The sequence below is a fragment of the Phasianus colchicus genome, chromosome 6 (assembly GCF_987193195.1).
Source record: "Phasianus colchicus chromosome 6, bPhaCol1.hap1.1, whole genome shotgun sequence".
NCBI classification, from domain to species: domain Eukaryota; kingdom Metazoa; phylum Chordata; class Aves; order Galliformes; family Phasianidae; genus Phasianus; species Phasianus colchicus.
In genome coordinates this window covers 33,543,297-33,783,338 of record NC_143441.1, presented here as the reverse complement: position 1 = coordinate 33,783,338, position 240,042 = coordinate 33,543,297, and the positions used below count along the sequence as shown (strand labels likewise).

General features: G+C 39.2%; 2 protein-coding genes across 4 annotated transcripts; both read left to right on the top strand.

The window, feature by feature from the left end:
- Window positions 1-4,786: 4,786 nt before the first annotated feature.
- CUBN (cubilin) lies at window positions 4,787-138,356 on the top strand. Its single transcript, XM_090142141.1, has 67 exons — window positions 4,787-4,836; window positions 5,979-6,108; window positions 6,473-6,565; window positions 7,855-7,893; window positions 8,611-8,742; window positions 9,688-9,791; window positions 12,906-13,032; window positions 14,411-14,579; window positions 15,787-15,918; window positions 17,407-17,502; window positions 18,036-18,157; window positions 19,453-19,639; window positions 21,109-21,227; window positions 22,643-22,877; window positions 23,800-23,981; window positions 24,701-24,863; window positions 25,066-25,256; window positions 28,793-28,949; window positions 30,215-30,393; window positions 30,594-30,756; window positions 30,981-31,197; window positions 32,156-32,286; window positions 39,213-39,399; window positions 41,569-41,729; window positions 42,200-42,381; window positions 43,141-43,297; window positions 45,831-46,018; window positions 58,383-58,542; window positions 67,139-67,320; window positions 71,279-71,453; window positions 73,119-73,300; window positions 78,837-78,993; window positions 79,980-80,096; window positions 82,311-82,424; window positions 83,676-83,804; window positions 84,078-84,210; window positions 86,373-86,578; window positions 87,110-87,291; window positions 88,520-88,709; window positions 89,738-89,935; window positions 90,259-90,405; window positions 91,292-91,482; window positions 91,741-91,924; window positions 93,342-93,516; window positions 94,536-94,714; window positions 96,229-96,438; window positions 96,728-96,868; window positions 98,657-98,838; window positions 100,078-100,249; window positions 101,092-101,298; window positions 103,700-103,849; window positions 104,695-104,816; window positions 106,605-106,830; window positions 108,827-109,014; window positions 111,292-111,448; window positions 112,803-112,952; window positions 119,522-119,722; window positions 121,389-121,518; window positions 122,410-122,627; window positions 132,197-132,402; window positions 133,233-133,395; window positions 133,887-134,095; window positions 134,781-134,928; window positions 135,058-135,239; window positions 136,386-136,551; window positions 137,442-137,677; window positions 138,084-138,356. Exons 1-67 carry the CDS (start codon window positions 4,787-4,789, stop codon window positions 138,189-138,191), a joined length of 10,866 nt encoding a protein of 3,621 aa, XP_089998267.1. The 3' UTR covers window positions 138,192-138,356.
- Window positions 138,357-143,481: 5,125 nt separating this feature from the next.
- Window positions 143,482-237,621, top strand: RSU1 (Ras suppressor protein 1). Of its 3 annotated transcripts, XM_031614475.2 has the most exons (9): window positions 143,637-143,763; window positions 143,911-144,022; window positions 149,252-149,302; window positions 162,222-162,342; window positions 166,430-166,548; window positions 168,002-168,084; window positions 168,355-168,469; window positions 180,698-180,830; window positions 237,135-237,621. In XM_031614475.2, the coding sequence occupies exons 2-9, from the start codon at window positions 143,914-143,916 to the stop codon at window positions 237,235-237,237; spliced, it is 834 nt and encodes a 277-aa protein (XP_031470335.1). In that variant the 5' UTR covers window positions 143,637-143,763; window positions 143,911-143,913; the 3' UTR covers window positions 237,238-237,621. The 3 variants fall into 3 exon arrangements, 2 of the variants coding, with proteins under 2 accessions (XP_031470334.2, XP_031470335.1); XR_016467811.1 differs by lacking the exons at window positions 143,911-144,022; window positions 162,222-162,342 and adding an exon at window positions 225,675-225,750 and having other exon boundaries at window positions 143,482-143,763; window positions 237,135-237,219; XM_031614474.2 differs by lacking the exons at window positions 143,911-144,022; window positions 162,222-162,342 and having other exon boundaries at window positions 143,489-143,763.
- Window positions 237,622-240,042: the final 2,421 nt, after the last annotated feature.

Genomic DNA, 240,042 nt, shown 5'->3' with positions numbered 1-240,042 from the left:
TGTTCATACTGAAGTTCAACATTTAATGGTCTTACTGTATAAATGATGGACTATACAAGGACTGCTCCAAAAGTAATGCCTCCTATTTTATTATCCTGGCCCACGACATCTGAGGTGATTTTGACATCACATATATATTCTGCATTGTTTAATTTAAATAAAATGAGAATTTGGAGAAAACTAATAATTAGTTAATAACCTGAGGATTATTAACATTTCAGGATGACCTTACATAAATAGTGTATAAAGTAGTAGTCAAGGAAAATGCATGCTATAGTGTAAGAAACTGGGCATGAAGTTCAAAACGAATTCCAGCAAGCATCTTCCTTTTGTCTGGGCAAATGTAAGTATTCCAGTGTAACAGATCTCATTAAGGGCATTAAGTTGATGCTTGTTTAGTAACAACTTGCTTGAAGAGATAACTGGTATCCAAGACCCCATGCAAAATGAAGTACTGAGTAGTGAAAATATTTCAGTTTAAATGTTACTGTGAGGAATGTGGAGAGATCTGTGTTATTTTTATCTGTATTTGATTAGAAGGGCTGGGGAATTGATACAGCTGTCCAAGAAAAGAGGAGCATGGTGTTAGATGCCCCGCCAGCCAGCACAAGGAAACTGGGCTGTCTTCTGCCTTGTTTTCTGACAGTGGGAGGAAGCATGGACAAGAGTCGTTCTGACAACAGTTCTGATGAAACAAGAATCAGAGTTGGAGAGGCTAAAAGTACAACCTGAAATTTGGAAGGAAAATACTTTCATGATGCTAATATGTTTACTTACATCTGGACAGCAATAAATAGTTTTGATTAGTTTAGATGTTTGCCCTATGGATATTTAAAAAAAAAAAAAAAGAAATCATGTTTATAAATATTACACTTAAAATGGGATTCTATCCAGAACTAATGTTTCTGAATGGCGTTTTGACTGTGTATTCATTTTACTTACCATGTGGCATTATTCAGTCTACGTGTGTTACAAGGTAAAGCATAGGAAAAAGTTCTGGAGAAGGCTGGATGAATTCATTAGGAAAAGAATACCAGACTGGTAGACTTCTGGCTGAAGTTCCCAAGTTGCAAAAGATAGAAGCCAAGAGGATACTTAGAGGCACTGTGTGTGCTTGCCCTGTCATGTTCTTTTCCTTTCCTAATTATCTGCTTCTGGCCATTGTTGGAGACAGAGTACTGCCCTCGACGGATCTTTTTCTCAGTCTAACCAGTCTTATTTTCTTATATTTGTGTTGTGACAGCATGCCAATATTTGTGGTGACAACATCAATGCACAGCAAATGATGTATGAATATAGAGTGTGCAGCTCAGGTTTAATCCTCTCAGTAAAGCCAAGAGTACAGAGTAGAATGAATGAGAGAGAGGTTGTACAGCCTGGTCCATTCTTGGCTTCGGGGTTATTGGTGGTGAAGGGTGACTGTGCAAATGGCACTCTCTAAAAATAACTGCAACATACATTAAAGCCATTTGAGTATGATGGAAGGACTGGGATAGTCTATAGAAAATAATAAAACCAATGTAATTGACCTAATTTTAAAAAGACAATGACACAGAAAATAGGAAGCATCAGTGTGGTGGTTTGTAAAAGTAACACGTGCTGTTACACAGTGTGACTCTTGCAACACAGGAAAAAACAGGTATACGTTATCTCTGCCTTCACTGTGATAAAGGAACCAAGGGTGAACTGGGAAAGTAAATAAATTACAGCTGAAGTCAAAACTCTTTGTTATTTACTATTAAAAACCAAAAACCTGGATTCCCCGGTCAGCTGGTTTAACTTCATCAGCAGGTAATTGATTAACTTCATCAGCTGTGTGGAGGGAGCAAAATCTTAAGCAGGTGTCAGAGGGCAGCGTGCTGTAGAAGCAGAAGAAATCTTTAAGGAGTGCTGTGGGAAATGAGTATGGCAGTTGCAGCAGCCCTTGAGGAGTGTGCTGTGTAGAGCTTTGCAGATGTGTATGAAGAGGAGGTGGTGGAGGAAGGGAGTGATGAGGAGAAGGGGCTCCTGAGTTTTGGTGTCTTTGGGCAGTCACCCCTTACCCAGAGAACTAACCCTTCTGATATTGTTCTTCAGCTGCCCCTGTTTCAGTAGATGCCATACTGTGGCTGTTGATCTCCCATATACCTGGTTGGTGCTTTATAACAGTGTTCTTTAGATATTCTGTCACTTTTGAGCATGGGTTATTATTAGAAAGAGAAGGATCAAAGAGTGTTGAGGAATGCGTAGATAAAAGTACTGCGAGGCATCCCTTCAGCTAAAGGGAAACTCAGGTGAATTTGCATTACTTGGGATTAAGGCAGCAACATGGCTAGGTCTGCAATTATTTAAAATACTCGAGTTTTCTTTTTTCTTTAACAATTAGCCAGCTTTGAGATTCTCCTCCATAGTTGCATTTCCCCCCTTAAGAAGGGAGCATTGCCAAGGCTCCTGTCATATCTCTGCGTCTGAGCTGATTTCCTGGGTGCAATTAATTTGTATTGAATTCGGGCTGTGTTCTCTTGTCTTCTACAGAAGAACTTTTGTATTGCAAGCACATGCTACTGGAGAAGTAAGATGGACACCACCATTTCCTTTCACACAGCTACATGCCAGAGCACAAGATGGTGGTAAAGTGTTGCTGCTAGTACAGGATGAACTTCAACCTGAATTAGGTAGAAACAAATGCTCTGTTGCTTCCTGCCAAATCTGTGCACAAACTATTCTCTCTAGAGATGTTTCTTAGCTATAATGTCAGTGAGGTAATGGAATGATCTGTCCCAGAAGGAGGTGTTCATGCCAGCTCTCCTAGTTATAATGAACAGCCCCTATACTTATGCCAGATACTTGCAGGGTTTCCATTCTGTTCCTCCAAAAAATGCTGCCTTAATCCAGTCTATTTTGGTAAAATTGAAAGGATGGACCTATTTTTCTTCTTAAAATGATTTATGGACTTCTCAGCTTGGCTAGCCTAAGGGGCATTCACTGGGAGTAGAGCAATAAGTTAAAATATAATGGAAGTAGTGTGTTATGTGAGGTCTAGATAGATGTCCAGAGCTCTCTTTCCATCCCATGTTTAGAGAGGTGTCCAGAGCTCTCTTTCCATCCTATAATCAGGACACATTGAAAGTCACCTGGTCTTCAGGTCTACCATTTTCTAAGCTGTAAAGCATGCAAGGAGAGATGTTGAAAGGAGTTATTTCTTCTTCCTCATTGGATTAGCAACATCATCCCCATACTCAGTGGTTTATTGCTCGTAGTTGTTATGTTAGAGTTAATTAGTTGAAAATAAAAGCTTGAATCGAAGATTGACAGGCAGCAAATAGTCAATGCATACTCAGTATGCAAAAGCAATCAATGGAGAAAAGAAAATATTTTGTAGGGCAACAGCCGAAGTCTAGGCTGAAAACTGCCAACATATAATGTCCTTTGTGGAGGAAAAAGTCCTTGGTCTACGCATACATTCAACCAGCTTGGTAGGAAAGAAGCACAGGGTTAACTGTCCTATAGTTTCTTCTAGCTGTCACCCAACACAATATTAATACATTCTGCTGTGGAGCAGGTGGGTACCCAGGGCTGCACCAGTGAGTACAGGCTAATTGGATGGGCTATCACAAATGCCCGTGTGTTTGGAGGGAAGCTTCACCACCTCTGTCTGCTCTTCCTAGGCAGTACCAGTAAGTGTAGGGTTGCCTGCACCGAGTTTTCAAAGAAGCAGACAATAAAATGCAATAACAGGCCAGTTTTTATGCAGAGAAAAGAAAAGAACAGAAAAAGAACAGAAAAAGAACAGAAAACAGTGAAGGTGGTGGAATGCAGCTGACAGCCTTGGACATTGTAGTTTTTCATAGAAAGATAAAGTTACTTGCGGCAACACCATCACCCTTAACTGTCCTGCGTTTGTACTCACTTTCACAGTGTGCCTCTGTCTATTTTAGAGGCGACGTTAATATTTATGCTTATCACATCCAACCTAATCCTTAGATGCATGCAGGCTTTGACCTCACATCATTTCTGTCTGTGAAAGCTGAGGAGCTCATTCAGTCCCTTCCATTTAGGGCATGGCCCTCTTATCTGTGGGCACAACATCCCTGTTGGGTGAAAAGTGCAGACTGGAGCAGAAAAGAAGGCTGCATGGGGTCAGGAGGTGCAGGAGCTCCATGGCCTCTGTGAAGGTCTGAGACGGAAAAGACCAGTGAATGGCAGCTGCTGTTATCTCTAGAGATAGCAGCTACAACTGTTGCTGTTTTGCTCTCTTCAGAAGAGATTTGAAGTGGGAGCAACTTGAATGAGTTAACTATTAAGCAAAAGGGAAAAACACATGAATTGTGGAGGGACTGGAGGTACAGGTATCTCCTAGCATAGGGATGGAAAAGATACACAGAGCTGCTCCAAAGAGCGAGAGGAAAGCACAGTAAGCTCTTGTGTGAGGGGAACGGGGAGACTGGCAAAAACAAAGGAGGGAGTAGCAGGGGCTGTCACATAGAAAGCTGTCTGGAGGGACGGAGAGACTGCAGAAACCCTGATAGGTAGTAGAAAGCACAGGGACTGACTAGATAGAGTCCCTGTTACAGTGGGGAAATTGGGAACTGCCGCCTGGGGGAAGAAAGCAAAAGGTCAAGAACTGAGTGCAGGAGTGACAGGGGAGGGTGGGATGTGAGCTCTATCATGGCTTGCAGAGTCATAGGCCCAAGTACCTATGGGGCTGCTCCCAGCTCTTCAAGAATCATCCTCTGATAATGACTGCTGCTGGGGTCACAGCTTGGACCCACTCGCCTCATCATAGACAGAGGTTACATGAGGAATCATGTTGCCAGGCTGGACACTGCAGGGGCCTGAAGAGCAGGGGTGTCCATGGTATGAAGTTAGGCATGATGTTTCTTTTGAGATGGATGCTGCTGAAATGGTAGAGGAAAATGGGCAATGTGCAAATTTTGGCTCTCAGAACAGATGATTTTGCATTGTTCAGTTACTTTTGAGCCTTACCCAAATCCATCCTTGGTCTTTTCCATTGTCTGTGGCTGGCCCTGAATTTGGGAGCCCTGGTGTGTATCATGAATACAGTCTACATGTTCCAAAAAAAAATGCAAGTCCCCTTGTTTGATCATCTCCTCAGTATCTGGGGACTGAGCCATTTTCAACTCAGAGCAACCATATTTGGTTAAAACTGTATTTTGCTGTTGCAATCCATGGGATGCTGTTTGGTACTGCTAACTTGTTTATGTCATCTGCTCAATGAATTACTGGCTGGAAGCTGCTCCTTCAATGCAAATATTCCTTGCCAGCCACTGTGGTTTTAATATGTTATTTTTTGGGAGTAAAGCTCTGGGCCTTTACCAAATTATCTTTGCTTCCTCAATGTGCAGGCTAGTGAGCTGTTCCCACAGTGTTGGGCTGTGCAGTGCTGAGGCACGGAGTGCTTGGCTGTCCAAAGGTCAAAGGCACAATGATCAGACACATGCAGATCTGAATTAATTACCTCTTAAAGCTCCTGCAGGCAAAAGAGAAAAAATGTGCTGGGTGTCTGGATTATTTGTACACTGTCAAACTTTAATTAAGATACCTGAGATAAAGATTACCCTTATAGGACAGGACAGCAGCATGGGCACCTTGTGAATAAGGAGCTGTGTGAGAGCAAAGGGCAGCCTGGCTCCCAAAAGTACTATTCAGCACAAGAGGTTTCACTTCAAACTCAGCACAGCTGGAGGAGAGCAATGCTTTGGGCTGCTCCTGTTCCTGGGCTGTTAGTTTTGTTGTTACTGCTTGCTGGATTGAGCTGTGAATCAAACCACCCTGAAAAAAAGAGGCAGAAAAGAAACGTTTATGATGAACAGTAAGTACCAGTGCTATTAGCAATTGCAAATGGATTTGCTCATAAGATAGGCTTTAAGCATCACTAATGGGAACAGAATGGCTTTACCGCATATCTTTTCAGCCCACATTTTGGCAGCAGATATGTGCAACTAACTTATTCTTATTTTGTCCCTGTAATACAACAGGCCTCGTCTGTCCTCAGAGCAGGGCAACCTGGTGTTCCATGCTGGCTCCAGCAAAAATATTGAATTTAGAACCGGACCACTGGGGAAAATAAAACTTAATGAAGAAGACCTTGCAGAAATGTTTAGTCAGGTGATGTAGTTACTTATCCCTAAGTTGTTTTCATTTCCAGTTTTGCACATTAATAATTGAATTTTCTTCAGAATTTTTCTCAGCAAATGTTTGATTTCTTTGGTACGATTGTCTTTTTTATTATCTCTGTTAGCACTGTAATATTTGAGCTATTGCAGACATGTAAAGTAATAAATTAATTACATAAAGTAATTAAAAGATTAAACTGTGTATGGAACAGAGCTCTCTGTATTCAGAAGGACTTTATGAAAGTAAGGTGATGAAAGTACAAAACTTTCCCAAGCTTTTAGAAAAATGAGGCTTGCTTTCAAGCTTCTGAGGAAGCAAAACTAATTTCACATCACATCTCTTTTTAACAATTTAGATGAGAGAAAATAAAGCAGAGATTCAAGAACTTAAGAAAGCCAATGGAGTCTCTCAGAATGTGTCCCACCAAGTCTCTCTGCTGGCTTCCAAGGTGAGCTATACCCCTGTGTTGTATTCCAGCAGCATTCCAAGTTTTCTGTTCTTCAGAATAAGGTGACTACTGATTCATTTTGGTATTTCTGGGCTTCAATTCAGGGAACTGGTGCAGAGTCCATATTTAACATCAGCTTAGAGTGTATGTTTGACAGCGAAGGTACTGATTCGGTATCTGGAGAATGGAAACATCCCTGTAATTCTCATAATTTTTAGTTACCGGGATTATTCTTTCGTTCGCTGTTGAGATCTTTATGGACTACGTTCTTTGATGTTTATGGAAATCAAATCTTACTAAATTCAGGCTATAGACTATATGTATTCATGTTACATGTCATATGTATACATGTTACATAGGCATGCCACTGCTTGGATGTGAATGTGTTATAGATGTTTGCAGTGGAAAGAAAAGACCCTTGAGGTAGTTTTTCCAGCTAGTAAAGATTCTTCTCCAGAAAAATAGAAGATGGAAATCCTTTATCTTTCTTGGCTTAAATGTTAATTGTGCTGCCATATTTTCCTTATAGGAAAATATTTTATAGCCTACAAGACTGCCCTTACGGGAAATTGTTCTAATATGTATCCATCATATCCCCTAATTCATTTTCTGCTTGCTATTTGTGGCTTTAACCAACTGAGATATGCTGAACTTTTCCTTGGCTTTCAGTGTGCCCACCACCTCAGACCTCAGTCTGTCATACTCTTGTGAGCACCTGAACTTTCCTGTTGGAGTATTTACATTCTTAATGTTTATAGAATCATAGAATATTTTGATTTGGAAGGGGCACTTCAAGGTTATCTGGTTCAAGTCCCCTGCAATGAACAGGGACACCTACAGCTTCTCCCTTAAAGCCCACCTGTAGATACTGAAAGGCCACTCTCAGCTCTCCCCAGAGCCTTCTCTTCTCCAGGCTGCGCAGCCCCAGCTCTCTCAGCCTGTCATCACGGGGAAGGCATTCCATCCTTGACATCATTTTTGTGGCCCTCCTCTGGACAAACTCCAACAGGTCCATGTTAAGCAAGATAAGCACCTTAATGCATCTTCACAGGACAGAGTCTTTTTGTAGGCAAATTTGGATATATCCTCTTGAAAAGCCGTCAGATTTTGAACAGCATAAAACCCTTAAATCCCAGTGAATGGAGCCTGATTTCAACCTGATTGTCACCTGGTTTCACAGTGCAGTTCTTCTCTTGTCTCCAAAGAAAACAGTCAGCCAGCATTCTGGCACCCAGTCACTCTGTGGTGAGCCTCATGCCAAGTGCAATTAATTTGCATTTCTCTTGCAGGTCACAAATCTTGACATGAAACTTCAAAGCTTAGAGCAGGTGAGTACATGGGAAATAAACTGAAGATCAGAAAAGAGTTCTACCCAGGTAAACAAAGTAAGCTTTATTAAGTTAAATTATTTCTTTCCTCTCACATATCACTCAGGAAAAGCTTTTCTGGTAACAGGAGGTTAAAAAAAGCCAAGGTTTGTAAAGGAGGTGAAATGCCTTCTTACAAAACATAAACTGTGTAGGAGCCTGCATTCCTTAAAGGAAAAACAGTTGTAGACTGAAAAATAACAACTGGATACCAAGGAAAAATACACCCTTCACTGTTCGCTGAAGACAAAGACAGAGAACTCAAACTGGATTTTGTATTGCATGGGAAATAGATGATTTTCAGCCATCAGCTGCTTCCCCATGAGCATGTGGCATCCACAGCTACTGCTGCCAGTAAAGCAGTTGTTGGATGAGTCACACATGAAATGAAGATACCCTTCCTGGCCTCACTAACAGCCTGTCATTGAGGAACAGTTTCTGATAGTATTTACATCTCGCAGAGCTTTTCTTACCCCAGTGCTTACACTATGCTGTGTCAGATCTGTAATGTTAAGTCATATTTTAGTCATATTTTCATACAGATATGTTCAAAACAGCTCTAAAGCTTTGCAAATTAATCTTGCTGAAAGAAAAAGTGAGGGGGAACCCCCAAAAGGGATAAAAATAAAGGGTCCATCTTGAAAAGAAATGCTGAAGAATCACTAAATAAGAAGGAAGATAATTCCCTGCTTTGCTCCTGGGTTTCAGACTCTGCAGAGGAAAGCTTGCAGCAGCAACCCCTGTGAGAACTCAGGGACCTGCGTGAACTCACTGGATGGCTTCTTTTGCCTCTGTCCCAGCAACTGGAGGGTGAGTCTTCAGCCTCCTGGAGTGTGTGTTCAATTTGAGTGCATGATGTGTATTTTAACTACAAGGGTAGTTAACTACCTGGCTTATTGCAGTCATGACAAGGTATGTATTAAGATTGTTCAGGATGGGGTGATATACACTGAATAGCAAAATAACCATATCAGAGTCATCATCTGTTTTATATGCAATACATTTGATTCTCAGCAATAATGACATTTAACCCGAAAGATGGAAGCCCGAGCCATGGGGCCAGACAGACCCAGTGCTGTTACACGCAGGTGATGTCCCATTAAGTCAGTAGTCCAATGCAGTATGCCCTCATTTCTTGCTGAGCAGGATGACTGAACTGCTTACCCGTTGCTGGTATGACACATTCATATGGAGGGAATGGGGGAAAGGAATGACGTTTATTGAAGCCCAAAGAAGTAAAACAAATGGGGATGTCAGTAATCAATCACATCCCAAGTTTTCGAAATCCAAAGACCTTGTTGGCAAAGGCTTTTATGGTGCTGTTACATGCATTTGGAGATGGAACGGTTCCATTTTTTCTCAAAGGCACTCAGCCTGAAAGCTGTCCCAGTGAGACTGGGGTCAAAATTGATGTGCTTTCTGTCCTGATGAAACAGCATCTCCTGATAAAAACAGCCTGAAATGAAGTTTTCTCAGCCTTTTGCTATTAAGCTGGGAAGCAGGGGGAGGTGGCAGTACTCAACTGTCCATATGCTGTCTGCAGACATCTGAAATATTTCATCCCTCTTCTGACTGATAGCCAGGATTGCAGAACTCAGCTGAACAATAGAGTTCTGTTATAATGCTTCATAAGGGAAGCTGTGTTGATAGCAGCCTGTGGTTTGTGTATGTTTGGAAACTATATTAAACCTTGGCTCCATGGTTTGCTTCATTTCTGTTACTTGGAAAATAAACTGGTGTTCCATTTCACCTTAGGGCCTCCGCTGCTCAGAGGATGTTAATGAATGCCAGATTTATGCTGGAACAGCGCTGGGCTGCCAGAATGGAGCCACTTGTGTGAACACACCAGGCAGCTACAGGTAATTTTTCAAAACCATACACTAAAATCCTATACAAAACACTGCTAAGCTTGTAACATCTATCCCATCTGCAGCACAAGTTTGGAAAACAAGTCGATGTATTTTCTTTGCACCATAATCCATTTCAGTCCGAGAGACCACAAAATCCCTACAGCCAAGTGAACCATGGACATGTTTATATTACTTGTTTTGACACAAAAAGGGCAGCAAGAACCAGGTTTGTCACACAACCACACTGGGGATGAGGATTATAACCCCTCCTTTATCACCTGCCCACGAGACAGAGGAGAGTGAGGAAACAGATGAGGTGGACAGGAAAGAAGCTCTGCTCCACAAGGCTATGACTTGCTGGAAAGTTCCTGAGCAGGCAGACTCCCATCAGACAAAGGGAGGAGAGGTACTGCCTGTGGCAAGCAGGCCAGGAGGGTGCTTGGACCCCAGAGACATCAGCTGCCTACAGTTCACCTTCCTGCAGCTGTGCCTAGCCAGAGGCAGACCTTGTTCAGCTCCTTGGGAAATCTGCTTCTCTTTGCAGGGCAAGCTGGCCTGAACGCCCCATATCTTGTTTTCCATACTGGCAAATAATAAACAACTTTCAGATAAACAACTTTCAGATGTAATACAAAGCTCTCCCTGTGCAGTGGCTGGGTAGCATGCCACAGCTTTCTGCAAAGCAGTTAGTCTTCAGCTTCAACATGAAAGCTTTAGCACCCACAAAAATTTGCTTGGCATAAGACAGACTTATAAGCCTGGCTTTGTCAGCTCTTGGAGTAACCTCACAAAAGGAAAATTTTCATGCAGTTCCTCACGCTTCACAGTGACACAGAGCCTGCTGAGATGCTACCAAACATGTGTGTCTGCTCTGCTTTGATTTTAAGGGTCTTTGTAGCTTCCTTGCAGCCATCCTCTACACAGATATTTATCAAGGAAACAACACAAAACATCCTGCCTTCACTTAGTGTTCCTTGCTGTGCTCAGCAGTGTACAGGTGTGATTTCATTAAGGTTTGATAGACAAATCCTTTGCTCTTCTCTCAGGTGTTTTCGTTGTGTTTGCACAGTCATGATTTCTGTAAGTTTGTTCCCCAGTGCCATTCCTACAAAAGTTACACTGTTACTTCACACAAATGAGGATCGCTTTGTAAGTCACACAAATTGTGATATTGATTTTTTTGCGTTACACCCTCAGGATTACTGTTCTATCCTTTCTTCACCTCCATTGTTCTGTCTTCCTAGTCTCCAACCACATCTCGCCTTACTCATTTCTGAGTGCTCCTCAGATGCTAAATGCATTCTGACAGTGCACTGTGGCTGATACTTGTGGGGTCCAGCGACCCTACTAACCCTGCTCCTGCACTGCTGCATTCATACACTGTGGGTAAAAAAATGATGATATTTAACTTTCCGCAGCTCCCAGGGGCAACACCAGGTGAAGGGCAGCGCTGTACCATCAGATGGAGGGTAATGCAATCTTCCCTCTTTGCTCAGGTCCTTTAGTTACAGGCCTCAAGCTCTAATACAGGAAAACGCTGAGGTATGAGGAAGAAGTAGGTATCATGGAAATGCTTTCCCCAGTCAGCACTGCAATAGGAATGTTGCATCATTTGGACAAAAGGTGTGAGGATCACCACATCCACCAGACTTTTGTGTGGTAATCAGAACAGTGAGGCCTCCCCAGGATGTGCTGTTAGAGCAGGGACAGGACCAGCACAGTGCCACACAGCTCTGCTCTGATGCTTGGCTGAAGCTCCTTGTGGCCTGACCTGCTTCTCAAAGCTGAGCAGTTTCAAATTGGGAACGGATTAACCTTTGCCAGATCAAGCAGGAGACAGTGCCGTGTTCCTTGTCCTTCAGAGCCTCTGATTGCCTGCTGTGTCCTTTGGAGCTGGCTGTGCGGCTCTGTACTTTGAACATGCAGAACTGCTCTGGTTCCCTGCCTGTCGCCTCTCTGCATGCCCAGGCTGATCTGCTGCACTCACAGTGTGTATCTGCTGACTCTTACAATGCAGTACAGCAGACTGCACACAAGCATTAAGATACTGTGGCATTTTTAAACTGAAGTTCATCAGGGTCACTTGTCCTGAGTGCAGAGTTTAGTTACCTGCAATTGGCTTATCGCACTGCCTTTTCAGCTCAGCACATGATACCCTGACAAGGATAGCACAGTGTATTAATAAATCACTTCAAGGTCCAGATCAGCTGCACTGGAATTCCCTGATTCTGATTCTGTGGGTAAATGCTTGTGCAGAGTGGTTTTCACTGGCCAGCTTAAAAGCAAGTGAGCAAGGGTGTGTAAGGTACTGTGTGAGGAGCAGGCACTTCAGCACACCACTTGCATCCAAATAAGTGTCTTGGTTTCATTTTTTAAAGATGTTAGCTAACTGATTGGAGGTCTTCTGTAGGTTGTGGCTCCATTCTGTGGTATTTTGGATTCTCAGATTTGTTCCATGTGATAATTAAGGGCTGGAGAAAAGGGAACAGTTACCTTAGAAACTCTCAGTTTCATTGTGTCTGTGGAATGCTGTGGCCAAGGTGGGCCCTGCAGGTTGAAAAAGGAAAAGCTGCTGTGTCAGCTGTAGTTGGCACAGCGCTGCTTTTGTGGGTGTGCAAGGAATGACAGCTTGAGAAGGTGAGTAGGGATGCTCCTTAGGCAGGGACTTTGAGCATTGTAGATAGGAGGTAAGCACCAAGGCCTGATGCCAAAGCATGTCTGTGTATTGCTAGAGGTACAGCTTTAGGCAGCTGGCAACACATGAGGGACATAAAGTGAAAAGCAAATTTTAGGTACTCTCTGGCTGAAGTGCAAACTTCCAGGCTCATGTTCTGCTGAAGCCTTGTGTTAGACATCTCTCTTTTCCTGGTCTTGTGCTTGTTACAAGATAGTGTGGACAGTCATGGACATGTACAAGTCCTACATGATTCCTGAGCCCCTACGGGACAGCTTTGCCGCTGTGCAAGGTTATTAATGGGACTGTCAACACTATGAAATACACAGGGATTTTGTGAGGACCATCACACAAAGAGTGCAGACTAATCCCTTACTATTGGAAAAATGTGGTCTTTATGTGCTATACTTGGAATACATTTAGATTTTTCTTCCTGCTTTCACCTTTAGCTGCTCCTGTACACCAGAAACCTATGGACCCCACTGTGCCTCAAAGTTTGATGACTGCCAGGGCGGATCTCAGACGCTTTGTGGGCATGGCACCTGTGTTGATGCAGAACGAGACACCCCCAACAAGGTAAGGAGCAATATAGTTCTCATTATACAGCACAAACAGCACTGAGTGCCACAAACCTATGTAGCATACACTGCTGCTGGAAGACAGTAAGAAATGCCACTGTACAAAATAACCTAATCTCTCTGATGTCCCAAGGACAACAGAAAGAACTGAAAATTTCTTGCATCTTGTTAAAGATACTTGTCAAAGTGTTTTTGGGTAGCCAAAGTGACATTCAAAACGTAATTGCTTTGATAGTGTTCAATATTTGGGGAGTGCAATATGAAGTTAGTGGAATATTTTATTACTGAAATTTTTCGGAAGGACAAGTATGGTTCTTATTTTCCTTGGGAAAAGCAATACCAATGGAACACTGACAGGTGGTCTGGTGGCTGCTGCCTTTGTTTGCTGCTCATTACCATCCATTTGACTTGGTCTCTGACTCTAAGCCTGAGCAGTCCAAGTGTCTGCACTGGGCAAATATAAGCATATACTTGAATGGCCTTCTGCAACAAGCCAGACAATTGTTTGGGGAGAAAATCTGGGTACAAGGCGTTCCCTCTAGAGGGATGGATGGATGATGCCAGCTTTGGCTTTTTCCAATCAGAGCAGCCCTCCAGAACTACTTTGGCAGACTTGGGCTCCTTAGCACTCTTATACACCCATGCACTGTTCCAGACACACCACATATTCTTTGTGCTAACATAATTTTTTCTCAATTTGTAGAAGTTTTCACACCCCATTAGTTGCTTTCTGCCCATTTTTTGTGGAGAAATCTTTTCAAAAGGATTCAGTGTTGGCTTAACAGTGTCTGCTCCTACGTCAGTCAAGAATAAAGCTCCCATTAGGTTTAATTGGACTGAAGCTAGGTAAATGTTGAAATCTGGCCGTTAGCAAAGACTGGAAGAGAGAAAATTGTTGTCATTATAGAAAAAAAATGTATTTGTAAGAAAAAAAATGTATTTGCAGTTTGCTCTGCACATTACAGGTTACTGAAAATTTTGCTTCAAAGAAGGCAGCCAAGCTGATTTCAGGTTGCTTATGCTGATCTCTTTACCCTATATACAAAGCAAGTTGATGAGTTTTAGTTATGTTTACGTACATAAAAGTTACGTTTATGTACAGTTCATAATTACTGTTCATTTTCTCTGGAAGACTTGGGGTAAATTACAGGTTACTTTGATGAACATAATGAATGAGCCTGCTGCTCCTTCCACTATTTAAGTAGTTAAATTCAGAAAGAAGAATAAATGAAGAACACTATCAAAGCAATTCCAGAAACAAAATGTGCAAACCATGCAATGCTCTGAAAGCTTTCTTGCTGTAGTTTAAAAGATGATTTATAAAATGAACTCTTATCCTTTCCTATTCCTCTGAAATACGCACTATGTATTTGCAGCCCAAGTACCACTGCATCTGTGACACTGGCTGGATGTCCCCTCCTGGCAGCCCCACCTGCAGTGCTGATATAGATGAATGCAGTCTTCCTAACCCTCCGTGTTCACAGAATCCACTCGTGCAGTGCCACAACACACTCGGCTCCTACTCATGTGATCCCTGCCCCACAGGTACGGTGTCTTTCCTTGCTCTCATGTTGGGAGGGGTGGCAGCAGGTAGGACTGCTGTCATAAGCAGAAAGAAGATCCGTATAGGAGTAATTTCATGAAGATCTTTGATCTGTATTCTACAGAATAAATGCATGGAGGATATGTCTTATCTGCATAACATGGAAAGTGGATTTTAAAGCATGATTTATCCCATCCTTAAATGGACATCTAAATAACTCAGACAAATTACATTCTTAAAGTACTAAAGTTTCACTGATTTTAACGAGAGTTCAAGTAGTGGAAATGCTAAGTCACAGCTTGAACCAGTGATTGAGCACCTGGTGGGAAGCCAGGGCCAAGTCAGGGGAACTCAGGTGTATGCAATGCAGCTGAGTGACTGGAAGGGGTACAGCCAGGATCCACTCACTCCTTTCCAGACCTCATTTAAGGTTGTCAGTGGAGGCAAGGGTATCTTGCTGGAGATCCCTGCGTGCCTGAGGCCTTCTGAAGGTAAGCAGATTCTTTCCTGGTTTTGTTTTTATTTATTTATTTATTTATTTATTTTGTCCTCATGGCTGTATCTGAGTATGTCTTCACTTACTGCAGCCTAGGACTTTGCTGCTCTGTTGTCATTATTCTGCTTTCTGATGTTTTACAGCATTACAGCTCAGAACAACTAGAGTGGGATAGGTAAGGTGAATCCTACCCACCATGTGCAGGACTAGCTTTGTGTTAATGTGTCTGCTACCCTAAGGAAATCCTAACAGAAATCTAATTATCCCTTCAAGCCATAAAACCTATGGTCTGTTTTCCTGAGTCAGGTATGTTGTACGTACAGGAGGGATGTAGGAGGAGTGTTTGAAGTATTTAACCAGAGCTATAATGAAGCTTTGCTGAAAACATTACATGTATGAGTTGTACCAGAATTTCTACCTCTTTAGATTAAATAAACTGTGTTTGAGTCTGGAACATCCACAATATCATTAAAATAAAGCATTCTTGCACGTGTACCTCCATTTTGTTTTATTTGTAACCTATTTTAAAGACCAGCCTTAATTCACATTGTTTATGTGAGGAACAAGTCTTGTCTTATGCTGTATGTTATGTATGTATGAAGGGAAATTAAAAAGTCATATTTTTCTCTAAGAAAAGATCTGATCAATTAAGAAAGTCACACTTTTTTTTTTTTTAATTATTATTTTAACATCTTTCCTCTGCTTCTTTTTAGGCTGGCAAGGAAATGGCTACAGTTGCCAAGACATTGATGAATGTGAAAGTGATAATGGAGGCTGTTCAATGGCACCGATGGTTCAGTGTATCAACACAATAGGATCCTTCCGCTGTGGACTCTGTCCACCAGGTAAAATACTGGATGCTTTTGTTGAATCTTCATCATTTAAAATCTTTCTGTAGTTTTATCAACATACTTGATCCTATTTTATCATATACTGAAAAATTTGTAGGCCAGTTTTAACGTACACAAAACAATGCTTTAATACTGAATGCACTGAGTCCATGAATCTGCGGACTGCTTCAGCTACTTATTAATATTGTGTTGAGCAGGTGTCTGTTGATGCACCATCTGAAATGTTTCTTTTGTGCAAGGTAGGCAGCGTTAAATCCTTGATTTTACAAGGTTTTTCCTTTGGGGGAAAAAAATAATTAAGGGGAGACAGGCGCTGCATAATTATGATAGCAAATTATGATAGCAATTTAGTTGTCTATACAATAATTGAAAGAGTATCCTGTACAGCATGAATCAGTGGTATTGTCTGTTGTAAGCCTAGATAATTTTTTCTCATGCTCCGAATGCTGTCTAAGAAGGCAGTGTTTCCACCACAGTACAGATCAACCAGTAGAAGTGGTGACAGTTTCCATAACATTTGTAGCTTAAAATGCATTTATGTGATGCATGCAATCAATAAGGTAAATACCATCAGGAAGAATTGTTTCTAATTGGTTTTCTGATTATTTATTTAAATAGCAGCAAAATGTAGATAGTAAAAGCTCTCTGTTAATAGGTACTGAAGAGCTCTATCACCATGCTGGAAACATGGCCTCAGGCTAGTCTTGATATGGTGCAGTGGACCACAGCTGTGCAGTTGTGCCTCAGCATTTTTGTCCTGCTGAGCCTCCCAAGAGGAAGCAGATATTCTGTTTGTAAGGCAAGGGTAGCTCTCACAAGCAGGAGGCCTTGAATTGATTGGAGGTGGCTGGGTGCAGAAGTACAGGTAGGGTAGCTGTAGTAGAAATGCTAATCACAGCTTTGAACAAGTGCTTGAGCACCTGGTGGGAAGGCAGGGCCAAGCCAGGGGAGCTCAGGTGCATGCAGTGCATTTAAGTGACTGAGAGGACTTCCCAGATATCATTTAAGGGTTGGCTGTAGAGGTAAAGGTATCTTGCTGGAGATCCCTGCCTACCAAGGGTAAGCAGATGTTTTTCTTTTTTATTCCTGTGTCCATGGCTGCCACATCCAAACATATACTCACTTGCTGCAGCCTAGGACTTTGCTACTTGGCTGTCGTTTCTGCCCTTTTCATTGTGTTACAGCAGCATGACCTGAGAGAACTGAGCTCCAGTGGCCTCATTCTGACCTCACCTATATTTGGGTAATACTAGAGTTATGTCTTTTTAAAATCGTGTAAGGATTTAGTGAAGTTAGCAATCCATCCTTGTAATGTAGGAATATAATAAACATGCCAGACCTTATCAACTACCTCAGATTTCTCTAACTGCACAGACTGTAATTTTACAACATAATTTAGTGTTTTTTCTTACCAGATGCTTGTTTTGCTGTTGATGCACGGAAAACATAGCTTGTTGCAGACTAAGTTTTACCTCTGTACAGGTTATGAAGGAGATGGACAAACGTGTACCCAGGTTGATATCTGCTCAATAAATAATGGAGGGTGCCATCCACTGGCTACTTGTACCTCTACTTCAGGTATGACATTTGCTTAAGGTCTGTAAGTATTACCAGTGTCCCGACGAACCTGCTTTGTAGCAATGTATTTACCCTAGAACTCATTCTCCACAGTCTGTTTTTCTTGAGAGAGCAAACAGGAGTGTGGGGTAAAGTCAGCAGGCCTTCCTACAAACAATAACAGAAACAGATTGAGGCTTCACAACAAAGAGCAGATTTAGTCATTAAAATGTTGTCACCATTTTCTACTTTCAGCTACCTTTAACTATTTTTCTCCTTCCTGTAAGTATTCTTTGAATACTTCCAATGCTTCCCATGAAATTAAGTTTGGACTCTCAGGTACTAACACCAGGAAACTTTCCATGACCAAACTGGATGCAGACCAGGGCAGGTACCAAAATTAGATAGGAATCAAAATAAGATTGAATCCGATATAATAATCTAGAATGTATGAAGGCTCGGCTTCAAAATGTTGAGGACCTTTACGGTGAGTGTTAGTACTGTCATTGTAACAAGGACTGAATTATATTCTATTTTTTTCCTTATGTCTCAAGGACTAATGCCATTTTGTTCATGCCCATCTGGGTACACTGGAAGTGGATATGGGCCAAATGGGTGCTCTCCTCTTACTGATATCTGTCAGCTGCAAAACCCTTGTGTAAATGGTCAGTGCTTGGTAAGTGCTGGACTTCTCACAGTGACAACATTATGAAATTATCATTGCTAGCAACAAGGAGATTGCTGGGACTGGAATCTGGGTGCAGACATGCTACAGGTAATGAGATGAGGTCAATGGAGAATGAGAGATCAGCAGATACACCTGGAGAAAATTGAGAGGGTTGCAGGATACTCCAATCAGGCTGCCTTAGAGGAGGGAGAGTTAGTACCCCCAGAACAGTGATGGAAATGCTGGTTGGGGAGAGTTGGGTGTTTTTTGTCCTTTACCGATTGATGGTGTGAATTTGTTCCCATGCACAGTGACCATTTAGTTTGTCCACATGGATCTTGTAAAGGTGTTTGATTTTCTGAATGAAGTTGTCTGTGCTATGGATCTGGGAATTTAGATTCTTCTATTGCAGAAGATATTTATGGTGATGATTTTGTGGAAATAAATAGTATACTTGTTGTTCAAGTAATGTCTGATCTTGTTTGTCCATGTTATTTTTTTCCTTTTAATAGTTCTGGAAACAGAATCATTAAATGGGTGGAAACAGACCATGTGATATTATTGCATTTCCCTTTTCTCATTTTCTGTTCTAAAGGAGATAATCACCCCACTTCACCCATTATAATATATTGATTGAGGCATCAAAGATGGCAGTTAGCATGTGCCTTGATATACTGCACTCTGCTTTACCTGTAAAAAGTGTATCTAAAAAGCAAGGAATATGAGGAAAGAGGTCATAAGAAATTAAAACAAATATGTGGAAAAAACTTGTGTATAAGAGCTAGTAAAGGTTGAGACAAAATAAATAGAAAAGAGGTAGGAATAATACAGAGTAGCCAGTGGAAGTGTTCCTATTTAACAGCCCTCAGGGTTAAAAATTAAGTAACAGCCAATTCAACTGCAGTGCAGGCTTCCAAGAAAACAGGCTTGAGAGAAACGATTTATAAACCATTGTCACCATGGTTTGCTGTTTATAAGTTTTAGATAACATGATTAACTTGTTTTCAATGTGATCATTTCGAAGCCAAACAGTTTTCTGAATGAATGCAGATTTTGACTTTCTAAAGAAAGAGCTCTGCAAATAAATAACTTGAGAGAAGAAAAAAGAGCTAGGTAATTGGATTAGGCTGTGGCTTTATGTTGGTTTTTACCACTAACCATCAAAGCCATTACGTTCTAAATGATTTGTTTGTTCTGGTATCTCTACATGAAGTAAGTGTGAACATCAGTCCTTCTACTGACTACATTGATTAGTTTATGTGACCCACGCTCATTAGGTTTATTGCATTTGTTTATATCTGTAGGCAGTGACCTCTGGATATTTCTGCCTGTGCAGCGCAGGCTGGACAGGCTCTAACTGTACAGAGAACATCGACGAATGCGTTAGCAACCCATGCCAGAATGGTGGAAGCTGCACTGATGGGGTCAATGGTTACACCTGTGAGTGTACCAGTGCCTGGACAGGACCACAATGCCAGACTGCCCAGCATGGTATGTCAGCGACCTCCTCCTCAGTTGAGATGAGTGCCAGACTTCAGCTTGTAAATGCTTGCTCTATGCGATTCATTTCTTTTTTAAGAGTAAAGTTATGAGGGGGGGGGAGAAAGAACAACCAACCAACCCTTGTCTCGGTGTACTACGAGTCCTCATCTGAAGTCTCTTGGAGTTAATTTTTCTTTACAGCTGTTTTATGTTAATCCATTGGAGTGTAATAATGGAGTAGCAGGCCTACTTGGAGTTTTACAGCATGACTGCAAGTTCCTGTCTGTACAATTTCTTCTCACTATCTGTTATTCTGCTTTGGGTTTTTTGCCAATAACTTTAACTGAACAAAGTCAGGACAGCATTCCAGTGAGTGTCCCTGTGGCATCCATCTGTCAGATGGCTCATATTTATTGCAAGTTGATGTGAAAGCAGATTAACTTTTCATAGAATGTGGAATGTGAACTTTGCACTCAGCCGCTGTGAAACCTAGGCTATTTTAGAGTTATTTCAAGCTCTTTCTATTTTCCTTATGTAACAGGATTTTTGTTGTTGTTGCTAAGGATATACATATGGAATATTTTTTTAACAATTCATAATGTAAATGATAAAAGATCACTTCATATCCAGTGACAAATAGCAATGTATCAATATTTCTTTTAGTTCTTAATTAATGGAAAAGTGATACATTCTATTATATGATGATCTTGAATCTGTTTGAGAAATTGTGAGATGTTTTTAAATAGAAACTTCAAACAAAAAATTTTTTTACCACTCCTTCATACAAAATATTCCAGTGTACTGTGAATTGAATGTTGCTTTATTGTCAGCTGAATGTTAAAACTACAGTTTCTTCTTGTATGTGGCCGCTCCCTGTATGCTGTATTTGGGTGCTTTGTGGATATATTTTTCCATAGCTGTTGTGGATTTCCCATTCACAGCTCCCACTCATTGAATGGTTCAGTAAAAGTAGACACCCTGGTCTGTAATGAGAGGTGTAGTCAGCAGCAGATATCTGCCCCGAGGTTGTATACAGGACAACGAAGCACCTGAAGGATACCTTCTATGATGCACCACTACTGATATCATGTTAGCTTCAAAACGTTATTTATGTAGATAGGAAACTGAGGATTTCAATTCTGGAGTTAGTGTTCTGGAAACAAAAATTTATTTATGGTTCCTTAAGGCAGAACCAGCATCTTTTGGTAGAACTCATGTGTTCCAGTTGAAAAATCTTTACCATTTTCCAGAAACTACTTTTCTTTCAGGAAGTAACTTCTCTTTTTTTTTGTTTTGTTTTTTTTTTCTTTTGTTATGCCATTTCACTTTGAAGGAAATTCTGAAGAGCCTTTTATAAAAGATCTTTCATTTTTCTTCTAGATATTTAGGAAGCCAAACATATGTTAAGAAGTTTAGTTTTGTTTGAGTCTGTACTGTGACAGTGTGAACTAATCCATTTAATATTTTTGTTTCTGCAGCTTGCGGAGAATATCTTTCAGGCTCCAGGGGGACTTTCAGTTACCCTAACAACCTGAGCAGCCAGCGCTATGATAATGGGGTCAGCTGTGCCTGGGTTATTCAAACTGCTCCCAACAAGGTAAAATAGAATTCAAGTTAAAGAAACCCTAGGCAGGAGCCTCAGCTCATCAGGGCGGACGTGACATATGTGTGAATATGTGACATAAAGATGGTCACAAGTTCTATGTTCTTACAAACCTTCAGGCTCCTTAATGTGGGCTACATTTTCAAGGTTTTTATAGCAAAACAGAGGATCACAATTTATTCTTTCTCACAATAATCTCATTTTTAAAAAAATTAACTGAAGGAAACATCGCATAGAGGGTGGTGACACACTGGAACAGGTTGCCCAAGGAGGTTATGGATGCTCCATCCCTGGAAGCATTCAAGGCCAGGCTGGATGTGGCTTTGGGCCATCCGGTGGTTGGCGACCCTGCACATAGCAGGGGGGTTGAAACTAGATGATAACTGTGGTCCTTTTCAACCCAGGCCATTCTATGATTCTATAATATAAAATGATTGGAGATTTCTGGTAGGTTTGTCAGAACTGGCATCATCCACAACCACCTATGGAAGGTGCCTGTCCTCCTCTCCTTTACACTGGGCTCCATCTGTAGCTATTCAAAAAGCTCTGCTCTGATTGGTTCTGCAGTTCATAAGTTGTGATCCCAAAACAATTTTCTGTTTTTCTGTTTCTCACTTCAGCAATCCACATTTCTGTAGCTCAGAATTCATATGATCAGTAGCTTTATACAATAATTAATTATTTTAAGGATTATTTTTTAAATGTTGTATGCATATTCTGATTTCAATCTGCAACTAAGGATTTAATTTGTGTTATAATTCACAGATATGTTAGCTCTCCCTTCAGCACTGGACTTCTTACTGGGGATTACAATTTTCAATCTACTTTTGACATTGCATGGGATTGAATTACATAGTTTTATAAACTAGTGGTTTCCAGTGATTTATGGAACATTATATGCAGCATAGCAAACCTTCAGTTTTAAGACTCACAGGCACTACTACTATCTTTAACAGAGGTATATCAAAGCACATCTGCAGGGGATCTGAACTTACCTGAAGCTGTATATGTCACTGTTTATATAGAGTGTATTTATAGTGCACCAGTTTGTATGTACAAAACTCCCATGACAATATTTTCAGTCATAGAATAGATCATAAAACTTTCTGATTTTAAGCCTTTTCTAGTATAGTATATGGCAGACCCAGGAAATGATATCAATCACATATTTATAGGAACAGTGCTATTTCCATACCCAAATTCTTTCTGATCTTCTCCCCTTTATTTTGACCTGAAGATTCTGTAGTATCTTCTGTCCTGGAACTCTTCAGGAAATGGCATAATGACTCCAAAGCTGTGTAAATGATTCTCAGAGCTGTGTAAACGATAATATCAGCTCTGTGTAGGATTACAGCACAACCTTAGCAGATGGAAAAATAGACATGACTTACTTTGTTACTTCCTGTTAGATTCTGCATATTACTTTCCCATTCTTCCAACTGGAGGCAAGTACTGACTGTAACTCTGACTTCCTTCAAATCCACGATGGGGCTTCGGCATCAATGCACATGCTGGGAAAATACTGTGGTTCTGACCCTCCTGCAGAGCTTTTCAGTTCCCACAATTCCCTTTATTTTTGGTTTCACTCAAATCACGCCATTACTGCTGGAGGTTTTACTGTTCAGTGGGATTCTCAAGATCCTGGTAAGTTTAAAATGCCAGGTAATGCAATGTGTTTGCAGCTTTGGAGAAAAATGGCTGATTTACTTCTAAATAAGAAATGTAAAGTGCTGTAGTAACATCAATTAAATGGCTCTTCCAGGAAAGCGCATTCCCGGAGAGAAACTCTAAATCATCTTGTGCAGCATCAAGCTCACTTCAGTCTTCTGTGTGTTGTCTAGAAAAAAACATTGACTAGGTTGTGTTCTGAAGGAAACGGGGAGGGACGGGAGGAGAAAAAGGCATGGAAAATTCAGAGGCAAAACTATTTATTTCCAGGAATGTTTACTGAAATGCTCCTTTTAATATTTTCTTGCAATTTACATTATTGGATAGATAATTAGTAATTGACAACTATGGATACAGAAATTGAAAACAGATTTTTTTTAAGAAATAAAAACAAAGAGGAAGAGAGAGATTTGACCTGACTACAAGTTGCCCCTAACATTACCCAGCTGGTATGGGGGGGGAGGGAGATGCTTTTACGATATGTACATAAAACATCTTTCCCTGTAATCTACTCTCTTAAAAATGAAAACAGATGTGTGCTAGGGTAAAACACAGTGACTCTATGTACAACATATAGAAATTCAGATTAATTTTATAGAGCCAATCTAAAACAGTACATTCAATTTTTCTTAGATTAAAAAATTGTTTTAATATTTTCTTCTGGGGATATATCCATTATAATTGTGAAAGAATCTTTCACAGAAAAAAATCATGAAATGTTTGGATTTTATAGCTGAACTGTATAATTAATTATAAAATGTACAGAAAGATGCAGCCAGTTGTTCTATTTGTTTGGGTTTATTTTTTGTTTCTGAATTTTTCTGGGTACCTGCAGTTCAGCTTTTGACCTGATGTGCAGTGTTAAAGACTATATTGTTCTATGTCTCTCTTCTGTTAGAATGTGGTGGTGAGCTAACAGGTACTTATGGCTCAATAAGCTCTCCGGGGTACCCTGGTAACTATCCTGTAAACAGAAACTGTTTCTGGACCGTTTCAACCAATCCTGGCCTCCTCATTACTTTTGCTTTTGGCACACTAAGCCTAGAACACCATGAGAACTGCAGTTATGACTATTTAGAGGTAAGGTTTAATTGTGCATTATGACTTCATTTTATGGCAAAGTTACTACAAAACAAGATATTTCAAAACTTTTTATATGTAGAGAAGTATACTGTTTGATACTAAATCTTGGGTTTAAAATATTCATTTGTACTTACTGCAGCCAGTAAAGCACTCAGGTACTCTTGGTGAAACAAAAAGATGATGAAATTCCATTCCACTGAAGTCAGTGGAAGTCCGGCAACTAAGGAGGATAGGATTCAAGTCAACTGTCTGCTGGGAAGCTTTCACTTCCTTGCAAAGTTCAGTCTCCAACTTGCTAGTTGAATATGAACCTGCTGAGTATTAACCAAAGTAAAAGAACTAGACAAAAGGAACTAAAATTAATGGGTTCATATTATAGTACCATCTATTACTTTTGGGGTGATCTTAGGCCTTATTCTCAAATGCAAAGTAATAGTTTTTACCAATGCCCTCTCACAAAAATGACAGTGCCACGTACTACATAAATGAATATTGCAGAGGGTGGTTTCAGGAAAACAGTTAGATCTCATACTTTTTTCCCATGCTCTCCTAGGAGCACTACCAGCTAAGCTGGTTAGTCTATTTCCTGTGTGTCTCATAGGCTTCCACCATAGGCTTTCCTCCTGCCCCTCCCCATCACAGTTTTAAGAGTGTTTGTACTGTCCACAGTTGACACACATCTGATAATCCTGAACAGTGATTTACATTCTGCCTAGATTCGAGATGGTCTTCTTTCACAAGACACTCTCCTTGGTAAATTCTGTAGCACTGGATCTCCGCCCCCACTCCAAACCACTGGACCATATGCATGGATTCACTTTCACTCTGATGATGTTGTTACTGATAAGGGCTTTCACATTGTCTACACAACATCAGCTGGTAAGTAAAAATCAGTATTAAAGTTTAGTCTGTGACCATTATAAGGCATAGCCAACGGGAGACAGATGTCTGTAATTAACACTTGCAATTTAATAACTCAGAAAGCACCTTGGATTTGTAGCCATTGATCAGGGGAAACCTAAACTAAAAGAATTACCGTAGTTGTGAGTATTTCAACTAATGTGTTGTTTTCTTAATGCAGCAGACCTAAGTTGTGGAGGAAACTACACTGATAGTGAAGGGGCTATTACATCTCCTTTCTGGCCTAATCCTTTTATCAACAGTCGACAATGTATCTACATTATCAGACAACCAGAGGATGAAAAGATACACCTCAACTTCACACATTTGGAGCTGGAGAGCCACGCTGGTTGTTCACTGAGTTATATCGAGGTGACTTTTCTTTCACAGTTAATGTGAAAGGTTGTTTACATGTATTTAAACCCAAGGTAGCAAGATTTCTTTCTCAAGGCTCACTGTAGAAACAGATGGTAATCAAGGGGTTAAGTATATCAATGTATTAGGTTTCCAAACTCAGAGGGACTGAAAGATAAGAGAACAAGGAAATCTTTCTAGCATAGTAGTAATTCTTAGTCTCTTGTACATGATGAAGATAGAGTTTGGACCTTAAGTAAATGCATGTCAAACAAGAAAAACAGAAATAATACAACAGCGTCTATGCAGCATCTCCTGGAGTTGTGGTGTTATGTTGAAAATATGTTTTGTGGAAAAGAGAAAGCACAGTACATATTTTAATACTTGTATATGTGCTCAGAATTGTTGTTACAGAAAAAATAGTATATGCAGAATGCTTCTGTATGGAAAATATAGTATTTTTTGTTACCCAGGATATACTTTAGATAAATTGTATGTGATCTCAAAAGCACTTCTATATGCAACACTTTCTTTGCTGATCTGCATCTTCGTGTTTCATCCAAATCTACTAAGTGCCACCTTTTTAAGTATGTTAGATATAATTTATTCAATTTCTTTCTTACCCCTAAGCCTCTAAATCCAGATCTGCATGTCTTTAATCAACCACAGATGAAGTTTGGTTGTGTAGGGCTGGTACTGGAGAGGATTGCTGGTGGCTCCCACTGGAGGTAGCAGAGCTGAGCATCACAGCCAGGGCTGTCCCACCACCTCAGCCAGAAACAGGGTGACTGGCATCAGCCTCAGGCAATGAATTCCTTTCTCTGGGGGATAGTAACAAGAAAGACTGGGCTAGAACATGTGCTGTAGGTGGGAGGTGGAGCCCTGATGAGGAGGGGCTGATGGTCCTGGGAGCTGAAATACAGCCCTAGGCAGGATGAGAGATCCTTCAGGCCTGGGCAAACTCTGGTGGGTTCAACCAGTCTTTGCTATCTTCTGTCATGCTGTCCCCGGGGTCCTCTGTGTCACAGCCCAGTTCATCTTATCTCAAGGAGTAGCGAATAACCTCATCCTATGTGAAATGGCTGCTTGTTAGTGCTATCTGTACGGAACTGTGGTTGCACTGCATGGAGATAAACAAATGTAAAACAAATTCAATCACAGCCCCTGGTTGATGTAGCTGTCATGGCTAAGCCAGGTGCAGGGAAGAGGGAAGTTGGTGGCCAATGGGGAGGCACTGGGAGAAACAGTCTAAGGGCCAGTAGGGCCAAGCTTACAGGCAGCTACAACCACAGCAGTGTGGCACGGTGGGAGTGTGCAGTTATGAGGTTTTGTGTTTAATCTCTTTCCGAGTAAGTGAGGCACAGGCCTTGGTGAGCTCCCTTTAGTTAATCTGTTTTTGTAAGATTTGTTATTGTGCTAACATTGTTCCTGTTCCTCCTTCTCTAACTCGGAGACTTTGCCTGGAATGAAATGTAATTAATTTTTGTAATGAGAAGAGAAGTGCGTTTAATGAACACAGACAGCTTTTGTTTGTTTGGCCTGGCAGTCCTCATGCTAATTGCTTGCAGAACAGCAGCTAAATTCACCATAGCCAGAGAAACAAAACCAGTTCAGTTGGAAACAATCAGTTTGTATTAATTCAGGAAAGCATTTACCTTGTTTGCTGATCAGTCACAAGCAGTTCAGTTTTCTTGTAGTTGTTTGCTTTGCCACCTCTTTGCCTTCCTTCTCACCTACTCAGCTCAGCCTAGAGCAAAATGCACAAGAATTGTGGTTACAAGTCTTGCTCTTTCAAAGTCTATTTTCCCCATACGCTTTTCTAAAATACTATTTCATTGGGTTTTATGATGAAATTCAACTAGGGAGATGGATTTCAGATTTGGATGTTTAAATTATTTTAAAAATCGCTCTGTGACAATTATTTTGTCACTTTGAGAAGTAGCATATTATTCACGTTCCTGGTGATAACAGGAAATCACAGCAGCCAGGCGCTGCTTGCAGACACTGGCTGAGGGAGGGATGTTTAGTCTTTTCCTAAGGAAGGAGCGGCCAGGGGTCTGCAGTAAGAAACTAGACACAATAAAACTTCTTATTTAAGACTGTGACATAGTGCTGCAGAGGTTAGGTACTAGCCATGCTAGCTGCTGCTCCTTCATCCTTCTAACTGGCAATATGAGACATTATTATTCAAATGGTTTAGAGAACCTGTTATTTTCATCACTTCTATTTGGACTTTATAAACCAAAAATGTAAGGTCAATCAGGTCAAGAAAAAAGTAAACTCATGTAAACTATAGTTCTGTAAACTTCTTTATACAAGTTTTCTGAATACTCCAGCTCAAATTAAGATTTTATTTACTTCCCCATAAATCCCATATAACTCTCTCACCTCGAATCTAGGTCCCAGGGAAATTTAAAGCGCTTTAGTCAGAGAACCATTTCTCCACTGGGAAGTTGCTAAACAAAGCAATCCAACCACTGCCTGCTCACCTGTCTACCCAGCACTTCTAGGTCTTCCTTCCTTCTCTCTCAGCCTGTGAAATGACATAGCTGAGGAAGAGAGAAGAGGTGATGAGAGAGAATCTGGACCACATGTTCTTCACTTGGTCCCTGATAGGCAAATAGCAGGGGACCTGTTTTAGGACTGTTTGTTGACTCTTCTGTTGGAATGGAATGAGTGCTTCAGAGGGCATTCAGAGCTCCTTAACTATACTTCTGCTTGGCCTGATCCTAGGCTTACTCACAGCCTGTGCGTTCAGATCCTGAATGTTGGAGATGCAAATACCTCTTTCTGTTCTAGTCTCCTTGATAACCATGATTCATAAGATAGTGCACAAGATACGGTCTCCTTCGATTAACAAATTGAATAAGGGCAGTGCAGAAGGTAAGCTTTTATAGCTGTATTATTGTGTTCATGCATTGAGCCTTTTAGAGAAATGGAGAGACATCAATATACCTTCTTACTTCTTATAGACTCACAGTTACACCTTTTGTTAGTGAATTTTTCTGGCTGTGCTGATGTATAGGTGTGATGTGATATTTCTGGAGAAGCACCATTAAAAGGTCACTATAAACTTTATAGCCAGAGCAAGGAAACTACAAATCTTCTCCTTTAATTTTCCACAGCAGGATTTTAGTACTGGCCAAAAAAAAAAAAAAAAAAAAAAAAAAATCATAGTCATCACTGGTGAGCAACTTACCTGTCTCTTTCATGTGAAAGATGTCACTTATGGAAGCACATGACCAAACTGTGCTAAAGCTGTGATTCATTGAGACAATCTGTTTCATTCTTGTGATCTGTGATAGTAGTATGTCTTCTGTGATGGTCATCAAGTCTATGGTATTAAATACCAAAACTTTTAGGGTAGAATTATAGAATCCTTAGAGTTAAAAGGAACCTTTAAACATCATCTAGACCAGCTCTACTGCAACTAAGAGGGGTGTGCATGGCTAAATCAGGTTGCCCAGGGCTTGATCCAGCCTCATCTTGAAATTCCCCCTGAAAGTCTCTTTTTTATGATTTGATGTATTTCTTTTTTTCTTATCAATGATTAGGTTCGAGATGGTGACAGTGAGATGTCTTCTCTGATTACCAGACTGTGTCACAGTGCAGTTATATCTCCAATCACTTCTACCAGCAACAGTCTCTGGATCAAGTTCAAGTCTGATGCTTCTGTGCAAAGGGCTAGCTTCAGGGCTGTTTACCAAGTTGGTAAGAACTGTTGACTTGCACAGTGAAGTTGTTTGTAATTTGAATGATTTCAATGATTTTTGCTGCTATATTATCTGCGTACTGGTTCTAAGATAAACTTGAAAGGAAATAAGATCATAGTTTATTTATTCAATGCTGCTTTCGCAAATACAAAGGTGATGTTTGCATTGGATTTGTTGTAGATGCTTCTGCAGTATTTGGAAATTCCCCATTGTTTCTATTAATAATACATTGCTTGCTACTAACGTACTAAGGATAACGTAATTCTGGCTAAATATTTATACTTTCATTATTTCTATTTTTTAGTTCTTAATCTCTAATACATCTGTCTAAGCATGTGAAAGAAAGCTTTACCTAGTTAGGCTTGAGCATGGGGGGCCCAGGTGAGCCTCATGAAGTTTGATAAATTCAAGTGTAAGTTGGGATTGTGGTAACCCCTACTATCGTTGCAAGCTGGGAGGTGTAAGGATGGTAGAACACAGCCCTGATGAAAAGGACTTGAGGGTATTGGTGGATGCTAGCAATGTGCATCCTGGGCTGTATCAAAATAAGTGTGGCTATCAGGTCAGAAGGGTGATCCTGCCCATCTGCTCTGTGCTGGTGAGACTTCACCTGGAGTACTGTATCCAGATGTGGAGTCCTCAGTATAGGAGAGACTTAAAGTTGTTGGAGTTAGTCTAGAGGAGGGCCAGAGAAATTATCCAAAGGATGAAATATCTCTCCTATGAGGACAGGCTGAAGGAGGGAAGAGGGAGATCTGTTAGAGGCCTTTCAGTATCTAAAGGGGGCTGTGAGAAAGAAGGGGACAGGCACTTTAGTGTTGGATCTGTTGTAATGGACAAGAGGAAATGACTTCAAACTAAGAGGGGAGATTAGATTGGATGTTAGGAAGAAATTTTTTACAGTAAGTGTGGTGAGGCACCCTGTGTCCTTGTTCATTGCAGAAGAGTTGCACCAGATGACCTTTAAAGATTCTGTCCAACTCAAAACATTTTATGATTTTATGAAATGAGTCAAATCTCTTAAATATTCATGGTCAACGTTAGATTGATCTTTTGTAAATATATGTTTACGCTACACAGTAATATGTTCTTTTAAGTACGTTCTTAATTCTAGCTGGCTGAACCACAGTAGATGCTATGAGAAGACAGGTTTTTAGGTATGGTTTTCTTCTAATGATGATACAGTGATATTTGATAGATACTGTATTATGGGTTTGTCAAAACCATTCATCGCAACTACTGATTCTTGGTGTCTGTTGGCAGCCTGTGGAGGTTCTCTGTCTGGAGAAGGCATTATCCATTCACCCTACTACCCAAGGATGTCCTCCCAACCAAAGACCTGTGAGTGGATCATCTCCCAGCCAGTGAGCAAAGTGGTGGTTCTTAACTTTATCGACTTTGACATTCGAAATGCAACAACTTGTGACTCAGACTATGTTGAGGTAAAGAATATTGCACGTATAATATGAATAATTCTCAGAAATTCTTAACTGTGTTTTCTTCCTCATACTCACCTCCACAAAAGCAGAACTGTTTGATTTATTGAGGATGTCTCTTATGCTGTTCTTATGAAGTTATTTGCTCTTACAACTTTAAAACAATTGAACTTTTTATGGGTTATTTTGAATATACTGTTTTTCAGGTCAGAGATGGCAATAACACAGAATCTCCTCTTTTGGGGAAATATTGTGGCACAGCTGTACCATCTAGAGTGCAATCTACAAGGAACAATCTCTATATCAAATTCAGAGCTTCCTCTCTTAGCAACCTTGGCTTCAGAGCTCAGTACTGGCCATTAGATACAAGTAAGAATTTCTTGTTTTGTGTATAGGGTGTTGGGATTTTACAGATTTTTCTCGTACACTGAAAACAGTGGTTCATCAAGTATTACAAAGGTATAATGGGAGAAAAAAATCTAAGTGTATCACAGCGTAGTAAGACAAAAATGTTCATGAAATATCAGTAGAGTAACAAATGTTATAAGTGCCTTGTAGTTGAATTAATATGTTATTGTTTAAAATCTCTACAGTATGCGGGGAGTCCCTCACTGAATTAGAAGGAACGATTACAAGTCCTGGTTACCCAGATGTCTACCCACACGGTATTAGTTGTACCTGGACCATCAGCATTCAAACTGGCTACCTTATCCGCCTGACATTCACTTCATTTAACTTGCCATTTGACAGCAGCTGTGGAATGGATTATCTTGAAATATATGACAACAGTACTATGCAAAAGTTGGGGAGGTATGTTTGTTAGCCTATAGAGCTTAATTACTGTAGAGTGTGCTCTGTTCTGTACATCTTTCCAATTTGCTTCCTTAAATTTTGCATGAAGTTTACTCGCTCCATTGAAACATTAACAGCAATTTTTCTGCTAGCATAGTAAAGGCAATTTCCTCTCCTCAACCAGAGAATGAGAACCCCATTTAATAAATGCTATACTAGGAGAGTAGCTGCCACTGTCCAGCTCCATTAATATTTTGGTATATGGGAAATATGGTTACAAGCATTAATATATCTGTTCTAAGGAAAACACATGATTTGGAACACTTGCAGAGATGAAAGAAAGATTACTTAAAAGGATGTGCATTGAATCTCAGCAAGAACTAAACTAAAATGAAGTCATTGTCTTATAGGATTTTATTTTCACTTCCTCCTGATCTAGGCTGTTTTATTAGGGTGGAAAAAGCTGACAAATATTTTCTTCTCTCTCCCTCTTAAGCAGCTCTGTTATACAGGGTTTTCTTGCTAACCTAGAATTCAAGAACACTTTGTCTACTTAAGCACAGAACTCAGCTGCATTTACAGTCTATAAAGTAGTTGCTAGACATGGCAATATTTTTGGAAAATAAGGAGCAAATGACCATCCTATTATAGTGGAGAGCATTTTGCCATCCTGGTCTTTTGTCAGTCACTCAAGCTATGTTGTAGGTATAGCATGGACTAATTTCAGTAAGAATTGCACAACTTGATAAACAGTTTCTCCTCTGACTTTGCTACAAATGTTAGATCTGTATTCTTGTATGTGAAGAGTGTTATTTAGCCTTGTGATACAGGGTTTATGTTTGAGGTCTCTATAGTTCAGAGATGACATCATATATGTGCAGCTATTCAAACTTCTCACAAAAACTGAATCTTCTTCCACTAATACAGATGCTTCATAAAGCACCGCCACTCAATTTGGGTCATTTTTTTGCTGCAGGTACTGTGGAAGATCAATTCCACCATCTCTTACTAGTGGTGGCAATGTGATGATGTTGTACTTTGTGACCAATCGCAGCATTTCTTCTGAGGGCTTCTCAGCTAACTATATCTCCTTGCGTGCATCAGAAGGTAAAATGTCAGTATGTCATTATGCAAATTAAATGTTTTCAGTTGTCAATGTAAATAACCACTATAAGAAACAGAAACTTTATTTTCTGTGTTAATGTAAGACTACTTGGTGCCTCCTCTACCCCCTTCTTGTTTATAGCCACTTCAAAAAGCATTTTCCTCTCTGGAAATATGACCAATGCAGAAAGCAATTTAATGTAAGCAATACTGCTGTTTTCTTTACGATGTCAGTAAGAGCTGACATGGTAGAAATGTATGAATTATTCCGGAAAATTATTTCCTGAATTTGTTCAGTCCACTCCAAGCTGAGTTGGGTGATGTAGGAAAACTCACTTTAATAGAAAGCCACCTGAACATCTCAGGTGCCATACAAATTAGTTTAGCTCCTATTCAGGTACAGTGTTGATTGTGGGCAAAAAAAAAAAGTCACATCAAAATATAACAAAGTAGCAAATTAACCAAAAAGTGCAAACAGTTTTTTCCTCTTTTCTTTAAGACTGAGTTCAAATTGTCAGTCTCCAGAAGAGCTCAAGGCTCCTCTTATGCCTTAAACCTGTTATTTAAGTATCTTTTTAAGAAACAATGATACACGTGTGGGGAAAAGAGACTGCTGAGAATGACTGCTCGTTCTCTTAGTAGTATAAAACGGAGGAAAAACTGAAAAACTACTTGAATTGCAACTGATCTGAAGGTTTTCCAATGTGGGCACATCTGTGTTTTCAAAATACGCCAAACCTGCTAAGCCTCTTTCTGTGTTTGCACAACTCCCTGGCAAACAGTTGTTCTAGCAATGACTGAGCTGCATTTGAAGGAGCAGCTTTGAAAGACTGTCAAGTACTTTCTCATAAATCTAAAAGGCGTGTCTGCTGTTGCTCTCCTTGCTGCTAAACCCAGATCTGTAGTAGAAGGGGATGTATGTGGGTAGAGAGACAGATTCTGTCGAGCAGAAACGAACCACAAAAGATTTTGAGTGGGACAATGAAGAAAAGGAAGAATGAGAATGTGTTTGTAGCTGTTATTCATGTATCTATCACTAACCAGGTTCTAGTTGGTTTGTGCATATGTGAGTGTGGTGTGTACAGGCTAAAAGAATTTTATTAGAGGAATACCAGAAAATCATATTTTTTAAGCTGCCATCATTCACAGTTGAGTTATCTTTCATGGAAGTGAGAGAGGGTCTTTTTCTGCAGCTGTCAACCCTGACTTCTGTAAATGTGATTGTATTGTTCATTAATGTGATAGTTTTTCTTTTTTCCTTCACTTTACCTCAAGTAAATTTTGCATGGTTGGATTTGATTCCTTTCTAATAGCAGCTCTTCTCACAGTTTATCAAGATCAGAGTACTTTCTAGTTACTATTAATCTGTATTTCTGTCTCTGACATCTTATTTCTCTGATTTTCTCTGTCCCCTTTCTTTCATATCCTTCTCCTTTACCGCTGCCATAATGACAAGGTTTTCTCATCCAAAGCACTGTTGTATGCATCATGTGAAGTTCAAACTGTACCAGTGTTGTCTGTGGAATGGTTTCAAACTATATCTTAAAAATGAAATCCGTTTTCTCTTCAATATTATTAACAACTGTAAGTAAAATGATTTTTATGGATGAATCTCTCCCAGTATTTTCCCATATTCTTCCTTTCCACTTAATTAGTACAGGTATGTTTACTACTTTGCAGCTTAGAATCATAGATTCCGTAGAGTTGATAGGGACGCTTAGAGGTCATCTAGTCTAACTCTTCTGCGATGAACAGGGACATGTACAGTTAAATCAGGGACCCAGGGCCTGATCCAGCCTCACCTCAGAAGTCTTCAGGCACAGGGCATCAACTGCATCTCTAGGCAACCTGTTCCAGTGTCTCACCACCCTCACTGTAGACTTTTTCCTTATAACTAACCTTTATCTCCTGCCTTAAGCTTGAAGTCACTTCTCCTTGTTCTCTCCACAGACCCTGCTAAACAGTCTGTCCTTTTCTTTCCTGTAACTCTCCTTTAGATACTGAAAGGCCGCTATCAAGTCTCCCCCAGAATCCCTTCTTCTCCAGGCTGCACAGCCCCAGCTCTCTCAGCCTGTTCTTTTAGGAGAGATGTTCTCTAGACCTCCTCTGGATGTGCTTCAACAGGTCTTAATAGGATCTTTAATGAGAAGTATTGCAAAAATGATAACTCGCTTTCTTCTTGCTCAAAGCCAGAATTATGATCTCTGAAAGAAATGTTTTTTTTTTCACTTTAATCACTGTAATTTCCGTATGTATGGTAAAGTAGTGGATAACTATTGAAACTGAGACTAATAACACTATCAAAAAGTTGAAGCCATAATTTCTCGTCTTCACAGAAATTTCTTTCCTTTGGCCTCAGCACGAGCATAGTAATACTATAACTCAGTTGTCGTAAATAGTGGACCATTAGCATCCATTTTTTATTAAGAATAAAGTGTTGAAGCTGCAATGGCCTGGGACAAGACAAATATGTGTATATGGACTGTCACTGAGAGAAGTAATTTAACACGTTGAGTTAAGTTTTCCCACTGTGAGACTCTTAGGCCTGCTATTTATCTAATGTATATATCAAGTTACACTAGGGTAGCGAATTGCTGAAATAATAATATCTGAGAGAATTACCAAAGCTATGGATTTCTTTAACGTTTGCTGTCTATTTTCATTTTTCTGTTAAGAAAAATATGGTTCTAATAATGTACCTTGTGCAGCAGAAATTCTTCATACTTTTTGAGATATACTGTAGCTTGCTTAAAAAAATAATATAACCAGTATCAGAAATGGCCAAAGCTGTTCTGGTTCATATTAGGATTTTCAATAGGCCTTTGCCTGAAGTTACTTCAGAGAATGAACTATTGGAAAGATGGACAACATTATAAGACAAAAAAAAAAAAAAAAAGGCGGCTACGTATGAGTGGAAAAACATTATTTATGTGAAACAAAACTAAATTTTTTCTCTATGTATCTTACCAAAATATGTTTGGCATCATTTATTTGTGACTTATTAACTATTTGAAGAGTTGCAGAAAATAGCTGCAAAGCTATATTTCCTAGTTAAAAACTTGAATGCAATGAGATATGGGCATGGCTATGATCCATAAGTACAGGCAATTGTTTTAGCAGTCTGGTAGCTGTGAATAGCTCAAAAGGCAGGAATGCTTCAGATAAATTTACCCACGCGATTCTCAGTTGTCTAAAATGTATGTCTCCTACTTACACTGTCTGTACCTCAGATGCTTATTTCTTGGCTATTTGTTTTTTGAGGATAAAGTCATCTGGAACCACAGAATCCATGACTCAAATACCAGATAGATGAATGTCACAACATATAAATCTTGCAATAGTTTTTTGGGTCTTCTGCGTATCCTGGCTGAAAAGCCATAGGGAGGAGAGAGGAGAAAAAAAAAAAAAAAAAAAAAAGCTGGAGATTGGTTTTGAACAGCATTACCCAGTGTTTTTGAGAAGTTTGAGCGTGAAACGTTACAAAGGATCTTTGTGTGTGTTCCTGGTAAAAATTAAGCCTGCTGCAATCTGCCAGCAGCAGTAGCAGAAAACCCTGAGGTGCAGATGTGCTTTTCCATTGCCAATGGTGAGGAACATACTTCATGTGAAAGTTCCTCCCTTTCACTTTTTCTTAAACATGCATTAAGTTGCATAAGAGTCTAATTGTTACGGATATGAGTTTTCCTTCAGCAGAGTGACATCAAAAGAAAACTGCCATTTTAGATATGACACTACAGTTTTATTTTTAATAATTAGAATTGTGGCAACTGATGAATGTCTTTTTATGGGAAGGACATGGATATAATTTTCAGAAATACACGTGACTGCATGAGTGAGTGGTACAAAAGCTGGCATTTTTCTCCACTGATGGCTGTTACAGTGAGTTGCTGCCATTTGTGGCATTTTTATTTATTTATTTATTTATTCAGAAGAGCGAACATTCAGGTCAAAAATCAGAAAGCAGATTGAATAGCTTTCAAAACTTCATATGCTGGCAAAGCAAGAAGTAGAATTGTCCAGGACAATTGCAGCCGCCTTCTGATTTTCATGGGCTGCAATGAACTTTTGAGTTTATATTTATTTCAGGCCTATCGTAATAACAATATGGAGTTGGAATGTGTTCTAAACTTTGGCACAAATTTCCAAGTTCATTTTTCCTGTTAATCTTGCTAACAGTTTTCACTGAAGGACTCTATATGACTGTGCTAGTGAAACGCCAAATGCTGCATTAGTGAAGTGATTGCAAAAAAGGAGTTCCATCTCTCTTGCTGAAAGTGGAATACAGCACATGGATCCACTTACCAGAAAAGAGTTGGCTGACACACAACGTGGGTTCATTTGTATTTCCTAATCCTAGTTTGCATTTAGACTGTAGCCAGAAGTCTGACATCTTGAGGATGTTGCTCTTCACCATCTGTATTTGTCCCCCTTAGATCATAATGAAGATTACTAAAAATAATCTTAAACTTATAAATAATCTTCATTATTCATGCTGTATTTGTGAAAACTGAATACAACGTGCAGCTTAAAGTAGCACACTTTGGATATCATCTTTTGAATGGATGACTGCCAAGAAAGCTAACTTTAGTGAGGGAGGGAACATTGACATTCTCCCCAGTTCTGTGGGGATTGTTCTTAGAAGGGCTGATAAAAATGTTTTGGCTTCCTTGATGCTAATTTTACCCAAAGGACCTTTATCTAGTACATCAATTTTAATATTCTTCAAGCTGAAGGATGGTATTCATGGTCTCAGCCCTCAAGTGAATAAGGAATAGAGATGTTACAACCCCTTTGTGCATTATGTATTCATAAGTCAGGCATCTACCCTTCAAAAATTATAAGGTAATAATTAATTAGAAGTAAGTAACCTAATAAATACCACATCTTTTCAATTTAATTTTAATTGCCTTCTGTCTAACAAGCCTTTAGGAAAAACTTGGGTCACATTTCTAAGTCAGCTTTCTAACCCTGCAGGCAGGATTATCACAAAGTCTTATGACTTTAAGGATCAGGTTGATGATGCATGTCACAAAGCACCAGGGGTGTTAGCGCAGCGTGCGTATTGTAAGCAGGATCTTTTAAAGGGGCCAAGGCTTACATGACTGTTACACTTAATTTATTAAAGCACATTATATTATAACACAAATGACTAAAACTCTAGATAAAAAGTTAAACATTGATTTTAGGTGAAGTAGTGTGCAAAAAACTTTTCACTTGTTAATCACCAAAGTACAGCTCAATGGCAGAAAGTTATTGGTCTATTCCTACATCCTGTTACTTTGTTCATCTCGTGGTAAATTGGGAACGTGAGCTGGGTATCTTGTTTTGAGGGTATTTATCCTAGAGAAAGCATCTCCAACAGAAGCATTCCATGTGACAAAGAGTTCCCCCCCCCAATTTTTTTCATCCCTTCTACTCTTTATTTTCCATATCAGAAAAAGCAAAAGTATTTTACTAGTTAGAATGGATACAGAACAGTTGTGGAAATGACCAACTATAGACATGGAAGGCCTTATCTTCTACTCTAGCCCTTCCCCTTCAACTGCAATGTATACTGAAATATTATTTAAACATATTACTACGCTGCAGCTGTACTATGTTAGAAGACAGGTTTCAGAGATCTGTGATAACTGATTCAAATTAGTATAAAGTGAATCATAATACTCTGCTCACTTTTTTTTGTACTTTATATTCCATCTGAACCTGACTATTTGAAAGAATATCTTATATTTGCAATCTGTAGGGTCTGGAACAGAGGAACCAGAATGACACTGCAGGGTTTTCAAATTCAACCTGTAACTTAAACCCTTCCTTCCCCCCCAGAACTACAGTGTGATTCTATTCTTAATTAATCAAAATATATCATAATAGAAATATTGAACTTCCCCCAGTTTTGCTTGTGTTAGGTTGGTAGAGCAATTGTTCTGAACTCTATTCCTGAGACACACTGCCTCCTAATTTCTGTGTATCTGTATTCATGAACAGTTATTAACTTCGGAGCTTGTGATGCCATTAAGAGAATGTTATGATTCTATGGTTTGTGGGTTTTTTTGTACTTCATGCTTCTCGATGTTTGTCTCTGTTCTCTTTTCCTATCCTTTATTTGCCAGGCTAAATAAGTTAAGCTCTTCTAATCCCTCTTGCCTGCTGATCTGATTTCCACCATCTCCTTAACTTCTCTCTTACCTGTTTTCATTTGATTTCTGGGCTTATTCATGTTTATCCAGGTGACGTGTCAAATCAAGATTCCCTAATGCATGCAATTGTTCTCTTCAAGATAAGTCACGTAAACTATTCTGTAGAAGATAGTTCTATTTGTAATCTTTCCATCTGTGCTTTCAAATAGATATATATATATAATCTGGCTCAGTATTGGTACATTTTATTTTTTTCTTTCCATCTTATGATACTAAGATGCTGATCCAATGGTTACAGGAGAATTGATGTAACTGATTCAAGCTTTAAGTAGAAGTCCTTTGTCCTCCGGTCTAAGGATTGTACTGTTTTCCAGCAGGTTGTCCCTTATGACTTTGAAAATGGGGGAATAAATTAAAAGCCCCATCTCTCAGATCGGATTGTGTGGAATGTCTGAGAATATAGCATCTCCCTGTAGCTAGAGACTGCTTTCACTTTCCTTTTCTGCTTACTTGGGTTTTAGGTCAAATCTAACTTACTCAGCTGGAACCACTCTGATACTGCCTAACTGTAATGGGCCCAGTGTTCTGATTTAAAAGAAAAAAAGAAATTCCATGGAAAATCTGAGTTCTGTTTGAAATTTATTTTGATTACATTCAACAGTGTGATGTATGCAAGATAAATTACAATGGAAATGATGTTGGCTTCTATACCTATCTGTTAGAAATAGAAATTTCCTGTTAATTTAGCACAGGAAACAAGCTCGTTCATACTTGTTTCTGTTCTTTTTGAAGTGTGCTCACACAACTACAATACTGAAACTGGTGTGCTAACATCTCCGAACTACCCGAATAACTACCCTGTCCAGACAGAGTGCATCTACACCATCACAGTGGGAATAAACAGACAGATTGTGCTGCGCTTCACCAACTTCACTCTGGAAGGGAATTTACGCTGTACAGAGGATTATATAGAAATCAGGCAAGCAGAATTGTTTCTGTTGTTCTTATTACTGATAGCCACAACAGTTATCCAATTCCACTTAAGCATGTTTGGATACTATAGCTCTAACTGCATGCTTGTGCTGTCAAAGCGGAAAGAAGGCTTATCAGAGAATTTTAAATGCTACTTCTCTCCCTGTGTTACTCCACTGACCGTTTTCCTACCTAGTAAATTCTAATTCTCAGAGCAAGTACAGTGTGTGGACTGTGCAGCTGTATACTGTGTGTGTTGAGTCCCTCAGAGCAGAAATAGAGTTTCGTTGCCTGTTTTGTAAGATTTTCTGTTTTATGTTTATAGTCTTTAATGAGCATCTTTCTGTAATGTAGCAGTATGAACATGTGCATAATCTATGATATTTGGCTCTACTGGTATCACCATTAAACTTAGGATGCAAGCATGATGATTCCTTTAAAATTTTAGAAGACTGGGCAGGATAAAGTAATACTTGCAGGAAGGCCAGGTGCATGCTTAGAACACAGCTGTACCAAGTGGTAAGCTGCTATATGGGATTTGCACTTTGAAGTGACAGTGCACCTACTTTTCTCCTAAGCCACACTGGTTGTCCACACAGAGTGTGCCATGAATTTTCATGATCTCAGTGAGCACCATTAGTTTAATCTGCACATTACACTAGATTTTCTGTATGGATTTTTCCTCTTTAAGTTCTTCTATTTTTTGGAACAAAACAAAGATCTGTTATCTGAAATTGCAGAATCAGTTGGATTAAGATTTTGAATTCCTGTTAAATTAGTTGGTTGTTTTCAGATGTACATACAAGGTAGAGCAAGTTCTGAAACACTGAAAGAATTTTTCACTATGTTCCAAGTATTTCATTCTTTCATCTTAAAGCCATCAGTAAGAGACTAAATTTAACTTAAACTGTTACAACTTTAATTTGGGGTTGACCCGATTTATGATAGTTGTCTTCTCTGATTTTGAGGAGAAAAACTGAAAAAGATATTCATGTATTGCAGAGAACTAAGTCTGATGTGACTGTGAAGAGCCCAGTAGCATTTATTAGGTTTTCACATATGCCTAGAACATCTCCAAGTGTAGCTCAGAAAATCGCTGCTGTCATAACTGGATTTCCATGAGATGCTTCATCAAACCTGACACCCTTATAGCTAGATCAGTCTTAGTTGAGTGCCACTCTAGTTTCTTGTCCTGAGGTGTCCTCTAACAAACTGCATTCAGTTAACTAAGAAAATGTTCATCTGACCACAGCTATAAGGGCATAGATGCAAGCCAGAGGAGATTCTGGCACAGTTCTTAACTGCTAGCAACCTGAGAAGGCAGCAAGCTGTTTAATCTGGGAGGCGGACAAGAAATCAGGCCTTTGAGAGTGGCAAGATCTAAGTCAAAACTTACCTAAAAGCCAAGATAAACCTTGAAAGCATTACTGTCTAGTTAAAAAACATATCAAGATAACACCAGTATGTAAGTATAAATATACTTATTATTCTAATGACCTACAAGGATATTTGTAACATTATTACTTAATGTGAAATTATATTATCTTGATGCTAAGATTAGAACACAATTGATAAGCAGACTGCTACCATCTTTTTTTTATTTCCATGAGATATGTGCTAGACAACAGAATGTAGGATTTGCATCCCAATTACAGTAAAATATCCCTGTAAACAGTACTTAATTGAAAGACTAGATGGAATTAATTATCTTGTAGAAACAATTATAAATGCATCTTTCAAAATATGCATCATAGGAGGCCTGAGAGATGGATTCCCATTTGTGCAGTGAGAAATAAATATTTTTTCTTAAAGTAAGTAATCCCATATGCTTTTGTACTGGGTTAGGGAGTGAGAAATGAGAACACAATTTTTCCATCAGATTAGAAGTTTACCTTTAGTTAAAGCGATACTTAAGCAGCATTGAACACAACTGAAATATCTGATTCTGTCGGTGTATTGACTGCTGAGTGGACATGCTGGACATACCCAACAAGCAGGTGCTTGTGGTAAGACCTCTTAACACAGGCAACAGTATTTGGTAGGTGTTTTTCTATGGAAGATGGAGAACCAGGATTAGTCTTTCCCAGACCTGAAAGAATCCCAAAATTTTCTGCCTTGTTAGCATTTCTCACTCTTTCTCTCTTTGACACAAAGTTTTTCTTCTCTATCATTCTAGAGATGGAGGCTATGAAACTTCTCCTTACCTTGGAAAATACTGCGGTACAGGGCTGCCTCCAGTTATAATATCTCATGGTAACAAGCTGTGGATCAAGTTTGTCAGTGACATATTTGGCACAAGAAAGGGGTTTTCAGCAGAATGGGACGGTACATCAGCAGGTACAATGAGTATATCAAGCATAAAGCCCTTTTTACATGTCTCATTTTTTAATCTTAATTTCTTTTTTTTTTTTTTGCACGTCTTTTCTATCTCTCATCCTTGTATGTCTCTGCTAATCACTTAACAACATATACTCAGGTTGTTCTGATCAAGAAGATAACTTTGTTCCTCAAAGGGAAGGATATACCATTCCCTACATTTCATATAGCATCAGCTTTCATTTGTGTTTAAGGATGTAACAGGCAGGTTTTTGTTTGAAAAGTAACTTCAAACAAGAGCAGTCTTCACATTAGACAATTAATATTTCTATGTGCTATGTGCTTTTCCACTTTCAACAGTATTAACTTAATGCAGATTTTTAGTTTCACTTAAGATGTGAAAAAAAGTCAGCAGTGTGAATCTCATGTCATGTCTAATTCTCCAGTATTTTCAATGTTAAATGTTGGTTTGGTTTCTTTGCCACTTACAGGTTGTGGTGGGACTTTGATGGCAAGTTCTGGTATCTTCATGTCTCCCAACTACCCTATGCCCTATTATCACAGTTCAGAGTGCTACTGGTTGCTCAGAGGAAGCCAAGGAACCCCATTTGAAATCCACTTTGAACAATTTCATCTAGAATATCACCCAAAATGCAACTATGATTACCTTGCGGTATGTATACCACGACCCTTTGCTCTACAGGAGGCAGCTAAGTATGATGAATGCAAGGGCAAGAAAAAAACACATGGTCTTATATTTCAAATGTTCGTGTGTGAACAGACCCAGAATAGGCAGTGGTGTCTCTGTAGGTGCATAAAGGGAGGAAAAGCATTTGTGTCTAGGTAGGCCACTTAGATGAGAATATGTCTGTAACTGTTAAATTATCTGTATTTTGGACCAAGTACTTGGTGATCTTTCCTAGTAAACTACATAAGACGTAATAATTTCAGTAACTCTATTGTTAATCCCAAATTCCATATTTAAACTGTTAAGTAGATTATTTGAATTATCATTATTGGATTTTTTTTATTTTAATTAGAGTACACTCTTAAAGTTATTCTATCACACAATGAGTAAGTCCCTTCAAACTCACCAGTATCTGATTACTAGCTTCCTGTTTTTTGCACTGATTTTCTTGCTTTTGAAATGCCTGTCAGGCTTCATCTGAGGAAAAGTATTTAACCTCTTGTGAACCTAGAAGCTATTCCCCAAGCAGACACTTGGCAGGAGAAATTACTTGGATTTGTCTTGCTATCAGCTTTATAAAAATTCAATGTTTAGCATAGTGCTATCAAAGCTGAAGCAGTTCTAGTTTCTCGAATTCTGTAACAAACCGCAGAATCATCAAAATTATGTATTATGGGGGAACTAACGCGCTTTTCTGCCTGATTCTACGTTTTATGCTCCTTTCATCTTTCTCTTCCCATGAAGGTATATGATGGCAACAGCAGCAATGCTAAACAACTTGGTAAATTTTGTGGGAATCAGATACCACAGCTCATCAATTCAAGTGGAGACAGTGTGTACATAAAACTGAGGACAGATAGGAGTGTGCATGGTGGAGGTTTTTTAGCTAACTACAAACAAGGTAAGTAAGCAAAAGATGATGAAAAGAATGTGTTTTTATTGTTTAGCTTTTCCCTGAAACATCGTTTTCCAGCCCATGATCTCACTTGCTCATTAGGAGATAACAAAGCATAGAGCATATTATTGACCCAGATTTCTTATTCTGCTCCAGACACAGAACCCAGGAAACTTAAAAACTGCCCATCATAGAGATAATTTCATAGCAGAAGGGTCACCACGTCAACTTGCTTCTATTACTTGCACCAATGGCACCTCTTGCTCCAGAGTCACTCAGAATACCTAGTGTTTAAAGTCCCTAACAGTGTAAATTGGACTGCTCTTGTTCACCTGTTCACTCAGCCTCATGATCTTTCAACTAAAAAGGCAGATAGAGTAGGCTTCTCTGCCCTTTGGGCTGCTGTGAATTAGGATGGCAAAGGATAAGTTACCTTTAGTCCTCAGGGGTCATTAAGGGTGTTTAGGATGATTTAGGTGACTGGAAACACTTCAAAATTTTCATTTTTTTTATTTTATGGGGTAAGGGTCACACTTTTCTTTATAGAAGAGTGAGTATAAGAATAGTTCTACCCCAGAAACATTGGAACAATACCATTTGGCAAAACAAAATAAAAAATACAGAGATACATGAGGAATTAAAGTTATTCTATTTCTAGTCATAGCTCTGGATATTTTCCCAATATTTATTTTCCCTATTATACATTATAGGTTACATAGTTAGATATGCTTTGGAAGGTAAGGAATTTCTTCTCATGCAAAATGAGTTACAGACATCTTTGGGTACTGCTAATATGCTGTGCTCAACTACTAGAAACTGCTGTAGGTTTTTAGACATTGCTGTACTCTATTTGGGCAGTAGTAAATGCATTACAAAAAAACCTTATAGCTGTTCACCCCATGGAATACATAATAATTAGAAGGGTGAAGGAGTGTTGTCTTCTCAAGTCCTTAAAGATAACACAGATTAATCTACCATGTAATTTTCAGACTCCAAAATCAAGATGACGTATTAGAAAAGGGTTCTTTATCTGTTCTATAAATAATTAAACGGAGCACTTACAAAGCATTCAGATACAGAAGTTGAGCTATCAGCTCTGTGAATCCACGCTTTACGTTCTTATTTAATTCCTGATGTGCACTTGAGAAAGCTTTCAATAGCTTGCCCAAAAGCTAAAATTGCGTAGGAAATAATAGTGCAAAAGAAGAATGTTTCTATGCCAGATGCATTTATGTCTACATGAAAGAAAGGCAATGATGAATTGAAAAACATTGCAAAGGAAAACTCTGTATCAAATTAACATACAAAAGCACCTTTGTGCCAGATATATTTCTAATAAAATCACAATGGCAGGGGGTAACAGCTTTTGCTTATCTTACATTCTTCAAAATCCATTTCATGCTTTTCATCCTGTCCTTTCAAATAGTTGTATGTCTCAGTGTAGCTTTGCAGAAAAGCCCCATTCTACCAGGCCCTGACCCCCAGCTGCATTCTGAGTGTTTTGAAATCTTAAAAACACAGACCTTACTGCTCTGTAAATCACTTGGAAAGAATTAAAACAATGTGCAGAAGGTAGGTGTATTATTCTTTTTAACGGACAATAGAAGATTCTTTCAAGTGAATCTCAGCTATTTCTGCTGTTCAAAAACTGCAAATTTGCTGTGCAAGGCAAGCAGCCTATCCTGCTTCCTGCCCACGTCTTCTCTGTGCATCACTCTGGTCTGCACCCAGCACACACTGTATACTGTCTCCAGATGACAGATCACCCATATTGACGTTTTCTGTCTTTAGTGGAAGTTGGGTTAAGGAAAACAAGGCTCACTGACCTTGTGCCATAGCTGTCATTCCACTTTTTGTCTAGCTTAGTTCATTTTTTCTTTTTTCTGCCTTTCAAGGAAAGTTCATTATTCCAGGTGTGTGCCCAGTTTTTCTACTCAGCTGCTATTATATGACTTGAAATTAAAATCACAGCTCCTTTTGAAAGACTTTCATTCCCACTTCAAATTCCTGGGGCTAGCAAATCCAGTATAAGCACTATAGTTTCCATTTGTTGTTTTAGCAATTGCATTCTTAATTTTTTTCTAGTTTGCTAAAATAAACCATTTTAATTCATCAGGCAAACTTTGTTGAGCACCATTCTTCAAAACTCTTTCAAAATGATGAGGCAAGTTTTTATCATTAGTTAAAATAATAATAATGCAAGAAACCATGCACTGGAACCATGCATTTGGAACTTAAGAAAATGGGCCTCCTAAAAATCTTTACAGTACAAAAATTGGTGCATGAGTCTGCAACTATCAGAAAGAAAAAACATAGAGTTAAAAAATTCAAGTTTGGAAAGTCTTTTTTTTTTCAGATCAGATATAGAGTGTCCTTCAATAGGTAACAACTCCCTTTTTGTCTGTTATCTTCTCTTTAATCTCTGAATAAAAATACTTCTCACATTGTAGTGGTATCAGTAATTTCAATTATTTATTTGTTTTCAGATGCTGGGCTAAACAGCTCTGCACAAATATAATTCATCACCTTTTTTTTTCAGTTTGCCATGAAGTGCTCACTGTTAACAGAAGCTATGGCGTATTGGAAAGTTTAAATTATCCAAATAATTACCCATTGAGGGAGCACTGCAGATGGACTATTCAAGCCACGAAGGGGAATACACTCAGCTATAGCTTCACAGCCTTTGATGTAGAAGATGGATCTAACTGTGACCGTGACTACTTGAAGGTATGTACTCAGATTCTAGAAACCAGAACAATCAAAAAAAAAAAACAACAAAAAAGATGCATAAGATTGCAGTAAATCTATCCTACTGAAATTTAGGCATTAAAGCCCAATTGTTTAGTCCAAATGTTTTCTCCCTGTTTCCTCTGAGTAGGCAGGTAAGCACTGCTAGAGATTAATTCATCCTAGCTTGAGACAGATGTCTGCAATAGAGAGGATGCTTCACTATGCAAGTGCCTAGATTTGCTACAGAGGGTCTAAATAGTACCACCTTAGATGAGGTGCACTATTTTGTATGGCTGAAGTAATATGGCATGACTTATGTAAAGAAGTGGAAGAAATTCTCAGATGGGTAGAATGATGACAAAAAGACAATGGGCCTAATTTTTTTTTCTTGGTTTTATCTGAAAAGTAGTGGGGAATGTTCAGAAGTTTTAAACTGTTTTATTTCTATAATAGGTAAGATAATTTCTTTGTCTCCTATATATATGTCTCCTGTATATATTTGTCTTTTTCATATTTAGTGTTCTGCTTTAAAGAGACTGAAAGGAATTGAACTTACAAAAAAAAGTTTTAGCTAAATGAAACAATTCAGTCAAACTAAAGCCAAGTATTTTTATTTTCATTTCCTAATATATTTCTAAGACAACTAAAAAGATATTTCTCTAAGTATTGTACTTCATACAAGAGAAATGGAGTAGTCATTATTACTGAGGGTTATAATCTGCTTACAATTTTGGTGTTTGCTGAAATAATCAGATCCTACCCTTATACAGGACGCCAGCACAATCCCTGTGCTCTACTTAGGTTTTGCACAAGAGGAATTAAAATGTAGAGACGTGTTAGAGAAGGCTACTTACAGGCAAGGACAGGAAAAGGAATAGTGCCCACATCTATGAAGTTACTTAGTACACTGGACTGTTGCAGAAGGCCAGACAACAGGCCTGGTGTTGGGCTGATGTACTCCCTCTAGACTTCTTCCTTCACTCCCCATACCTCCTTATGCCAGCTTTCACAGCTCAAAAATCAATAACAAACTGGCAAAAAAAAAAAAAAAGCGGTGTTCTTCCAGATTTATTCTGGTTCTGGCTAGGAACTGAAAGAAATAATAGACATGCAAAGAAAATAAACAAGGCAGCACTGTATTTGTATTGAGAGCTAGCAGAAGCTAAATTTTGGCTCAATTTTGTGAGTGAAAATGAAAAAGTGGAGCCAAATGGAGAGGGCAGTGCTAGTCTCAAGATGCCTAAGCCCCTGATCCATGAAAGGCAGGAGCCCTGCGCACAGTAGCCTGCCAGTGAAGAGCAGCAGACTTGCCACAAGACACTATTCTAGATGTAAGACAAGGCTGGAGGAATAGTGCCAGAGGCAAGGACCTGATCCAAAGTACTCAACAGAAATAAAACATATCGGAGGGAGGGAGTAGACAGAGAGCAGAAAAGTACTTGTATTCTTTGTTCTAACAATTCTTCACCGTTTCCAATCAAAGAAAATACAGACTGAAAGAGGTATAAAGAGGAAAACGCAAGGGAGAAACAGTCATGGAAGAGTGTTAAGAAGGCTTTAATTTGCAATTCATGCCACATCATTTGCAGAAGTCCTTCTCCAAATGCCATTAAGAAATACTATTTGGAAAAATGTTCTCATTTGATTCTTGCATGCTGGACAAATATGTGCCATAGTGTTTATTAAAAAAAAAAAAAAAAAAGGAGAACAAGGTTGAACCAGCCAGGGGACTGAATAGTATTTGCTCTCATCCTGTGTTGCAAAAAGGGAGTGTATTGGCAAGGCTGTGGAGTGTTCTGTAGTATAGGGGAAAGGGGGAAATCATCTGGAATAAATGTGCAGCTGACTTTCTCAGCAGTCTGCAGATATTTAGAACTTCTCTGTCTGAAATCCATATGGAATCTGACTCCACTGCAAATTAGGGGAAAAAAAGTTAATAAAAAATCTCACTAAACTCATAGCTGTTTGGCTGAGATAAAATTACTTTTCTGCCACATGCTAGTTTTGAAATTTGTTTATTGCAAAGAGGTCTAAGAGGGAAAAGATCTGATTTTCTGACTAGAACACTGGGGAACAGAGGTATAATCTGTTCCCTGCAGTCCAAGTGGGTGGTGTCTGAACCATGTGCCAGAGCCTTTCACCCTTTTCTTGGAGGAAACTTTAAGCTTCTGCTCAGGCAGTTCTCATATTGCTCCACTCACTGAACTGAGTGCTGATCAGGTGCTTTCTTTCTGTGAGGGCTTTTTAGGTACTTCTTTTCTCACCTCCCTTTCCACCCCAGCCCTTCACAGTAGGTAGAAACACCCTACCTGCTTCTTACCCCCAACAGTAACAGCCTGTTGAGCCATGGCTGGTAGCAGTGATGACACTTGCTAATACTTGCAAGGAGGTTGGTGATTGGAAGGACAAGAGCAAGCTGTTCTGTTGGATATGGTGGCAAAGGAATTAAGGGAAATAAATGAGTGATATAAGAAGACAAGTTGAAATGCTGCAGTGGTCTTATGGGAACTGACCTGCCTATACAGAGTATAATCAAGGAACGGCAGTTGCAAAAGAAAACAAAGAGCAAACCTGTTTTTAAGTCGGTGGGAGAAAAAGGTTTAATACATGTGGACATATTTTTACGACATCATTAGTGCATAAACTAGAACTCCAATTTTTTGAAACCCTTCTAAGTTCTGAAGGCAAAAATTATGATCCTTGGTAGGAAAAGCTGTATTCCTGGTTCTCCTGGCCCAGACACTGTGGGTTGGTCCCAATCTCCACCCTGGAAAAGGGCCTGTTCTTCAGCTTTGCATTTAGTTGTGGCTTATGCTTCTGACCCAAACCCGCGTGCACTGTAAGAGAGAGTGTTTTGCCTCGTGACTAGTTCACTCTGATGCACATAGGAGACATTCATACGCTGTTTGCTCCCTGGCTTAGTCCACGTGTGAGTCAGAAATTAAATGTGTAGAATAATGACAAAACCAAAAGTTCTGATACACAGATATTCCTAGTGGCTGGCAGTTACCAAAGATGTTATCGTCATACAGAGCAAATAGCAGCTTCAAGTAAGAGCTGAAGAACAAGATGGACTTCCAAGAGATGTCTGGTATTCCAGACTGAAATGCAGTCTGAGCAGCGCAATGAGAAATCAGAAGTCAGAATGTGTTGCATTACCTATTTCCTATACTCCTTTAATCATGGGATGCTTCTTGTAAGCCAGCCTGCCTTTAGAAGCTGCTGGCCAGCATTACTTGTGGTGAGCAGCATTTCCTCTTGGCAGAAAGCCTTGGTCGAGCCTGGGCCAGGCCTGCATTGCCACTGCCGCAGCACATGTGTGGATGTGTGCCTGCACCAGGTAGGAAGGAGCAAGCTGTGTCCTTCTAATTTCATGACAATTTTCTGCCCTTGTGCTTAGGTGCCAGAAATTGAGGAGAGGGGCTAAACTGCAGACTTTGGTAACGGTTGCTTATAGCGCTTTCTCAACAACTGAGCAGTTGGCAAGTATCATGGCCTGTCAGAGGATGTGGGCTCATGGCTGGTAATGCTCACAGGATGCCTAGCATTTTGCAAAGAGTCTTATAGTGAAATTTCAAGAATAGATGATGAATTGCTTATGATAAAGACTTTGCAGAAGTGGCCAAGATAAGATACAAAACATGTTGAATAGCAGACTGTTTCTTTGTGATGTTGGACTAACTGTAATTAGATTGGATGCTCTTTAAATTATATTGCATGCTGTGGCTTGGCTTAATAACCTAACATTAGTCTTTCTAGTAGAGTCATCAAGCTGAAGTCAGTGAGATATTGCAGACGATGATACAGAAATGTCATTCCTTCCTTTACACTCACCAGGTTATTTACTGAACAAGCATACGTTTAGCCCCTCCATCTTTAATGATGAATTACCTTCTTATTTAATATGGCAGAATATAATCTCTAAAGAAGCAAATGTATTTTATAAAGAAGATGATAGTAATGTTACTGCCTGAAGATCAGAGTTTTGCAGTAGGATTGAAATTTACTCCCTTCTTACTCAAGAAAAATATTATTTCAAAACCACTAATCTTCCTGTTCGTCAGTGACAACTTCCCTCCAAGTTCTTCTGCTCACAACACAAAGCCTTCCCTGGAAATCCAGTCTGTTAGGTATCTGCTTTTATAAGCACAGGGAAGACTTTGCCCGTTCTTTTGTAAGATGCCACCAGCCTGATAAGCAGATGGTAAAATGTTGTGTGGCAAGATGAGTTTCAGAGCTGTCTAATTCTCAGCCCTTTGGCTTGTGCAGCACATTAATATAGTGATGAGGATGGAATTACCATTAACCCAAAGGAATTATTGTTGAACTAATGCAAAAACACATCTTATGGGGTAACTGTCTGCCTGATAACCATAGTGGCCTTTCTTTTGGTGCAGGGCAGGACATTATTCCTCTTTGGAATAAGGTGCTTCCACGCTTGCTTACTGCCAGTCCACTTAGTCGGGAGTGATTAGCCTTGGATGGTTAAAATATCACTGCATCCTTTAGATATAGAAATTATCAAATGAGTACAGTAATTAACATGGCATCTGCTCCTGACAACTACTTCATTTCCTTCTGGTGGTAACAGGATGTATCCTTGTTTGTTTTTTTTTCTTCTTTAAACTACAGCAGCATTCCAAGGATGTGCCATAACATCCTTTTTCTCCATCTGGGAGTAATGTATTAGATAATTGCTGCTTGTGTTCAGTTGGTCATCCTCTTTTTTTATTAACTTATCATGGAGGGGAAAAAAGCTTTCTCTTATCTAGTTTTGCTCTCTTCTTTACTTGTAATTAGTAAATATACTTAAACCATATTAGGAGATGATCATTATTACATTTTATTTATGACTGTGTCTTTTCAAAGTGCTGCAGGAATTCTCCAAGCACAGAGAGAGACTTTGCTTATGGCCGTGCATTGATTTACAAAATGTCACCAGTAGTACATCACCCTGGGGAAGCAGACGATAAATTAAATATACCCATCCTGGCTCTTCATGCAGACATCAAATTACAGCCTCCTGGCCAGCTAGCAGTGATATCCATTAATGCATAACCATGTAAGCTGGCAGCAGGCCAGCCCTTTCCTGAGTTCCTTCAGGGGTCTGCAAGCTTCTGCAAAACATTTTTCAGTATGAGATAATAAGGGTGAAAGTGACAGTTCTCAGGTCTCTGTGGCAGGGCTCACTACTGCTGCACAAGGAAATCCTAGCCCTTGCACTGATTTTCACTGGACAGTCATGAAAAGGAGAAAGCTGGGCTGAAAAGCTGCTTGTCGTGTACAAGACTGGCTCAGGGCTGAGAAGATTTTTGTTTTCATATTTGCCTGCATTGCAAGAATTGGAATACTATTTGGCTTAATGGCTTGAAAGGTTACTGAGAAGCAGATAGGAGAAAAAAAAAAAAAACAACCCAGCAAGGCTGCTAAATTTGTCAGTGGTGAAAGGGTTGCATGATGCCTGCAGGAGCCTCAGATGACAAGAAGCACGAGTGGCACAGGAAGGAGCAGAAACCCTGCTCTGGGCCTCACAAAATGAGTCAGATTCATGGGCTCTGCTTTCCACGCCCTGCCAGCTCAGAGCAATGTGACATGGCCTGTAACTTCAGTAAGAAGTGCTGTACAATAGAGTAACTGTGAAATACTAGCAGATGCAGCTGATGCCCCTTGCTGGGGAACATGGCATCTGGAACTCATTGCTGCTGGATTCTTGTCTCTTCTGTTTGATCCTTGTCCTCCAAATTTTGCTAGAAAACCAGTGAGTAAGGCTATCAGTGCAGTGAAGGGGCTTATCCCAATGAATACAAACATCATGGTACAAAGTGACATGGTGGCAGAAGAAACCCTACCTGGCCTGGTCAAAGCTTTGCCTCACCACTGGAAGCACCTAGACAAGCAAGGAAAAAACCTACCAGACTCTGGGGAAGGTCTTCTCCCTTTTCTTACTGCTGTTCCCATAAGCAGGTGTTTTGTGTTTTGTTGTTGGTGGTTTTTTTTTTTTTTTTTGAAAGTATAATAGGAAGGAGCATTTCTCTTTTTCTGCATCTTCATTTGCAACTTTTCTCCATTGCCAGAGTTACACATGATGCAGATTTTCTGAAATGGGGATTCCCAGAGAGGGTCTCTCCCTCTGGCTGTGTCAGCATGGTGCTGCTGCATGTGCTGGTAGTTTGATTCATGTAGGTTAGCAAAGCATGTGAGGATCATACTGCCCTGACCCACCTGGGCTTTTCAATGTCCCAAGCTCTGTAGCAGTCCCACTCCCTCCACCATGGGTGACTTCTCACTGCAGGGGAACCTTCCTGGCTTCTAAGCCATTGAGGAAAGCAGACATAGTATCAAAATAGCCATAGCCTTGTGACCAGGCGTTTGTAGTCCCATTGCAACATGGGCACTGACCCTCAGCAGCTCAGAGTCAGCAAGGCACTGCCGTGTTTTGGATCATTCTGTGTGCTCACTGAGGCTGCAGGACTGCTCAACTGCAGCTCGCTGGGGCCTCTCCATCCAGCCAACATGGCAGTAGGGATGAGGTGCTTGCCTAGCACAGGCTTTAGGATTTGAAATATCATGCTGAACAAATGAAGTCTAAAGTGCAGGTCTTGGTTTTGGCTGTGGCTGGGTGTTTCCTAGGCATTCTTTTCCCAAACTGCAATTGCTTCCTTCTCTGATCTGTAGAACAAGTTTATAATTTCATCCCAAGAAACACCCTACATTTCTTCCATTCTTATAAGAAACTCAAAGCCTTGTTGTAGATAGTTATTTCTGCAAATGATATAAAAACAGTCTTTCTTAGAAAGATGGAAATAAGCAGATTTACCTGCAGTTAGAAACTTGTTTCCTCTGAGGAGATAAAAAAAACAGTAGTATAAGAGGTGATAATTTCTTTCAAAAAAATGTCACTGCAGTCCAATGTGGAAATTTAACCCTGCCTGAAATTTTCAAAGGGCTCTGTGTATTTCAGCCTCAAGTCACGAGAGAAAACATAGACTCAGATACAACTCTTACTATCAGAAAACTAGATGTTTATATGTTTTCATGTGTTAGTTCAATCCCAAAGAGATTAACCGGTATGCTTATTACATTTGCTGAAGCATAATTTCAAACTATTTTACTATGGAAGAAAATGATTGATGAGTGAAAGAAGGGTGTCTGTTCAGAGGCAAGGAAGTTGCCTGCAGTTGAGCAAGGGGTTTTGTCAAGGGTCATCCAGGACGTAAACGTGCTTAAATAGTCATAGTAAAACATTATTTAGAAAGAGTTCTTCGGAAGGGTTTTTTTTCTACTGGTAATTATGAACACTTTTCATCAATGTTTGCAAATGCAAACATAGCCTTCTGTCATTCTCCTGTTAGTTCAGAAATAAGAAGGCCCCACATATTACATCACTGGAAGTTGTAAGCTGGCTTTGTTTCTGTGAAAACTGTTTCTGTGGTGCCAAGCCAGAGCAATGTGCCACATCTTGTAGCATTAGTTTCCCTTTTTTCTTGGGCTGACAGGCCTGCAGGTTCTCAAGCTTGTACACTGTTTCTTCTCAAAGGGAATGTGCTGCATGGAAATGGATTTTTTTTATCCATGTTGATTCTTGCCTTAACAATTAGCGGTGATCTCTTTCTGGATAATGATTATATCGTCTGTTTTTTGCATGATTTTGTTTTCTGGAAACAGATTTGTTGTGCTGTCATCACAACTTCCTTCTCAAAAACCTACCCATTCACGAATAGCTGCCACCCGTAATTGCTGCCTGTAATATTTAGATCAATTGAAACAGTCCCATGACAGGTTTTCCACTTCTGAGAGGAAAGTGATGTTAGAATGAACATCTCCTTGAGTGTGTGTCTGGGTGCCCCTGTGATCAGTGGGACAGTCATAGTCATGCCAGTCTGATCCCAGATGCAAACCTCTTTCCTGAATTCTGCAAAGTCTTCTCCAGACCTGTTGCAGCTAATTCTTGTACAAAAACTTTTAAGACTACGAGCAGTGTGTATTGAGACTCCAACTGAGAGGATAATTGATGCGATTATTCATAATTATGCAACAAATTAATGACATCTGGCAATAGTAATATTGATAATATATAATAGAATTACCTGTTAGTAATAGAATTATTGACAATAATATTGAGAACTGTTGACATTAACAGGATGGCTTATACCTTCATATGAAACTGAAAGTTTGCCTTTGAGCCCACCATCTCTGGATCAAGACTAGGGCTTGTGCCTAAGAAATGTTACTGAGTAGATTTTTATTACAGTAGAATACGCTGGAAGTTTTCCTTATCCCTTTTGACAGAAATATAATAATCTAAAACAACTTTAAAGTTTTACCCTAAGAAAAGCCAGTATTCTATTAGGAACACTGAGTATATGGAGCCCCACAACCTGCTATGAAGGCTCCAGCCAGTCTCACTTTGCAAGAGGAAACAAGCTTGATGAGGCTTTTGGCTAGCAAAATATCTCCTCTTTGAGTATGCCCGAATGGAAGTCTTCAGAGTTTCTGTCCTTCCATTTGTTTTCTTTTTTCCATGCAGCACAAGCTCAACTTTTCAGTAAGCTCTATTCTTGAGCCCTTATTTCAGTTCTGGCAGTGAACTCCTCTGACGTAGTTCCTGCTGCTTGCTGCTTTGCTTTGCTCCTCCAAAGAGAGGTGAGCAGCTGTAGCCTTAGGGTCATCATTACTGATGTTGATGACGTGCTTCCAGGCTAAAAGTCAGAAAGCCATAATCCACTGGTGACCATGGAGCCTCCTTGGGGAGCTCCCCGCACTGAGCGTTTCCTGCAGCCTAGGCTAGCTGCTCAGCTCCAAAGCACAGCTCAGCTTAGGGATCTTAAGCTCCAAAGCACAGCCCTTAGGGATCTAGTACCTCCCCCACACACTCAGTGTCAGCCTATACGCTGGTTCTTGGGCAGCCTGATAAGGAGCTTCACATAGCAATTGTTGAGCCTATGCCAAACAACGCATCTGAAGGTACCTCAGTGCTGCCTAGACCTGGTGGATGTAGCACTCTGGTGCTGCTGGGTAGCTGTTTGAATGAAGGGAGCAGGGGAAGGGGAGCTTTCATATTTTGCCATGCTAAGGATCTTAAACAGTGCTGCAATTGTTTGCAAATTTTGCTTGCTGTATAATCTGCCAAAATCTTTATGAAGCTCTTGGATTTTGTGATGGATTCTAGAAGGTCTGAGCAAATAAATTACAAAATAGATACCCACACAGAAAGGAAGCAAGCAAATTCTTCCTAGTATCAGCTGGGTGGGAGCCCGTTCCCCAGTTCTTGGAGTCAGTGTGCTGCTGGAGGGGCCAACAAACTGCCTTGAAATGCAACCATCCTGCACAGATTAAGGGAGTGCTGTGCCTCGTGTTGCGTGAGGGAAGAATTGCCCTCAACACGCAGCGGTTCAGTGTGGCACAGCTGACAAGGTAGGCCCTTACATGAGAAACACTACCTCTGAGATGCAGAGAGAAATCATGGCTCATGAGATCTGTGTTCAGCTTTGGTTTCACTTGCTGATATTTCTGTGAGAGCAAAATGTGGTTTTAGAAGTTCAAAATGCTTTGTGAAACCACACAGCTGTTCCCTTCATTTATAAGTGAAAGACAGCCTGAAAAAAGTGCTGTAATTCTAGCAGTGGTGGCTCTGCCCCTCTCAATGAGTTACAGCTGGGCAGGCTCTCATGTTTCCTCTGAAATGCCGCGTTGAACCCAGACCACGGGGCAGCACTGTGTGAAAGGGTTGCCATAGAAACCATTATTTGTAACTTGAAAAAACACTGCCTGTTTTCAGGGGAAATTACATAGAAATGTGACGTTCACTGTCTTATAAAAATAACAGTTCCTTGACAAATCAAAGTTACAGGAGGCTCATAAAGCTCATTTTTCTTTTGATTTGAAAGTTTCTGGGTATGACTTAGTCCATAACTCTTAATCAGTTTGTTGTTTTTTTTTTGTTGTTGTTGTTGGAACCACTAATGCTAACGGCTGATCATTGCATATGTGTCTTTTTGCTTCTCATTTGGAGCTTGGATTCATGATCTCCACATTGATTCATCCCCATTCACGTTTTTCTGGTGTAAGATTTCTATGGCTTGAAGCCACAGAAATATGAGTAGTATATACCACAAGACTGTCAAAGGAAGTTAGTACTATTAGAAAGCTGATTGGATCTGACTATATTTCATTTTGCAGAACTTAAGCCATAAAAGAATGTGCAAAGCTCTGAGTGTGGAAGAAGGTCGTAACTGTAATGCTGGGTGTGGGACAGCTCATCTGTTTGTCAGGCTTTGCATTTGGGAAGAATGCAGATGGATGCAACTTTTTACCATCTAATATTTAAGACAACTTTGTATTTGATCCCTAACACATCCAGTCAGGTCTTTCTGAGAACTACCAGCAGTCAGTCTATAAGTAGAAGCTTTAAAGCTTTTCTGATTTCACCCAGTGACAGTTCTCAAGTTTCAATATATTTCTCATATCATGGGCATATCATGGTATCAGAAGATTGAAAATGAAAAAAAAATTCATGTTCACCAGCCATAAAATAAGCCATGGAATATTACCGTAGAGTTATTCCAGCAACTTGCCCCTAACTTCTGGCTGAACTACAACCAATTTCTTTTATTAAAAAAAGATTTTCAAACTTGACTGTCAGCTCAAGGATTTGAAACCACTTGAGTAGATTTCTGGCTCCCAGCTATGTCTGAACTCAGCAACAAAGTTTCTGTCAGTTCTATGAGCCCAGTGTTGTGAGCAGAAGAGTTGAGGGCTTCATTACTGATTACCATGTGCGAGTGCTAGAAAATGTATAAAATTAGTAGCTAGCATGGTTAATCACTATTCACTGTAGTATCATACTCCTGTGATATCAGTATTCAGTGTAGGAGAGTTGTTAGTTTAATTAGAGATAGGGTTAATTAGAGAAGAGGTTTGAATAACAGAAAACAAAGATAAATGAAGCTTGGCTATCTTCCTTGAGTTCATAGGTTTGATTCTTTGCGTAGGGAGAATTTTATGGTGATGGCTTCAGAACAGAGAAAATTTTTTTGTTGAAATTCATAAAGAAAACATGCAAAAAATCCACAGTGAGAACGTTCAGACATGTTTTCCATGTCAGTAATTTGCTGGGTTGTGTTAGGAAGATGTGCTCTTCTGTGAGACAGAAGATCAGATGAACTGTGGCAAAGTGATAAGAAAGCATGAGAGTTTGTTATTCTAAACTACCAGGATCATTGTAACATAACAAGAAATAGTAAACCTGTAGTAGACTACAACTGGCAACCTGATATCATAAGTCAAATTCAATTTAGTTATGTCTAATTTCTACCAAGTATGTAAACCTTACATATTTTTCTCCCTGAATGATGACACTGAGCATTACAATATTAGGTGAAGAACTAAGATACATATTCAGAGTGATTTACTGAACGTGAAAAAGACACAATAGGATGGTAAAGAGCCATTAAAACCATTTGGAGACAACTGATGAGACACTCAGCACCCACTCCCACTCTATCAAAACATGTTTTAAGTATTTTTGTTCAAGTGTGAGTATATGAGTAACTTCAGATTTCAAGATTTAAATGATATAAATACAGGATTTTTTAAAAAATTATTTTTTTTTAGTGCTAATATTTAAAGAGTAGGATGGAGAGATTCCCATCTATGTGAGGGACAAAGACTTTTATGCTGGCTACATCAGCCAATGCCCTGACTGACAAAATGCTGTCGCATACAACATGACTTGCAGATAAAAAATGTAGTGTTTCTAGGTACAAAAGTTCAGAAATCATGATTCAGTCCACTTCTCCTCCAAAGCAGGACACTAGCATATGATCATAACACAGTAAGCAAGTATGTGTAATGTTTACTTTGAGGTTTTTGAGGATTCACTTTACTTTTTGTTTTCAGTTTTTCATTACTGCTCCAGGAGGCTCTGGTGATGCCAACTGCTTGATATACTCCATCGTTTCCTAGGGAAATCATCTGAGTGCATTAAAGAGATAAAGGCATAATATGAGTTATCACTGAAGGGTTTGGAGGCACTGAGAGTATTAGATGCATAGTCAAATTGGACCCAGGACATCTTCCTTTTTTTAAATGTCAGGTTATTGCCTCTTTTTCTTTTCATTCTTTCCCAGTAACCTCAATACATACCAAAACAGAAGCAGGAAAACCTTCCTACTTTGCTCACTGTGTAGCCAGGTTTTAAAACATATTGTGGTTGTCTTCAGTCACTGTTGCATTCAAATCACTGCTATTGCTGGGTAAGGGTGGCTAGTGTCAGAAGCGTCATTACTTTCTTTGCCATCCTGTACACTAAGAACTGAGAAGCTGCTTTTTACTCACTTGGGTATTCTTTGTTTCATTTTAGCTCTATGATGGGCCTGATGTACAGTCCAACCTGATAGGCACTTTCTGTGGACGGTCTCTTCCACTGGCAGGGAACACCACGGGCACCAGTCTTCATGTGGAGTTTTACTCTGATGGACTGCAAGCTAGAAGTGGGTTCCAGATGCTGTGGCATATTAATGGTAAGTTAACCACGCTTACTCTGCAGAAGTGTTTTCTTCCACTCATGGGCAGGAGAGTTCCAGCTTATGCCACTTCACTGCCAGCTTAGTAGAAACAAACTGTTACAGCATTGAAAACATCCCATTTCCTTATAATTGCTTAAACACTTTTCCTGTGAATGCTTCTGCACATGCACACCTTTGAAGATCACACGATCACAGGCTAGTAGCAGAATACTTTTCATCTGCAGAAAAAGCCACAGAGATAAGGAGCATCTGCAAAAGTGCAGTGCTGAAAAGGAGATATCTCCTTTAATATCTCCTGTTAATAGAGTATATTACTTTATTAATAGGCTACTTGGGCTTTCTAATGGGAAACACTCAATTCTGTTTGCCTGATTTCTGTAGACTTATTTTTCCAGTGCAGACTTCTCTCTGATTTTCTTTATTGGTGCTGTTTTTTTGATCAGGGTGTTCACTTCCAGTCCTCCCTTCACTCTGCTCCCCTCCTTTCTCTGCATGAAATAACATTGGCCAGGATGTGCTTTGGATGTTTTTTTTTCTCTCTTGTGTTTGCGTGTCACAAAGAGTGTCGCAGGCCTTGTTAAATAGCAAGCATGCATGCCAATTAGAAACCAATCTGTTAATGATCGTATGACTGCAAACTATGTTTGCAATTTCTTTGTAAATTAGGCTTCAGATGTTATTTTTCACTCTGCTTATTTAACGGCAATATTGGACTGTAACAAGATTAAATCATATGCCATTGTATATCCCATCAAAGAGGATCCAACCTCTAAAATAATTAAATAGCCACAGTTACCCTGTCTGTCTAATCAGTTCACACCATTCAACTTTGACAGCATTGTAATGCAGCCGAAATCGGCTGCAGAGGCCCCACTGTGGGTTGCTGAGGTGTAGGGCATGTATACATTGCTTGAATAGAAGCTCCTCTGTGCTGCCAGGGAGTATTGGAGCTCCCGGGCTCCCAGAGCACTCTCTGACTAGACAGTGCTGTTTGGCATTCAGTGGGGGTCAGGGAGCATTTCTGGGCAATGGAGGGCCATAAGCAGGAGGAATGTGATGTGTGGCAGGAGCCAGCAGGGGAAGTGCTGCAGCACAAAGGTACGTTCTTGTGCTTCGAGCTGATGTCATCCTGGGACTACACAAAAGAAGAAAAAGTGGGGGCTTTTATGCACAGAGCCAGATGACATCAGCTCCATACAGTAACCATGGTTCTGGGTTAACTTGCTTTTCTAAAGCTCTTAGCGCTTTCCGAAATCTGTCTGCGTAGTAAGCACTCTTTTGCTTTCCCTCCACCTCCCCCACACATCATTTCCCGGACTCTCCCACCTCCCATATTCCCTTTCTGCACTGACACGTTCACTTTTCTGTCAGCCAGCACTGCCCCTCTCTGAGCTCCTGGGCACAAAACCGCATGCTGTGCAGGGCCCAGGCTGCTAATGTGGGGCTGTGCCTGAGCAGCAGAGCAGGATGTGTGGGATCAGATAGCTCTAGCTCCCAGGGAATGTCACTGCTGGCTCTGAACGTCACAGCTGTGACTCCTGACAGCCTGTATTGTAATATGAGTGCAAGTTCCTCCACAGATGACCACAGTCATCCTCTTTCTGTGTGTTGTAGGCACTTCCTTTTTTCTAGATTGGTGCCATGCACAAATATGGGTAGCCCTCTTACCCTTGGTGGCTGTGTTATCAGAGTATATACTGCTGCCTTGAGCTGGATAAAATTAGATATGTTGCTGTGGTCTGGGTGCAGTGCTCACTTCTCCCTTCTGAAAGTCTTTTAAATGTACAAAATCATCAGCAAATAATGTCTCTTAGTGTAGAGGAACTCAGTAGGAGATGCTGCTTTCAGCTGGGAATTTCATAGTGAAGCATTCAGGTTCCTTCTTGGAGGGCAGATTTGCAAGAGAAGCTAAACATGGTCTGCTAACGTCTCACCTGACAATAAGATGCTATATATATATATATATGAAGAGGAGAGTTTTGCTTCTGCTCAAATGACAAATGTATGCTCTAGAGTTCAAGCTCCTGTAAACTATTTCCCAGGCTGTTCATATGCTCCTTAACTGGCAGCTGTGAAGCATCTATGAGAAATATATCAACGACATTCACATTCTTTGGTGATCAAAGAGAGCAGCAGTTGGGTTTGCCACCATGGGTCTAATACAGTTCACTTCAGACATTCCTTCTGGTAGCTTTGCTAGGAGTTATGAAGTGATTTGAGAAAGCTGAAAGACTGCATCAAGAACTGCCATGAGGAGCCCAAGCTGAGATGTATGTCATGAATTTGAAATGTTTTGAACTGAATCATTTGCATCTTTCCAGTTGCTGACTTGGGCTGCTGAAGGAAACCTAGTCTGTAGGCTTTCTCAAAGAGAGAATTTATCTTGTGGGAATGCTGTTACGTATGCTTTAAAGTGTTTTGTATCGTTTTAACTTGCATACAAAGTTATAGTGCAAAGAAATGAATTTAAAAGTGTTTTTGATTCTGTAATAACACTGTTAATCTAAATGCCTTTCAGTGATTAAGCTGCATTTACCAGAGAAAAGTTGAATCTGCTAGGTGCTCATTCCTCTTCTGCTGTTTGTCAGGAAGCTTAATACATGCAAATATATCTGAGGACACATTGGCCCTCTGTGTAAGAACAAACTCTTGGTAACAATTTGGATGTAGCAAAGATGACATACCAGTTGAATTGCTTTCCTTAAAAAAGTTCAGGAGGCCAGAAGGGCAAAGGTCTCTGAGTGCAAAATTACACCAGTGACAACTGTCACTATGTGAGAAGACACATATTTCCTAGACCCGTCACTTACCTTATTAAGCAATGTATGTGTAGGAGGGCTGCTTTATATATGTGTGTTTCATTGGAAGCTTGCTTATTAGGCTGCTTCATTGCTAGTAAAACTTATAAATTTAATTGGCTCTTCTCAGTATAGTCAAAATTTGTTTGCTATTCTGTTTTCTGTGGCACATTAATTCCCTCTCTATAAAAGAAGCAAAGCACACTGCTGAGAGATGAATAATGTAGCTCTAAAGTATTGCTTTCTTCCTCTCGCCATCATCTTCTTTCTGTTGGATTTCCCTTGGGAGCCATGACTGATAGACAGGGTATGGAGAAAGCCCACTTGGTTCATAGAGCAGTTTTTGTTACACTGGGTCCATATTTTTTGGAAGATGAAAACTATTAAAAAGAATACAATAATTAAAGACTGTTTTTTTAGTATATATGGAGGCGAATTGTGAAATAGTTTGTAAGCTCTTCAGGGAGGCGCAACAGAAACAGATATTAGATTAAGATGCAGAAGGCAGACATCCATTAGGATTGTTGGAGAGAATATTGCATTGCTGATGGAGCTGATGCCCAGATTTCCTAAGCATGAATTCTCACTCTGTTTTTGATTCCTTATGCAGCCTTGGAAAATGAGCAATAGTTCAGTTTTCAGAAATGGCTTTTCCTTTTCAGTGTCTTTCCTTTTCAGTGTCTTTTCATATCACTTCAGATCTGAGATTCAAAGGGTCTGATCTTATCATGACTTGAACAGTTGTTTCGAATTATAGGTGTGCTGTGTTCAGCTGGCTTTTTGTGTCACAGTCTGGCTATTAGAAACATTGACATATTCTCTAAAAGACATTGAGGAATTAATTTTTGTTTCTTGAACAAGCTGACCCCACCCCCTCTGACTAATATATAATAATAATAATAAAAGCCATTCTTTTTTCTAAATGCATGTTGCTAAACTGTTCCATCATTGTCTGAAAGCTAGAAAATTGACTTCTTTTTGGAACATTGAGCACTGGCGGCTGCTACAGAAACTGTGACCATTCAGCATCTTGGGAGATTCCAAGCTCCTGTTTAAATGCTTAAAAGTGTATTATAAGTCTCTGGGTCTCCAGATTTTTTCTTTATCCAATATCTTAATGATCTCAGATTGGAACATGTAGAAGAAAATATTAGAATTCAGGAGACTGATTAAAAAAAAAAATACTAGTGAAAATGATATAAATAATTAACAAATTAGGAAGGAGAAAACAAACCAAAACTTTTTCTCATTTGAATTTTTACTTGCCAGCATAAGCCCCCATGAAAAACATTATCCTAGCTGCTCCATTGGATAATATTCTATAAAATAAATCTGCTCAAGAGAGCAAAAGGTTTCAGAATCAAGTGCAAGTTATACTTCATACAAGTATTAGAGTAGAGTGGACTACTGTAATAGTAGTTCGTACTAAATGCTCCTTGCAGCTAGAGTCAGTTAACATTTACTGAAACACTTCAGTATGAGCACAGCAAATGGAACAATCCTGAAACCTTTCATTTCCCTAACTGATTTTAAAGGCACAGTGCCAGTTTACTTTAAGCTTTATGGGAGGGACTGTTCTAGAGTGTGGCTAAAACACAGCCATGAATAAATCAGAAAACCTTGTGAATAATAGAGGTTTCCACAGATTACTACTTCTGTATTCAGCTATAATTATTTATGAGAATTGGGATTCTTCTTTGGTTAATGAACACCATCTGCTAACCAAACAGGCAGTAATACAGAAAGCCATCTATAAATTATCTCTTGCACAATGTTCAACGACTGCTAAGATTTTAGCCAGAGGAAAGCAAAACCAGCAAATACATGTTTCCTGAGCTTTCTGTTTGTTGCCCGATGTCCTAGCAACTAACTACCAGGTTAGGTAGCTGTTTTAAGCATTTTTCAAGGAAATTCCAAGACCTTTCCACTGCTAAAACATTCCCCCACACACTTTTTTAAAGTCTAACTGCGAGGCAGAATTTTCCAAAATGACCACAAGGAAAGCTGCACAAACTGAGCATATGCCACATGCAGTTCAGCTGCAAGAAAGTTTTCCACAGTGCAGCTGTCCATATAGCTGTCCAGACACAGCAAGATCATGCATTTCTGTGCTGTGAAAAACTTTTAAGTATGTTTCACTGAGATCTGAAGTTATGAGGCAATTTAGAGGTTCTGCCTTCTCATTTTTGTTTATCTCTAAGCACCAAATTGTTTATTCCTTTGTTGCCATATACAACAAAAACTCCCTTTATTTGAATAGAAGCAAAATGTAATCTGACGTTTGCAGACAGATATAAATAGTGGGAGAAGGTTCGTGTTCATTCACCGGTGATGCCAATGATGGAATGAGCTCTTAAATGCATAATCCTGGAATATATGCATTTGTATTTATATACGTGTGTAAATGTATGTGCATATGCTTATCCTCACACGTATTTATTTGACCTGAAACCATTCAAATTAATATAATTTGTTTGATATCTTATCTGATAATTTGAGCTGTCAGATTTCAGAGTATAAAATAAGCATCTCAAGGCAGGGAATACACAAATATGTACTGATAGTTTATATTTCCATAGTTGCTTGTATCTTTGATCAAGTCAAAGAAAGAGAGAATGCTATGAGAACTTTGTGACCAATGAAAATGGAAAGAGACTGAATAAAGCAGGTATCGAATTTCAAATACATTTTTTAAAAAAATATCAATCCCTGACATAAAAAAAAAAAATCAGCAAGCATCTATATTTCCAAAAAAAGCACAAGGGAACTGATTCTTATCCAGAAGCACAAGGGAACTGATTCTTATCCATGTAAGAGCAGAAACATAATGTATAGGTTTTTTGCCACTTGACCAGAGAATTCTGGTATTACATTTTTGCTCTGGTGCAGAGGTTTCTGCTGTCATATGCAGGTCAGTCAGCATAGCTTAGGTGTGAAGTTCAGATGTTTGCAAAAAGCAGTGAGTCCTTTTTTTCAGGTGTTATTCAACAAATATTTGGGCATAAGCTCAAGCAATTTCTGATTTGTTTGCAAACAATAAGGTTGGCAACGTGAGTTCTGCATGTTCATTATAAGAAATGACTCAACTGACCTCTGCTTTCCTGGAGCACTTAAAAAGAAAGCCTTTTCTGGGAACGCTAGTAGTTGAAAGAAAAGAAATGGCACATTGACAACAATTTGACATTCTTATTCATGTGCTTCACTTGTTTCATCCATAGAATATCGATTGAGTTCAGAGCGAGTATAAACCCCTCTGGAGAGGGAGCATGACTAATCTGAATGCTACCTGCAAGGTTGCAGAAAAAGAACGGTCTGTGCCTCAAACAGCAGCACACCAGTTTTCACTCCTCTGACATTTTAGGCTTAAATAAAAAACACGTCTTTGTGGCTATCAGGAAACTCTTAGTAGGAGAAGCTGAGTCATAACTGCCTGTTTAGTTCTAAAACATTCCCAGCTTTTTCAGGCTGATAAATAGCAACTGGCTTTGTTCTTGCTCACTGAAAGTCCCCTCCTGCCCATCCCCACCCCTGGGCAGCCCAGCCATCCAGCCTGCTTGCTGGGAAACCCTTCTGCTTCCCAAAGTGGATGGCAGCCTGCTCAGTGCTTTGCAGTTTGCTCCTGCTGCTGAGGGAGGACAGTAGCTCATGCTGCAATTGTAGGACTCTCGCCGTACCCTTTTTTACCCCAGTTGTAAAAGAAAACAACCAGTCAGAGTTATAAACATCGCGTGCAGAAAGATGGGGAAAAAAAGCTATCCTATGGGGTCACCCTCAGCCGTGTACAGGCCTGTAGATAACCATTGCTCAATTGCAGATGTTTAAAAGGCAGTTTTCCCATTTGTACTGGATCTATGTTATGCAGCTGACATGCCTGAAAACATCTTCCACATATCTGTGGTTAGTTAGGTGGCCCTTTTGTTTAAAACAGCCTCCTAATGTGTTCCTTTCTTTCGGAAGTACTGCTTTTTCCTCTCATAGATTGTATTTTGCAGTCCTAGAAAGCATCAGAGCTAACAGTGGAAGAGCCAAACTCGAGTTTTTAGTGAGGAACTAGAAGACTCCCTTGTTAGAGGTGGTAGCAAATGCTGCCAGGGCCACCTTTAACAACTGTGATTTTTATCACAGGAGGTGCTGAGAAACATATTTGTATTTAATTTAAGATCTTCATTTATAGCTTCCTGAAGCGGGAAAAAAAAAAAAAAGTGTTAAGGAGAGCAATCAGGACAATGGACAATGATAACACTTTGTTCAAGCAGCAAATTATTTATGGACTTTGTAGAGATTAGAGGAGTCTTAAAATTCTGCGTGGCTTAATTGAGCTTGATCAGAGGGATATTTTATTGGTTTTATGTTATAAAATGTCTCCTCTAACTAAAAGTTCTGGTATAGATACTAGATACTATCTATCACTTCTTAAATTCCACAATATTTGCTTCTGGGAATATGCAGCTCATGGTTTGTTACTTGGTTTTAGTAAATATTCTGGGGCTTTTTTGCTGTGTGACAGAAACTTCCCTCTGGAGATGAAGCCAAAGAGATTGATGGAGTGTGGGCTTTTTTTACAAAGCTCAAGTGACTGTAAAATCTATGTTAGTAAAAGATTAGTTAGTGCCTAAATGAAGCACTTGGGGCTTATGATGTGAAGATGAACAAAACACTGCTACAAGACAGAGTGACACACAATAAAATCAGACCAAATGCAAAATTACTTTGCTTTCTGCATCTGATGAGTACACAGACACTCCATTGACTTTTTTAAAAATGATGTTTCATGATGAATGTTGCTGCCTTAAATTTGCCCTGAAACTGGAAAGGGCTGTTGTACCTTTCCGCCCCACAGACTCCCTCAGCTGGAGGCTGGGTCAGTGAGAACATCTTCCCAGGAAACCAAACGAAAGGAGCCAAGTGCAACCATTTATATCTGTATAAAGCAATAATAAAACTGCAGCTTCAGGTGTTCAACTACTTTATGCTGTCAAATCAGGGCCTGCATTTGGATTTGGTCCATTTTATTTTTGCATATTATGTATATATATGCTTATTTTAATCTATCTCATAACATGCAATAATTACCCAAGTGGCTGGAGGATGGAATTGGGACAATAATTTCTTATCTGAAAAAAAAAAAACAAAAAACCACCATAATTTTTCAAGTATGACATGTCTTTACAATTGCACGGTTACAATTCAGTAAAAAATAACTTTAAATCCACCAAAAGTCAGAAAGACAATTCCGACAATTCACTGTGACTTGCCAGCTTGTAATCAGGCTCAGTGGGCTAAGGGAAATCACATTGTCTTTAATTTTATTAATTTTAAAGTGGAGGGAAACAGCATTTTTGCAACAATAGGAAGCCCTCTGCCTGTTAACTTACTTGGTGTATTAGCTGAGGTCAGTAACAGCTAGGGATGAAACTGATTCAGCTTTTTAGAACCAATGAAACAATGTTAGAGGTTGATTAAAAAAAAAAAAAAAAGTGTTGGTTTTTTGTTTTTGTTTGTTTTTTAAATCTGTGTCTCAGTTTGTTCAGCTGTCAAAGAAAATACTTAGGTGAGAAGAATGGCAAAACAGAGGGTGAAGCTCTTACTGTACAGGATCTGCCAGCAGGCCCAGCGTGCAGTTCCTCAGTTTCTCCTTTCTGATAGACCTCAGTTCCCTCTGACAGAGATGGTCATCAACCTGGTACACACCCTCATGCATGAAATTGGTGCTAATGTCTCTCCTCATTATAGAGTTGTCAGTGACATTTTCCAGAGCCCCTCACTGACAGGTTGCTTTGCTGTGTTATCAGGTTGTGGAGGAGAACTCTCTGGCCCTTCTGGTTCATTTCACAGTCCTGGCTACCCCAACAGATATCCAAGCAACAGAGAATGCATCTGGTACATTCACACAACGCCTGGTAGCAGCATCCAACTCACCATTCAGGAATTCGACGTTGAATATCACCCAAACTGTGACTATGATGTTTTGGAGGTAAGAGTATTAGATTTAGTTCTCAAAAATACACAGGTAATATACTTTTCTTTCTGGAGCAGATCACTCCAAGGACTGCAGGAACAGAAGAAACAGTCTAATGCAATTTCTCCTTTCTGCTATGGTTAGAGTCCACAGATGTTGTCACAGAAGCTTGTTTTAAAGTGTTTTCTGAAATATTTTATGGAAATAGAAGCCATCATTTTGGACATAATGAAAGAGTTTTTTTTTTTTTTTTTTTTTTTTTTTTTTTAAGGCTTCTATTGAAAATGCATACAGAGAAAAATGACCACTGATCAGATTTTTGAAAGCTTTAACTATATGCTGCCAAAGCAAGAGGTAGCACTGAGCTGAAAATGAGGGAAACCTGTCAACCTACTGCACTTACAGGTCTTTAGTAGTTGCTTTTGTCTTCTCATTAAGCTTAAAGAGCCATCAAGTATTACTGTAAGTCTTGATTCTCTGACAAAGCTGGGGCTCTCTCTTTGCTGGCAGTTATATCTGAGCAGGGATCAGTTTTATTCCCAGAAAATCTGTGTCATGAGGGTGACCAACCACATGAAAACAGCTTTCTGTTGCTCATAACTCTGGAATGCTGACTGTTAACAATAAATGGAGCTAACAGGGCAGAAGCAAATGGCAAGAACAGATTAAAACCATGGGCTTTATGACAATGTCCTGCATCCCTTTTCTGTGCCATCCAGCTTTACTGGATCAGGTGCTCTGATCTGATGAAACGTTTTTATTTTTATCAGTTTGCAGCTGAGATATCCTGTGACTTGTGAGCCACACCCTGGATTTCATTCTTTCCATCAATCCTCCTTTTCCTCTTTTTTTCTTCATGTGGTAACTATTGGTTTTCTACTTTGTAGCCAACAGTAACATTTTATTGTTTTTTGTCATGGAAACACACTAGCTTGTTTTTGTTCCAGCCCTTTTGAAAGCATCTGATTAATTAAACCAGCATAAAGGAGAAAAGAAATACACCCCTAGCTCTAATGAATTGGACTTTGACTAGTGCTTTTTATTTTGAAACTGTGCAGAAAACTGTTGCTGAACAGCTAAGAGTGTAAAGGAAACTCACAAAACTCAGATTCCCATTCATTATTCTTACCCATTCTTAATTGTCTTTTAACCACCCAGCAGAAGTCAGCAGGGTTTATGTCAGAGCTGGGTTTGGTCTCCTTGCCCATGGTGTGCAGATGGCCCCAGGGAGCACCGTGTGAGAGGCCAGTCCATGCTGCAGATTAGATGCATGTTAGAAACTCCTGCTGTTTCCTTGGCCACAGAGCTTCTCCAGGCAGGTTTAGATGATTAAGAACATGTGTTCCTGCTAAGTTCCATGCTGTGGCTCTGACTCAGAGAGATATACCACGAACACATTTTGTGCAGACTTCTGACAAATGCAATAGTCATTGGGCCTTACAAGCAGCCAAGCAGTGACATTTTACTGAAGAGACTGAGTTTCCAGTGGACAAACATGCTTCTTCCCCAGACTATGACTGCTTCCTTACCAAGTCTTAATCTGAGCTGTGATTTCATCCATTCTGACTTCTGAATGCTTTGAGAAGATTGATTAGACAGAGAGACCATTATCCATTCAAACCATGCAGACTCCCTGCAGAAAGCAAAAAAACTGCTAGTCTTAGACAAAATTAATATATTTAAGCTATTAAGCCTGTGTAATCAGCCACTATAACAAGATACAAACTTCTGAACATCTAAGAGACTGTGACAGAATTCATTCCTTGTTTCTTCTGGGGGTTGAAGCTTCAGCTTCTGAAGTGCCACATTACCCTGTGTTTTTTCCTTTAATATTTCTTTGTACCTCTAATGGCAGAGCAGCATCAGGCAGTGTGAGCAGCTGGTGTGCACAGAATCCATGAAATTATGTAGCAATGCACTACACTTATCTCCAGAGGTGGTGGGGCTAGTTCAGCTATTTGTAAGATTTACTCAGATGTTTAACTTGGACAGAACACAAACTTCTGAGGTTAGAAAGTGTCTGGCAGGACTTGTTCAAATACTGAGTTTGCTCTCCTCATCTAGAAGTGATCAGGGGCAAAAGGGCCTTACAGAAGGCTGATTCTTCGGGGGCATTGTCACTTTTTGATAGAGATTCATGGATTGCTCTTTTCAACCTTATTCATGTTTATGAGACTAAGAAAATACTGGATCGGGCTTGGGTTGTTGCTGCTGGGAAAATCTTGATGGGATCTGTTGACCAACCTTCTTATTTTCCACTTTTGTTGTTAGAACTTGCCATTCTCTAGTTCAGGGTTTGAATTTATTATGTAATATCTTCTGATACAGCCAGAATAGCTGTTATTGTTCTATCTACAGCTAGTTCAGTTGTGGAAAGATAATGGCACACTCTTGTTTGATGTCTCCAACAATTTTGACATTTAAGGTTACTGTCAAGCTGTCTTTTTGCAGCTGCTGTCTCATGAGAAACGTCTCCATGGAAGGTGGAGACTGTAGTATCAGACAGTGTTTCATTAACATAAGTGAAGCCACTGGGCACTAAAAATAGCATCTGTTTTTTAAAATTGTGCTGAGAGTGTGTATTTTCTATGGCTGTAAGAGGGAAGACTGAGGAAGATGAGCCAGTTCCACCAGTTAAAAATGGGCTCAAACTAAGATTCCACGTCTCTTTTGGAAAACAAAAAACAGGATTAGCAAGGCTCCAGGACTGCTATTTAATTCACTTGAATTGCAATAAATTTCATTATAAAGTGTACAATACTGATGACGATGTAGTGATGGTTTTCTAGTTTCTAACTGCTTGAGGTACACTTTACCAAATAAGAAACTTCAGCTCTTGAATGTTAATTTCTTTTTTTTTTTTTTTTTTACTGTGGCAAATATGTATGGTATGTAGTTCACTTTGAGAGTAATACCTTCTATTTATTTCCGTGGAAACTACAATAGCTACAAACAACATAATAACACTACTTGATAAAGCAAATTCTCTGCCATAAAGTACTGTTTTTCAGTATAGCCACCACTATTAGCTGATTCACATGGATGAGTAGAACAAGATGTTCTTCATTTCATGATGGGCACCTGGAACATGGTTTGTCTTCCACTTCACTGTTGCCACTGCTGAAAAACACCGTTCACTACCTTACTGTGCTGACATCTACTGTTTAGTCTCCATAAATATTCAGTAAACACCAGTGAATGTCCATGGGTACCATTGTTTTCCACATGGAGGAATTCAGTTCCAGATCATTGCTCCATATGCACATCCATGTCAGACACCATTCTGTCAGACTGCCCCTCTGCTGACATCAGTCACACAGCAACAAAATATAACAGAATATACAAAACCTGTACTGCCATACCACCAACATCAGCCTCAGACTCAGTGGGCCAGTAATCAAATAGAAGGTGTCACTTTTAGAGCAACCCTTGTATATATCCTGTTTCTATAGAGGATTATTATATTGTAGTTTACAGGACCAAAATTCTGTGTTTTGGATTCTGATTCTGCTGTTGAAATTAATAAAATTGCAACTTTTTGTTTCAATAGAAAGTGATGAAATCTAGCCCCAATTAAAATAAAATGAATCAGTCCTACCTGTGCAAAATACCAGCACAAATTCCTGCAAAGATATATGGTTTGTTTTCCCAAGCACATAAAAATGTATTTTTATGTTGCCACAGAAACAAGGTAATAACTGTAGAGAGATCAGTGAAGAAGAATGTAGCAAAGTCCCCAAAGCAGAAAGTTCTTATTTAATACAAGGCTGTTTTGAACTCTCATTCTGTTTTGAATGGTGCATATACAAAATAAACTTGCACAGAAAATAACCTTATTATCCACTTTGCTTTTAAAATGTGGAATCATTTTCCATATTATGAGAGATTTTTCTTCTCTGAAACATTTCTCTCTTTTCTATGTGGCAGATGGGCTCTTTTAAAAAATATTAGCAGTGTTTTCTTCCATTTCTAGGTCTTTGGTGGCCCTGATTTCCTCTCTCCCAGACTGGCCCAGCTGTGTATTTCAAGATCAGCGCAGAACCCCCTCCTGGTCTCTACTACTGGCAATTCGGCTGTTATCCGTTTCAAGACAGATGAAGCAGTGACTGGGAAAGGTTTCAGTGCTTCCTGGCAAGAAAATCTGCATGGTGAGTGTACTGATTAGTTCTATGAGAAATTCAGGAAGTCAGAATTGAGGATTAGCCATGCAAGAATGTAGATAACCAGCATAAGATTAAGAGCTAAGGGTGAATTTGGGTGTTACTGGATGCGGTAACACTAAGAGAGACTGAAGAACACCCAGAGGGGGAAAAGAGAGAAAGAAAACATTTAATTAGCTCAAATCTAGGCCTACCTATATATTTATACAGGCTGCCTTGTTGGGGGTTTCTTCCCTAAAAAATTAATCAGGGCATTTTTGTAATCATAAAAGAACTTCATGGTAGTAAAATACCCTTCTGCCCTTCTCTACCCACCTCATACGAATTATTAGTCCTGTATTAGCTGAATAATGCTTTTGTTTTTAAATCATAAAATGAAAAGATCTGAAAACATGGCTTTACTTGAAGAACTCTGTGACCTCCACAAATACTTGGCATGATTATTAAATACTTGAACTCCATAAGGTTCATCCATCCCACATGTGATTATTTGTTCAAAGCCTTACTGGTAATGAGTAAAAGAAGAGACATGCTTAAAAGATCCAACCACACGTTTCTACATGGGAGTTCTAATGAAAAGGCCAATTATTGGTAACTAATTGCAGTGAAGAATGAAGGGAGGCAGATTTTAATTCTGGCAGTTTTGCTTGATTAAGCACACTGATTCATTCATTTGTCAAGGTTTATACTTTTCCATTCTCTCAAGTTTTGTGAGAAAACCACAAGATTTTTTTTAATAAAGGATCAGTTTACAATAGTTCTTTGAATTAATCCCCTTCCATGATCTGGTGGCTTATTTTTTATTCTTAGACCCCCTGAGGCTTTCTCATCTCTTTATAGCATTTTGCCTGTTGTAATCTCAGCCTCCCTATAGCCTCTGAATACCTTCTCTCCAGAATGAAGTAATGCTATAGTATTTATTCTTTCAGCGGGTTGTCTCTGTCTCCAGCAGAGACAGCATATCTTTCTCTCACCCTCCTCCATCCCTCTACAACATATAAAAATCCATGTGTTTTTTCCCACTGAAAGCCATGGCACTTCTGTCACAGGACCCATCATTCTTTTTGCTCAGATATTCATGAGCACCGGATCAGTTCCGGACAGAAATATCCAAGTGTTGACTGGAGTGCTTAGGGAGTCCTCAGCTGCATGGATAGAGAAGTTTTATTGCTCATGGGGAAAGGGGAACTCCTAGCTTTCTTGATATATTCAGAAATAGTTTTCCATTCTCAGCTAGGCCTAGTAATTGCTTTTTCAGTATGCAAGGTTAGCTATTGTGATCCATGTGTAAAAGGTCTGCAGCATACCATATGAGTGGTATTTTTAATTGCTTTTTTAATACTTAGGGTAGAGGAATACCAGCATTAACGTCAGACTCAAAGACATCTACTATCCAGCCTATGGCTGGAAAGGAACACTGCAATCATTGTTTTTGCATATTCATCAATAATGGAAGGTTATACTTTCCTAGTAGTAATTTCCCATTGATTTTCATTGCAGACAGGGCCATGTATCAGCTGGAACACTCATATCATGAGTTCAATGCAGAAAATGAAGTGATGGAAACGTTCTTCCCTCAGTTTAAAAATAGACATGTATTGTTACTGGAGATAAGACAGGAGTTGTGATGAAAGCTGATGATATCTTTTTCAGGCTGTGGTGGTATTTTTCAAGCTACCAGTGGGGAAATCCATTCTCCAAACTATCCTGAGCCTTATAGTAACAACACAGACTGTTCTTGGCTTATCCAAGTTGACTACAGCCACAGAGTCCTATTGAACTTCACGGATTTTGACATCGAAGATCACCGTTTATGTAACTATGACAACGTTACTGTAAGTAACTATAGAAATTTCAAAAGTTTCCTTAATGAATCTGAAGAAATTCTTGCAAAAGAGGAAGCTTACATTGCAATTTAGGCTACAATTAGTTTCAGGGTGTTAGTTGCATAGTCACGTTCTGTATTTATTCACAGACAAACTAAGGCTTAAATTTTAAGTTAAGTAGTTATGATTTCCTTTTGCTTCACCAATGAAGCAGTCTTTGCATTATTGCAGCTTTCCACTTTATCTGGAAAGGTCTTTTCTTGAAAGCAGTGCACCATGTTTTTCTTTTAGGTGGTATGCTTTATGTAGTTTTAAAAGAATAGCCCTATATATCGATACATGGCTGTTAAGACACCTTTTCCCATTTTAATTATAGTGTAGTTTACCACAGCTTGCATCAAATGGACTGCCCACAATATATATCATATTGACCACACTCTGTTGCAAAACTCAGGTGAGAGGGAGGCCTATATACAGAAGCCAGGGCTTTGTATATGCCCTATGTATTCAGGTTTGCATTAGCTGTCTGTTCAATTGCTTCACTGAGGGCACTGCTCTCTTAAAAGCCTCATGTTGCTGTGGGTTTGTAAGCTTTTGTTGATATCACAGAAATTCAAGTTGCTGCCTACAGTGCACAACAATGAAGAACTCTCCACATCTCCACTTGGCTTCTTAGGAGCAGGGACATGAAATCCTGACCTTCGATGTCAGATTGCACTTCACTCAGTACAAAAGCATGTGTGATCAGCAGCAGTCAGATAAAGCACAGTGGCTGTCACCCAAAATCTAGCTTTCTTCTCCTTGATAAAATGTTATTCTGAGGGGACGAAGTTTGGCAGGAACTGAGAATCTTTTGAAAACAGCATCAGTTTTAACAAGATTGCCTTGTAAAGCTCATTTGTACTGAACCAGAAAAAAAAGAAATGTCTCCATTTCGCTGAGCAGAACTGGAGGCTTCATTTGGCCACAAAGCATCTTTTTAAAATGAAATTTTATTTTTTTTCTGGTTCTGAAGCAAGGTGACTGTTGAAGGGGAAAATCTGTTGGAAGAATATCATAGTCCTCAATGGTATCTCACAGAAGCAGCCCAGGTTGCCTGACAAAAACATGGGCCATCTGAAATGGCAGCACTGGTAAAAGTGAAGGGAAGAAAAAACACCCCAAAACAAACTAAAACAAAACAGAACTAAAAAAAATGAACCCAAATTAAGAATTCTGAAAAGATCTGATATGCATTCTTCTATTTTACACCTGATGCCTGTACCTATCTAAACACATTGTAGACTTACTGCCTTTGTAGGCTGGATGTGGGCACTTGGTTTCTACTCAGTGAAAAGCACACACCCTTCAGCTAGCAAAGGAGAGGTGGTTTCACATGCAAAAGAGTTTGTAGGCCACTGCAGCACACTGACTTTTCTTTTTTTTTTTTACTGCTGGCATATCTGTTATTTGCTTTTGCTTTTTGTTTTTCTGGGAGAATGATAGAGGAAGACGCTGCTGATCAGCCTGTGCTGTGAAAACATGTCTGAAGCAGCAATATGAGCAGGGAGGGAGATGCATCTTTAATGCAGGCGTCAATCACCACCTGCCAAGAAGAGCGTAGTTTGAAAATGGATGAGGGAGCAGGCTCATTTGAAACCAAGAGATAATAAAGGGCTCTGTATAAGGTGGGAAATAGCTCTTTAGCTCCAGTGCAGGGGAATCAGAAGGGAAATGAAGGACTGGATGGGATTTCTTTCTTTCCTAGTAAGCCAATGAGCTGAAAATCACTTTGTGTTCCTCTCATTACAAGGCACAATATAAGAAAGCAGAAATAGGATACAGAGAGTGACTAAAAATGCATGAGTAGATGTATGACTGTGAATGGTTTAGGAAACACATTCCAGAAGAAGCATAAATGGAAAATATGGGCAGCTAAGGAAGCTGGTGGCATGTTTTTTCTCTCTCTAACATAGGAACAATTAATGTGTATGAGTAACACAGTGCTTCCACCCTTTTATATTTCTGATTCTTTTGTTGCTGTTGTTCTGGATATTTGTTTATTTTTACGGGTTTTATTTGCTTTGTGAGTTCTCTTGGGGCTCACCTCCACCCTTAAGCATACCAATGCACTTTTCCTTCATCCCTTCTAGACCCAGTCATTTTTCCTTGTGGTACAACACAAGATGTCATTTGTAGCCATGGTATCATTTGTCTGCCTTTTAATGAGCTTCTTTCTCTGGATTTTGTCCTTATTTATTTTGCTTAAATATTTCTACTATATATCTTTTTCTGTGGGGAAGTCTAAGGTCTATTTTTTCTCTAAAGTTTGCTATTGCACCATTATTGCATGAGCAAAATGGGGGGAAGGCAAACGCTCAAGTCTGCTGCTTCTTGGATATGCTGCATTTCCAAAAAGCCCAGTGCATTTTTCATTTCTGCTCAGTGATTTCATACATGAATTGTATCACAAATCTGGATTCAGATGAATTAATGTTAAGCACAGAACTGTAACCTGTGGTGTAACTGCTCTGATCTCCCTCTGGAGCAAATGGATGAACAGAGCAGTCCCAGCTACCAAAAACACATTCCTGTACTCCCTGAATTTAGGTGGTTCCTGTTTCTGTGCCTAAATTCTGTATTTTATCTGTTCTTGGAAGAGATGAACAGCTCTTCATCTGTTAAATGTGTATATATAGCTTTTACTTCTTCTGGTCTTGTATACAACTTGGTTGTGTTCTGTAAAAAGTATAAGCACAAGGCGCTGAACAGGGTTGGGAAAAATATTGTTTTCAGTGCCTTATTAAATAAATGTTATTTTTCTTTCCTGTTTCAGTATAACAAGTAATACACAGGAATGTAGAAAACCTCTGGAAGCTAGAAAGGAGGTTGTAACTTCTTTTATTCTGTGTGCTGACAGAGAGGATCTTCCAAGAGAGGGCAGTGACATGTGGCATTCTTATAGCTGAGTAGATAAAATTATCATCTTCATTTTCTCATATGCAGGTTACATTTTAGCAAGGAGTTAGTTCATTGTGTAAAGGGAAGAGAAAATTGCAGCTACCCACAATACAAAGGAAAAATTAGCTTTTAAGTCAGCAGAGAGGCATTCTTCATATGTTTTCAAAATAGCTCCAAGAAGTTGCAGAGAGACTTTTCGGAACTGATGTGTGAATATTGTGGTTTCTGATCTAGACTCAAGACTGTAATCCCCCTACAAGCCAATAAATAGGAGTTTGGCAAAAATGTAGCAGCATGTGCAAATTATCCACGTGCAAATACTCCTGCTTAGTTTGTAGTTGCCACAACTCCTAAGAGCTGCTGCGGTATCTCACTAATGCTTATGCTGAGCTGTTGCTGGAATCAGATTTGTAGCAAGTGTAAAGGCTAGGAATCTTTTTTTTCTCCCCCCGCCCCCGAGGATACACTACTATTCTTCAAGCACTCTGCCCAGAAACAGCAAATAGACTTGATTTAGAAAACATTCCTCTAACTTCATGCTCTTCTCTGAGTATTACCACAGAAAGACCTCTTTCTTTCAGAAAGTTCTTGGAATGAAGTATCTACTTAGTCTCTGACATTACTCATCCTTAATGTCCTCCCTTAGCGAGGAAGTTTAACTACTGCAGTCTCATAATAGCTCATGTGTCAATGTTCAGATCTCATGCAGTGGCAGAGAACAACAAAACCAGCAGTTTGCATGAACTATAGTTGGGCCCTCTGTCTGCTCTCTATCAGTGCAATGCTCTGGCATTCAGATAAAAGCTTCTCAGAAATGTCCAGGGAAAAACAGTACCTTCATTCCTAAGGGTTATTTCCTTACTTTTTCTGCATTCCATGGCTTGAGGTTTTAAACAACAGGCAATCTGGTTTACATACAGAAGGTATGTACAGCATACAGAAGAATAAACATTGCGAACTATGTATTAAAGAGCTGACTGTGGCAAAATGCCAAAAAAGGAGAAAGGTTGAATGGATGGATATCATGGTTCTTTTTACAAGGTAATAATTTGTACAGACGTTGCAGTACACTTAATACTCAGTCACAAGGTCTCACACAGCTAACCAGTGTTATTTGCCTGAGGGCAAATGTTTAATTCATGGGCACTGCATGGGCCAAGAAGGATATGCCAGTGGATTAAAGAGGAGTGTTATCCTTTGTTCCTCAACTCTGAGGACTATTAGAGACAGGTCAGCTTTTCCTCAGCTACTGTTTTTGTACATTTGTTTCATTAATGTACTCAGGGGTCCTTGAATAGGGGAGATATAAACATCGTGCCATACAGTCTTGTTGCAAATGTTTGTTTTATCAGTGCTGCGTTGTGCAGCCTCTATGGAATTTGAGGTACCTGGAAGCAAAAGAAGAACATATTAATGAAAAGTAGATTTCTTCTAACAGAATGACATTATTTTGACCTAAGTGGAGATTTATATAGCTTTTTAAAATCCTAGCATCTGAGTATGCATTTCAGTACTCTCACTATCCCGTATTTTTCTCCGTTTTCCTGTCGGAAGCTGAGTAATAGGTTATACTAAATGACATGCTTGCTGCTGTATAGGATATTAATGCTGAAAGAGGAACTGAAGTCAACACTTGATGCTGCCCAGTAGCTCAAAGGCTTTTCCTGATGTCTCTTGTGCTCACCACTGCTGAAACCAGGCACAAGGGCTGTGGGGGTGGCCAATGACTCTAAACACATTTGCAGTGAATCATGTCTACAAACGATTAATGGGACACTCCGAGATTGTGGCTGTTTTTCCCTGTTTTTTTTTTTTTTTTTTAATATAATTTTGATATTGCTTTAGCTAGAATCTCGTGAGTTTTAACTTCACTATCCTTTCCTCCTTATTTTGAAATAAAGAGGAAGAAAACAAAATTATCAGCTGTAAGGGAAAAAAAGAGAAGGAAGGCATTTGTGGCAAAATTAAAAGTGAAGTTTAGAAAACCATCTTTGCTGTCTTCCTCTCTTTTTTAACTCTTCTTTGCCCTCTGCCTAAGTAGTGTCTTATGTGCATGAGTGTAATTCAACACAATAAAGCCATTCTAAAACATAGTTATATGGACTTTGATAACTAATGCTGGGTACAAGTATCTAAAAGCTATAAACCTGGTGTCTACTTTCTTTGCACACAGTCATTGTTCATACTATTGCAGTAGTTGCATGTTAGAGTCAATTTGAATGTCTTTTCTGAGGCAAGATTTAAGATTAACTGAATGAAAACTACATAGGAACTCATGTTAGACATTAACTGGAAAAAAAAGTGTACGGGATTAACTAGATTGTTAATGGAGGATAGCCACCATACTGAATACACACAGAGAAAATGGATATATGATGCATTTTCATTATGAAGATTACAGTAGCTTCAGCCTGAAATACTTGAATTTTTTGGAAACAGCAATAGAATTAAGACAGGCAGCGTGCAAGTGGTTTGCACTGTTCATGCCAGGGCTGTATCAGGGTCAAAGTGTATCAAATATAAAAGAGAGAGTGAAATAAAATAAAACAACCATTCTCAAAATGCCTATTAAAACCTAGTACTTAATTTAACCTTTTCATAACAGGTGTTTGATGGTCCTAGCAATGAAGCACACCTTCTTAGAAAACTCTGTGGGACAGAACATCCTCTTCCTATCACATCCTCCAGGAATCAGATGTATGTCCGGCTGCGCTCTGATGGAACCTTGCAACACAGGGGCTTCAGTGCTCGCTTTAGTGAAGGTAGTTTCTACATTTGCATTAGCACATATTTAACCAGTCACCAATCAGATTGCATTGCAGACAGACTTTTAGCACAGCTGTATACCTTTAACAGGATGGAACTTTTCCAAATTGTGGATTAAAATCTTTAAAGTCTAAGGATCATCTTAGATTCTTTGGGGAAAAGAAATTGCCTTTTATTGAATAAGTATAATTCAATTCTGTCTAGTACTGTTGAATGGTGTCCGTGAGTTCAGGCTTGCAAAATCTAACAAACACCAGCTTCTCTCTTCCTGTGAAACCTTGTAAATCCCATCTCCTGCTGGATTTTTTAGGCAGCACAGCATGATGAATGGATCTCGGTCTTTGGTACCTAACTTTCCATTCTGCACTATAAACTCAGAACTAGGAGGGTTTGCAATGAGTCAGTATGCTTAGAAATTAGGCATGATAGCATTCAGGACTTAGCCAAAGATGCAGTCAGCCACACTCTTGCGTATGTTCAGCATTTCACACAAATGCCATTTTGTTGATGCAGCTCACAAGAGGATAATGCTAATGAAACATGATGCTGTCTTTAGGCATTGGAGATTTCTGGATGTTTTCTTAGGACTTTTTTCCTGCCTAGCTGCCAGTATAGGCAAATGATCAGATAAATGGAGGTATGACTGGACCGCCTTGAAATCAAGTTATTTTGGCCCCAAAGTTGCTCTTCTGGGCTATGAGGAACTGATAAAGATGAGATCTGCTCCCAGGTCATTCTGGTTCCTCAGGAGGTCAACCAGGTGCAACATCATATATGGACTTGTGTCGAAAAGCTACACCAGGTTGTAGGAGCTAGTCCTTAAGTCTCTTTTTCTACAGATTGCTGTCATGAATTTTATCCTTATAAAAATTGCTGTTGAATGTTACCTCTTATTTATTTTTGCTACAAATTCTAATACGTGTGTTTTGTATATACAAATAATTTTGTGTATAAATGTGTATGTATGTGTTTTATTCTAAAGCATGCGGAAGTTTCATAGAGTCAGATTCTGTTGGGGCAGCAATTTCCTCTCCTCTGTATCCTGCCAAATACCCAAACAATCAGAACTGCAGCTGGATTATTCAGGCTCAGGAACCATGTAAGTGAAAACATCTTTTATAGTTAGCTTGGATGACTAATATCCTCATCTTCTTTTCTGTTATAACAATACAAAATTCCTCCTTTATTTCTCTAGGAAGTTCTGCATCCTGATAGTTGGAGAGAGTGTGGCTCTCCTAATTTATCCTAAATTAGATTTTACTGTAAAAAGTTTAGGGCACTGTGAGGTAAACAATTTACAGCTTTGTCATCTTAGCTGATTTACTGTGACCCAAGTTCTGAAAATTATAAATGAGATGTTCAATATTATGTGAAGTTGGATTCCTCTGTGAGAAAATCTAACGGCTTATGTATACTTAAAGCACCTGTATTTATCTGAGATTATTTTGGTCTGGATTTTTCATGCTAGAGAAAAAAAATTATTAAATAATGAGAAAAGTTATGGAGGAATTTCAATTTAAAGTACAAATGAAAAAAAATATAAATAGATTGGTCCTGTGTACATAAATATGCCCTCAGATGTCCCTGTCTATTTTTAAATAAATTTATAGTTGATGCTAAGACACCAAGCATTTTCCAAATACTGTTATTATCTTTAATGTACAGTATTAAATTTACATGGTATAAAATTTCTTAAAAGTAAGTACGACTGTGTTGTAGTGTCCTGGTAACATAATTAAAAAATGAATGTTTATTTTTAATAGCTACTCCTCAATTTCAGTTTTTCATCTGATATCTAGCCATTGTTATTAAAATCATAGAAGGTTCCAACCACATTTATAAGTTTATTTTGCGAAGTTATGAAACAAAGATCGGTTTGCCAAAGAAAACACTAAACAAAAAGTCAGAATATAAGCACTACTTTTTTTAGGCATAGGTTGTTATGCATATCCATGAAGAAGACATGGTCAGGACTGTCCTTTGCCTATATAACATTTATTTATAAAGACAGCCCTTTCTTGGATCTAGGTTGAAAAGTCAAACGTAATTCTTGTCACCTGACTTACATCAGTATGACAATAGTTACATAACAATCCAGGTTAAGTATCTGTGTATGCAGTGACATCCTTCACCAGGACCACTGCATATCACACATGGCGTTGTTACACCAGTCCCAGTGTTACGGGACACAGACATACAGAACAGATTTAGCCAATGGCAAACCAGAGCATAGAGTTCTTGCTCTGCTTTTACTGTGCACACCAAGTCTCCTACTCTTGCCTCCTGCTGTGGTTTTACTTTTTATTTTGTATCCTGAGGACCTACATTGACAGCTGTAATTGATTGACTGGATTGGGACACAAGGGTGTCCAACACATGGATTTTGTAGTTGAATACCAGTCAACGGCACCCTGCTGAATGCAGTGCCTGGGACCATGTCTGTCACCTCAGCTTATTCTAACTAATTATAGCCCAGTGAAAAGCAAAGTATTTGTGTCAAATTCATACTTGGTTGGAGAAAGCTTATTTATCATCTAAATCATGAGCCTCTTTTTCCAACCCACTTGAACTGCATCAGTGCTCTGAGGCCAGGACTGACTCTCCTCACAGAGGGTGAGTGCTGAGGAAAACCACTATTCTTCCATTTGTGACTTCACCTTTGTTCATATCAGAAAAGCCACAGATATATGAGCGTCAAAAATACCCTGAGTCAGAAATCCTCTTTTTCAGGATGTAGCCTGCAGACTGAGGGTGTGGAAAATCCAATTCCATACAAATATAGCTGAGGGTGGTTAATGATCCTTTAACCAGTCCAATTGATGTATGTGGAACGTTACAAAATGATGAAAGGTCCAGCTCTTTCTAAGCCTGGAGCAGGGCAGCGTCAGTTCACATTTTGTCCAAATCTATTGTATAGATCACAAAGGGACAGAAGGTCACAGATGTGTAGAAATAAGTTTTGTTTTTGAGTGTGTGTAAATTTTCCATGCTGTATTTGCAGACTTTTTCAGTACATAACGAAACTGTTCAGCTGTTAGGAAATTTAGTTTGATGTCTGCCTGTTAAATCCCACACTTATCATGTTAATTCTATTAGAAAGTACTGAAATATGAAGAGATTTATTGGGATCTTTGCAGTAAGCACTGATGTACTTCTGAGAAATTCACTTCACCTATCAAAGATTAGTTCAGATGTTATGCTTTATGGAAACTGATTGACTTCAAGGGAGAAAAGAGTACATTTGTCTAGATATAATAGTTTCTCCATGAAATGCCGAACTCCTTTTTAAGTTTTTATTTTCTGCTGTTCCCAGTCAACCACATCACACTGTCCTTCACTGATTTTGATATTGAAAATAATAGACAGAACTGTACAACAGATTTTGTGGAGATTTTGGATGGGAATAACTACGATGCTCCTCTTCAAGGTAATGTGTCTTTTCCTTCTTGATCTCATGTATGGGACTACACTCAAGGCAAGTAGGTTTTCTTGAGTGTCCTGTAGCTTAATGTTTTTTTTCTGATAAAAGAAGTTCTCATTGCCAGTCTAATCAGAGGAGACTGTAGCTGGCAGAATAAGACTTCAGTGTGAAAAATGTGGCCCTCCCAGGCTCTGTTAATGTGCAGTGTGGACCTGACTCCAGCTGCCTTTTCCTTCCTCTTCATCAGAACAATATAGGAAACCAAGCAATTCAGTTTAAAGTGAAATCTAGGTTACAAAAATGTAGTACCACCTCCACTCGTGAGACACACTGAACGCATGTGAAGAAAGTTGCAGATCCTTGGGAACAGAAAATGGATAAATGGGTTTTCTTGAAACCATGGAAAACCTGAATTTCTGCTTGTTCTTGATTTTTCTACAGCTTCTTCCATATATGTTTGTCCAGAGCCATCACTTTCAAGGAGAGGAGCAGCCTGAAGCAATAAAAATCAATGCTTACACTGCTAGGAAGCCATGAGACAGGCCTGGCCATAGATATCCCCAGACTTGTCATGAATTTCCTTCCTGGAAAATTCAGAACAGATGTGACTGATTCTGTTCTCCTTTACACTACTTTTGTATATAATTTCTTGACGGGAGTAGGGTTGCATTCAATATAAATGGCTTGTAACTGAGAGCAGAATTATTTTTCTTGTCTCCTATCTTCAGGCTTCACCTGGGAAGATGAGCAGGGCACTTGCCTGTTACCTTTCTTTTTGCTCTCAGATGCCTTTCTTTCAGATCATGATTCACATTCTTAATCCTCATATTACAGTCTCTTACAGGAGAACTCTTCTGTTATTTGTTGATTCTTTTTTTTTCATTAGAAACTCAGTGAAATGGAAACTACTGACAGATTTATTTGGTTTGGGAAGTATATATTTTTTAATTAGGCTGCAATTTCTGGGAAGAGTGAGTGCAAGACCTCAAGGACAGGATATCCATTGATTAGGGTGCCTGGAGGGCAGGAGGTCCCAGTTCCAATTCTTTCTCAGTTTAAAAAAAATAAGATAGTCCAGTAGAATGTATTCTCTGCTAATACGATATTTCAACTTTATGTGGATGTAACTGACAAATGCAATTATAAGCAAACGATGTTACTCTTAGCTGCTGTCAGGCACTAACCCTAAATGTAAGATTATTAAAAGTAATTGCATGCTGTATGCTGCTTTGTTCACTCTGGCCTGTTCTCTTTCAGGCCGTTACTGTGGTACAACCATGCCACATCCTATCACTTCTTTTGGTAATGCTTTGGTGGTCAACTTCATCTCTAACAACAACATTACTGCCAGGGGCTTCCATGCCACCTATGCTGCATCATCATCATGTAAGTCTATATGACAGATATTGCTAGTTTATACCTCTGATTTTTTAAGAGAAAGACTACATCTTGTATCTCTTTGGCTCTCTGGCATTCAATCTGTTGTAATCCCCTGTTGACTTTCCTCTTGTTGGATAAGGTCTTGGGAAGGATATCAACAAGTCAAAGAACAACAAGACATGATACAATGCGTTCTTGATTAGCAAATGCTCTGGCTCCATCAAGGTATTTGTATACTGTCATCATTCTCAAGCCTCTGCTGTCTCCTTATTGTTGCAGCGTGCGGAGGTACTTTCCACATGGACAGAGGAGCTTTCAACAGCCCTGGCTATCCCGAGCCGTATCCACTCAACACCGAGTGTGTCTGGACAATTCTCAGCTCCCCTGGCAACCGGCTGCAGCTGTCCTTCATGTAAATGCATTGCCAGGGGTTATTATTCAGCCCCTTTAACAGAGCTAAAGGAAGGATGCTCTGTGTTTATTAGGAAATGTAATTACCAGATGATAAAGCTGAAACGTACTTGTACAGTCACTTGGAAAGAGAACACAGCAGTGGCTGGGGGCAGCTTGTATTCAGTGTTCTCTCTTACTCATTGCTTACCATATTAAGGCATATACGGTGTTATATAAATAGGTTTTTTATTGTTTGAGCAGCATGGGATTCTGCAGAAGCCTGTTTTCACTCACATAAAAACAAGAAGAGGAAATTTAGTGCTATTCTACCTTTTCTTTAGGAAGGAAATTCCTACTATTTCCTTACTAGCAGATCCATTGTAGTATTTATTATACAGCTAAGTCATATAAAGAGTCCAAATACTCCACAGATTGTAAAGTAAGAATTTATATTAAAGTCTTCAAAATTTCTCAAACTGTAATACCAATTATAGCAGTGAAAGTGCAACAGGGAGCAAAATAGTATCTCAAAGGAACTTTTTCCTTCAGAAAACTTTCCTTTGAAGACTCGAGACAGGAAAGACATGCGTGGTCCATAGAACAATGTGGAGTCCTTTACCAGGAGAGTCAAGTTGGTTTTTACCCATGGTACGGATTTCTGAGTCTCTGTTTCTTCAGCATCAAAGAGTGGCTGATGCCAAGAAACAGAGCACCGACCTTTTGCAAAGTTTATCAGGGATCAGCAGAAATATAAAGTTTTTTCAAATTTGCATTTACAGTTAACCAGGATAAAAGGAAAAATTTACCCAGTAACCTGCTGATTGCATAAAGTACAATTTGCTAAGCCCATACTGATTCATTAATGCAATGGAAAGGACAGTATATTCCTCTTTTACTCACTGAAGCAGAGAATAAGCACTACTGAAAACATTTTCCAAAATATTTGCTGCAACATAATGAATAACAACTTTTCAGAACAAAAACAGAAATCTAGTGGAAAGTAGAAACTATCAGCAAAGCATATATTCAGATATAAAGTGGTATTTAATGGATACAGACACTTTTTCTGTAGTTACATATAGTTGAAAAACAAGCTTAAAAGACTGTAAAGCATGGAGTCATTGTATTAGAAAGAAGTATTTATTTTATTTAATTGAATATCAGAGTTTTATAAAGTTTTGTTGGCATGAAGTATTCGTTTTCTTCAGCTCAGTCTGAACAGAAATGCCTGTCTTGCAATTTGAGATTTGACATTAAATTTGTCTGAAGCATATCCACATGAATGGTTGGAGCCATTTAACAGTGCCCTGAACACATATGGCTGTATTCAGCACTGGAGGGGAGTTATTGTTACCAGAAAACCAGAAAGCACAAATATTTTAGAGCATGAGCTGTTAAGAGGCGCTTCCTGGAATCTTTACTATAGATTCAAAGCCATATAATGGAAAGTATATTGGATTGAATTGAAGCACTTCACTTAGAATAATAGGTAATGATTTTTAGAATGAGTTCAGCATTTGGTTCAGTGCAATAATTAAGAATTTAGAGTTTAGTTACTAAATTCTATCCCTTTTCTAAGGTAAAAATTGATTAAGAAGAGTTTAGAGTAATTCTTACTCAGAACCAGCTATTTGAAACACAGAGACATCAGAGAAGCAGTAATATTTAATAATTCTGGAGGAAAAGGGACTTTTGAGCTCTGAGATGTGAACAACAAATGAATCTAGGCCTCTGGAAATTATTTTCTCACCAGAGAATATACTGAAATAATGTGCCCATACAGAGGCTACAAACTAATTTTAAGACCAAAGGTATTTTCTGCACTCAATAGATGTTGAAGTCTGACTAGAGATTATAAAATCTTAGAAATCTCTTTTATATGTCAGGGTTTTCTTTGCTTCATGGTGGTTGATGGAGAACCCACTAATACTAAAAAGGTTTGAGAACTCTTAAAATTTTAACTTTGCAAACTGAAGCTCTGTCATAAAAGAAGGGAGCAGAAGGGACCAAGCCCTGGGTCAGCAGCACCACCAGGTAATGAGTGAGCAAGCTCAGGAGGATTACTGTCCACTTCCTATGGTAAGATGACAACTACAGGGGGATTTGTAGGCTGGCAGGGCAAACTCTGAAGTATGTTTCAGTCATATGTCTGCTAATGCTCTTCTGCTGCTATCACAACAGAGAATTTCAAGTGGAATCCAGTAGCGGCTGCACCAAAGATTACCTGGAAATTCGTGAAGGGAATGCTACTGGCACGCTGGCAGGAAAATTCTGTGGAGACTCCTTACCTTCAAATTATATATCTTCTGTTGGTCATATCCTGTGGGTTAAATTTGTCTCAGACAGCTCAGGCACTGGCGTTGGCTTCAGGGCCACATTCTCACACCGTAAGTAAATGCTATTTAATTGAAAATTGTTGTTTCATAACACTTCCAAAATGATTCAAAAAAAGTGCCAATCTTTGGCTCTGCAAAGTCTATTAGAAAACATTCATCGATATCATCAGGGTTGTGAATTCATTTAAAATGTGTTGCAAAATATCTACTAAGCATGTATGTATGTAAATATACTAGATATACCATAATCAGATGAATTAGACATGAAATTCTATCTTTTTTATAACAGAAGATATATATATATATATAATTAATTATATTATCTTTTCAGAAACAAAAACTCCATGGGAAAAAACCCACAACATTTTTGTGTTCAATGTTTCTTGGGAAGAAATGAACATAAAGTAGGCAGGATGAGAAACACAGAATCATAGAATGGCTTAGGTTGGAAGAGACCTTAAACATTATCTAAGTCCAATAATGAGGAGAGAATCTAGCTATGTCACATTCCCATCTTTCCTACAAGTAGAGCCATATGGCTCAAATACGAAGTAGAGGCATTAGTTGTCTCTTGTTTTTCAGTGTATGGAAATGACATTGTGGGAAACAGAGGACAAATAGCTTCACCACAGTGGCCCAGAAGCTACCCTCACAATTCCAATTACCAGTGGAGGATAAGCACCAATGCTTCACAAGTTATCCACGGCCGTATCCTGGAGATGGATATTGAAAATCATTACAGATGCTCTTACGACAAGCTAAAGGTGATTTCATTGTAAAAATTTTTTAAACTTCATTTACTTTTGATGAAAATGATGAATAGAGGATCTTATGAATAAGCAGAATTTCCAAGGATCTGACTGGGACTCATTGGTTTTGGCATGTTATCTTTTCAATAATTATAATAATATCAATAAGATATAGGAAAAGATACTTACTCTTAGATTCTCTAACAGTTATTTCCAACTTATAAGTTTGAAATATATTAAAAATAAGCCCATAATGGACATCTCAATACCTATAAAATTAGGTTATTTTAAAAACCTACCAGGAACAATTCCTTACTCGCACCTCTTTTTGTCTCTGGATCAATAATTTGCTTTTGGCAGTAGGAAGTTACCTCTTCCTGTTTACCTTTTCCTCCTACGATACAGACAGCATCTTTCAGGCTAAAAAGCAAAGTAAGCATAGTGCAAAGCAAAATGGAGCAATTGATTCAGAAAGGATATGGAGCTTTTTCCTTCATCTCATGCCAGATTTTAATGGCACCTTCTTTATTCTAATTTAGCCTGACTTTCTCTGTCCATCCCTCTGAGAGCAAAGTGAGTTTTTTAAATCAGCTCACATCCAGTGAGCTACTCAAGGATCTGAATCAACAATTAGATCTTCAGTCTAATGTTAATATTTGTTTGTATTTCCCACCTTTTCAATTGGGGGAAAGAGGACAAGAATAAAAATAGATTTGAAAAGCAGCAAAAGAGAACCATCTTGTAACTAGCCAAGAATTTAGCTTATAAATACATGGAAATATGTTATTATGGATTTATTTGACAGAATTTGAAATGCAGGCTTTCCTTGGGAAAAAGAACAAAACAACAAACCACCCAAAGAGTAACATTCTTTTCTGGTATATGGTATTGGTTTTTTTTCTTAGCAAGAAACAAAGTTGTACTTATGGACTTTTGTCACACGGGAGTTAAGTCAGCATCCCCAGAGAGAAGCCCTGTGATAGGGAAAGAGTTTAGTTTGATGGGTTCCATTCAGATCTTTCTTCCATGAAAGCTTTATATCTAACATACAAAGGTAGGGGAGATATTGTTCCCTTTCAGTAAGAGGAATTTCTCTCTAACTGTGTTCTGATGAAAGACCATCCAAGTCCTACTTGCTCATTTAAAGAGGGTAATTTTCTCCTCGGAGACTTTCTGGGTAGGAGGAAGATAAAAGTTTTCCCCTGTGAGGAATGACACCATCACTGTCTTTTTCTCACTGTAGGTATATGATGGGCCCACCATTCATTCTCGTCCTATTGCAACATACTGTGGTGCAGATCCAGCTTCTTTTGCATCCTCTGGCAGCACATTGACAATACAGTTCCAGTCAGATTCATCTGTGACCGGAAGAGGCTTTCTTTTAGAGTGGTATGCAATGGAGCCTTCTGCTCCCACACGCACAATTGCTAGAGGTGGGTCTTCAGGGTGCCATGTGGTCAAAAGTGATCTAGTCAGTAATATATTGTGCTTTACTTAAAAATAGAACTGCAGCAACAACAAAATATAAACATCTCTGAACAAATCCTCCCCACAAGAAGAAGCCCTCACTATTAACTGACTGAGAGTTTTCATTTATATTTTAATTAAACACTGTAACAATCATATTAAGCTATTTACAAAGAACTCTCAGGTACACTATTTTATAGTGCTTTATCAATAAGCAAGTAGATAAAAGGTCATTTTTCTTAATACTGCTATTTCATGAAAGCTGAACATGTTACGTGCTTTCATGAAAAAGTACCTCTCTTGAAATACCATTCTTAAATCACTGGCCATTATGGTCTGAAGCCTATGCTAGACTCCATCTCTTGGAGTCTCTTGGTCTGATCATAAATCTTTTTGAGAAATAGCTCCTGACAGGACAGGAGACGTGTCTATTGTACCATTGGTTTTCTCTGAGCAAGTTCAGCAAGAGAAAGTTAAGACTGTCTGGAACATAGTGTAGTGTCCTCTTTCTAAATCCAAAGATAAATTTCTAGGGATCCCTAGAGCTCTACAGCATAGTGGCAGCATGTATTTTTTTATGTTTTGTATTCTGGGAGAGCTCTAAACAACCATACATCCCTGAAGGATCTCCATCTTGCCTGAAACTTAAAGCTGAAACTTTAGGAGTGGAGAAAGAAAAGCATTTCAGCTGAAGAAGGTCTAAATTCCCTTCTGAAGTACAGTCTCTGTTAAATTGTGGTAGATACTTCTATGTACTTTTGTAAATATTCTTCATAGTAAAATATATGTGTGTATAATCCTTATAGTTCTGGATTTCAGGCTTTGTAGTCCAAGTCCTAGTCCAAACTGAAGCAATGTTTGAAGAAATCCTTTCCTCTGACTACACACCCTATCATTGTGCTCCCATTGTTCTTAACACAAGGTCTGTCAAATTAAGTGAAATATTCAGTTTAAAAAGAGGATGCTTACATTTTTGTCTTCTTGCACATCATAGGTGCATGCGGAGGGATTGTGACAAGTGAAGAAACTCCTTCATTCCTCTACTCACCAGGCTGGCCCATGAATTACAGAAATTTTGCTGACTGTGTGTGGCTTATCAGAGCTCCTGGGTCCACTGTGGAGTTTAACGTCCTGGCCCTGGACATTGAATCTCACAGTTCGTGCTACTATGACAGTCTTACTATCCAAGATGGTAAGAAGCCAATCTTGCCCTACCCCAGTAGTATGAAATAGACACTGACTGTCTTAGGACCTGTGTCTGGAACGTAAGTAATCTTGTTAGCAATGGAAACAGCATCCACATCAGTATCATTCCTCTAGACTGAGATGTTCCACTAGTTAAAACAAAACTAGCAAAGCATAGCAAAATGTTTGGTTATCTATGAAAATATTTCTGTGAGGGATTAAAAGTCTTTAAAAGTCCCAGCCTGAAAGTGGGAAAGCCACAGCAAACAAAAAAGGCCAAGTGAACTGATTTTAATTATTAATTATTACATTTTCTTGTTTTGATTTCAGGAGACAATGGTCTTTCCCCATTGCTAGCTACTATATGTGGACGAGAGCCTCCTGGGCCAGTAAGATCAACTGGAGAGACAATGTTCATCCGCTTCGTGTCAGATGCAAGTGTCACTGGAGCTGGATTTAATGCCTCATATCACAAAAGTAAGATCTGTTTCTCTTCTTTCCCAGATAAATTTCTGCCTTGCTGTTAACAACTGAGTAGAAAAAGAAAAGACTGATGGCATTTTTATCATCTGTCTATGCAGTTGATCACAGAAATCGATTATCCAGTTCTCATAAATATACATTAAAAAATCTCTGACTCTGCAAATATAAAATTTGCTATTTGCTCAACAATGTAAGGCAACAAAGCATGATTCAACTATAGTGGTCACTTTCCAGAAGTAAAAAGTGTATATGCATAAGGTTGTAACAGCTTACTTGGAGGGAGAAAGAGAGAGAATATCCAACCAAGAGATGGAAGTAAATGACACAAAGCACAGACAAAAAAAAAAAAAAAAAAAAAAAGAGAGAGAGAGAGAGAGAGACAGATATTGAGAGTACATAAGTTCTTGCAGGAATGTCAGCAGTTTGCAGTGACAGCCTTCCCACGTGCAGCCATAGCTGATAACTGATTTCTGAACAGGCTGAGGCACCAAACGGACAGCTGGGAGAATGTTTTTTTACCATCAGCTTGAGTAGGTGATAGTGGTTTAGTCCATGCTAAAAGCAATAAACTCAGATATCATGAGAGTCATTCCATGAGAGATCCATGGCACAGCTATTTGCTTACTTGCCTGCTAAGTCTGAGAACTGAGTTTCAATGTCAAGATGTTTGGTGTGCGTCATCTTGCAATCTGCTAAATTGTATTTGGGAGATCCTTCATTTTGTGCATTGCTCTATGGCCCTCAACTTGTCAAATATTTGTTTCAACATTTGCTTTTACCTGTAACATCTTCCTTGTAAGTGACAGTTGTTTTCTTCTGAATCAATATTTGAGTAGTTGACACTAATATTTTTCTAATTGCTTCAACTCCTTTTTCTCAGGTTGCGGAGGCTATTTGCATGAAGACCGGGGTGTGATCACATCCCCCAGCTACCCTCAGAACTATGCTCCTAATCTGAATTGTTCCTGGCATGTACTGGCAACCTCTGGATTTATCATAACCGTCCATTTTGAACAACCTTTTCAGGTTAAAAGTGAGGATGCTTCCTGCAGCACTGGTGATTACGTAGAGGTAAGGTTATTAGCAAAGTCCCAAATTCTCAAAAGTATAAAAGCATCTGAATCTTACAGATTTTAGTAGCAGTGAAACAGACCAGATCTTTGAGAAATGGAAATAACAAATTGAAATACCACAGAAATTATTTTTCTCTTTCTGTCTTACTTATCGCTATGCATTAATTAAACACTAGGTTATTGTTTTTCTCCATGGAAGCATTGCGATGGAGTGTGCTCGAAGCTTGTGTGACTTTAGCAACTTTTTTTCTTCTAGCTTAAGAATGGGCTAGATGCTTCTGCCCCACCCTTGGTATCTGGAAGGGGAAATGGACGCTTTTGTGGAAGCAGCCCCATCTCTACCATGTACACCACAGACAATCAGCTATTTGTCCGCTTCATTTCTGACAGCAGGAATGAGGGTCAAGGATTCAAACTGAAATTTGAGGCTAAGAGTTTAGGTAAGTCTAGCAAATGAGCATGAGTTCTGCAACTCAATAGATATAAATTGCAATTTCTCCTCTTAAAGAGGATTTTTGTTATAAATCCCAGCCCAGACAGAATGTAAGTCAATGAAATCAGATGTCTGCAAAAACGTCCTCTTTTTTTCTTTAGTTTGTAACTTTTGATCCTATTCTCAAATTTCTCCTTTGTAAAGACAACCAGATGGAGCTCATCGAAACTGGAGATATTAAAGTAAAATTATCTTGGGGCAGGGAAATGTGTGTAGCCTCTGAAATTAAGGAGAGGTGTTCATATTTATGCAGAAAAGGGAAGAAAAAAAAAAGCCTGGAAACAGAACATTATTTTAAACATTCACTACCCACTGCAACTGCTAAGTTATGTCAGGAATGATGTACTCTAGTATGTCTAGAAAGGTGATAACATTACTCACAAGTTTTTCTCTCAGCTGAGAAAACAACATTTCATGCCAGAGCTAACATTTCTCAAAGAATGAAATAAAATGAAGACTCAGGTTCCAGAAGTAAATCAAGGATTTGACATTTGCAGTTATTCTACTGTATTTCTGACACATGCCACTTGGGACACCAGGAGACCTGCTGTTAATCAGTGTAACTAATCACAACTAAGGCAACCTGTTAATGTACTGAAAGTTTCAGTACTTGTTTTCTTGTTTTCTGTCTACTTTTCCCTGTTGCCACAGAGAATCATTGCTAGCATTTCTGTAGGGGATTCATAAGGAGAATGGATGAAGCTGTACCGTAGTCTTTCAACTGTTTAGAAAGCTTGACTAAAACTCTGTGTTTACCAGCATTGTTAGAATAGCCTTTTTTTCTTTTTTTCTTTTTTCTTTTTTTTTCTTTTTTTTTCTTTTTTTTTCCTTTTTTTTCACAGAGAGCTTCTGATCAAAATGAAGGCATTTTTGTAGGATAAAGGACCAGAATTAATCCTCATGTTTGCTCTGACTGGCATTTCTCATGTATTCATTATTGCATTAAACAGGCATTTCAATCATTTTGACTTCTGGAAAGCAGTTGTAGGAAGTGATTCACAGTAACAATGATGACTCTGATCTGCTGCCTTTCTTGCTTTGAGAACTGAGATGGGAACAAGGCAAGAAGCCTGTTTCATGCTTGGCCAAGAAGCCAAACTAAGGAAGACTTAAGAGCGGTTTAATTTAAGGACCAGAACGTTTGGAGTTGAGGAGAACTAGGTAAACAGTAGCACATAGGGAACACAGGATTCTACTGCATTAATATGATTTTCCATAGCAAGCAGTAAAAAACATTCAGTTTTGATGTAGCTATATGACACTGAAAGAAAACTGTTGGAATATAGTGATGACTCATATTTTCATTGCCTCACCCATTTCCTTAACATGTTGTTGTTTTTTATTGGCAATCTTTTCTTTCCCAGCTTGTGGAGGGAATATTTATATCAATGATTTCAACCCCAGCGGATATACATCTTCCCCCAACTATCCGAACAATTACCCCTCGCACGCTGACTGTGTCTGGACCATAACTGCTCCTAATGGACATGCAGTAGAACTGCAATTTGAAGATCAGTTTTACATTGAACCTTCACCAAAGTATATATTCACATTATTTTGCCTGCATTTCTTCAGAGACTTCATCCTAATTTTTCTTTCCCTGTTACTTTCTCTAATTCCTCCCAGAGCACACTTCCATTTTTACAATCAAAAATGATTGGGAAATATTTAAGAGAGATCACTAAAGCTATTGAGTCACTAGTATACATTGCAGTGCACGATACAGATAAATATTATAGATAGGGAGAGGCATCCATACTTATCAGGTGTGTTCTGTAAAATCTTTGCCCTTAAGTCTTTTCGTTTTCAGATTTTCATTGTGACTATCCACAAGTTTTAAATCCAATTGATTACCACCACCTATCTGCTGATTTTCAATGAGTCAACATGTTTTGCATCCCACTCCCTGAAGCATGAAACAAGGCCTAGTTCCCAGGTGATGTAACTTCACTGATCTGGAGATAGACCGGTATAAGCCAAAAACAACCCTCACCTGTGTGGCCACTGTAAGGAAAAAATGGTGCAGGAAGGAGAATCCCAAAAGTATTCTTTCTTTCTGAGTTCCTAGGATGTCTTCTGCAGGCTGCTGCATCGTTCTGAAGGCAAAGCTGTTAGTTAAGGTGTTTTAGGTCTTTTTATGCCCATCTACGTATATTCCCATATTTTAATTTTTATTCCCTTAGGTAGTATTATATCTTTTCTTTAACTTATCAATCCTTAAAGAGAATTAATAGCTGAATGCTGAAAAAAAAAAAAAAATCATGTTAAAGATGGTCACAACTACTGTCTTCAGTGTTGTTCATAACCTCCCAAGGATACACTTTTGTCAGATCTGATCTGATTACAGCCTGGGTTTGAACGAATCTTTCTCAGTGCTTCTAGCACTTCTTTTGATTCAAATACTGTATGACTATCATTGATCATTAACACATTGCTTCTGTCCTGGTCACAGTGCATGGAAATTTAATTTCCTACAGATTTGTGGCTTTGTACACTTATGTAAATGATTTAAAACAATTACTGCTAAACACTGAACAAAAAATTCTCTCTTATTCTAGCTGCACTTCAAGTTACCTAGAGCTACGTAATGGTGCTGACTCGAGTGCCCCTATCCTTGCCAAGCTTTGTGGGAGTTTGTTGCCAGGCTCACAGAGATCCTCGGGAGCTGTCATGTACCTGAGATTCAGATCTGACAGCAGTGACACTCACGTGGGATTCAATGCTAAATATTCAATTGGTAATGCTTCCATTTATCAATTTCTCTCACTATGGGGAAGATTTTGTTCTCAATTACCTGGCTTTTTAAATGGAACTTAAACCACGCATAAGAGTTAGACTGGCAGACACTTCTTCCAATTAGCGTTAGTGCTATGGCATCAGAGTCATCATACAGATTAACATCAGCATGTTCTAGACCTAGCAAGAGATGGAAATTATGGAAATATTAATAGGAAACTGACTACAGATCTGCAGCAGTGAAAATAAAGACTGGGTAACCCCTCAGCAAAGATAGTTATCGAAGGAGCAGTAGCACAATGGTGAGGTGGGTAAAGTCATGCAGCATAATTTAATTTAAAAATTATTTACTTTCAAGGTGCAAAAATAGTATTAGAATGCACTAACAACTATGTAAAATAAAAAATAGTATTTGATGAGATCAGAAATATGGTACCTTTTATTTTTTTTTATAAGTTTAATGACCTTCAAAGGTCAATGGCTATTATGTTAGTGTTATTCATGTAGGAAAGTCTTGGACTGTTAATTTCTCAAAGGCAAAGTGGTGAACGCTATTGCTTTACACAGGATTTTCCTGATTGTGTTAAATCTCAAACCCTTAAGCCAACATAGCAGACTGTGATATTTCTGAAGCTGAAAAATGAAGCAACTTCAAACTTCAGAAAATGTTGGTATATTAAGCCATTATGCATTTATGTATCCTTAGAAGATTTAAACAGTCATCTCAACTACATGCCAGTCATTCTGGAGCAAAGCACTTCTCTCTCAAAGCAGACAGTACGTACACCGATTTTACTGTCATGAAAAGGTATCTGGCAGACACACAGACTATACTGTAAAATCCAATGTATTCTATCAGGGAATGTTATTTTCTGTGAGCCGTGTTATTATGAGTTTATAACTGCAGGTGCCACAGATAAGTGAGTTTTCAGAGGGCACAAATTGAATGTAAATAGTCACTTCCTGAATTATGCAGTTTTTTCCTCACGAACCACTCCATCACTCCGTTACAAGGAGAGGTATCTAAACAGGAAGGGACTGCAGGAAAGAGAAGAGGAATTTGAATCATAGCTTTAGACACAAACCAGCAATTACTTTTTGCCAGTAACAACTTTTAGCAAACTAAGCTTCTTTATGACTATCTGATACAGATTTCCATACATTGAATGTGAGGTATTTTTTTATCTTTCAGAAGAACTGGGTTTTCTAGTAAAAATGGATATAGTTAGAAATCAGACATGGTCCTTGAAATCTGAGAATTTATTCAAATTAATGAGAGACCGGCAGATGGGAAGGGCTGCTTGCAATGCAAGTGGTGCATATGACAAACAAAACAAATTCAACTGGTTGAATTAAAAAGAAAACGTGGAATTTTGGGTCAGAAAGCAATTCTAAATGTACTACCACAGCTACAGAATAAGTTGCTTGTGCCTTAGTTTTAGGTCTTGAGCTTTCTTCTAAAAAACAGCTCATCTCTCTGAGCTCCTTCAATCAGCTTAGTTCTTGCTTTTGCAGCTCCCTGTGGCGGTACAGTGGCAGGACAAACTGGTGTCATTGAAAGCGTGGGATATCCTGACCTTCACTACCCGGACGACCTGCTGTGTGAATGGTTTCTGCAGGGGCCAAGGGGCCACTATCTTACCATAACACTGGAAGACCTGGATATTCAAAACTCCTCTGAATGTGCAAATGACTTTGTGGAGATACGAGAATACAATGCTTCTGGTATGGAAGTTTTTTCACTGTTTGTCCTCTCTTTCCTAGCAGCACTGAGAAACTTTATCAGAGGTTCCTGAAAGCATTCCCTATTAAGCATATAGTGTCCCTTTTTGAATGTACAGTGTTTGCTCCTGTCTGCCTTGCTTGCTGAAAGAAAGGCAAACAAAACCTTTCCCAGCAATTTCCCAGGAGTAGACTGATTTTACTAGTTTACTTAATGTGGTCCTTCAGTATAAATAGAAATAGAAATAACATATTTGATAAAAAATTGTATTTCTGTATTTGATTTTTACAGGAAATTTGTTGGGCCGATACTGTGGTAACACTCTCCCTGATGCTGTGGATACCTCTGACAGTTTTGCTTATGTCAAGTTTGTCACTGACGGATCAATAAATGCCCGAGGATTCAGACTGCGCTTTGATTCCAGTACTGAAGGTTGGATTTGCAAGGCTGCAAGTTACTTTCAAGGCAGAAACATACTGCCCAGTACTTAGACTAGTATAGCATACATTGTAGATAAGTTATTTTAGGAGTGGTGTATATTTGCTCTTCAAATTCACTGCTAGATAAAGTAAGAATAGAGCTCTCTGGTTACTGCTTAGCCAAAACTTTGAAAGGCAAGCAGACCTTGTAAAGGATGATGCTTTCTGTAATAGGTTTCAAACAGCAAAGCATGCTTCTCTGCACCTTTTCTTTGCAATAGTCACTTCAGGGATGCCCTGCCATACCCTTCTCTTGATGAGGAGGAAGGTAAAGAAATGCTATGATATTCCTTTGTTATTCTTTTCCTTCTTTTAAGGTGAGTGGTATTCTTAGATCTCCCTAAAGCCAGTAGTTTGGAGGTAATACTTTGTTTTGTTTCCCTACTTTAAAAGGTATAATTTATTTGTTCTCAAAATTAGTTAATTTGGGAAATAAGGGAGGAAAAGAGCTGATCATGTAGAAACGGAGAGGTTTATCCTTCTTCTTTGGAGAGTTCTTGTCCAGAAGAAATGAATTAACACCTTGCAGAAGTATGCTCTCATAACATAGTTTAGCATACCAGATTGTTTTCCTTAGAAATTTTGCCTTTCTAAGGAAAATATCTTTCCAGTCTTAACATCAGAGATGATTCGTGATAGCAGCATCACAAAACTGCAGAGGCACTGAGGTTGTAAGGAGTGTTCAACCACTCAAGCACGATCAGATAGAGCAGGCTGATTGAGAATGTGGCCAGTTGAGTTTTGAATGTCCTCAGGAGCAGACTCCAAAACCACTCTGGACAACCTATTCCAACATTCAATAACCCTCAAAGTGAAAAATAAGAAAAAAAATCTGGTGATTTTTAAATAAACTATTTGCAGTAGTTAGCTTGAAAGTATCTCCTGTCAACCCTTTTTTAATTCCTTATAGCTTCATCTGAAAGCTTCCTTATCCTTCATCTTCTGCAGTAAAATAACAGAGTAGGAAGCAGAATCCAAAGGAATGTTATTTCACTCCCAGAACCCTGTTATGCAGAAGAGAAACTGTACTAACAAAAATTAAATGCAGATGGATACAGAGATGAGACTGTATTCTATAGGAGTCTTTGAGGATGAAGAAAGAGACTAACTCTCCCACTGTACTCCATTGAACTATATCTCTGTATTTGAAGAGAAAACCAAGTATAGACTGGCAAGCTTACACCATTAGTCACAGAAGAAAAATGTGTATACCCAAGACTTTTAATATTTTTTCATCAGAGTATTATTTTATATTTGTAGTAAAGATGGGAACAAATAAAATAATTGTACAGAAAAAGAATTGCTTAAGGTCCTTTGTGGCTTTTTCTCTACCTCTCTTAACAAGCAGAGGAAAAACACATCCTTCCATCATTACACTAAGGCCCTGCCTAGTCATCTGAAAGGCAGTAATATCTCAATACAGCCACATTAAGAGGTTTATATTGCTTTGCAACAAAGCCCGAGGGTCACTCAGGCTGCTGAAGTCTGACATAAACCCTTCGGAAAAGGATGTGTTAATAATTAGAGCTGCTATGGCCTATTAACATTCAGCTGCTTTTATGGATGAGTAAGAACTGAGGAACTCAGCTGTTAGACAAATGTATGAACAGACTAGGCAAAACAAATCAAGCTTTCAGGATCTCTTTTTCTTGCATTATTGATGGGAACTTTTTTTTTTCTTTTTCTTTTTTTTTCCTATTAAGTCTATAAATAATGTCCCAAAATTATCTGGGTATTTCAGAATGCGGTGGGGATTTTTCTGCCCCTGCTGGAATGTTTACTTCACCGAACTATCCCAACCCATACCCACATAATCGAGTGTGTGAATGGAGGATCACAGTGGAAGAAGGCCGACGTGTCATCCTAACCATTAATGATATGAGAACTGAAGAACACTGGAGGTGCTCATCAGATTATGTGGCTGTGAGTATTGTGTGTGAAGACAGAATACAGAACTTAATACAGCTGAAAGGCCATTTATGCCTACATCTGATGTTAAGACAAATCATAATTTCATCCAGAGGAAACAGATAAATGAAAGTTAGCTCTGCTGGGTCACATCTGCTAATTTTGAAGTATGGGCATTCTGGAATTCATGAGCCAGGCAGAGGGGTGGACTTGAAGAACCAGGATCCAGTGTCATTAATTTAACAGTGGGTAGAGGTACCTCCAGCTCCCCTAGTCTCTTATGGACATCCAGGTATGTTTGCTGTAGGATCTGCAAGGTTCTCACCATGCAACCCTAACATGGTCACATTATTCTCTGTCAGCATCTATCTCATCCCTAGCCTTTCTTCCCCAGCAAGGCAGAGTTCCCTATGTATTACTTGTACCCTGAGCTCCACCAGTTTATAGTATTCAGTTTCTCGTTTGTTCAGTTTAGCAGTGAAGGGTTCAGTTTTACCATGATCAGAAGCTAGCTCATGTACAAATGTGAGGGAGTGAGGGAGCTTTTCCTGGTGATTTGTGGGTGATCTTCCCTTGTTTTCCTTTATGGGTACTTTAGACAGATCATAAGGAATGGCTTTTTATTGAATAATGAAGTAGGGATCTTTTAAAGGAAAATCTGTCATGCTGCTTCATGTGTCTTCAGCACTTATTCCAAATCTCAGTAGGAAAAGTCTTTTCTACCTTGCTGAGATTGTATTAGAAAGAAAGAAATTAAGTTCTAGACTAAAGTCTATGTGAAAGAAACTGTACTGTGCAAATTACATCTAAATCAGCAAAAAGTGAAATGTTTGTATTAATCAAAAATGCCCATCAACACTGAATATTTTGGAGGACATTTTTTATAATGATCTTTGTTTTAAAAAGAATTCAAATATGATCATTTGCAATGAAACGAACATGATCAGTAGCTTTAGACTGAAACTCTAACTAAAATATTGTTTTCTTTCCTAAACAAACTGTTCAAATTTTGGAACAGTTTGTGTTTGTTATGTTTGAGTTTTGACAAAATAAGCAAGGTATTTTTGATGTTTTACTTCGAAGCCTTATCTATTCAAGTCAGTGGAAGTTTGTTCTGAGGTTTTGAGTAGATGTGGGAGCTAACCTGCTGTGAGAGACATCAATGAACTTTGTGTTAAAGAGGTGAAGCACTGTTGTATGGTACAGGAGATGCTCATGAGAATGTATCTCAGAAGAGTTATTTTGACTCAACAGGTTTACAATGGCCTCAGACAGAACTCTCCCCGTCTGGTCAAGCTGTGTGGTGAGGTAAACCCAGGCACTGAGGTGAAATCCTCTGGAAATACTATGAAAGTTATTTTGGTGACAGATATGTCCCATGCAACCAGAGGCTTCAGTGTCTCATACACATCCACTGAAGATTCAGGTAAGTTGTGTGCTTGAATTAAATGATTCATTTCATAACTAAATTGCTGGTGCTTGACAAAATGAGTGGAGCAGCTAACAGACCTCTGATACCTTTTTTTCTCCCTTACATTTCTGGATGGGTGTATATCATGTCTTTAATTAGTTGAAAGGACTTTGAAAAAATGGGGAATATCTTGGAGTTATTGACTTCAAATCAAAAGAACAACCTCTGCTGGATTACAGTCCTTACTCACACTACTGATTTATTGTTTTGTATTTAGTCCTGTGTTAGAGATGATCTAAAGTGGGCCTATTCCATGAAGAAATCTAAAAGGCATACTGCTATAGTCTACTTGAATAATTCAAGTGTTTCCTTATTACTCATGGGGGTAATTAATTTCCTGTAGCTTGTGAAAGAGTTCTCCTAACCTACTTTTGCAAGTGTAGCCTCCAGGGAGATGACTGGCAAACCTTTAGTACTAGGGCCTTAAGTCTTTCAAACTTTCCCCCACACATGCATCCTACTCTAGCATGGGCGTGCTGCTCTTGAGGGTATATTTCAGAAAAATCTTCTCTTGAATTTAGAATTAGGGATTGGTTAGAAGCTGAACAGTACTGAGTTAGAACTGTAATGAGATTTTTTCACAAAGTTAACTAATGCTTGTTGCACTGATGGTGCTGTTGAAATATGTTCATGCTGTGAGTAACAGTTATTTCTTCACTTTACACACGTATTTTTAAAGATTTGCAAATAACTTCCAAGGTAAGAATCTTCTTATACAGGGCATTATGAACAGGGATGGGTGTTATGTCTGTACAAGAATCACTACTATTTTAAAATAAATTATATTGTTTCTGCAGTTTGTGGTGGAACTCTGATGGGATATACAGGTGGGAATTTCTCTTCTCCTGGTTATGATGGTGTTAAGAATTACACAAGTAAACTGAACTGTGAATGGACCATTGAAAATCCCTCCCGCTACAACTCCTCCATATACATCTCTTTTGAGGATTTCCACTTGGAACATCATCAGGACTGCCAGTACGACTATTTAGAGTTACGCATAGGTTGGTATGTTCAGAAGGAGAATGGATTAAGTTTATCAAGATTCTGGTTGTACAACTATGTTTGTACCAAATCTTGTTCATGTAGTCACAGAGACTGACAGGACCTGCCCATTTGAGAGTGTTCATATGCATGCCTCCCATGTTTCCTTTTAGTACTGAATTCCCGTAGTGGGATTTCAGTATTACTGCAATGGATGTGTGGATCTCATCACTCTTTCAGGACAGAAAATTCAAAAATGGAGTATAAATTATAAATTGTTCTGTGGTGTTTGCAATACATATAATACAAATTTCACCTGATCCCTTGGAAGAATGCAGTCAGGGAGAAGTCATTAAAAGAATTATTTTGTCCATAGCCCATTCTCTCCTTGCTCTTACGATATCCCTGGGGACAGCAGAAGTAGATTAAAGAATGCTTTAATTATTCATAGGCTCTTGGCTGTGTACTCCAGTTTTGTAAACTATAAGGTGATTTTCCAGAAGGAAATTAGTATTTCCTGTGATACTTATCACAAAATACAGACTAAAGCATTTAAAAAGAAAAACAGTAACAAGGTTATTGCACCAGTAATATCTCTGCATCTTTGGGTATGTTTGGCTGTCCACAATAAAAAGCAACTGGAAATGTCATATGAAAATCACTCAGCTAATGCTAAATGTAGTATGAAAGCTCCAGCTGTCCTCTTCACTGAAAGGATAAATCTGTAAGTCCCAGTGAGAGCAGGTTCTAATTTACCAGGAAATTGTTCCTGAAAGGTTGGGGTCTGAGAGCAGAAATCTGTTAAATGCTCATGTGCATTGATTTGAATGAGATCACTTGGCTGCACTGCATCAGTTTATCATGTGCATAGCTAAAGCATGCATTGCTGCAAAGTCTAACAATTCCTTCCCACAATGCACTGGAACTGGGAAGTAATAAAAAGAAAACTCTGAAAAATATGCTTTATTGTGAACCATAGACCTCTAGGCAATAAGAACTAAAGAAAGAGATAAAAAAAAAAAAAAAAAAGTCAGTCTTTTTTTGCACTACAAATTTTCTAATCTAAATAGCAATTACACATTCTATCCATATCCATCCTAGTGGGTCTTCAGTTTCCCAAGAGCAGTCTTTGGGAAACCGCCTAATTCTGCTCTGCATGTTGACAAGTAACTTTTAATAAGCCATGAAAAGCAGGTGGTGCAGGATATCAGTAAATTCAGGTAGATGCTGTTTGAGTCTCCTAACACAGTAGATATGAATTTCTGGAAAATCCAATTCAGCAGGAGGTCATCCAGGGACCCTAATGAAGCTGAGATGTGTAAAATTATTGTGAGTTATTCATACAACACAATTAATAATACTGTATGGAGGAAAAAAAAAAAAAAAAAAAAAAAACAGAGTTTAATCTGTGTAGTTGTCTTAAAAAAAAAAAAAAAAGTCATCTTTTATCCTTGGGGTTCAAGGCATTTCCAATGGTGGGCTATGTCACTGCGTAACAGAAGGATGAAGCTACTCAGCCGTGTTATCTGGAATAACCATGCCTGAGCTTTGAAGAATGCCCCAGATTTCTCCTTTCTGCTCTCTTGCCTGCCATTCTGCGTGGAGCTAGCAGATGCTATTGAACAGACAGTTTTAAGACCAACACACTGCTGTTATTAGAAAAGCAGACTTAGGAATAGCATTACCTGGCTGTCTTGAGGAACACTATTACAATTATTTTCCTTGTCCTGAACATATATCAGTAATAAATAGGAATGGATACTTCTATCACTATGATGGAATAAGAGCTTCCAACAGCATAAGCAGAAGTGCTTCTGTCTCTGTCATGCTTTCCTTTGATGATTTGAGCAAACATTGGTTGTTTTTTTTTGTTTTTGTTTTTTTGCTATACGCAGAAGAGTACATCGGGAAGAGATTCACACTGTCAATATAGCAGTGATGGCTTGCTCTTGGAGCATATCCTTACACTGTAGAAAACTCAAAATCCCCATTGACTTTAATGATGGATGCCATGAGTGCATAGGCTCAATAGCCTTCCATGCAATGAGGTCCTTGGGCCATTTCTTCCCTTCATTCTGCCCAAAAACTTCTGTAGACCTGTTGCTGAATTTTCAGGTCTGATGAGTCATACAAAACAAAAGTGTGCAGGATGTCAGGGAGAGGAGAGAAGGAGCTCAAGATATTAAAAGAATAATTAATATAGCTTTGAAGAGAACACTGTCAAAGAGATTTAGATCGTGTCAATGAGCCATAGCACTCTAAGTATACTTACAACAAATAATCAGATTGAACTGTTGTAATATATACTTTGTTTTCTAGTCAAAATAAAATAAAATACGTGTTTTCCCTATGTACTCCTTTATGTTTCTGTATCTGTTTTAGGATTCAAAAACTGTGTATTTCTTTTCTTTCTTTGCTCAGGGGATGCTGATGGAGATTTAATAGCCAGACTCTGTGGTCAGGCCGCACCATCAGTGCCACTTGTGATAGCTGCACACCAGGTTTGGATACACTTTGTAAGTGATGAAAACACAGAAGATAAAGGATTCTTGGGCCATTACATATTTGAAGGTAAACGACTCGGTAGACCATTGCCTTTGCTAAGGAAAATGTTGCCATTCATGTGATGATACTGAGAATTCATACCATGGGATCAGCTCTCAAAGAGATCCTCAGAAGCTCTGTAATTTCTGCAACTATTTATATCCATCTGAAGCAAACATATGCTAGAAATTAGCTTTCAGATTTATTTTCTGCTTCTTTGATCCCATTCCCTGAACCACATTTGAGTTTTTGCAATGCACTGCAACACTCAGAACAGCTGTCTGCTCTTGGGAATAGGGACATAACAGGTAATACCAGCCAAGTTTGACTCACTACAAATAGGCCTCCAGACTGCTAGCATGGCTCAGATGTGTTCTGCTGCTTGAACCCTTGCACTCATTTTGAAATCGACTTAGAGCCATATCAGTGCAAATTACACCACTTTGCCATTTATGGCCCAGCACGACTATTCTGTCTCTCACAGCTGAATTTAGCCTTGGGGGTTATCTAGACACACAGACAACTTTTTGTTTTGATTGTACTGGCCCAAGTTTTCTTCCTAAGTCTGAGATAAACAAATGGAAGATAAGGCAGAAAAGGCATCTGTAAGTGTTAATTGCCAAAGGTTTTACAGAGCTATACTAAGTGTCAGAATAAATGCAAACTCTCAAGGTCATTCATCTGTTTATTCAGTAATTCAGTGACAAAGGTTTTAAAACGGGCTTTCCCAACAAATTATTCACCCATGCATTTGTCATCCAAAATCACCTGTATCAGTCTAATCATATTTTAGTACTACTTCAGGGTGAATAATATTTCAGTCACTTGCTTATAGTGTTCAGTGTATTGAAATGTTACTTTCTTTTCTTCAGCCTGTGGTGGTATACAGTCAGGTGATAGGGGATTTATCTCAAGTCCTAACTACCCAGAGCCATATGGCAACCTGAATCACTGCTCCTGGCTGTTGGAAGCCCCTGAAGGTGAAACCATCAGTGTGAGTAATAATGCCACGGCTGTGTGCATGATTGGCAGTGTGAAAAAGCACCTTGTGAATCTTGGAGAAGAGATTTGAGATAATTTGGAAAAATCAGAACTGTGGAGGAATTAAAAATTTCCCCCTCTGTTTTATTTAAGGAAGAGTGTGAAACAACTAACTTAGATTGTGCTTTTTGGAAAATAGATTCGTATGTATCTTGACCTCAAAGCCATAATGCTGATTTCCCCTTCAAAATAATGCCTTTCTATCTGTAGGAAAATAACTCCTAGTATTAGATGTGCGTGGATATACTTGCTGTCGTGAGAATAAATGTGCTGTTGCACTTTTGCAGAAACGTTAGAAGACATTGGAAAGTTAGTTCTGTGTCTTAATAGTTACTTAGAAGATAATATGTTTACTGGTCCAAATTATGTCAGTGATGTACCCTAATACCCTAATAACTATAAATAGCCTCCTGAGGCACTACCTCATTCAGCCACACTGCTGAGACACCAATTTAAGTGCCTTTAAAGCAGTGCTAGACTTCATTTACTGAACTATTTGACTGATCCTTTGCAGAAAAGCTCAAAATCACAACATTTGAGGTCTACGTCAGAAAAAAATCTGAAAAACAATTTTGCCAAAACACATTGCAGATTTTCATGTGTAATGGCTTTAACTATTTTCCTGTCATGTTTTCTTTGTTTACAACCACAAAACATTAAAAAAAAATGCAAACCCAGAGTCCTAATAATTTTGTTGCATGATATTTTGATAACTGACTATGTGTTTGCTCATTTACAGCATGATTTTAGTAGAATGAAAAGTTTAAACATCCACGAATTTGCTTAAAGCAGAACTAATCTTAAATTTCAAAGGACAGAGTAGCCTTCTACTCAGTGAAGACAGACAAACCTTTTCTACTATATGCGACCAGTTTCAGTTGCTGGTAAAGTTCTAAATTTGAAAAATTTAAGCTAGATTTGTATTTGGTCTTTGCTTAGGCAGAGCTCTTTTAGAAATGAATAGATGTAAACAGTTACAGAAAGAATTTCTATTTATTTGCTAAACCTTTTCATCACAAAGGTTCCAATTCTGGAAGTGGTAGAGGATCAAAGGTGCACCTTATTGGCCAGGCAGCCATTAGCATACCTCAGTATTGCAACATCAACAAATCAGGAATCTACTAGATCGACAATCTATACCTTTAAACTGGAAATCTCTCCTGTGTGCATATCGATCCAAGGACAAATAGTTATCAGTGGGGGAGGGAGAAAGCAGCAGTAACTGCCTTTCCAGCCTAGTTCATTATGTGATGAGTTCAGACCCATAGGAACCAGCCATGCAACTGTTTCTCTCTCAGATTTAATAGCAACTAGCATTATTTTTAGCAACTGCTAAGTGTTTTGATTCAAAGTAATAGGAGAAAAAAAACCTTATCTTTCTGCTTACGTAACTACTTATACTCCCATAATCAGAAGCTTTGAGAGCAGGAGAGCAGTTCAGTATTTGTATATATTTGAAACTATTCTGAAGGACGTATTCAATTTCAAACATATGATTAAATCCAAATATTCCTTGTTTTGAACTTGTATGTTTCTCTTTCATTTCAGTCTTCACGATAAGTATCTGCTGTTACTTATAGCAGCAAGAGTCCAAGGAAAACTTAGAGGAAAGCATGAAGTCAGTCTCAGACTTCTGAGCATACCCCAGAACTGCTGTACCAGAATGGTCACAGGACCTGATGGGAATTGCCCTAACTCTCCACCAGTGCTAGGATCTGAACTTCGCTTTTGTCTGTTGCAGCTCAATTTTACAGCCTTCCATGTTGAAAATCATTCACTTTGTAAGTGGGACTCTGTTACTATCCTGAATGGTGGCACTCCTGGGTCTCCTGTCATAGGAAGGTACTGTGGAAACGAATCCCCTGGGATCATTCAGTCAGGCTCCAACAAGCTACTGGTTATCTTTAACTCTGACCACTCAATTCAAGGAGGTGGTTTTTATGCAACATGGACAGCAGAATCTCTAGGTAAGAAAAAAATTACTCTTTTTTCTTGGTCTAGCACAGCAATACATCATATCTCCCCAGCACTTTTCAAGTACAAGATGAAACAGGATTCTTCCTTTTTAATTAAGTTTGTATCACAGAACACAATAAATACCTGTCAACATCTTCAGCATTCCTGAGAGAAGCTAGTATTAAAATAGTATTAAGCTAGTGTTTATTAATCTCACGCAACAAAAATAAAATCAATTTTGGAAATATGTACTTTTTAAGCCTCTTTCTGGCAATTTCTTGATGGCTGTAAATTGATCTCATGCTCATTATCCTTCCAGCAGTGGTATCTATTGTCAGCACCTGAGACATTCATTTCTCAAACGTTATTTGTTTCACAATTTGATTTTGTTTAAGCATTTAAAACTGGAAAGAGGTAAGTTTCAAAGCAGAAGCAGGCAGAAATTCTTAAAGAGCACTTATGACTCAGCAGCCTTAAAACTTCTAACTTTAATGGAGATGTTGGTACTCTTTTGAGGGTGGTGTGCATGCAGGACTAAATTGGCACATTTTAAGAAGCTAACTTCCCCCTGTTGAAGCTAACTGTTGAAAATATAATCTCTTTGAATATAAAAAATAATGAAGGTGATTCACCGTCTGCACACTGTCCATTAGGAGGTGACTAACTGCAAGTGTAGATATGACAGTTTGTGGCAGGGAAGAATTCAGTGCATGTTCCTGCCTCAGCACAGAGCACACAATGCTTTCTCCAGCATCACCTCCAACTGCAATCCTGCAATCCTGCTGATTAGCTTTCCATCAGTTAATAATCTAATGGTCCACACATGTAGTTAATATGCCTGAGCTGAATGTTGATGACTGCCTGATAAAGGGAGTGTTTTCTTACATGTACTAATAGTTCATGCTTGCGTGAGTATACACTGTCTAAGCAGGTTTTGACACTTTTCAGTGTTGTCACTGAGATTTCATGCACAAGGAAGGTCGGCCTCCACTGATCCAATAGACACCAGCGCACACATGCTGTGTGCATAGTCAGTATTCTCTCTGTGAAGATTTCTTTTTTCTTTTAGATACCTTCTTTCCCTTCCTCAACTTTCTTCTCCTTTGTTTTCCAAGAAACTCTAGGTTTGCATTCTGGATGTATGAGCAAAACATGCCTTCACATTCCTACCCCTAACACAATTGCCACAATCTAACACAGAAAAATTAGTAATAAATTCTTCCATTTAAAGCTAATATATATCATTTTAATTGCAGAAAAGTAAGAGTCTTGGCAGTGTACCTGCAAGTATGTTTTACATTAACCCAGCTTATTATGTATGAGAACATGAGATGCAGCAGAGCCATGATTAGCTATTCCCTTTTGTAAACGAATCTGTTAACAATTTTTAAAGGCATGGTTTTTAGCCCTCTCCCTAATCCTACAGAGGTACACAGGGCTGCCTGGGCTGGAGGAGATGTTGCTATTCTGCCCTGGGTTAATGGATATAGGCTGAGTAGATTCACATGGGAAACTGGAATATTTGCGTGATATGGGATGAGAAAAACAAAGGATCAGCATAAATTGAGGGTTTTTTCCCCAGAGTACTTCTCTGAATCACTGTCAGTCATTATATGCATGCCATGATGTGCAGGAGGGAACTTGTGCAATCTTGAGAGAAACTCCTTATTAATTTATTTCTGATGTTTACTCTTTATGTAAGCAACATTCGCTTCTCATTGTCAGGAGCACATGGATGGGCCAGAGCAAAAGGATATGAGATGGCAAGGAGAGAGAACTTGTGAAGACAAGAAAGTGAAACACAAGGAGACAGCTTCTTGAGTGAAGTCACCTCCCTGCTGCAGGGCTGGGAGAAGGGAAATTAAGGAAAAGATGAGACTGGATGGGCACTGGGGCTTCTCCTCTCTCAGCCTAGCAGCCACAGAAGCAAGCAGACATTCAGAGTTTTCAGGCAGTATGAACAGGAAATATTTTAACATTTCTCTCACTTGTTTCTCATTTCTCTAGGATGTGGTGGGATCATTCATTCAGACAGTGGTATGATCAAATCTCCTCATTGGCCTCAAAACTTTCCCATGAACACCAGATGCACGTGGACCATCATTACGCATGAAAGCAAACACCTGGAGATGATCTTTCACGATAACTTCCAGATCCCATATAGTGATGGAAGCTGCCAGAGCAGTTTTGTGAAGGTAAAATGATTTCTCAGCTCAGCAGAGCAGAACTTTAAGAAGTCATGATTCCAGAATTCTGTTCTACAGTCATGTTGTGGTTAAAATGTCAAGACAAAAAAAAAAAAAAAAAAAAGAGAGAAAATTTAAAGTGGAGTCCTTGTGCCAATGCAGTCTATTTCCCATAAATTTTGGGAACTGTATATTTCTAATTTCAGCAGCAGTTGAGGTTCCACCTCCAGGAGGGTTCCATCCCCTTGCATACTGCCGCAGAAATGACAAATATGAGAAAAGTACATATGGCTTCAGAACCAGGAAATAAGGAGAAAATTTTGTGAAATGAAAAGACCTTTTGAATTATTCCAATGAGTTATAAAACAGCAATGTGACACAACGCTTCTACAAAACTTGTGAGCCATTTAAACCATACTAATCATTATTTTTCTTATTTCAAACTACAAAGATAGCATTCTTATCTTTCATAGGTTGTCAAGAGCCACTTGTTTTCAAAGCAATAGAATGGAGTGGACATGCTTTGAATTTTTTCTCAGTGTTACTTTTTTTCTCAGGCATTTGGCATATGTTCAGTGTTTTTTGTGCACATTTTCTCTGCAACAGTACAACTCCCACTTACAATAAAGGTCAAACATAATTTGACAACATGTAGAAAGTCTTGAGCAGCTTTACATCTGATCTACATCTAGAAACTTACAAGCTTCACTTGCACTCATTTCTGAAAGTTGGGGAAAAAAAAAATATTTTTTCATAGCCTGTTCCACCAAATGATTACTGTAATATATTATAATACATTTTAACTAATATAAAAAGCTTAATATTACTAAGTAAAGTTGCTTTAAATTTGCATATCCAAACTGTTCCAAATAACATGGGAAGAAACATATCAATTGGAGCTATTCTCCTAAGAGAGAAACCTGAAATATTTGGTGATTGTTCACCTTGAATTATCTGAGTTGAGTTATATGTCTGGATATGAAGAAGTGCTGAGCAGATGTAAGTTTCTCATGTTCATTCTGAGCTGGGCAGCCAAAAGGAGGAATCCAAAATCAATAGTGACTGTGCAAAATCTTGGACAGGCCATGGTTTATTTATATTAATCCTTTGAGCATCCATTGGCTCAAACACCTGGCTAGATGAATGAGGTTATTCATATACCTACACTTATAGGCTAACCCTTGGCTAACCCTTTCTAGAATGATTTCTTAGAGCAAACACAATTCCATGTGTCTGTTCTTTATCCACTCAGATTTATTTCAAATATGTTAATTAAAAACTGATTAATTATTTATTTACCTTATGGTTTCGATATAAAATACAACTAAACTGGAAAATGAATATAATATTACAGTAAATCTGTGTTGCTTTTTTTTTCTTATAGGAGTGTTTGCCAAATAACATCTTGATTCAGGAAATGATTTAAGCACTAAGAAGCTTAAAATATTTATGCCTATGTTTCATTTTATTCATGTGCTGAAATTCAGTGCTTAAAGTGTGAACATCAAGCACACGTTTAAATAATTATTCGATGGAGGTTTCACTTAAATGACTCTTTAAACATGCATATGATGCTTGAGTGCATGGTTTGATCAAACTCAAATTAGCTATAGATACAATTAAAGTAAATAAATTTTTTAAAATGAATGTTTTCCTTTATTACACTTTTGTGAATGGTATTAATTTTAACCCTCTCCGTCATTTAATACTAATCATTGAACAAGTGAATGCAACATAGCAAAAACTGGAAGAATTTTTGATTAGCAAGACTGGATAGTAAGAATCCAGATTTTCCAGATTGGTGCTACTAAAGTACCTTTAGGTTTCTGTTGAATTTTATTATGAATAATATAATTTTTGCATTTAATAATTCGTAGTATATACTGATATTCATACTGATAGAATATATGGAGGTAAGTGAGCCAAGACAAAGTTGAGGTAGATGATGATGTGCATAAAATATTTTTCTCCAGTTCCCAGGACCTGAACTACATCTGCTGTGCTCTTTGTAAAGGGTTAGAGCAGATGACCTCCAGATGCCCCTCAGAAGTCCCTGGAACCAAAATTTTTCTGTGATTCACTCCTTGGATAAGTCTTTTTGTCCCTTCTGACTGCAAAGTGAACAAAGACGTTTAGCTCCAATGTAGACATCTAAGTTTTAGTGTGAGATGAATCCTACCTTAAGTCCACAAGAAGAACAGTTGTATATGTAATTACTGGTAACGTGTTTTCACAAGCTATATGGACTGCAAAAACACTGAACTGTTTCTAATCTGGGCTTGTCAGGTATGGCAAGGAAATCACGAAGAAGAAGAAGCTTTGTTAGCTACAGGATGCGGAACTTCAGCTCCTGACCCTGTTATTGCTCCAAACAATATCATAACTACAGTTTTTCAGTCTCGGGATGCTCCTGGGCAAGGTTTCTCTGCATCTTTCATAAGCAGTAAGTGGCATTTAAGCCAGATGGCTGATCTAAATGTCCACTTTGGGTTAGTTTATATGTGTATATCAAAGCATACCTCAGTCCAATGATGTGTAGAAACTTCTACCCAGCTTTTGAGCACAAGAACTCCCTTACTACATGCAATGGGAGCACTGTATGCTCCAGTCTGGGGACTCACCAATGGCCGTTCTCATAAGCTGCTCTCAGAAGAGATGACTTCTCAAGATCTGCACTGGCTTTTGGTTTGCTTTGTTATATTTGCAGTTCACGTAGTCACAGTTCTTGGGTGGGCCTCTCATTTTTTTTCCCCAGGGAATGTGTTTCGTGGGGGCCAATCTTGCTGGAAGTGTAGAAGTTAGTACTCAACCACCATCAGTTGTTTGCGCTTTTTTGTAGGATGCTGCCAAAGGGAACCATTTTCCTTTCACTGGATTCAGATTAGAACAGTGAGAAATTAAGTGCTGGAAGGAAGACACTATTGAAGCATAAATAATTCTGAAATGAAATGGCTTTTCTTTTGCAATGTCTGACCTAATCTTGTCAGTATCAACTAATAGGGAAGTGCAGCCTCTTAAAGGAGAAAATCACAGATTTCACAGGCCTGTTTCTAGTCTTATACCAGCAATTTGCTGCACATTGTTCTTTTTTTTTTAAGCCTGTAACTACAGGATTAATATAAATAGTGATAATAATAATAAAACATAATAAAACAAAGCTAGAGGCTTAAAATAAAGAGGAGCCCCTAGCGGCATTTCAAAACCATTTTGATCAGAGTGAGCTCCATGAAAATGAACAGTTCTGTGCGCTTAAGAAGTTCTGAGCAGCAAACCTGTGTTGCCTGCGTGTACTGCAAAACCACCCAGAGCTGGCCCTACTGCAGGCTGGGTCCCCCTGTCTGTCAGACATGAAGCATGGATGCACCCACTTGGGCTAACACAGACAGTTCCAGAAGAGGCTACATTGCTAATGTGTTCCAGTAACCATCCCAGCCCCCAGCCAATTCAGCCACACTTGTTTGTACAAAGGGACTTTGTAATGTGCAAGTTCTGTGTCCATAAGAACAGCAGTGCTGTGTTATGGTCACTGGACTGAAGGGCTGCAGCCTGGTCTTATCCACAAGCTGCCAAGAAAGTATGGGAGACTGTAGGCAGGAAGGCCCTGTTTCTCCAAAACACTGCTGTGTGCTTGTGTAAGACTTACTTTTCCCATCATAGTCTATACAACTCCCTGGCTTTTTTATCAGCCTCTTAAGGAGAGACGAGGTCCTTCTATACATTAGTGGTTTTTCTTCTGAAAAAATGAAATGATATTATTACCCAGATTTTAACCATGACTTATTTATTTCTGTTTGCAGGATGCGGAATAAATTTTACCAGTCCTGCAGGCCGTATTGTCTCTCCTAACTACCCTAGTCAGTATGACAACAACTTGAACTGCAGTTATATCGTAGATCGTGGGCCACAGTCACTGGTAATCCTAGAATTTGAGACTTTCCACTTGGAAGGTAATTGGTTCTTTGTTATGTATGTATGTACCATAAAGCATAACTTCTTACTTGAAAACATTCATGGAAAATGGTTGATGGTTTCATTTCCATTCTGAAAACTATTCACAGAGAATGTTTGCATGGGTCCAGTTTTGTGTCAGTGAAGGCATCCAGAAGAGTGAAGATAGAGCTCACGTGTATATATTACAACACTGAAGCAGGGAATTTGCCAGATGGTTAGGGTACAAGAGGGATTGTGGCCAATTTGTATGTTTGTTCCTGTCTTTTTTTTTTTTTTTTTTACCATTCATTTAATGATCTTTTTGATCTTTGGACAGCTGTTTTGCTTTCCAGTGTTTCCGTCTCCCTAACTGATAAAGTATATATAAATATACCTGAGTATAACATGAGGATGTAAGAAATCTAAAAGTGAAATTAGGTGAAAGACAGCAATAACTGAAATGCTATAAAAGTTGTTACTCTATACTTGACCATGAACAGAAGTCCCTCTTGAGATTTTTCAAGTCTGGTACCATTAGTCAAGAAATAATAGGTATAATATCTGGCCTTACTGGTATGAATGGTCAAACTTTCCCAACTTTGACAGGAGCAGGTATTCATGGATGGAAATGTCATGAAAATATAGAGTATGTCCAAATTATTCGAATAGTTATCGCGTATTTTGAGGCAATCTTAATCTGATTCCCTTAAAGTCAACTTGACAGAGAAAATTTTGTGTAATTTGTTACTGAACTGAGATGCATACTTTTTCTTCAAACCAAATCTCAAAGTTAAGAAGTAGATTTATTTAATTTTATTTTTAAGTTTCAAACTGGTTTGGATCTAAAAAATATTAACAATACTTTATTTATTTGACCTTTTATTGTTGTAAGCTTCCTTAGGCCACATAAAATAGAAGTTTTAAGTCACATAAAAGGAAAGAACTTTGGTTATCAGCTAAAGGACAACTGGTTATAACAGGGGAAGTATGGCACTTTCCAGTGTCGTTATGTGTTGCTTATTAATCTTCAGAATCTTTTAAGCAAAGAGAAAAAAAAAAAAAAAACTAAGAAAGAGAAATTGCATGAGTTTAAATGGAAAAGAATATTGAAGATGCCATCTTGCAAACTATCATGCAGAAGTGAATATGTATACAGCAGTCCCACTGAATCTGTTTAGCATGTGCCTCAGGGTTTTCAGCATGAACTCCCTCAGTTCTTTCACAAAGGCAGGACAATGTCTGGCAGCATTTGTTAAAACTGTTTCCAGTTATTCTGTGTGTATGGAATCATTGCACCTGCTGAGATTTTTGCTGAGTGTGGCCTTTAAAATTTTCATTATATTAGCACAGATGTTCTGGATTGGGGTTTTAAAGTTTAGTTGCATTTCCATTTGTTATAATTTACTATCTACTTGACCTTTGATAAGAAATCCAATTTTTTTTTTGTTGGATTTTTTTTTCATGGTTGTTTAGTAATGAAATGGAGTATCTAAAATAATGCCTGTAAGGCATACATATCTCATTGACTTAACTAGTTGAGATATTGTTTCAGACAATTAGAAGGCAGGAGGTAATTAGCCATAGTGCAGTGACAGATTGAATGACTTCATGGTTTAGTCACAGATTTCTGCTGTAGAATGGTTATGTCTTCAGTTACAATGAGAGGTCTGTTCTCATTTAAAAGAATGACTCTAAACGAGGCCACTAATCTACAGCAGTGATACTAAGACAGATCTGGAATCTAATGAACATGACATGCATGTACTTAAGTATATATTAAATACTAAATATAGCAAGTAAGAAATACTTGGAATAAAAGAAAACTGGAGAAAACTGCATTTGCTGATTTTTGTGTTCAAAATGTAATCTAAATTGCCTACTTTTTGGTAGGCAGGAAATATATTTTTTTCTGACCTTGATATTTTGAAAATAGACATCAAGTTTAGATTTATCATTTAGATTTATCTCCTATAGCAAAAAATCATGCTTTAAACTCAAGGACAAATACATACAGGTGAATTGAATTCCCTTCTGAATGACTCTCTTAACCCATTGACTATTCCAGGCAGCTGTAGAGAGTAGCTCACACAAGACACGTAAGATTTATTCATCAAAACGTAAGCAAGATTAACCCTGTGAAATGAGTTTGACTCTCTAATTTCCTTGCAGCCTGAAAATGTCTTTTCGTGTGCCAAACAATCTGGTCACAAAACCCCTCTTTTGATTTGTGTACTCTGTGAAGCTGCACAGGTGGCTGTTTGCTTCTGAAATTCCTACATTTTTGTGGTTGGTTAATTTTACAAAACAGAGACAAAAACAAAACCAAAATGGAGTGAAATTGTTCTCTCAGTATCATTTCTGTAACAGCGATAATAATCTTAAATCTGTCCTTACACCTTGGATCAAAAGTCTACTCAAACCTCATATATTAGAATTAGTCATAAAATCTTATCTATGTTAACTAGTATCTAGGAAATAATTAATCACATTCTTCATCATCTTTATTCAGATGGTCTTCCCTACAAATTCAGCTTCATTACAGGTAGTGTATTATTAAATGGCTGTAGTTCTCTTCTGTTTAAACATCCAGTATGAGTTCCAAATGTTGGAAAGTTAGAGGAAATGGATGTGGGCCTCCTGCTTTCAGAATTGTCATATTTATACACTGTCCTCACAATACAACTGCTTTCTGTTGTTACTACGTCAACATGAAAAATGCTTTAATAACTTATTATTCCCCCCCTTTTTTTAACACGCAGCTGTAATCTTGCAGTCTGAGACAGAGTCACATCTTCATTGCAGTCTTCTCTATCTGCTTTCACAGTTGTTACTAGGCATTTCAGAAAACAGACATTTTGCAATAGGCTATTTTGAAAGAGGATATATATGAAAGACTTGTAACTGCTTGCTTTTCAAATAGTACCTTGTGCTAAGTATCTGGTTAACATATTGCACTGGAATATATACCTGTGTAATCTTTCTCCTACATCATTAAATAGTATTTGTGTTACCACAAATCCCACATGCTACAGTTGTTAGTCACGACCTCATTAGTTTAAGTTTTGTGGATATTAAACAAAAGGTGTATATCCTGTCTTAATGTGAAATGAAGCAGAATTTGTGACTGTAATCAGAAAGATGGGAAAAAAGACATTGTTATTAGTGATAAAAAAAAATTAGGGGCCTACGTGCAGTCAAGGTTTGTGTGCTAGCATTCCATCAAATAGATTATTTTATGGAGTATACTGACACTGGTCTGAGGTTTTTACTGATAAATTCGTGCTAAATAGAAAGGAGAGAACACAAAGCTATATTTCAAAATGTAAGGACAACTGAATTACTTATCATGTGACCTTTGGAAACCAGCATCTGTCAGCGCTGTGAAGTACCAAGAGATGATAAATAGAGGAGAGGTTGACAACAAAAGGCCTTGAAAGCAAATGAGAGCAGAAATTTAAAGAAAGAAACATATTCACATCATACCAAGTAATTGATCTTTAGAGCAGTATTTGGAAGAAATCTTGTCAAGGTTAGTAAACAAATGTAGAGTAACCATGATTGAAAATTACTATTTCTTGGTGAGAGTTAGAGGTATGCTGAAGGATAGGAACAAGTGTGTCTAAAAGATAATAGCTAGGCAAGTAACTTAAATTTATTTATTTAAAAAACTAGACAAGTAACTGAGAGATCCAAATCATTGACATAGACCTAATTAGGGTAGGTAAAATAATAAGGCTGTCCAGAAAGATGTGAGGGAAGACTAGAGGGGAAGAAAGCTCTCCTATTAAATGATTTTGTACAGAGACAAAAATAAGATTTTAGTCTGAGCAGAAAGAGGCCTGGCAGAGGGGAGTAGACGTATGTAGTCATCAGCATAGAAACAGTAGTTGCATCTGCCATTGGAAATGTAATTATACAAAGCTCATGTGGAGATGAAGAGAGGACAGTGGGAGAGGAGATGTCTTACTGAATTCTCACAGATGTATTAGAAGAGGGGAATACAGTAATGCCAGAAGGATGAGCAAAGGCTCTTAGCAGGCAAGTTTCTATGAAGAAGAGCAGAGCTGGCTATGTGAAAAGAGTATGTCATCTCAAAGAGGATGTGGATCTGACATCTGGCTAAGAAAAGATCTCTGGAGACTCATGAAAAAAGTTCCATTGTAGTGCAAGGGACAGAAATTTCTCTAGAAAAGATCTAAGATAGAATTAGAGTAAATGAATCCCAGAGAAGAATTGCTGGTAATGTGCTGAATATGTTTAGAGGCTGGAAGTATGACACAAAGAGATAGGACAGAGGTTAAAGATTATCTGCAGAATAAAGCATTGCAGCATGGTGAGAAATTAGGAAAAAAATGTGAGTAAGCAAATAGAGAAAACAAGATAGAGATCAAACAATCATTGACACTACCAGGAGTCATAAATCATAAGTGATGTTGGCCCAAACAAGGACGATTCAAGTCCAGAAATCAAACCTCTTGCCCTGTGCCCTGTGTGGTATTACCAACTTAGTCTTTCCAGTTCAGAAACTCAAAGCAACCTGTGATGGGCATTGCAGACCTTTGCTTTGCTGAAAAAACATTTATCCTTTATTGCTTCCTCCAAAGTGTTTTCAGAAAGAGGTCTGAGTTGCTTTCTCAAAGCTTTCCCATTCTTAGATTGCAGTTGTCTTAATTTCACTTTTTCCATTTCTTTGTATTTTAAAATTATGGTTTTTTTTTAATTATATCACATTATCAAATCTTTTAATAATAGAATGGGACATGAAGAATGTTTTTACTTTGTATTTAATGATGTAATCAGTTGTTGATGCAGCTAGTTGTTTCCATCTTAGTAGCTCTTATCAGAGTTGAACTAGTGCCATATTTCACTTCTGGCATAATTATAAAGCACGTTAGAATACATCATCTTCATTTGAGAGCAGAAGAGATTTTAAAACTAAATCTCCAGAGAGGATCTAAAATATATCACACTGCCCTCTCTGTCATTTGTGTGAATTAGAATGATCCCTGATCCCTCCATTCCTGTTTGTCATCCTATTCAATACAAGCCATCCTGATTTCCACAACATGAAGTAGTGTGTTTTGGCAGGACAACCTCCATGACAGTAGGCCCAGCACCCAGTATCTCCTGTTAAATTTAAATAATTCCTGATGAATCCTTTGCAATTAAAGTAACTGTCCCATTGCTGCTAATAGATCACAAAATATCACAACTTCAGTAAGCATGTGACACAACAGCTTCTATTATACTCATAGACAATGAAGAAAAAAAGTAATAAAACACCCCATTGTTGTATAAACATACTAACTGATGGAGTTTTATTTTCAGTAGATGCTCTGTGCTTCTCACTAACAGCACTAATCCAGGTCCTTGCATAACTCATGGCTCCTTGTTTGCTCCCATGATACCCAGCTTCTCCAGATCCCACAATACATCCCCTAATCCCTGGGTGCCACCAGCTCCTCCCCATGCCCATGGCTCCCAGCACAGCAGAGAGGTGGTGATATGACCCTGATCTCCCACGATATGAGTGGTTGGTGCTTGGCAGGTCCCTCCCCAAACTCACAGCCCTTACACAGCTTGGCTGTCTTTGGGGGGTGTTCCTGCGGGGCTCTTCCTCAGCCACTGACCTTCATGAAACTTACATTACTAATTACTAACATTACTACTGTTTGAGTTGAATATGAGTGCAAGTGGTGAGGTGGTTAGAAAGTCAGGAAGATGGGGCAAGGAGTTGGACAGAATGGCTCATTCCCCCAGAAAGCTAACTGCAGATGAGAAAATAAACTAGGGAGAAAGATTCCCCGTTTCCATTTTTCTTAGTGCTTCTGAATAGGCAGCTTTTCACACACCTTAATAAATGTACTTGACCTGACCCCTGAAGTAGATTGCCCCTGAAAGTCTAAAAAGTCTTTCTTTTCCTGATGATTGGTCATCTCCAAATCTCCACTGACTGCCACAGTTACAGCATTCAACTGCCAAACTTCCAGATTAAATTTTCTTATTTTTTGATCTTGTGAAGCAAGCTGAAGAATCTGAGTTTGGGTATCCCAAAGTCTGGGGGAATTCAAGAGAGAAAGAAGTCGAAGCTGAAATATGTTAGTATATGGATTATTATTATTATTTCATTTCCACAAATTCTCAATCATATAATACCCTACATTGAGTAATTCTACTTTGGGGAAGATAAAGTGCCAGGTAGTAGGTTGCTTGTACAAAAGGTACATTGTTTTGATCAGTAGAGGAAATCTCTAATTTTATCAGGTCCTCTCATATCTTCCTAGATGGTGTTCACTCAGTTACAAACTCCCAAGAACTAAAAAGGTTTGAAGCATTGTCCAGATGATGTGATGTGCTGGATAAGACCAATTTGATGTTTTATATATATATGATGTCTCTTTGCCTTTTTGTCCTTCAGTTTTTCTGCACCTTAAAAATTGACATTCACTTTCTCAGCAGGCTAATGAGATCTTGGAATGGAAAGTAATAAAAATGTAATTCTTATCCTGTGCGAGGTCTACGTACTTGCAGCGCAATAAATCTCAAGGAAAATATGCTAATACTTTTGTGTTGTATATCCATGTAGCTCCAACGCTCTTGAGCAGAATCTGTCTTTATGATGGAGTAAACATCTTCAGGGGCACCAGGGTTACCCCACACCCTGTCATCACGCTCTGTGGAAGTGAGGTCCCTGAGCCTATCAGTGTCTTTGGGCCTATGCTGCTCAACTTCTACACAGACTCGCACATTGCAGGCTTTGGGTTCCAGGCAAGGTATAGAACAATTGGTAAGTGCCCATGCCCTGTGCTTAGGTAATGGAACTGTTCAGGCTGGATTATGGTTTGGTGTAGAAAATGCTGTGTCTCACTTTGGAAATACCTTAATGGATATAGGTTACTCATGTGGTACAGGACATATGGGGCTGTTTGTCATGGACTGATGTTTTATCTCACTGTCTTCCTTTCAAGACGCTACATAAGGCTAAAAACTGAAATGCTTTGCTGGAAAAAAGTAATGGGTTGTTGGTCTTATTGTTTATGTTTTCTAAGATTATGTTTAAGGAGAAACATCACCAGATATTCAATTGAGGATATTTAAAAGATTCTGTTACATACAGGAGGCTGTTTTTTACTAGAACTACCTTATGCAGTGCAGGAGCTAGAAAAGGACTGTTAAATGGAACCAGCTGTATGCCCCAGTTGATGATCCTCTTGTAGTGCCAGCTGTCAATGTAAATAAAAGTCAGGATCTAGATATATTTTTCTTATGTAAGAAAAATGTTCACCAAACCTTTTTGTCTTTCACACGTGATCTCCTCCTTTTTTTATTAAAGAGGAAATGTGTATTTGAAAAAGAATTTTTCAATTAGTTTAATATTTAGATCTGCAGGAAAATAAATATCACAAGAGATTAAATTTATTTTCAAAACCAATTGTAATATTTTGTAGGTTTAATTTCTAGAGACGCTAGTTTGATTTTTGAAGGTTATTTCATTTTCATGCATAGAAAAGGATGAGCTCTTAGCTTTGGTATTTCCCCTAATATATTTCGCATGTTTAAAGCCTCAACAAGAAGCATTAAGTTAAGTATGTTGTATAAAATGAATGGCGTGATACAGCTAAGAAGGAGAGAATGGCACTGAAAGATGACAATGTGCAGTTATTCATGGAAAAGACCTTCATAATGCACTCAAGTTAATTGCTGCTATCTGACTTGTGACTTCTGACATTTGAGAAATATGACTGCAGCCTTATAAGCATGTTGCTGTATACAAAGCAGATTCTAGTAATTAACATTCCTCTTCCCTCTAGTAGTATTGTTTGCTGGAGGAAAAAAAAAAAAAAGGAAAAGGCTTCCCCCCTCTAGTGTAGAATAATGCTGATTCTTTATCCTCTTGGCTCCTGTCCTTTGTCTGCCAGTACACCAGGACGCCAGGCAACTGTGGCTGAGGAATTGAAGCTCTGCACCCAGCAGTCCTGTAGGGGGCTGCCTTTGTGAAGGTGGTAGTCTGGGCAAAGGCATGTCCTTTGGAACATGAAAACTGTGTATATGTGTGTGTGTGGCTTTAGGCTATTTATCAACAGGATGCAGGAAAGCTTTTTTTTTTTTTCTTTCCCAAGTTAAGATTATAAAATAAAGGCTGAAGCTAACAATAGAGATTAGAATTGGTTTTATAACAGTTTTTGTTCCCTCGAGCACTGAAGCTGGGAACAAACATTAGCCCACATCCTGGTCTCATTAGCATCTGTGGTGTGAGCCCCTGAGCGGCCAAGCAGTGCCCTCCACTCCCAGCTGCAGTTCCATGTGCTCTGAGCACAGCCATCCCTCTCCACTGTGAGCCCCAGCACATACGAGGCAGGGACAGTCCCCAGGGTCAGTGACATCTGGAACTATGAGATTTGGGACCCAGCTGGGATTCAGACACTGATCGCTCCTTTCTGTTTCCCCTGCAGCTTGTGGTGGCACTTTCAATGGCTCTGTTGGCGTTATCAGCAGTCCGGCCCATTCAGTTCTTGATTATCACAACAACATGAACTGTTCATACTACATCACAGTTGGAAGTGGAAAAGCAGTGACCCTCAAGTACGTAATCACAGTTCAGCTTGTCATTAAGGTGACAGGGTGGTGTCTGATTTCAATTAAAAATGGTAATGATTGTCAATTTTCCCTCTGTCTTTCCATTTCTAAAGGAAATGAGAAATGTCTACTGAAGTCACCTTTTATCAGAATCCCTCACATCTTTCTCTGTAACTGATACACAGAACATCACCATAATTTTAGCTTCTCACTTTGGCTAACAAGAGGACAAAGAAATTGTAAAAATACAGCTCAGTTAAATTCTGTCAGCCTTTGGGAGTTACAAACCTGCTGTGAATTGATGTAAGAAAAATTCAATTCTACTAGAAAGCCAATGCCCCTCTTTTAGCCTAAGTAAAGACATCCAGGCCAAAAGAGTATATACCTGAGTGGGTGCTGTCCTGCCTAAAATGGACATAGGGTTGCCACAAATTGTTGACATTAAAAAAATTATGATAGGTACACTCTTCTGTCAGGTATATGCTGACTGTGCATTAGAAGGTAATTTCCCAGCTAAGTGGTAGACCCAGGTGGCCTGCACTCAGCCTTCATTTCACGTGCCTCTCACGTACTCAAGGAAATTGCAGGATAAGCAATTTGCAGAAGTGAGAGAGGGCACGTTTACACAGGGGAGGTCTGCTTCTTCATAGAAAGCTGAAGTGTGCTTGTATTGCAAGGGACACAGTGGGTGAGGGTCACTATTTATTTGGAGGTGTTTTGCCATGCAGTTAATAGTTCTGCTTGCCTTTTTTTTCTGAATAGAAATACCTTGTGGTATCTGTTTATGTCTGGCTTTGGTTGTTGCTATTACTTATGCTTTTCCTCAAGCCCTAAAAACACACAAAACAGGATTAGAAATGAAAATATCATATCTAATGCTCCAAGTGTATTTTATAGATTCAACACGTTCCAGCTTGAAATATCTCCCTCCTGCTACAAAGATTACGTGGCTGTATACGATGGCTCAGATACCCATGCTCCTCTCCTTGGGAAATTCTGTGGATCAGAACTGCCTCCAAATATTAAAAGCTCCGGTAACCAATTGTTCCTGGTATTTAGTACAGACTTCTCTGGATCAGACAGAGGATGGAAAGCATCGTTCAGGGAGACTTTAGGTAAGGATATTATCAGACTCAGATCCCTAACAATCCGCTAAGTGTGACTTCCTTTGGTGAAGAGCTGTTTATGGTCTCACTCACTAAACACTGAATGGTACTGGAAGCAGAAAACTGTTTTTGAGCTTGTCAAAATTGAATTAACTAAGCAAGACTAAGATTATAGCAGCCTGCATTTCATCCCTGTTTCTGAACTGATTCCTTTAATTCTTTGTTAACCTTTTCCTGCCTCTTTGAAGGCACTAGTATTTCTTGAGTGAGTGAAGGTTTAGCAACACCCAAAGTCTGCAAATCTGGCAATGCCTGACCACTTTCATTTTTCAGTGTCGAAAGGTTGATGGTGCCCTAAACCTATTCATTATTTCTATTTCCTTGTAGTTCACCTCATACACTTCTAACAACTAAACTGTTGAGATCAGTTAAAATTAGGGTTTCCCCCATGCACAGCTGTGTTTATCTCAGCTGACTTGGAGGATCAATAGCTGACCCCCACATGAATGGGATCATAATGGGAAGGCACTGGATGTTGAATGTTTTGGTGGACATGAGCCAAAGGCTAGATGCCTACCTATTACGGGGTACCTGCTTTAGCAGGGGGGTTGGACTCAGAAGTCCCCTGTGATTCTGTGATTCTGTTATGGTTGATTAATTCCCTGTAAAAATGCTTAAGCTCAGTGGTCAATTTTTAAGGTCACATTTTAAAAGGATTTTTTTTACCTTCTTAAAACATCTGAATTGTTTAGGGATGATAAGCAGCAAATGATTATTACAAGTAAATTGATGTCATTTCATCACTTCTAGTTTCTTGTGTAATTAACTCAATGTGTTTGTGATTAGAAAGAAGTAATTGTCTGGTTTAGAAAGTTGGCACTTGGACAGTTCATAATGAAAGGCTTTGTGGTAGGACAAACATAGTCTTCTGCTGAGTCATTGAATCCCCTCCCAGCCCCTAGCCAGAGACTTTCTCATTTCATAGAGTCTGAGAATGTATTTACAGATAAGAAAAATAACTGGACCTACAGTCTTTGCCAAAAAAAATATTCCCACAGAACCGCATGGTCACTACCATAATTAACTCTTCTTTTTCATGACTCGCAGTAGTTGCTTCAATAATCTTTAAGACCAGTCTTATGGACTTTTATTTTCAGTAACATAATGTTGTTTCATGTGTTGTTGTCTTTAAACTATCAGGCATCCATTGTCAGAAATCTTCCAAAGCCTGGGCTTGCGCTTCCAGAGTGAAATCATCAGGAACTCCCCAGGCTCTTGCTCTTCCTGTTGGCATATAGTCAATTTCTATAGCCACTGAATTTAGATTTATTTGTATAACTTCTCAGAAATTCTACTTAAGCACACAACAGAATACAAGTCAGGCTCTCCCAGTCAACATCATGTCTGATTATTTCCTTAAGCAAGGAGAAGGCTTTTATGAATATACTTTGACTCCTACTAGTCTGTTTTTCAGAGGGATATTTTTGCAGGCTCCCAAGTAAAGGGAGGTTGCCAGACTTACTCAGGAGCAATGGATTTGCAAGCTGGAAAAAATGGCCATGTGAAGATGTGGGTTGTGTGACGAAGTGCCTGTAGTGGTGAGATGCTTAATGGTAGGTCTTCTTTCTCCTCTGTGGGAAGCAAGCCACACCAACTAAACCACACAGTCTTTAGGAAAGATTCTGACAGTCCCATGCCAGTGTGGGATGGCCAAAAAATAGAAAAGTATGTTATAATAGGAAAAAATGAGTCACAGTCCTACAAACTTTTGCTATTTGATTTGTCTGGGATATAGATCCAGGAAAATTTGTGACACATCTTTGTACTATGAAATCTGAGATTCTGCTTCAAATGAAAGCAAATAAAACCAAAATAATGAGCACAATATTCTGTAGCTACCCTAGGGAAGCACAACAGGATAACATAATTATTGTACTCTGCTTAGTGTTGTGAGTGACCCTGATTATGCACTGGAAAGAAGCAAGCAGAAACAGTAAACCCATTTGTAGCAAAACAAGCTATTTCCTTTCTTCACAAGCTCTTCCAGTTTCTTCCCTGGTGAGGCTTCGCTTCTGTCAAGGATATAGCCAAAATCCAGGGCTAAGCATTGTTCATGCCTTGCAAATTTTATTACTAAGGAGACATTCTTATAGCCATTGGAGAGGGAGAAAGACAGAAGATGAAATAGGAAACTCAAAGAAGTCTAACAAGATCTATAGTAACCAGGTGTTCAAGGAGTTAAACATGAAAATTGCTTTCACCATGCTACTCCATATGCACTGCAGTATATTGCTGAATGCATATTTCACAGCCAGCATGCCAGATGTGCTCTCAAGCTGAGCTGGTAAACTGGGGCTGACTGGAGCATCTCAGCCTGCTCCAAATGTTATAACTGTGGAAAGAAAGACTCACCTTACTGACCTTTTTGCTGCCTTTGTTTGCAGTCTGTAAAATGAGAATTATACTTCCTTTCCACAGTGAGTGTGTGCTCCTCTGGGCAATCAATAAAAGGATAAGAAAAGATAAATCAATACCAGCTTAAGGCATTTGGTTACTTGAGATGTCTCTGTGAAGTAAGAAGAGCTAAGATCTCTTCCCTAAAAGTGAGGTCTGCATGTTCTGAGCCCATGACTTGACCAAAGATCTCCTGATTATCTCTACAGCTCTAAGGGGAGACCTGATGTTCTTAGCTGACCCTAGCTGGAAGGGACAGAGCCTGCACACTCCTCAGTCATGCCTGCTGTGAGTTTGTGCTTTGGTGATAAATAGAGCTTCTGCCTATTCCCACCCAGCAGAGGGATGACCCTCTCACCCCAGTCTGTGATTGCTCTAAGGCATATGATATCAAGGCAAAGAAGAATTCTAAGACTTTGTGTGGGTCTTTGTCTTGGTTTTAATTTAAAGAATCAGCAACCCCTTGGATTGTATTAGTGGCCTTATTAACAGCACATCATTTCATCTTGGCAGCCCTCTGTACTTTTGTACATAGCCCCGTTGTCTCAGTAACAGAAAATATAGCATGTTCTAAACCATCAAAGAAGGGTATAAAAAGTTTCTGAAAGGCAGGTCTGCTCACTAAGGTTGTTTGAGGAAGCCACAAGAATTTGCAAGAAGCAATGTTACACATGGTTAGATATGTGAGTTGGGCCAGAAAGCTCTTCCTGAGCTTTCGTCAAAGAGGCAGAAGGAAAACAGAGCTGGCAATGGTGGGGGAAGGTGGTGTGGAGAGGCTTAGGAAGATTGCCTTCCTTTTCTCTGCAGCCCTAGATCCTGTTTAGCTAAAAGCTATAGTCAGACTCCTCCTCTCCCCTTTTCTATGCTATCTCTTTTAAGCGAACAGGAGGAATTCACATTTAAATTTTGTGAAAAAGCAATAGGTTGTACTTCATTAATGCCAATGCCACAACTTGTTTGCATTACCTTGGAGCTTACCAGATAATGGCCACAACTCCACTGCACTAGACCCTGCACAGACAGAATAAAGCAGCAATCTGCTGTCAGAGTTTGTGATTTAAACACAAGTCAAGGAAAAACAGATGGGTATAGACAGGCAAGAAGAATAAGGTGGCAACAATGAGAAAACTCATGATGTATGCTCTAGGACAAAAGAAATGCCTCCAAACCCCCTGGCAACCATCAGGCTGCTGGAATGCAAGGGAAGTCCTTAAATACCCCATCCTCTGCAAGGGAGACTGGCAGCCTGCTCATAGTCTCATTGTCCTCCTTTGGCCCAGTATTTCCCTCAAGTATCCCTTAGTCCTTTTTATTCAAATGAGCATTTCAGACTATTAATTATTTCACATAGGAAAAAAAAAATCACAAGCCAGTAGAGTGTAGAAGAAAAATATTCTTAAAAAGGAATCTTCTCATTTCATGTACTAGAAAAATGTATTGAATAGGTAACTCACATAAATTATTTAGCGTGCGTATTGTAGAAGATGAACTATATGCTCTTCTTCCTGACCAAGTGTTCTGTAACTTACTTGATAAATTACTCAGAGGTGTCTGCCTTCCTTTATGCTATTAGCTGTGTATTAAATTACTTGTTTCCTGTTTGGAACACAATACACCAAGTGTCTGACACTAATGGGTTTACTCTTATGCTTTCCCCTAATGAAATTAAAGTGTGCTTTTTTAAAAAAATAGACCCAGTAGTTTTTTTCACAGTATTTTTATGCTATTTTATCAACAACAAATTTAGCTTAGTATAAGTCTGAATCCATTTCTGTCTTGCAACCCAAAACCTTGGCTTACTCTGCATTGTGTTTTTGGGTGCAGATTTCCATCAGTGCTCCGCATGCACAGTTCTCACTGATTTCATTTGAATTGTTAAGGATTGCTGGAAAAAAAGATAGAACATTTTTGAATGGGCAGCAAAAAATGTGAAATGTTGGTTGGTCATCGTGATGCTTAGGGAGGGGTTATGTGCTGTTTTGTGGTTTATTTCTAAGTTCTTGAACCAGCAGTGGTAATTTCTTGTACTGATTTATGTAATCGTGGCACCTGCTGCCACTGGCACCAATGACCTGCACTGACAGCAGTAGTAGGTAGGTAGGAAAGAGCTGTGCAGCCAACTCTCAGGCTCATTGGGAATTTTTCTCCCTCCTACAAAAAAAAATCTTAGAAGAATGTGTCCTTGACTGTGGCATGCGAATGATGCTGCTGAATTCAGTGCATTTTCTCATGCCTTTGGAAAAGAAGCAGTGTTTGGCACGGATGTCACAGCCCATTAGGACTGGTTTCCAGAGGTCTATCTGGAGGTACCCAATCTGGCCTGAGAGCGCAGTGCTGGCAGAGGCCAGCTGAGGAGCTGTGTGCAACTCACAGGTCTTCTAGGAAGGCTTTCTTGGGGCATTTGATTCACACTGTTTTACCAGTTATATTACACATATATTACATGTTTCAGGTTCATTACACTGTCATGACTTAACTATGATTAGCTTATTCTATTAAAATAGTGACTCAGTCATGGCTAATAATATCTTCTTTTGATCCTATTATAATCTGTGAAAATATCAACATCCATAAAAAGCTCAGAATATCTGCTTAGAAGACAATCATAATCCCTGGACTGTTTCTAAATGTATTTTGTGGCTCAAATCTCTGTTAAAAATATGCATCACTATGTACCGGGTTGAAATTTGTCTCAATTTAGAAAGTATTTGCAGTCTCTTCAACTGTTCTGCAAAAGGTGCATCTGTTGAACTTAGGGACAGTCTACATATGCCTCTCGGAAATGTCAGTTATTTAGTGTCTGTAACATTTCTTCTCCCAAAGCAAAGTAAGTAGAAGCAGTTCACAGACTCAAACTGGACTGACAAGAAGAAAGGTGGACATTTAAATAGGAAATATCTGAGTGATCTGAAAAATGAGGTGAAAATTTATTTTGGATGCACTGAGCGAATGTAACTGTGTAGCAACTAAAGGTTAAAAGATGATGGGATTCAGATAAAGGTGCTCAGGTGTAAGTCAGTGATTTCTTCAGCTAAAAATGTATACTCCCATGCATACAAACAAAGAAGGAGACATTTCTGGTTCATACTGCAAGAGAGATCTGCTAATGCCTGGGCAGCTGTGATGCCAACAAGTACATTAATGCAATATTAGCAAATGTAAAACTGAGGCCAGACAGCCTGTCTGCATCTGGTCTCCAGGCAAACATTGAGGAAATGGTTAGGGAGGTGCATACATTACTGTGTTGCAGAACTAGGGTGGGCTTGCATGGAGTGTGGCTGGGCTCATGTTTGGGGCGAGCTGAAAAGTCTAAAAACTTGAGAGTATCAATTTAATCTGAGTGCATTTGTGAAAGGTTGTTGAGGCAGGAGGTGGGGGGCTTTGCAGTCTGGCATGTATGTCTCTGCTATCAAATCAGTGAAAAACCTTTCTGTTCAAAGGTGATGCTGAGGTCTGGAAGGATTGAAAGCCTTGTGGTGAGGCTAGCCTTGCCAACAGGCCTGCTGCCTGCACAAAATCATGGGGCCTGTACAGTGGCTGCCAAACACACCAACTGACCTAAAAATCCCAGCTTGTGGAGGTTTACCAACCCATAGTATCAGCTAAGATGCAGAATGGCAGTACAACTCCTCCCTCCAGTCTTACGTAGTTCTTAATGTTTGAAGCCATAATCCTACTGAGCTATGAACTGATTACTACAGCCATAGCCACTCTCTGCACTGAAAATAAAACCTGTTAGGAATGAAACATCAGACTTGAGTTAATCCTTGCTTATTCTGATTTTTCAGAGTTCTCATCCTTTTAGTTGAAATCAAATGTAATTTAGAAATCTAGGAAAGGTTTTCATTACTATTCCAGCAGAACTAGGAGGGCTATTTGAATTTTGCTGTCTTTTGGGGCACGTTTGTGGCATTCATATGGTAAGAAGAGAAGAATAGTGCTAGCTTTTTATGAAATGTCATTGGTTCAGCTGTTTCCAATAGAGGTAAAGCTGTTCAGCAGACTCCCTTTCATTGGATCCATACCTGTACAAACAAGCGTCACCCCTGGCTATGCTTCAAAGGTATGCAGCTTCAAAGATTCATCTTCATCTTGACTCTGTGTCTAAGGCATGTAACTCTTCGAGCAATATGTGCTTGCTCTCTGCTGTAATTATTTTTGTTTGCCATAGGGAACCTTCAGTCCCTTCTTTCCTGAATGGTTCCCCAGCCTTTTAGTTTCATTAACGCTTCCCACCAAAAGCAATTAATGATGACAGTATGTGTCCTAGTTCTGATAATTTGTGTTCTCTGGCAAGCTGTGTTTGAGGAGGACAGGATTCCAATCTGATTTATGATGACCCTAGATTTTTAAATAATAAACCAAAGACTGAAACGAAACAGTTGTCCATCTGGCCCCTCAAAAATTGTTCTGCAAGGTACATTTTTCATTATTTTTATCACATTTAGCTTTTAATGACAAAAAGACTATTCTAAACAATTAACATACTTCTGGCTTTTGCCTAAATTTTAGCTGTGTTTTGTTCTGGCTATGTTAGCCAACAGTGAAAATCATTCCATCAATGATCACGAGGATGCTGGATGGCAATTAGTTGGCCTTCTGTGTGGGAGTGGTAATGATTTTTAAAACACTGAGATGCAACCTCACTAAAAGGAGGTGCAATTGGATTTCTCTTGTAAGAATTGGTTCTCCTTTTACTTGCAAGTGTTCCCCAGATACGTACACATTCACTGTTCTGTAACTCCTAGTGGTTGCAATCTGATGTATAGTTGATTAGTAATGAAAAACACCAAGACAAATTCTCAGCAAGGACTGCCCTTTATTTGGTTGGTTGCAGGGCTACGTGCTATCTAGTCAGCTTTCACTCCAGACATTATTCATAATGTACCATCCTGTAGCCACGTGACTCACTCCTGGCTGAGGAGGATTGTGAAAGCCAATGATGAAACCTCATTTTTATTAACTGTAAATTATACTTTTAGTTATTTGTCTTCCCTGAGATGCTGTTATTGGCTATACCAAATAGAATTAATTTTCTTACAATGAGGTTTTGACTTGTTTCTCTGTCTTGGCTTGTTTCTCTATCAGGTCCTTTATGTGTGCTGTATACATATGATTTACCTCTGTGTTTATTTTTTTGAGATGTCTTTATAGTTGCACAGCTAGCCATGAAGAGCATCACTGAAAAGGTCCAGGTGTTTGGTACTCCAAAAAGGAGCAATCCAGCAGCAATGACAGCTTTCCTGTTGCACTGCTTTGTGGCAATACTCTGATTCCTATTGCAATGTTCTGGCTGGCATGTTTGCAACTCCAACCATGAAAAGGGTGAAGGGCAGCTTTGTAAGACAGTCTGACCCATATGCCACCAAAGATTCAATATTGCAGGGCTGGAAGGACAGAGTACGACCTATGCCAAATGATTGTATGCTTAATGGTATGCTTAGTACATAATGCTGAGCAGGAAGTGGCTCCAACAAGGCTGCTTCGGGAAGACTAAATAAATCATGTGGAAGGGTGAATCCAGAGAAAAATACAATGAAACTGCATTCTTAGGGCCCAGGCACCCTCCTGTCTGACATTTTACTCCTTCCTAAGGATATCTGTGAGAACGTGAACATGATTTATTGGTCATGATTCTCCCACTGCTGCTCTCAGATTCTGCAGCAGCATGGAATTAACACTAACACTTTTCCAAGTTTCCAACTGCACTGCTGGAGCAGCCCACAAAATTGGACTGTCTATTAATTCCTGATTTTTTCATTTTGTAATCAGACTCTTCTGTTCATTTTTAGCTATAGCGAAAGCTTAAATCTCATGTCATCAAGATTTTGGTTTAAGCAATCTTCTTTTTAGGGTGGAGACTTTCCGGCTTTGGTTAATAGAGCAGGACGACATTTATCCTTAGTCACTCTGGTTTAACTATTGCAGTCTTGCAAGACAGGGCTGTCTCCAGCCCACGGTTGCTGATGCAATCCTGATATTTGGATGCTGATTTTGCACCAGAGGGATCTTTTGTAATATTATAGCTTAAGTAGTATGCAGTTTTATGTGACTGGAAATATATCAGTGGGTCAAGGTTAAGTCGCTGCACGTCAGCCAGGCAGGCAGATTTTACACACACAGATGAAATTCTCCAGCAATGTTCATATTGCTTATCCACAGCTGTAGCTTCTTTTGATAATGTAATTCTTCCAAAAGGGATCACTGCAGGAGACATCAGACTGCTTGCAGTTAACCTTCACCCTGTGCAGTTTACAAACACTCTTTCTCAGCCTCACAAGTAAGATTACAAACCATACTTCTTTTGAATTCCTGTGCTAAAAAAATGACCAGGAAACCCCACAGAGACTGGGGAAGGAAGCATACAGTAAACAAACTGATCAGTTACTAACCCAGCTCTGCCTCTGGAAATCAAACTGCAGAAGAAAAAAGTTGTTTAAAAAAAATCCCTTTGGATAGTCTGTATTTTTGCTTGTATGTAATTAGACACAATAAGAGGGTTCTGGTCTTCTGTTAACGGGTTTTGTCCAAAAGTCATTTCTTCCAGTGTGACTGAAATCATTGTAGGGTTCAGCTGTTGGCATTGAGGAGCTCAGGTTAGGGACTTAGCTCTGAATGCAGTATCAAAATGAAAAGAGCCTGCTTTTCTGAGAGGTTCTAGGCTTCCACAAAGTGAAACACTCACAGAAATAACTCACTTTTAGATAGATTCCTGGATATGAGTCTGGGCCCCAGAGTGAGACTGCAAAATTCGATCCCACATCACTGAAGATGTATTAGTTTTTTAACCAGCTATTCAAAGGCAACCAGTCAGTGCCCCCTACTGTACAATTGTTCGTACTAACAGGTAGGAATTACATTAAAAAGTCTTCTAACCACGGTTTTACTTGATTCTGTCCTCTGTCTTCTGCTAGTCCCTTTTTAAAATATGTTGCTATATTTTCAAATGGACACTGGTACCTAATGCTGTTTCTGTTAAAATCGTTTTAATAATTCAACTAGTAATTGTGAGACAGGATAGTAAAATGCTGCAGCACAGAAAAAGCTGTTATCTTGACATGAAATTTCTGAAGATTAGATGAATGCCAGGAGTGGCTTTTAAAAAGCTTCTGCTTCTTCAACAGGGCCTCAAGATGGCTGTGGTGGCTACTTGACATACTCAGCTTATAGTTTTGGCTCTCCAGTCTCCAATGTGAGTGGAAGATATGAAAGAAATCTGGACTGTGTGTGGGTCATAACTGCACCTGAAAACAAGCTGATCAACCTCACCTTCACCTCATTCGTGCTGGAAGCTCCTGTTGCTCAGACCTGCCAATACGATTATGTCAAAGTAAGATAGCTGCGTGTTTTAACAAAAAACTATCAGAGAGATACAGTCTGTTATCCTCTCCATATGACTGAAACTTAATTAATAGAAAATTACCTTATGAAGAAATTAAGTTGCTTGATGTAATTATAGTTCTTCGATAGGTTAGATAATGACTACAGATGACATCCTGCATTTTTGGAAACCGGTAAGTGTTCTAATGTTGTTATGCATACAAGCTTCTGTTCTCACACTACCTGTACTACTGTACTAACTACCTGAGTATTGAATTCACAGAATAGAAGCTGAACAAAACTCTACCACTTTGAAAGTAACGATGAGCACTCATTATGTTCCCAAATTAATTGAAAAGACTTTACTTTATAAAATTTTGAAGCTACTCTTTTTTTTGAGATTAGTTATAAAACATAAGGTAGTTGGAAAAATGCTGCAAAATAAGATGCACCAAGGGGTGTTGAGTATTAGGAATTTTCAATTATGTGAGGAATGAATTCTACATTTTGGTGAATGAAATCAACTTTTATCATAGAAAAGTGCTTAGAGATTACATCTGAAAAAGAACACAGTACTCCAAATTAAAATAGAATACATTTTTGATGAATTTGCTAAGACGGGACCAGAATGTTCCATAATGAGATTTTCACTATCCTGCAGAATGAGTTAATATGGCAGTGAATAATTGTAATCATCAAGAACATCCTGTTAAAGCACAAGAGTGCCTAATGTGCTTTCAAGTAAGAGAAACTGCAATGTCAGGAGAGGTCAGGAAACTTTATTTCTATTTCTTTGTTTTTCCTAAACTATTAGTGAGTTGTGTGCTTTTCTTATTCTAGCTTTATGATGGAGGCAATGAAAATGCCAACTTGGTTGGCACATTCTGTGGATCTACAGTGCCAGCTTCTTTTCTTTCTACCAGTAATTCCTTGACTGTGAAATTTATCACAGACAGTTCTGTGCAAAGAGAGGGTTTCAGTGTTGCCTACACCACAGTGGACCGTAAGTATATATTACTCATATATTTGTGCATCTGAATATTGTTGTGAGTCTTTTGTGAAAATATGTATTATTTAAGTAATAAGTTATTAAGATTTGTTCCAGGTACAAGACCCAAGCAATTGCAGAGATAGTCCCTGGTACAGCCATACACAGCATCTAATAAGCAAGCTGAAAGCAGCACTGCTCGTCCCCTTATGCAACTGTCTTTGGTCTCGGCTGGTTGTGGGGTGGATGTCAAGTCTGGAGCTCAAAGCAGGAACACCCTATCATGAGGTGTTAACACTGATATTACAAATAAACATTTATCTGTTTTTTATAATGCATTGACACAGCATTAGAATGTGTTCTACTTTTTTTTTTTCTTTCTCGAGTGTAATAGGTAAATACAGGAGTATATTGTCCAGAGTTGTTTTGTTTAATAAATAAAACTTCATTCCTCAGTTAGAAACATTTTCAGTCTACGATGCATTCATTATTATTTTTTTAAACAGGATTATGTGGAGGAACATATAATGCAACTTCTACCTCCCTAACTGCAACATCTCCGAACTTCCCTAATGAATATCCACCATTTACTCTCTGTACTTGGGTCATTGATGCCCCTCCACAGCAGCAGGTCAAGGTGGTGGTAGAGACCTTCCACCTCCATTCCAGCCAGGACTGTTCTCAGAACTACCTTCAGCTCCAGGACTTACCAATGGTAAGAAATGTATGGTCCATATCATGCCCCATTTGCATTCAGCTCTCCTCACTTTTTGCAAAGAGGAGAAGAACTCACTGTTTGGTAATAGATTAGTTGATGATTCATGCCAAGGATACATCCACAACATTAAGCATTATGCCCCACTTATGCTGATTTCATGGAAACACACTTACACATACTGAATTTAACCTGGTAATATTTTATAATTATTCACAGTTGCAGCAACTAGCAGAGCTGCTAGGTTTAACACCCAGAACCTACAGACTAACAACAATCTTTCATAGACTAAATATACTTCCTTCCATCCAAAAACCATAATAAAATCACTATTCATGCCAGGAAGAATGTTTGTAGGAAGCACTAGGGGAAAAGGAAAAGGAAAAAAAAAAAAAAAAGCACTTAAGAAACACAACTGTTTATGCCCACTGTATTACATTATTCCACATCTTCTTTGCCTGTTTTTCACTTTGTCGTGAAAATACTTGTTACACTGGATTTGCTTCATATCATAACTGAACATACAGTATTGAGATATTAATAAGTGATTTCCTTGAGAGTTGTCAAATGATTGCCTAACTGATCTATGATCTATAAGTGCTGAAAGAATTGTTTATCTAGAGTTTCATAAGTAGAAAACTGAGTTGTATTACTACTTAGAAGTTTGTGACGTGTTGAATTCTAGCACAGCCGAGGATCAGCCCATAGATTCTGTGGCACTGAAACTTTGCCAGTCCCCGAATTTTATTCTCATGATCGCACTGCCATCGTGACTTTCAAATCAGATGAATACCGGATTAATAATGGAGTCAGATTTACCTATCAAGCTACAGGTAAGCTTGAAGAAATGTCAAGAAAACCTACTATTATAAAAAATCTACAGTTCTTTTTGTTGATTCCATGCAGTGAGAAGCAATACAAGGACCTGCAAGGCCTACATTATTTTAATTTTCTTTCTCTAGGCTGCAGCAGAGAGTATAACCAGCCATTTGGTTACCTGAAGAGCCCTGGCTGGCCTGGTCGTCACCCCAATAATATGGATTGTTCTATCGTTCTGCAAGCTCCCCTGAATCACACGATTTCTCTCTTTTTCCATGCTTTCAGTTTGGAGGACAGCATCCAGTGTTCACATGACTTCCTAGAGGTATTAAGACAGTGTGTATATATATAAATATAAATATATATATAAGAATATATATTTATATTTGTGTGTGTGTGTAAGCCTGAGTCAAAATGTGGTGAAGGACATTAACAGTGTTGACTGAAGTATGATCTGAACTGACATTAAGAACTACCATGCTGTTAAAGTTTTATGGCGAAAGATACTCAAGTACTGTAGTAAGAGGTTAAACACACACTATACAAAGTTTAAGACCAATGAATAAATAGTTTTGTTATCAGAAAACTTATCTTTAATTAACTCATGTTGATGTTACCCAATTACAGAGCAAGCTGGGTAGTTTTTACCTAATATTAACATTTGTGCATGAACACAAAGCCATAAATCTGAGTACTTTCATTCCAGCATCAGATTCTGTCTATTAGATATTTTTCTTAAAGAGAGGTATTATTTCCTTTTTCTTGAGGAAAAAAAAAGAGATCTAGTAACAAGCGCAGGATACTTGCAAAAGTCCTTTTTTGCAGGAAAAAGCACATGCTCTTGCACAGTCTTTACTCTGTCCTTTCATGCTTGTTCAAGTCTTCCCTACATTTTGTCAAATGACAAAAATCCAATGTCTGTGGGAGAATCATTATTAATTCTCCTTTAATATCCTCTTTACTATCTCAAGAAATGGATCTGAACTCCACTATTATTGGAGCTCAAAAAAAGCATCAGATTAAATCTGAGGTAGGTAATATGAGCTGTGTAGGTAATATGACCAGGAAAAAGAGTGATCTATGGAGTAAAGCATTAATCTTTTCATCTGGAATATTAACTTATCTTATGAAAAGTAAAACATGGATTTGAATTTCAAGAGCACATCTTAGCTACTAACCAATTAATTCTTGTAAGTCAGAAGATGCACCACACCATAAAATTTAGCTACCAGTTGCAGATGATACTTGTTCTGTGCAATTGCTCACAAAGCTCAGACAGTCTGATTAATAGTGTCTTTTTTCTTCTCTGCAAGAATATAGTAGGAAAAATAAAAGTATTAAATGATAATTATAGTATGCAAGCAAGTCTCTATATAATTTGCACTGTGCTTGCATCACTGCATAATTGTAGTTGTGTATAACTGGCATGGGGATTTAATGTTGGCAATGGTTTTTTTTGTGTCCCTTGCAGGTCAGAAATGGGAGTAATATGCAATCACCACTGCTTGGCAGGTTCTGTGGAAACATTGTGCCCAGTCCAATCTTCCCCCAAAATCATGTTGTTTTCCTTCGTTTCAAGAGTGATATTTCCAGGGCTCATGATGGATATGAAATTACTTGGACATCATCATCAAGTGGTAAGACTATAGTAACAAAGTGATTTCATTAACTGACGCTGTGCGGAAGGAAAACACAGACAGGTGGAATCCTGCCTGCTCATTTGGTGCCCTGACTCATCAAGACCTAAAGCTTTCCCAAGTACATAGCTGACCCTGTTTTCTAGTGTTGACTTTAGCAGCCTCAGAGGATGCAGGCCACTTAAACTGGTGATGTACATGTTTCACTGAGAGGCCAGAAAACATCAGGAATATCTATCTTGAGATGCTGATGGTGGTAATGGTGGTGGTGGTGACTCAGTCTACTTCATTAATAGCTCAGTTGCGATAGGCCCTAAGATCCAGATGCTGCTGAGCCTGAAGAGGACTGACATTTTCTCCAAGAAAATAACTTAGTTAAAATGCTGTATAGTGACTGTGTAACAGACCTATTCATAAATGGTGTATGAAATGGGGGTGAATAGCTGGATAACAATTTGCTCCTGACATTAAGTTACTGAAGAGAGCTTATGGTCTTCAGAAAAGCACTGCAGAATAATCTTACAGTATTGGATGATTTGGTAAGAAAGGGGGAAATGAAGTTCAGGATAGGAAAGACTGATGAAGCAGATGGAGAAAAAAAAAAAAAAAAAAGACAATCCTAATGTCACCTACAAAAATATGGTTTCTGAGTTGATTTTTAGCATTCAGCAGCATCCAGTGATGTATGATGATTCTTCCATAATGTCAGGCTGCTGAAGCTAGAGTCTTAATTTGTCTTGTTGGAAAAGCATTCTTACCTGTATTCACTGTTCCAGCTCAGTGTCTCTCTGTTTTTCAGTGCTACTAGTAATATTGTACTAACGTACTACACTGTGTAGTATCTTGTGAAACTAAGTCTCCTCAGCTTATTAAGCATCTCCTTTTTCCAGGATGTGGAGGAACATTATACGGCAGCACTGGCACGTTTGCTAGTCCCAGATACCCTGCAACTTACTGGAACAACACTGACTGTGAGTGGGCCATTACTGTGCCCAAGGGACGAACTGTCACAGTGAACTTCGATTTCATCAGCATTGATGACCCAGGGGATTGCAGTAGCAACTACCTGATCCTTTACAGTGGGCCAGATACCAGCTATCCACAGGCTGGGCCATACTGTGGGATGGTATGTATTCCCTTATGCCTATGACCCTGTAATTAGCTAAAATTAGTTTTATTGCACCGTATTTAAGATTGTTTCAATAATTTTGGCATGAATTGTATACAAACGAGCGGAGGTGAATGAATGCGTAAGGCTTCTGTGGCATTTTAGTAGCCTTTCACTACAGACCTTACAGCGACATCTAGCGGGTGGCATCGTCAAGCCTTTTTTTTTCTCTGAATTCAGTTGCTGTATTTGTGGTTAAAATGTTAACACCCTATGGGAGAAACGTGACAGCAGTACCTAGCATAGACATGAGATCCCTTCCAATCAATGACTGAATCTGTACCCCACCTGTAGCGCTGTGATTGGCTTTTTCACAGTATCTTGGTACGTAAAACTTTTCAAATCTTTTCGTCTTTAATTTTAGGATACAAACATTGCTCCATTCACTGCTACATCGCATCAAGTCTATGTAAAATTTCATGCTGAATATGTGACTTTACCATCAGGATTCCGGTTGAGCTGGACAAGCTAGAATGTTCCTTGCTATGCAGAAGAGATTTTAGATTGTAAAATACATTTGAAACCCCGTTATGATAATTGTGACTGAAGTAAGGCCTTTTGAAAATTACTGTAATACAGCTGTTACGAATTTCAAAATTCTGTCAAAAACATGACCTTGTACTGAAAATAAACTAGTTTTGAAACATACTTTATTATATTCTTCTGTATCATTTCAAATGCTTTTGTAAATGTGCAAAAAGAAAATTTATAGTTAATGCTATAAGAAGTTAATTAGCCAGGATAAAATTTAAAATATTCAACGTGAAGTTGTTAAGAGGAACTAAGATACAAAGTTATCTTCACTTAGTTCTGTAGTTCATGTCTTTGTTCCAACCATTTCTCAAAATCACAGAATCTTGGAATCATTTATATTGGAAGAGACCTTTAGGATCACCAGTTCCAACTATGTTAGCTAAATCATAGCTAACATTATTTAAACTAGAATAAAATCAGCCTTTGCTAAAAATGGCCCCTGTCCTATAGCCATTCACACACAACCTGAAGAGTTGAAGAACTTCACATCTCTGTCACTATATTTATCATGTCAGATACTTAGACTTCAAAATCTATGTTACAACTGAATTTATAAAAAACTTGTGAGACTTTTGGCAGAAGTATCACCTTCCTAGACAACCTGTGGGCAATTCTAGACATTTTAAAAATGGATGTAATTTTAGAATAGGGCAGATACCAAGCTATTGATTGGCTTTTTACTGATGCTAGTTTGCTCTCTCCCTAGGCTGACACACATCTCATGTCACAAATGCTGTTGGGATATACAGAGAACACTGGTTCACTCATGGAAATTAATTTCTTTCTCTTCTTAAAGAGATCGTTGCAATAATTGATTATGAGTGACAATGGAATTGTTAATGGCGGTTCTAACAGACTCTGGAAATTCTTAGAAGATGAATGTCAAAAAAAAGCCTAATTCCACAAAAATACCAAACTTTGTAATGGCTAAGGAGCCATCCTAGTTAAAAGATAAAGCAGAAAGCAAAACAAAAAAGGGCAAAAATGTAGATGACGTGATATAAAACTCAAGATACTCAACATTCTGAAATGATTTGGTAACGTAGGAAAGAGTGATATCTGTGAACTCTCACTGGCCAAGTAAATGAGATGTAAGACATGGGTTTAGAGCCTTCTAATCATGAAGAAAAATCTAGCTCAGGTACAGGTGATACACCTGCTAACGTGCCAAAATATAACATGGGAAAATGAGAAATATCTTTATTTGAATCAAACTAGGAAAATGCTGTGTTCTCTTGAGCTGCAGGCAGACCAGAAAGTTCCTCTAATGGGGGAAGACACAAAAAAAGTTTATTAAAAACCTATAAAAGGGCAGTGAAGAAAAATTCATCTGAACTGTCTGGAGATAAAACTACAAAATAAGCTCTAAATATAAGAATTCATTTGACAATGTAAGCACGGCTTCAGCTGGTTGCCTGCAGAGATCAGGAAAGAGTTTATTTTTTCTAGGGGATGACTGTATCATAGGACTTCACGTGCATCCTCATGCTTTTGACCCTCTGATGAGTCATTGTGGATTTGGTGCAGTTGGGACAGGGCAGATGTGGTTGCTGGCTCTTGCTGCTGGATGGATGGTGACACCAGCGTCAGATTTTAGGCAAGAACATTGTGTTTTTGCACTTTGGCAGCCTGCTGCTCTGCTCCTCTGGAAGCTGTCGGTGAAGGAGAAGGGCAGATCTCACTCAGGCAGCCCTCTGCTGCTGCAAGGCTGGCCAAGTTTTGCAGTACATTCCTTTCCCATGTGGACAATGAGTTCTCTGACAGGCTGACCCTTGCTCTTGCCAAGAGTATGACAATCCAACACGCTTAATAGAAATCTGTACCTACTTTTAATTAATTAAGTTCGTTAGTGGCTTTTTGCAGCTGATCTTGGTCACTCGTCACACAGTTTATTGACACACAGTTTGTTCCCCTGAGGAGACCCCGGCCCCATGCAGGCCTGCCAAAGCTTTTGGTTGTTGCACAGTGTTTGGCTATGATTGCTGTGAGGCCATTTTTGGCAGTGCAGCCTTTGGCCCTGAGCTCCATAGGGAGGACTGTAGTTAAACTGAGCAGTGTGTTGAAATCTTTACTTCATAAAAACAGATTTCACTAAGAGAAAAATCATATGTCACTTTCAAGCGGCTGAAATGCTTTCAGATAATTTTTTGATACAGATAAATACTGATCTTGGTATGAATTTTGGTGATAATGCCACGCAAAATTTATGGAATCACTGAATTTCTGCAGAAAGAAGAAAATCTGAAGAACATCACGAAGGAGAGAAGAAGAAATCTGTAAGATCAATATATTTTAAAAATCTAACAATAATAATGCTTGGTGTGTCTTTAAATGTTACAGCTATACTTCTGCATAATTGTACTTACATGTGAATAATATGCATGAGCTTCTGTAAAAAATTGAAAGTCCAGCAGAGAATTAATGCCCATGAAGACTGCTGAATGAAGCTGCTGGTACAAAGTTCAATTGATCTGGCCCAACTGACTCTTGCCAAAAATAGTCAAAGTCTAAAATTAGAGTAAATTATCAAACCCATTCAAAGCAACTCACTGTTGTCCTCTAGCATCTTATGTGAGCAACCACAAGAAAAATACCACTGCAGAGCTATTAAAGTGAAGGTCTTTAAAGGAGAGAGCTGTTGTCGAGCCATGTTTCTGTCTTGGAAGGTAAGGAGTAATTTAAAACACTTTGAAATGATTGCATGGCAAAAGCAAACTGGAACAACTAAACATGTAAACTTCTGAAAAATTTCTGCTATTTGCAGTGTACAGTTCAAAGACAAAATCTTTGTTTAATATGATTATTGCTTTGTTTCACAATACTACCAGGAATATCTTTGCTTTTATGTCTCTGCATGTCACTGACTGGTTTATAGATCATGCTATAGTTGTGAATATTGCATCTCTGTCTTGTAAAACCTGCACAGCTACAAATCTCTCCACTATGAATGGCACAGTACAGATAATCAATGTCCATGCTATCACTTTATAGAGTCAGATTTTTTTTATTTATGTGTAAATTTTCTAGATATTGTTATACCTACTTATTTTAAAAAGTATATTTTAGGTAACAGTTATATATGAATGGTAAGGACTTCAAAGACTAAGGTTTGAAAGTTAAGCACTAAAACATCCGTAACAGCATTTCTGAACTGCCCTTCTTATGTGGTGGGGCTATTCTTTATAAACAATGAGAAGTAATAACAGAATGAGTTCATTTGAACTATAGTTACTTGAACTAAAGGAGAGAGAATATATACAGCTACAATGCTAAAAAAGAACCACAGTGCTGCTCAATTTAAAACATTCACCAATTTTAGTTAAATATTAAAGAATTTTGACTGCGAAACTGTTTTCAGCTGGCTCATAAAGCAAAGGAGATGTCTCAGTTTCCCACAGTAACTCGAGATAAGTGTCCTAGGCACCAGAATTAAGATATTTAGTGTAATTATTTTTCCATCAGCTGCCAAACTAATACCACAGAACTATTTGGCAGTCCTGATTAAAGGAAAATGTGATAAAAATTAGTAGCACTGACTGCCGTTCATAATAAGAACAATAGCAAGAACACAGAGTTGCTAATAAATGATACTTAAAATGATAATAGCTGATAGCAGAAATAGAGGCCAAAGTACAGTAGTTTGCTTTAATAAGGCGAAGATCAGCAAATATACATTGTGTCAGTTATCACACATAATTAGTGTAATTTTGGCAGATAGATTTTTAGCAGCTGTCCTAGCAGTGGACAGCTGTTTTTGCAGATGCATGTTGCTGTTGTAATACACTAACCCCAAATTAGAATGTACTGGTTTTTGGAGGAAAAGAAAATAATAGAATAATAATGCATAATAGGACAAAGAGGAATGACTTGAAACTAAAAGAGGACAGATTTAGGTTAGATTTCAGGTGGAAATTCTTTACTTGGGATGGTGAGGCACTGGCACTGCTGCCCAGAGCTGTGGTGCCCCATCCCTGGAGTCACTCAAGGCTGGGCTGGCTGGAGCACTGGGCAGCCTGAGCTGGTGGGGGGCAGCCCTGCCCATGGCATGTGTCTGGGTGGATTTTAACGTCTTATTCAACACTCAATGATTCTATGATTTCCTTGCTTACAACTACATCAGACAGCCACAGGAAAGGCAGCGTTGGACTCTCCCTCCCTTTGCTGCTTCCCATCACCAGAGCCAGCAGTGACCAGAGCAGCTGGGAGAGACAGCATAACAAGCAGGAGGCAAAGCTCAGTGGTGGGTGCTGGAAAGGAGTGCAGGGAGGGAGCTGCCTACCCTTGCAACAGAGCTCACCTACTTTAACCAGCTGTCCTAAAACATGTACCTATGGGCAATTCATCTGGGTAAGGCTGTGAACGTCTTCTATAAGAGAACAGTGAACACCGAGCTCATTGACTGCTGGCAATATGGCATTTGCTCAGACAGGAGCGTGGCACGGGTTTGTGCTCCTGCAGACGAAGAGGAGCCGTGCGCAGTTTGCAGGTACCCGCGGGACTGCAGTCCTGCCAGGCTGCCCCAAGGCAGCCCTTCAGGAAGCGACTCCGTGCAGCGAGCGCCATCTCGTGATAAATGTGGTACTGCATCTCAGAGATAAAACATCCCATTTCTTAGAAAGGAAAAGCTAAAATTATACCCGTAGCAATGCTAAACCAACATTTCAGGCCGGATGTGAGGAAAACGTTCTCGGAAAGAGCGGTGAGGCGCTGGCACGGGCTGCACGGAGAGGTGCCGGAGTCGCTGTCCCTCGGGGCGTTCAAGAAATGTGAGCTGTGGCACTGAGGGACGTGGTGGGTGGGCACAGTGGGAATATGGCGATGGTTGGACTAAATGATCTCTTTTTCAACCGTGACGATTCTGTGACTTGCTGGTTAAGACACCTTCCCGCTTATCCTTGTTTTTTTTGTGGAAATGCACATTTCCACAAAAATCCACTGGGAAATCCACTGGGAACCATAGCCACTCAAGGCTATGGTTCCCAGTGTGCGTCCAGGCTTCGGGTCATTTTATAGACGGAGTCATTAGTTGCTTTGAGCTTCTCTATGTGAGGAACGACAGAAAGCAGGACATCGCCCCCAGCCCTGCCGCCCGCTCAGGTGCGCGTGCAGCCACCAGACAGCACCATCGCGCATGCGCCACAGCTCAAGGCGCACAACCGGGATTCCAGCGGCTGCAGCCTGAAGTTCCCGCTCTCAGATACGGTTCGCGCTTATTGGTCGGCGAACCACATCCTCTAGCTCTTCCAGCCAATGGACGGCGAGTCGGTACCGAGAAAGCGCACTGATTGGCTCAGCACCTTTGCGGACTGCGATTGGAAACGCCCCCAGAGCGCGGACGGCTCTCCGGAACCGCGGGGACGACTCCGCTTCCTGGGCAGGACGGCGGCGCGCCTGCGCGCGGGAGGGGCTCGGCTCAGGGGAGGGACGGGCTGGAGGCGTGCGGCTGCGGGGCCCCGCCCAGCCGCCACAGCCGACGCCACCGCCTCGACCCAGCGCCGCTGTGCCGTGCCGTGAGTCGGGGCGGGGTCCCGCGGTGGCGGGTCGGGGCAGTGCGCGGGGACGCGGGGCGGGAGGGGGTCCCGGGCGGTATCGCTGTGCCGAGCGGGGAGCGCTCCTGTGACGGTGTGTGTGTGTGTGTCTGTACGTGTCCCGCCCAGGCCATGTCCAAGTCGCTGAAGAAGATCGTGGAGGAGAGCCGGGAGAAGAACCAGCCCGAGGTGGACATGTGCGACCGCGGCATCTCCAACATGCTGGACGTGCCCGGCCTGTGTGCGTAGCGGGGCGGCGCGGGCGGGAGCGGCGGCACTGCCTTATTTGGGCCGGGGCTGCGGGCGGGAGTGGCCGCGGTGCGGGGTGGGTGAGCGCAACCCGTGCCTGCGGTCCCTGCCCAAGCGCGGAGGTCGTGCAGAACCGCGGGGTGTGCCACGGGCCTTCCTTCTCTGCCGGTTCTCTTCCCGCTGCCGAGCTGTGCGGGCACGTCGCGCTGTGGAGCCCGTGGTGTGATCCCTGTTCAGGAAGGAGCTTCCTTGCGCTCTGCTGGATGAGTGGTTGTTTCAGACTAACTAGTGGCTGGCTCACCTCGACCGCAGACCACTCTTTAGATCTGTACTTACCCTTTTGATAGCCTCTGATACATTAAGATGTGGCTAGGAGCTGTTGCTGAGTTCAGGACACACCAAGTCCAATAATCAGCACTGAGGCACGTTGGCAGCTTTGCTCTTTCAGCTGGGAGGAAAGGTAACATTGAAGTGCATCAGTTGGAAGTTCACGTCCTACCCTCAACTGTGCAGGAGTGCTGAGGACTGCAGCAGCTCTAGGAGAAGTTTCACTATCTCTGGACGTTTTCAAGGAAAGGGTAGATGTTAAGCTTAGGGATGTGGTTTAGTGGGCATGGACTTGTGGTGCCCCAGTTACACTGCATCAATTATGTGTGTGCAGATGCGCACACCTGTACGTGCTGCATCATGTGCTTTAGCGTAGTGATTCAGGGCCTTCTCCAAGTTGAGATCATCCTTGTGGGAGATATAAAGGCTCACTGGGCTGGAGAATAGTCTGAAGTCGTGTTTGGTAGCTGCTGATGAGCTTTTTGTCTCCTGAAACAGTGACTGCTCCCTCCTCAGAGGGCCACTAACTCCCACGGGAAGCTGCCCTCTGCAGTTTTGATTGTTTTTCAAGAAGTGTGCCAAGCCTTGTCCAGCTGTAGCTGTGGGTACTCTCTGTGGGTGGCCGATGAGCTTGCCTTTAAACTTTTGTAAATTTATTCATATAAAGTAGATACAGTTGCACTGTCTTGAAAGCAGTGTGCCACGCAACTCTGCTGTTGTGTGCAAATCCCCTTCCTTCAACTACAGCACTATTCTTGTGTGTTTAAAAACAAAGTTGTAAGGGAGTCTAAAAAAGACTCATAACAGGGAGGGAGAAGAAGGGAAAAATACATGCAGCAGCTTTGCTTGGACTGTCTTCTGGCTTCTCTTCCATCCATACAGGACAGATACTTTTTTCTTTTGCCTTGACTTCTGCCATCCAAAGAAGTCTATAGGACAGATAGAACAAACCAAACATTTTCCTGTATCAAATTTTGATGTTGTCTCAAAATTGATCAGAAATGCTTTTCATATCTGAAATGAACACTCATGTCTAAAATTGTCCTAAAGTAGCTTAAACCTAGACATTTGTTGACTTCTCCATCTCTTCCTGCTTTCTCTTTCATTAAAGGGAAGGCTGAGCTGTCAGCTGGTTTGTCAGAGGAGGCCATGGGAGGGCTGGAGCACCTCCTGTGGGGACAGGCTGGAGGAAATGGGCTTGTTCAGACTGGAAAAGAGAAGGCTTCGGGGAGACCTCGTTGTGGCCTTCCAGTACCTAAGTTGCTAAGAGAAAAGCTGGGGAAGGGCACTTTATTAAGGAGTGTAGTGATAGGTCAAGGAGTGATGGCTTTAAACTAGAATAGAAGAGATGTAGGTAAGGTGTTAGGAGGGAATTAGTTAATCAGAGGTCAGAGAGGCACTGGCACTGCTGCCCAGAGCTGTGGGTGCCCCATCTCTGGAGCGCTCAAAGCCGGATTGGATGGGCTCTGGGCAGCCTGAGCTGGTGGGGGGCAGCATTGCCCGTGGCACTGGGTGAAACCAGAGGGGCTTTAAGGTCTCTTCTAATGCAAACCATTTCATTTGAGATTTGAGATGTCCCTTGGTCTCGATATTTTGTAAGTCGGTGCATCACATTAAAATTGTTTCACCTGATCTTTGTGTTAAACTTTAAAATATTTTCTTATTATTCTGATATGCAAAACAAATGTTGTACCTGTGGTCAAAACATTTGTGTGCTATTTATGCTCCCCTATATGAATAGCTTTAATGAGTGTCTTCTGTTGTGGAAATGTTTGAGTTCTGCTTGTTTGCTTTGTTGTTTTGTTTGTTATTAATTCAATATTCTGAAATAAATAATTACATTTGTTTACAAAACACTTAGATATTGACTGGTGGAGGCAAAGAGAATCAGATTTGTCCTGTAGAGTGAATTATCTCATTAAGCAAGTCGGGTGTGATGTCTTTTGCCTGGCTCAGACATTTTTTTGTGGGTATCTAAGCAGAGTTGTTAGAGTAAGGAACAGTTCCTGATCTGTGATTTACTTCACTTGAAGTGATAGGTGTGGAGCTATGGATTATTTTGCCCAAGTAACTCAGGACATCTGCTGCTATGTAGTCTTGTTGTTGGGGAAAGGAATATTGGATGAAATGCTATTTACTTGAAGTGTTAATTTGTTCTCGTTATCATTCCATCTGTGAGCTATTCATATTTTATACAAAGCACATGCTTATGTGGTAGGAATTAATATGCCTAGAATTTTTGTTCATTCCTAGAATAACTGCAGTGCAGAGAACAGAGTGTCAGGCTGCTTGCAGGTTGTGTTGTGTGCTGCTGCAGGGCTCATTCTTTGGGAACTTCCTGCAGTGGGAGTGGCAGTGTCCTATCTTGGTCCAGCAAGAACTCTGGAGTCTTCCTTTTAGGGTGTTTTTAGTTGTTTTTTTTTTTTTTTTTCTTCCTTTTTTTAGAGAAAAGTAAGCCAAGATTTGCCATCCAGATATGTTGTGTAGAGCTAACTGGCAGTGTGTGGAAGCAGCCCTTGCTACTGGGGTGAAAAGAGAAGAGCTTAAATTCTCTTCCCCCACCCACTCTGTTTTGATGCAGCTGTGGGCTTGGGACCATCATGAGAGTTTGTAGTTACCAGGTGAATAAATTGCTCAGGCAGCTGTTGGTATCCTCACCCTCTAACTTCTGTGTGCACATATGGTGCATCCTTGAAATCCAAATAAGTTATCTCCTGTGTATGAATCAGTGTCATGCCAACAGAGGCTCTGAGGTCTGCGGTCCTTACAGCCTCCTTTCTTTGTGTCTACTGTGCTACTGTACAGGGGTTACAGTTATTGCCCTGTGGGAATCCCTGTGCCCTTTGCATCTCAGAGGAGACAAAGGGAGATGGTTCCAGCTGCACCTCCTTCAGCCTTCTGGTGTTACTTGGGGGTATTAATTAGTTGCTGAAGACAGATGTATGCCGATAGAGTTGGTTGTTTAGTTGTGTGAAATGGACTATCAATGTATATTTGTAGGATAAGGAAGACCACAACCAGTTGATCCTACAGCACAGTCCTTTTCATGGAAGAAAGTATGCGAAAACAAAAGACTTGGTGTTTCCAGGGACTTCTCGTTTCACCAAGGTCACCTTTATGTAAGGGAGAAAGTTCACCTCTTTTACAGGATGGCCAAGCACCGCTTTATGCCTCAACTCCTGCTCTTCAAATGCTCGCAGTTTGATCTCTGAGCTGGTAATAGCTTTGGACCTTCTTGTTGTCTGGACATGGCTGCCATGCTGCTGTAGGTAGTCCAGTGCATGTGTCCCTAAAGCTGTTTTCCCCTTCATGGGATGTAGGCATATTTATGGTCAAAGATACAATAGGATTCTTTGTCAAGGCCCAGGATTGACTGGGATGCTGGGGCTTTTCAGGCAAGGTGTCCAGGTTTGGTTGAAAATGGACAGTAAGGTCCAGATTGAGAATTCTTTGGCAGATTGTAATCCTTGATGTTGGGTCTTTGTTCTATTCTGTAGCGATGTGTTAGGAAGAAAATGCTTATGAAAACTGACTTGGTTGAGGAAGACAGAGGCGTAACAAATGGGAGAAAGAGCAGCGAGTAATGGCTATACGCTTGTGTTGTTAAAGGGCCAACAGTAGGTGTGCCTTGAGGAGTTAGTCAGCAGTCTTAGCTTTAAAATCAGAATATGCACAGAACTACTTAAGATGCATCGATTCAGGAGTTTAATGCTCAGAAGATCTGGATCTGCACAATGAGAACTTAATTGACCCTTTACAAGCACATTCACTTTCAATGGGTAAAAATTATGTAGTGGCAGGCATGGAACATCAAATGCATTAGTATGTATTAGTGCAGGGTCTGTCACAGTTCTCTGTTTAAAAACACTTCTTTTCTTACTGCTTTGTTCCTTAGTTCAGTCTTCATCAGCTTTGAGCAGAGGCTTGCTTGTTTGCTGCTGAATGCAGCACAGCTCCTCCTCCTAGTGAGCTATTGCAGCAGCACTTGTGTGCTTGCTCTTTAAGAGAAGTTTGGGGTGGGTGCACTGTTACTTCCTTTCTGCTCCTGGCCTTTCCTTCCTCCCCAGCTTGCAACTGCAGGGGGAGCTGTGGCAAGCCATTTGGATTTTTCCCTGAACTTTCTGTTCTGTTTCTGGCTTTGGGTGACTGCATTTGTTCTGCTGTCAGATTACCTCTGCCTGTGTTACAAGTTTAAGGGTTGCCTGAAGCAGCACAAAGCACATTGCTGGGAAGTGTTTCCTTTACTGTTACAGTGGTCCTCTCAAACTGCAAAGTAGGAAGTATGTGTTAGCATGACCAGTTCTCATACATACTTATCAGGATTCCTTGGTTCCATGAGGCAGCTATATTGCTTCTAGAGCTGTTCTGGAGAGACAGCACTACAAATAAAGGTGTAAAGGAGCTTTGTCTAGTTCAATAAAGTATGTAAAAATGCTTCATGGGTGAAAGGCTGTAAATACAGCTATTGCTGCTTGGGACTAGAAGGTAATGAATAGCGGAGATGGGGAGATGTGATGTGTGCCATGTTGCTGTTTGGGCAAATGTTAATCTATCAGTTCTTTCTTGGGTAGGATTTAAAAGACAAAAATGAAAAAGGCGTTCCAGTACACATCCCATAGGAGTGTTTGTGGAGTCAGGCTTCTTCAGGGAGGCAGGGTACTGCTTGTGTTAACAGTGCTTCATGTAGAAACAGAGACAGAAGTAAAGGAATGGAGAAGGTGCTCAATGCATCCCTAAGTTGTGAGCCTGTCTTGGTTTTTTTATACATGTATATGAACTGGATTTACTTAACTGGGGAGAGTAACTCATGGTTTTTTTTTTTAGCTGAAATGAATGCAAGCTTTCAGTTGTCATGTCTGTTCATAAACTAATTTTTTTCTCTCTTCATTTACAGTTACTTTGTCCCACATCACACAGCTGGTTTTGAGTCACAACAAGCTTACAAGTAAGTATTCTACTTCCTACTTCATTGAGCTGCAGAGCAATATTTAAAAGCTGCTGCTACTAGTTTATTTTTTGTAGAGTGAGTGTCAATATTTAGAGGGTGATCTTGGAGAAACACTTAAAGGAAAAAACATTGAGGGTATAAACTAGCAGTCATATTTAACGTTTCTTTCTGACTTCAAAACAAATTTTCCACATACTAGAGTCAAATTAGTCAACTTGTCATACTAGTGCCATACTAGTGTTAGTAAACATGCAGGTAGTCAAAAATCCTATCTTTAGAATTTTTTTGCACTGTAGGAAAAAAAAAAAGGCTTTTTTTTTTTGCAACAGTGCAAAAAAAAAAAACCCGAAAATACAGTTTGCTTTTTAGGAGATGGATAATTCCTTTGACTGGAGCAAGTGAAAACTACAACTCAGCTTCATTACATCTATAATTACATGTATGTGATGAAGGCCAACTGAATGTGTGGTTTGGGCATGAAAGTCAGCCTGTCTTATTGACAACAACAAATCTTTTGAGTGTAAACTGTCTGTTGATTGTATTGCAGTACATCTTCAGTTATTACCCTCTGGATACTGCTTTCTACTTCCCCTAGCCTCAGTTGAGGTGTTGGTGAAGATCATATCATGAAAACAAACCCACTCTTGCGAGGCAAAATAAATTATTTTTCTGTAAGAGAAAGCTTCTGGCTTATCTGTCTGTGTTTTTTGCAAACATTGATAGTTGGCTTTTGAAAGACAAGCAGTGAGTTTCATCTAGTCCCTGTTATGGTATGTCTTCTAAAGAGAAGAAAAGTCCTGATTTTGTTGACGTTCTGTTTGTCTTTCTCTGTTCTCAGCATGTGTCAGTGGATTTCTGTCTCACTCTTCTCCTTTTGAAACTTTTTAATTTTAATTTTTTAAGAGTGTGGAAATGGAGAGGGGAGTGGAACTACCCAAGTGGGCTTGTATTGGAGAGCAGACTGGGCAGTTGCTGTAGCTCACACCAGGCTATCCCTAGAAAAAGCTTTACAGATTAAGAGTAGGGTGGAGGAAAAAAAAAAAAGCAGCAACCAATCAAAACTATCAAATTCTCAGCAATTTGCTGCATGAGATTAAGATAGTATGTGTGCAGGGGAAATGCTAAGTCATGGCCTGAACCAGTGATTGAGCACCTGGTTGGAAGGCAGGGCCAACCCAGGAGAGCTCAGGTGCATGCAGTGCCCTGACTGATGGAAGTGGTGCAGCCGGGATCCACCCCTTCCCAGACCTCATTTAAGAGCTGGTAGTGGAGACAGTGGTATCTTGCTGGAGATCCCTGTGTACCTGTGGTCTTCTAAGAGTAAGTAGATTTTTTTCCTTTCTGTGTCCACGGCTGTTGTATTTGAGCAAGTCCTTGCTTGCTGCAGCCTCGGACCTTGCTACTCTGCTGTCATTGCTGTGCTGTCTTGTTACCATCTGTTATTTAAAACGTATGTATTAATGTGGAAATCTTGTTTAAGGGTTTGAACATTTGAAGGGGATTAAGCATGAAGAAAGATGAAAATGTTCTTAGATTCTACCATGTGAACACTGATTCTCTAGATGTTGTTTAGTGGATATTAATGAGCAACTTAAATGATCGCACAAAGTAGTGTGAAATATGTAGGAATATGGGCAGTATTTGAGCACCAGTGAGAAATATGAAGTAAGTATTCCAGGCTCTGTTCTCCTAGCTGTATAATGTCCTCTTGACTTCGATTTCTTTATGAATTTGACCAGCGATTTCCTGCTACCTAACTTGCAGATGACAAGTGATGAGGAAATTCATGGGCGATGTCAGGAAAAGCAAATGTTAAGCATTGTTATTAAACATGCAGATCTGCTTCTAGTTTACAAGGTCAGAAAGTTGTAAGTAGCTGGAAGCTGAGAAAATGTTTTGGGAAAATATTATTATAACCTTTGGCTGTGAATCATCTGTTATCAGCCTGTGATGGAGCTTGGGCCATCAAGTCTGGTCACTGTAAGGAGGTGCATGTCTCTGAACTCGAGCTGCGTAAAGTTAGGCAGGTAGCTGTGCTCAGCTCAGCCACTTTAGCTGCAGCTTTTGGAGGGTTGTGGGCACCTTGAGACAGCATTTTGTTCTGCTTTATCTAAAACCTGTGTGAGAGAAGGTCAGATGACTCATCTGAAGTTGGGTTAAGTGAATTACACCTAGTGCTGCTGGGCAGAAATTGGTTCTCATCTGTTGTCTGCTCTGATGTCTTCTGAATGAGCACCACATGGCACAGGGATAAAATGAGTTGTAAGTGTTATTCTTGGTAAACATGACTGTTCTTTCCCTTTTTTTATTTAATTCTAAAACTTCTGAATGCTAATAAACTTATGAGGACTTGATTGTCTCTTCCATATGACACCTTACAAATCTTAATGGTAGTTGATGAGTGAGTTTAGCTGAATGCACAGCTGGTTGGGCTTATAGCAGTTAACTGCAATTCTGAGGAAGAGAAGGCAGGCTGAAACTCTTGCAGTGAGACTCCAGTCAGGGTAAACTTACATGTCTGAGAATTGAGCCAGAAGAGAGTGACATCCCTCAGCTGAAGTGCCAAAACTGCAAGCTATGTAACTAACCTATATCCTACTTAGAAATCTTGGCTGAAGACCTGACTGAAGATATGTTAGTTAGAGGTGTCCAAGAAAATTGCTTTCAGGTTTTTTTCATTCAAGAAAAAGCCAATCTAGACCACTGTTTTGGAATTAGTTTTGATTTTCAAAATACTGGTTTAAGGGCTGCCACATTCTACAACTGCATTATGTTAAATCTCAGTTTTTTTTAATTTCTCCTTTGTTCTAAAGTAGTCCTTAGACCAGCAGGCTGCAAGAAAATATCTGTTCTTTCAGCCTAGAGATACTGTCTGCCTATCTATGTTTATTTCAGGGGATGGTAAAACCACTTCTCCTGAGAAGTAACTCACCATGTCTGAAACTTCCGATTCTTTCACAGAATGATATAGACACTTAAATAGGCAGCACACATTTTAAAAAGGCTAAATTTGAAGTTCATATTTTCATATTTGACACTGTTGACCTAATCTTTTAAGCTACGTAATTAATTGTCTTAGCAGATTGCTCTTAAAGTGTCTAGGAAGCAGGTGGCACTGACACTTGACATGCTACACTAAGGTCATATTAGCATCTTCTACTAGTTTTCTGCCATTTAAATGAGTGTTCTGCTTGCTGTTTTTTCTGCTGTTTAGAGTAAATATGTCTATCTGGAAGAATAAATATATGTAAAAATTGAATATGCATGTTTTATGTAACCACATTTCATATTTTTGCCAGCAAACTATTAAAAGTAAGTAAAGTTTCATTAGCAAGTACGAGAATTATCCTATTAAGTCCATCATGTGTGTTTTTCTTAGTAATATTTTTAGTATGCCATTCATACTGCTGGTGCTTCTGCATTTACCTGTCTGTAAATCACTTCTTATTTGAAGTACTCAAATCCACATGGATTTTTCTGGAGATTATAAGCCTTGGATTTTTGCCTCCTGTTTGGTGCTGTGCTTATGGAGGAGCCTTGAACTGGCTGCCTCTGTTCCAGGTAACCTATGAAAGAGTAAAATTCGTGCTTCTGCTGCTTCATGAGAACCTTTTTTTTGGCAGAACAGCTTCAAAATCAGAAGCAAAATTGTAGGGGAAGCCAAGTAGTGTTTCTGCAGTTGTGTTGGACCAGTTACTGTATAAGTGACAAACCTGGGATGATTCCATTTTGAGGTCTCCTGCAATGAACCAGTTGAAAGCAGAGGGAGAAAGCAAGTACTTTTTTTTTTTTTTAACTTAGACATATGGGCCACTGTACCCATATGCTATAGTAGACTTTTTTGTTTCATCATCTACTGATTTCTAAAGCCAAGCCACTGTACAGATGAAAAGCTGAGAAGCAAAATTAAAGACAGTCATGTTCAGGTACTAGTCTGCATAGATTGTCTGGTCTGACCAGGCATCTCCTGAACCCACTGGCTAACATCAAAATAAAATGGAATAAAGGTTCTGAAAGTGTTACTCACATCTGTGGAAATTGGGGGCTGAGCAACAGCCCTTCAGTGTGATGGATTAATTTGGTTAAATGTGACAAAGTAGTCACAGAATCTGGGAATAAAGTTTGAGTAACTTTGCTTGTAGGGGTAAACTTTTTTAAAAGACTGGATGTTGTGGATCATAGAATTGCTGCGTCTGGGGCATGGAAAGGTGATTGTGCAGTAGGGAGCTGAAGTCAGCAGGACAGATTAGACTTCACTGTTTGTTCTCTTTATGCCAATGGGATTGTAAACAAGAAATAAAGCAATGAAGAAACTTCCTTTTTTAAAGGGAACTTCTTAGACTGCATAGGTACTCTGGCTTAGGCACAACCTGAGTTTGTGTTTCTTGCAGAGCACTGTCTATCAACTACTTAAGCATTAAGTATGAAATGTTACCGAAACTTCTAGACTTCAGACTGCTAGCCCAATGTGAAGAACTGCCTGGTTACTTAGTGTGTACAAAGTTTCACATCCTGGTATAGTCACGTTTATTATCCCTAATCGGAATGCTGGTTAAGGAAAACTGTACTGCATCAAGAATGGGAAATGTGCTTGAAGTGCTTTCAGAAGCTCAGGTTAACTGCAGTCCAAGCCAGCAGAGCACAGAAAAACATGCCTAGAAAGTGCAGTGGGATGTTAAAGGTTATTTTAGCACTGACAGTAGGGGAGTGCTGCCCATCAGTACGTGTACTGCTATTAGGCTGCAGGTCACCATGATGTGGTTTATTTTCACTTATTTTAGGGGTACGCTGTAAGTTGTTTTTTTATGGTAGTAACTAACAATTATTTGACCTACCTACAAAATAGATAAATTGATACTGTGATCGTTTGGAGAATCCATTCAAAGGTTCTAGTATTTTGTTATCTGGATATATACTTGGAGCCTATGAGTATCTGCTCAGTGGAAATACCAGTAATATATGGTTTGTCCATTAGAGGTCACTGTTTAAATATCTTTAGCTTTTTACTTTCCTGAAAAAAGCTTCTGCCCTGCTATCTATTCAGTCTGATTCACAGGTAGCACTGAACAGTAGCTCAGGTCTCAGTCTCCTTAACCTCAGATGATCCTGTGCTTCCCAGTTTTACCATATGCTTCTGCTGCATTTAAACATCCTCAGAAGTTGTCAGCTGTTCATAGCTTTCTCCTGACTATTTTCTGTCCTTTTGCACTCTGATCCTTTGCTCAGTATTATCAAGTGATCAAATTATGAAAGATTGGTAACAACTGCTTCAGAAACCTCCCATACATGTATTACCTGGTGTCACATTTGCTGTCCTACTATCCCTTTCCTCTGAGCTGCTGTCTACTATCATTCTTTGCTATTTCCTAACCACTGCTTCTTTCTTGGTACTCAAGTGTAATGCTCAACTACTACTCATTTCTTTTTTGTGAGATAGTCCATTAGCTTTTTGCTGCTGGTTTCCATTTTCCATACCTGAATTTTGTTCCCGAATCAACTTTCTGATTCTGCCAGAAAAGCTTTTTCTCATTCATCGTGTTCCTTAGACATCCTAATAGTTACCCATCACCATCCTTGTGCATTTTCCCTTCCAGCAGAGCTTGTTTTCTTGCTGCTCATACTGCTTATTGTTGCTTTCCTCTACCATCTCTTTCTAAACTGCTATGTTTTATCAGCACAAAGCTTGTCAACTCATTGCTATTAACCCTCTTGACTGTGTCCTTGATCTAGTTTAAACTGCTGCTGAATTCCCTTTCTGTCACTCGTACAGAAGGCTTTTTCTTGTAGAAGTTACCTTTCTGGCTGTGCTGTGTGCCCAGGTGTGTTGGAGGTGGTATAGAGGCAGGTACCAACTGCACATCTTCTCCAGCTGTTTTGTTCTCCAGACTGCTGAAATGCTCTGTGGTGTCTCCCAGATGCCTGTGTACTCTTTGTCACTTCTTTCCCTGCTCACTTTTGAGACATGCCACGCTGTTGTGCTAACATGACGCACTCCAAATGCAAGTGTGTTATTAATGTAGAGGAAGCAAGGCAGTGTCCAAAGCACAATGTTTCTGCCTGATACAGTGGGCTCTCAGCTCTGTTTAGGAATGTGCTTGAAGTTAATATGCCTCTTGTCCCAGTTGTAGATGCAGTTTGGATATATCTCCTATTTTTGGGACAAAGACCTTTGAAGGACAGTGTCTTTGCGAATGCGGTGCACAGGAGGAGATGAGAAGGAAGGCAAAGGCGATCCCTGTGCATATGCCGAACTGCATTTATGACATCTGAGTTCTGCTCAAATGTTTAGATTAAATACCTTGTTAGCTTTTTGCTTTCCCCTGAAAAAAAGCCTTGCTTCAGAGAAAGTACAGATGGCAGAGTAATTCAGCTTTAAATAATAGAAGCTTGGGTTTTTAAGTAGCTTTGGGGAATGAATCCTTCATAAATTCTTCTGCTTATTGTTCTGTAATGTGGGAATGCCTCATGAAATGCTCCCAGTTTTAGCATAAATAGTTAAATTTTGTGATGTACGGAAATGGCTTTGCATCCTGAGTTAGTGTACATACTACATGCAGCCCTGGGCAAGTATTGTTTACCTCTGAAACTCTTCTGAAACTGTTGTGTGTTCCTCTCTTTAAAAGTCACCTGCAAATATGTTAGCTTATTTTTCATAAGTCTCAATGTTTTATGATGTTTCAGTACAGATTCTTTGTCATCTCCCCTGGTGGCTTAAAATGTCTGTAATGGCTTTTACCATCAATATTTCTCTATGTATTTGTACTAGTTATAATGTAAAATTGTTAGAGATCTTTTGGTCAAAATGAGGTATTTTGAAATTGCCATCTTCAAAGCTAGTGAATTTGGCACAGATGAACTGATTTCATTGAAGAGCTTAATTTTGTACCATCCTAAAGAATTTGCTATCTAAGAAGTTGAATAGATTTTTTTGTTGTTCTTGTTAATACTGAAGGGGGGAGGTGCGGAGAGGTAGTCTGGTTGAGGGCAAACTGGATGTAGTTTTATATACTTGTCTTATGGTTCTTTCTTAGCTGTTCCTTGCTATCAGCATGTAAGTATGATCTGACCTGTAACAAGGTGATGTAGCCTGTATTAGTTTTTGCATGCAGCAGAGCATTTTGTCTGAACTGCTCATGAAACGACTTCTAAAAGCTGGAATGCCATGGTCCTCTGGAGTACTTGCATGTCAAAGTAATTCAAAAAGCTTTGCTAATCTTGCTTTTTTCAAGATAACTTGTAGAATTGAGGGGGCATAGTTAAATCTACGCTTTCATACCTGTGCACACTCAGCTGATAATATCCCTCAGTGCTATAAAATCAGCTAGCAAAAATCAGGTTTTGTGGCTTCAGTTCTCTACTGACAGATGACTTGTTTTCAATTTAGCAATCCCTTCCTAACCTCCCTCCCTGGCTTTAAGTATTTTTCTCAAAACTTTTAAGTGCATCATAGGCATTATTTTCTGACAAGAATGTAGTGGTTTTGCTAGATGTTACTTATTTCCCAGTGTCTTTCCAACCTCTCTTGTGCTCACAGCACTTCTCCTTAGTCTCTGCCTTCTAAATTAAAACCATTTATTGATAAATTGCTTTGTTAGCACATCAGTAGCACATACTCATAAGTGTGTTTTCATAACTGCAGTGCTTCTGCGGTTGATTGCAAACAAGAAGTGTGCTGGTTTCTGGGAAAACTGAAGATTAAGGAGACTAGTCCATTTTTAATGTTTTCGGTGTGTGGAAGGCTGGTATCTGTCTTTGGAGGAGTGTGGAGGAAGGGCAGAAGAGGAAAACTTGAACTACATGATGTGTAAACTAAGTATTGAGTGCTTCACTTGGGATGAGGATTCTCTTTGGTTAACTGCCAAGTATGATATCAGCATGTCCATGAATATTTAAAATGAAAACTGTTGTGTTCTCCCTCTGTTAATTCCCCTTTCATTTTGGTGAAGCTGATTGCTTCTCTCAGTATAACAGAACTCTTGTTAAATTAATCTAAACCTGACTCCAGCTCTATGAGTACAGTTGCACTGGATGCACAGAATGCATTATATATTTCGTATTTGAAATTCTTCCTCCCCCGTGAAATGTGAGTAACATTTCATGTGGCTGTGACCTTTACTCTAAGGGGATCCTTACTCATGCAAAGTTCCTGTTGAGCTAACTGGATTAGCAACAGTCTGCAGAACTGGGTTTGTTACGCTGTGGCCCGAAGGTTTCCTTGTAGGTTTGAGCAAATTCTTGCTTTTTGGCAAGAAAATGCTGCTTGAGATCTACATCAGACTATGGTACTCCCAAAGTTCTGCACTGAGTTCTCTTTACTCTCTATTACTCTTGACCTGCTTATAAATGGAACGGTTTAATGAGAAACTGGCATAGACTCAGTACTACTTGTCAGAAAAGAGATTTATATTTTAATAGCTCTTCTGGATAAATATTCCCTTAGAACCTTTAAAGGTTCTACTTAATGTCATGTTCCTAGGTGCTGCCTAATTAGTTCATTAACTGGAGAAGCATTCTGGAAAAAAAGAGTTTCTGCAGCTTGAAGTTTCTAAGGATGATAGCGTCAAAGAAAATAATCTTAAGTAATTAAAATCCTTATTTCAGTTGATGTCTGATTCAAAACCCATTGGATTAAATGGGAGGTTTTTGTAACCTTTGAATAACATTTATTGAAGAGATTACTTGGTTCACAGTTTTATGAATAGGCAGGTGTTATAGATGCTGCTTTTCCAAGCAGCTGTGGGAAAATGTTTATTTTGAACATTCAGTGTTGAGATATAAATGAATTGAAATGTTTCTCTCAGTTTACATATTGTGTACTCCGCTCCTGAAGGCTTGTATTTTCACTAACTCATTTCCCTCCTCCAATTGGTAGTTTATCAACAGTATGAGCTGTTTTCCTTCATCTCATAGATGAAAAGCAAAGGGAGACTTGATCTTGCAAACACCTGAGTTTGTTTACATCTAAAATTGTGAGGTTTCTTTTTTTTAACTGTTTTCCAGTGTTCCGTAGAATGATCTGGGAGATCATTTGCAGAAATCAAGACTTAACAGAAAGCCGGCTCATTTTCAGCTGTGAAGGGCTCTGCCACCACAGAGGAATTGTATGGAAAGCCAAAGAGAAACCTCTGACTCCCTGCTTTACTGGAAAGGGTTACGTCTGAGATAAATTTTACTGCAGGGTACTTTAACTGATATAAATGTTCCTAGCACAGTAGCTGGCTCAGCTAAAAGATCGATCTAACCCAGTATTTGTTCTCCAACAGAGGGCAACATCAGACTTTCAAGTAATAGTCTTGTGATGGCTCCAGGCTCACTGTGTGGAGAGGAACTGAGATCTGGGTCCAGGACACTTAGATGTGGAGCTATAGAGGTTCTGAACAGTGGTTTAATCTTCTGTATGAATGTTTTGGAACTCATAGCAGAACTAGTGAACAGCTACTCTTACATAGGAATAAAGTTGTGCTTTGAGTGAAAGGCTGCTGTTAAGAGCTATTTTCATTCCTGAAGAATTGTCACTAATGTCAGGGTGAAAAAGAGCCTGTTTGTTCTTAAACCCTTTGAAGTATAACAAGTTGCCAATACTTATTAGCAGGAGCATGAAGAAAGATCTCTTGCTGCTTCACATGCAGCTTGTAGACTCTGCCTCTCAGCCAAGCTCTTGAAATCAAGATGAAGTCTATAGCTGTTGCAGTGAATCTCTGTGTGCAATTCCCAGTGCTGAGCAAGGGGAAGGAAGCTTTGTCTGGACTTGCAATGTGAAGCTTAATATGAATGGGGTTTTGTGATGTGACTGTAGCTTCATGGGAGAATGCAAAGCATTGGGCTGCCAACTTTTACTAGCATTTGCTGGGGAGGAGTTTAGTTGTTAATGGCATTGGGCAGCAGATGGTCTTAGAGGAGTTGCTAAGACTGTGGATTTTACTGTAAATATGTGGGTGAATGGAACCAGGATGCTGACAGTTCATTCTCACAGCTCATCATGAGAAGGTGACTCGAGTGGAATTCAGAATTGCCAGAACTTGAATTTCTTGGTATTTGGCAGTCTGCTGTAAATCTGTGAAGAACTCTGCAACTTAGCAGTGTGTTGATAGTAAGGATATTTAGTCGTGCAAAGCTGAGATGAAAGAACATGATGCCTCATCAACTTTTCTTGAGTGTTGCTCATCTCTTGACATGACAGTACTGAATCTGTGTGGTTTAGTTATGAGAGCAGCACTGGAGTTAATTTCAGTCTTCTGCTTCTTAGAATTCATAGAGCATTCCTTTATATACAAAATGAATCTAAATTGTTGAATCACAAAATAAGCCATGACAGAAAAAAGGTCCTTTCTCCCCTGCCACAAATCTCAAGTAACCTCTCTGTTTTCCCTCTCACAATTTTCCCTTTCACAAATAGCTCTACCCCCTCCACCCAATTAAATAATATATATATATATATACAGATGTGGATGAGGGCTTTATTTTGATTTAAAAGGCTGGCACAAAGTATTTCATCCAAATCCTTTGCTAAAATTATAGTCTTTTCCATAGCCTGCTTAGCCATCATAGCCTGCTTAGCCATGCAGTTTTAGTATAGCTTGAAGGAAATAATAAGAGGAAGTAATATAGTAGTATCCTAAGAGTGATTCACAACAGTATCTGGGAATTATACAGATATATTGGATACCTAGCAGCCACTGGGCTAGGGTACAACTGCTATTGTTCACAAGGGACACTTACTCACACCCATACCCTGACAAAAGAAAACCAAATTAAAAATCTCTGATAAACTAGCCACTGGATGTTAAGTTTTCCCCCGTGTTTGCAAGTGGGATGAGTGGATATAATTTGAAACTCTTCAGTGTGTAACCCACTTAAACTGGTTCCTCCAGAACAAGTGCAGACTTCACGAACAAATCTTGGGAAGCCATTTTCTTCCTGTCTCAGAATCTAGGTGTTGTCTTTTCACACGTAGTTTCATATGGTGGTTTTACTGGTTAAATGAAGACTTCTATTTTTGAGAGCTGTTCACCTTCTTCCTTGAAATGATTCTTCCTCTACACAATATCGTAACCTAAGTCAGAAATGAGAGGCAAGCTCAAATTATTCACAACTATTTTGAAACAAACTATTTTGAACAGGCATTTGAAAAGACAAATCCACTAAATCAGCATAATTAGTTCGAGGTAATCCATAACTCTGCCAGACCACTGGGAGGGTACTTGTCCCTGTGTTTGTAACGATAGTACTGACCTTGGTGCAAAACATGCTTTTAGTTGACTTTTGAGATCGTTTTAATTCCTTGAGTGTTTTGTGATGGTTTTCAGCCTGAATAGTTGAAATGCAGAACTGACTTGACACCAGTGAAGTTAGGTTTGGTAAGGCTCATCTGCTGAATGTGAAGTGGTGGTTCCAGTGTTCCTGCAGCCTAGCTCCGTATTACATTTAGCATAACTTGGGTGTTAGATTGAATAATCTTTTATGCTGTCAAAAAGGTGAAAGTTGTTATTAATTGTATCAACAGTACAACTGAAGGAGAACTGCACTTGATCTCTGAATTGCTTAGGCTTTGTGGCTAAACTTAAAACCTGTATTTGCTAATGCTTCTGTTTCCTAATCTTGCATGAATGTAGCATCTCTTTGAAAAGAGCAGAAACATGGTTTGCCAGTCCATTACGTCTCATCAAAGTCAAATTATAAAGTCTAATTTCTGAAAGGAAAACATTTTAATAGTGGTAATTACTGTTCTGGTGAAATATTGAGGCTGGAAGCAGCTGAATTATGTCAATTAAAATCCTTAGTTAACTTCTGTTAGGGAATAATTTAAAACAATGGTAGCAGTACATTACCCTTGCCTTTCTGAAAATGCTTAATTCTTGCCATTGCTGAGTTATGGATACGCGTGGACCAGTTGAAACATTGGACCAGTTGAAACATACCACAAAGGGAAGGCTTTTAAATATTAAGACTTGCCTTAATGACTTAATAAAAAGTATGTTAAAAAATCTCCTGTGATGAATATGACCCTCAATAGTAATATTTATATAGTATAATTAAAATGTTTGTTAGGGAATCCCGTTATTGTGAACAATGTAATTACACTTATAATCTACTAAATGTGACGTGCTATAATGGTCTGCTTTGTAAACATTATTGATTCCATTTTAAGACAGAGATTGCCTCATGCCACCAGATAAATGCAAATCATGGCCTCATAAAATCTTCCAATTATTTAAATGTGTGTTCTATGGGATCCTGCTGCAGTTTAAATTAAGACTGAGCCAAGGTGAATATTGAACACCAGTGCAATCTTCAGTGCAGGCTGTCAGCCTCCTTTTATGTAAACTTTAGTTAAAGCGGGAGAAGATGCAAATCTGGAGAGTGTTTCAACCTCATCTGCACAGGCACATACATATAGCACTTCTGCCTTACTGTTCATGTTTCTAAATTACCAGGTATTGATTTGTGTGCAATTGAATGTAACCATGTATGTGTATTGATCAGATACTCGTTCATTGAAGGTAGTCAATAACTGACTTGGCTAAACAGTTCATCTTTTAGGGCTGAAGTTAAATTTCTGTAATCGCTGTTGAATATTAGCAGATAGGAACTTGGATGTGAGATTATTTAAGCAATCAGCAGGTCTGTGAGAGAGTTTGTTGTGCTTGTTTCTCTGTTGTGGCTTTCCTGTAAGGTACTCTGGCCAATAAGAATAGCTGTAATTTTCTGAAGAGTACCAAGTGATCAGTATCAGTAAGGAGAGCTGATGCTACATAGGAAGCTTCTTAAATATAGGCATTGCTTTTATCACAAGTAGCTCTTAGCAGCTGAGTAGAAACAACATCTATACAAACAACAAAAGACAGGTGCTAGCGGAGCCTGTAGTCTGTGTAGCTTGCCTTAACTGCAGTCTCTTACTGTGAAAACTTTCTCACAGCTGTGCCAGCAAACATCGCAGACCTGAGAAACATAGAAGTGCTCAACTTTTTCAACAACCAGATTGAGGAGCTGCCTACACAGATTAGCAGCCTTCAGAAGCTCAAACACCTGAATCTTGGGTGCGTATCTTAATGCTAAAACTTGCTGCAATGGAGATGCTGTCAAAGGCTATCGCAACTGAGCTTAAATCTTCTTATTTTTCTTATTTAAGCTTCATTTTGAAAATGTGACTATCTTGTTCAGAGTGCTTAGCTAGTTTTCTGGGTAATTGGATACCGAAGAGTGATCAAGCATTTACTCTGATATACCAATAACTATTTAAGGGCAAAAAGCAACTTTATTCATCTAATGCTGAAGTCAGACCTAACAAGTAATGTATTTTACTTTCTTAACAACTGTCACTTAATTTTGTGGCAAGAGACAGTCTTGATTTTTTTGCTCTGTTTTGTAAAAAGCTAAAATAAATGTTAAATTTTGTATGTTAATTTGGGACTTTAATTCTAAAGACCCAAATTTGTGATTAAAGAAACTAAAATTTTAATTAAATCTGTAAAGGCAACTGTGAGTCCTTCTTGAATACAATAAGCATTTCATTCAATGAGATGGTACTGGCTGAATTAGAATCAGAGAAACTCCTGTTAAGTGTTCAGGTACCATATTCAAGTAGAGTTGGTTACACTCCATTATAACTACAGTAGCAGAAGAGTTTCTTGAATTATTAAAATGAACCTGAAATGAACTTTCTTGAAACTAATTGGATGCATTAAAGTATAGCTACTTAGGAAAGCCTTGTGAGGAGAAGCTTTAATTTTGTAGGCTTCTCGTGGAAAGAATGTTTGTATTATAAATTCAGCTTTTGGAAACCTTAATTTAACTGAGTTTGTTTTACTATTTGAAATATCTAATAACTTTTACTAGGCTCTAAGTATCCAGCTTTAGGTACTTTTGTAAAGTGCAGATAATTGAACTGCTTACTGAACTGTTGGCATGCAAAGAAACGTTTTCAAGATGATGTGTCTTGTCCAGTCTTTATTTGATCACTTTAGATCTCTAGCGGGCCCTAATAGCTGTCTGAACTTGGAAATGATCATGAATTAATATTTGCTCTGAGAATCAGAACTTTGTGCAACTTGGGATTTGGCCCTTTTAGAATGGCATATAGAAGTGCTGCCTTATATGGAGTGGGGAAGTATTTGAGTTCTTTCCATGAATTAGAGAAGTGACAAGTGTTAGTGTAATTCAAATATGGGTCTTCAACACTTTTCCTATTTTTTCTCCATTAATGTCTTTTGCAAATCCTTTTGGGGTTAAGAACAGGAGACATTTGGAAACGATTTGTTACTTAACAACTGGTGGTTTTGGTCTGGAACTGCAACATCTGCAATTGTAGAATCATAAAGTATTCTGAGTTGGAAGGAGCATGCAAGAATTTTGTAATTTAAAAGGTCTTTCTCGAGGTCTGCCATCTTCTAAGCTCAGGATTTACAGCCTGGAGTATAGTTCTGCAAAATGGGTTCAGAAGTGCTTGGAGTCAATTTAAGGACAAACTGTCCTGCTCTACTAGGGTGGGTGGGTGGGAACCCTCTTGTCACCTGCTGAGCACATTATGTTGTGCGTGAGTACACGCAGGGCATCAAAACTGCCTGCTGCAAAAGAGGGATAGCTTGAGTAAGAATATTTCTGGGAGGATTTCAATGGAAAAGGGTCAAGAGATATGGTAGGAAGTTGAAGGTGTACTGCTACACTAAAAATGAAATGGGGAATTTTGTCTGCATGTATGCAATTTGTCCTTGGCAGGGCCTTTCAGCTAACTCTCTTTCCATGCCAAAGAATAGGTCTTATTCTATTACAAACAGGAGGCTCTTTCTCTTCCTGTTCTTTGCCTACAAAGTGAAGACCATCGGGACCGTCTACTCCTTTTACTACTGAAAAAGCAGCTGCTTTTAGTCTTATTTAATAAATACTGTTTCTAAAGCAGAGGCAAATCTCCAGGAGTAACAGTGGAGATTGTTCCTATGTATCTTAGCAGCTACCACTTCAGCAGTAACACGAAGTGCACGTGCTTTGTAGGACAGGGTTGTCTGTTTTCCCACTTAGCGCCTGCTGTACGTTAAGACATCCTACTAGCATGAATATGCAATTAGTATGGGCAAGGTTCTTCACAGGAGATCCATGACAGGAAGATTAGGATTGTAATTCTGCAGAATTCTGCTGGGACTAAGTCCTTTACAAATGTTTGACTCTTGCTACCTGATCCTTTTTAATTACATTAATGAGTCTGTTAAATTGGGGTCTAGCTGATTTGCTAATGGTAAAGTCAGCTGTATCTCTTCTACACATCACATATCAAATGGAGTCTGTCTTGTTGTGTACTATAAATGGTTTATTAAATCTGGGTTTGTTAACAGCATGTGGAATTAACTTCGGCATTTCTTAATATTCATCTCATGACTTTAAGTACTGCTGTGCTCAGTGAGAATGTACTTTTCTACATGTGCAGACAAATGAGTGAGATGATTCCAATCAACTAAACAGTGCCAAAAGCAAAGGCACAGATATATCCTCTATTCATATTTGGGCCATCTGCACTAGGGACTTGAAAGGCATGGACTCAGCGCTGCAGACCTGTTTACTGAAACTAAAAAAAATAGCATAAGGTACATATGTATTCAGTGGTTAAAAGCCTTTATAGAAGCCCAAAGAAATGATTTTCTATTTTTCTTTTATTTTTTAAACAGCTTAATGAAGTGGTCCTCAAGTTACTGTATTTATGACAGTGACTATACAAACTATTCCAGAGCATGCTTGGTCTGCTGCTGTTCCTGCTGTTGCTACCATCCTGAACATACACACCCAGCCCTGTAGCTATCTTCTGAAGCCTGGGTGTCTTCATTTTCAGCTCCATGTGCCCAAGTGTAGAACAAGTAGACTGATCAACCGTCCTTATGATGTCTTTCATAGTATTTGTCACAAAATATAATGAAGTGTTTAACAAGCACTGCATGGAGGAGGGATGGCCTTGGAGATTAGTGTCAAGATCTTCACTAGGTGCTAAAATTTGTCAATACTTTGACCTGAGTTTTCTTAGTTCTTAGTGCTATATTACACTTAATACGGTCATATAACATTTCCTATTGACTTCAGTTGTGGCCGTTGCTATTTATCACTTCCTGCCAGAAGGAGAGTTAAATTAAGTATATGTTTAAAGATAATGTGGAAAGTCATGTTTGTTTCCCCAAATCACATAAAAACAAATTCCTCTTCCTTAAAATAACTACATGTAATCTTACACGTTGTTCCTGAAGATGTCTATCTTTTCTGTTGTTTTCAAACCCTGGTGACAAATGAAGCAAGGTCCAACTTTGTATCTGGTATGCATTCCCTGAAGACAATATAAATAACAAACTGGTAGTTCAGTGGTAATCAGCCAGAGCTCTACTTTATCTACAAACAGTGAGGGTGTTTGAACATCATCTCCAGCTGCTTGCCATCCTTCCTCATTGCAGCCACTCTAGATGTTATCTCAGTCCTTCAATTCCAGCCATTTGAGTTTAGATGGAAGTTATTGTCTTCTGTAGACTGTCTGCTTCAGGTTATCAGACAAATCTTTTCATTCTGTCAGTTTTCCCCTTATAGTTATGGCTGTTGCCAATGGGAATTGCTATCCTGAACCCTGTAAGACTTGTTGAATGAGCTGTGTTTAGACTTGAGCCCTTATCAATCAGTGGGGCAACTTCTTTTTGTGTTGTGTTCCCTGTGCACTTATAGTGAAAGCATAAATGTGATAGTCTTAAGAACAGCAGCTTCCAATGGGTGTAAACGCCATGGAGCTGAAGTATTCCTCCTTGTGTCTGGTAATGTGGTGAAGAAATACCTGATGTGGGGGGTAGCAGATGGTCAAGATGCTGTGAGATACAAAATGGTGATTCATGGTTTAGTTAGCTAGAAGATGGCTCACCTGCCAAGGACCAATTGCAGGCTGCCTGTATAATGAAGACATAAATTTTGGAAATACTTTTTGAAGTGAGAGCTTAGAGAAGTCTGCATCACAGAAGAGTTGCTTGGTACCTTATAGCAAACAAAACAAAAGAAAAATGAAGTCTGGTGTAAGTTAGATTTTTTAGAAATGAAAATGTTGTTCATTATGCCTGCCAGATGAAAAGCATACTGATGTCATGTTTTGTTTTTTTTTCCTCTCACATACAGCATGAACAGATTAAATACCTTGCCAAGGGGGTTTGGATCTTTACCAGCACTGGAGGTTCTTGACTTGACTTACAACAACTTAAATGAAAATTCTCTACCTGGAAACTTCTTCTATCTGAGTAAGGAACTTTTTAAAAAAAAAAACTCTACAAATCTTTGTGATGTGGTGCTTTGCTTTCTGCAGTTGAAATTTATTTGATGGAGACCAAACTCTAACAGACTTTTTCTGTTATTTATGTTTTTCGTCTTTGAATACCTCCTGAATATTTCTATACAATTCAACGATATTTATCACTGATATACAGTTACCTGACATCTTTGGACATGAGAAGACTTACTTATTTTTCTTCTGAGTAATATTTCCCTTGTCCCCATACTCAGTTCAAACACTGTGTAGGCTCACGAGCTCCAGAGGAGAATAACTGTTTTGAAAAGCAACTGTTTTATGTTGACTCTGGAAACAATTGTGTTTGAGATGGTTAATTATGGAAACAGTTTTAACAGCTTGGGGGTGTTAAAGTGATCAATATGTTAAAAACATTCAAAAAACATGCTAAGGTTACAAGGTTTGGCAGACGGATAGCAGAACTGAGCTGATCTTTGCTCATGTTAGAAAATATGCTCACATAGTTAAAGATATTGTAATGCATATGTGCAGAAGAGTTGCATTATGGTTGCCTAAGCAACTTGAATTCTGGCACTTTCTGGCTTTCAGTGTTTCTGCTGCTACCTTACCAGTCATTTCTGGGTACTAAGCTGAAGTAGCTTCAAGATCAGTGCATTAACTAGCACGAGTGATAAATGAGGGGAGAGGAAGGGATGCTGCAGTCTGAAACAGATTTTGTGGTTGTAACCTGACAGAAGGAAATTCATAAGTAAGCTTCATTAAAAATAGTCACATATAATGAAATAAAAGGAGCAGGAATAAAGTGCATGAGAGAATCACAATCTCCTCTCTCTTCATGAGTTTCCATTTTAATTTCTTCTTTTTTTCAAAAACCTGTCAAGTATGCTTATTCAGTATATAAAGTTGTGCTAGGTCATCTCACTTTTTCTCCTGTGTATTTCATGGGCACTGTGTAAATTACAAATTATGTGGTTTGAGCCTGCTGTATTACTCCCTTCTAAGAACTCTTTCCCAGCCTTATTCTGTGCTTTCTATAGAGCTGAATATAGATGTGTATTTGTCCATAAACTCAGCTGATTTTTTTATGTTTGTTTAGGATGCAGATTGGTGTGATAAATAAGAATCAGGGGATAATAAAGAGTAATGACTCCATTCTGACAGCTGAGCATTGAGACTATATGCCAGAACCTGCCACAGTCTACTATTGTAGAAATTGTTAATTGTGTCAGTCCTTTTGAATATAGATGTTTTCCTGAACTCACCAACAATGTAATAAGCCAGTAAATCTAAGTTTGACCTGCTTGTTATTATTGTGAGCCCTGGGTATGTCAAAGGCTTTTCACCAAGTCAGGGTTATTAATCAAACCTGACTCCCTTTTATTGATTAGACCTCAAATGGTTGGGTTATATGCCACCCTGTTTATATATTGCTATTTAATTTGCAGCCACCCTGCGTGCACTCTATCTAAGTGACAACGATTTTGAAATCCTGCCGCCAGATATTGGGAAGCTCACAAAGTTGCAGATAGTAAGTAATTTATCTAAATTCCTGGAAAATCAATTCACTTTTGCAATGCTTGTAGGAATAGAATCTAGTCAATTTGAGAAGTAGTAGAGTGTGTTTTCAGGAATAGACCACTAAACCTGGAACTGTTTCTTGTTCATCAGCAGACACTTGTAAATAAATTGAAAGAATCGAGTGTTCAGAAGTGGGGGGAGGCAAGATAGAGTATAGTTCAGTTTTAGGCTGCTTTAGGCTAACCAAAAATTGTTCTGACTTCTTTATGTTCACTCTTAGCTGAGTCTTAGAGATAATGACCTGATATCACTGCCTAAAGAAATTGGGGAGCTCACTCAGCTTAAGGAACTTCATATCCAGGGAAATCGTCTTACTGTGTTGCCCCCAGAACTAGGTAAGATCGTGAATGATCATTTATTTATTTGAATAATAGCAATAATAATGCACTGTATTTCCTCTGAAACTAAGCCTGTTGTTAAACCCTTAAGAAATTATTGTGCTGAAGTTATAATTGCTGGTAAATACTTGCTTTCCCCCAAAGAAATACTCTTTCACAACTACTGGCTGTTTAGGAAGGGCCAGAAGATGTTGCTTGTTTCATTTTATTAGATTTTTACCTGTTATATATACCTTGTATATTAGTAGACCCGACTGCCAGTTCTGCTTTTTATAATATATCATAAATACAGGATCTGTTAAACTGTTATTTTCTCTGTTTGGATTTTGAAAACACTATTTGGATCAGCCAAAATTATGTTAAACAGTATAAGTGACTTATTTGTGACTGTTCTTGTAAAGTTTGATCGACATGAAGAAAATATTAGCTAAGTCAGAGGGATTTTTCAATTCTCTCTTTCAGTGGCCTGCAGTAGTGAGTTAAGAGCTTTTGAAGCAGTGGAGCTGGTTGATGACGTACTTTGAATTTGCATTATTGGCCATTTGTAGTTCTGATTATTTCATATACAGTAAATCCTTTCAACCTAGAAGGTAGAATTTCTCTTAGAAACTGAAGTATTGATTTTGATGAATTTGCATTGCAGTATTCCCTTTGATGTGAGTGGCAAAGGCAAAATGGACGTTTATTTTGACTAATTTACCTACCATAATTTTGTTGATAGATAGATCATGTAGCAGACATGATCTATCCTTTTTTTTTCCATGGTGTATGAAAGCTGCTTTTTCCTATAGATTCAGATTTTATTCCATGACACTGAGGTATAGCTTTTACTTTTGGTTAGTCATATTTATAATATCTCTTTGAACTGCAGTAATGTTTTAGACATGTACAATATCTGTACATTTCTGTAGATTTCGAAGTTACAGCCTTGCTTTTTTTCTGGAAAGTGGTAACTAAATGCTGAACTGAGTCTAGCCGCCTTCTGTGGCTAATTGAATGCTCTAAACATGCATAACAGCAAATTCATTTTAAATGGTTTTACTGTTGTTGTCCAAACTAAATGGAAACACTTAAAACAAAATTTCTGATGTTTGTTTTGCACTGATCTGCACAATTTCAAATAGATAAGGGAAGCATTTTTCCTTTCTAGTTCGCATTCTATTGCTACTAATTTGGTGGGAAAAGGACTTGTAGTTTTGACCTACCTGATCCAGGCAAGGTGCACTGACACAGCTTGTCATCTCTGTTCTTTATTATGTAACTGCTCTTCTATAGACTATACTTTTCAGCCATGCATGAATTTTTCAGTGTTTCATTTTATGGTCTTGCCCAGGATCCTCATTCGTGATTAGTTGGCCTAATTTGTATTGCAGTTTATACCACATCTATTACTAGAATTATATCAAATACCTAAAATAACTCAAATTTTGTGATATATTTCCAAAGAACGTTGCTCTGAAGTCGAGAAAAAATGTTTTGCTTGTTTATTAGACATTTAAGCAAGCATTTAGGGAATGGGGTTTGATAAATAGGACCCCAAGTGGGCTTCGGAGCTGGTCTTTGAGCTAAGATAGGAGCTAATGAGTCTGTTGAATGGCTGGAAGTAACCTCAGGTCTGCAGCCCTGTTTGCCCTTTTGCAAATAAGGACAATTTAGAGAAGCATTCCTTTGCAGATGGTTTTAAAATATACTGATGAAGGTGGTGTTAAACCCTAATGAATGGACTACTAATTCCGTAGGTGCCATTTGTGGGAAAAATATCTACTTCCTGACTTCTCCCTCCTACATTTCTAAAATTGAATTATAATGTAAGAATTATCCAAATACTTTGTGCAGTGCATGTTGGATAAATAGCTTTTCAATGAGCAGGTCCTATTTCATTAATTGGAGGCATTGCTGGTCCGTTTAAAGTAAACAGTCTTTCCTCTCTCATTATTGCTTTCTTAATTAAAGGTTCTGAAGGCTTGTGACTGCATTATGAGCATTAGTAGCTCGGGCAGTGGTGGACAACAGTGACTCATTAGCTGTTCATTTACCAGGGAGATGGGCACAATATAAACAGCCAAATAAACCAGCTTTTCTGGATGAGAGGGGGAGGGAATACAGTGATCTGAATCTAAAAGGTAATGGAAGTGAGTTCAGAGGAAGACATGGATGGTAAGGCAGGTATGAGAAAAGGCCATACACAGGCAGTGGGGTCAATGTTTTGGAACTGAGATAGCAGTAGATAAACCTGTGTTGTCTGTGCTAATTCCACCTGAGGTGACTGAGTGTGTCATGAATCAGTCAGGGCTGGGGCCTGTCTGAATTGCCCTGGTCTGCACATAGCAGTGCTGCTCCTGTTAGGCTGAGGAAAGGATTCTTGTCTGGGAGGAAGTGAGGAGACTGAATGGTGTATTGGTGCTCGTGGTGAGGATGCTTGTCTGTAAATACAGTATGTGTGGATGATGAATGCAGGAAATGGCCGGGAGTAGGTGGGAGGAATTCACAGCTTGTTTTTATCATTTGTCTCTCAAAACCCCGTTCATGAGGAATGGTGGTGGGCAGTCATATATAAACTTTAAAGAGGCGCTGGCATTTTTTTCCCTAGCATTTAAAAGGTTATGTGCTGCATTGTGAGACAAATCATGATTCAGTGCAACAACAGAGTTGCAGTCAGTTATATAAATTGCCAAGGAAGCACTAAATCTGTCACTTTGTGTATTCTGACCATTTAACAATTGGAATAGTGTTTGGGAAGAAAGCTGAATAGAAAGAAGAACCATATACAGTGGCAGACACAATTAGTAAGATCAATGAGAGCATTTTAAGTTCGTTGTATGGACCTGTATGTGACTCTTAAGAGAGTTTCTTAGCAGATTCAGCAGTGTAAGATTAAGTATGTGATGCACAAGTATTCACAAAGTTGTAGCCAAATGTAAATAGCTGCCCTGTGCGTGCAACTTACCCCTAGGTTTGCGTTTTTGATGTGAAAATAAATGGTGTGATTTTTAAAACACATATTTCAATGTCGGCTGTGTTGATCAGCATGCTGCCAACACGTGTGCAGGGTTCTCCCTTATTTTGGCATAGGGAAAGTATAGTGTTTTCTAAGGATCCATGTTTAATTATCAACTTAATGTTGGAATCAATGGCTTTTAAGTCTTCAATACAATTCTAGTTGATGAAATGATTTCCTGGAGTGGTGGGTTGCAGTGGTAGGAACAGTTAAGTGAAAGGCGTGTTTGAGAAGTAGGAAACTCATCCCTTTAGAACAGCCACATAAACTTGAGGGACAGTAGTCATGTTTCCTTTTATGGAGAATAAAACATTTCTATAAATTAAATCTGTGTCTCAGAGTGGTTAAGTAATTCTTTCATCATTTCTTTAATTTCAAAGGGCTGAATTATCTTCTTTGAATAAAGGACTGGCTTTAAATAGAAAGTTCAAGGAATCCTTAGGCTTTTGAAATGGCTGGAATTTATGAATTACACAAAGTAGTTGCTGCAGTTATTTGCTCAAGTTAATATTAATTGAAATAGCAGTTTACTTAGGTAATTATAACAGGCATGTGCAAGCATAAGAATCACTTATTTCACAAAAGATATTTCTTCTCTAAATATTCTTCAGGTAAGCACCAAACTTTTCTTCTTCCAGTATCGATGACCACTGCACTCTGTGTCGCAGCGCTGTTCACATCTGCACGTGGCAGGTTGTGACACTTGTTGGAAGCTGAGTGTCTCGGGCTCTGGGCACTGGCTTTGAGTGCTGGAACACCAAGTGCATACCTTGCCAATTAAAAAGAAACCAGACCTGCTTCTACTTTGAAGACTAAGGCTAGACTGGTGGGAGATAATAAGAAGCTTTAATAAACTTAGCAGTGGATAAACAAAAGAACTTGTTTTCCAGGATGGTCAATAGGACAGTTATTACTAGTTAAGGAATAATGTACTTAACAAGATAGGTTGTAGTCAAATTATTTATAGAAGGAAAGTGTTTTACAGGATTTGTGAATGCTGTTGTTGTATTTCTCATTTCAGGTTTAGTTTAAGCTTAAAAATAAACATAAATAGATTTTCATGTAGTTGACTGGTTCCATGTCTCACTTGGTGAGTATTGAGGCATATGGGAAGAACTCTGCAAAGCTCCATTATACCCAGAAAGATGTTTGAAAGATATTTTCTGTAGCCCATCTGTTAGGCTTACACCACAGGTATTCATTTCCTCACACTGCTGTAGTTCTTGCCCAACTTCAAAAATCCATTTTCATCTTATATTAGTTTTAAAAATAGGCAAATCCTACTGTTGCTTCTCAGATGACTACAGTGTGTGTGTAGCCTTTTCTCATGTTGATTGCATTGTGATTCCAAGTATCATCAGCATAAAATAATGCTTCTATCAGCAAATAATTGTATCTCTTCTGTGGGAACTGTAGTAAGAGTAGTGTAGCTAGAGCCAGTCACAGCTATGTTTTTTGTTGTTGTTAAACATTCTTTTTATGCTTTTCATAGCACCTAAAGTTGGGTTCATTCTGCTGAATACTGTGCAAGCTATGTTTAAGTGGAAATTTTGAAGGTACAATGAATCCTTTTTGAACTTATATTAACTAGATTTTGATCTGATAGGGACCCTTCAGTGAGAGAATGCTTTGTTGAATTCTTGTGTAATTGAGAATCCCCTGGGAGTCTGAAGTTGGTAAAATATGCAACATATTTCAAAATAAATTGGGATGCTGATCCTCTAAGCCTGTAATTCTTCCTGTTCTATTGAAGCAGCTCTGATGCTTAACTGCTTCGATATCATGTTAATTCTCTTTATTCCAAACCCCATCTGTGGTGCATTGTGTCTCTTGGATTCTCAGCTGACACACTGGGAGCCTGCTGCAGTGACTGCTGGTGTGCTCCTGGAGATCCTCATCAGCACTGTGTGTTTGTTACAAGGAGCAATGAAGTAAATGGTATTTCCAGCAGTTTCACCTTTCAAAGAAGAAAACTAAAACCTCCAAATTCTTATAGGTTGTGTAGCCAGGGGTCTCTCTTACTTGTATTAAGAATGTTGGAGAAATTAATCTAGCCTGGCCAGAAGTCATTTGGAGTGACGCTAGAAAGAATATAGAAAACACTTGGAAATAATTTCTTGGATTTTTGTCAGAATGCTGTTTCTTCTCTGCTTCCCTGTAGCTACCCACACAGTGCCATGAGCCTGGTTGCCTTGGTACCTGTGCTTGCAGGCTGCACACGCTGGGGCTTTGGCTGCCAATGCAGCGAGGTTTGTTGTGTGGCAGTATGAGCTGTTAGTGCAGGCTGAGGGCTGAGGGCAGAACCTCGTGCACTCAGCTGGATGAGGTCCTGCTTGGTGGCTGTCATCTGTGAATGTTACTATTGCTTATTGTTTGTACTTCTCATCCTGCTGATGTCAGATTTATTGTGGGGAGCAGTGGTAGAAATTGCCAGGGGTTCATCCAGGTGAGTTTACCAGTCTTACTCTGATTTGGATATGGAACTGTGGATTTGTCAGATTAGGTCTATATTCCTGCTGTACTTAATACTTGAAATGTTAAGGGAGAAGTTTGATATTTCATACATTCTCTTGTTTTCCTAGGCTTCATCTTCAATTCTAACGCGTTCTTGAGTGAAAGTCTCCTACTGTTACCTTCTCCATTATGCTTTGCTATAATGATTCTGGCTGACCTTTGTTATTTTGTTGGAATTTCATGTAAATATCTCAGAAGACAAAGTGAATTCAGCCCTATGAAAGGTTGAGATGCTTGAGAGTAAAATCCTCTTCCCTTAGCATTATGAAAGCAGTGGCTGAAGCAGTACCATTTGGCCTCGTTTCACCTCACCTTGACTTCAAGGGTAAAGAATTCAAGATATAATGTGTGCTTTTGCTTTGTTTCTCTTGCTCCCTCTCCTCAAAGGAAGAGGAGGAAAAAAGAAAGTATGATGGAAAAGGGATCAAAGATTGGGATAATGACGGGGGATTGCCCACCCATTACTATTACAGGCAAACAGACTAAACTGAGGGGATTTTATATAAATTACTGCCTGCTAATAACAGTACAGGAGTGAGAACTAAAGGCAAACTAAAAACACCTTGCACTCATCCACCCTCTTCTACCTCCTCCACCTTCTTCAGCACAGGAAACAAGGAATGGGGCTGCAGTCAGTCCATACTGCTTTGTCTTTGGTGCTCTTTCATAATCTAGCCCCTGTTCCACGTGGGGTCCTTCCCACAGGATACAGTCTTTCCTGATCCCACATGGGCTTCAAGCACTGCTCCAACACATTTCCATACCACAGGGCCTGTCTTCAGGCACTGCTCCAGCACTGCCCCCACAGGCAGCAGCTCCCCCAGCCCTCTTGCCCCACCACAGGCTGCTCCCCACGATCTGCAACTCTGTCCTGAACCTGTTCCTCCTGCAGGGGCTCTTTGTGGGCTGCAGCTCCTGTAGGCATCATCCACTGCTGCTGCGTGGGCTCCTCCATGGCTGCATGTGGACATCTGCTCCTTTTGGTACCCATGGACTGCAGGGAACTTGTGCTCTGCACCTGGGGCGCCTCCTGCCCTCCTTCTGCACTGACCTTGGTGCCTGAGGAAAAAGCACAGTCTTTCTTACTTGTAGAAGGGAAAGCTGCAGTATTGGGGAACTGAGGCATTCCAGAACAGAAATGAAGAATGTGTTTTAACAAAGTGATGAGCTGTTTGAACAAAACACCAGTGGCAGAATCTCCATCTCCTAATGTTTTTCAGACCGCATGTTTTTCTGTTTGAACTGTCTTTGTTAAACATTTCAGTTCCTGATCTGATGCAGAAATAGTTGGGCAAAGCTCAGCTGTTAGATGTATTCAAGAGAAAATTCAAGACAGGGTCTAATCTCTGAACTCATTATTGGAAATTTTCACTTAAGTCTCAAAACTCAGAATAATGTGATGTGATCATGTCTGTACTCTTGTTTTCTGTTCCTGAAAGTAATTGTAGAACTGAGAATGGGCTTAGGCTTCAGTGTCTGCCTTTCGTATTGTTCATTCAGACTTCTCCTGGGGCTTCCCGTCTTACACTCGCAGGCAAGGCTTCAGCATTCCTATCTGAGTGGTCAGAAATGCAGCCGGAAGAAAGCTTGCATCCTGCTTCTGTCTGACAGATGCTGTGGAGAAGGTTTGGCTTACTAGCATGTACTTGATCTGACTTGTTATTTGAGACTTGAACCTGTTTTCTCTGTTAAGTAAAACAGACAACTTCTGTCAAAACAAAATCAACACCAATACAATTCAGGATTGTCTGATGTACTGATGACTTCACATGATACTGTTAGAGCTTCTTTGGTAAAATAACTTACAGGCCAGAGGACAAAAATGTTGCTGGGATTAATTTTCTGGAGGCTTCAGTCTAGGTTTGGGTTTACTGGTTGTTTTCTTTTAGTCCATGGTATCTCATTAACAAAATGTGTATTCTCAACAATGTCATGGAGCTGTAGATTTGTTATCACACTATTTTCATGATAATTTTATCTGATGCCAGAGACTACTGAGTCACACTTTGCTTATGTACAAGTCCTTCCTTTGCTGTGTCTCCTTACTGCTCCCTTATAAGCACCGTTTAAGCCTCCTCTCTTCTGTTACTCCTTCAAAAGTGATACGTGTCTTCAAAGCAGAGATGATCTTCCCTTTTATAGGGATGATACGAGTTAATGATCCACAGCTTACATGCACTTAAGACTTGTGTAAAAAATCATTTGCTTTTGATAACATTCATTCTATGGCATAGGAATCTATATGTTTTCTTTTTTTTAAACATAGAATTTAAGATGGTATTCACAGTTAATTGCATTGGTATCATTTTTATGATATAATAGTCATGACATTTCTTCCACCCCCACACTTGAACCAATCTCTCTCTCTTCAGTGGGAAAGCACATGCCGCAAAAGTAATAAAAATTATAAGCCCTGTAGTGTAAAGCAAATCTAAAACAATCCAGGACAGACATATTTTTACATACAACTTAAGTTTAAATTTATTATAGTAGACTGATCCCTTGCTTAGCCTTTAATAAAACAGGATTCAAGGGTATTTATATCTAAATAAAGAAATTAATTTTATTTCATTCCTCCTGTCCTATTGTATGACACTGAAAGAGTAAGATCTTTGTGTTGTAAAAGGAAAGAACATTTAAATTGCAATCTTAAGAGGAATAACTGAAATGAATGTGTTTCTGCTTGAGGACTCTCCTGGAGGTTGGTACTGTAAAGTCTAAGCTGGAAGTGAGGCAGGGTATCAGTAGGAACCAGAAGGGAAACGTAGCAGTATACAGGCCCCAAATTATTTCAGCTGGAATTCTATTGATTTTAATGAAGCTCCACTAGGGATGAATTTAAACCACTACAAAGAAGCGTTGATCTGGCATTTTACAGCTAGGATCATGCTTCTTATGCTGAATGCTAATGCTCACTTTTCAAATGTCAGAGTTGTTTAATTACTTTATTTCACCTTTTAATTTTTGAAAATATATAAAATGTTGCCAAGGGGCATTGGAGTGGAAAGGACAAGTCAGTTGCATTCATTCTTTTCCACTTTGTTTGTACTGAAGTAATGCCTATGTATACTAATCATACCTTAGCACACTCAAAATATATATCAATTAGGTAAATAATATACATCTGATATACCATATATCACAAGAGGATGAGGGACTTATAGTTGAATGTAAGGGGTGCTTGCAGGCTAGATCTAATGGACAGGAGGAGCCTGGTAAGTCTGGAGACACCCTTAGAGTGATATGTTGCCTTGTCGCTGGGTCTGACACTTATTTTCTGCAAACAAGACTGGGGGAGGCAACATTTTATCTGCTTTTATGAGCTCTTCTGGCCTTTGCAAGCAGTAGAACAAAATATGAGTGTTCACACAAACTACTTTTATTTCAACAGCTCTGAGGAAAATAACAACAAACATTAACTAACATGCTTGAGATCACATGCAGGGTAGATTTATTGAGAGAAGAGCAGGGGAAGCGTAGCGGCCTTTTCCCTGAAACGTCACCCAGGAGGGCGTGTGCTTGAGTCCATTATAAAGAAATACAGTTGTGGTCTACTACTTACACTAAATCTCATTAATGATTAATTGATTGTTTTTGATAAGGTGATGTGAATGGAAAAAAACACCAATAATGACCAGTGCAGTCTCCAATTCTAAAATACATTGTGATTGAATCTTCAGTGCTGGATTTTTACTAGAAGCAATCCTGTCTTTTGCTTACTGAAAATATCAGAGGGCTTTGATGTGATCTGTGTGGCAGAACAGTATATAAAGTTCCTTAAAGCCTGGAGGCAGAGTGCTGCTGCTGCTGGACACTGTGCATAAAGGCACATCTGCCACATCTCTTTCCCTGGCCCATGGATCTGATGCCACAGGGATAGAATAAGGGTATTTCTTAGCACAGTGCTGCCATAAAACAACAACAAAAAAACATATTTAGACAAGTTTGGAGGGAATGCATCTGTGAGGTGTCCAGCTGCACAGCATGGCTCAGCCATGCCCATGTTGGAGCTGTTGCTGCAGGCAGATTCAGGCCTCTGCCTTGCACTGCCAGGCTTGCATTGGCAGTGGTGCAGCTCACAGGTGATTTGGCTGGATACCCAGAAAGGATGCCAGGACTTGACCTCTTCTGAGATGATGTGACCAGTGGCACGTTCTTATCCTATGTTTCACTATTTAATTGTGAGGCTTCTTTGTACTCCGTTTACTTGACTTGTGGCAGGAGTGGTAGGCTTCGTCCTTCACCCAGTGTTGCTAAGGTGGGACAAGCTCTCTCTACCATACCTAATTTTTTGCTCTTCATTGCCTACAGAGATTTCCAGATAGAAATTTGGTATTGTATGAGGAGAGTTCAAAATATTCAGTGCCTCATTCTTCTTCCTTTCTTATGGACAGCCCTCCTTTACTCCTCCTGTGGAAGAGCACCTGTTCTCTGGTGATGGCTTGCCCCAGAGACAGAAGGGTGGTTACGTTTCACAGTACAATGCTTCATTAAATTATTTGATAAGCCCTTTGGGTGAGGTGCCAGCTACCCCCCACACTGGCTGCCAGCTCCCCAAGCAACTGCTCCTGGTGGAGGTGCAGAACTACCTCCTGAGCTGGGAGAGCTTGGTCTGGGTCCAGTGTTGAGGGTGCTCCAGTATTGTCCATACTATGATTAATGTTATCCTTGTGAAAGGTATAATATCTCTAGCTGCGCCCGCTATCTTCTGGGGCAAACAGAAGGCAGAGAGAAATGAAGAGATTGCTTTGACGTGGAGGTCAACAGTTCATTTTGCTGGAGCAGATCTCTTTTTTCTGTAGGGTTTCTTTGACTTTAGTAGAATAGTATTTATTTCAATTAATTACATTTAAGTGGGCATGTGGTATTTAAGATGAGAAGTGGGCGTGCTTCCCATGGAGATGGGAAACATACGGCAGCATTCCTTGGACTGTACATTTCTGAAACAGCTTGGGGCTTCAGAATTCAGCTAAGAAACTTGCTACTGAGGTTTTGGGAGTGTGTTGCTTGTTCTTGTAGGCTACATTAAATTTGACGCATAACGGGGTCAGATTTTTCTCCATGATTTTAACTACTTTTGTTAGCTGTACACAGATGCATCATTTCATCTTGACGAAGTACTTACTGAGCTCTAATTATAAGCGAGTACTTACAGCATTGATAGTGTTGGAGAGAAGCACATGTAATTTTTTTGCAGGTAATAAAATGGAAAATCCAATTTGCTGTTGCAAAGTACACCTCTGAGTGATGCATGATCTTCATAGCAGTGCTGGCCAGAGGGCTGCTGCTCATTGCGGCGCGGCCGCTCTCCCTGGAGGCCTGTGCCTTACAACTGAGTAGAGAGCATTGAGGCTGTCTTCAGCCAGCCCGAACAGATTCCTGCAGCCCACCTTCTAGCTTATTAGGTCCTCGTTGTCACAGTGCTTAATCCTGCTTCCTGATCCTTGCTACAACACCAGAGTTGCACGTCCCATAATAAAGGAGATGGGTGTGAGGCCCCTAACTGGGTGCACCGGAGCATGAGGCAGTTAGGGCAATTGCTGCTGACTGACAGGGTGAGATGCTTCCTGCGTGTCGTTATTTAAAAAGAACAGGCCTCAGACAGCTGACAGATGAGCTGGGCAAGGTAATGGTAAGTTGTTGATAGGCGATATGAGATGTATGACATCTTTTCACAGAATATAATGGTCTGCCTTTACTCTAATTGCATTAACCCTTTGTATTAAGAAAAGCACAGTAATGATTAGCAGGAATGCAGAACATGGGGAAATGCAAAGGGCTGGCAGGAGCCTGTAGCATACATTAGTCCTCATGCGACTTACACAGGTGCCTTTTGTTTTATAGAATGAACAGATCAGGTTGCTTTTAGAATTCTGTGACAGCTTGGCTTAATTGTTCTTTAAAACCTTGAATTTTTTTTGTTTCATTTCCCATGGTTTTCTGTTGTTTTGTTTTTCTTTTTGTATTTGTGACTTTCCTTTCTAGCAGTAGTGCTGGGACTCAATTAGTCACAAAATTCGCAAAGTAAAGATTTGAGATGGTAGCAAATATATATATATATTTTTAAATTTAATTCAAAGAATACTTATTTCAATGGCTAGGCAAGAAGCCCATTGGGCATCGTGTTGGCGTGGTGTTTGGAGTAGTCATTGAGAAATGCTTTGCAACATTAAGCTTCAGCAGAATTAAATCTTACTGTAATGTCATTCACCGTTCATTCCAGCAGGCCATGGCAGACAGGGATGTCTTGCTGACTTGTCCTGTAGGCCTAAAGGGTATGTTTAATGGTATGGTAATGTGAAACTTCTGGTGCTGCGATAGAGCTGGGAAGTTCAGAGAGAGGCATCAGAAAGCCCCAGGTTCTTAATCACTTGTTCTGGCATTGCTGACTGAATGTATTCCTGTGCAGGACATCCCAAAAGCTATCCAGTAATTAAGCTCTGCTTCAAACTAACGCAGTGAATAAATATTACACATAGCAGTCTGAATTCAATCCTGCCGTGCAATATGTTGTATCACTGAAACGAATATTGTGCAACTGCATCTGTCATGGTGGGATCTGCTCTGTCCTCCTTTTCCACTCCATTAAACCTGAAATGTTTCCTTTGATTATGTTTGTACTCTCCAAAATGAATGGTGTTTTATTCACAGCAAGATGTGTCTTTAAACTTTTTTGTATTTCATTTTTTTTTTTTCCTATGCTATTTCTTCAGGTAATTTGGATTTGACTGGTCAGAAGCAAGTCTTCAAAGCAGAGAACAATCCTTGGGTGACCCCTATAGCTGACCAGTTCCAGTTGGGAGTGTCTCATGTTTTTGAGTACATTCGATCAGAAACATACAAATAGTAAGTATCATGTCACACTGTTCTGTGCTATCAGTGATGGATTTTTTTCCTGTAGTGTGCTTAGCAAAATGTTATCAGCTACACCCTTCTTTCATAATCCACACATTAGCTAGGGATTTGGGTCAAATATGCAAACTGTAAACTTATATTGAAGAGTTTTGCTAAAAGAAGAGTAAATAAATGTGATTTAGGCATGTTAAGGAAGTACAGATATTGCTCAATATTTTCCTACGTTTGTTGTTTCTTTCTAAGAGCTATTAGGTAACATGAGGAAGGTAAAAGAGCAAGAATTACAAGCCTCAGGGATGTTAATTTTAAGTAAGTGCAATAAGGTTTTATAGATTGAAATAAGTGTTCATTGATGGCTTTGGCTGTGAGTTGTTGTGTGTTGAAAAAAATGTCCAGAATTCAGACTTTTTAATCTGGACCGGTTTACTTAAGTCCCTAACTTTGCTAATTCAAATATAGATACTAGAGCTTTCTTCAACAGTGTAATTGGATAAAATAGCCCTTCTGCTGGGCTTCTCATTTTAATTCTAAAGTTTGTACAAATGCAGAATATTTGTTTGGGAAATAATGTCTTTAATAATTCACTGAATTAAAGTATTTATTTGCACTGAAAATATTCGTGTTACCAGTCCACAGTAAAACTTCAGATGGGAAGTTACTTCTGTGTCTGGTAACTACTTCAATGCTATCTTCCTAGAAGCAGTAGGTAATATAACAGACAGTACAACTGCTAGGTTGGAAACTTAATTTTTGGTATTATACCCCTTTACTTAAAAATGTATGTTAGTAATTTAGGGGTATTTATGAGAGTTCTTAAATGGTAGCTGTCAACTCAATTACCAAAAAAGCCTAAGTAGGGGAAGGTTTTGGGGTTCCAATTAAGTAACTGAGATCTGAATTTCTGTATGAAACTATAAATTATCCAGTAGTGGCTTTTGTATGCTGTTCTTCATTAAAAGAATTTAAGTGATAAGAATCATAGCTGAGAATGTGGCTACAAAAACTGTGCCTCAGAAATGTCCTGATCTTTATCTGGTAATGCATAGTTCTCAAGATTATTCATGTAGGCTGTACTACTTTTCTTCTGGTAGTGTTCTGTACAGCAGACATGGTACAAGGTGGCAGCTATCTGTCATCTTAGAGTATCCCCACAGTCCATTGTATACCTGCATCTAAGTTTTCTGATAACTTATGTTGTAATTTCTTATGATCGGTTTTGTATTTATCTTTGAGAAGTATAAATTATGGTCTTTCATGCAGTTCTCATGCAGATAGCAGAGTTTCAAGGACTGAAATAAGTATTTGACACACAGTAAGTTTTTGGGGGAGCTCTTGGTAGGTACTTCTAAAAAAAAAAAGTACTTATAAATAAAAATAAAAAAAGATAGTAAGGAATGACTTTATAGCTGTTGAGTAATAAACCGCTTGAGTAACTCTTTTTTTGCAACCCAAATCTTCTGACGTTCATCAGTTATTGTAACTGTTGCTCTTTGTTTTAAATAAGCCCTGTTATGTTTGCTGTCTCATTGCTGCTGAGGTGTAATGGTGTCTTGTTGTCTAATGGACAGATTTTCATTTTGTCCACAGTAAATATTTGAAGCCTCTGAAGTTAACAATGTAAGCAAAATCAGATTCTAACCGTTAGTAAGTAGGAGGAAAAATAGAATTGAAGAGTCATTCCATGGCTCATTCAGAATTTTACCTAGATATTAGCAGTTAGAATTTTGAGATATATACATATACACACACTTCATTATTGTCTAAGATTAGTGATGAGAAAACAAGTGTGCAGATGTTACTAGTTCAAGACGACATTATTTTCAGCACAACCGTATTACATGTAAATCATTAATTTAAAATATCAATATAGTTAGAATCTCAGTAGCAACATCTTTTGGTTCTGGACTGCAGTTATTTCACATGTGCTATAAAGGGAATTTGTGGATTTCCATAATGAAAAGTTGTCCTTTTTATCTCCAGTTTTCTTTAAATATGTGATCTGAGAATTACTTGCATACCACCTGCTAAACATATTGTTCAATTTGCGGAAAGTCGATTTTAGGTCTTAACAGTCATAAACAATGGCATAATCTGGTTAATGGGTCTAGCAGCATAACTGTGCACAAAAGCAAAAGTACTGTGAATGTGAAAGAAATTAAAACTTCTTTTGAAGTTTTGATCTTTTCCCTCTAACATCTTCAGGTTCCTTTTTCATTCTGAGTCTATGTCCAGGTATTGTATCTTTTTTCTCATTAGACAAATCACTAAGCTGAGGTGTGAATATAGTAATTTTCTCTGTAGAAACTTTATGCAGGTTTGAGCACTTGGATTTCTGCAGATCATTCAGACAAGAAAAAATATTTTAAACTAACCTACATTTGATAGAGCCAGTCAGCTTACTTTTTACTCTGAGACAAAGTAGTATACTTAAACAGATTATTGGGTACTGTTTGGGTTACGTCACTTCCAAAACTGAGAAAAGAGAACAATAACAGCTTACAATCATTCTTTTTGTCTCAGATCAGAAAGTTTACATTCAAATACTGGGAGATGTGGGCTTTCATAAAGTGGGAACTATGCATCTATAAGGTGTAGATGGATTTTGAGCTCCAGGGATGGTAATTGTCTCCCTGTGCCCATTCCTTTTGCTGGCTGATTGGAAATATTGATTTTGCTTTGTTTAGAATCTAACATTGTCTGTACTAGCTCAGACAGAGAGGGTACGCTCACACAATCACAAATGCCAAGTTATGTTTCACTAAATGGTTTACGTTAATATATTTTGTGTTTGCAATGTCTATAACATCATATTTACTCTGTTGCTGGTATCTCAGCCAGAACGTGGTAGCTCAGTGAGTACTGACAATTTGCTCGTTTGCAAGACGTCACTAAACCTTGAGGTTTCTCTTGGTGCCTGGCACAAGCCATCACTGTGCTACAGTCACCATCAGAGTTTTCCATTCAGATTCTGTGAGGCTGCTTTTGTGAAACTGCTAGCAAATAGATCAAAATAGATCTTCTTTCCCTTGTGAAGTAAAATGGCTGTTTCAAGCAACTCGGTGAAAAATTTCACCCCATTTTTAGCTTCATATTAGGATATTCCTGCTCCAGTGATTAATTGGTAAGTAGGGATGACACCCAGAAGGGATGAACATTTCTGAAGATAAAATGTCATTGTCTCACATACTTTTACATTTTCACACTTCTGTTTTACATGGTACTTAAGCACCGAGAATTAAATTGGAATTGCACTTTACTTCAGAAGCGTGTTAGCCACTAGGCCCCTCATATCAGCTGTTCCTACTTGGTAGGCGCTTTCATTTCCTTTAATTTCCTCACCTTTCATGAGAAATGATGCCAAGTGATTTTTCAGCTCTCATTTTTCAAGAAAGACATGTGCTGACAAGAAGATGGGCTATATATTGTGTTAGAAAACGTGTGTGGAGGGGCTTTTAATTCTGAACAGGAAGCTCAGAAGTGCATGGCACTTCACTGGCTTTTGTTGGCTAAAATACACCCGCTGTACATATCATCCTATGACAGCATCATTTGGAAATAGGTCAGTTTGTCAAGAGTATAATGATTCTTAATCTCTGATCGCCATGGTAGGTAGCTGTTCAGGTAGTTAGCTGAATCTTGGCCTTGATTCTGTGTGTCCCCAGGAGATGCCATTAAACGCCCCATGTGGCTCATGGTAGGATTGAGAAGCAGTTGAAAAACTTTTCCAGACAGTAAAGGCTAATGACAACCTCATCTCCTCAAAGGGCTTAACTAAATGTTTTATTTTTTATTCATGTGTCTAGTCAACTTTCCCAGTGACCTTTTTGTTATAACCACATTCTCAGAGGATCTTCACTGTCTAGGATACCAACAAAGAAATGATGCATTGTTTGATTTAGTGGCTATGATGTACTTAGGTGCAAACAGACACAAATGTTTGAACGAAAACAGTGAATTAAACTCCTATGAACAACTGAAACTCTATGGTGCTTATCAGGACTGGTGTAAGATAGTGGTTTAAAGTTCAGATGTGTGATTGCTACCTGGGATGGGGATTGGTTTGGATGCTGACATTCACAGTAAGACTTATCCAGAAAGCTGCCTTCTGGGTGTGCTTCTGAGATTAATCATGTGCTCTTGATCAGTCTTCATGTGGAACTAGCTCTTAGCTTGTTTGTTCTCATAACAGGAAGGGTAGGGGTGTTGCTTTTGTCACAGCAGTCTGGTGGTATAACCTCAGATAAAATGAAATAATGTGCCTGATGCTGGTTGTGTAGAATAGCATTCAGACTTATAGCATGTCTAGGATGCTGTTGAACCTGGCACTTACCTTTTAACACTTTGTTTAGCAATTGTTGTCTTCCTGTTTGACCTCCTTATCTCAGTGAGGCAGAATTATGATAGAACACTCCCCATTAGTTAAATTTCTAGAAAGCAAGCTTTCCCCATGAGACAGTCAGCGTGGCCAGGAATCTCAACAAGATGTTTGGTGAAAAGAAGTAAGCTGCACTTTTCACATTTCCATCAGAAAAGGTGATAGAAGAGCAAGGCATTTCAAAGACTGATACATTAACTCTTAGCAGTGGAAATGGTTTGATAAACTCTATGCTGAGCATATATTGCTTAGCAACATTGAAACAAAGCTCTGAGCTGACCATTGTAATTGAAAACCTCATTTTATTGTCAGTGACAGTCTGCTAGAATCCACCCTTGATCCAGTCCCCTATCTAGCAGCAATCTCCTCTCCAGCTTTGTTGTTCAGAAGAAATTGTTCCACTGAACCCCACTACTATGTGGCAGCAAATCCCTCTGCTTCCAGATCAGCAGTCACAAGTCATGGAAAAAGAGATTCTTCTTCTGGGTTCTAATAATGAAGAATTTTTCTTGATTTGTTTTTTACAGCTAGAAGAGACTGGCAAGATACTAAGAGTAATGCACTAACATACAAGTAGTATCTGAAAATAACTTGTGTATTCTTTGGGAGTTTGTGGAATAGAATGTCTTGTGCTAGTTTTCTCTTAGGTTCAACTCTGCAAATACTTATATTCTAGAGCAGATATTCTTGTTGTTCCTAGAGGGCTTGTTCTTGTCTCTTAGCACTAACCTTTTGTACCTACTTCTTTCCGTTTCTTGTTTTTACATTGTGATTGTTTCAGGTCCTGTGTTTTTTTGTTTTTTTTGTGGGTTTTTGTTTGTTTGTTTGTTTGTTTGTTTTGTTTTTAAAAAGAGGTGTTGTGTAGCCCAGTAGCCTATTCCTATTCCACTTTCATATTTCAGTGACTTTCTAGCCTGACATCTTTACCATTTGTCCCTAACATTGATCTGCACCGGTGGTGGCTGTGATCTCCTGTGTTTTTGTATTATTTCAGTGTAGTATCACTACAATAGTAGTACTGATAACAAGGCATCCTCCATGATTTACCTTAGGTGAGATTCTGAGATGCTACATCTCCTGCACAGATGATGTCCTGGCACATTAAACTTCCTTCCAAAGAAGGCAGGAAGCAAGATCCAATAAAGCTAAGAAGTAAACAAGAGTTTACAAACTTATTTCACACATTTCTGTCACGTACCAGTAAAAAAATTGTAATTAACCAACAAAAAGTATTTTATCAACTTGATGGGGGAAAAAGAATATAAAAATATAATTTATATTTGGTTTTGTTGTATCAAAGGCATGGTACTATATACTTTATATGAAAATACTGATTTGTATTCTAACCAAATATTTTTATTGGCTGTATTTTTAAAATCGATAAATATATTAGTACATTATTTCCAGCAGAGACAGTAGATGACTAAGAGTCCTGACATCTCTGGATAATGTTTACATGCAAATCTGTAACTCTTCCCCAAGGCAAAGAGGAACCCATGTTGAAAGACAAACAAGAAAAACAGTATCCGTATAAATTTTGTTTATATATTGCTAAGATGGATATGTAATAAAAATGAAGCTATCACTGATGTATATGACAGATATAGATACTGCACATATAAATTCTGTTCTAACTACTGATATTACTATTCCCTTTGATGTGAACTTTCATATAAAGTTTAGAATATTGTGCACTAATCCATTAACCATGTCAGAAATGATAACCCAGGGTTTGAGTCACTGGTGCTGATGTCTAGGTAGGGCAGGGTTAGAATCAGAATCTGAATGAAAAACTGAAGGAAGTACATAAACGGGATTTGATGAAACCAAAAGTGGGGAAAGAATGACAGTAGGGTACAGGATTTGAATAAGGACACAAGATAGAGTTGTATCTGATCATTAGGTAAGGCAAGATCAGAAGATGAGTTAAAAATCTCTCGTAATTATAGTAAAATCCAAAATGAGGAACAGGTAGAGATGTCTGAAAGAAACTGCTAAGAAAAAGAATTGAAGACCTAGCCTTGAGGACAAATTGTGGCATAAGCAAGCAAGCAAAGATCATAATGTGCAACTGCAGGTAAATGGCATCTTGAGTTGGAAAAAAAAAAAAAAAAATACAGGTGAAATTAAATGAAATATGTGTGGAGGGAAGAAGGGTCAACCCAGTCTTGGATCTGCTTTGTTAGGCTTTTAGTTGTTGGAGAGACAAACTCTGTCTGTCTGAACTAAAATGTGCCCTTTTCTGAACTGTGATATTCAAATTCTTAATAATGGAAAAGATAATATAAAGGAATATATAAATTCTATAAATTTATATTCCTATATAAAGGAATATAAAGAAAATAAATAAAGAAAATCATATTCTGCTATGCTTCTGTGTTCAATGCAAGCAGGATGATGATTGAATCTTTTAGTGAAAATGAAATATTTTTCAGTCCACTAAGTAGAAGCTTGACCAATATTTTGTTGTGAGAAACTGTTTTAAACCCCCAAGCCCGTGGATGTGCATTCATGAGGTTTAGAAAATGTGACTGAAAGAGTCTGCTAAAAGTGGCAGCAGTGCTGTTATCATTCCAACATCAAGGAAGGCAGATAGTCTAAACCGGATTATTATGAACTAATTTACTTTGACATCAGTTTTTGGTTAGCGAAGCAGACATGGGATTTCAAGATTTAAAGAATATAACTGCAATACAAATCTAGTTATAATACAGTTATAATATGTTATATACAGTTTTGAAAACTGTGTCTTAAAAAGAGATTAGAAATTTGGTTGATTAAGGCAACTCTTTGACTACAGCAGATTCTTGTGAAGGATTTAACTTGTAAAGCTGAACAGCATTCTCATTAAAAAATGAGCTTCAATAAAGCAAATATTTAAGAAGGTATTTAAGAAGAACAACTGCCTGATTGGTCTTGGGCAATAATTGTCAACAAGGGTATTTGTGAGCTCTGCAGAGATCTGACCTAAAACTACTCAATGTTTTCCTCAGTTATTCAGAAGCAAATACACAGTCATTTCTGAGTAAACTTTGTTAGATGACCTGGAAGTTGGTGTGACAGCAGTGAAAACATGGCTGTCCTTGATCTCTTAATAAACTGTGCCCTTGCACAGTGTATCTGACAGCAACTTGAAGCAGAGTTACACATCTGTGAGTAAGGCTTGGCAAATCATAGAATGATTAAGATTGGAAAAGACCTTTAAGATCATCTAGTCCAATCATCTGTCTACCACTAGTATTGCCCATTAAACCATATCCCTGAGTACTACATCTACCCTTACCCTAATGGTTCTAGGGAAAGTGATTCCACCACCTCTCTGAGCATCCTGTTCCTATGCCTAACCGTTCTTTCGGAGAAGAAATTTTTCCTAACTTGAACCTCCCCTGACACAACTCTAGGCCATTCCATCTTGTCCTATCAGTGTTACCTGGGAGAAGAGGCCAACCCCTTCCTCACCACAACCTCCTTTCAGATGGCCATAGAGAACCCCCCTGAGCCTTTTCCATACTGAACCATCCCCGTTCCCTCAGTCACTCCCCATAAGACTTGTGCTCCAGACCCATCACCAGGTAGACACTTCCCACCAAGTTGGTGTTGCCTGCAAGCTTATTGAGGGTGTGCTCAATTCCCACATCCAAATCATCAATGAAGATATTAACCAGGATGGGCTCTTGTGACTGGTTGCCAGCTGGATTTAACTCCATTCACAACCTCTGTCTGGAGTGTACCAATGCTTTGTGGTTAGGGTTATGGTGGAGTATAAAAAGGAGTGAATGTTTTTTTCCCAGAAAGCAATCTGCTCTGAAATATGTCTGACATAATGTAACTGAAGTGCACTGTCAGTTTCAGTGCTATATCTAAAACGCCTAGAAGGAGTCTTGGGCTTATACGTACAAGAATAAGAGCTCACTTTTTAAACTTCATCTGAACGTACTTTGGGGGTTGTTAGTTTTAAAGAGATGCTAAAAATAAGTGTGGATAACACACCTCAAAATGATTTGAGAGCAAAAGTCAGGTAGAATGGGGAAAAGCAAGGTATACTGTTGTAAAAAGAAGCTTATGGGGCAAACTGCCAGAAGAAGTAGCAGATTCATTTTTCTCTTATTGTCCTCTGATTGCAGCTGGATACTTCTTGAGAAAATGTGTTTTAAATCAACACATTGCTGTAAGTTACTGTGTGAAACATCATGGCTTTTAATATGGTATGGCCAGCATATAACAGTGGCAATCTATTGCCTGATTTTAGCCTTCACCAGAACTATTGTAATTTAAGGCCTCTTATCTAACATGGGGTTTGCTCCAGAGCTCCAGGTGCTGTATGTGTGGGGAGTCCGACTTCTCATCCTCAGTGGATTCAGGGACTCTTCTTACCCAGCCCTGCAGCATTTCTGGTTGATCTTGTTAAGCAAAGGCAGCGCATCTGAAATACAGGCTATTAAGAAACTGGGCAGATGTTTTCTGAAGTACCTTACCTAATCTTTTCTGTGAGGATGTTCACGTGTGCACAACTAGGTCTTTAAAATAGGTCGCAAAAGCACTGGAGCAATTTTAAACCAAATCCTGAAGACTGCAACTGGGTGAGAAATAAATAGGAGTCAGCTGACAATGGAATGCTAATTGAGACTTAATGGGGAAAACACATTGGTAGGGGATAAAGAATTTCTGGTAACTTATAGCTAATGGAAAGTGGGGGGTAAGCCAGTTAACCCTTTGTACTCTTCACAGCTCGATTTGTTTGCTTGCTTGCTTTTTTTTTTCTTTAGATTGGTTCTTTACAACCAAACAAGAAGAGTTACTGCATGCATTTGCTGTTTTTATTTGAGAGATAAATTAAAAAGTGACGCTTTTATAATCAAGCAGAACTGTCTGAAATTTCTATTCTCTATGCAGTCATATCTGTTTTATTACATGCTGGCTTTTATTGAACTCCGTTTTTTTATTTCATTCTCACATTACTTATTTTTTTTGTGTGTGATTTTCAGCAATTTTGTTTTTACTTTTCTGGTGAGGGCTATCAGTTAGTTAGAGAAGTTTCCCTAGTTTTATGATTGCTTTTATCAGCTGTTTATCCAGTGGAAGGCTTAAGTGGAAATTATGTTGGTGTAATTTACTGGTGCCTCTGGTAAAACTTTTTAAAAGTCATGACTTTATTTCAGCTGATATTACTACTATCCAGTTTACATGCACTTTTACAGCCCTTTATACCTACCTATGGGGCAGTTTTGAAAAAGGTTGCGATGAGATTTCATTTGAAATTCTTCTCACTAAAATTAACTTTTTCTTGAAAATCAGAATATTCTTCAATATATGACACAAGATTCCTGAGTCCTGCATCTCAACTCTTTTTTTCTATCCATACGAGAAATATTTTGCTGTTAAAGCTGGGGTCAGATTTAAGTCATGATTCTGCAAGTCCTTATGAAAACAGCTTCATGATGGCTTTTTCCTTGTGCCCAGCTACATTAGCATTTTAACTCTGCAAATCTGATGTACTGGAAATCAGTTAGAATCAAATATCCCAGGAAAAAAAAATCCTGTATTTTTGCTTCTTTATTATACATGTTTGGAGAAATGGGGAAAAAAAAAAATTACCATCTAAAGTGAAGAGTGCAGGAGCCTGAACAGTAAATAGAATTACTTAGGATAGTGACCATTTCAGTTGCTACAGTTTCATCTAAGCAGTAATAAAAAAAAACAAGAATATTAACCTTCTTCATAGTTTTGCCAGATGTTTTAAGAAGCTCCACTTCGGTGCTAGATGTAAACAGTAGCATTTATTACATTGAATAGAGAGCAGCTATCCCAGAATCCTTTTTATTATCCATATAGTCCACTTTTGAATTTATAATCAAGTGGGTTTTTCAATCTTACAATCATATGTCTTGCAACAAACTGCTATTCTGTGATGGCAAATAGATGCAGAAGTAAAAAGGGAGCAAATCCTAAACCCAGTGCTATCAGTATGATTTCCCTTGAAATGAAAAAGAGAATATTTGTTGCCTATTCATTTATGTACACCCAGATCTCTTCCTCCATTTTGCTTCAGTGTATAGTTCAGTGAGATTTTTTGCACGTTAAACATGCATTTGGGAATTATTCAGGAAAAGTATCTGGGGCCACAGAGTTCAGGACTCTTCAGAGGCATTAGTTCAGATGTGTTGCAAGAACCTATTACATGTAAGTGCTGAAAGGAGATACCACAGTTGTGGAAGAATATAATTTTTGGCATGGCTGTGCATGCAAATTCTGGCTTCTAAAATATAGGTGAGTTTTAATTACTAAAGCTGAAACTGTGATTTAACACTTTTTAGTTACCTTTCAACTGGATACAATTTCCAAATGGAATTCTGGATTTTAGTTTTGATTATTACATATTGTCTGCTGTTTGTTTCCTAACTGTCCCAACATTAGATTTACTCTAATGTTGACGTTATAAAAGGCAAGGTGTGCAAGGATTGACAGTGATGATCCTGCATATAAATTAAATCAAGCAAATTGATACAAGATAAAATTACCAAATCAACCTTTTTTATTCTATATTTTATGGAATACCTAATGTATGTTTGGCAGTAATTTACTCTTGCACATGAATTTCTGACAGTTTCGATTCTTCTGGCTTATTAATCAATGTAGTCAGCACCAGAGCAATTTTTATGAGACTCACTAGTCATCAAAAATTTATTACCAGATAAATCAAAGAAACAACTAGCATCTTAATAAGGTGAGCAAAGTAGCATGTAAAAAATCATTCACTACATGATTTTGACACTTGTACATAGCATTTACTGCTCAGGTCAAATATTCTGTTTGTATTTTCATTAAAAGAATCATCACAGGGACAAAATTGCTTCCTTTTGTGCTAGGCCTTTCTTTCCTTAATTTTTCATATCTAGATATGTGTATTTCATGTTTGCTCTATTCTGATAAGCATGAACTTCTATGTAAAACATAATGAAGAACATAAACTCTAAAACTTGTGGAATTAGTTGTAACTAATACTTTGCACTTTAGGAGTAAGACAGGATGGAAGGGAAGATTATTGAGAGCAGCATCAGCTTATGGTTGTGTAAGGAATTCTGATATTTGTTCCAGCTCAACCTGTCATATTTGATACAGTAATGTTTCTACTTTATGAAAATATTACACACTTTTCGTTTGGTATTTAGAAAATTTCCTAGTCACTGCTTGTTGTGAATGCCATTGGTAGTCTAGTAAAACCAGAGCTGTGTGCTTTCCAAATCTGCCTCTTGATTAAAGGTAAACAGTCATTTTGCCGAGCAACTTTTACATTTAAAGTTTGTACTGATACAGAGCTGTACTGGTTCAGTATCCTGCTCTGACTTCCCTGGCCCAGCAAGCCTGGCAGATGATGGGCCCAAGGCACCGTGATGCAGTAGACTGTGTTGGTGATGGGACTTGCTGGTGACACCACAGGTCCCTTCCCCTTGCCACTGCTTAAAGTCCTGGGTGTGAATACGTTGGTGGAAAAATCTTGGTGCAAGCTGAAGGCCTGGCTTTCAGAGGAGCATGAATATTCTGGAGAACAATGAAAACAGAAAATTGAGTTGTTTAATGAGGCCTGACTTTGTCTCAGCACACAAACACGGACATATAAAGCAGATGCAAAGTGAACCGAATGTTCACCTGAGGTTGTCCCTGTAGGCAGGGGGGCAATTTGGGGGCCAAAGCAGTTTGCCAAAAAAAAAAAAAAAAGAATCCTCTTCTGGAGACCCAAAGAGGGCCCATGGCCACCACTCCACCAGCAGTAGGTTGCTGGAGTAGTGGAGTGATACCTGTCTGGAGCTCCCGCTCCTGTGCTCTAACCAGCTCTGCTCCTCTTGTAACCATTTAGCAGGGAGCTTTGTGGAGCCAAAATGGCTGAAAACTAACCACTTTTCTTGACAAGTATAGTTTTAATCTGAGTCACCTCCTCGAACCGTCTCAGCGCCTGAGAGCCTTTGCTGGCTGTCTCAGCACCTGAGAGCCTTTGCTAGCACAGTGGGCAGAAATGCACGGCCAAGGAGAAGGCAGCCCCAGCTGGAGTCAGTCTGAGGTGGAGAAGGAGAACCTCGGTTCTCGTGTTCATTTTTAAACTTCTGCACCAAATGAAGCAAATTTCCTCTGAGGAGCAAATGAGTACTTTTAAGAACTTGATGTTTAAAAACTCACCAATACTGACAAACTCATGGGAAGACTGGATTTCTCTGTGTGCTGCAATTACAGGGAAGGAAAAGCCTCATATTGCGCTCAGTACGTTTCACATGAATCTGCTTTTGTTGAAAATACCCAAGACTCATTAGTGGAGTTCTTGCAGCTAGCTTTCACACGTTTTACCTAATAAGAAAATAACTGGAAGGAGATTGAATTTATTCTATGTTAATAACCAGAAAGGATGTTTCTAGAGGGCTACTAAGCAATTCAGAGCAGTGAATAACACAGAAAAGAAACCCAATTGTTCCCTCTTCTACCCAATGCACGCTTTTACAGGAGAAACATATTTAACTTCACAAACGTCTTTTTCTGTGTTTGTAGTCTTAAATAAGACTGCAAATAGGTCTGTGTATGGATTGAACAGCTTACGGAAATGCTGTTGTCTTGTAACTCTTAATGTTTATCTCCCTCATCTGATTCCAATTCAAATGAGTTATGGCTGGAAATGATTGCTGTGGGTTATTGCATAGCAGTTATGTAAAGTGTGAGAGACTACTTTAAGAGACAGTTACCAACCTGTTATATCACAAATAAAAAGCAACTGAGTAAAGTGGGCAGGTTTTTTTGGTACTGTAAAGGTGTGGTAGTTTCAAAACTGATAATAACATCCAGTAATTTATGCTAACATCTGACTGCAGCTGCACATTTTCTTTAATTCTCTTAACTAGTCTACATGGAAGCTAGCTAAGTGTGTGTGAATCTTACTTTCAGGAGTAGATTGTTATCTTCTCTTTGAGACAAGTCATGAATTTTCTAAGGTACATGTAATTAATATGTCAAAGTAACTATCTATCTCTCTGTGTATCTTTTGTATGACTGTAGCCTCGTACCATTTGCATCCTGAGAGGCCTAATCTTCTCTGGTCTTGATTTGAAGTTGAAATGGGATTGGAAATTGTCCATGTTCAGAACAGCTCTGTAGTCAAATAAAACTATTGTTAATGGATTTGTTACTGAGAATATAAAGGCTGTGATTTGGATAGCAGCTCAGGAAGCTTCCATGAAATATATACATACCTCAGAGTACTCCTGAGGTAAATTTGGAAGTATCCACTGGATGAATAGTGAAGAGGGAATTTGAGATCCAAGTCTTTCTGTAAATTGGAGCAGAATCAGTAAGGTGTCAAGGTATAAGCTAGCATCCCGGTTACATCTGACGCACACTTCATATGTGGCTTTATTAACTTCCACACAGTGAGTTCTCAAGTTTCTCAATGCAAGATAACTACAGCTTAAGGGGTTATAGGCTCCCAAAAGTCATACCTGAGTGTATTACTTGACCTAGTGCATCTGAGGTAATGTTTACTGTGATGCTGGAAGAGTTGGTTCAGAAAGGGATTTTGCACAATCATAAAATCACAGAATGGCTTAGGGGGAACTTAAAGCCTGCCCAGTCCAAACCACCTGCCATGGGCAGGGCTGCCCTCCACCAGTTCAGGTAGCACAGGGCTCATCCAATTCAGCCTTGAGCTCTTCCAGAGATGGGGCACCCACAGCTCTGGGCAGCAGTACCCATGCCTCACTGCACTCTCAAAAATGTCTTTGTAACATTTAATCTAAATCTCCCCTCTTTTAGCTTAAAGCCATTCCTTCTTATCCTAACATTATCAGACCATGTAAAAAGTCAAAAGGCCCCAGTGAGGTCTCCCCAGAGCCTTCTCTTCTCCAGCTCCCTTAACCTTTCTTTAAAACAGAGTTGCTCCAACCCTTTGTTCATCTCTGTGGCCCTTCTCTAGACCCATTCCAACAGCTCTATGTCCTTCATGTGCTGAGTGAACCAGGGAGAAAGTGAGGTATGTATTGTTCAGTAGCTGTATCCATTAACTCAGTTTTTTTCTCTTCTAGGAAGAAAGACTTAGAAGACAGCAGGCATTGCAGTGTAGGCTGTATAATTTCATTGGCATGAAAAAATACAAATCGAGTTAATGTTTGTAAAAAATAATATTCATAGTTAAAATACTAATGATCTAAATGAATGATGGGAAGAACTGATGAAAACTGCAGATATCGCAGAGTCCAAAATGCTATATTCCCAAAGATAATAATTAATTATTTCATTCTAGATTTACACGTCTTAGCCTAAAAATGTATTGCAGTTTTACAACAGATAACTATTCAATGTGGCAGAATGTAGTCTTTGCATATTTATTAAAATTATTCATAACTGGTTGCTACCTAGATGAACCACTCTATGCTTATGTCTTGCTTTAATACATTATTGTAAGCATTTTATCACTGCGTTATAATGGAAGTTTGGAAGTTTGTCTAAGTTTTACAATGATCCATGGGGCATTTTCCAAATACCATATCGGCATCTTTTCAAAACATGTATTTACAATTTTCATTTAAGCATACTTTCAGATTATTTAGTAGCAATGCATATTTTATACATATAATTGTTTGTTCCATTTTCTTAAAGAAAATTTTCTGTAGATAAAAAGGACGTACACATTTCAAATGTTTGAATATGCATTTAATTCAATTTTTTGTGCCTGTTTTCCAGCTTCCAACTGTAAACTGCTTCTTTTAAAGGTATCATAGGATGGCAAAAGATATTCTTACTGCAGTTTCATAAACTTCCACATAGATGTCCCAGCAAAGTTATAAAAATCAATTATTTAAATAGTGTGGGAGTGATGCCTCACAGTTGTTCCTCCTGGGTTTTTTCAGGGTTTCAAGACTCTTTTCTGAAGCAAACAAAAAAAAACCACACAGGAATGCTTTCCACCAAGCTGATGTGAAGTTAGTAATTTTAAGATAGCTACAGTTACTTTATCAGGTGACTGTTCTGCAAATCCATTGGCTAGTTTGTGTACACAGGTATGACATCTTCATTTACAGTGGAATTCAAAACAAAAAGTCTGCCTTTATCAATATCCAGGAAAAAAAAACATCTTGTATATTTTATTTTGCTACCTTTTTTTTTTTTTTTTTTTCTCAAGTAATTTTGAGGAGCAGCAAAAGAAAAAACCTGGTTTTCAGAATGCAAATATTTACTATTAAATATTTCCACGTTAGGAATATACAACAGTTACATGGTGGTTGGGGCTTCTTGTGTAAAGTCAAAGGAGTCTAACGTTGTAGTTGAAATGGTTTGCTTTGTGTTGAGTACCTTAGAAATGGACTGTAGTCCTATTTGCATGATAATGCAGCATTACATCCAAAATAAGTGAAAAAGCAGCATCATTTCCAAAATAAGTCAAAAGCTATTAGAGGCCAATGAAATTTTATGAAAAGCATCAAATGGACACTCTCCATTTGATTAAATACATTTTGGTGGGGTAAAAAGGTACAGTCCCTTTTTATACACAGTTACTTCATATTCATACGAAGTGAAAGATATTCACTTCGTATCTTTGCCCTTTAATTTCTCTACTTCAATATTTGTGACTGTTGTACTAAGTTTTTGGGGACTGCCTCCCCTGTATTAACTTTTCAGCATCATAATGTGAGAAGGAATGATACAAGTTCACGTCAGTAGGACATGTAAAAGTGTGTGCTGTTGGACTTAATTTCTTCTTGTGCAGAGCAAAAACTCCTCTTACAAACTATCAATGTGCTTCTTCCCAGCCTAAGATTAGTATCTGATAGTGGTCTATGTGTGCTTCTCTAAAATGGTGTGGTAATACATATAAGTTCCCAGATTGTGTTTTCCATAAGTTTATTGGGAGCATATAGACTAGCTAGTTATCTGAAGTGACTGGATTCCAAAACCTTACAACTTGGTAATAGCGAACGAGAGAGGATCATCAAGCAATGTAGCTGTATGTGGAGAAGTACCTCAAATCCCATGACAGAATGGATTTACACTACCAATAGCAAAGTGGTTTTTCTCTTTATGCAGTCCAATGAGCCTCATTCATCTATTCTGCCAGTACAAGCAGTGTCGATAAAAGATAGACAAGGGACTTTTTGAGAGTTTTGTAATTACAAGGGGGTTCCCTTTGGGAATCCAACACAAGAAGAGGTAGGAGGTAGGTTGACTGCAAGCTACTACAAGACTAATATGGGTTTGTGCTTAAAGGCTAAGAGAGCCAATGCATTAACTGCTTTGTGAAGTCTCTGCAAGCAGTGATGCTTCCTAGTGCCTGTGGGGTTCAGGACTGGAACAGGCTGGAGGCTTTCTGTCAGTACAATTGTTTTGGGGTTGAAAGATGGATCATTTGGAAAGCTTAACCTTTCTTTTCTCCTTTAGAGAGTGCACAGCCCTTTCCCTTCCCCAAACAACAGGACATCAGTTTTACTGGGAGAGCTTGAAAAACTTCCAGCCTTTGCCTTTTTATTTAAAACCAACATAATAGGCAATTTTTGCCAATAACTAGCTCTGGTCAATCCTTCTGTAAACAGCAGCCAATGAGCTACTGTAATCAATTTTATTATAACATTTGCTGTACTGTGAACTCACTCCATTGACAGGAAATGCTTAATGCTATTGCAGCCTGAGAAACTTTTTGAGTCAGTTAAGAATAGCACTTGTTCAAACTTTGGGCCTTGTTCCTGAAGTCTAATTTAATGTAATTGTTATTTATGGCATTACAGAGTGGTAAACAGCTTCATGTGCCTGCTGGAGGTTTTGTGGCTGTTAGTTGGTTGGGTGGTTGGTTTTTGTGTTGCTTTTTTCCCACCTAATGATGCCAACAAAAGTGACCTGGCAATTTTCCTTTAATTAAAATGAACCTATCTGAATTAGTGTATGAAAATCACGGGATACAGCGCTAATTGGAGTTCAGGCAACTGCTTCCCTAACCTCTCACAATGAAACTTCTAAACAAAACATTGCAGCTTTTATGTAGTAGTTTGAAAGATTTTCATAGCTAGATATAAAATAATGATTCTTGACCTTTCAGGACAAATACATAGCTCCTTTTTTTCCTACATAAAACCTTGATAACATCATTCATTTGTGGCTAGTCTTTCCTGTGGTTTGCCTGTTTCCGCTCCTGGTTTTCTGCTACAAGCATCTTACAGACATGAGGTAGAATTAAAGCGAGTATCCATGAAGCCCAGTGTTCCCCCACAGGACGTGACAGGAGAAGGCAGTCAGAGAGAAAAGGTACCAATCTGGTTGTCTACTCTTCTTCTCTCCCAGTATCTAGAGCTGTATGAGGGGTGATGGAAAGCATTTCTCTGGCTGTTTCTTCTGTTTTCTGTGGACCCATTTCCCAAGAATTCATCTCATTCTTTGTAACTTCTAAGACTGGGAACCCATGAGCAGAGGGGATAGCTTTGCAGTATTACAGTCAGTTAATCCTGTGTGACAGTATGCACTAAAGGAATTTGCTCGAATATGATGAATACTTGCTGTACTGAAAACCAGATCAAGAGTAAAGCAACTGATAACATTTACAGTTTTCTTTCTTCACTAGGCTATGATTGTGTATATTCTGGAAGCTCAGAACTCAGATGTTTGTCAGGGATGCACAGGGGTAGCAAAGAATTCTGATAGTGTTAATGGCTTTTAAGTATAAAATTCTGGATGTCCTAATTGCAGTAGAATTGCTGAAGGTTGCCATTTTGGAGGAAAGCACTCCTGCATAGGTTTTGAACACTGATTATCAATCTACACTGCAGTAGACTAGATCAAAATCAATATTTCTGCCAGGAATTCACACAGCCTCTTTGAGAGACGAGATTAATATGGTTACTGTTTGACTCTATGTTCTCAATCAGCTAAGTATGTGCACTTGTCATTCATATTTTGTTTCTAGCTTGTTATTCTGACAGAAAAGTCTCTGAGGAATGAAAAGAGAGCCAGTTTGAAGAGTAAGTGATGTAGCATTTACATATTTTCACACTGTTAGGGAAGCCGGCTGTTAGACTTTGAACATTATTTATTCATTTGATGCTGCTATTTGTTACAGACCTCTGAAATATGTTACTGACAGTAACTAAACCATCCGTCTCGCCTTAGGATTTCTACTGATTGCTAATTTTGTGACTAAGTGGTGCAAGAGGATCAAAATGTGTTACAGCTAAAAAGATGGGTTTCTATTAAGGTTTCTTTCCTCAATACCTTGCTTCCATAGAGAGTGCAAGAGAGGTTTGTGTGGTTTTTTAATGTTGATATATGCAGTGAAAAAAAAAGTCATGTTGTAGGTCTTGCAAATCATGCAGATCACTTAAGTTTGTGCTGGTGTGTTCTAAAATTATGCAAATGAGCTTGCTATCATGGTTGTTTCCCCAGTGAGCAGTAATACAACCATCATATTCAAAGAAGTTGAACCAACCAACTCTAAAAGCAATTATTGGCAACACTGATTTTTCCATTAATTGGCTGGGCCTTTCCTAAGCCAAATCTCTAAAGACAGCATCTGAAATGCATTATTGCTTTTCTTGCTGTTATGATTACTAGATTTTGGAAGCTACCAAAATATCCTGGATGATATTCAAATATAAGACAGTTCTGATCTTAAGAACGAGAAATCTGAAAGACGAAACAATGTCAAAGAGAATAAACTCAATTAGTTTATTTCCCAAGTAGTCTCATGGTTACTGCTTAATAGCTACTTCGATATTTCACAGTATAAATGGGACCCCATTGAAAATGTTGAAGTATAAGGGAGTAGTTGCTTTCCATACCATGACAGAAGAGGTTTGTCCATGGGTTAGTGGAAGAACATCAGGAGTTTGCAGCTTGGTAAATGGGACAATAAAGGTAACATCATTGATAGGACAGATGAAAAGGCATTGGCAGGAAAAGAGATGGTCTTTTTGTGTCAGTTTGGAGTTGGGCAACTGGAGAGACAAAAGGAAACTTGAGCACAATGCAGTGAAGAAAGGTAAGCTATTTTTGGTAGCTTCTGGAATAGATGAGTGAGGAGTTATGTCTTTGAAGCGAAGTGATGCTCTTTGCTGTCTAGGCAGTTGGTAGCGGCCAGATCTTCAGCTCTGTGGAGTAAACAACAGAATTCAACATCATTTGCTCCTAAATTAGTTTGATTTCTCATGGAAGAATCTGTTATTTTCAGGGTTTGCAACAAAACTTAATCCGCCCAAGACTTTATCGCATTAACCAACCTGTGTTTATTTAATTAAGGCTTTCAACCCCCTAGAGCTCTGACTCCCTCTCTGTTATTACTATGCTTATTGCACTGGGCGTTTGAACCAGAGGTGTTATGTAATTTGCTTAATAGCTATATATTCCCTTAAAAATGCCTACACCTGTAGGGCATTAGTTTTATCACTTTACTAGATCAGAGAATTTGTATCTCTGTGTAGGAAATAACCCTTCAGAATGAGTACTAATGCTTGAGAACATTCTTGAGTCCTCAGCCTATTCCTCAATCTGAATCTGAGTAAAGAAAATTTAAAAGTGGCTGTTTTTCCCAGAACAGCTAGTGTTGCTGTGGCATGATCACATCTTTCAGCAGAAGACCAGAGTTTTCTAGCAGTATTCTTCAACCACACCTCATACAGCAAGTCAAATCCTCTTTACTGCTGCTTGTTGCAGAAGTTGTCTCTCTGCTGCATGAAAGGTTAAAGCACATCTCCTTCTACTTGTAAAATAGGACTAGTTGCTAGCTAAGAATTAAGGAAAAACAATAATAATAAATAAATAATAAATAATAAAGTTCCATGATATAGTGAACATTGTGGCAAGGTGTTGTCAGTGTTTGTGTCAGATATTTTTTCTTCTACTTACTGTTCTGCTTGCTTACTTGCTGCTTGATCATATAATTAATTTGTGTAAGGAACAAATTTGAATAATAATACAAAAATACTGAACTCAAATTGACTTCTGTCATTACTGAATTCTTTTTAAAGCCAAACTAGTGCTTGTCAAGTCATGAGGCAGAAGACTGAACCAGATGAGCTCTTACTCTCCACTTAGCCTAAGTTTTCTGACTGTATTTCTTACTGTAATTGTCAAAGTACAGCTTTCCTTCATCCTTCCTGTCCCTTGCCTAGTCCCTTGCCCTCCCCTAAAAAAAAAGAAAGCTTAAAGATGGGAAGTACCTTCTGCTACATATGTGGTAAATAATTAGCAGCTTCCTTGTTGCTAAATAGTATTGGATGAACTACAGATCTGTCCATAGTATTTTAGGTGCATAAATATGACTCAAATATGCAATATTTAAATCAACAAAAAATGAAATGTCTACATCAGATCCCAAAGGAGGAAAAAGAGATCTGTCACTGTATGTATTTTTAGTGAAAAACAATAAGTGTATTCAGCAGAGATATCATTTTGGTGAGTAACTGTTTCTAAAGGCCACATGAAATCTGGAAAACAAGTTCATTTTGCTTCCAGCTTTCTCAGTGGGGAAGATTCACTGTAAATCAGTACTTCCATTATTTTAACCTCTGTCATGAAACCCTAGTCCTCTTATTTCAGACCCATTGTGATGCACTATAGCCTATGTTTTCCTAGACGGGGGATGTGAAGTGCACGTAAGACCTTCTGATTTTCTGATGTTTATCTTGAATAATTTTGTATCCCAACCTTGAAGATTCCCTTACATAGAAAGGGAGAGGGAAGATTATTTAGAATAAAAATTGAGAGCTTTTGTATTATTCTCATATAGCTGAAAACACAAATTTATCAGGGAAGAATGTGAACGGAAAGCTTTCAAGTTTCTTAGCAGGCAGAAAGTATGTATTTGAAGTAGGGAAATGTGCCACAGCATGCCTGCTACCTTACGAGTTGTTTTTCTGCTCTTGTTGAGTGTGACATCCGAAAGATTTTTCCTTTGGTAATTTTTTTTGGAAGTAACAGTGAAGCCTGAAAAGTAGTAGATCAGTAGGGTCACCCTTACAAATTTTAGTGTGAAGAGATTAAATAAATGGCTTTTCCCTGTTTCATTAGCCAGCCTCCACAGTAAAAAGGTATGGTGCTCCTTAGCAAAGCCCCAGAGTTGAGGTAGGTGTATTTAAGAGAACTATATGTTTTATTTTTGCCGCACGTATCTTTGGTCTTTTTGTTCTCTCAAGTGTATGATACCAGTGGGATTTTTGTACAAGCCAAATTTAAAGGGGCTGTTACAAGATCCATAAACCTGATATTGTTTAGATGCACACAAAGGATGTTATGCTGCTTAGAATTGTGTAAAGGACTGTAAGTGTTTTGCTTCTATTTACACCTCTACATTTTGGTTTATGAGCAGCAAAAGCAAACTGTCACTATTTGCTGTAAATTGAAGCTTTTAATAACTATGTCTGTTTTACAACATTTGTCAGCTTTGAATATTCTGTCAGAGGAAAATAAAAATAGCAGGAAATCTCGGCAACAGTGACACTGAAAATTTTTCTGCTTATGCTCTATAAGGTGTAAAATACTGGCTTCAAGAATAGGCATTTGTAGTTTCCTTTAAAAAAGTTAAATTTGCATTTTCTGTGGCTAACAGTAAGCTCTATATATGTTACTGCCAAAATAAATGGCAAATTGTATGTATGTCATGTACTGATCTTAACAAAATACTGCTAAACTCCCTAAGTGGTAAATGTTGCCTGAATAGGTATTGTCTATTGGATTCCCTCATTCAGTGCACTGTTGGATGTGATGATGCAGTAATGGAAGTGCTTTGAAAGGTAGGACTGCTCAGTGATAGAGGTGTTTTAGCATCATGCCAGTTTGTCTTAAAGTTAAAAAAAAAAAAAAAATCAAATGTAAACTGTTTCAAATAGCATTATTTTATTTAACCTAAAGTGTGCTTGAATAACATTATAAGGAAAAAAGTGAAATAAAAGGTTTACGTATACTGTCCTTAGGAAAAATTGCTTATTTTATTGCTCTTCTTCCAGCATTGCTGAAGGAGATATTCTTTTGGAAATCATCTGAAATGTTTTTTTTTTATTTTTATTTTGTGTTTGCTTTACTGCTTAATAACATTTTTATTTTTATTTTTTTCCTTGAGGAAAAAAAGAAAGCTATTTATGAACCTTTCTTCTGTGGTTTTATTTTCTTGTGAAGACTTCCAAATAACAAACTAAACTTGTAAGTGTAAATATTTATCTAGTGGTGGATCTCTTGTTACAGAACAGGCATATTTGGCAGTATCACTGGCAGGATTTATGCCTTTCCATAACTGAAACATTCTGCTTGCAATGGAACCTGTTCAGGTGTAGAATCTGGAGTTTGCTCTGTCAACGTGGCTCAACAGCACCATGACCCTGCGATTCAGTGTGCATTGTATCCAGCCTAAAACATTCTTTTCCACCTAACATAATTTCCCCTTCAAACTCACTTTTCTTTCGTTCTCCTTGTAAAATTTCTAACAAGGTAGAGTTACTATTTTAGTCCTAGCAGGTATTCTGGAAAACATCCATTTCCTTCCTTCTGTTCGGTAGCGGTTAGCTAATGTCTTAATTGTGGTCCCTTTTTGTGGCAATCAGAAATCAAGTCAGAAATCCTTTCTGATAAATCACAGTCGTCTTTTGAAATGTTAAGGCTCATTTTGCTGAAGGATGAAACAGATTAGAAAGAGAAAAACATGATGCCAGGAGAACATGAACAAAAATTTATCCAGTCAGAAAGAAGTCTTACAAGATTGAATTCCTGTCCTCTGCAGATGTAATTTTTGCATGTCAGAGCCTTCAGACTGCTGTCATTGTCTTTCAGGAGTAATACAGACACAAAAGGGGGGGGGGGGAGGGGGGAAGGCTTACGTAGAGAGTGATAAAATTATTCCTCTGGGAGATACTTTTTGTTTGTTTATTTCAAAGCAAAAGATTTAGGCCTGTCCCTGGGTGAAGGGGCATCATGGCCAAGAACAGCCCAACAGAGAGCCTGTGACTATGGGGGATTTATTTAATTTAGAAAAATAAGGAAAAAAAATAAAAACGACTTTGGTATTCTTCCTATATTCTGTTGGATTTCATTGGATAAATAGCATTCTAGGTCAATATCATGACAACAATAGTGCTTTTGTCTTGGTATTTGTTATGCCAATTGAAACCAATAGAAGGTTTTCTCTTACTCTGTAAATTTCAAAATATTTATTAAATTAAGCTCATCCTTGCCTGCATCTAAAGGTGATTTGTGTATTACAGATCTGCAAAACTGTAACATCTTGTAACATCCTCTTCATCCTGGAATCATGTGGAATATGAACAGTGGAAAAGGGGTCCATTTGGTGACAAAAAACAGAACAGTTTTAGATCAGTATTATAGCAGGAACAGCTCTAGATTCAGAGCTTATAGGCTTTGAGTGACCTTGCTTAGTTAGGAAGGAAAAGTGCTTGAGTTCACCAAGATAGCAAATGTTGGAAAACTGTATTCAGCAGAGAAATGGAAGGCAAGGCATATAAAAAAAATTGGACTTGAATGCTCTATCCTGGAAAATAAATGATCGTTTGATGTAAGAGATCTATTAAATAATAAGTAGTGACAGTGATGCAGATGAAAAGGGGACTTAATTCAGTCTTTCTTACTATTCTTGGATTTTGAGAAATAATCTCAGCCAGATTTAGAACAGAAGGAAAATAGAAGATGTGCGTTTGCTTGTTTTTGCATATCATTAAGGTGTAGAGACTCACAGTGTTAGAAGCAGTGGACAAAATGGTAGAAGAAATGTCTGCAAAGGGCTGGAATGCTAAATAAAATACATTAAATGTGATCCTGGTGCAGAAATTCTCTAAAACGGATTGCTGGGACAGAAGATTATAGAGGTAGTACTTGTGCTCTGTCAAAAAAGGCTCCTTTGGTCCTGCAATTCATAGCACTCAGTGTTTCTTCAGGAATACATGAATGAGTGTGTATTAAGAAATGTTTTGCATTACATTCTGTTCCTCACGATTCTCATGATTCTCAGAATCACAGAATGGTTATGTTGTGGTTACCTGGCTGGCCACTATGCACCGAGCAGCTGTTCCCTCTATTTGAGTTGGAAGAGACCCTAAAATTCCAGCTCCTCAGGGTTCTTACTCCCCAGCTGTCAGCAGGGAGAGGTACTCCAGTCCTTAGTCTTCTTGGTAGCCTCCATTGGACTCCTTTTACTATGTCCAGCTGTCTCTTGCATTGAGGATCCTAGAACTAGTTACAGCACTCCAGGTGTGGCCTCACCAATGCTGAGAGGGAAAGCATCACCTCTTCTGACCTGCTGGTGATAACTCTGCGTGAAGCAGCCAAAAGTGGGTGAGGAGCTCTGGCTTCACCACTCCCCCTCAGATATAATTTTTACCTTTGGGAAGAAGCTGTGTTTCTGTCCTCTGGAGGTGCCTTGCATGCAGCCAGAGTGCTCGTGTTCTGTGTAAAGGCATGATATTAATGTTTTTGGATTCACCTCAAGCTCTACAGACAGAAAAACTTTTTATTCATTGATGTAGAGAAAGTGAGAACAGAACTACTGCATGCACTTGCTGCTCACCAGGTGCTTCTCTGAGAAGAGCTGGTTCTTCTGAGGCTGATAGATACTACTGGTAGAAGGAGGGCCCTGTTTTTCTCTGAGATGTAGTGGTACCTTGTAAGTTTGTACTGATTTGGAATTTATACAAGCAGCCTGACATGCCCCTTGTGTAAGGTTGCTGACCCATAGTCTACACAGAGCAACTCTGTAACCACTACATTGCCTGAGAGGGTATGATTAATTCAGGGCTAGTTCACTTTTGATGCTTGAAGCTGTTTTTAAGACCTCAGCTGATTCACGTTTGCTTCTGTGTCCTTAAACTTGAGTAGTAAGGTTCAGAGCAAGGGTGAGACACCATCACATGAACCTGCAGCATGCCAGCTGCTCCACAAGTCCTGCAAAAATGTACCCTTGTATCCAGAGATGCTGTGCCCCTTCAGCAGAAGCCATCTTCCATTTCCCACATGGCTGGAAGACATGCACAGGCACTTCCCAAGGGAGCAGCACATGAGCATTCAGAGCTTAGTTTACCTGTGATGCTATGCTCGTGGAATTGTATACTTTACTACAACTATGTTCTGTATCTTGCATAGAATAGGGGCCTTCATCTGTCTCATTTCTGCACATGTTCAGTATGCTTATGTCTTTTTATGCAAGTTTGGAAACCCCTAGAACTTGAAAAATATTTTTCTTGTATCCATAAAACCACTCTCCATTCTGACAGAATTATAGAAGTTTCAAAGCTGCCATATAAAGGTATGAAATAGTTTACTTTTAACAACACATAGTGGCCCCGGTTCTTATTTACATTTCCCAGTTTGTAACTCCACACTGTATTTTTAAAAGTCAGATAAAGTGCTTTTATCTTCTGGTTATATTTTTTGATGCTGTGGGAGATATGTTTAGTTTTTATGTTCAAAACTGCCAACCTATTTTAGAACCTGCTGAAAAACGTTGTCTGAGCAAAGGAGCAATCGTAAAGCAAGGCTTTGGAAAATCACAGGTTTTAGGCAGAGTTTCTAGTAAATATATTAGACCTGCAGTTAGACTTAAAGACGGTGTTTTTTAGAAGGACGCAATGTTGCAAAAATGATATTTGTCCTTAAGTCTTTCCTCCTAACGTGGCATCCTTTGTTCAGTCCATTGTAAAGTTCCTCATCACCTAAATAAGAGTGGACATATATGTTAGTTGGATAAGGGCTTTGTGTAGGAAAAATGCTTCGTTGGTGTTTGTGCACCTTTGTTCCGTGAAAGTTCTGACTTGACTTGATAAAGGAGTCCCAGCTGATTGTTCTAATTCTTTTAAGAAACCTTTTTTGTCCTCTTCTGTCCCTATGCCTTACACTTCAAACTTCAAGCAAATCTTTCTTTCAGTCCAGTTGTATTGTAGCTGTGGCTGATTTAAGCAGTTCTCCCGTATGAATTGGTTCAGTAACTCCAGTGAATCAGCTCAGTGACAAATGCCTCTCAAAGTTGTCCCTCAGACCTACAGAATAATGTTCTGCTGTGACAGGTAATTCTGGTTCAGGAACTTTCTAAATAGTTATATTTTTTATTTGCATTCAGATAACAGTGATTTTTTAAAATTCTTTTCTTGCCAATACTTATGTAAAAGAATATGTTGTGTATATAATTGTATCACTTAATGAATGGAATCTGTTGTCCATTTTACTTCACTGCTTGACCCAACCCTTAACAAAAAAAAAAAAACACAACAGAACAACCCTACTTGTTAGCAATTTTGATTAATGTATTGCTTCAGAATTCTAGCATCAGGAAATAGAAACATTTTGGATAATTGGATTTTTCTGGAAGATCTGCTTTTAAAATATGACACATTAAAGTGTTTTTATATCTTTGCCTGGGTTAAGCTATATAGCAAATGCTTTTGATATAATACTTGTCTTTCATTTTAAGGCTATAAATATTTTTTTCAGATCAACCTCATCTATTTGGATGTCTAGCAGAAATTCTCACTCTAACTGAAGCATATCCATCATTCTTTAGAGTATCCATCACAGCACATCCTGATTCAATAAGAGATGATATCTTGTTATCCTTTCAGCAAGTCACTGTATTTATGGGTTTAGCTGACACTGTCTAGATATGTCTTTGATGCTGAGTGTTGGGTGTTGTGGGACTAACTCCCCGTACTCCACATACCTTGGGATACTGCTGTGTTGTGCTGGGCCATACGCGAGACCGTTCCTATCTGTGAGTGGTATCAACAGATAACAAAGGAGTTTTTGTCAGTGCTGAGTTGATATATTTGGTTCTATTAAAATAAGGAAGGCTTCAGCTTAGCTTGTAATACTGAAAGGTCTCATCTGAATTACTAGTTACAGATTTTCACATAATTTCTTTCTCTCCCACAGCCATAGATCATAGAAAATCACACGTACATATTTACCCTTGTTTAGTTATTTGGTGTTAAATCTCAAAAAATACTCAAAAATATCTGTGGATATTTCAATTCTTTTTAGAATTAAAAAAACATTAGTCAGATTGAAACTTTTGCCCAAGAAGTCTCCATTTTGTAGGGATATGTGACCATTGATGATGTTTTCACATACAGAAATATACTTTTGGAAAGATGACGTTTCACATAGCTTTGCATGTGGTTTGGACACGTCCGTTTTAATGTGAATGATCAGGTGAAAGTTGTTTTCAGGTTGTAATTATAATAGAACACCTTTAAACTTTGTAAAAATCCTCTTTGAAAAAAAGGCAAGACAACCCAAAGAAAGAACAGAGAACCAAATTTGGGCTTTTGGTGATGAAAAATACAGAACATGTTTCACAAGGTTAAGGGTCAGTAAGGAGATCTTTTCTCATTGGTAAATGTTGAGGATGTAATTTTACAAAATAATTGAGCAGATAGGCTTGCAAATAAAACAGGAGGAAATGGTAGGAGCCATGCTTCTATGGCAGAAGTAGTTGCTAGTAATGCAATAAGGGGAAGAAAATTAATTACAGGTTTGTAGCAGTCCACAGATGTTTGAAAGATGGACGTCCTAGTCAGGGTAATATATTGTAGCTTATTACAGGTGGGATATGAACAGCTTTAGCCTGAATGCTAGGGAAGACCTCCTCATAGCCAGAGTGAATTAACTCTTTAGAACACATTTTTCTCTGAATACTTAAAACACATAGTTAGCAATATTTATTAAGGGCAAAAGTCTTTCATTGTTCAGAGCACAAGCTAGATTCTGTTTCTTGCTGTTACAGTGCTTGAAGCATTTGGGGCCATCCAATTACAGCAATCTGCTAACCTCTTTGTAGGAGAAAGCTGAAACCCGTGTCTGGAGAGATGAATGAGATGGACCTCAGGGCAGACAGCTCACAGAATAGGCTTTTGATTAAAAAATTACCTCATTCTTAAGTACTGATTGGGGAATTTCAGAGAAACAGATGAAATCCTGATACAGAAAAATTCTTGCCTGCAAGAAACTTCTCCAGCAGGAAATGCTAGAAGCTGCCTAAATAGCTGGCTTTTGGGAAGTCCTCTTGGCAGAAAAATGAAGTAATTTCACTGTGTTTTTGAGGGGCAATGGCTAGTTTCCACACAGGTGTTGTCAGTGATTAAAACATGCTGATTGCAGCCAAACAAAAGGGAAGTCATTTTTATGTAAGATAGAATGCATGTTTTCAAGCATTAGAGGCATGATACAGATCATTTTGAAGCTGCACTTTTAAACTTTCCAAGTTCTTTCATGTAACACCACAGCCTTGTCAAATTAGATGAGGTGAGAACTACAGAAGTAATGAAAAGCATCAGAGGAATCTCCTGAGACAATTCCCAAAGAGTGTTGTTGGAGTACAGAGGAGTGGAGAGGTGCTTCACCTGAGGTATTGGGTTGGCAAGCAGGTGTAATGTGGAGGGACCTCTACAGGTTTTTCATCACAGGCTGCTGAAATCTGATAGACCTATTGGTGCTCCACCACACATCTTCATACTGCCCAGGTCAGATCACAAAGGGGCCTCTCCAGTGATGAAACATCTGGCTCAGTATGGCTTTCTGTATCTCAGTTTTATCCTGCTAACAACTGGTAAGGGAGTTCTTGTATTCCGAGGTTGTGCGGTTAAGAAAAATAATTGCCAGTGACATCAGAGTATTAATGGTAGATCTTATGCTCAAGGTCAGCCCCGTGCTCTGAGGTCAGAGCTCATTTTACCATTCTGTCTCAGAAGACACAGTTGCTAATTCTTCCTTGATCTTTGAGGTCCTTTTCAACCCAAGCCATTTATTATTCTTGAATACAGAGATTGGTAAAACCAAGTTCTTCGGTCATTCTCTATTGTGTTATTCTGGCAGGCCTCCCCGCGTTTTCCTTTCTGCAAAGTTGTAATGGGTTTCAAGCTTAGCAAAACAAATTTCTTCTGTTCTGGTGGGATTTATTCAGATCCCATCAAGTCAAAAATTAGTCATCCCAAGAAAAGAGTGAGAAAAACTGTGGGGCAGGTTGTTACTTCCATATTCACTTGTAGATCCCCATCGGCGATCTTGGCCTTTTGACCGTTTATGTTTGCTCTGCTGTTCTGCATGTCATGTCTGCTATGTCAGTCTTCAGTTTCTGAAATGTATTGCCTATCCAATTTGACAGGTGTCATTGTACTATCATCTTGGCTTTTTAGTTCTGGATAAAATTTCTTGCAAACACAATAGTTCCTTAGTCTGTCTTATTTCAAATAGGTGTGAAGTTATGGTGTTCACTGTGAAGATTTTGACAGGAGTTTTCAAATTTGGCACTCCCTGGACTCTTTGGTACCCACTGGTGTCCGACCCTTCCTCAGAGGCAGTTGGTGCCTTTTGCAGTTAGAGTATTCCTTCTTGTCAATGAAATTATCACTGTCAGAAGAGAAAAAAACGTTCCCTCAGGGAAAAGTGAAAGGAATAAGGAAACCATTACTAATACTCATAGCTGCAAAATATCCATGGCTTTTTACGAATCTTTTCTGTGGTAGAAAAGGGAGAGCTTCAGAGCTTTTTTATTTTGTCTAATTTTGTTCATATCTGTACATCTGAACCTTGTACCCTGCTAATTAGAATTAAACTTCGATGTAGACATTTCTGTGAATTTTAATATAATCTTCTGGCATTTTTTGTACAACGTGTATCACTGATGTGACTTGATTCTGCGGGTAATAGTTCTGAATCATCTGTGGACTTGATTGTTTATCACTGTAGCCACTTCATCCATCAAATTATTGACTATAGTCTTGACAGTTGATGTCAAAGGCTAGATCTTTTACCGTGGATTATTAAAAGAAAAAAAGTAAGACGTAAAAATATATGCTGTAAATCCACTGCCTTTTAACCTCTTAACATTCTATAGAGACTGGTCTGAGAGGTCAGAACTCCACCATGCCATTCCAGGTTGCACCCAGCAAGGATGAACTCTATGGCAACTCAACAAAGCTAATTTCAAACTGGCTGTGTCACTGCTTCAGAGAAACGTTTGATCTTCAGCCTGCCAGCATGTTTTTGAGCCAGTTTTAATGAGTAAGAATAACAGTGAAGATACAACAACATAAGGTTCAGCAGTCTTGTGCAGCTGAAACTTGTAACTCAGCTTCTTCACTGCTTGTGAATCACTGTCTGTGCTGCCTTGTTTGGGAATCACACCTTCCCTGCCATGCAGACCTATGGTTAAAGAACAACTCTTCCTTATCTTGTACTGACATTGACCATAGCAGAATTACTCATTTTCTGTGTGAGAACAAATGAGAAGAATCAAGCCTGTAATCCTGAAAAGAAGAATTGCTTAAATTTGAACTCATGAATAAGTACAAAGTTCTAATTTCATACTATTTCTGGTGTTCAGATGGAGACAGCAATATATTCAGGCTTAAGTAATAGTTCTGAAGTAGGATTGAAAATGCAGAGTTTGCATTTGCTGCATTATGACTTTGACTGTGTAAATGCCCCCAGCAATGGGACTCTGGTGAGGAGCTCCTTTTCATCCTCAGGTTCTCAGGTTAGCTGAGGATGCCTTCCAGTGCTCTGGTATTTGCATTCTTTTAAAGCAGATCTAAAAGATAAATTGCTGCTAAGAGATTTTATGCATTCCTGTTGAGTTAATGTAAAGCTGCCTTATTTTAGAACTAAATCAAAGCATTTTAGGTCAATCATTTGTGCCCTATAAACATTTTTTTTAGATAGTAAGTCTGTTGCACCAGTCCTACTGAGGCTTCCTGACATTTTTTGGAGAAGCTGAGTCTCAGCTTCCTGAGGTGGAGCAATGTTACCATTGTTTTGTAAGGTGTCATGTCTTTTCTTTTTGGAGAAGACAAGCTTGAAATAGTGTCAATTCAGTGAAGCTGTACTTGGGACTCATGGTAGTGTCTTGTGTTTGATGTTTAGAAGAAGGTGTTTCCAAAGTCAAGAATTCTGAGCTGTGAAAATGAAGATCCTCAAGAAGTGACTTCCAAATTGTGTGTCCAAAGAACAATACTTTAAAAATAGACATGATTTCTTATTTATGTAGCCTGTGCCTATGATCAAGGTGATGTGAATAATTCACAGCCATTACTTTTGAATAGACCAAGAGGATTGAAACTTACAACTATTAAAGAAAAGGACCACATACATAGTTACTAAAATTATGTTTCAGAAGGTTTGACTGAAAGAGAGACCAAACCCCTTCTCTTCTGCCCCTTTGCTCAATGCCCTTTTGTCTGAAAGGAAGGTGCTCTATGCGCTCTGCAAGGAGTGACTTGTTAGCCAATAGTAACAGCTTAGCTGCGTTTCTTGAGTGTTCTGTTTTGTTCCTGGTTTTTCTTATCAGGTCTTTGTAGTCAAGCTACATGTAGCTATGTTTGTGTTTAAGGGAAAGTAAAAACCAGCAGGTTTTATGTTGTTAATGAATTATTTCAGGTGTGCTTTCTGTGTGAAGTTTGTCAAAACATATTCAGGACAATGCCTTAGATGCCTCCTGCTGCCTCCTGATTGCCAGTGGCAAAGACGCAGGTGAGGTGAGAGCTTTACCAAAAGTTAAGCCTGGTGATGGGAAAGGGATAGCAACAAATCTGGATCATTCAGAAAACTCTCCATGATGATATGAAGGAAAGCTGTACTGCAGTGTGATGTGTGAGGAGCCAGGGATGCCTCCTTTCAGTGTGCTGAATCTAAGGGTTTTGCAAACAGGCTCCTGCCTCCCTCTGCAGCCATTCCTAGTGGAACCATCTGGTTTGGATGCTGCAATGCAAAACTGTGCCCCCTCCTGACCAGCATTCCAGTGAGTCCTGAGGAAAGTCATGCATTGATCTGACAGCAGAGTTGAACAATCATTGCTGCTGAGCAAGGCAAGAAATTATAAACGTGTCACACAAGCACAACAGTGTGTGTAGCAAGCTGGATTTACACATCTTGATAGAGAGAGGAAAATCTTTCCACTTCTAGCAGTGGGACACAGCATCCATTGAGCCTGTCCTTGTGTTCTCTTGAATTCTGGAGTATTGGAATTACTGCACTGCTATCTGAGTTATATTTCTTTGTGTGACATTTGAACTTTCAAGCTGTGGTAACCAGCCAGGTGTCAACAACGACACAGAGCACACAGCAAAGATGCAAGAAAATAATAATGGCCTTCTGGGAGAAGACTGGTAATGTTAGACTGAGGATCCCTGATGGAGAGGAATTATTTCTACCAGTGATGGGGACAGACTGTTCCTCAGTCCTTTGCCCACTGTCAGCCCATAGTATGGCCAGCAGCATCTCCTTTCATGTCAGGTACTTACAGGTGTGTCTTCACCTCAGGTGCAGAAAGGTATTTCACACTTGTGCTGTAGCTGTTGTATCTGGGTGATGCTCCACATAATCCTTGCTCCTTGAGAAGTCTGTTGTGCAGTCCTTGAAGCTTCCTGGTCTCCAGGCTGCCAGGAACCTCTGCTGGTGATCAGCCTGGAGCCCTTCCATCCATGCAGAACTCATGCACACTGGAGAGGACTTGCACATCATTTGTTGGAATGAAGTTTTGAGCACGTTTCTTTAATAGATGGTTTTAGTTGCACGTGTGAAAATAACTGCATTTTCATGTTTGGGGATAATCAGTCAAATTCCCTATGGCAAGCTCATGTGCAGCCAAAAAGGAGGCAAAATTGCTTCGCAGCCATGGCAGGAGTGGAGAGCTGGGGACTTGTCCCCTGCCAGAAGGAGCCCAGCTGTCCTGCAGGAAGGCATGGTGGTCACAGGTGGCAGCGGTAGGCACTTGACTCTGCTCACATTGTTATTTAGCCAAAAGAAAATCCAGACATTTGTTTATATTAAACTCTTTGAGGGATAGAAAGCAAATGTGTTTGTGTTGAGGTTTTTTTCATGTGTGTGTCTTTTCTTTATACAGCTTTTATGAAAAAAAAAAAAAAAAAAGCAAATGAAACAGCAGGTATGATAAGTAGCAATCTTAAAATCTTACCTCAAATCTTTTAGCCTTCATCCCTTCCAAAACATACCTAGAAACAAATGGAATGATTTGTCTGATGTTGGACTTGACCTAAGGATTTCCTGTACACTGGTAGGTGGTCAGGGAAATAAGTCACAAGGAAATGTCTCAGAAGAGCTAACGATTAGCTCTTTAGAGGAGAGCAAAAAACATTACAGAGTTCGTGGTAAACTCTTCAAAGGATATTTCAGTTTTTTATCTTTGCTCAGTGTACATGTGGTATGCACTGCTTTTTATTTTTTAAAACATGCATCTCTGTGCATGTCATATGGACAGCATCAGAAGATGGGCAGCAGCAGGGGTTTGAGTGGATCCTGCAGTGATAGGAATGGTGGCAATGGATGCTTGGGTGCTAGATGAAAGCCTTTTTATTTGCAAGCTGACTGGCAGCTAGTATTAAACAGTTGATCTCCTGTCCCTTATATTAGCCAGTGTAAGGATGCCACTGGCAGATTGCCCAGACAAAAATGGCATCATAGTAGCTAAGGAAATTTCTCTAGGAAAAATTATGTTATTCAGGTTGACCCCTATTTTCAGATTTGCAGTTTTAAGTGAGGCTTAACCCAAGAATCTCAAGAAAAAATTCTCACCCCATTGAATGCAAGGGATGGAGATTTATCTGTAGTTTGAATTGAAGCTGGAAGTTCACCTGTATGCTTCCACATGTACCTGTAAAAAAAAATAGCTACACTTCTTCCTTCCCCTACTCTGTCACATGCCAGGTATTCTTAAACTGTCTTGTTTGGCTATTTCTTTGTTTTCTGATGTTTTCCTGTGAACAAAGAAAACATGCATGATTTATGCATACACCCCTATTTAGGCACCATATTTCTAGATGTTCAGATTCAGCCCATATGCGGGCAGCATAACTGAGGCACTGAGAACACTGAGTGTCTGTTACTTGGCCAGGAAAACTTCTTAGAGGTCACTTTTGCTGCCATCACAATAGAAAATTGTGAAACCTGGGAATTTCATTCAACATAGAAAATAATTAGAAGCTTCAAGACAATCAGCAGGACTCATATTCCTTAGCAATTTCAGGAGCAGACAGAGGATATGAGTTTGGGTATATTAACCCACTGTATCTCAGCAGAAGCTTATCATCTTGCCTAACCTGATGGTATAAAAGTTAGCATCATTTTGTTTGATTCAGTCCCCCTAGGTGCAGAAAAGTGTTTGGGGGGGGAGTACTAAACCATGATTGAGCTCTTGAAAACAAGTAACAATTTGTAGCTCTACAGATGCTCAATGTAAGATCAGTTGTTATTATGACAGTACAGGGATTGGTATTAAACATTGCCAGAAATATATTGGATCGTGTATATATATATGTGTGTGTATAAATAGAGCTTTCAAGTTATCTGTTTTTCAGATATACAAAGAAATGTGAAGCACTATGTTCCCAGGTCTCAAGCTGGACATCTGCATGAATTGTGGTGCTACTGTAAATATTTCTCAGCAAGGGCAGGTAGATGCTATTGGAAAAACCAGAACAAATTCTTAAGTTGCCAATATTGTCACAAAATCTCCCGGCAGAATGAAGTTGTTTGACAAAGTGTTTCCCTGGTGATTTGGCTGCAGATGAAAATGTCTTCAGCAATAAAATTCCGTGCTCGGGTCTCAGCTCTCTGTGCTCATCAATCAGCAAATGACATACCAAGGATCCTTTTTGCTGGATTAGCTAATATGGTGGGGAAAACATGTCAGACATTGATATTCCTTTGAATTTCTGTACGTAGGGATTTTTCCGCTCTTTAAGGCACCTTATTTATTTAAAAATACCTATTTTGTTGTCTGCAGCTTCCTTTAGTAATCAATAATGCTGCAATAGGATTAATGCAAAACTGTTTCTTGTGTAAGCAGATTTTCTTGCCTAGAGATATTTCCTGCTGTCAGAAAGCCACTGTCGGTCTCAGGGAAGAAATAGCCAATGCATGTGATGGCAGTGCTTCTACCCTTAGTGCACTGGAGATGCACATCCTTTGTGCTTAATTTATGAATGTTTTGCCAACAAATGGCATTTTCTGGAATTTTTGTGACCGTGTCTGTATTGTAAACATAATTTAGTTGGGGATAATTATGTCCTGTATCTGCTGATCCTTTCATGAAGTATCACTAATGACTTTAGGAAGTTCAGGTACGCAGCTGAAAAGAAATAAATCACCTTACTGTTTAATTACCTCTGATATAATAGCAGCAAGTACCTTCTGGGAAGCTGCCTCCTGTGTTACTCAATGACTGTCAGTGATGAAGCTGTGTTGCCTAGCGGATGCTCGATTAAGGAGATTGTTTCAGTGTTTTATGCTACATCTGTTGCTGCCGCTACTGAATTTTATAAAGGTATTCGATACCTATAAAAATATGACAGATGTCAGTAATAACTGTTACTCCATACTTACTTTTTAAGGAAAAAATGGGAGCTTACTGCAATTCCCATAAAGATATATACGAAATGTTTAACGTGAAATCCTTTTCAATTCTTAAATTTGATTTTTTGGAACAATTTTATCAGATTCCAGGAAATATCTTAAGATACACTGTAGCAGATCCCCTCTGTGTAAAGTTTGTCCATCTGCCTAGGAAAATATTAAGGGAAGAGTCATTCAGTTTTCTATTAAATGTCTCAAAACTGAGTCCCTCCTATTCAGATCCAACCACCTGTGAGGCAAAAAGAAAGCACAGGTGAAAAGATGAGTATTCTATATTAAAAACAAAAAACAAAAAACAAAAAAAAAATGAAGTGATGAAAAATCTGGAAAGGAAGAAAGCAAGCAGAAAGTAGTAAAGAAAAAAGACCAGTAAGAAAGCAAAGGCTTACAAACTGGAAAGGCAAGAGAAATAGGAACAGCTCCACTTCTCGACAGGGAAGATAAATGAGGAGAATCAGCTGATTAGGCAAAGAGGAGAGGTAGGGAGAAAGTGAAGCAAAAGCAGAAAAGAAAGAATTTAGTAAAAGCACCAAAAAATGAAAAAAATGGGATATAAAAAGCTATTAGCCTCCTGTTCCTTCCATAACCAGTTAGTTTTGGGGAGAGAGGGATGATGGGCAAAAGTCAAATTCACAACCCAAGTTATATTTTCTTATTTGTTCTTTTCTTAGGACTCTGCATATCCTTTATTTGATTTTGCATTCACCAAATCTGTTTTGAGTAAACTGTTCTTCTTTTAATACTGCTGTGTTGCTAAGATGTGTGACTCCTTCAAAACATTTGAAGAATAATTTTTCCAGGATGTAGCATTTGCAGGATCTCACCTTTATGTAGATGCATGAGTGTGCAAACCCTTGCAGCACTGTGGGCTGGCCTTCTATTTGCCACTCAGTAAAGGTGAGCCAGAACAGGATAAAAGCCCAACCTGTTCTGAGCGTTGCAGGAGGCACTTGCACAGCTGTGCTTTCTGGAGCCTTCTCTAGAGGATCACTCTGCATGCCCTGCCCTCTACTTGGGAAAGTTTCCTTACAGCAGCGTTCCATACATTGTTAACTCTTCACAGGTTAATAAGTAGTGTTAACGAATAGCCACTTTCAGCCTCTAATTCATAGGCTATAGCAATAAGAGTACGTTCTATTTCAAAGGATGTTTTCTTTTAAGGAAAAATGATTTTTTTTTTTTTTCTGAATTTAGGAGGTAGGAGTTAGGCAGCACTTAATGTATTGAATGCAGTGAGAGAAAATTTGAGCATAAGGCACAGAGACATGTAGGTTGAGCTTAGATGAACACATTTGTCTGTGGAAAATTATATACTGCCTCAACCAAAAGGACTTTTTTCCTTCTGAAAATAAATGTTTTCTCCCATGTATTGAGAGATGTTACAGATCTCCCACTGTAGCATGTGGAGTTTTCATACATATATGCATAAGTGCAATTAAACTAACGTTTGCAGAAATTAATGGACTCCTTTAAAAAAGTATCTTTTTTCCTTCGAATGTATGGTTTTATTTCTTGTGCCGATTATATTATCGTGGAGCCCATGGCCTCTGCTTCTTTGTTCTGCCCAAATTAAGCAGTGCACTCACAACCGTACTCTCCTCCTTACTAAAAATAATTTCCAAAGAAATCATTGAGAAAAGGTGTGAGAATATCTGATCTAAAATTACCAGTTCTTTCACTGAAATAATATCTGAAAAATATAGTAAAGAAGAGAGTCAAGTTAAATGAAATCTTGTGTCTCTCCCAGACTGGATTAATGTAAGTACAGAATGGATATAATGTAAGAAATAATAAGCTATAGTTGTGGCCCAGTTAAACAAAACGGAAAGTAAGGGAGATGTTTTTTGGAAAAAAATCTATCTTGGAGTAAAGCCTTGCTATTTTGTCCTTGCCTTGCTGCTTTTATTTTGACTGTCTGCAGCTGATCTTCAGCATCTTTACTTGGCAGGGACAGCTTTTAAAAGGGAAAGCTGATCATGGAAACCAACATTTTCCAGCAAAGGGCATTGTCTGTGTCTGGTCTACTTGGAAATACCTATAAAATGTGCTCCATGTTTGTTTGTGATTTTGTCTCTTTTCCATAGCCATGCATGGAACTGCACTGGGGGCGGCCGTGGGTTTGCAACACGAGGTGGAAGAACCGTGCCACAGCTTTGGTGACATCAGCATGGAGTAAAACTCCGTTTTTAGAAACGTACAGGAAAAAGGCAATTCTGAAAATGGCTGAGATTAATAAGTGCACGAGAAGTTGGAAGGTGCTGTTCGCAGGATGGTGGTTGTTGCTATAGTGACCAAGAAAGTGGAGAACGGAGGAATTTTGAAGAGAATATCAGCTCAGGCCTTAGTAATGCTCAGTTAGCATCATCTGATGTCTGTGCAACAGTCCCGCCAGGCAGGAGGGGCTTGTGTAGTGCAGTGCATGCCACGAGGGACAGGCATTGTCGCTCAGGTGGATGGAGAAGTGAAAATGGAAACTGGAAATGACCCACTGTGTGTTTGCCTGTGCAGATCATCCTCAAGCTCTCCCTTGGCACCTCTCCTGGCAGGGCATTTGCTTGTTTCCTCTCCTGTTCTGAAAATGCCAGGGAAACTGTGAGGAGTAACTGTGGTCTGACTTCTTTCTGTCTTGTGTCTGTACTTCAGATTGAAGTCACTATCCATGATTTGCACCAAGAAGCTCATTTTGCTTTAATAAGAATTATTGTCTTTTACTTAATATGTGAAACCCATCAAGTGGGTCCGGTCCAGCACTAAAGATGTCAAGTCAATTAATCATGGAAGGAGAGTCAGGACAGAGTTTGTCTCTATAATGTGGAATCGGAATCAGGAGAGGGCTAAGAACTGCTCGAAACCAAGATATATGGCTGCTCTGATACAAAGTAAAAAGCATTTTTTAAATTAATGTCCTTGGCATGGACTATGCTAATACTTTCCTTTTGCAACATTTATTTTTTCATTAATGGTGCTAATGTGACCGAAAGATGAATGTGTAAAAGTGACAAGCACCATGTATGTTTAAACAGGAAAGGGTCTCCTGGAGTGTTCTTGGTCTTGAAGAAATGGTACTGAAAACCATAGAGTAAGGAGAACTTCCACAGTGTCTGGGGGATTTGTTCCTCTTGCCATTCAGGGGCCCCCGTGTTTTTCTGCCCTGCACTATAAGGGCTCTCTGAATTAATATGATCTGAACTCTCATCTGTTCTTTCACTCACTCCATGCTTCTTTTCTTCACCAAGGTAAGAGTTGCCTGTATGTTTCTTATAGTATACCACCGTCGTCTTCTATTTCCCACACCAAGGTCAACTGCTTTTCACACAGTGCATGAAGCTGTGTGTGTCTCTTCACTCCTCTTTTGTCCTCATTGCTCCTCCTTTCTCTCTTCCATCCTCTGTCCAGCTCTTACTTTCTGCCTCTCCCTGAGGCAATTTCTTCCAAGTATGAGCATTTCTTAAGTGTACTGGGAGCAAGAGCTGCAAGGCTATGGGAGGAAAGATGGGGATTGTTAATGCTGGTAAGAAGGATGGCAGCCGTCCCCTGGCTATTTGATCTATAAACCATTACCGACAGACTTGGATGTCTGAGGCAGCTGCATAACTAAATGCAAGAGGTCACAAACTCACGGGCTCTGTGTATATATACCTTTCCCCTTTCATTTTCTTGTTTTCACCAAAATCAATATGACATTGCCAATTGCCCAGAACATTCCCTGAAATGTGGGAATTCATCAAATAATCCAGCATTCTAAAATTATCTTGTTATAGACAAACACTGAGAAATGCCACTTGGCCAAGAATTGCAACATCCAGGGATGAAAACTAACCTTCCTGTGCTCTTAGGCTGTCAGTCTCTCTGCACAATGTTTTTCGTTTTTTTTTTCCAGGATGCACTGGGGTTTTCTTTCACAGCTGTTACACACTACTCTAACACCTCTTTGGCAAGAAACCCAGGCAGACCATTTTTCTGTAATGTGGCTCTCTTCCATCACGCTGATTTCTCACCGTTCTTTTTGTCAGCTTTGCATGTATTCCTGGGCTTTGAGTGGTAATGCAGAGTTTACTATACAACATGCATGCATGTTCCTCTATGTAACTACACCTTTTGATTCATATCATGTCAATTTGTTGATCTGAAGGAAAGTACACACTCCAGAAAGACAGCTAAAGAAGTGAAGTCAGCGTACTTTTGCTTATAGTGGTTAGGTTTGGGGTAAGTTTATTTTGAAATTGCGATGGCTTCTTTTGTTTTGTTTTATTATGGAGAGCTGATAAAACAATAAGAAAATGGGAAATTTCTTAAATAGGAAAATATGAATGATTCTGGATCTTTTCTTCTGATTTTCAGTGAAGTGTTTCAAAAAGGCTTTAGCTGGAAGGTTGGCATAGATCGTAAGAAAACACTTGCTTGAGTACAGTAGAGTTTAACTTCTGAATTAAGTATCTTACATTAAATTAAAAAAAAAGATGCGATATATATTTCAGCTTGGTGTTCAATCTTGATCCAGTTTACTTGCTGTGATAAAAACTGCAGCCCACTGAAACCCCAGAGAGATTCATAGGGAGCTGTTATTTGCCATAGAACCATTTCTCAAAGATAAATTATGTAGCAGTAAAGACAAGTTCATAAACTTTATTGTACTGCTTTAGTAGCGGTGCTTTAGGTGCTACCAGGAAGGCAAATTTGACACTTAGGCCTTTCCCAAGGTTTATTGAACTGTCTTAGAAGCTGTCTTTGCTATTTTTTTTCCTTTTAGGATCTTTCCTAAGCTCAGTATGGGAGGGGCAGGAAGAGGATGGTCTTTTTTTCTTGATCTTTGCTTAATTTTTCTGACTTCCTAGTTACCATGTAAAAAAGAATCATACTCTAAGGAAAAAATGATACTGTCTGTACGTTATTGACTCAAACCCATGTTACTTTTTATAGTCTTGCCATTTTTCTTCAATAGCATGCATCTTTGTCATAGTTTCAAAATTATCTAGAAATAGTACAGTTACAGTTCTTAAAATTATGTGCAGCTATGAGCAATATGTACTATTCACATTTTCCATATGTTGAGACAATGTTCTAGTTTTTTGTATATAGTAAAAAAAAAAAGTCAGCAATAAACAGTCAATCATGTGGAACTGTATCTTAATAACTGAGTAATTTAAAAAGTTAATATCAAGTTCCTTTACATGTGCATTCCATGGAATTCTGGGATGAAATGTTCTTTGAGGCCTTGTGTACGAGCCCTGAAATAGTAGGTCTTTCTGCATTAGCTGCATTAGCACCAAAGGATTTCTGACTGTTTGCTTTAATTGATTTATTTTTCTTGAGAATTTCCAGTGATCTTCAAGCAGCTATGATTTTCACTGTCTATCTCCAGGTTTCATTTTAGGAAAAATGTAGGAGTGTTGAACTGTTGATATCCTTAAGTGATATTGCAGTTGCTTTTGAGACATAGTTCAAACTGCAAGTTACCAGCCTGGAAGACGTAAAGAAAGATAAAGGCAAGAGTTTATCTTCACTGCCCATGCAGGCATCTCTCTCACAGCGTAACAGCTGTTCTGCTGTCAAATCCAAGGTACAGGTATTTTTTGCCACAATATCTTTGTGTGAGTTCAGTCTGAGGAAACTGCCTGACCACATCATGGTAAATACAGCTTTGTCTTTGTCACTGTGAAGATGTTACAGAGAGGGAGCAACAGAAAGCTGCTTTTCTTGTGACAAAAAATTCTTTTTGACAGTAAAGCATAGCCAGGCAGAGAGCTAAATCATATCCACTGTGTTATATTTTAACCCTCAGCACCCTTAACTGAGACCCAACACATGAACAGCCAGAATTCAAGTGCATTCTAAGGAATGCAAGCACAGAAATTGAAAAGGAATCAGATGTGTCCACCATATATTGCAGTAGCTTGTAGATCATGAACCTCATGAATCCCCTTTCTTGAGGAACCTATTTCCTAGTGCAGGAGCTGCTCAAGTGGGTAAATTGTCTGGCGACATCATTAGGAACCACAGTTTGGTGGTTCAGCAGAGGAGTGTGCTCTGGAAGCATCCTGTGGTCAGCTCAGAGTGCTGAGCAACAAGCTGACAGCAGCCAGGGTGCTTCGGTGAGAGTACAGCAGTATCTCAGAAGTGGGTACTAGGCAATAAATTACACAAGATGAGACTGAAGGAAGCAAGCCATCTTTTTATATGCCCTCTCTTTGGCACCAAACACCTCTGTGACTTTCAGAGACTCAAGTGTTCAATCTCGATGAGCCTCTCGATACTGATGATGCTCATTTTGTTTGTCAGTGAACAGGTGAAAGCTTCCAAAAGCACCAATGCCAAATTCTCTAGTGCCTGAAGAACTGCACAGAACTGTTGTGTCTAGGCAAAGTCAGTATTTATAAGGGCTCTAGAGTGGTGAAGAAATTAGACATCCCATGTAAGAGAGAAGATGTTTTAGGCCATAAAGAGGAATTGATTTGTGGTTATTATTGCTGCCTTTGATCTGCCAACAGGGATCTGAAACTAATCCACCAGAGCAGCACAATTCTGATATATAGTGCCAGATGGAGATGCCAGAATAGGTTATTCCTGCTGCCTTTGATGCTGCCTTATCATGAACTGATAAAACAGGTAGACAAAGCAGAGCAAGTAAAGGTTAGGAAAGTGTGTGCTGATAGAAGGCTGCTGGCTGTGTGAAGTGACTGTCAGTCATCACAGCCACTGCAGGATCAATTAGCCATTTGCAGCGTTACCATAACCTGAACAAGGACTGGGGGACTGGCCATGCCAAGCTACTGGTTGGTGCACAGTGTTTCATATCCTAAGCACCTTCTTACTGCATGGAGGGAGCAGAAAATGCCAGCTCTATTTTGTAAGTAATCCAGTAAGCACGAACAGTTACAGAAGTGGAAAACAGTGTTTTATATAAGGACATATATCCACCATACATTCATACTCCACCTATGAATTGTATAAAAAATGAATCTTACTTTAAAATGTTATGCTGTAAGCAGTGAATATGGTATAGCTGCTGAGATGTTGGTGGAGTTTCACCACTTCTGATTTCGTTTTGTTTAGGAATTAGAGCAATCTGAGGCTTACTAAAGCTATTAGTCCTCTGTAGATCTCACAACCATGTCAGTCAGCATGCTCATTGCAAAAGATGAGCTTTATATAGATGTTGAATCGATTGGCAGTGAGTTGTCAATAAATGTATCTTCTAGACACTGTGCAATTGACAAGCTAATGAAGTACTTTCTCAGTGACAGAGAGATGTTGACAAATCTTTTTTCTGTTTTGCTTTTCCAATTTCTGCATTGGCATTTCTCATAAATCTCCACACCACATGCCAGGATGTTTTCCCAAGTAAGGGAGCACCTGTTTGCTACCTTGCATGCATGGGATGGGATTTTGCAAGCATGTTAGTAGTCTGAATGTTGAGAAACTAAGAGGTAAGGACAGTAGTCAGTCAAAGAATCACATCTGATCTCTCTGCAGTGCACTTTCCAACATGGTTCAAAGAAGATGCAGAGCAGCTGTCCTGCAGTTTGTCACTCAAGATGGCAGCTTGGTGACTGCTTCCTGTTGTTGCACTTTTTCTGCCTTCATTGTTGCTGTAGCACAATACATTCACAGAATCATAGAATGGCTTGAGTTGGAAGGGACCTTAGAGATCATCCAGTTCCAGCCCCCTCTTGTGGGCCAGCCTGCCACCCACCAGATTAGGCCAGCCAGGGCCCCAGCCATCTCTACCTTGTGCATCTCCAGGGATGGGGCATCCATGGCAATCTGTGCCAGTGCCTCACCACCATCTGAGTAATAGTACAAAGTTTCAGCACCATTTTCCTTTTTCTCTTGCCCAGAAGCAGATGGAACCCTTGCTTTATTTTGCATTGCTCTCCTGTGGGTGCCTTTTGCAAATGTCTGAAGACCAAGCAAAGTAGCTCCTGACCTTTTTTAAGTTCTGTATTTGTTTCTTTAACTCATGACCATGTGTAAGCACCAACAATTTAGTATGAGTGCTGCCTACCTACAGCAAAAAGATGTTCAGCAAAACTACATCATACTGGTATGCATAAGCCTACCTTCCTTGTAAGAGAAACTATTTTGGTTATTGCGTGCATTAAGGAATTTACAGAGTGACTCATTGCCCCTAGCTATTACAAACACTTGATGAGAAGACATCGTTTTCATTCCAGTGCTCATAGCTATCGTAGATGTTCTTCATGTACTGCTGTGAAGTCTGGGATTTGTGAGCAGTACTGCAGCTGCTCTATGCCTATTTGCTTGCATTGAAAAGCTTCACAATAATTGCAGATAATTTAAATGATCAAGAATGGGCTGTTTGACTGGCATCACAAGTAAGAGTTTGGCACAGTTTCTAAGATTTTCCAAGTTGCTAGCACTAATTACAATACAGATTATTATGAAATCTCTATCATAATTCCTAGCCAGAAGATCTTTACATTTTCTAAGTTCAGCGGAGTGCTGAAATAGGAAATGTAGGTGATATTCAAGAAGACTGTGATGAGGCTGTCTCACAGAAATCCTGTCCTGTGCAATGTGCACTAGTGGATGCATTAAGAGCCAAACTTTGCACCCACTGACATCAGAAGCAAAATTTATATTGTTTTTCTTGTGGCAAAAATCAGGTTGACAGAATGTTGCCATTTCACTTAAGTGGGCATCAAGGAAGAAGGACTCCTTTCAGAAGCTTCCCTCTGTGGGTCTCGAATCAGCTGGAAAGCATCTCATGAAACCAGATAGGCTTAACGGCATCAGAACTTACTCTTTTATGTCCATTGCTTTTATTTCCAAAAAGATATAACTGTTTCTTTCCAGAGGCATGGCCAGTTTCTTACTTTGCAAGAGAGAAGGAAGCCACTGGAAAAGCCTGAAGTGGAGCAGGGATAGGAATTCATTTCTTGTCTCATCCAGCTCATCCGGCACCATGGAGAACAAATAAATGAAAAATATTGCCATCAGGAAAAAAGATTGTATATAACAATCAGTTTCTGGTAGCCAAGTTGGTTTCAGTTGGTTTCTAGGAAGCCCAATCCTTCTCTCAAGGTGTTGGTGGCATGAAAACATATTATTTGATTTCCCTATTGTTTCAGAATTCCCTCCAACTGCAGGCAAGTTTGTTTCACAGAAGAGATCTTTAAGAAAGAGGACAAGATTAAAAAAGAAAAGGTAAATATTCAAAACAAATGTTACAGTCTTGTGGTACCTCTTGTGGTTCTGTTTGCTGATGGCTCAGTTTCCATATCGTCTGAGTAATGAAAAGCTGACTAGTGCACCTAGTTAGGTGTAATTCCCTGAGTACTTTTGAAACATAACATATCCAGAAAGACTGTAATGAAAAATAATAGAAAGGCAGCTGGGGGCTTAACTTATGATCTCTGCTCATTACACTAAGCGACATTTTCATTGCAGTGTTACCATCAAGATTATTGGCTGCCACATAACATAGGTCCCACCTGAAAAGATTGTGGAATAGCTTTGTCTGCACAATTATAGCCATGGAAAAAACACCATAGAGTTGCATAAGACCTAGTCATTGATTGCCAGATACTAATGGTGTGATGCTTTGTTCAAAATTAGCTGGAAAATTAATTGAATGTTCTCTATCACTTTATTCTTGGGTCTTCTGCAGTAGAAGTATTTAACTGGGAAGCCAACATATTCATAATTTTTGCTTCCATAATGGGAGCATATGATCTCTGGCTTTCCAGCATTTTAACATGAGTAGCAAAAACTGTGTTTAAATTGGCTTTGAATCCTCTTGCTCCTTCGCATGTTTGTGGACCTGTCTGAGCACTTGTCAGAGCATCTGGAAGGTCATTCGTGTGTTTGAGCCAGTGTGGGCCAGGGGCTTGTGAAGGTCTGCATTTTGGAAATAGAGAGATTTCACAAGGAAGGTGGTAAAATTCAATCCATGATGGCCTATTTTCACGTGTTCAAAAACTAAATCTAAGAGGTTTCCCCTGGAACAGCCTTTCTGGAAGGTATATTCAACATGAGTTGAATAAAGCCAGCTGAGGTGACTGAGTGCAATTGAATTGTCTGTGATGTGCAGCACTTCAGATGTGGAAATAAAATGATCTTTTGTAGTTCTACATTTTACTCTTTTCCCTTTATAATAGTCTTAAAAAAAAGTGAGTTTTCGCATTTTTTCACCGTTTTTCTTGTAGTGCTTTTGAACAGCTCAACCCAGTGGACTGGAGGAACCAGGGGCTTCCTGTATCAGTAGCAATGAACAGCTGCTTCTCTTCCATCTTCTCTTGTCCTGCCAGTAACAAGACTAACCTCAAATTTGGAGTATTTATATACACAGATAATGTATAGACATGGCCAACCACAAGCAGACACCCACACAAACTCAGAAAGGGCAAGCAATAGCCTGACACAGGAATAAATAGTCAAGGAAAACCCTATTTCCGGATCTCTTTAGTATCTGCCTCCGTAAATCTTGGTCTTTGAGATTATCAAGTCTCCAGACCCACTGCCTCCAACATCCAGCCCTTCAGTCTCTCTGGAAGCACATCCCAGACCCTTTGTTTCTCCAGTATCCAGCACTGGACTCAACTTAGAGACAGGCTAGTCAAGCCTGGAGTTTGTTGATGGATCATGCATATATACTCTCAAGAATAGAAAATAGAGTTTAGATAGGGCAAAATGGAGGTGGTTTGGCACAGAGTTTGGCTGAGCAGGTGTGCTGACCAGCCTCCTGCTCATGCATGACTGCCCTTATTCCCCACCTGGAACCCTCTTCATTTCCCTGCACTTGTTTTCTACCGTCTACCTTGATTCCTGCCTTCCACCCTCTTGGCTCTTCTCTTAAACATCTCATGAGTCCCATATTATCCTTAAATACTTTTGCTCAATCCCCCAGACTCCCTCTAAGCATCCCATAATCCATGGTTCCCTGGAGCTTAAGTTTCTTGTATTGAATTACCCAAGTGGGTTGTGAAATAGGACCAGGGCCTAATCCTTTGCCTTTGAGGCCCTCAGGAGCAGTGGATGGTTCATGTGGATTAGATTGGTGGAGTTCATCACTGTTCAGACTTTTTGTCTATTTTGAGTAGTAATGAGGCAGCTGACCCTGCAACTAGAAGAGGTGATGAAAGTAGATGCACTAGCCAACCCAGCAGAGCAGGGCAGCAGTATAAACCCTATGTATGGAGAGTTGCAGTCTCCTTAATCTTCTCCCTGCTTCTGCCAATGAAATCAGCCATCCTTAGTGTGCTGCTGAGCGGGCTCAGATTAACTTCAATATTTGCTTAAAAAAGAAAGAAAAAGAAAAAGACCATCTATCAGTATTTCCCCAGAGTGCCTGTTCTCTACATCTTATTGGTACACTTTGTCTAGTTACTAAGAAAAAAAAATACCTGCCAGACAGAGAGTAACTTAAGGAAAGTTCCTTGGTTTGCACTTAACTATTTTTACCCTCTGTTTTCCTTTTCTTTAATGTTAATTAGATGCACAGCAAAATATATGTAGTAAATCAATAATAAAGATTATATAAGGAGATTTAACTGAGCAGCAATCCCCTTAGTGTAGCATTCAAAAAGGAAAATGAGCACTGGTTTGTTTAAGCCCAAAGAATGCCATGTGAACAGCAACATTAAAGTAACAGAAGAGTGAGGGAGACTGTGTTCAGTTGGCTCAAGGAAGGTGACTGCTGCAAGCCAGCAGGTTTCCTGCACCATGTTCAGTGCCTCAATGGGGTTGATTAGCAAGCGGGCAGGTGACCCTGAATATAGACCCAATAACATAGTTTGGTGAAATGGAGAAAACCATTGATTTATCTACTACATGCTCATGATGTTACATAAAGACAAGGGTTGTGATGCTACAGATAACTTTGGTAAGTGGTACATGCTTCTTTCTCACTTGAATAGTCTTCCTCCTTCTTGTTGCATTCTTTTGCCAAAGAGGCTGATCCTGGTCACACAGATTTTGCAGCCCTTAATTCCTTTACATTAGATGGAGGTTGTTGTTTGTTCCAGTGTGTGCCTCAGCTCTCAGTTTGTAGTCAATACCTTTATCTAGCACTAAATTGTTTTTTTTTTTCTGGTCATAAATAGGTGGGGAAAATTCTCCATTGAAGCCTGCAGAAATTCTTAGCCATAGGACTTGGGGTTCTGACCTATGCAGTTTCTCAGTGCCTGGAATGGATCCAGGGACTGGTCTGTATATGCAGGCTGAGCTGCTCACTCATCTGTTTGAAATGGAGTGTGAGAAGGGAGATCAGCCCTCCCAGATCTGTTTAAAGATGTGAATCCGTGGGGAGAAATTCTGTGTAAATGAGTCTGATAGGACTATGTCCAGGTGCAGAAATGAATCATTTTTTTGTTGGTTCTCTCAAGCTGCCCTCTCATTCTATTGGGGCTTGGTGGGGGTGATTTTATAAACTCAATAGAGTCTCTAACTGAAATCTTTGTGTTTCTCTTTATCTCATTTTTTGAAGATATAAACATAAGCATGTCCTCTCCTTTGCATGTGTGACAGTTCCATGGAGGACCCCTAGGTATATCAGTCTGCCTTTGAGCAGTGGCTGAGGTGTTTGTAGCTCAGTTGGTTGTGTCTTGGGATGGTCTGATTATCAGAAGACAGATGCCAGTGATCCATGTGCTTTCAAAAACCACTCTGCCAAAAGCCAGATTTTGTATAAGGTCTTTAAAGTTGTATGTATAAGGTCATTATCCAATTTTGCAAATTTTGGCCTATACATTTTCCTTTAAAAAAGACTTATTTTGTGAGTGAGGTTTCTGTGAGCTTCCAGCTGTGCTCCTGTAACACGTCTCTCATTTAAGTACTTGTTTCAAAAGGCTGCTGGCCTCAGAGTGGATAAGGAAATGCTTTTTTTTTATTATTATTATTACTATATATTAATTAAAGAGATGCCTAACACCTACTTGGAATTCCTTTTTGGGAAAAATAAAGTTCTCCTTAATGTGCAAGAGTTCAAAGAAGTAGGGATTAAATTCACCATTTTAAGAGCTCACATGTCTGGCAGAATTAAGATCATTCTGTAACAGCTAGCCCTATAGGAAAGCAGATGTCTGTTACTTCAGCTCAGATCTCCCTGCACGTACACATCTCTGAAATATCTCCCTAATGTATTTTCTGGATTATGTTCCCTTCACAATTGCAGTTTCGGCTGCTGCAGAGTCACGGCAGAACTGATGGTGTTGTTGTGAGGGGCAACATGGAGCTGAGCTTCTGAGCTAAGCCAGAGGTCCAGGTAGTCAGGGTTCCATCTCTGTCAGTAACCTGTAGGTAAATAGCATCAGAAACATGGCAAGTAGAGACTGATTCTCTTCTGAAGGTATATGGCATAGCAGTTGTAAAGTGGAGAGATGGGGGCTGAGGGATCTGGCAGAAGGTTGTGCTGTGGGATTCAATTGTGAAGTGCAAAGATGTCAGGTCTGGCTGGTGGGAGACATGGGATGGATGGGCTTGTCTCAAGGGTGCACATTCTAGGGTCATTAAGACAGTGAGCCACGGGACAGTTCTGGTGGAGTACTTTGCTTATTGAGCTTTGGAGTGTTTTTTAGGCAGGAATTCACAGTAAGTCAATGTTGAGCTGTATGACTCAGCTGAGTCTATATAGTAATGCAGCTAACAGCTTGTGTGCAAAGTGGGAGCAAAGGAATGGTTTCTCTGGGCGGACTTCATCTAACATTTTAAAATACCTAAATGTGAGCGTTTGTGTGTCAGCTAGCTGCCCACTGTCCACCCTAGTCAGTGGAAATCTGTAGCAGCATATAGCAACTGAGCGTCTCGCAGCAGCCCTTTACATTTGGTAAGCTGGAAAGCTCTTGGCTCCCCTGGTTTTGTCAGCAGGATTTCCACTGAGTATCCCATGAGCTTGGACAGCCAGCTCTGCACCCATCCTGATCTCTTCTTTCTGAATCATGCTTTTAGAAATGAAACTCGCTACAAACAAGAACTGAAGTGGGCTGTTTCAGCAGGGCCTGTGTTTTAGCCTGTGTCATAATGCCATGATTCATATACTGGGAGAGATATGCCCCCACTGAGCACAGGCTGCTTCCTCTCATCATGTTCCCTTCTTCACCTGTGTGGCCCAGGCCAAACTGCAGCCTGGCAGTATCATGAACAGCACTGTGCTCTTCCCTGAAGAGCTGGGACTGCCTGGTGGGACAGAGCAGCCCAACCTGCGGAGAGGTAGCTGGGTACCCTGTGAGATTTCTGTGGTGAACACAGCTGAGGAAGATCTGAGAGCGCTTGGATCCCCAACTCTGGCTGCTGATGCAGAAAGTCTCGTTGAAAGGCACTGTGCAGGATTTGGGGGTGCAGGGAAGGGTGATGCCAGGGTAACCTTTTCAAAGGCTTTGGGTTATAAAGATTACTTGGGGCTCTGGAGGTTTGAGCCAGCTTAAAGTATCGGGGAGCAGAGGAAGGCAAAGCATCACAGGCCTGGCAGTGCTGGAGCATCCGTACAGCATGTTGAGGCTGAATGGCCCAGGTACTCTGAGCAGGCAATGGGAAGCACCAGTGCCTGCCCCGCTCACAGTGAGTGCACCAGAGTGCCTGGGCATGAAGAGCGAGCTGGCACACAAACAGGTGACAGGCCAAATCTGATTTTTGTTTTGAAGGAACTCACAGAAAGCTTCAAATGATGAACATCTCTGACACTGCTGCCATCTGCTCTCAAAGCACTTGCAAACAAGGGGTAAAAAATTAGCTGTATAAAACGAGTCACTCTTGTCTGTGCTTCTTTATGAAGAATCCTAAAACAGCAGCTTGCCATCCAAGTGTTCAAGGTAACCGAGTATTTGTTTCACTTAACCATGAAGAGTTTCTCTTAATTTAAATCGTTTGACTTACATTACAGAATAAAAATAAGTCAGTGGTAAGCTACCAAAATTATACAATACTTACAAAGTAATTTTCACACACACACACACAAAAAAAAAACCCTATTTCCCCTCATGGGTACATCAGTGACACGTTAAACTCCTGCATTTGTCTCCACCCTGGGAGAAGATACTTTTGAGGAGGTGATATGTTAGCAGCTCCTGACGGAGAGAAGGCCAGGCTCAGTCACAGGGGAAGCACACCATGGGAGCAGCAAGCTGTGCAAAGGCTGCCTGGGCAAAGGCCTCTTGCAGTAAGTGCTGGAGAGTTGAAACTAATGCAGGCTAAGCAGCAAAGTGTATCAGTCTTTCAGTACTTTCCGATTTTGGTCTCTTGTGATGCCATGGCTGGTGTAGCCTTTTCCCTCTCCTGGTTCAGCAGGTGAGCTTGGGGTCCATCCTGCTGAGCTCACTGTAAATAACCAAGGTTGAAAAAATACCCAATTTTGAAAAATTGAACAGCACTGGGATCTGTCATTTATGTTTCTCAGCTTGTAGTATGTATGTGAAGATAGTATCCCTCCAAAATCTTATCTACCTGTACCTGCCCTTTTTATTCTTCATACTCACCCTGTAGCTCTCCTACAGACAGAACGAGCAATGTATTTTATGGCTAGCCTTGTGATCCTATTTCAAATTGCTTAAACTCAAGAAAAGCAATGTGTGCATCCAACACTTTACACAGTTTGCTCATCCACACTAGTTCAGTAATCTCTGGGAGTCTGCAGCCTTCAGCTAGTGTGTGTTTTGTACAGGGGAGAAATACTGGAGAAAATTGTATTGAAGGGGGTTTTTGAAAATGACACTTTTGGAACTTTGTGAGTTTTAAATTCAGAGATTTGATAGCAAGGCTGCATGCTTTCGAGTTGCGAGGCTCCATGTCTGAGCTTATACTGTAAATTGCAACATTTAGCAATTTGTAGTTTAATTTAGAAGGATCACCTACTTTCCTAAGTGCTTAAGTAATGTGGCAGGCTGTGGTTATTGATTCTCTCTAAATTTATTACAAGAAAGCTGTATTCACTCTTTCCCCTTGGGAATGCCCCTCCTGAACTGCATGCTTGCTAGTGACAGCTTAGACCCCTGATACATAACCAAAGACCTTGCCTAATATCCTTGCAACTGCTCAGGGAATTTTTATTAAGTGAAAGCGTCATTAAAGTAGACAGAATGATGAAGTTTAATGAGTGTCTTTCCCACTTGATATTGTTAGTTCTGCTGCAGCAGCCTTAGTGCTTGCATTTGTTAGTGGGGCAGACAGAGAATTCAGGGAGATTTTGTTTATATTTGCATACAAAGAAACATTTATGTTCATGAGAGAAGTTTGCTTTGAAAAATGTGGTACAAGGAAAGAAAGCAACCAGAAATCTCTATAGGGGGACTTTCATCATTTTCTGACTTGCATTTAATCTCCCCTTTCACTTCAATACAACGAGAAGACTACATGCAATGCAATGCAGCTGTAGCTGCTAATTGTACAATGGTTCAATAGTTTGCAAGCTGTGGTTATGCTAACTGGCTCCCAACTGCTGCTGCAAACTGCAAATATCTCAAACATTTGCTTGCACTCCACATTTTACTCTTCAGCCCAGGCTTTGGGTAGAGAGGTGTGCACAGTGCACTTCCTGGAGCTGTACCAGCCTCAGCAACCAACGATGTTCCAAAATACCAAGAATGAAGGTAAGTATTGACAGCCTTTACCTCACCAATCTGCCTTAAAACAGTAGGCACAGTCAGCCTCAGCACTGGTCTCTGTTTATTGAGCCCATCTGCCAATGTTGAGGGTCTTACCATGCAAAGAGCCGCATCAAGGTGTCGGCTCTCAGCAGCTTGCTGCCCATCAGCCAGGTTGCGGGGCTGTCAGCAGGCATGTTTGGGGCTGACCTGAGCCAAAGGCAGTGTGCAAGTGTGTCAGCCTGTGTTTGACTCCATGGCAATGGCAGAGCAGCATTATACACCGTTACAGTTCGGCTGACAGGTGGTGACTTATATACGCTGTGGTTTCTGTGTCTGTTCCCTTCCAGAAGGTATCAAAATCATGAAGGAGCAATGTGTGAACTCCACACCTCTTACAGCCAAAGGGTTTTAGGTTCTGATGCAGTTCGGTTAGTTGCTTCTCCACATGGATCAGTTAAATTAGGGCTTTTTGTTGTTGGCTTTTTCTGTTGTTTTTTTCTCCTCGAGAGCTATAAAAGTGGTGTCTGTCATTCTACTAGAAGTTCACTGGAAATCCAGAATTCTCTTTTCCCTAGTGTAACAGAAGGCAAGTTCTGTCCCAGCGGCATTATCACAGTCATTATTGTATTTAAATGTTGTTGTGACACCATATGTCTCCTTGTATTTGATGTGTGCAAACACAAGAGAGAGAGTCCCTGTCTGTGCAGGCTTATATAATCTAAATACGTCTGATCCTTGCTCTTTGCGTAGCAGACTGCTGTGATAGATTGTAAAGCATTTATCTTCAGCTGAGACAGCATCATGCAGCTGAAACTTACTTGAAATTTTGCCAGAGAAACCTAAGTAGACGTCTTTGATTTGTTTATTTCGAACCCAATAATTACTCTCCTGGATGAAGTTTGGGTGCCCACGCCTTGAGAATAAGCAAAAAGAACATTAAAATGCTGCAACTCATGTAGATCTACTATTGTAAATGTACTATTTGCATGGGGATGGAGAGGGAATCACTGGAGCACCCCTAGTGCTAAGCATCATAGGGAGCAAGTGCCAAAGTAAAACTGCAACCAGAAGTACTGACAGGAAAATTGGGGTTTTTATCACTTAACACATGCAGCAGCTGCTGGGCCTCATTTCACAGTCAAAAGATGTTGCCCAAGGAGACTTTACTGGAACTTTATAGTAGATTCAAAATTGTCCATAGTCAGTTCTTCCACTTCAAGAGCCTTCATGAAGTCAGTAGAAGTCCCAACAAACCTTTTATTTTCAGAAATGGTTTGCTAATTTGAGCCCTGCCAGTCCATGAGCTTGAAAATTTGCACTGAAAAACTAGAAAATGAGAGACATAATGCATACCAAAAGGGTTTCTAATTGAGAAATTCATATAAAGTTTCCAAAGGAAAAAAAAAAAAAAAAAGTGGAACCTGAGCGAAAAAAAAGGCATAAAAGCAAAATAAACACTAAAGCCTTTCTGGTCCTTTCTGGATTGGCACTAACAGGACGAAGGATCTGTGGGCAGCAGCAGGCTGAAGATGCAGAACAGCAACAGTGGACTTCTGCTGGGGGAGGAGGTTGTGCTCACATGCAGTGGATGAGTGGATTCTCTGCTAATTCAGTTATTGAAGTCTCTCATGTGGACCTTCTTATTATATGAAAAACCTCACATTACACTCCAATGTGATGTTATTTCTCCAGAGCCAAAAACCAGCTTGAATGTTAATTTAGTGTTTAACTAACTCTTGGTTCACAGATTGGAGCAGTGTCTATTTCCACTTCTCTGTTGCTAACTTCTCACAGTTAGGAAATTATTGCTGACAGCGGCTCAAATGCTGTGCCGCATATTGTTGAGAAAAAGGTGCTTCTTGTCCCTGGACTCTTTCTACCCTGGATCGGCTTCTGACGAGACAGCCTCTCTGAATGACAGCTGAAATATTTCTGTGCTCTTCTACGATAGTATTTCCTGATACCAAAACATCTCCTCCCCTGTCTTCCCTCCCCCAGTTCACTTAACATCTTGCAAAATGGGATGGGTATTTAGGACGGATATTTGATTGGTACATGTGCTGTACTGGAATGAAATACAGCCTTGTGCCATTGGGGCTGTATATCTTACAAAAAAGGAAAATATGTGTATTCTAGCTAACAGACAGCATGTGGTTATCACAGAGGTTCAGGGCTCTCTTTGTGTTCCTCAGGAAATGGGATCTGATTTCTCACTGACAGCAGGTGATGGCAGTTCAGTAAGGTGAAGCAATGTCTTAGTTTACAGCTGTATTTTCCTTGAGCAGGGCTGTTTTGGGCACAGTGTGCCTTGACAGCAGTCTGCTCAGCAGCATGATGTACAGCTGCGGTTGCTGAGGAGGTAAAAAAGAGCACTGCCTCTCCTCAGTGCTCTGCAAGCTCTAATCCCATTTTGCAATCCAGGAACCCCAGGGCTGAAGTATCCTCCAGGTGCTGCACAGTAAAGCTCAGAGCAGGCGCAAGGTTTTAACCTCCCAGCTTCAGCAGTCTTAGCTACAACCTCTCTGCCATAAATAGCTCCACCAGAGCCATGCTGTGCAGCATGGTAACTGAAGGGTATCTCTGTCTCTTTGAATCCTTGTTCAACATCTCTTGCGTGAAGATGGCCACGTAGTCCACCAGGCCCTGTCTAAGAAGCAGGGCAAATCCTCTGCATCTGAAAGTAGTTTCAGCTTGCAAAGTACAAAAGGTGACTTAGGTAAAGAGTTGCTTTATCTCTGAGATACACACTCGGGCCATTATCCACTGCACAACTACGTAGCAGGTCACATTTTCTGGAGAAGCAAAAACAATTGATGGGAAGCTAGCTCTGTCCTGACATGACTTTGCAAAAGGCTCTGCAGCCAGTCCTAGTTTGCAGCAGGGGTGCTCAGATGTGTGAGCTCTGCAGGTGGGCTTCATCAGGACTGAATGATCCATGCTTGGGCACATCAAAAGGCCCCAAGCGTGTCTTGTTTCTTGAAAAATTCCACCAGAAGCTGAATGCCAAAAGCAGTGTGACATGAGAGACCAGCACCTTTACCTTTTTCAGCAGCAGCAATCCTCTCAGGTTGTAGAAGTCGGTGCCCAACCTCATTGGCAACAGCCGAATGTGGGAGCAGAGCAGACACCCACCAGCACAAAGATGAGGTGTTAGCAGGGGACACGTTCCAGAGGGATTTCGGTGTTTGTGTCACCGTTCTGGGTGTTTGGACAGCTGAATGAGCAGAAACAAAGCCTGTTCTTGCTCCCTTCTGCGTACACAGACACCTCCACAAAGTGCGTCTTCAACAAGCACTCTGTGCGAAGAAGGGAAGTTAGGTTTGAGCTGTGTTTATTTTTGGTATGTTTTTAATTTAGTTTCATCAGGTTTACTCATAAATTATCTATTAATTACTATGTGATATTTAGCAAGATCCTCTCAGCCATGTAGTCTATTTAACGTTGCTATGAATGCTTGCCGTCTTAATTGTAGGATACTTTGTCAACATTTAATCAGTGGTACTTACTAATGTGGCAGTGATGTGTTGGTAGCTGTCCCAGTACTATCAATCATGTGTGAGCAGCAAAGAAGGCTGTGACACCATTGCTCTCTGTCACATTATCAAGCCCTTGGGTTTTCTGGTTAGGGATGATGCTCACTTTGCTTTAAGAGGGCACTCTATCTCTCCAGCTCAACCCAATTTTTGTCATTGTCGACTTGAATATGCGTCGTCGCAGTGCTCTGTGCTTCCAATTCCATAACTGCCAAGGAAGGGTTGCTAGTTTCTGAATTCAGAGCTGATTGCTCCAAAGGCCTGCTTTTCCTGGTGTTACTCTGGTAAGTCACAGACAAACTGATAATATGGACTGTAGCATGAGATCTAACAGAAGAATCAGTGTATTGAGACAAAATAAATGTAATGACCTTCCGTGGTTTTTTTTATTTCTAGTAACCATATGTCTCACTGAACACGCTACAGATCAAAAGCCTATATTTAATAGTTTGATAACAAATGCTGTCTCATTTCCTTGCAGTCTTTATGGCAGACACATGCAGGCGAACCCTGAACCTCCGAAGAAGAACAATGACAAGTCAAAGAAGATCAGTCGTAAGCCTCTGGCAGCCAGGAACAAATAAGTCTCCAGCTTGTGCCTCTGGTTTTATATCTTTAACATTTCTTTTGCATGTTAAAGCATTGCCTGTAATATTCCAACACATCTCCTATTACTCATATTGTAAGGAAGCAAAGACTAAAGGTAAAAGCAATTTACTGTGTGTGCTGCTTTAGAGGATACTGCTTAAGGAATACAAAATCACATACTTTCCTAATTACGGTCACATTTATGTAGCCATTTAATATGTCACTGTCAAAAACATTTTAGCTTTTCTATTTATACATATGTTAATGCCCTCTGTTCACATGTATCACATCCTGTTAATATCAGGGTTTTGCACCTATATTATACGATATTAAATTTGATATAATATTCCAAACGATTTTAATAAAGGTCTCAATTTGTACTGTGTTCTGATTTCTTCAGTAGGACTTCCGAACAGCAATGTTTGTGAAGAATGCATGTGTCCTGTTTCCTGCAGTGTGTTCCTTTCTTTCATAAGAATGTAATAACATTTTGTCTGATGTGAGTTAGTTAAAATTTAAAGCCTTCTGTTCAAGGACTTAAAATTTTCAATCAATTTCAATTTTTTTTCCATTGCTGTGCCCTGCATTTTTGCCTTGAAGGTTATTTTGAAACCAGGGAGTAGGGGAAGAGAAAGAGGAAAGGAAAAAAAATTATAAAGAGCTGCCAATTGCCAGCCTCAATTTGGGGAAAGTGAGCTTTCTCATTTGAAGATGGTACTTCTGCCAATTTTTTAAAGCAATTTTTTTAAAACAGAAGACCCAAATAATGTATTTAATCTCTGCCATGAAAACGCTGTACTGAAGAGCTGTTCCAAATGGCTGCTGAAAATGCCACAGGTGCTATATTTATCCGTACAAAGCTTGCACCATAACCAAGCTCAGAGGCTGCAGTTGTGAAGCGATTAAACAACAAATTGTTTAACATCTGAAACAGCTTCAGGTCTTATCAGTGGGAGGAAAAGATAATAATACAGACCGTGATTTCCAAACAGTTTTAGTCTTGCAAGAGCAAAATCTAACCAAGCAACTCAAGGAGCAAGAATAGATACTCATAACTAGATTGCTCCAGTCAAGACCTTCCTGCTCCCCATTTCCATTTCTGTGGATTTCATACTTGAGCAATCCACTGCTGAATTTCTGATGTTGTCTGGCCAGCAAGCCAGGAAACATGCCCAGAATGCTGCTGTATTAAATAAGACTAGAAAAAGTTATAAATATCTCATGCTAGAAGTGATACATTTTGCATCTAAAGACTCTTACCACCACCAGCCTCTTGATGGTGTTCTAGGCTACCCTGGCATTTAAGTAATAAATGGATGTCTTAGGCTGGGAATAAATGTATTGACATATATTTTGCAACAGATTTTTTGAATTGGCAAGCAGGGATAGGAAGTTGGCTTCAAGCTTTAGAGACATTTTAAGTGGTCTTTGATACTTCATAAGAATGAGGCAGCCTTGATAGACAGATGGAAAATGGTGAAAATAATAGACTTGTCAGGAACAGTCAATTTTATCTATTGCAGGCTCTGCAGAGGATTTCCAAACCTCCTAAGTGATCTGTCTAGGAAAACAGTTCCAAGTGAAACAGAGCCATTGAGGGGCTGGGTTGGCCACCTGCTTGAGTGCACACAATGAAATCTTCATGTAGGCATTAAAATATGAGGGTATCTAATGACAGCCTTGAAAAAAGATCAGTGAAATGTCAGAAGATCCCCAAACTACTGTTTCAGATTTCTTTTGGAACAAAACAAATAGCAAGAGCACACCTATTGGGAAGGGCTGAAGCCGCTCTGGATTGTTCCTGCAGTATCCTTTCCTGGCACCGTGCACAATCCCAGCCCTTGGAGTGGTGATGGCCACAGGGCTGAGCCTCTGTTATCTTGGCAGACACCTGCAGCCATGCCTAGATCCCTGCTTTCACAAGGCCGTTTTATGTTTGTTGACTTCAGGTCCCTGAAGACCAACGTGCTCCTGCTGCCTCTGAACCTCTTTGCTGGGATTTAAACTCACCTGTTGGACTCCATCTGAGATGCACTTTGTGTGCTACTGTGGCTGAGGGCAGGGCACTGCACAACAGCTGAGCTCTCAGTAGCTCTGCAGGCCAACCTAAATGGGACCTGTGCTCTGCTGGCATCTCCCTGGGGACACCTGGGCACTGACTGCCATCAGCCTGGTAGCAGAGTGGCTCTTTTCTCACCAGGATGGAGATCCATTGCTGGAGGTCCTGGGGTGTAGAGGGACAAGAGCTGCTTAGAACCTACAGTGGCTTCAGAGCATGGAGTAGGGTCTCTAATATAAAAATGAAAGCTTGTTCAGGAAGGCCTGATAATGTTATTTGTGGGAAGCTATTGCGCCGCTTTAAATACACTTCTGATTTTGAAGGATTAGTCAGACTTTCATTAACTGCTGTTGCAAATTTCGTAAATGTGGAAAGAATCGTGCAGACTCTCCTCTGCAGTATTTCTGAAGTATCGATCGGAACATTCATGGCTTTTCACAGTCAAAAAAATAATCCACCCAGCCTTCCCACTGCTTCCCCCATGAAGGAACGCAGTTTTGACAAGCGAAAGCAAGAATGAGGGGTCTGGGGAAGAGTAAGTGAAAAGCGTAAAGATGAGAAGGATAAAAGAAATCCTAAAGGGAGAAATATTATACGGAAGATGGTGGCAGATGGGGAAAAGAGAAGGTTCTTGAAAAGGAAGATGAAAAAATAAGATAATGATCTGAGTAGAAGATGTAAAACTGAAATGCAGAACGCTTTACAAACAGAAAACAAAATGGGTGTTCTGCAGTGGCTCAGG

Bases quoted from the DNA above. Each gene is read 5' to 3' on its own strand.
- CUBN (XM_090142141.1), top strand. From the start codon at position 4,787: ATGTTGCCAGGCTGGACACTGCAGGGGCCTGAAGAGCAGGGGTGTCCA. The intron at 21,228-22,642 runs GTAAAATAGAAT...ACTTCCTGTTAG, and splicing joins TTCAAACTGCTCCCAACAAG to ATTCTGCATATTACTTTCCC. The intron at 32,287-39,212 runs GTAAAATGTCAG...TTCTTTTTGAAG, and splicing joins CTCCTTGCGTGCATCAGAAG to TGTGCTCACACAACTACAAT.
- RSU1 (XM_031614474.2), top strand. From the start codon at position 143,504: ATGGACGGCGAGTCGGTACCGAGAAAGCGCACTGATTGGCTCAGCACC. The intron at 143,764-149,251 runs GTGAGTCGGGGC...CTTCATTTACAG, and splicing joins CAGCGCCGCTGTGCCGTGCC to TTACTTTGTCCCACATCACA. The intron at 149,303-166,429 runs GTAAGTATTCTA...TCTCACATACAG, and splicing joins GAGTCACAACAAGCTTACAA to CATGAACAGATTAAATACCT.